The following is a 244,927-nucleotide window of genomic DNA, read 5'->3' on the forward strand; positions in this document are numbered from 1 at the left end:
GTTCCTGTTAGAGGCCTGAAACCTGATGCTGATTTGGGATGGGGACTCAGTATGTGTGCAAGACAAGTCATGGAGAGGTTCAGTTGGGATGGAGAAAAGCAAAGAGCAGCTCCAGACTGCACTGGATTAACATTGCCCAGGGCAGGGCTCTCATGCTGTCAACAGAAAGATGGTTTTCCACAACCTTTCAACGGAGACAATCGCACTGGCTGTGTGTCAGCGCTGTCCCGGCCCGGGGAAGCTGAGGGAACAGGGGTCCTGGGCTCCTCGCCCCCCGGGGCCACATGTGGGGCTGGAGCCCTCAGCAGGGATTCAGGGGTTTCTTGGGATGCTTCAAGAATTACTATTTATTACATGGCTAAGATAACAAAAGGTTTCACAGGGAAGGTTTGCACAATGGAAAGTACGATGCCTGTTTTTGATGTGCTGATGCAGGAGAACCTGGGAAGGGCCTCGTGCACTTTTATCAGAGCAGGAAAGCAGGAGTCGGCAGCAGGAGCATGAACCGGGTTGGATAAACGCCTGTTGGACGGGTCACGGCCCAGGGGAAGGCTCCAGCACCCCAGCCACGAGAACTGGACCGTTTCGACAAAAATATTGGCAAGTGGATAAAGCAGAAAAGTCAAACCTTGGAAACACTGTACAAAAAGCAGTGAAGTTTAAAAGCATTAATGATTCGTGTACTGCACCGCTGAAATAAGCTGAAATGCAGCGGAAATTGTCTGTCAGGGAGGCAGCAAAAGCAAAGCAGAGAGAGCTGAGCCTGTACGCAGTGAGTCCTGACACAGCAAAGCAAAGGCACCTGCCCAGGTAACCAACCACTGCTTGCAATACGAGAAAACAAGAACCTTAATGCTTTGTTTAACATGTGTGTGCTTCTGTTGGCAGCGTGTATGACACCAAAATGTAAATGAATCGGTACAAAAGGCTTCATTTTTGAATTTTGAGCTGAAAAAAACAACAGTTCAAAAGTAGAGACAACTTGCGCTACTAATAAAACTTGTATTCTTGCGCAATGAAGATATTCCGTTTCAGTCGGGAGGTGGCTATAAACTCTTTATAAGCTTGTGGTAAGGATGCGGGGTAGTTCAAACAATGGAGACGGATATTTAGCAAACAGCCATGTCCCTTTCCCGGGGTGCTGCCCCGGCTCCCGGCACACGCCGCGTTCCCAGCCCGCGCGTTGGCCGGGGACGGAGCCGCAGCCGCGCTCAGCCGCGCTGCCGGCCCTTCTCCCGCTCACCCGCCCCAGCACAAACCTGCACCCAGCGCACAACAACATCCCCTGCGGTCCCAGTCCTGCCGGCCCTTCTCCCGCTCACCCGCCCCAGCACAAACCTGCACCCAACGCACAGCAACATCCCCTGCGGTCCCAGTCCTGCTCAGAGCACCCGCTGGCCATGGCGGGAACACCCCAGGACCCAAGCCTGTTTCCTGACATGTTTTGCCAGACAAACTGTAACCACAACACACAAAAAACATCTCTCTTTTTCGACAGAAACTTACGATGAACGCTGCGGAAGACCTGCGACGTGTGTGTGAGGTTCATAGCAAACCGGTGCATCGCTGGCATGTGCGTTTGGAATAATAGGGAGTTTGGAGGCTACGCCGGTGTCCACAGACGCGACGCCCTGGCCGAGCGGAGCGTTGCCAAGCGCGGCTGGTGCCGGAGCAGCTGGTGCCCGGCCAGCAGCTCTGCGGGGCACCAATCGGCCCTGGCGCCCCAGCTCCGGGCGCTCGGCCGTGCTGGGCACCGCCACACAGCTGCCGCCAGCGCAGCATCCTCGTCCCGCCGGCAGCCCTCAGCCGGGCCGTGAAACCTGCCGAAATACGGCTTCCACGGGCTTGGAACATCCTCCTCCTCACACACCATTAATGCTAAAGGGTGCACAAGACAGAGCGATTTAAGGCAGAATTTGGCAATCATTTTAAATGTCACCGTATTGATCCTGTAGTGAAGTGCATGTTGTGTGACCAATATCCCTGACATCTCAAATACCCTTTTTAAGCCTTCCAGCTAGACTTAGCTCTGGCATATGTTAGTGCTACTTACTCCAACAGTGAATTTTCTCCATTATTTTACTATAACTTAAACACTCTAATGTTATTTTCAGCACACTTTTAATTCTTACTGAAGAGTCAATCAGTTTAAGAGGACAGTAGCTCTGGAAGCCAACCAAACACCACCACCCCCTTGGACAAAGAGTGCACAGAACACTTGTCTGGCTGTGAAGAGGTTTCAACATCTCATCTAGTCCCATCTCTCCTAAAAACCCACATTGAAGAGTTTTGCTTGAGGCTCTTCCCAACCCAAAGGCCCAAGGGCAGACAGCCCGGGGTTACGGCAGCACTGCCATCAGAACACACACCTCCTGCAGCAGCTCACAACAAACGGGGGACGGCTTGGGAACTGTGCTTGTGTTCAGTTCATTAATTTGGTCCTTGTGGCCCTTTGGTCTTTTGACCCTCCTGAAATCACACACTGCAACCAGCATGGTAAGAGGGGAGAAAATAGTCTTCATTCAAGCCTTCTGTACCTCAAACAGAAAAGCTGCATCAAGAAAAAACATAATTTCCTACATTCATGCGTATCCCCACACACAGGTCTTCAGTGCGGCTCTTGGCAGCCTGTTCCAGCATTCAATAAACAGGGGTTTTCCTAACTGGAGTGTTTACAGTAAGATTCAAATATTTTCTTTCAGAGAGTAGCGTTTCTTTTTCTCTTTATACCCCCCCTTAGGTACCCGTGTCAGTTTTACACAGTAGGAAATACTTCCGAGTTGAGTAAGTCCTATCCCACGCTTGATTTGCCACGCAGCCCAGATGCAGTGAAGAGCGGATCCTCGGGGCCAAGGGAGGATCTGCAGCCACACCTGGCGCAGGGGTGACTCACAGCTGCCTGGTGACGGGCTCTGGACGCTTCTTCTCCAGTGGAAAATGCATGAGTTACAATTAAAAACTGGGTGAGGCTGGACAAACCCAAAAATGTTCGGAATTATTCCAGACGGCAGTTTCCCAGAGCGGAGCAGCTGCGGCCGGGTGGGAAAATGAGACACCGACACTTCGGAAGGTGTCACGGAACAGGAATCTTGCTCTCACAGATATGACTCACTCGCTTCTGTGTCTGACATCCATCTTCTCCAACCTGGGAAATCAAGATAATTTCTACTTCAATCTGAGAGAAGAAGAGGGATGAGCAATTCCATTCAAACCAAATAATACACGTTCCCTTCAAAGATAACTTGAAAATGAATATCTTAGCAAGACATTCATAGTTCACCAGCTGCATAGGACTTAAAATAGCACAAAGGGCCATCTCTAGACGTGCGGCACATCACAGAGTGACACTGACTGTCCCCAAAACCAGTTCTAGTTAGATAAGAGTGTGTTCAGGGGAGCCAGCTTCTAAACCGTATGTAGAAAAACCAGCAAGTGACAAAACAGAGATTTATTTGGGTTTTGTTACAAGACAGCGGACATTCGGCTCCCATTTTAAACTGAAAGCCTGCAATGACACCCCTGGTTCCTTTTGCTAGTTATTCCAGTTGAGAAACAGAAGGATGGCACCTCTGCAGTGCCGAGTCTGGAACCGCGATGAACAAGTCTCAAAGCAAAATGGCACAGAGCAGCTTGGGCAGGACGAAGCAAAGATCCACTTGGGTCAAGGGAAATAATAACCTTAAAGTTAATCGAGAAGAATCTTGGTTGAAACAAGACAGAATTCCTAACTTGCATGGAAATAAAGCACGCAGCCCTCAGCAGTAACGACCAGCGCGCACAGGAGGGGCTGCAAAGGACTTTACCTGCCGGGGGAAGCACAAACACCAACCGGCACCCAGGGCTCGCTGGCACTTTGCTGCTTCCACAGGAGAAAACACATTCACATCTCCACGGAACATACTATCTGAACTCATCTGAGAACTGAAAATCAAGGGCGGCTCTGATGGAAGCGATTACAACCTTGCTACAATCAAACAGAGCATGTCCACAGCCGTACTTCATGTCCTCTGTGCTTTAAAACTATCGGTATGAGCCGAATGGGTCGGGAGGAGTGCAAACATGCAAAACCATGGGGAACTGCTGTAAGAATATTTTGCTAAATGTCGGATGATCCACCGCTGAGGAAGTAACTCACCTTCAGGGAGCATCAGCAGTAGCTGTTCCCCATCCCCATCAGCAGCGTTGCTCCTAGAGAGGCGCCGCGGGCACGCAAAACCGTTTTCAAAACCACAGCAACGCAATTTAGTAGAAAACCCTTGTAGCTCCTCAACCAAACATCCAAAGCAACCATCCCCAAGATGCTCTCCCAGCAGCAATAGTTTTGACATTACTAAAAAGGTGTTTTATACAGAAGTGCTCACAGGGTGCTGAGAAGCCGCCTGAATTTTTTGCTTAGCTCAAGATCTTTCCTTATAACGCCAGAGAGCAGTTACTGGATCACAGCGTGAGAAACACAAGAGAACATTTTCTTCAGTCAGGGGTGATCCAGCTGTCAAAGACTTTCTTTTGTTTCTATTTTGGGGAGGGAAAAAAAAAAACCCACCCTAAAATAATCCCTGCGTTGAGCAGCGTAAAGCTGCGGTTCCCAGGGTACGGCGGTCAGGACTGCTCGCTGCAGCAAAGCTCTGCGGCTCTTTCCTTCTCCCCAGATTCCTTCCTCTCTGAACAGCCACGTGAAATGCCTCCCGACGCTGCTGGAAGGTAAACAGGACAAGAAACCGTGACTAACTAGGGCAGGCTTGGCCCCGCCGCTGTAAACAGAGCTCCGGCACCGTCCCTCCGCAGAAGCTGTCCCGGACACACGGACAGCGCCAGGAATGAAGGTTGTGCTGCTCCTTCCTGGAACGGCCCCGGGACACGGGCCGGAGGCAGCCGGGACAGGACGGCGCTGCCCGGACTGGGGCGCGGGACAGCAGGAGCCAGACAAGAGCTGAGCCGCTGGTTTTAGGACATTAGGCTGGACATAAAGAAAGAGATCTGCTTTCCCGAGGAGCCTGGGGGCGAGGACTGCGGTGCAGAAAGAGCCTCACTGACAATATTCAGGGGGAGCGGGGTCTGTGCTCTGGTTTTGGGCCAGGTCTGAGAGCAGGTACCCCCCTGGGATGGGGTGGGGGGCAAAGACAGGGCAGCAAAGTGCCCTGTTAAACTTAGACCAGCCTGAGGTTAAGGACTCAAGTCCAGAATACATTTATAGACCATATTGATAAACACAGTGTAAAAAACTACAGGTAATACAACCAAATACAGGGCTAATAAGGAACCCTGCCAACTTCTAACCCACAGATTCTCGCTCAAGTTTGGAAAACTGACAAAAATTCCATGAGAAAAAAAATAATCTGTTGTTCTTCTCACCTAAGAATAATCAGATGTTTTTATGTCAATTAGCATCTGATATGCATCTATTAGAGAAAACTGATCCTGTATGCCAACCAGTTGTATTTCACTCCATGATAAATGCTCTTTCTATGGCTTGCACTGTGTCTTTTGAAAATATAAATACACTTTCATCATGCTTTGTTTTCCAAGCAATAGTGGTGAAAGGCTACTACAGACCACCAGAGTTCAGGGCTCTGTTTAACCATAAACAGATAATGGGAAATACGATGAGAAGCAACTGCTGACGAGTTGGCAACGACACTTTGCGCAGCATATGTCAGGGGGCACGAGGCAGCTGGTGGGCAAGATGCTATTTCGGGAGAACATTTGGCAACATCGCTGCCAGGGGCTTTTCTTGCTGCACGCGGTGAGAGCAAAGCGTCCCTTTCCTCGAGCGCAGCTCCCGAGGACAGGACGCCGACCCCTGCGCTGGAAACGGCCGCTGCAAACACTCTGTGCTGCCATTCTGAGAATTACGCTGAAGTTATCGCGCCCACCCCCACCCCACGGCTTGTGCAACAGCCTCTGCCCCAGCACCCGGGAAACCGCCCCAGGACCCCACACACATCGCCAACAAAACCCCCGCAGGAGCTGAGCCAGAGAACGTCCCACACCAGTGTCGCACAACAGGTTTACAAACTGTACCCAGCAGATCACCGCGGTGAGTCGTCTTCTGTCAACATGAGTCTCTTGAATTTGAGTTACAAGCTTTAGAAAGCTCATAAAAAACTAACTAGTTCCTTCAGTCTAATTAACCTATTATTTGAATATAATCAATGACAACAGGTGCACTCTGCATGAGTTAAACTTTTCTTTTTAAAGTAGTTCACAATATAACAACGCTTTTAAAAAGAACCTGCTCATTAAAATTGCATACATAAGAAGATGAACAAATACCCACTTCAGGAGGCTAACTTAATTAATGGCTACTTTAGCTTCAGTTTTCCAATTAGCAGAATACCCTCAAAACAATTTACCTGTCAACTTTTGAATTCTCCCTCAGATTATAGATACTCATTGATTTGCATGAGCATATGACACACAAACACATCTAGTTCACTCCAAAAGTACATTAGTGCACAAGAGTGGAAAAAAAAACCCTAGAGAGATACACAAGTGCTCAGGTGAGAATTCAGAGTGCTGTGTATCGCAGTGTCCCGGGCAGCCCGGCCGACCCCCTTTCCTCACGGCCAGCCCGAACTTCCCCGCTGCAGCTCACACCCATGGGCTTGGGCTGAAAGTGCTGGGCACGGCTGTCCCTCCGCTGTCCCCGTCCCTCTGCCGTCCCCGTCCCTCCGCCGTCCCCGTCCCTCCGCCGTCCCCGTCCCTCCGCCGTCCCCGTCCCTCCGCCGTCCCCGTCCCCCCAGAGAGCTGCAACATCCAAAACACAGACAAACAGCCAACAGGTTTATTCATTTCCTTTAACTTTACCATTGCACGCACAGCTCGCCATCACGCCGACGTGACACAGGCAAGAAGAGCTTGTAAGAACACAGAGTTTCTGCTGATTTTTTTTTCTTTTAAATCGTTCTATCTTGTTAAAACTCCTGGAAGCTCACATCCCAGAGCTGATTCACGAGCAGCGGCTGTCATCGAGGTTTAGCAATGTGACATCAAACCCCTTGTCAGCTGGGCTGTGTCTATTCCGCTCACAGTGTGCAGAAATCCCATTTTTTAATTGAAATGTTTCTGTTGCTAATGCAAAACAATGAAAAACCCTTCAAAGACAAAAACTTCAAGACTGAGTACCTTTAAAAACAAAATTAAAGCCATTTGGATTTCCACTAGTGAAATGCTCTTAATTTTTTCAACACAGAAATTTCAGGTGTCCATAAAATTATGACACACCTATAAGATAAATTTAATACAAGGAGATAGCTGGCTAATCACTATGGTGCAAATATGCAAGTCAATTAAAAAAAATAAAATAAAATGGCAAACTTTCACCAGACAAGTCCAAGTTTTGCTAAGCACAGAACTTGCTCCTGAAGACCAAGAGACTAGATAGCAAATAAAACACAACTAACACCCGCTTATCTTAAAAGATGACTTTCCTCTACCTACAAAGGAGACACATCCAAAAGGCTAAGCTGAAAATGATTTCATTTAAATTCTTAAATACATAACACACTGCATAAGGAATAACACAAATCAAGTAATGCATTCTTAAACAGAGATATCAAACTAAGAAGTTCAGAACGTTTTGAAGTCAAACGCATTTCTGTATGTAAGGTACCAGGCAGAAGCTGCAAGGCCAGAGCAGAAATCAGCTGGGCCAGGACCTCCCGGAGCTCAGCTGCACCTGAGCCCTGGGGCAGGATCCCCAGGCACCTGCAGGGGAGCAGCTGATCAAGAGATGGAGACTCTGCAGGGCACTTCAGTGAGTGCGAGTTAGTGCTAACGAGACTCTCACTCCATAAGAGGATACACTTCTTGAGGATATACTTCTTTTGTGATATGCCGTCGAGATCACAACCAAGTCCCTGTTCAGCAGCTTTGCCTGTGTTTCCTACAACAGCCGTGACTTAGGAAACATACCCAATATTTAAGACACAACAACACAGACCTGCTACCTCTCCAAGCACTTAGCGTCTCCCTAGAAACAATGAGGGTACCACAATGTTGTACCACGTTCTGAGGGACTTGCAGGTCAAAAATACAGTAAGGAGTTTTTGGAAAAACACAAAATGAATTTTGATTTCTTTTGGGCTTTAGGGGCAAAAATTGCATCTTCACAGCCTTCGGTATCTATGGAAAAACAAACAAACAATCAGCATAAGAGGCCAAAACTAACCAAAGCACGAGTAGTATTCACAGCTTATGAGCCAGAAGAGCATGTTGGCGGCCCCGCGGGTGCCAGCGCCGGGTGCGCACGGTCACCCTCGGTCAGCGACACCGGCTGCGTGTCCCCGCGGCCTCACCCCGCCCGGGCGCGGCTAAAAACGGGGCTGCCGGGGCTGCCCCCGCAGCCACAGCGCCAACAAGCGAGAGCGTGTTCGCCTTTGCGGGAAACATCACAATTAAATACCCGGCTGGGGAAAGTAAAACTTCCGATTGACGGAAGGCGCGCCGGTATCAACAGGTTATCCCAGCAGCCCCGGCCCGCCGCGCCCCTTCGCGGAAAGGTGCGAGTGTAACGGTGAGTTTGGAGCCCCCGCCGCCCCTCCGAGCCCTCCCGGCGGGGCCGCCCCGGGCCCAGCCGCCGCTCCCGCCGCCCGGCCCGGCTCTTCCCCGCCCGCCCCGTCAGGAGAGCCGGGCCCATGACGTCACCGGATCAGGCCGACCGGCAATGGGCGCCATTTTGAAACCCCGAAACCTCCCGCGGCGGCAGCTCCGAGCGGCGGCGGCTGCGACCCGTTCCCGGCCGGCGCGTCCCCCCGCGGGCCCCCGCCCCAGCGCTACCGGGCGATATGGCAGGTGAGGCCGCGCTGCGGCCCCGGCTCCGCTGCGGCCGGCGGGCGGAAGGCGCTGCGGGCGCCGGGCCGGCAGGCCGGGCCTCAGGCGCGGGGCCGGGCGGCAGGAGGCCTGTGGGAGCGGGGCTGCCCGCGGGGCGCCGGCCGGGCTGGGCCGCGGCGGGACCGGGGCGGGGGGCCTGGGCCGGGCGGAGCGGGGCGCGCTGGGGAAGGGGCCGGCCGGGGGCGGCGGGGCCGGGGGGCGGCGGGGGCTCCGCGGGCCGGCCCTCCCTCCCCTCAGCGCCCTCTCGTCCCTCCGCAGGGGTGTCAGCAGGTGGAGGCGGAGGCAGCAACGACTTCCAGTGGTGCTTCTCGCAGGTGAAGGGGGCGATCGACGAGGACGTGGCGGAAGGTAAGGGGAGGGGAGGGCCGGGCCGCGCGGCCTCGGCCGGGCCGCAGCCGGAGCCGCCGGGTCCCGGTCCCGCTCCGCGGGCACCCCCGGCCCGTTCTCCGCCCACCACACCCGTGTGCCGGAGGAGCCGGGGCCGGCGGAGCGGCAGCGGTCCCGGGCGGCGCGCGTGTGCGTGGCCATGACTAAGCTGGGCTCCCGGCGCCGTGCGCTGCTCGCCGGGGAGAGCACAATAGACACGGCACGGTGGCTGCCTTCTGCTCTTCAATTCCGATCGCTGGGGAGAGGAGGTAATGACAGTGATAAAACACAGGGGAAAAAGAAACACCACACAAATGGAGTCGGTCAGGCTTGTCAAGTTTCACTCTGACGCAAAGAGAGCAGCAGAGAGAGTGTGCAGGTCTGTCATTTGTGCTTAATTTAAAAAGTGGAGTTTAAAGGCTTCCTGCAGCTGTGGAGAGATCTTATTCCTGCTTGTTAACATTTGGAAGCTATAAATAGGGATGTTTAAATAAGGAAAGTGGGCACACCTTTCATTTCTCTGAAACTTTCTAAGCACAGCGTGTTTCAGAATGAGTAGACATCTTTTAATTAGAAAAAGGTTTTCTCTGTAGTGTGTAAAAACAATGTGAAGTTTTGATGAACTTTGAGAAAGTGATTTTCTTTCTCCTAAATTTTCTGTGTTCAAACTGTTCAGACTGGCATTACTGTTGAGAAAAGAGGTTGTGAAATGTGTGTGAAACGTGATTCTGTGCTGTTTACTTGATCATTCCTGCATTAACTGAAATAGCTGTATTTACTGTATTAAGTGAAATAACTTGCAGTGTTAGTGTGTGGTCATCTTGGCTTTTGAATTTTGTTCTACTAGATGCAGTAAATATTTTCTCTTACCGTCTGCCACAGGGGAATTATGCTGACAGTGTTTTCATTTTCATGCCACTTGTTTGGCATTCCATTTGAAATAATAGCTATGGGAAGAACAGACTTGAAAACTTCTGGAGCAACTAGTACTCAGACTCAGTTGTTGTTTTCTTCCTTTTTCTGCCTAAACATATTTTATAACTTGTAGTATTGTTCTGAAGTTCCTAGAATTCTTATGAAAATGTGTTTAAGTAGCTTCTATGGCCAAACAGTCCTTTTTTTCTAAGGATCTACCATCTATGAGACTAAAAGTCAGTTTTCCATGTTGCAAAAAATATACTTGTGTGAGCACCTTACTCTGCAGTCAGTTACTGAGCAACAGGAGTTTGTGTAGAGCTGGAGAGCTTCTTGGTTTTGAAACACCAATATGCCTCAAACTCAGTGAGTTATTGAAGCGCAGAGCAGGGCTGTTCGCAGAGGAGCTTCCAGTTCTGATGAGACACACTGACTGGGGCCGAGCTCCGTCGGAGAGGGGAGCGCTCTAGGAGGGGTAAAGGGAAATATTGGCAAAGATGCTCAACGCTTTTAGCCTGGATGTTCCCAGATGTGCCTTATTAATGCAACTTCTTCTGGAGTCAGGGCTGCAGATTGTGCGTGATGCTACTACATAGGAGGAATTTAATTTTCTTCATAGGGCAATTAATATAAGTAATCATTCAGCACCTGGTTTTCCTACTGGAATATGAGAGCTGCTCACAGTTTTTGTGACTTATTGTCTTTATTTTGGTTTGTGGACTTTCCCCTCCTGTTAGTTTTTTGCCTTGAAATTGGAACTAAATAGAGAAAACATACAATTTATTTGCTAATAATTGCCTGAATTTGATGCAGCAGTATGCAATAAGAGTGCAATTACATTGCTAGATTTTTTTTTAGCCCCTGTTATGTAACTATTTACTCATTACCGTTTTTAAAAACTTCTTTAATCGAACTGCACATCTAAACCTATTTGGGCGACAGTTGCCTTGAAATAGCCTTGCTGCAAATATTCCATAAAACCACTGTGAATTTCAGGTACATTTTTGTTTCTGGTTTGTGAAAAATAAGCTCTATAGAGGAAATCTGAAAATGACAACATAAACTAGCTGTCAGACGTATTAAATGTGGACTTTTTTGCTAAATGTTCTTACAAACAGTTCATTTGATAGCGGAAATTTCAAAGCTGATAGGCAGCTTAACCCAAAAGTCAGTTCTTTTTGCAATGCAATTCTGGAACATATTTTATATTCAACAGCTTCTCATGTGTATTGCTTTAATAAAACTGTTAACGTGGCTGTGACAAATTGCTGTAGTTAGATGCACAACTGCTGCCTCCATTCCCAGGACTTTTTCTGACTAGGTAATTAATACAGAAAATCACTTTGTCTTTCCCATGTATCCCCCTTCTCCAGTGAGTAACATTTCAAATCTGTACAACGCTCTCTTTAAATGAGCAGAAGAGCAATGTTTGTATGACCCATCTGCCTGTTTCCAAAAGATCAGGAATATATACCAATTAGAGAAATACGTAGTTTTCTAAAGCAGAAAAGTTTAATTGGATCCAGGAGGAGGGCTGGAGGATAAGGCAGGTATTGAATGAAAGAGTTGATATCGAGGGTGGCAACTAGCTTAATTTTTTTGTTAAAAAGTCATTTAAAATTGGGTTGTAATTTTGTTGTTAGTGTGAAACCATGTGATTACTACATTATACTGATTGCCTGTGGAACTTGTTATTCTTGGATTACCTTTTTTGGTAGAAAGCAGCTTTCTAAATACAGGCACTTTTTTTTATATAATGCTGCCTGAGATCTAATCAGTTTTGTGATTTCAGTGTTTTAATTTGTTTTACTTGTTCAAAAAGTTTGGGGTTATTTTTGCAAGCAAAAGATGAACCAGTTTATTCCCTAATGTACAGATATGCACAAATTCCCTTGGGCTGGATGTTCTGTATGGTTACTGCCCTAAACGAAATGGGTGATGCTGTTCTAGTGGAGCTTTGTCAGCTCAACTCTTAACCTGGTTTAAATGCTGTACTTGAAACCTTTTTTGGAGCAGCTGAGTGTTGAGCAGAGTCTTGCCTGTAAGTGCTGCCCGTGGTGCCCTTTCCTGATGGACGGGAGCTCCTTGGAAGCTCCGGCTCCTTCGCTTGAGGATGAACCTCAGAAGGGCTTTCACGTGAGCAGAACTTCTCTTCTTGAAAAAAGTTTGTTGTTGGCTTCCAGAAGACTTGTCTTGTTGTATTGGATTTTCTACTTGTGAAGAAATTTTGTATCTCTGTGTAAAGATCAGAGAAAAGTACTGGTTTTCAAATTCTCCAGCTAGTAATTGGCGTTGACAGCACTGATAAACTAAAAGATAACGCTGTTATCATCAGTTCAACATATTATTTACCTCTCTTAAAGGTGGTTACAGTGCTAAGTCAGTCCCCCTCTGAAGTTTGTCAAAATGCACAACTTGAGTAGAAAACCATGATCTAATAAAAACATATTGGACTATAATCCTGTAATTGTTCTCAAATCCGGATACAAGTGATTTAAAAACACTCTTAGTGTTACATTGTGTTTACAAATCAGGGGTTTAAAAATGTTCTTATGTGTTCAGGAATTTAACTGGCCTATTCTCTTTTCAAAGCAAATTCTGGCATGGTTTCAGCTGCTTAAAAAAGTCCGAAAGGGGTTAAAATTGCATAGAAGAAGTGATAGAATTGGTTGCTATTGCTAAGACCTTTTTTTCTCTTTAAGAGCTGTAAAATATGGCACTAATGACTCCATTCTGCAGTCCTGTGTATTGTTTCCTCTCGTGGTAGATGGTTGGTGATCTGAAGGGCTGCGGGGTGGATTTCTGCCACGACAAGCAGTGTCTGGCCACAAGCAGGACTTGGCTGCTCTGCTGCACTCCTGACCCATCCCGCACGGTCCCTGGTCCCTGTCCCACTGTGCTCTGGCACCTCCACCACCGCTCTGCTCCCCAAGGACTTGATCTTACCTGTGCTGTGTGTTGTGTATGGTATTCTGCATAATACATATGGCGATGTAATAGCAACTTTGGGAAATGTTTGGGGGTGTTTAAGTGTGGGCAGAAATAATATTTTGCAAACAGTTTTGACCTGAGTACTTGTTATGTAGTGGTTTCCTGCTGGAGAAAGTTGTCTTAGTGTTTCAGGTTGAACACCTTAATCCCGAGTCTTCATACAACCCACGGACCAAGAATTTCTTTACCTGTTATTCCACACCACTTCATTCTGTAAAAAATGTTGCTCTCATTGAGCAGTATTTAATAAGAAGTGTTCTTTGAATTCCAGTTCTGTCAGACAACAAAAAAAAACAGTGTGTTATGCCACTGGTAATATTGTGCCACTGTATATTGATGTATAAGTAACTCTGGAGACTATTAAGAAAAGGTGTTGTGTTTGAGAAATGCTGTATTAGTGAATTTTTTGAAGTTTCTCTCATGCTCTTCAGAGTATGACCCCTCACAGGGCCCAGATTTAGCTGGGCTTTAAAAAACGAAAAGCTCCATTTGCTCCTCAGGCTTCATGGAAGTGGTCACGTCAAGTGATGTCTCCCTGGTCTTCTGTGGACAAGAGAATCTGTCCTGCCAAATCATACTTACAGTGAATTTAAATTGGTGATCTTTACTATGGTATCAAATTTTCTTTTTTTTTCTGGCACATGCACATGATGGGTTAATGGAATTCCGTGTGCAGACAGGGCAGTATGAATATAAGCACAAAAATGTTTAGTGTCCTGAGGATTTTGAAAAATGTTTGTTTTTGTAAAGAAGACTGGGAAAGTTAGGGCCTAGGTGGAGACCTTAAAGGCAGTGAGAAGTGGTTCATAAATGTCTTATTTCACTGCTGGAGTTCACCCATAGCTTTTGTATCTAGCATCTTTTTCCAGGTACAGATATATAAAAACAAGTTAGAACTATCTTGTCAAAAAAACTACAGAGGTGTAGGTTTATGGGCATTAAGGGGGAAAAATTCTCAGTACCAGTAAAAGATGGCAAGTGGAATATTAACAGATAAGAAAATCCTTAAAAAAAATAAGCAACCACTGTGCTACAATAGAAGACAAATTAGTAGATGTAGCTGGATGCTATTTTGATTAAAATGTGAAGCTGCAGGAACGTGTAACACATGCACAAGTGGTAAGCAGTGAGTGCACTGGGTAAGCAGTGAGTGTGGGTTGAGAGCTGGGACCGCGCGCTGAGCCGTTCCCAGCGCTGTGCTACCGGAGCTGGGCCCGGGCTCTCCATCTCCCGCTGATGTGTGAGCGGCACCAGCTGCTGCCGCTGGGCCATTTCTTGGGTATTTTAACAGCCAGGGGAAGAGCTTTAATAAAAAAAAATAAATAAAGGGGTTTTTGTCATTTAAGTGTGAAAGCCGTACCTAGCTGAAAAAAATATTTACCCATCATGTTAAGACACTTAATTCAAAAAAGGCATGACAATTAACTGCTTAGGAAAAATTAAGAGAATATCGCAAATTAATTAAATATGCTTCCAGTAGGAGGAAGGTTATTGGAATTACTGTTGCAGAGGTTAAACTAAATAATACTGAGGCAATAGATTTGCATGCTGAATACTTTTGTGTCCTGAATATTATAAATAGCATCCGTAAGTTCTTATTGCTTGTAAGAGGAGGCATGGTGAGCTTTGGCAAGCATGAAGGTGATGTTATTTCTGTCTTCCTGAACTGCAGCTTTGATGCTGTCTTGCTGCTGCGTTACCCTTTCTTTGTGCTAACACAGCCAGACAACTACCTGCGCTTTAAACTCGGGGAAGACAGGATTTTTTTAAATATTATTTGAAGGAATTACAGCATCAAATGATGAGCTGTGCCCTGCTGGTTATTGTGGACTGTTAAACTATACTGGCTACTTAAAGGCAATTCAAGCCATTTTGCAAGTTTTTTCAGGCATAAAAAATTGTTAGAGCTGGTGGATAGTTAAAGCATGCAGGGTGCTGAGCAGCGTGAGCTGGAAGAAATTTGGTCTCAGCAAAACTATACCACCTTTGCTTTATTCTCCTGGCTCCTAATAATCTCACTTCCGTGTTAACTTCAAACAAACCATCAAAGTGGAAGTCTAAAAATTGACAATACTCATAAAAGTTGAGTTCACCTTTCAGTACAATTCAGAGATAGAAATTAAGAAAGTGTTTTTAGGAAATACTTCAGGAGGGCTTAGACATGCCCATCTTAGTCCATCCTAACTGCACAGTAAAAGCAAACGTGTCCCACTTGCCAGCAAGGGCTGCCCCCTCCCTGCCCAGCAGCCCTTAGTGCCAGCAGGCAGCGCGGGGCTGGCTGGCCAGAGCTCTCTGGCAGTCATTGCAAGTCAGCTAACACGTTCTAAGGCCCTGTGTGTCAGTAGCTTGTTAAGCTCAAACATGGTATTGGTTTTTCAAACACTTCTTCTATTATTTACTGTTTAGCCTCTGATTTTCTTCATTCTCTTTGATAATCTGCTCCCCCTAACATGTCTCCGTATCTTTATTTTCTATCACTAATCTTACTTGCACCTCTTATATTTATTTGACTCCACTAGAGCCGTGGTTGCTCTGCACTGCTGGTTCTGGCTGTTCTCTGGGCCCTGCCTGCCCGTGCTTTCAGCAGTGGGACCGGGGAAGGGTGTGTTGTCGCTGCCTGTTCTGTTCGTTCTCGTGTCATGTCTTACAGTTCAGCACAACGTCAGAGGGAGATCACAACTTCCAGGTTGATTTAGGAGTGTGTAACCTGCACTTAGCCCCATTTTCTGGTCTCTGCTTGGTTCCCATCACCTGCAGCAGACCACACAGTGTCTCCTGTGACTTTCTGCAGCTGTAGAATAAAACACTTGCTAGAATAACAGTGTGTGGTGGAGGGCAAGGTGTGTCACCTTTCATCTTGATCGCAGGCACAGAAGCGTTGTCGCTATGTGTAGTTCCCCGGCGGTCGGTGCCAGCGCGCTGGCTGGGCTCCAGAGCGGCCGCTGGTTCCGCTCCTTGGAGCGCTGGACAGCAGAGCACGGCCGAAGGTGCTGGGGGTCAAAAGATTTTCCAAAGCGAGGGATGGGATTCAGGTTTGCAAACACGCATTCTTTTCTCAGTCTGTGTACTGAATGTGAAGTGTTATGTTGTCCATTCCATATTTAGAAATTTTAAGTTGGAATCCCCTAGAAGCTGGAGCAGCCCGTTTTAGATCATGTTCAAAACGAGTGGCTGTTTGACTCCCTTGTTCATTCAGTGTCTCAGGAGTGGGCTTTTGACAAAAGTCTTTACATAGCTTAGAAGAATGAGGGAGAAGTTGATGCTGCTTGTGTCAAGTTAGTTCTAAGCATGAGCTACAGCTGCAAATTGATTAATCTGCTGGTGATCAGTGGTTTTTTGTTCTTTAGTTTCCCCCTTTCCTGTGGTGCCTCTGGACGCTCCTGGGTTGGTTTGTCCTGGTGTGATTGTGTGATACTGGGCTGTGGGAGTTTGTGGTTTATTCTCCCGCTGTTGTCAGTCTTGGATTGGAGTTTCACTGAGATGAGCTGGCCAGCCAGCTCACTAGCTTTCTCATCTTAGTACAAAATGCCTTGCTTATGTCATGATATTTGGTATTTGAAACTATTAAAACCTCTTAGCCAGGCATTTGTCGTGGCTTGTAATTTGTACTTTCACACAGTTTAGGTATGTTTTGGGCACAAAGTAAAGATCTAATTGTGAAAATAATTAGCATGGATCAGTATTAAAGCCCAGCAGCAGTATTAGCCAGATACAGAGATTTCTTTTTTTTAAAATTGAATCTCAATTCTCATACATCTTGTTTTCCCCACGATTATGAGGCAGGAAGAATGAGTTGGCTTTAAGACATGTTCACAATTACCATATCCATATGTTCTACAGCTTGCCAGGAAAGGGCCTTGGTCAAGTGTTTCTTTCTTAAGGAAGCAAAAAGTTCCACACTAACAAAAAGCTGACATGGCCCAGCTCATTCACTCTGTATGCAGGAATTCTTTGCTGAGAACCTAAGTGGGGCGTGAGACTTCACATCAGAAAATGTGGCAAACTTTGGAAAGTGAAGTAGTGTGTCAGTGTTACAGGTAGACAGATTGTTTTCTTATTTGTGATAGAAAGTGTATTTAAGAAATGGTTAAAATTAACTACAAGATAACCTGTACGTTCTTTTTACTTACTTGGAGTAAAAAGTGTGAACAGGATCTGTGATTCACAAGATAATTAGTGAACTAGAAACTGGTCTCTTTACAGCCATCTAAACCTTTTGTCCATCAGCTCTTGAGCACCATTTATTTGTAGTGTGGAAGGACAGATATTCATATTGATAATCTGGTTTTAGTGCATCAGAACCTTTCAAAGAGAAGAACAGAGATCCATTCACATGCGAGTTGACAGATCTTTGGTCATTGTTTAAACTTGAGTATTTTGCTTATTTCACTGCTGAGGTTGGGTGAAATGTTGGAGAGCTTTAACAAAGTGGATCTTTGTGGTAGGTGGAAATAAGTAGCTTTTCTAGTTATGTTTTGAGCACTCGTTGCACCACTCTCTATGGTCCAAGTCTTATTTGTATATATATGTGTGTGTATAAAATATATATCAAATATTTTTAAGGTTGTGTGTGTATATCTGTGTGTGTGTGTATATATATATATATATATCTTTTAAAATTCTGTCAGTGTGTTCCTAGAAGCTTATAATTCTAAGAAAATTTCTGAAGTAAGAGATCATTAGTACCAGTGAAACCTTTATCCCGCATGCAGTTTTCTGTATGTGTGTCTTTATTGCTGTAAATTCACATGGGCGGTTTGGAGAGGGGAAGGATTGTCAGGGGTTGTGTTTTCAGTACTTTCTCCATAGTCTGTTCCAGAGGTGAATGTCCCTGTGCCAGGAACTGCCCACCGAGTGTGGAATGGGAGTCAGGAGAACAGGGGGAGTGATTTTTGTTCTGCCAGTGTGTGCAGTGAAAAGCCAGAGGAGTTTTCTTCCCAGTTACCCGGGAGGGGCTGATAACACGGGTCAGGTTTGCGAGCAGCTCGGTGACTGGGGACGCGGGGAGGTGGTGGCAGGTGAGGGGCACTGGGCTGGGGCACTGGGGAGAAACCAGCAGCAGGGGCATTTGAACGGTAGGTGAGTGAGGAAAGGGGGGTGTTTGGGGGCTGGAGCACCTGCAGCGAGGGGCTGGGCTTTGCTCTTGTGTTCTGGCTCTGCTGAGGATTTGGGATTAGCCACCATCCTGTTCTGTACTGAAACGGAATCTTTTCATAACCTGATAAAGAAAGGTGAATATAAAAATAGACATGTCCAGAAGCAGGTCAGTAGTGTGATATTTGAAGACTGGGATAAGTCCGTATAAAAGCTTTTAATGTTTTTCTTTTAATAAATCAAAGAAAGGAAATAATTATATTTATACACTAGGAAAAAACTACTTAAAGGGCATCTGTTAATAAAAGATGAAATATGAATTATATATTGGGAAAACTGATGAGACTAGCTAATCACCTTCCTCATAAGAGTGGTGGATTATTGAAGGGAATTTAAAAGATAGCATGTCAGAATCAATACAGGAAAGTAGTTTTCATCTAGTCTCCAATTGAAAAACTCTGAAACTAATTGATATTGTATACTTCAAATTATACAGTTCTTATGCCTGCATAATAGAATGAAATACTTGCATGGCCAGCAAGCACCAGTATGGATTAATTTCTGCTTGCAATTTCATGCCAAGCGGTTTGTTGATTTGGTTACCGTATGCCGAAACCCTGTGACAGACGTTTATAGCCCCTTATCTCTCTGCCCCTTGGTTAGAGGTTGTTTGATGGCAGTTGTTTCTTTATTGCCAGCTCCAAGGCTGGGTTGTGGCCCGCGGCCGTGTGGCAGGTTCGCTCCCAAGGGCACTGCGGTGGCTCGGCCCCGGGCAGCGCTGCGCCGGAGCTCGGCTTCGCGTTACAGACCCCTGTGTCTCCTCTTCTGGCACTGGAGGTACTCAGGAGCTTAAAAAATGGGAACTGAGGAAGTGGTTTAGATGATAAATAAAGTTTTGTTATTCTTTAAAACATGACTTAATTTCTGGATACTAATTATGTAAATCAAGAAGTTGTGCTGTTAAATTAATACGAATTGTAATTTTGTTTTGTGTTCAAGTCTTGAAACTTCTTGATTTGCTTTACACGTGACAGTGCTGTTTTATTTCTGTTCTGTTTACAGCTGATATTATTTCAACAGTTGAATTTAATTACTCTGGTGATCTTCTTGCAACAGGAGACAAAGGTGGCAGAGTGGTTATATTTCAAAGGGAGCAAGAGGTCAGTGACTTGAAAAACAAAAGTGCTGTTACTACACTGTTCTTGGGTTGCACAGTCTCACTTCACCTTTTCATCCCATGAGGTTTAAATGGTCAGATAGTTTTCTCAGAAAACCCTAAGTTTACCAAGTTTCTAAATATCTGCCTTGTGCTGAACTTATTGAGTTTGTTTGGCGGTTCCCCTCCCACCTTCAAAAAATGAAAAGTCACAAACATACAATGAATTGTTTATATATGTACCTGCTGTGCTCGGTATCACTTTGCAGACTTTCTCCTGAGCTTTGCGCTTGGTCAGGTTGATCGAAGACAAATTGTAATGTTTTTGAAGATAATGTCAGAAAAGATTATAAAAAAGGATACATGTTAAACTTCAAGGACAACAGGATAAGACTGTTCAAAAAGTGAAGGATTAAGCTTCTGATGTGGTTTGGATCCTGTGAATCAAAACCAGCGGGAACAGCTACTTCTCTAGAAACGCTTGAGCACGTTCAGTTCAGAAGGCCCTTTGCAATGGTATTCAGCTGCGTGATGTGATATATTCAGATACGTCACTGAGCTTTTTATATCCAGAGAAGTAGCAGGTATTGGAAAAGTGCACTGTATGCTGAGAAATAACTGTCATGCCTTGTCATGTCAGGGAGAAATGTGGAAGTGTGTTCTTTCCAAAGCCGGGGTTCACACGGCCGTTCTCCTGCTTCCCCGCCACCCAGGAGTGTTTGTCCTTCCCTTGGAAGAGCCTTGTCCTGGGTCACAAATAACTACATTGATCATGGAATTTAAATTCAGCTTGTTTGTGCATGAACTATGCACATGAACTGTGCACAAACAAGGTGCATAGTGCCGTGGTTTTGTGCAGCAGAATCCCAGTTCTTTCATGCTGTGGTTCAGATGATGCTCACTTAACAAGCAGTCATCCAACATTTTGCATTTCATCCTCACTGTGATACCATTTATAAAACATTTTACCGAAGGTTTTACTGTGAGGATTTTGAGAAGTAGTGAAATGAAAATCCTAATGCTGCAAAAGCAGCTGAAATGTTATCCCGCCGCACCGAGCCAGCCCGGAGCTCATCTATCATTTAGTCTGCTGCATAGACTGAGCCGAGGTCAGGAGTGTCTGCCTGCCTGGGATCGCTGGCTTCTCCGGGCTCCTTTAGAGCTATTCTGGGTTGGTGCTCAGCTGTCAGTGCTCACTTGGTCTGTAAGTCAGACCCAGCTGTCACGTCATTTCCGCAGTGCTTCACACAGCAATATTAACGGGCTTCTTGGAGTTCATGCAAACTGGGGAAAGAGTTGGGCATAAGGGCTGTTTATCTTGTTGTGCAAAACTGTGGAATTTCTGGAGTGGAAGAAAAAATCAAAAATACATACATAATACTTTTACTGTGTAATTGACGATTTTTAGTCATTAGTTTGTATGTGCAATTCCTAATGAACCGAGTAATATCAGCTTCAATAAATATTCTGTTTCCTTGCAGAATAAGAGCCGTCCTCATTCTAGGGGAGAATATAATGTTTACAGTACCTTTCAGAGTCATGAACCCGAGTTTGACTACTTGAAAAGTCTAGAAATTGAGGAAAAAATTAATAAAATTAGGTGGTTACCACAACAGAACGCTGCTCACTTCCTGCTCTCTACAAATGGTAAGGACGCTTTCTTTTTGCACAAAGAACTTTTGATGTCATTTAATCTCACCTCTGATCCACTGTGGGGTTTTTTCTGGAGTGTTTGGGGGTTGTTTTAATGTCTTCTAATTATGTGCAAAATATGTTTTGATTGTAATACTCTGTAAATACCTGATTTATGAATGTAAAAGCAATGAAGCAGCAACAGAATAGGCACAGAGAGCTCTGTTCTGTGGGTATCCTGACTGTGCTTCCCATACCCCTTACTCTGCTTTCTAGTTCATGGATAAATGGGTTCCCAGTGTGCTGAACTGGAGCAGAAGTTTGAATTTCACTTGATCATCCTAATTTTCAAATAGGGTTTTTTTTGTGATCCTGGATGATTTTTTAATAAAATTATTTGAAATTGGAACACTGTGGTTACAATGCTCTTTTTGCTTTTCCAAAACCAAAACATCATGTGTGCTTCGAAAAGCAACTTTTTAAGAGAAAGGAGTCACTCTGGGAGGAGTATATTTGTACTATTTTTACTGTGTACCTTAGAATACAGAAAAGAAGTGTAAAAATTACAACTTGGGAGTTTTCATGCGCTTTTTAAAAGTTTCTTCCACTCTTTTGGCAGTGGTTATGGGGTGTTGGGTCTGTTTAGCTTTGCTGCATCATGGAACAAGCTGTAGATGTAGATGCAGAGCTGTGCATGGCAAAACCTGCACTTATTATCAGATGGATGTGCTTGTTCTTAACAGTTGGGATTGTTTTCTGCCTTGTACTTCAATGACCTGATGTAAGGGCCGATCCCCTCCCTGCTGTATGGAATTGTAAAAGCAGGAATGACTTCTGCCTACTCGACTTTGATATTCAAATAATCTTACTTTGATCTAAGTCTCACTGAACTTAAAGCAGTGTTTAAAGCGTGTGATCTGAAAAGCTTTAAAGAACGCAGCGGTTGGGAGGTTTGTTCCCGTTAGCTCAGGGTCTCCCTCCGGTCACACGTTCCTGCCCTGCAGGCCGGGGCAGCACCAGCTGGGGACAGCCCTGCACCAAGGCCCGCGCTGGCCCTGCCGCCCGGGCTGCCTGCTGCACACAGCTGGGCAGCACCAGCTGGGGACGGCCCTGCACCAAGGCCCGCGCTGGCCCTGCCGCCCGGGCTGCCTGCTGCACACACCCGGGCAGCCTCGGCCTTCCTCGTGTAGGTGGTGCAAGGGATCCCGCCTTTGTTGGGTTTTCCCCTAGCATTTGCCTGTTAAAAATAATTGAGATGGCCAGACAGGGCTGGTTGGTGAGTTCTGGTAAGTGGTGTGTGAATTTTCCCTTGTGACGGGTCATTCTGGGGGGTGGTAGCGCCTTGTTCAGGCAGAAACTTGTGTGCTGTTGAAACTGAACCTGACACTGGAGTTAAGATGGAATCAGTCTTCTCCGTTTCCTGATATTTTCATGCATTTCCCATGCACACCCTCCAGTTCTGTGTGTCTGGTATATTATTTGTTTGGTTTTCCCGTGTCAGTTCTGCTGAACAAGAAGCTGGAAGGCAGAGCCCGTCTGGTGTGCGCAGGGAGGGCTGTGCGCAGCGTGACGCTGCTGTGCCAAGGGCTCCCGCAGGGTCCTGGCTGTGGAAACCCAGACGGATAGATAATACCCACTCTGCTGACTCCATTATTTGGTGATTTTATTTTGAATTCAATGCATTCTCAAGCATGTGAATTTTTGTTGGTTTTAGATAAAACTATTAAATTATGGAAAATAAGTGAAAGGGATAAAAGAGCCGAAGGTTATAACTTAAAAGATGAAGATGGAAGACTTAGGGATCCTTTCAGAATCACAGCACTACGGGTATGTTTCTGCTCTGTCTTCAAATAACTTTTTGCATGTTCTTCTCTACCCTTGTACTACCAACGCTGTCAACTGACGTGTGCAGATTAAAAACGATGGTTTTGGTCAGGATTACCGAAAACTTTTGTAGAACATGGAGGCACTTTATTATACATATGTAACTGTTAAATAAGTTTGCCTCTGGAAATGCTGAGGCAAACTTTCATTATTAGAATGTTATATTATTAGCTTCCCAATAGTTTGTTTTTATTGGAACATCCTTGCACAGGGGTGTCAAATTCCTTTTCACCAGGGGCTACATCAGCCTCATGGTTGCCTTCAGAGGGCCCAGTGTAATTTTAGGACTGTTTAAATGTAGGAGTAGTTACATTTATACAGTCCTGAAGTTACATTTGACCCTTTCAAGGCAACCACAAGGCTGATGTGGCCTGGAATGGCCTGCCCAGGGAGGTGCTGGACTCGCCATCCCTGGAGGTTTTTAAACTGAGATTGGACATGGCACTTAGTGCCATGATCTAGTAAACGGACTAGAGTTGGACCAAGGGTTGGACTCGATGATCTCTGAGGTCTTTTCCAACCCAGTCGATTCTGTGATTCTGTGTGTGATTTGAAATTTAAACTGCTTTTTAAAATGAAGTATTTTGTTACAGACAGCATTGCTCCACCTCAGCATATTAAAAAACGGTACTTCTGAGTATCTGTGGGGCTGCATTGCTCTCTGCTCCGTTCTTAGACAGCGTGGGCTTACCTGGCTGTGTTCTTAAAATAGTCAGTCTCAGAGCACCCTGCAGAAGGGTGCGGGGACACACTGACTGGGCGGTCTCAGAGCACCCTGCAGAAGGGTGCGGGGACACACTGACTGGGCGGTCTCAGAGCACCCTGCAGAAGGGTGCGGGGACACACTGACTGGGTGGTCTCAGAGCACCCTGCAGAAGGGTGCAGGGACACACTGACTGGGCGGGCTCAGAGCACCCTGCAGAAGGGTGCGGGGACACACTGACTGGGTGGTCTCAGAGCACCCTGCAGAAGGGTGCGGGGACACACTGACTGGGCGGTCTCAGAGCACCCTGCAGAAGGGTGCAGGGACACGCTGACTGGGTGGTCTCAGAGCACCCTGCAGAAGGGTGCAGGGACACACTGACTGGGCGGGCTCAGAGCACCCTGCAGAAGGGTGCAGGGACACACTGACTGGGCGGGCTCAGAGCACCCTGCAGAAGGGTGCGGGGACACACTGACTGGGTGGTCTCAGAGCACCCTGCAGAAGGGTGCGGGGACACACTGACTGGGCGGTCTCAGAGCACCCTGCAGAAGGGTGCAGGGACACACTGACTGGGCGGTCTCAGAGCACCCTGCAGAAGGGTGCGGGGACACGCTGATTTGGGCAGCCCATAACACAGTGACTGCTCTGGGGGTGTGTGGGTCTGTGCCGCTCACTGCAGGAGCAGCAGGAACCTTTGCATCTCCCAGAGTGCTGCCCTGTGGCGCTGCCAGCTACAGTGTTGTGGTGGCTTAAAGCACGTGCCCCTCTGAATTTAGGAGGAATTCAGATTTGATGTGTTGATATTTTTTTTCTTTCCTCTCAATAATGCTCATGTTGAACTTGCTTGGTGTTTTTATCTAAGAACAAGACTCACCAATTCAAGCAGGGTGCTGGGTGTTCCATGGTTAGGTAGAAGGTGTTTTTGTTAGAGGCAAGTTCTGAGCATTTGGAAAATGTATACTTGAATAGTCTTGACGTTTTTGCGCTTGCATAGTGATGGAGTGGTAGGGTTAGTGCTCCAAACTTGGTATTGTTTTAAACATGAGCTCAAGAAATGTGATTCTGTGGGGTTGGGGTTTTTCTTGGGTTTTTCTGTGTTGTTACCATAAATAGAAATTGAACTGAGGTTCTCACTGCTTTTAAAGCCGTCTGGGAACATGGGGAGTCCAGAATATGACCTAAGGGGTTTACCTGCCACTGGCTGTACCTGCAGAGGAGCACGTTAGCACCTTCTTCAAACACCAGAATACATTTGCGAGTCATCAGGCTGAGTGGGGGGAAGCAATAAAAAGCAAGAGCCTCTCTTATAAAGCAAGAGCATCTCTTAAACGTAGTGTTGTAAATGTGCTGGTGATCTGGGCAGGCAGGCTGGGCTGGGCTGGGCTGCAGACCTTGTGGAGAGGGTGGAGGGAACCAAGGCTGAACCACCGCTGGCAGAGGGGACAGCACCTGGCCTAGAGTTACCTCCATGTGTTAAAATGATCATATGTATGTTGGGCTTTGTTCACATATTTTATTACAGAAGGATACTCCCCAGTTGTTTATAAAGAAGTAGACACAGAGTAGAAGCAGCGCTTCAGAGCTGCATTCTGTGCATAGAGACAATGGCATTTAGAAATGCCATTCCTTATAATTGAGATGATGCGTGTTTGATTTCACAACCAGGCCAGGAACACTCGCGGTGAGATAGGAAAATTACGTAATAAAACATAATGGATTAACTTGAATCATTACAGTTTGCTATAAACAGTGTGAGATAGAAGCATTGCAAAAGCAATTCCAGAGGTCTGGGGTGAGGTGGTCACCTTGGGCGCTGCCGTAGCTCTTTTCTGGGTGGCGATGTGAGTCGGTGTCTTGGTGGCCTGCAGGGCGTCCCTGGGCCACCTCAGCCTGCCACGTGCTGGTCACCAACACGAACTGGGGGGCTCAGGCCACTGCACCCCAACAGCCACATCACCCTCTCCCGAGCGGGCTGTGGCTCCCAGCCCTTCCTCCATGCCCTCAGCAAATCGGGCTCTTGCTCTGCAAACCGCTCTTACCCCTCTGAGATGTGGGGGGCTTGTTTCAAATGACCATCATCTTCAGCTGTCGTTCCACACGCGCCCCTTTTCCTGGGGGAGGAGGGACAAAGCTGCTGGGTACGGCAGGTGCCTGACGCAGAAGCCGTTGTCCGGGGTTCTGTGTTGGTAGCATGCAAAATTGGCATTCATAGCTGATTTGATTACTTTTCTTGCTCAGTAGGTTTCAAAAATTAGTCACTAAGTCAAAGCAGAAATCTGTGATGTGCAACTAATGAATATCTCCTGAATTAGAAGCCAGTTTTATGCCAAAATTGACTGTTCTTTTCACGTTTCAGGTGCCAATATTGAAACCCATGGACCTAATGGTAGAAGCAAGTCCCAGAAGGATATTTGCGAATGCACATACTTATCACATAAACTCAATTTCAGTAAATAGTGATCACGAAACATATCTTTCTGCAGATGACCTAAGAATTAACCTATGGCATTTAGAAATCACAGATAGGAGTTTTAGTATCCTTTTTCGTTCTCTGTGAACACTGGGGCACATCGGCATTGTGGAGGTTTCAGAGAGTCACTTCAATTTTACTATTTAGAGCAGGTTTTTGAATCTAGGTATTAAAATACAGGATTTGGGAATCTGGAGGATGCTCTCACTCATCCTGCAGTGCAGGCATTCCCTCCGTGGAAAACTCCCACTGGAAACAGCCTAGTTAGATTGCTAAAAGGAAATCCAGGAGTTTTGGGAGTGTCCTTTATTTGTGGAGTTCAGTTGACTTAAATAGGGGTTGAAGGGTTTGAAGAGTAGATCATTTGTTACTGTAGGTACTTCTTTCCAGAAAGTCTCTTAACTAAGTGACACTTCTCTTAAAGAAAACAAATTTCAGGGTTTTTTCTATGTCAAAGATATCATTGACTGCAGAAATAATGTTCAAATCTTTTTGCAGCCGCGTGTGTCCAAAACTAATAGTATGTCCTATATTGGCAAATCTGCAGTGCAATAAAAGTTGCAGAGAAACTGAATATTAAATAGGGTCACTACAGTTATTTATCTACAGCTTTAGAAAACTTTGTAGTGTATTCAGTGTTCAACAGGAAATGTTAAGAAGGAGTCTTGAGGGGAGTCTGAAATTATCTCCTGTGTCTGTTAAAGCTGATTTGTACAATCTAGAATTTTTTGTTTAATCTGCTCATATCACTTTGTATAGATTGTACATGGCAGAAATTAAGATCTTGCCCTTCTTTTCTACGTGGTATTTGTAATGTTTTCTAATAGTTGTCCTCTGGAAGCGATTTGAACGTGCCATGTTCGTGCCTTTACAAAACCCTTCCCAGATATTGTAGATATCAAGCCCGCGAACATGGAGGAGCTGACAGAAGTGATCACGGCGGCCGAGTTCCACCCGCACCACTGCAACGTGTTCGTGTACAGCAGCAGCAAGGGCACCATCCGGCTGTGCGACATGCGCTCCTCGGCGCTCTGCGACCGCCACTCCAAATGTGAGTCGGGCTGCGCTGCCGGGTTCCTCTGTGCGTTCATACCCATAGAGCCTGTAGGTGTAAATAAACGTACCGAGCTCTGCTTGTCGGGAAAGAGCACACAGGTAAGGGGTGGTAGTTTTGTAGAATGGAACATTTTAATTGTCTTGTTCTAGGCCATCAACAAGCAGAAGTGTAGCATGAGCCAATTGATGATCTGACTCTGCTCCTGTTTACCCATTTATGCATCATAAACTGACGGGAACAAGTGCTTTTGGCACCAGTGGGACCTGTCTGCTGTCCACACTCAGTCTTGGTGCTTCTCAAAGGTATCTGCTTATCAAATGCCAGTTCAGGGCCATTTATTCACCTTTGTGCATTAGAAGCTGGGCTGATGCTGCCAGAATCCATTTATTTTGTGAGCATTTGCAGCTCTTAGGATTAATTCTTAATATGCACTATGTTAGAGGTGAGCTTCCAGGGGCGAGAGGTGAACGCTCTTTAGTTTGCTGAGCTGCATCCATCCCGTCGTGAGGAAGCGGTGGTGCTGAGCTCCCCAGGATCGCTGCCCACAGCTGCCCTGCCTCGCTGCTTTCTGCTGGAACTGGACCGGTGTGTCAGTGCGGCGGGGCCTGCGGGCTCGGCTGCTGCACCGATACCCGCGCCCGAGCTCTCTGGGTGCAGAGAGGCCTTTCTTGGTGGTGGAAGGAAATACTCCCGCAATAGGAAATGTAGAATGTGAGGCCACTTCAGCTGTGGGACGTGGAATTGCATTAAATTACTTGGAAGCACTTTATTCAGTGACAAGCGGTTAAAAAATAAGGTCCTGCTAAAAGGGGTCTATTCAAAAATGAAACAAATAGTTCTAGGTAGATTCCATCATGAAACATTGACTTCAAAGATTGACTCTTCAGTTTAAATAATGCGTTTCTTTATCTGCTCTATCAAACCACACACAGTGTGTTTCAAATATAGATACTAATATTCCAGTAGGTTGTGTTGTACAACTTGTGTTCGGGTGTAAAGAAAAGGGTGCTGTGCAGTAGTGTCAGTGCATGGGTCGTGCGTTGAGGCAGCGTTTGGGGTGCTGCTGGTTGCATCGGCTCTTGTTCAACACCATGTGTAGCTCAGTTGGAGTGTTTGGACCCATGTGCTGGTTTTTGTGTTTTCTCTGATTCATCCCTGAGAGCTGTGAGCTGTAGTTTGCTGATGCTGTGCTCCAGGTGAAACCGTTGGAGGTGGGCATCTAGCAGTCTGGTGACTAAGAGTATAACCTTGTTTATAAAGAGATTAGTTTTTAAAAGTACTTAACAGCAACTTTCTTTAAAAATAACCTAGGATATTGGTTTAAAATTTTCCAAGTACCAAAAAATGTTCAGAGCTGTAAAACTTGGCGTTGGTTTCATTTGTAATTTTGTCTTCTGTCTGCAGTTTTCGAAGAACCTGAAGATCCTAGCAGCAGATCATTTTTTTCAGAAATAATATCATCGATATCTGATGTAAAATTCAGTCACAGCGGTCGATACATGATGACAAGAGACTACCTTTCTGTCAAGGTCTGGGACCTCAATATGGAGAACAGGCCTGTAGAGACATATCAAGTATGGCGGTCAAGCTTTCTTAAGTATCCCTTTTTGTCCCTTTTCTTCTTTTTCTTTATATCTAATATCAATTTAAATGTTCCAAAAAGGTTCACGAATATCTTCGAAGCAAACTTTGTTCTCTCTATGAAAACGACTGCATCTTCGACAAGTTTGAATGCTGCTGGAACGGTTCCGATAGGTAAGTTGAGGGGTTCATTTTGGCTCCCTTGGTTTGCTTGTTTTCCCTCAGCTTTAGGGGTTTGGGTTCCGGTCTCCAAAGCTATAAGCAGTACTGAACTACTTAAGAAAGTGAAAAAATCCCTACAGCACTATTGCAGTGGGAGTTGAGATTGCAGGTATCACTGCATGCTGCTGCCATACCCATTGCTCAAGGGAACAATACCAGGGAAAATCGGATACTCTGAATGCCAGGTTGCAAGTTGGCTTGGAGGTGTTGAGGGGAGAACTTGTGCTGTATCCATCACGTTACAAAAGAAAAAACATTAGCAGTATTTACAATACCTAACATAGAGCGCATTTAAAAAGTGGTGTATGTCTTTCACCATGCAAATTACAAAGAAACTGCCCCTTATCTCTGTTCTTCCCAAGCAACTCCGGTCAGTCTTTTTTGAAGGGGGAAAAGCAGTCAAAGCAAGGGCATCTCATTTGAACATATTCATAGGAAGAGAAGTTGTCATGGCAGTTGTGCTGCTCACCGCCCTTTGACAAGGGAGCATCTCCTCCTCCTTGGGTCATTCGCTTTCTAATGCCGTGAGGACAATGTGTCTTAGCAAATAAGATGATAAAGTGAGGTGGCTGTGATTTTAACCACCTGTGGGACTTCTGCCACCTGGGAAACGGCTTTTCTGCTTCCAGGCAGTGGAGAGAAGTGTTCAATACAGAGAATCATGGACAACTTGCCCTCAACCTCAAATATATTTTTTGTGAGCTACAAACAAGCTGTCTGTTGGAAATTAAATATGTGAAAGCATTTTCAGGTGCAGGTTTTCTGCCTTGTTCAAAAGCGAATTTGATGCTATACAGACGCTGACTCGTTCCTGCAGGGCTGCAGCAGACATGCACCCAAGGGGTTTCTTTTGGTGATTCAAGCTACTTTTTGTAATTGATGCATTGCTGTGCTCCTGGCCAACGTGTGCACAGCACCAAGGAGGGCGCGTTCGTTGGTTTACAGCGGCTTTGTTTGCAGCTGGCCTGTCCTTGCTTGTGGGATAATGGGATGGAGGAGCAATGGGAGAGCAGAGGGATGGAGGAGCAATGGGAGAGCAGAGGGATGGAGGAGCAATGGGAGAGCAGAGGGATGGAGGAGCAATGGGAGAGCAGAGGGATGGAGGAGCAATGGGAGAGCAGAGGGATGGAGGAGCAATGGGAGAGCAGAGGGATGGAGGAGCAATGGGAGAACAAAGGGATGCTGCTCACAGTGAGATGAGCCAAACCTGAGGCTGCTCCTGAGTGCTGGGGGAGCAGGGAAGAGCTGGGACAGCAATTCCAAACTGATCTGAGCAAGGGCAGACGTGGGCCAGAGAGGGATGATGGGTGATGATGCCGTTTGTGGAAACCTAGTAAGATTTGCCTCTTTCTGCTTTCCCACAGTGCTATCATGACTGGATCTTACAACAATTTCTTTAGAATGTTCGACCGAAACACGCGGCGGGATATCACTCTGGAAGCGTCCAGGGAGAGCAGCAAACCTCGTGCCATCCTAAAGCCGCGCAAGGTGTGTACGGGGGGCAAGAGGAAGAAGGATGAAATAAGCGTTGACAGTCTGGACTTCAACAAGAAGATTCTCCATACAGCATGGCATCCCATGGAGAACATCATTGCCGTAGCTGCCACCAATAACTTGTATATATTCCAGGACAAAATTAACTAAAGATGCCTGACTTGAGGACCGAGTCATCGTCTTGCGTAGTTGAGCTGAGTTGTTTGTCTGTAAAAGAGAAGGCCTGTTGTCCCAGCAGCCGGCTCGTTGGTGCCCTCGCTCCCTGGGCTGCCCCGGGCCTGGCGCTGGTTCTGCCGGGGCAGCGTGTGCGCCGCGCTCGGACACCCCCGAGCAGCCCATGGACAGCGCTCCGCGAGGCCAGTCTCCAGACACCTGTATTTATTGAAGTCTGAGCCTTCCTTTCCAGTTTATAGACCAAAAAATTAACACCCGAGAAGAAAAATTGTCATAAAAATGTAATTTCTATCTCTCGCGCTCTTTCTCTGCTGTAATATTTGGGCCTTTCAAACATATATTGTGCTTAATGCCTGTAAACATTCCTCCTCTGGCCTGTATCTAGGCTTAGGTGTTTTTACCTTTGAGCACTTAGGTAGGTCTTGAGTTGGGTTCGTAGACAGGTTTCCATGGATATTTACTCACCAACTGTATCTATAACCACACCTTCTGGTGTAAACCACTTAATAAAATAACAAGCTATAAAAAGTGTTTTTAAATCTGAAGGTATGTATTCAGTCTTTTTATTTTTTTATTGCATGTACTGAGGTAGTGCAAAACAATTCTGATGGGCAGATTTGACAGTGTTTGCCCCAAAACATTGAGGATTTTTTTTTGACGGACTAATTCAAACTTTTTTGTGTAGTATTTCAAATTCTAAATTTAGAGTTTCCATTCAATTGTCCTTTAGTTTGAGTTGCACTGGTTTTGTTGTAAGATGCTGTGTGTCCCAGGTCGATGGAACAGGTTAGCGCAGAGCCATCCGCAGCCTTAACAGCAAGTGACCGCCTTGCGCCGAGGGGAAAGACAGTTTGTTGAGAAATCCGGTTTATCTGATGCCTCTCAATGTTAGATAGAGACATACCTTATGTGCATTACGTTTTTTAACCTTTTTAGTATTCGTCATGAAGATATAGTTTATTTTAAATATCTGACATAATATATTGTATTTCACGTTGCGGTTCCAGCCAGCGAAGTGTCGGTTTCGCTGAGCAGCAGCGCAGCCGAGCTCGTTTTGTCGCCTCCGGCTCTAAGAGCGGGACGTGGGGTCGCTGCCTTTGGGACTCCGCTTTGGTTTAAGCCTTGGGTACCTTGTTTTCTTTTTCTTTTCCCCAAAAGAGGCCTGAAATCCACGGGCCGTCTGCTGGCCCCGGCCTGGCCTGGCTGCCAAACTTGCGAGGCTGCTGCAGCGCGCTCAGGCGTTACGGAGTCGCTGGGCCTGCCCTCTGAAATGTGCCTGCGAGCAGGGGGTTCTCGGGGCGAACGAGATCCCCTGGGCTCCCGGAGGACACGGAGCCGTGCGGTTCACGCTCCGCTGTCTGGAACAAAGGTGTGTTGTGCGAGCGGCCGCGAGCCGGAGCTGGGACAGCGGCTTCGCAACTCGTTCTGTATGTTGCTTGTGACACTGTTGGAAAGTCTCGAACTGTGGAACTCCCGGGTCACTAAAGCGTTAATTTGACCTCGTTCCTAAACTACGTACTAGAGCTAATACGGTGGGATTGTACATACTTGTTCAATTATTTTGACCAAAAAGTTTAATAAATTTTAAATGTTTACCTGGACTTGCTCTGTGTGTTTTGACAATTTTTTCCGTTTGTGGGATAATTGGCCAAAGGAGCCAGGCTGGAGATGTTTGCATGTCGGTTCTCAAGGGTTGGTTGTGAACGCTCGTACCTCTAGCGCACAGCCCGTCTGTTCCTACCCGCTGAATATTCTAGTGCTCTCTAGTTTTGAGCTGTTTTGTCAGCAAATGTAAGCGGAATACCAGGAAAAAGGAAAAGCATATGATGAAATCTTCTATTATATAAAACATTATTTGCTTGTACCACTTCCAATTAAATAGTTTTTGATGATTTGTGACACTTTTATCACTTCATTTTGTCCAAAGCCAGGTGTGGGTACGTGGGCGCGGACCCGGCGCTGCGGACGCTGCCCGGCGCTGAGCCGACTGGGGATCACCGGCACAGCAAAGGTTTTGCTACAAGTTAGAGGTAAGATTTTTGGAGCTCGTTTTGCAGAGTCAGCGGTCTGGGTGTGCAGAGTCCCCAGCACCCTGTTGAGCGGGGCTGTGCTGGATGTGGCCCGTCCAAGGCTGTTCTGTAAACCTGCAGGAGTTTCCTGCACAACTCTTGCTTCTTAGGTCCTGCGCACGTGTTTTTAATTGTCAGCGCTGTTGTTCTTCAATCAGAGTGTGTCTGTGACAACCATCGCTGGTTACGTGATGAAAAATACTGGGAGGAGACAGACCAGCCTCTCCGAGGTCCAGTTCTTCCTCGGGTGGGTTTGGATGTGGCAGGAATGGGATTTAAGATGAAACTGAATTGCTTTGTTGCACACAAACACAGACTGAGATCAGACCTCCTCATGGACATGCAGAGTGGCTGGAGATCAAACCCACTGGTGTGAGAGGAGCCCAGGGCTGGCTTTGGGGTGAGCAGAGCCTGGGCTGGCTTTGGGGTGAGGAGCTGTGGGTTTGGGGTGAGCAGAGCCTGGGCTGGCTTTGGGGTGAGGAGCTGTGGGTTTGGGGTGAGCGGAGCCTGGGCTGGCTTTGGGGTGAGGAGCTGTGGGTGGGGGAGTGGAGCCCAGGGCTGGGTTTAGGGTGAGTGGAGCCCGGGGCTGGGTTTGGGGTGAGGAGCCGTGGGTGAGTGAGCGGAGCCGGGGCTGGGTTTGGGGTGAGGAGCCGTGGGTGAGTGAGCGGAGCCTGGGCTGGGTTTGGGGTGAGGAGCCGTGGGTGAGTGAGCGGAGCCGGGGCTGGGTTTGGGGTGAGGAGCCGTGGGTGAGTGAGCGGAGCCGGGGCTGGGTTTGGCGTTGGCACACAGCGGTTCCCAAGGAGCAGAGCCTGGAACGGGTGTCGGGATCAGCTCTGGCCCCCGGCTCATCCTCATGTTGTGAATGCAACAACCACGCTACACGCGGGAAAAGGTTCAATAACCCGCGCGGGAGCTCCAGGGTCCCCCTGCGCGCGGTCAGACAGGAACCTATCCCAGCAGTACTGATGGGGAATCCTTCATTTACCTTTGGGTGCAATGTATTTAAAAACCTTTGCTTTTCCAAAGGAGGTGGAAGCTGCTGATCTGACAGTCACCCCAACACCCATGTTTTTAATACTGCTTGGTGGGACACTGAGGTTCAGCTCTGCCTGCAGTCAGGTTAAAAAAAATCTGTGTCCTATGTCACGTGTGAGAAATATTATTCAGAATTAAAATACTCCTAAAAACCTGTTTTCCATTGCACATACAGCAGGAACCCCCAGCAGCCCCTGGTCCTGCTGCACACGGTGTGGGATTCAGGGCACGAGGAGCCCCAGCGCCGCAGCCCACGGCACCCGCGGCTCTGGGCAGCGTCACGGGCACCCGCGGGACTGCGGGTTCTGCTGCAAGCAGAGAAGGAAGAGTCAGGACCTCGAAATAAGGGTAAAGTAGCAAATTTATTTTGTAAATGTTGATGACAGTACAAATTCAAATGCACATCTGCGAGTTCAGTGAGTTTCTGTTCACCGAGTGGCTTCTGCTGCCGGCCGAGCCACAGGCCGCTTCAACAACAAGCAACGAAGCTGTTTCCTACAGAAACTTAAGTCAGTTATGCAAGTGAACAGGGTGAAGCTCTCGTTTAAAGATAAAGAGCATTGTCAGCCGCTTTCAACAATTACTAGAGAAAAAGGAATGAGAGAACTCTGAATCCACAAGGAACCTTTTTATTTAAATATATAAAACACGTTATTTTGGCAAACGTTCATTTTCTTCTCATTAAATAAGGTAAAATCACTGAATGAAAAAGCATTCCATTAGTAAAAACAAATATGCAAGCAACCCTTTTTTAAATCTATACAAGGAGGAGGCAAATATAAGATGCAAATGTTATTACTTTACAGACGAGAAGGCTGAGAAGCAGTAGTCTGCAAGTAGATACAACAGAAGGAACGACTAATAATTGGGGACTTAAATAAGTGTCTTTGCAAAAGAAACTATTTATTAGGCACTAAAGTCCAAATTTGAACTCAGGCTGTTGTGCATCACCCTCTGAACTAGTGAAACCCCAGGGAAGTTTGTGCTCCGCTCGTTTCTTGCGGCTGACGGTGCCGCGGCCACGAGGCGCCGAGCAGAACCGACCGGGAGCTGCCCCAGCGAGGGAAAGGCTCCGCATTCCCCTAGAGATACATAAGGCCACACATTGTTTAGGCTAATCCCTTGTTGTCATGATTGCAGCAGCAGCGATGAACACTCACACGGATGAAGCACAACAGGACAGCAGTGCAGGTGAATGCCCAGCTGAAGCACAACTGCTCTATTAAAGCCAGGCTTGTTCTGAAACACCAAGCGGTTGAATTTTCAAAGATACTTCACTACAAAGCAATACAGCGGATGTTACAGCATCTAAACCATGCTCTGGGGGCTGATCTGGAGGCTGCATCTGATCCCTCAGCTCTACTGTCTCTCTCCCTCTTCCCGAACCAGCACCACAGTGGTTACAGACCACGCGGTCAGCGCGGGCTCGGCCCCTCTGCTCCCCCCTCCTGTGCTCCCAGCTCAGCGTTTGCTTCCCAACGCCGGTGCCTTTAGAACGTGCTGCTCGAAGCCGTGGTCGTGAGGCGTCTCCCGATGTAGACCCTGAGGATCAACAACATACGCTCAGTGAGGGAACCGGGAGGCAGAATTAGGCCTCAGAGAACACAGCTAAAAAAATCTGCATTCTTTTTTTTAGGTTAAAACTCACCCTAGTCCAATGGCAAGCAAATGAGAGAGAAGCAGAGATGGGAGAAAAACCTTCAAGAACTCCGCTGAGAATATCCCTCCTTTCTTCATGACGCTGGTGTTCCTCATGCTCAGCGTCGCCGTGCGCCGCGGGTGCTTGAAGAGGAACTCCCTGGGGTGAGGGGCAGACACAGAGACAGCGTCACCGAGCTGCGACGGGACGGGCAGGGCTGCGGCTGAGCTCCCAGCGCCTGCCCTCGCCGCCCAGCGCCTGCCCTCGCCGCCCAGCGCCAGCCCTCGCCGCCCGGCGCCAGCCCTCGCCGCCCGGCGCCAGCCCTCGCCGCCCGGCGCCTGCCCTCGCCGCCCGGCGCCAGCCCTCGCCGCCCGGCGCCAGCCCTCGCCGCCCAGCGCCTGCCCTCGCCGCCCAGCGCCTGCCCTCGCCGCCCAGCGCCAGCCCTCGCCGCCCGGCGCCAGCCCTCGCCGCCCGGCGCCAGCCCTCGCCGCCCGGCGCCTGCCCTCGCCGCCCGGCGCCAGGCCTCGCCGCCCGGCGCCAGCCCTCGCCGCCCAGCGCTCATCGCCCAGCGCCTGCACTCACTTTGGGGGGATGTTCTCGGGCCGGCTGGACCAGTCCCATATCCAGTCTGCGTTCTTCTTCAGGAGCCTTTCCACCTCCCTCCTCCTCTCCAGGAAATCTTCTTCAGACTGAAAGGAAGAGCCGTTATCAGAGGGCGGGCTGGACCGGGACGGCTCCACGCTCGCTCCTCCCATCCCCTCCCGCTGGGGACTCTCCAGACCCCTTGTCCTCAAGTATCTCCCCCTAAGGATGGGGCTGAGGGAAGTCTGTCCTCAGAGCAGATGCGAAGGGAAAAGTCCGTACCACACGTCCACAGCCCATATGTGTTGAAGCCTACCCTGGATGCCAAACACCAGAGCCCCACATTGGATTGTTTCATCTAGGACCTGAAAATATCTCCAATCATGCATCTGCCCGGCATTTGGCACAAGAAGCTTTCTGCCTGTGTTCAGAACCGGCCGCCGTGCCTCTGACCATCCTCGAGCGTGGGAATACGAGCCAGTGAAACTATGAATACTCTAATCCCAGCCTGGTAAAGCCGGGCGGCTGCTGGGCCGGCGTTGAGCAGCTAAGCCAGCCCAGCTCTATCTGTGCGGAGATCAGCCTCGGACAAACTGGGGCTCTGTTTCCATCCAGTGAATTACAGCAGAAAAGCTGAATCACAAGAGAGCTGCTCGCGTCTTACACACGCGTTAAATGGAGCCCAGGTCTTGCGATAAAAATAGCATCTGATCACAGAATTAAACCAGCTATATATGCACACGTACACACGCAGGAATGGAAATGAAACTGCCCAGGGAACTTTAATTCTGATGGTATTCTAACTTCTGATCAGTTGTTCTCAAAGCCTAAATAATGATCTTAAAACTTTGGAGGAGTTTTCTGGCAATAGAATTGATTTCCAGCCGTGTATTTAGCTGACCCGGAGCTGGTGATTCCTGTAGGAGCTGTAGCCATGACGGGAGCTGCAGCTAAAGGACGAGGCAACGGGACCAAGCGCTTTTCTTGTCGTTTTGAGAACCGACTACACCTACGTGTTGTTGGTACAGCTGTATAACCTACAACTGCGTGAAGTTAAACCCCACGGGTAAGTGCTGTCAATACTGCACTTGAGAACCCACCCATTTGGAAAGACGAGAAATCGGGGCACTTCAATCCTTCTCAAATATCTCAGGTTAGTTTAAAAAACAAACTCCATGCAAGTCAGATGCAAACACCCAAAGCCTGATTCTGCAAACCTTAACTGAAGTTACTAAGTTATTTAAGTCTCTATATTAGCAGCTTCACCTCTTATTTCTTAATGCTGTTTTTTAAACAAAGAGTAAGAAATGCTTTCTCCCCAAGCAAGACGGGCTGTTTACCTGAAAGCTGTTCTTCTCTCCGCTGCTGTGACTCTCTAATTCCAGAGCTCGGTGACTGTCCTGAGGTGTCTGGGAACGAGGAGGGCTTGACGAAGAGAAGAGCAAGGAACAAACAACTCGTTACATTCTGTGTGACGGTGTTTGTGGTGTGAACTAAAAGCCAGCCCATAAGGCTTGTAAGGAGAGTTCTCCCAAAGAGCTTGAGTGCCCTGACCCTACCTTAAGAGATTAATCTGTCAGCGGGCGACACAATCCAGCCATCATATTCAATTAATCTTTGATTTCCTAACAATCTGCCAAGCAGACTGCACAGGGCTGGTTTTCAGCAGTGCATAGATATGCCTGGGAAGCTGTATGATTTGGCCTCTGCAACTTATTAAATAACAATGGGCAGAAGATGGGGAATGGAAGTGGGGTTTGCTTTGAATTCAAACTAGCAAGTTCTGCATCCCACTGTTAAGCTTTAGGCTGCAGACTTCAGAGCCCATTACAATCAGACACATGAATGCATGACGGCCCCGGAGTATTCAATGCACCAGGACAAGGCTGCTGCCTGCACACACGCAGCACAGCCACGCACAGAGCGGCTGCTGCCGCTGGACTTCACCGAGATGCACCAAAGCCCCGCCACGGCACCAAAACCCCGCCACGGCACCAAAGCCCCGCCACGGCACCAAAACCCCGCCACGGCACCAAAACCCCGCCACGGCACCAAACCCCTGCCATGGCACCAAAACCCCGCCACGGCACCAAACCCCTGCCATGGCATCTCCACGAGATGCAGGAAGTCTTCGAGCGTCCTCTCCCTGCATCTTCTTTCTGGTTTCAGGACAGGCTTCTACCCAAATGTTACTCTAGTATTTAAATACCAGCCTTTTAAGCATGAAATTTTCCTCTCTCTGCATATACGTACATGCATGTGCGTGTGTATATACATACACGTATGTCAGCATTTCTGTATTTGTATTTCCTCCTGTGCAGGAAAATGGCTTTGTGCCTCCGCCCAAGCGCTCTGCTCACCTGTCGCAATGAGAACTTTCTCTTGAGCTGCTTCTTCCAGACTCGTGCTGAGCATCGAGGAGAATCTTCTCCATGTCGCCGTTGTGAATGGAAATGGAGGCAGGCACCTGCTCCTGGCCCGTCGGGGGGGCGGTGCTGCCGTTGCCATTGCTGCTGAAGTGGAGCTCTACCCAGGAACCTGGCGGCAGAATCGCAAACAGAACCAGAATAAACCAAGGGGTTCGTGTGAAAGGCACCTAAACCATGAGGCTGCTGGTCCTCCCCAGCGCGACGGGCGGTTTGAAAGGCAGCAGCGCGAGCGCCGACGCCTCGGCTCCAAACACGGTGCGGGGAGGCTGCTCAGTACATCGTGTCTCTTCCTGCAGCTCAAGATCTTTTATTGCAGGATAAGCTTCATTTTTATTGTTCAGCGTAGGCGGTTTGCAAATAAAATAATCTCAAGGACTTTCTCTGCCAAAGTTTATTTATCCATTTATCAAAAATATTTTAGGCTAGAGAATCCCATAACTGTGCTTTGTTCGGCCTTTTTTCAGTAAGCGTTTTTAGGTGTTACTGTTAAGCAACAGAGGATATGTGGCAACGACCAGATCACGTGTTTGCTACTCGCAGTATATTTAACACGGAGTCACATGTTGCTTTGTTTTTTTAAGAGTGTGCTCAACAACAACTCTCTCTGGGCTACGAGTAACCCATGCACAACGTACCTGCTGTCCCCTTTACAAACCAGCTCAGGGGACAGATATAAGTGAATTATACAAATGTCAGTGGAATTTACCTATGTAACATGTTGATGTGTGTAAACAGCAGTTTGCAGGAAATACAACAGTTATTGCAGAAGCAAGTGGGCAGGGGAAACTCCCGGGATCCTGGTGTGCAGAGCAGAAGGAGCCTGGGGCAGACGCACGGACGGGGGCAGACGCACGGACGGGGGCAGAGCATGGGGAGCAAACCAGGTCAGAACAGCACGAGGGAGGAAGGAGGTTTGACCGGCATGCAGGGGGAGACGCCAATGCAGAGATGTAGCGTGAAACAGAAACATCAAATGAAGAAAGATACTGTGGTTGAGACTGAAGGTTTGCGAATGAAATGAAAACAGCAAGAAGCCAAACTGCTTAATCTGCATTAATAACGTGGTTTCTTCTCTTCTGAAAAGCCAGATAACCACAGTATCTTTTGAATGGAAACTACTGGGTTACTGAGTCTTGAAGCAGCATTTTTCCAGATAGCCGCTTTTATTGCACAACTGTTTTGTTTTGTTTTCCCCTCCACGTGACAGTACATGGTATGTGTCTGGGTATGTGTTTATACCCAGGCTAACTTTTCCCTATTCTTTCCTCCCAAACTGATAGAAGCCCAAAGAACGATCACGACCACGGAGGTTTAAAGGAGACAGTGTCCAGCTGGAGCTCCTCACACATCCCCCCTGCTCCCAAAGCACAAGGACCCGTGTGCTGCACTACAGTGATCTGTACAGCCCTTGGGAGCTGTTTTCTCCTGGAAAGACACACAGCACTGGAGCCACCATCACATCTCAACAACCATCAGCACCACAGGCGAACAGAACCGCCTCAGACAGCAAACCAGCGCTGCCGACTGCAGTCCTACTGGATCCAGCATTAACGGGCTTTACAGACCCTGAAAACTCAAATGTTGTTGCTGTTTGGTGAATACAGAAATTCAGCCTCGCTTCTGCTTAAAAATAAAAAAAAAAAAAAGAAAAGAAAAATGCATGATAAAACATGGAGAGGATGAAAACTGTAACAGAAGGATCACAGTACATTCTTCTTTTAGGCACTCTTGAGGGTCAGGTTGTGGCAGTGCACTAGGAATATGCTCTTGTATCATCTTTAAAGGTAAAAAAGCCCCTATTTTTATGAAGTTGGAAATATAAACAGATAAAAGCACGTCTAGCGTGGCAACGCAAACCGCACAGACTGAGTTGTAGGGATGGATTTTTGAGGAGAATGATCTTACATGATGTTCCAGCCCAGGATACACACTGTGGGAGTACAGATCAGCATTAAAAAAAGCACTCAGGTAGCTCTGGAAATCTTAATTTCTTAATAGATGGCTTTCAAAACTAGAAACAAAAAGGCGAAATGCCACAGGAAGATGAGAACGCGTCCCTCAGTGGCTAAAACCACCGTGTAAATCAGTTCATGTCGCCGCACGCAGGTCTGTCGGGGTGAGCTCCCTCCAGCCCTGCTGAACACACGGTGCGTGCGGCTGCCCCTGCGCTGCCCCCGGGGTGAGCTCCCTCCAGCCCTGCTGAACACACGGTGCGTGCGGCTGCCCCCGCGCTGCCCCCGGGGTGAGCTCCCTCCAGCCCTGCTGAACACACGGTGCGTGCGGCTGCCCCCGCTCTGCCCCCGGGATTCACCCCGGAGCGCACCGACCGCGGAGCGGCACCGCGGCCGCCGGACCGAGCCGTGCTCCCCACGCTCATCCCCGCGGCCCCAGGCAGCTCCGCACCCGGTTTAACGAGCAATCCCCGCGGGGTGCGCGGTCCGGGGCTAACGGAGCGGATCCCGGCACCCGCACACACCGCCCAGCAGACGCGCCCGGGGCCGCTGGCAGACGCTGCCCGGCAGGCCCAGGGGGCGGCCCGACCGACCGAGCGCCTCGGCGCCGCGCAGGCCGGCGCGATCGCAGGAGGGAGCCCGGACACGGACACCGACACCGCCCTTACCCTGCAGGTTCTCGTCCTGCGAGCTGTGTCGCGACATGGCGGAGCGACACTCGGGACACGGTGCTGCGGCCGCGGCGGGACACGCACTGACCGCTGCGGGACCGGCCGCGTGACGTCAGCGGCCGCCCCGTTCCCATTGGCCGCCGCAGCGGGGCGGGGGGGGCGGAGCTGTGCGTCCCCTCTCGGGCCGTCACGTTCTGTCCCGTTCCGTCACGTTCCGTTCCGCTCGGTGCCGCTCGGTCCCGCTCCCCCGTGCTCCCTCCCGGTGACTCGGGGGCGGGAGCCGCCGGGGCAGATGAGCTGCGGCTCCGAGGATCCCAAAGACCTCCCGGACCAGCGGGATCACAGAATCAATCCCAGAATGTCAGGGGTTGAAGGGCCCTGGAAAGCTCACCCAGTGCAATCCCCCCATGGAGCAGGAACACCCAGATGAGGTTACACAGGAAGGTGTCCAGGGGGTTGGAATGTCTGCACAGAAGGAGACTCCACAACCCCCTGGGCAGCCTGGGCCAGGCTCTGCCACCCTCACCAGGAACAAGTTTCTTCTCAAATTTAAGTGGAACCTCCTGTGTTCCAGTTTGCACCCATTGCCCCTTGTCCTGTCCCTGGTTGTCACCAGAAGAGCCTGGCTCCATCCTCCTGACACTGCCCCTTTCCATCTTGATCCCCAGCAATGAGTCCCCCCTCAGTCTCCTCTTGTCCAGCTCCAGAGCCCCAGCTCCCTCAGCCTTTCCTCACACGGGAGATGCTCCACTCCCTGCAGCATCTTGGTGGCTGCGCTGGACTCTCTCCAGCAGTTCCCTGTCCTGCTGGAACTGAGGGGCCACAACTGGACACAATATTCCAGGTGTGGTCTCCCCAGGGCAGAGCAGAGGGGCAGGAGAACCTCTCTGACCTGCTGACCCCGGTAGATCCCCCAGTGCTGGACCCCGAAGAGCCTGAGCTGAATAACGGGGTGACCACCCCATGGAGTTACACAAGACAGCATAAAACTGCCCGTGGATACCAAGGGGAACCATGTCTGACAGCAAAAGCACCAGCGCTGGCCTCAAAACCAGCCCCCAACAGCCCTCAAAACAATGGCACAGGCCCTGGAAATAGATAATAATTAATTTCTTCTCCTTTTTAATGTTGACTGAGGCTGCATTGCTGTCCAAGCAGACAGCAGGGGCCCTCCAAATAGGAAAGCACTTTGTAAAGACTGGTGCTGCCATTTGAAAACAGATACTGATTGACTGCTGTGAGTTCATGAAGACAAACATATAAAATTTTACTTTATTTAGCCAGAGCATGGGTAAAGTGTTGGTTATGGAATTAGAGGCATTTTCTCTAGGTGGAATTGTTTTCATTTGTGCCTTTCTGCAGCAGACAATCAGGCAGCCCAAGTAAATGCACCTTCTGGTCAATTTTTGGTGACTTACTGTAACAGCAAGGAGTGACAACCTGCAACCTTTCCAGGAAGGTGAGGTCAGGATTTGAGTTATATGTGCATTATACTCAGTACAGCCAATGGATTATCAGACAAAGTGGAGCAAAGACATTTTTGGGGTCAGTTCCCCAGCTTTTAGTCCATCCTTAACACACAGGTTTTCCACACCTCAGTCTTAGACCTGCTGCGACTAGCAGGGAGCGTTAGGTAGGACTTTATCTGGGCTCCTTCATTCGCACAAGCCCAGAGCAGCTCTCAGAGGAGCCCGGGAGCCGTGCACCCTGCAGAGCCCTGTCCTGGCCCCGCACATCTGGGCACAGCTGGAGGGTGGCTGGGGAGCCGGGGCACGCTGTGTGCATGCAGCCCCTTCAGAGAGCGGCCTCGCCAAGCACACCAGTGCCCCAAGCAGCTTCTCTTATGCCTGACCACAGGAAATCTGCCGAGAAATTTGTATTTAATTCGCATCATTAAAAATCAGTTTTGTTCTGCTAAGGAACTCGGGGCAAATTTGTCCTCGTCAGAAAAAACAAAACAAAACAATTCTAAATTGAAGAACTGTTCAAGAAGAAAGTTGCCTATGTTTGTGCATTGATTTATGGTGCCTTGTGTGCCAGGGTGGAGGGACAGGCACAGACACGGCTCTGAGAGCTCTGGTGCCCACGCTGCAGCTCACTGGTGCCCATGCTGCAGCTCGTTGGTGCCCATGCTGCAGCTCAGACACGGTTCTGAGAGCTCTGGTGCCCACGCTGCAGCTCGTTGGTGCCCATGCTGCAGCTCATTGGTGCCCACGCTGCAGCTCAGACACGGTTCTGAGAGCTCTGGTGCCCATGCTGCAGCTCGTTGGTGCCCACGCTGCAGCTCAGACACGGTTCTGAGAGCTCTGGTGCCCATGCTGCAGCTCGCTGGTGCCCATGCTGCAGCTCAGACACGGTTCTGAGAGCTCTGGTGCCCACGCTGCAGCTCGTTGGTGCCTATGCTGCAGCTCAGACACGGTTCTGAGAGCTCTGGTGCCCACGCTGCAGGTCGTTGGTGCCCACGCTGCAGCTCAGACACGGTTCTGAGAGCTCTGGTGCCCATGCTGCAGCTCGTTGGTGCCCACGCTGCAGCTCAGACACGGTTCTGAGAGCTCTGGTGCCCATGCTGCAGCTCGCTGGTGCCCATGCTGCAGCTCAGACACGGTTCTGAGAGCTCTGGTGCCCACGCTGCAGCTCGTTGGTGCCTATGCTGCAGCTCAGACACGGTTCTGAGAGCTCTGGTGCCCACGCTGCAGGTCGTTGGTGCCCACGCTGCAGCTCACTAGTGCCCATGCTGCAGCTCGTTGGTGCCCACGCTGCAGCTCACTGGTGCCCATGCTGCAGCTCAGACACGGTTCTGAGAGCTCTGGTGCCCACGCTGCAGGTCGTTGGTGCCCACGCTGCAGCTCACTAGTGCCCATGCTGCAGCTCGCTGGTGCCCACGCTGCAGCTCAGACACGGTTCTGAGAGCTCCGGTGCCCACGCTGCAGCTCACTGGTGCCCACGCTGCAGCTCGCTGCTGCTCCCTGCTGCCCTGCGATCCTCCCTCTGCACCTCATTTGGAAAGGAAACCCCGGCAGCCTCCAGCAAAGAGCAAGTTCATCATTCCAGGGAAGTATTTGTCTTCTCCATGTGAATGTTCCACTCACTTGCCTCCGGGACTGCGGCAGCATCGGAGGGACAGGCAGCTCAGTGCTGTGTTCACACAGATATGGGCTGACTGGCTCAGGAGGGAGAAGGGGTCACCAGAGCAACTGTGACCCACTGACACAACCACCTTTCCAGTCTTTTCCCACTGAAAACAATCTCCTTGGGGAGATTTACAGCCGCGGGATCTCCCCCAGTCACCAGCAGCGTTTTCCTCTGCTCTGGAACCAGCGGTAACTCCGCGATACTCACGGCAGTGGAAATGTGCTCTGACAGTGTCTCCTTCTAGCACAAAACCCCTGACAACTATTTTATCCTCTGGTGCTGTGCAAACCCTGCACATATCCTGTGCGGAGCAGGGTATTTGCTGTGGGCAGCACAAATATCACATTGTCTCCAAACTGGCTTCCTCTGTTACTGGCTTCTCGGCAGCCAGGGGCTCTTCCCCGGGGAATGTGGGCACACACACAGCTCTGTTAAGGTTTCATGATGAAGTCACTCCCCTCCTGTTCTCATGGGATGAAGACTGGAGCTGACCCCACCTCATCCTCTTTGCAGGATGCGATTCACAACTGAGCAGCTTCATGGGAAGGTAAGAAAGACAAAGCATTGCAGTTTGAAGCCCAGTGTTTTTCCCAGCGTGGTGGAAATGTCCTGCTGGTGTCCAGCGTACTGAAAGTGCCCACAGGCCACGAGGTGCTGCAGGCGCTGCCCTGGCACACGGGGTGCAGGGAGCGACGTGTGAAAGGGAATCTGAGCCATGCGCTGCCCGCTGCCATCAGCACAGAGACCCCTGAAGGACGTCCAGCAATGTCCTGGCATCAGAAAGCACGGGTTGTGGGGGAAATTCTTCCAAAATAGGCATTTCCTTCATAATTAAACAACATCTACTATTTCTGCCAGTACTGGGCAGTTGTCCCTCAGTGTCCCTGCGAGGGGTCCTGGCCAGGCCGGAGCTGGGGACCCACACACTGGGCAGACGGGGACCTCAGCGCTGCTTTCAACATAAATCACTTTCTCCACCCACAGGAAGGGAAATTGATTTGATTTTGAAACAGAAGGAGCAGCTTTGTTACAATGTTGCAAAGTTATAACAACAAAACACTAGAGAAAGGGCGCTATGTTTAACCTCTGAATGCGCATCTAGGATTTTAGAGTTTGTTATCCTAGGTATGAAATACAAGGGTTTTCAATTAAAAAAAAATACATTAAGATAAAACATCATAAATTGCAGAGAAAGGTATCATTTGGATACTAAACACTGAAGTGTTCAAATTAAATTTTCAGGATTTTTTTCTCTCAACAGTTCTCACCTTTGAAAAATAATTAACATTGCAGAGTGTGGGTAGGTGTCTGCTCTGAGTTGGGTCACCTTGAGCTAATGGGAAAAAGCTGTGGCTGTAGCAGGTGTAATTATGTAGGTAGCTATAATAAATATACATCTCCTTGTCCTGTTTTCTGTGGACAGATCTTCTCTTCAGGAAACTGATTGACCAGGAGCCTTTTCTGCTTCAAGGCAGGTATAAACCGGGGCCAAGTTCATCTTATGCACTAGAAAACACAATGCAGCTGTGACAGCTTGCCCCTGGGCTCTTTCTTTAGGAATTGGATGGATGCATTTATTTTCATATAAATCTTCCAGGTAAAAGATTTTTGGGTTTTGCCAGAAAAGCACTCTGCTGTGATCCTGGAAAATGGTGAACGGTACCGGATGAAGTCTTGAAAAGCTTATCGATTTGTTAAGCTGCCATCCTCCTTCGGGTTGGAACCCCAGGTAATTTAGTTTACTTGCGTGTAACAGAACAAACATGTATTGATCAGTTCCTTTTACATCAGAGGCAGGGAGGCACCTGGTCCCCTGAGAAAAGGGGCAGCATTTGGGTAGTGACGAGGTCACACTTGCTGCTCAGACAACTTCAGCTCTGTTAGTTCTGAGCGTGTGTTTCCGTGCTGCTGCGGCAGGTCGCAACAGTTGTGAGGGACAGTTACTGCAGGCATTGCACAAAGACTGTTTGTAGTGCCAAACTGATTATAATCTTACATTAGTTTTAAAGTGGATAATATTGATTTAAGACTTTTTTGTTTTCTTATTGCTATAAATCAAGGTAATCTGTACCGACTATACAATGGATCCCCTGAAAGACCTGGTGCAAGCAGAGGGCAACCTCAGGACCCAGCTGGGAGCGTGTGCCCACATCAGCGGTGACAGCAGCGGTGACATCGCTCTGCACATCACAAGGCACCGCATGGCAGCCCTGGTCCTCTCTGCACCGCGGTGCTGCCGTCCTGCTCACCTCCGCAAAACTCAGCTCCTCAAAAGCTGCTGAAATGCAAGAACTACCTGTTTTCATCTGGTTTTTTTCACTGCCAACAATGGCTTAGTTATTAACCTCCCCGGCTGCCTCTGGAGATCAAAGCAGCGCGCACGGGTTTATGCTGAGCGTTTCTGGGAATGGTGTTCATCATTAACTACCCACACGTCCTCAGATACTCATTTCTGAGCTTATGCTTATCCAGGCTGTTGACATGAGGAGATCTAACAGATGCACTTCTGTGTAATCTTTAATGGTAAGTTTTAAAAGGTATTTGGACTACAGGAGTCGGGGACAGAGGAACTGGGATCCTCTTACGGGTGAAATAAAGCAAAAAGAAAAAAGAGCAAAATAGCCCGAGTCTTCTATCTGGGCCAGTCTTGTTACTTTTTTGCAAGATTTGATTTATTCAAGTTTCTTGCATGTGCTTGTCTTTTCTAGGTGTTATTTCTTTCCTACAGCGATTTCTGATGGCCCAGTGACAAAAATCTGATCATTATTATCATTCATTCCTCACAGAATCATCCACTGGCTTTGCAGCCTGGACAGGTGCAGGAAACAGGACCCATCGCAGGATTGTCTTGACTAAGGAAGGTTTCGTTTTGTTCCATTTGGAGAGCACAAAAGAAAAAGCAAAGCTGCCTGTAGCAGAACCGCCACAATCCTGGGCCTTCACCGTGCATTGTACAGGGTCCTGCACATCTGGGGCTTCACCGTGCATTGCACAGTGTCCTGCACATCTGGGGCTTCACCGTGCATTGTACAGGGTCCTGCACATCTGTCTCCAGCAACTGCTGAGCAAGAGGCTGAGGACAAGAGTCCTGTCCAGTTTCTAGAGACACCTGCACAGGGCGCTGCGTGTACAATCACTTGGATGACCCGCGGATCTGCGTTACAGATGAGCTGTAAACCGGGTGCTGCCATGGCTGGGAAAGACAGAAACCAGTGTTAGAAATAAAACCCAGACTTGTGTTGGCTTGCTTTTCAGTCTCTCAACTGTAAGAGATTCTGACCCCTTCTTGTATGAATCACAAAAATGGAGCAAACATGGTTTTTTATCTCTCTTATTTACTTGCTAACTTCAAGTTTTTAAAGGTCATTAGCATTTTTGCTCTGCATGATAAAGCACCGTGCATGGAGTGCCTTGGACAAGCTCAGAAAATGGAAGTTGCCAGAAGAACATGTTTTGCCCAGCACTTGCCAGCTGAAAAACAAAACCCGATTCTTCGAGTGATGTAAACTAACGATGGCCTTTTGCGTTATATCACTTACAACACTGCTTCCAATGTTATTTGTTTTACTTACTCCCACAAAACGTTGCAATTCAGCTCTAAAAATAGAACAGAGTTTTCTTTATGCAAGGGTTCAAAAGCCTTTGTTCGCAGAGCTCTGGTCAGAGCCAGAGCCCGGCCCTGTGCCTCGGGGAGCTGGGTCCTGCCCAAGCTGGGGACCCTGGAACGTGGCGCTCGGTCTGCTCAGCGTGGAGCGGGCTGAGCGGGAGCCAATGCTCGGATTTGCAAAAGCATTTGTGTGATAAAGGAGCAAGAAGAAGTGCTGAGGTTTTGCCCAAGCTGCAGACAGCGATTTCTGGAGCGGGCAGCGCACGTTTGCCTGTGCTTGGCACTACATTTGGCACTGCATTGGGCAGCTGTGTTTGCAGGTTTAAGCCCTGATCCTGCAGCGTCTCTTGCAGCCTGGCCCTATGTCCCCAGCCTCACTGACCGCAGTGGGACAACAACCCAGCTGCCAACAACAACCCGGCTGCCCACAACAACCCGGCTGCCAACAACAACCTGGCTGCCCACAACAACCCGGCTGCCAACAACAACCTGGCTGCCCACAACAACCCGGCTGCCAACAACAACCCGGCTGCCCACAACAACCCGGCTGCCAACAACAACCCGGCTGCCAAAACAACAGCCCGGGCTGGGGCTCAGGATAAACCGCCCTGGAAAGGGTCTGGGTCTGGGAATAACGTCACCATGTCACATCACGCAGCACAGGACAGATGGACAGAAAATAAGAAATAAATTGACTCTGTGGCTTTGATAACAAAAAACTACACAGTGATTCTGTTCTTGCAGTTTCCTGTCACTACAGGTTTCGTCATATTTTTCTCTTTCTAGGTGTTTCTATGAAGCCAACAGAAACTTGTTCTAATGGTTTTCTCAAAGTGCTGCTTCATGTACCTTTGTCAAATGATAATTAAACTGCAGAGCAGGGCCGTGAGAAACACAGCAGTGGGTAACCACAAACACAGAAACATGTTTCTAGGAGTCGCACAGATTTCTTGGCTTTGCATTCAGGTGCTGCACCGAGTTGAGGGCTTTGGGCTGGGGAAAACGAGGTTTTTAAATGGAAAGTTCCAGACATTTAGGCATTCCCGTTCTTTAAGGGGAAACAACCTCACACCCTCCCTCCTTTCTGAAAGCTGCGAATGTACTTGGGAGGAGGTTTGTGCTGGGCAGCCCGTGCTCAGCTCCTCACGCCCGCCAGCAGCTCCCGGCATTCGCTGCAATGGCTCCCAGCCTTCCCTCGCAGCAAGAAATCAATAAATAGGCTGTATATCCTCTTTACTTCTAGGTAATTTTGCAGTATGGGGTAGTATAAGTGGGGTTTTTAACAAAATGCATTCATTTTATCTGGATTTGCTATTCAGTTCTGACGTTAAGGGGAATTTGCGTTGTGGTGAGTTTGAATATTGAAGATGAATAATTCTTCAGTGATGAAAAGCGAGAGGCTGCAAGCGAGGGGTTAAAGATGAGCTTTTCATATCTGTGGCACTTTAATTCTCAAATCATACCTTACAAGAGTTTGCAAAGAAACCTGCCTTTTTCCACCATATTAGCATTTCCACCTAATGTCAGAGTAGGGGTTATATCATTTGGTGCAGTCACCATCCCTGGAGGGGTTTAAGAGGCGCATAGACGAGGTTCTTAGGGACATGGTTTAGTGCCAGAATTAGTTATGGTTGCACTTGATGATCCCGAGAGTCTCTTCCAACCAAAATGATTCTCTGATTCCCTGATTCGGTAATGACATTGCTGTCAGAGATAAGCTCCAGTCCCTGGCCCTGCACTTATGTAAGGATTTCCAGATGACTCGGCTCTGTCTCCTTTGCTAAGAGCAAGTGCAAAGGCTGCTGGCTGGTTTTAAATCCCAATAGCCTTTCAATCTTCTCTGCCCTTTTCAGTAATTTAGCCCCTGCTTCAGGAGGAGTTCCCTTCAGATTCAGTCTGTGCTGGATGCAAATCTCTGGCTTAATAATTAAGCTGAAAATGCAAGTCCCAGCAGCATCCCGGTGCACGGGGAGGTGAGCGGCTCTGACTCGGCTGCTGTTCCAAGGGGTGAGCGGCTCAGACTCGGGTGCTGTTGGAGGGAGACTCGGGCGCTGCTGGAGGGCGGCCGTGGGTCCGGCTCGGGTGCTGCTGGAGGGCGGCCGTGGGTCTGGCTCGGGCGCTGCTGGAGGGCGGCCGTGGGTCCGGCTCGGGCACTGCTGGAGGGCGGCCGTGGGTCTGGCTTGGGCGCTGCTGGAGGGCGGCCGTGGGTCTGGCTCGGGCGCTGCTGGAGGGCGGCCGTGGGTCTGGCTCGGGTGGTGCTGGAGGGCGGCCGTGGGTCTGGCTCGGGCGCTGCTGGAGGGCGGCCGTGGGTCTGGCTCGGCTGCTGCTGGAGGGCGGCCGTGGGTCTGGCTCGGGTGCTGCTGGAGGGCGGCCGTGGGTCTGGCTCGGCTGCTGCTGGAGGGAGGGCCGTCCGTGGTGCTGACGCGCTGCGGAGCTGCGGCTGCAGTGAACCGCAATGGCTGCGGGGCGGCCGTGGAGCCGCGCTCTGAGCTCATCCTCCCCCGAGCAGCATCACAGCCGCCGCCTGCACCGGCACCTGCTCTGAACCGCGGCTCCAGCCTCCCCTCGCCCAGCCTGCTCTGATTCTTCACTGGGGGGGTGTACATGGTGAGCTGATTTTACTGTACGCTTGGTGTTTTTTTCCTTCTCTGTCCTCTAAATGCTTCCCTGGACTGACTGATGAATCATTTCTCATCCGATTCCACTATTTGGAGGACAGAGATGGAAAATATAATCTTGTGCAGCAGGGATGGATTAATTTTTTTTAGCCTTTTGCAGCATGAATCATAAAAATCCTTTTAAATCTGTCTGCTAGGAACAGCCTACAGGCTTTAAAATGAAGTGCACTGCGTACAAGGAATGGTGCTGTCCTCAGGTAGAGCAGACGAGCAGTGTGCATCATGATGGACCGTGCCTGTGAGGTTAGTTCTATAAGTGTTTATGCCTGTATCAATATGTACATAATGTGTGCTATATATATCTCTGTATGTTCCGCATGAATCGTCTGCCTGAAGGCTTTGTATAATCCATTTCCAAAGGTGCTGTTTTGTGTTCCGTGTTTGGGATCCCCCCGGTGTCCCTGCGGGAGCCCTGAGCCCGCTCTGCTCTGCAGCAGCTGGCCCGCTGCTCCGGCGCTGCCTCCATCGCCCGCTCCAGCGCTGCCTCCAGCGCCCGCCGCTCCGGCGCTGCCTCCATCACCCGCCGCTCCAGCGCTGCCTCCAGCGCTTGCGTGGGCTGCACCTGCCTGCTCCATTTACTCCTCAGCATCTTCAGCCAGTCCCCGTCGTATGTGACTGAGCTGAAATATCAGGGTCTGCAGTTGTTGACAAATGTCCTGTGCAGCCGGGAATATGGCATTTCAGGGTAATGCACGTTATGATGGATTTCTGTAACACAGTAATCTGGTTTCTCTGCTCACTAACGGATTTGGACATTTTGTATTTTCTGAACTCCAATGCATATACCACATATCCTGAGAACTGCTTCCCATTCCGTTCTGTTTATCCTGTTAGACTGAAAAATGCAAGTTCATGTTTTCCCAGCTGCTTGCTCCCTTGCTGCTTTAAGAGTCATTTATCTCATCAAGACTTCTTTGCCTTGCAGTTAATGTGGCTGCACCCCTACTGACACTGTTTAAAAATCAGGAATTAGAAAACAAACACACTGGAGTCAGACTGACTCTCGTCTGTTATTCCCCACATGGTGATACTTCCCGAGCAATGAGTGTAGTATAAAACAATCCTTCCCTGCTGACCCGTTCACCGCTGGCAGCTCCCGGCTGACGTGCAGCGCTCTGAACCTGCCACCCATCCTGCACCTTCGCTCTTCTCTCTGTGTTGAAGAGCATGGGAGGTGCCCAAAGCGTGAAGAAATGGGAAGTTTGGTGTGGGGGCTGTTGTAATACCTTAGTTTGGCAGTGGACTTTCTGTTTTGTATTGGCCATTGTCAGCTTCCCGATGGTGACTGCTTGTTCTCCACCTGCATGTATCAGGCCAGTAGAAAGTCTAGTTTTGTAGTGGTGAATGAAAAGGCATTCAAGTCCTGAACATATTTGTGGCCCTGTGTGCTGTAGATCTCTCTCTATTATACGCTCTGGAAGTGACGGGTGTCAACACCTCCTGCTTGGGAAGTCTCAGGAAGTTTCCAAGTGCACTGTCGATTTCTATGAAGTATAATACTTTGCTTCACCCCCCCCCGCCCCAAATGCATGTCTGGAATATTACCTTTTATTGAAGATAGCTCTAATTCAAAATAGTGCTAGCAAATGCATGTTAACAAGTGAAGGCCTTTAATGATCTTTTTTAACACTTTCCTTTAAAACACATAAGTTTATGATCTTCTCCAGTGCAGCTCTCCAGGGACAAGCAACAGCGGAGCTTCAGCCTAAGAGGAAAACTTTAACAAACGGAATGACGGGGATGTAGGGTTGGAACACAAAGCTGTTCTGTCCAAGTACTCTGGTTGTGGGACTCTAACATCCCTGAGGGATTTTACAACAGAAAACAGCATTGTACAAAATTAGCAAATTGGCAAATATTAGCCGATACTGCAGACTCCAGACTTTCTAAATCACTCCTGTAATCCTCTCTTTATTTGACCTCAGCTGGCCAGTAGCGTTTACCTGCATGGGAAGGGAAAGGGGAGCGAGCTTGTCCCCAGAGCATCAAGTGCTGGCTCTTATTGGTGGCAAAATAGTAACACCAAGCAATTTGTGCCAGTGCTCCAACCTAGAAAGGCAATTCCCTGAGTTTTCTTTGGCACTTGTAGCCAGGTGCTCTGCAGTCAAATAGACCTACAACCAAAAAGGTCTCAGGAATTTAATATAGTTCTGTAGAAATTATTCTAATGGAGAATGACATCCTTGTAGATTTTTTTAAAACTCCTCAGTTCTGTGCGAATCCACAAGCCATCATTTCCAGGAACACGTGATTAGGGATTTGTTGTTCACTGCTGATGCAGAATCAAGACGCAGGTTCAATAAATTCCATCTGTGCAGCTTCTCACATCCCCAGCACGAGCCTCCCTTTGTGCTCTGTTAGAGCAGAGCAGCGGCTCAAGACAAACAGCTTGGAAAGGCTGGAGAACGTGTCTGGAGGACAAATCCGCCTCCTGACGCACGGACGCAGCGGCCGGGTGGGGAGCGCTGCTCTGCCAGCCCAATGGACATCCTGGTGTGCTGCTGCTTTGCGTTATTCCACCGGGGCCACAGTCATTTCACCTTGACAAGGTCACGTGCAAACGGGGACCTTATTTTTCGTGGAACTCGGGTGACAAGAAGAGTCAGTTTAAGGTGCGGAATGTGTATTTTTCTATCATTTAAGTAATGTTTCTGGGTTGTGGCGCTGGAGCTTTCCCAGCCCAGCCGGGACGGGGTGTCCCAGCACTAGGAGGAACCCGCACCTGCTCTGGAAGCTGCTGCCCAGCCCACGCTGGGTGTCACACGCGGCTGATGTTGCCGTGGTTCCAGCTGCGGTTTGCTCTGCTGGATTCAGGCTGGCGGGGCGGCGGAGCCGGCTGCTGCTGTGGTTCCAGCTGCGGTTCGCTCTGCTGGATTCAGGCTGGCGGGGCGGCGGAGCCGGCTGCTGCTGTGGTTCCAGCTGCGGTTCGCTCTGCTGGATTCAGGCTGGCGGGGCGGCGGAGCCGGCTGCTGCTGTGCCGGCCGGCGGTGCCGTGGGATGCTGCTCACACTGGCCACCCGACTGGGGAGCCTGAGCCCGCTATGTCAACCCCTTGACAATCGGCAGAGAGGGAACTGATTCAGTTTGGGTCTTTAATACCACGAAGACTTCTCATGTTTTTGCTGACTGCTCTGTTCTGTCCCGCACGACCCTTAGGGACGTGTCCCCTGGCACGCAGAGCAGGTGAGGGCAGCGCTCGTGAGCTCCAGATGGCACAGAGGGCATTTTACTGGGCTGTAAATCTGAAACAAACTCTGTATTAATGGTGTTTAATTAGAACAGGAATTGCACTCCAAGGGCCTGATTGTGATGCCACTGAGTCAATGTCAGAAACCTTACTGAGTTCAGGGACTCGGGATATGCCCAGAGGGAGAACTTTGCTAAATATCCAAAGAGTCTGAGGATTTACTGCTTTACCCTCTAGTAGGACTCACACTCATATTCCCACGGCCTTTCAGAAAACTTCTTGCTACGTTTTGTGTTTTGACTAATTCTATCTTAAAATAATGATTTGGTTCATTTGACATTGGATTGCTGCCTCCATAACAGATGAATTCTAGCCATGGTTTATAAGAAGAATGTGTCTATTCTGGACAGTGCTTTTAGAGCAAATCTCGTGATGAAAGCTGTTCGCCCTTCGGTTTGCATCATGCTATGGTCTCAGCATCCACAGCCTGGATTCCTTTTGGATAAAACTAACCCAGGTGTTTTCAACCAGTAACTAGTGCTCACACTGTAGCATAACACCAGATTTTGAAGTTCCATCAAAATGTTCCATAATGTTGGCTTTTTATAGATACCAGGTTCATTCTTGTATGTGGTATTTTCTTACTCTATCTGTAAAGAAATATTGGGAAAATAAGTTAATGAGAAACTTGAAGGCAAACTATCAACCTAAACCATGCAAAACACGGATTTTTCTTTACATCTAAGACGAAGTTTCGTATTTTCACATAAGCAGGAAAAAAAAATCCCTAAAAATAGTTGATATGGTCATGTTTATGTGTTGAAGTGACAATAATTTATAGCCACGGCCCTTGTTGCTTTGGAGAGTTGCAGAGATTTGTGCACCATGTGTGATCTCAGTTTTGCTGTGGTTCAAAGCCGGGAGGCAGCAAGTACCGAGTGTCTGACCCACACTAGTAAATATCTGTAGTTTCTATGGGATGTTTGTTGGCATTTTTATATTTACATGTTGCTTTTGTTGTTAGCAAAATTAAATGATTAATCGCAACTCGTTATTTCATTATTGTCTAATATCATGATTACTTCTTGCATGCTGGGTGAGGCCAGATTATCTTGACAGTGTTCCTTGGGAAATGTTGGATGGGGAGGCAGATTATATATACATATATATATATCTATATACATCTATATACATGTAGCTGATGGTAAATGCTGTGTGAGGGAGGGGAGGGCCAGGTCTTGCTGCGGTGACGTGTGGTGGTCACTGAAGTTTCGGGATCAGTAGTTTGCATTCAAAGCAACGTCAGAGGCAGCACAAAGTTAGTAAAGTGAAAATGCAAAGGGTCTTAAAGGAACATTTGTTAGCTTGAGCTGTAGTAATAATAAGTACATGGAAAATATACTGACTTATTAATCCATTTTAGCTCAAACAATGTCTGCAGTTGTTAAAAGCCTTTTCTCTCCAACCCAAGCAGTTTTGGGATTTCTAGTGTTTTGAATGGCTGCTTACAAGTTTCCTGTGCTGGTGGATCCCCACTTTATGGTGTAAGTTATGTATTTTAGCTGCTGTCCTTGCAGGAAGCAGGGTGGATTTTGTTTGTGTGCCAATGGCCCTGTTGAGACGTCCCTTGGGCGCGGAGGTGCCAGCAGGGTCCAGGGGGCCAGGGCAGCCTTGTCACGCTGCGGTCAATCAGTTATTGTTGATGTTGCTCGGATAAGGGTTCATTATACGGTTTGCCAGCTTCACCTTTTACCTGTGTGTCCCTTTTTTCCCTGTTTCACGGTCGGTATCTCCAGGCGCTGCCGGGTTTGCCCGCGGTGGCTGCGGAGGGCGCAGGGGAGGCGGGTGCGCCCGTCACCCCAAACGCGGCCGTGCCACCTGGCTCCCCCCACCTCCCGCCTTGTTTGTGTCCTGCTCCCTGGTACACACTGCAAACTCATTGCACGTTCATTGTGGAGCAGCTCAGACAACCACGGGGCAGGCATTGGTAAACACTAGTTCACTTTCTGAAGTGCGGTAAAGGCTGATTTTAACTCCTGGGGTGACAACGTTCAGCAGCACGGTTAAGAGAAAAATCAAAACAACGTTTTGAAACAAAGGAAGGTATTTCAGTTTAGTTTTCTCTACTTTTCCCAAGCTTTCCTGAAGACATGACTACTTCCTGGGTTTGCACATACCGAAATTCCAGTTCCACATACTGCTGATACCACTTCATGCAATTTACAGGGACAAAACGTTGCTGCCAAAGCTTTGAACTTTGCTGGTTTGCAAGTTTGTAGTGGAAGGGAAATCTCATTATGTTCAGCTGCCCTGAGGACGCGTTGGAGCTCAGCAGGAGTCCCAGCCCTGGCGCTTTGCTCCAGGTGCCCCTCGTTAACTGTCAATTAGCCCGGCAGGGCTGGCGGGGGAGCTGTGTCGGGTGGTTCTTCAGGAATACAGGCAGTTTGGTGGATTTTTTGGTCTTTTTTTTGGGTGGAGAGGGTTGGGTTTTTTTCTTTCCTCTCTTACTGAAATATCTGCATGTTGCTTAAGACTGGCTTATGGCTTCGGCCTGATTGAGATTTTTAATAAGCACGAGTTAAGCAGAAACAAAGTGGAGAAGGAAGCAACCCAGCAAAGGGGAGTTACCAAAGGTTTGAGGAGGATGGAGAAGAGCAGGACGGCTGGTTTGCTCCGGGAGCTGCGCTGCAGGAACTCGGCAGCAGGTAGGGGGTCTGAGCGGGGTCAGACGGGCACAGCAGCACAGACACTGGGGCTGGGGTCCAGGGCGTCCAGCTCCTGCCAGACCGGGAGCAGAAAAATAGGACTATGCTCCTTTTCACTCTAAGTTTGGTGGTGGCGGCATTTTTGTGTATTTGTTGGTGGGTTTAGGGTGTTTTAGTTGGGTTTTTAAAATGATTTTGCTTGTTCAAAGGGAAAATCTGCAGTAGGGAGCGTGTGAAGTGGCAGTGGATGGCCGGAATGGCTTTGGTGTAGGCAGAGGTGGCTCGTCCAAGCCCACGGGAGATGTTGTGTGAACCCCTGGGAGCACCCGCAGGCGGCCGGGACGGGCGCTGCTGCTGCGTCCTGTGTCGCTCTATCAGCGTCCTGTGAGAACTGGTAAAAAGCTCTTAGCGTGAAACTGCTTTCCCTCCTCACTTGTGAAATACACACCACGTGGAGAAATAGAACATGAGAAATCTTTATTTCTGCGGAAAGTGACGCTGCGGTGGAGGAAAAGTCTGAAATTGTTGCCAACAAGCAAGGCACGTATTAATTGGCATTGGTCTGTTTATTGGTGTGGGCAGGGGCTGGACATCGGTAACGGGTCCGGTTTCGTTGTCCACCTCAGCGTAGTAATGGCTTTCAGTCCCCTGATGCGTCAGAAATGCTCAGATGTGTTTTACTGTAAGAGCAGTAACAGTTATACGGGGCGGGGAAAGTTGCTGATTAACTCAGCGTTATGAATAAATGTGTGAAAGTAAAGAAAAATAGGTGCTTCTGCTAAAAATATCATTACTGTCGTTTAAAAATAAGTCACTCAACAACTGCATTTGACACTGAATAATATTATACAGGCATGAATGTTTTTTCTTCTGCTTGTATTTCTGTGTCAATCAACAAGCAGCGGTATCAAGTAGCGTTAGTGAGCTCAGGAGCAGATGCACCTCCTGGGGAGGAACGTCTGTGTGGAAGTACATGTACACGAACATCTCCAAATCCCAAGTGAAAGATAGGGAACAGAAGATGCAGGGGTTTGTCAGGACAGCAGATGCCTCTTTGGGATGGAGTTTGAAGGTATTACTGTCTACCAACACTAAGTGAAAGCAGGTAGCTTGGTTGCTAATAAAAACTGCCCTGGAAACTGTGAGAGACATTACTGGTGCCTCCAGGCAGCCCTCAGGCTGAACCGCATCCTTCCCTTTGAGCATCCATTAGCTCTCTACGGCTTCTTTACATACTGCAGTTTCTAGGGGTGTACATGGTAACTCGGGGTGTGCTTGAAGGGCACTGGAAGCTCTTCTGGCTGTTTGTCATGGTGTGAACTGCGTGTTGGGGTCGCCGTGTCTGCACCCACAGCTCCAGGCACCTCATGTCGCGTGTGGATGTGACAGTTTAGTGGTGGGACAGGTGTTTTCAGTGGCACTTTCTGGAATAACTTGGGATATGTAAGCACATAAGTTTATAGCCATCTAAGCTGTCTACAAAGAGTATAAACTGTTTAGGGTAAGGGAAGTCAAACTGTACAAAAGAGAAACTGATTTTCTCTGATTTTGATGCACCTGGACACCTTCCTGTGTAACCTCAGCTGGGTGTTCCTGCTCCGGGGGGATTGCGCTGGATGAGCTTTGGGGTCCCTTCCAGTCCCTGACATTCTGGGATTCTGACTTGACACAAATTCATACTGCTTGGAAAATATTTTAAAGTAGATCTCTTAAACTATTCTAAAAAAAAGATAAAATAAATATAAGCAATTATTAAAAAAAATGTAATCCTCAAACATTTTAGCTTCCTTTTTGAAATTGTCACTGTCTTTTTTTTTAATCTTAATATTTTGACTAAAATGATTGAGAAATAAATCCATCGTGAAAGCTCTTCAGTCAGCAAAGTTCATCACGGTAGCTGTGTGCTTCAGGTATTGCCTATTGCCTGTGGCCCTTTGAGATCTGACTGTAAATAGGATTTACTGATCTGTTAGAGGAAAAGGAGCGAGCGCTGGCGCTGCGGAGCGCAGAGAGCGGGGCGGCGCGCAGCCGGCTCCATGGCAACGGCAGCTGCTCCGGCCCCAGCTGCTGCCGCTCGGGTTGGCGCTGCTGCGTGGGCGCGTCCTTCCCCAGCACAGAGTTGCTTTCGGAGTCGTGTTGGCTACGAGCCCGTCCGGCAGCAAACAGCACCACAACCCGTTAGCACGGGCGGTGATGTCCCCGCGCGGGTCGTGTCGCCCGGGCTGCGGCTCCAGACGGTTCCGCTGGGGGGAACGCGGGACCAGCCCCACGGGACAGGATCTGTTCGCGTCTGCGGCTCTGAAGTGTGAGCTGGGGAGGGAATAGAGACTCTCACCTGGCAATAAGGCACAAATACTTGTGTTTGTAGGAGCCCATGAGAAAAATTGTATTCCATGGTTACAGTTGTGTGTTAAAGAAATTGTCAAACTGTAGGTCAAACCAAAATGTTTTTATTTTCCTTAAGAAAAGCAGGAAGGGCAGGAGGGTGAGACAAAGCAAACTTTGATCACAGAGCATGTCAAAACAGGATATTTTATTTGCATTTTAAGGTTATCATAACACAAACAAAGCAGTGGAAATTAGGAGCCAGGCTGCACACAAAATCTCTGAGGAGGAAATGGAGACGTTAGGGCCTTTCTTCCCACCTTTGTCCGTCCCTCCCGGAGACGTTGCGGTAGTTAATGCACAATTAGGGTGAATCCGGTGGGGTCTGTCCCGGGGGGCTGGGCCGGCGGCTCTGAGGAGCGCTGGTGCACTGAGCGCCGTGGGCAGCACCCCCTGCAGGGAGGAGCCGGCTGCCCAGAGCGCTCCTGCCGCTTCCTCGGGGGCTGGGTCTTGCTATTTTAAACTGGGATTCTAGAGCACTTCAGGCTGATATTGACTTTTTCATTATTATTTTTCTATTGAAGTATTCACCTCGTGGTCTCCGGCATGCCATGAAAATGTTATTCTGTTCTCTTCCTCATTCACTCCTTTAATTAATTCTAAAACTCCCAGCTGCACCTTTTATTTCTCGTTTTATAGCAGTGCCTGCGCGGGCTCTGGGCCGGTGTTTCTGTACCTGCGCGGCTGTTTGGCCGTGCAGCTGGTGACAGGACCAGCAGCTTCGCAGTGGCTGCAGTGTCACGGTCCCGGGGACAGCGGGTGACGCTGCCCCGTGCAGCGTGTGCTCCCAGTGCGGACCAGTCAGCACCAGCAGGCTCCTCCTGTTCGTCCCACTGCGAGAGCGGCGGCTGCGCTGGCTCCCGTGTTCCCCGTCGTGCTGTGCTGAGCGGACAGGTGCTTCTCAAACATCAGATTCTGAGTTCACCAGAATTCACTTTCATAGGTTCTTTTTCACTGCACTGTATTTATAATAACGGAAGAGCATTACAAACAATAAGACTCCCAGCTTCATCCCTGGATCAATATTGTACTGCTAGCACAAAGTCCCTATTAGTCTCCTTTCTTTTACTAATTTAATTCCAACTTGAATGTGGAAAAATGTAGCAGTTTCACCTAGCTGAAGTTCATATTCATGATTCTGAGAAGCGAGTATATTCATTACGTTAAAAGCAATTTAAATATCCTGCGTAATAAGGGCTCTAAAATTTCATACCAGTGGACACGCCAGCACTGAACTTAAATTTGTGTGAATGTTCTTAAAGCTTTCCAGAGAAAAGCCACCGTTTTGCGTGGAGATCAGGCTCCATCCTTCTAGCAGCTGCATATCGAGACTGTTAATGGTTGGACGCGATGATCTTAAAGTTCTTTTCCAACCCAAGTGGTTGTATGGTTGTCTGGCTTCCTGCTGGCCTGTGGCCCTGGTGTGTCACCCCTGGCGCTGCTGGCGGTGGGACAGGGGACAAAGTGCCAGCTCTGGAGGGGCTGTGGGCAGGGCCCGGGGCAGCAGCAGCAGGTTTGGGATCCAGGGCTCTCAGGGGGTTGTGGAGTTTCCTTCATGCTGTTTTTCACCCGACATCCCTCCCCCATGGGCTGTCCCATGCGATGGATGGGATCAAGGCCCCTTCTTAGAAGAAATATTCGAAGTTCCCACTGGTAAACATGTGCCAAACTATAGATGATCATGTTTATTATTCTAATGATTTAAACAGATTAACGGGTGCAGAGATATAAAAACTGTATGCTTATATTTTCTGCACCGATTTTTGGCTGCTGGAGTACCCTGCGCCTCAAAAGCCGGGTGGTCAGGCACTTGTAACCCAGGGGACTTGATCAAACCCATTGAGATGTACAGGGTGTTGAGGAAGTTTCCTTTCCCCAGGTTCCCTGACGGAGACTCAGCTGTGGGTTCCAGAAACGGTTCTTAAGGGAACAATTGATTTGCAAGGTACAGTGTAGAGCAGCTCGAGCCGATGCCTCCTGAAGGACCTCAAACAAAGATAACTCCAGGCAATTACACCCTTCCAACCTAAGCTCCCCACCCCTCACACATCTGTTTAGGCCAATTGTAAAATTAGAGCCAGGTGCCTCCACATTTGTCATTGGATTCCTTCATTTTCATCAGGCGGTGGTTTCTTATCTCTACCAGTAGCTGTTTGTCGTTCACAGAGCAGACCAGATGTCAGTCAAAGTCCTGACCTTCAGTTGTTAGTTCGCACCTGTAGTTGGGGAGAAAAAGCAGTTCCTGGCAATAACCGAAAATCCTCCTGTTTTGCTGTCTTTGAGATGCTCTGCTCCCTTTGATTATCTCCAGGGACCAGCTCCCCTTATCTTCGAGGCCTTTCTTGCTTAACGAGGCGGAAAGTTCAGAAGTTCACGGCTCGCAGCCTGCGCAGACTCACGCTGAGCAAATTCTGTAGAAGCGTTTCTAAACAAGTTCTGCAAGGAGCAGTATGCCAAATAATTCAATAAGGAAGGCAGCCTGTTCCCGACACACGGTGCGATTTGGAGTCAGTTGTGCCAGCAGTGGAAGGAAAACAAGAACATCCTTGTATGTAAATGACATTTATCTTACTTCTAATTAAAAAATTGAAGGGAAAGACTTTAACTGAAGTACATTTGATGATTTGTCAGAGGCAGAATTCTTCTTGGTTAGATGCTTCTGGATGCAAACTTTCAGCTGTCATTCTCCATAGTAACGGGCTGGTGGTTGGTCTGAGCAATCACGCCTGTCACGGTGTTCAGTTCCGAGCGCCAGGGCTCCCCGGGGTCACGGTGCGAGTGGGGCTGGGGCTGCGGGGACGTCCCCATCACCCCGCTGAGCATCGCCCGTAAAGCCCCTGCTGTGCCAGGGCTGAACGGGGTGGACCTGGAGCCTTCGCTTTCTCTCTTGCGCTTGCTTTTGTGAATTATTAGCAAATAGAGTTTATAGTGGCAGCGACAACATCTTTCTTGTCTTTGTTTTAAAGTGAGATAGTAAGAAAATGATTGGAAAATAACCTGGGGAAGCAAAAACTCAGTCCTCTATTATCTGGTGTAACAGGGCACGGGGACATCTTGGATAAGAAAATAATCTTGCCGGATCAATACAGTGGCCCTGGGAGCACCCCAGGTCCTGCTGGAGCTGCTGTGGGTTCCCGGGGGAGCCCTACACATCCCAAAGAGCAGTGTCCTCCTGGCAGGGACAGCACGGGGACAGGAGACCCAGCGTGGGCCGGGAGGTCGCGGGTTTGTGTCCCAGACCCGCTGAAGGGCTGGCGCTGGGGCCGGCCGGGATCTGGGGGTGCTCAGCGGGTCTGGACACACTTCATTGTACCTGAATACATGTTGCGTGTGTTGCCCAATGCTGAGCTAGGCTGCTGAGGCTGGTGTAAGAGCTTGGGTTTTACGCTGGAATAAGCTTTGGATTTTAAGGTGTTAATCAGCTTTTTTGTTCCTGAGCTGTTGGAGTTCACAGTTAACAGCAAGAGCTGCAGGTTGCACGGCCGGAGCGTATGTCCTGTACCTGCAGCACAAGGTACTGCCGCCCGGGGTAGGCTGAGCCTAACAGAGCACGACCTCAGTCTGCACAGCTCGCCTGAAATCCTACACAGAGATTTCCACGCTGTTTCTGCGTGGGTTTGGGAGTGCGGGACAGAGAGAGGCAGCGGGTCTGGCCCGTGAGCAGGGTCAGGAGCTCTTTCCGCGCACCCCGTTGCCCTGCAGGGCGCCAGACCCAGCCGTGGGGTTCACAGAATCACAGGGTGGGGTGCCCAGCGACCCTCCAGCCCACGTGTGTCTGCAGGAAGGATGACAGGGCAGGATGGGGCAGCTGCTGGGGCTGGGGCTGCTGAGCTGCACCGCGGGTACTCGCAGACCTGAGGATGTCTGGCCAGCAGCAGCATAACTCCTGGGCTAATAATAAGACGCCAGCTTTTCTTTTAAATACAACGTAGACAGAGGTTGGGATTTTTCTCTTCCTCGCTCAGCCTGGTTCCCGTGCAGGCTTGTGTTTGATTTTTCTCCAAATAAACTGTTTCCTGTTGTCATAACGTACCCAGCTGGGGAGGGTTCGGTGGGAATATCTCGGGAGAGGCTGGCGGAGCAGTGGATCTGGGGAGCGGATCCTCCCCGTAACGCTGGCACGGTTTGGTAAGTTCCATCTGAAAAATAAAAAGCTGCTCCATTTGCTGAGTCACAGCCCCTCGGAGCTGGAGCCGTGACGAGCCGGGAGCTGCCGCGCTGCTGGAGTCCAGGCGAAGGTGAGCAAGGCTGTCCGGGATCCTTCTCGGGGGTGTTTCTTGTCTGAAATGATTTTTAAAATCTCATCGAAGTATACTGTAAGTTAAATTGGGCATGTTGAAGCGTGCAGCTACGTTTCTGTCTTGCAGGCTTGGGGGTTGCATAGCTCTTCTAAGGCAAATCCCGGTGGTACCCTGGGTGCTGAAAGCAGAGCGCACCCCTGGGTGGGGAGCGGGCTGTGGTGTCCCTGCTCCTGTGGGGATGCAGCACTGCGTGTCCCCTGTCCCAGAACGGGCTGTGGTGTCCCTGCTCCTGTCGGGGTGCAGCACTGTGTGTCCCCTGTCCCAGAACAGGCTGTGGTGTCCCTGCTCCTGTCGGGGTGCAGCACTGCATGTCCCCCGTCCCAGAACGGGCTGTGGTGTCCCTGCTCCTGTCAGGATGCAGCACTGCGTGTCCTGGTGTCCCTGCTCCTGTCGGGGTGCAGCACTGTGTGTCCCCTGTCCCAGAACGGGCTGTGGTGTCCCTGCTCCTGTCGGGATGCAGCACTGCATGTCCCCTGTCCCAGAACGGGCTGTGGTGTCCCTGCTCCTGTCGGGATGCAGCACTGCATGTCCCCTGTCCCAGAACGGGCTGTGGTGTCCCTGCTCCTGTCGGGATGCAGCACTACATGTCCCCTGTCCCAGAATGGGCTGTGGTGTCCCTGCTCCTGTAGGGGTGCAGTGCTGCGTGTCCTGGTGTCCCCGCTCCTGTCGGGATGCAGCACGTCCCCTGTCCCGGGAGTTACCTCTGTGGTTGGGGAGCCCAGACCTGCCGGGCCAGCTCTGCTGGGGAAGGGGTGACATGCGTGGCTTGGGGAGGGGGTGACCCGTGTGGCTGGGGAGGGGGTGACCCGTGTGGCTGGGCAGGTTTCTTGTTGATGGAGCGAGAAACTGAGTTTGTTTTCCCCTCGCGGGCTGAGCGGTGGGGTGGTGGGCAGCCAGGTGCATTGATTCCTCCCCTGCTAATAGACTTGCAGTAAAGCAGGCAACGATTATCTCTTAGCATCCTGAGTCTATTCTGCTTTCCTCGCATTTATAAACCTCTCCGTAGCTAAGGCCTGGTACTTTTCCAAGCTCTGCACTGTTGTTTATTTGCTGTAGTTGTAACAGCTTTATTTATTCTTGCTTCTATACCGTGTTTTAGTGGTTCAGATGCACAATCAAAGATTGTTTGCTTTCTGAGGCTTTTTGTTCTTCTTAAGTCAGCAGAACTGGGTGTCAAATCCAGAGAACAAGTTTCTATGGGAAGGGGGGAGCTGTGGCTGTGGGGACAGCCGGCCAGGTTTCCTTACAACGGGGGAGCTGCAGGTAGCACAGCGGCCTTCGCTGCTCACCAGTAAAATGGAGCGTTTGGCATCTGAAAGTAACTCTGGCTTTGTTGAAATGCTGCTGAAGTATATATTATCTAGAGAAAAATAATCTCTTGCTATTGTATCAAAATATATATGGACATTTAATTTGTGGTCACTTTACTTGTAAATTGCAGATTCGTGTTTTAAGAATAAGAACATTTCAAAGCAAATATTGAACTTCAGAATCTAGGACTGACTATTTGTTTTCCATCTGCTTTTTAATAGGTTTTTACAAAGTAAACAAGATGCTCAGCTGTGTCTGTAGGGGCTGTGGGTTTGCTGCTGCCCGGGTGCTCAGCGCAGCTCCAACTCCGCAGCACCAGCAGGGTCCCTGAGCAGAAGTTCTGCCCCGTCCGTGTGTCCGTCCGGCTGCTGCGCAGTGCGGGCAGAGGGGCAGTGGGGCCGTGACCCGGCCAGGCCTGGCGGGGGGGCTGCAAAAGCAAACTCTGCTGCAGCTCAGCAACCTGCAGCTCTGCAGCTTTGTCCCACCTGCTCCGGGTCCCTGGCTGGTGGGATGCGGCACATCTGCTACCAGCATTGGAACAGGCTGCCCAGGGCAGTGCTGGAGTCACCAGCCCTGGAGGGTTGGACAGACGGACATGACGTTCTCAGGACATGGGGCAGTGACAGGGGTGGGGAACGGTTGGACTCAATGATCCTGAGGGTCTTTTCCAATCAAAATGATTCAGTGATTCTCTCTCCTGCACCTGCCCCCCAGGGCTGGCCGGCAGCACTGGGAACCACCACCCTCTCTGAAAGGCCATTGAAGACACTTACGTTTTTGTACGTTTTGCTGCTAAATGAATTTCCTAGCCTTTTAAAAAATGTTTAGCAACTGACCAGTTTTAGCAAAGGCAGAGGTGCATGGGGACTGACCTGAAGTGGAGAGCGGTGTCTTGGGAAGGGCGGTGGAGCTGGGGCTGAATGGATCCACTGGGGGTGGATGGATCCACTGGGGGTGGGTGGATGGATGGATCCGCTGGGTCTGGCTGGATCCACTGGGGGTGGATGGATCTGCTGGGTCTGGCTGGATCCGCGGGGCCTGACAGCGCTGGTGTCCCGGGCTGTGCTCTCCTGCCCATCCCGGGGGCTGTTACAGCCATAATATGATGTTATTTGTTTTATTGCGCCTGCTGGGAGGATGGATTTTGTAATTGACATCAGTAGGAACAGTATGGTTGTTTTAATTATATTGCAGTAGCAAACAGTTGTCAAAGACAAAAATATTGTCTTGGATGTAGCGTACATATTTTTCATGGCCATGTAAATATTTGAGTTCTTACCTGAGCACAGGCTGACTCAGGGCAGTATTGAGGCAAACTTGTGAGCCTGACTCTGTGCACATGGTGCTCCTTTCTGTCAGCCCACCAAAACAAAACGGGCTTAAAATACTTGTAAACTGTGTTCATATTCACATTCTCCCCTCCATCATGGAGCTCCACAGTCCAAAAGTGGAATGTGCAATATTTTTACTATAGACCTCTTGAAAAACCACACCACCGAACCCTGTGCACTACAAAGGCAGACTAAATCACTTTAATACTGTTTCTTTGATTTCTTTTAGCGTCCTTTCACAGTGTAGAAGCTGGAACAGACTGGGGAAGCAAGGATCTGCTGGAGCTGTGCCTTTCGGGGCTGCTGGGGGTGCCATTCCTGCCAGTTAAAGCAGGTGTCTGTTCCATGCTGTGTGTCACCGTTTGTGGGGCGGGCTGGTTTGCCATCGGGTGGCGGAGGCTCCAGCGCTCGCCCCAGCAGCGTCTCTGGGGAAGGGTGCAGTGCACGTTCTAGCAGGGGGTTCGGGGCAGTGTGGGGCTGCTCTCTGGTGCTCGGAAGGCATCGGCAGCAAAACCTCTTGTGCTCCCACGTTAGTTACTGAGACTGAACCCCAGAAGAGTCCTGTTAGCTGTTGTACTTGTATAAAGGCCGGTACAGGTGGTGCTGGGGCTGGCTGCTCCCAGTTCTGCCCCTGGCACCCTGCACCCCATGACTCGGTGGGGCGTTTTTCACCCCATTGCGTTTGACCTGTGCTGGTTCAGCCCCGGGAGCAGCAGAGGGCAGAGCTGCTGCCGGGGTGTGTGCTGTGCAGTGCGGAGTATGGAGGTTTCATCTTTCCGCTGGAAAACCGTGCGAGCGCCTCCCGCCCGTGCGCCGCGGGGTGGCTTCTTGTTCTTGGCACCGCTATGAAAAGCTGAATGAAACATCCTTTTTGCCTACACAATATCAATCATTTCATAAATGCCTGTTTAATGTCTCTTCAAAAAAATCACAGATCCTGATTCTGTTATTACCTGGCTGTACCTATTATGTTTCTTTTAGATGAATACAAGTATAATAATGAGTACCTACCACTTGTCTTTCTGCAACATTATAATGCTTTTCGTCTTATTTCCCATCTCCTGCTATTACAATCTAGTATCTTATTTACCTAGCTGCGTGCACAACAGATGTCCTCCATGATGACTTGATCTTTCCTTCTAAATCTCTGTGTGGAGGATATGTCAAATTGTATTTTTAAATATAGATTATCTTGTACCTCCCATACTGAATTTCATGTTGCTTAGTTACCTAATTTTCTAGTTCGAGGTTATTGTTGTATTTTTTCTTCCTTTTTCTTGCTTGATACTCCTCGCCCATTTTGATTGACCTAAATAATCCTGTTATCAGGAGGTTTTGATATCCTACCCTTTACTGTTTTTTACAGGTCGCTAGCAGAATATCAGTCACTGCCAGCCCTCGCTCTGCTCCTTGGAGCTGCAGCTGCGCATCTCCACCTTTCAGTAGTAATTGCCCCGTTGTTTCTATCCCCATCTGTGACTGTCTTACACATCATGTTACTAAATCTTCTTATACAGTTAATGACATCAGTGTCCAACCCTCAAGTGTACGCTGTGAAACTGAGATTCAGATTTACATTCTCACATTCTTTAGACCTTGATGTGCCAGGTCTCAGTGAGGTTCAGATGCACGCTCTCGCGTCCTTCACAGGTTGACGTGCCAGGTCTCAGTGAGGTTCACATTTACGTTCTCGCGTCCTGTACAGGTTGATGTGCCAGGTTCCACTGATGTTCACATTTACGTTCTCGCGTCCTGTACAGGTTGACGTGCCAGGTTCCACTGGGGTCATGTCCGAAGCCCAAGTGCCGCTCGTGTTTCAGGCTGTCAAACCTCCTGCCTGCTGGTGAGCAGGTGTCTGTGCAGGTGGAGCATCAGCCCGTCTGCTTGGGCATGGACTTCTCTTAGAGCTTTAACATTCTATTTGCACAGTTCTTATGTATTTTTTTTGTCCAACCTTTAAGAAGTTCAGGTTCCCCTGGTCAGAGCAGCCACAGCTATTGCTGTACATCATGTTGTGTATGTCCAGCCTTCCGGAGCTTTGTGGACACGTAGTCCCAGGCTCTGGCGCTGCTGGAGAACGTGCCTGGCTGTGACACCAGCAGTGGGAAGGGACGGGGAGCAGCCGCCAGCTGGAGAGCCAGGAGCCAGATGGCTCTCAGCCATCGTCTCAGCCTGAGACCAGGGTGGTGTGACCCATGTGAGAAGCCACTTTCTCTGAAGGAGTAAGTGCAGGGGCTAAAAGACGGGAAAATCCTGAATGCAAATCCGGGATGGCCCGGATGCCACACTACACAGATAGCTAGGGCAGAGCTCATTCTGGCTGTTCCCATCTGGAAGTGGAGATGTTTGGGGGAGAATGTTTTCCCAGCTCTTTTCTATAGCACTTTTCCAAATCATCAGGACAACTCTAAGATGGAGATTCGTGCGGGGGAGGGAGTTCTCCCGAGTGAGACATCAGCAGGTGCAGCTGCCGAAAGGTGCCACTTGGGTGACCTGGCCGCAGCAGCGAACTCCAGCAAGTCTGGTTTGGTGACACAACAGAGAGCACGAGCAGCTGCCGAGGTTCCCTTTCTTCCTATTTTTTTCCTTTCCCCCTTCACAATAGAGAAATGAAACTTTTCCAAACACACATGGGTCCTGAGATTGCCCCAGTTTTGTCCCTCGGTAGAACCAGCGACCAATTTGAACTCGAGGCAATGGACACTGTGCGGCGGTGCTGCCGGGTCCTGTCCTGCGGAACCCGCAGCTGCTGAGCGCCCAAGATCGGGAGAACTTCCCAAACCTCTGCTCGGTTTAGTCAATGAAACCGCTCTGGCAGCAGTTGTGCTGCTGTGGTAGGGTGCTTTGTGTTTATTTATTTAAAGGATTTGTATCTTGCTCCCCGGGTCTCTTTTGTAGGCAGGTAAAGGCCACGTGAGCCACGTGTTGCTGTTGGAGATTTAACTCTCTGTGTACATTTGTCATTCTTGGTGCTGGTAGCAGGCAGCTCTATAACACGTTATAACTTGTTGTCTTTCATCACATACACACATGGTTTGGATTGTCCGCCCTGAGCTGCTCCTTCCAATTATTTTTACATTTTTAAAAATATTCCAATTATATTTACATCCAAGGCAATGCTTCTTACATCGAGTGTTGCATTAGAGGGATCAGGTTATGTTACTCTTGTTACTAACTGAAATTGTCTCTTGAGTATGATAATGTGTACAAACCATGGTTTTCCATGAAAGTCAGCCTTGCTTCTGGTTGTTAGTCTTGGTTAAAAGAAGTTATAGACCCCTTATGTTGAAAACAGGATTTTCCCAGAGGAATTAATCCTTTGACTTCAAACGTTAAAGCTGGGTTGAAACAACCCTTACCCTTTTTATCTCCCTTAAAAGCCTGAAGTATTGAAGAACAGGTCTGGCTGTGCCACGCTGAAAGGAACCGAGCTGTTCTGGGAAACTACAGGAAAAGGCCTATCCGCATGCCAGGCGAATCGAGTGGGAAGGTTGATGCAGCATCTCAAATCAAATCAGCTTTAAAAGATCAGATTATAGCTTAAAAATTCTCAGCCATGTGCATCTGGTTAATGCACAGGGCACCTACTACCAGCCATCACCTTGCCAAGGTCGCTGAGGCACCAGCGCGTCCGTGTGTCCTCGCGCGGCCGTGACTCCGTCCCTGGGGACAGGAGGGTTGGCTCGTGTCGCACCCGCGGTTCCTGCTGCTCCTCGCGTTCTCTCCTGCGTGACTCCAGCACCTTCCCTCCTGCCCGTTGCTCTGTCTCTCCTTTGGGAAGCACAAGCTTTGTTACAGCAAGGTTTTCAGTGTTTCTGTTCCATTACCTGGGAGGGCGCTCTGCCTTCGGGATTTTACTCGCTCATCTTCCATGGACTGGGTTGGCGTTTTATAAAATCTTTTAAAAAGTGGATCTTTTCTCTGTAGTTGGAAATACATACTTAACCAGATACAGCTGGAGTACTTCTCCCTTTCTGCGCAAATACTGAGCGTGTGTCACAACTACAGGATGTGCTGGTTCCTGCTCTAGTGTTCGCAGCGCGAGCGCCGGAGGGTCCCTGTCCCTGTCCCCAGCGCCGGGTCAGTCTGCGCTTACAGCAGCGGGTCCCCGTGCTGCTCACAGTTTATCTGCCAAGAAATGGTTAATCAGAGTGGGCCCTCTATGTACTAACAGCAAACACAAGAAACATGTCCAAGGGAGGTTAGCTGAGATTCGCTACAGCCATGGCTAAATATAAACTTGCTTTCACATGAAAAATTCTCTCAAGATGGCAAGATTTTTTCATGGTCATCTGGGAATAAGTTCATCCTATTTGGTGTTATGAGGACTGAGTGTTACGCTTAAAGCTTTATACAGCGCTTCTCTTCAAAGCGCTCGGCCAGCTCTGCTGTCCTTGTTCCTTGGTTCATCTCTGGAGAGAGGATCTTCCGCTTTCGAACTGAAGCTCTAGAGAAGTGGCTTTTAGGCACTTATTTTTGACTCCTGGGTATATTAATGACCAGATCATTACACTGGATGGAGAGTTTCCCGCTGACTTGAGTGGAACTTGGCTCAATGCCTCATTCGTATCCCGAGGAGGAGCTGTGCAGAGCCGGGTTTGGGGTACAGCTGCACCCCCCTCCAGCACCCCCGCTCCTGCACACAGGTTCTTTCTCTGTGGTAAGCTGGTTAACAGTATTTTTTTCCTCTTTTCCTTTTTTCAAATCTCTTCCTTGCTTACTAAATATTTCTATATTTTCTCTTAAAATGTATTTGATTCAGTGCATAACCTAAAATGCACAGTATCAACGAGCTGGGTATTTTGGCTTCTTGTTTTTTCCTAACGTTCATTAGCTGTGAGGAGACCCTGCTCGGGGCTGGTTGCTGGGTGGATGGGGAAATCTTTGAAAGCTTACAAAACAATCAGCTCTGCGTCAGTTCACCTTGGGCAGCGGCCTCCTGTCCCCAGGGCAGCACGGGGACATCCCACGGCTCTTCTCATGTTTCTAACAAACAAACCAACCAACCTGTTGTGTTGCAGCCAAACGTGTAAGCTAACTATGCCAGTTCTGATCTCTTCAACAAGATTTACAAACAAGTGACTGTTTGGTTTGTTTGTTGTCCTTCTTGTCTCCCTTGGGAATGTTAAACAAACTTTGTTATGAGCGATTGTACCGGTCCATGGATGAGCAATTATTAAAAAGCGCTGCTCCCGGTGAACCCTGCTGAGCTCTGGTACACCGAATGACCAGCTCCCTTCAGGAAGGAATGTAAGGCTGAGCTCATAACCCCCAGAGCATGTAATCATTTCCAGAGCTGTTTTTTGTTTCCCTTCCACGTGCTGTCATGTTATCAGGTGATAGAAACGCGTGTACCTACAGCAATTCCAGTTCACTGTGTGCCAATACATCCCAATGACCGTTAGGTCCGTGATGGTTTTCCCACCCCAGATCCAGTCCTCACACCCAGGACTCGTTTAGTGTTGCCCACTTCACAAGTGAAAAGCCCCGTTGTGCGACGCCGAGTGCTGAACACGGAGTGATGCTGACGGGTATTTGAACAGCTGCTCTTTTCTGAACCCCTTTGTCATCTTGGGGTTGGATGTCTCTCCCAGCTTCATCTTCTCTAGCGATGCTCTTGCCAGAGTCTCAATAACTGTCATCAAAAGGTTGCTGCAACTAGGATATTTAGCAACAAAAAGTCAGATTTGAAATACTCCGATCCTCAGTTTTTTTCAGGCCGAAGGAGCAGTTTTTCATTAGAGCTTGATGGGCATCTAAAAATTTGGGAATATTTTAATTTGGGAGATGATGTGACTTTCCATTCAAATTCTTGCTGTGAAGTGCAAGTTTTGCTCTTGCTTTGGACGTAGGCACCTGCCTACTGAGCAGGTTCTGAGGGACGCGGGTTAGTGCTGGGGTGGGTTGGGTTATGGTTGGACGTGATGATCCCGAGGGTCTCTTTCAACTGGAATGGAACAGTCTGCCAGCTACGAATCTCTTGTCTGGATGAGCGTGGTCGGCCTAAGGAAAGGCTCCTCGTCTGCCGTGTCCTTCCGCGCCGCCCGCTCCTCAGAGCCCGCGTGGCGAGGATGAGTCACTCTGGAAATCAGCCTGCGTTCCCAGATCCAACAGGCGATGTTTTTGTTGCCACGGTCGAGTCTGTTATTTTCAAGCTCATTTATAAATTGAATAAATCCAAGAACTGAAAATCTTTTGTGAGAGTGGTGCAGTTAAATGCCGCCTTTCCCACTCAAATGCAGCTGTGTTGTGTGTTCATGCAGAAGGGGGCTGGAGGGCTGGTGTTAAATAGTTATTTAGGGATGTTAATAACACGCTTATAATGTTTCCAGAAAGTGCTTTTGGATCATGCGATGCCATCTGTGTTACACTTGATTGTAGTTAATTACACAGGCATGAATTCCTTGGGAAAATGGATGGCATTACTCAAACAGTTTGTTTGTGATCAAGATAATGGAATGACACAATATTAAACCAACGGAATTAAATCTGAAATGCATTCCTCGCTAATAATCCTCTGCAAATCAGTGGAATTATCCTGAGTTGCTCCAATTTAACTGGGAATTTGCATAGGTGTATTGTAATATTATTGCAATAGCACCAGTGTATTTTTATACCTAAAGTGTTGTGGGGTATCTGAGAAAAGAGAAAAATCAGCTTCATGCATAATAGCTGCTGTTTGTCATTAGTTATTTCACATTCTGCAATTTAACCATAAGAAACGTGAAAGTTGAGCAGGTGGCGTGCTAAGGTGACATTAAACTTGTGGCATGAAAATACGTGTGTTGAGATTCAGTAGCAATTATGTCCTCCAGTGCTGAAATCCTATTAATCAATTCTGTTGTACTGTAAACGTTAACCATGCACATAATTGACACCCAACTATGTTTGTGTTAAAAAAATAAAAAGCCAAGCTTTGTAAAACTTGAGATGACAAATGAGGGGCTGTGATTTAGACGTGTGTGTGTGTGTGGAGCAAACAGGCACCGGTGGCCTCGCACGCTGAGCCCGTGTACAGGAGTCCATGTGTCCTGCGGATGTGTGGATTGCCAGGGGCAGGGTTTTGCGTGGGGTCTGTAAACATAGTCCGCCCAGCAATGAGTTAAAGCCAGCTGTGGTGGAAGGACTAATCTTTGAGGGAAGATTCAGGTCAGTCGGGGTTTGACATGTGTGTGTTAAAGCCGGTGCTGGAATTGATCTAATCCTCAGCAGAACTTGGGCTGCACTGGATCCGCAGCCCCGGCGCTGTGCGGTGTTTGGTGTTTGATCGTTTCATCGGGTGAGGCGGGAGCCCTGCAGACAAGCCCTGTTTGGTGTTGGGGTGGCCCATGGCCTCGGGCCGGTGTGGCTGCTGCTCTGGGGGAGCAGCTGTGTTCTGGACCCGGAGCCTCCTCAGCACCGGTCGAGCTCAGGACAGACACTCCTTTGGAAGTGCAAGTTGAGTTACAAGAGTTCGTGGGTTTTGTTTTGTTTTATTTCTTTTTTCCCAAGTGTTTCATCAAACTCGTCTCAATTTAACCATTCTCTACCCAGCACAGAGATGAAAACCTTCATGGGCTGTAGACAGGAAATACGCAACATAACCACATGTACATGACATATGTCTTGGCGGTTATTGATCTCAGCGCTTTCAGGACTTGCTACTTGCTGTATTTTTCCATGTAATTTCCAACAGATTTCCTTCTCCTCGCGCTGCAGCTGGGTGAATAACACCCTGTTTGTGAGAGATGCGTGTACAGCCACGGAAGCAGCACGGGATGCGGTTACACTGGCAGAATGCTCTGGCTTAGCATTAAATACCCTTGCAGAGGAAAACTACTCTTCTTGTGGCTGGATTTATAGGCTGCTCGAATCCTGAGTGGAAAACTGAGATTTCTCAAGAAGAGCTTCCCTGTGTGAGGAAATGAGAGCTCAGCTGTAGACAATATTACATTATCTTTCTATTATAATATTTAGAGATGCACCAAGGGCTCAAAAACCTTTATCTAAACTACTTAATTATAACAATTTGTCAAAAATAGAAAACACCAGTGTTCAGAAGGCTGTATCATACATTTGAAATTGTCAGTATTTGTAAGAATGGCATTTTCCTTAAGCTATGTTTTGCTTAAAATATTGGTACTCTGGGTAGGGATTTATTCATTTGTTTCAGAAACTACTATCTAGTAAACACATTTTCCAATTAGCCTTGATGTCTGAATTGCAAGTCAGGAGCAAGAAGAATGATGAGCCTGGCTAAAGGCAGCTTATGATGCATTATTAATGCTGTTTTCAATATCAAACATGCCAGGAATCATATGCTAATATATTCTTACAGAATCAAAAATGTGAAGACCTTTCTGTTCTGTTAAAATAATGTGTCTTATAGATGCCCCCCCTCTGCATAACTCACTGAGGAAGAAAAAGAAACAGAAATCCAAAGGCGGGAAAAGGCTGCCAGAGCCACCCGGGCAGGTTCGCGTTCCCACCTCTTTGTGGGGCTGGACCAGCACAGGGATGCTGGCTCAGAAACGTCCTTTGCAGGAAGATTTTCTCCCCATGTTTGGGAGAATGCTGCCCGGCAGTCCCGGCGTCTGTCCGGCAGTCCCGCGGGGACACGGCTGCCTCTGAACCACGAGAGCGGCGCTTTTATTAATACAAATAACTACTTTCATGGTTCCCGACAATGACGCTTGTCCCAGTGCATACACAGGAGCTCGTGGTTGTCACTAGAAAGCTGTCCTGCTCTGCCCAGCCTGATTTCCCCTTATCATCCCTGGGAATACCAACCCAGCATGCAGCAAAAGGACCAATGACTCCAAACTGCAAATCCCTTTATGTTCTGCAGGACAATGAACACAGGTGGGAGCCTCTGCGTGTATGGCCAGTTTTTGGAAATAAAACCACTGCTTCAGCGTGTGCAGCAGCCCGGGCATTTGAGAATGTTTGGTCAGAACCTGCCCTGGGATGGCTGCACGGCGGTGTCCCCATTGATGTGCAGTGATGTCCCCACTGACGTGCTGCAGCGTGCGGGTGCCATGTGAACCTGCAGCGGGACACGTCTGTGCGAGCCAGAATCATGGAATCATTTCGTTTGGAAGAGACCCTCAGGATCACTGAGTCCAACCGTAACCTAAACCAACTGTAGCACTAAACCATGTCCCTGAGATCCTTGTCTAAACGCCCTTCAAACCCCTCCAGGGATGGTGACTCCAGCACTGCCCTGGGCAGCCTGTTCCAATGCCTCACAGCCCTTCTCGTGAGCCGGGGTTCCCTTCACTGCTTCCTGCCTGTTCTTGCAGCATTTCCATCCCCTCCGTGTGAGCAAACCTGCAGCGAACATAGCCTGCTTTGCCTCGGGAAGGGGAAACGTGCTCCTTTCTCGCAGGTGTTCTCCCGGATGTGGGAGGTGCGGCTGCTGAGCCGGTTTCCATCGCGCTGCAGATCCCGTGCTGTCAGTGTGTTTGTGCAGACAGACCCTTACCAAAGCCCATCGCATTCCTGTTATCTGGATCTCTTAATCCCTGGATGTTATTCTTGGCTGCATTCAAGTTTTATCATTCTGTCCCTTTTCCTCCTTAAAGATTTAATTGAAGAAATACTCAGCTAATTCCCGTGAAGTTCTTTTTGAAGCTGTCTTATTACTTTAAGTGCTGGCAAGGGAGCTGATTTTTGTGTGGGAAAAGCTCATTAAGGCTTCATTCAGCATTCCTGCCTGGAAGATGTTTCTGACAACAGCCCCTTTTCCCACGCTGTGCCGATGGGAGCCCACAGGATCGGACAGTCACTGCTGTCCCCTGTCCTTTGTCACCTCCAACTTAACATGGGACACGCTGACATGAGCCACAGCGGAGCCTGCAGAGCGGAGTCTCCTGGTGTTGGTGTCTGGGATGGACACCAGCTCCAGGCGGGGACTTTGGCTGGTGAAGCCTCAGCAAAGCCTGGTTTAAGGTGTGAGGTGTGAGGTTTAAGGTGGACACTGCAGGCTCCAGCAGCTGTTGTGTCACTGCGCCGGGGTGCTCGTACGGGCCACAGCGATCGCCCGGCTCATCACATCTCAGATCTGCCATAAAGGTTCTGTAGACCCGCTCAGGCCTTTCGTTCTTGACATAAGCTAATCAATTTTAAATTTTATTAGTTTTGCAGAGAAAAATCAGATTTGGGCAGTTGCTTGGCGTGAGAAGTGTCAACTCGTACAGTTAAACCTTGGTAACATTTTAAATAGTTTATTTGTATCAATTCCTTGGTTTTCTTTTCTGCAAGTGTACAAACAAATTATCGTAGCCCATGTCTGTCAAAAATAATCCTTCTGATTTAGGTGATTTTCACAGATCCCTGTGTCATTCAGTTTATTTGTCTGACATTGGCAGGCGAGCAGTTCAACACTCGTGTCACGCTGCTTCCCATTTCCTCTGCTGGTGAAATATCCTGGCTCCACCTGCTACATCTGTCATTGTACCATATCATTTAAGAAAATAATTGTAATACACATAAATTCTTCATTCATTGTGGTAGATAGAACCCAGTGCCTGTGGCTATAGACTGCCCTGCATTTTATCTACAAAGAAAGAGGGGTTTGAGACCCCCATTGCAGAACAATCACTGATGTATTAGGTTTTCTTCACAAAGAGGCAAGAATCATAAATACTAAGAACATCTACTCCTGCTCGGAGGTTTTTCAGACAATATCTGTAAAACTTTATTTATTCCTGTTTCTTTGACCAACCAAACACATTTCTTTCCATAGAAACCTCGAGGTGATAATGTCAAGCGCGGCTGGGAATCAGCAGAATGAAGACTGTACTACCTCGGTTTGCTCGACTAATATCAGGAATTTTTCCCCACGTTTTCTCTGCAATCTCAGCCTCCCCACGCCGACCCCACGGGGATTTGTGGTGCCCGCGTGTCCTCCTTCATTTCCCCGACTCGGCGCTTCGCCCGTCACCCCAGCCCCTCAGCTCTCCCGCTCCGTGTCCCATTGCCGCGTCCCCCGCGGCAGCCGCCTGTCGGCTCCTTTCTCCCTAATGGATGCAGGTTTTTGCTTTTAGAACTCAAATCAGTCCTGTTTTATTATTACTGTGATTACTGACATTATATTGTTATTTTACTACTATTGTGCTGCTGGTTTACTCTATCATATGGTTATTTTATGATTACAGCTGCTCTGGAGCATTAAGCCTCCTCACCCGTGCTTGTCCAGGGAACAGTGCTGCTCTGCTGTGGCTGCGACCATGGGGCAGGATGAATAGACCAGTGCACTGAAGGTCCGTGTCCAGGAAGGTTGTTACCCACATTAACAAGGTTGGTATGAACAAGGTTGGGAATATTTTTCCAATTTTGAACTTCTTGTTTATTTTTTACAGTATAAATTAAACAGATATTTAAAAGAAGCGTTTACTTCAAGCTGGTACTGCAGTGACAATTAAAAATTATTCCAAATAAGTTTTTGAGTGTGAAATACATGTAACCTGTTCGGGATATAGTTTCGTTTAAACAAGTCTTCAGGATCATCATGTGCTCTGAACGCTGTTTCCATCCTTCTCTTTGGTGTTTCCCCATTTAGCGTTACTGTCCGTACCTCTCGTGTGAGCTTGGTAGCTGATTCTCTAGGCATTTCATTCCTTATTTTGCTCCCATTCATTTTTTTCATTGATCGTTACAAAAAAACCCAAACCACCTTGTGTAGAGGGGTCGGCTTTGCCTAGAGCGGCAGCGGTTCCATTGTGTGCGTTGCTGTTTGTCCTTTGGATAGGAATGAACTGGGTTTGCGCAGCCATGGTCTGCACCCACAGACTGAGAAATTCCCCAGGTAATTCCCAAGGAGCCTGTGCAGCAGTGTGGGGGTTCTCCTGCCATAGCGCTTTGGCAAAGTGATGAGGAGACCCTCCAGGAAGCAAACAAACTGCCAAAACCGCAGAGGGAACAGCAGTGTTTTGGGATGGAGCACACGGCACCCACATCCCACTGCCCCGCTGCACAGCAGAGCCCGCAGGACACAGCGTTGGCCCAGGTGTCTGTCTGTCCTCAGGTGTCTGTTAAATGTGCTCGTGCTATTGATGAGCGCTGGGTGAGGTGCTGATGAGAGGGGGAGCTGATGGCGCCCTGCCCGCCGTCCTGCTGCTCACACAGCCCAGAGGGACACGTGCACAATGACAACGAGCTGTGGGCACCAACAACCGGGAGCAGAGTCCGCAGGGTCCCTGTGCAGACACCTCCCGGCCACAGGGAGCTCACCTGACTGTACCATTTGTAATGAATAATGATTGATTTCTACATACAACTGTGAAAGAGTTTTCTGACCTGTAGGATGGATGCAGCATAAAAATAGCAGTAGCAGACAAAAATATAATTTTTCTCCCTACTTTTATCTGTCTTTGTGTCAGATTGCAAATTCTTTGGAGTGAGTTTGTCTTGTTCTTAGGCTACCTGCACCTGATGGTTATACTAAGCTAGAATATGGTTTTTTTTCAAGGAGATGAGTTTTTAATAACCCTTACACTCTTTTCTTGACTACAAAGGACCTTTGGTTTTCATTAACATTCTAAGTTGGGCACAGTCTCTCCAGACCTGAATGATGCTTCCCCGTTCAAGAACGCTGCTCTTTATTCTTGGGCAAAGTCTCTGTTGGAGACTTTTGAAATAAAAATCAACAAGTGCATATAACTTTTAGTATTATATTTAGTAGTATAGTACCAGTTTTATAAATTGTCTATGTTGTATAATTTATAAATGTGTTAGGATTAATGGGTTGGTATAAAGTGCAAACTATAATCTGTTAATATATGAATTCTGTGAATTCGGGTCTCCTTTTGCCCACTGCTCTGCTGTTTAATAGAATCAATTGGCTTGTCTCAGGTTTTATTCTTTTTTCTTAGATTTAACTCAAAACCTCTTAGTGTGATCAAAACTCTGATGCTGTTACCAGACTCAGATAAACCTATACTTGGTAAATGAAGCCTTAATTGCTGTGTTGATGATGCATGGCACACTCCTGCATGGAAAGATTCTGTTGCCTTTTGTGTCACCTCCACTTGCTTCTGTAGCTTCTTACTGTTTTCATCACTTTTATTACTTCCATCATGAATATCTGAAAGTATTGATAGGCAACCAAGCATTTTTCCTCTCAAGACTTTGTTTTAAAGCACATAAAGCACTCTGCTGGTACCGAGAGCGGTGTCCCAGCTGTTGCTGTCCCCAAGCCGTGGCGTTGCCAGCGGACGGTGCTGGGTGTCCCTCCCGAGCACCCCGTCCCTGCTCCGCGTGGATTCCAGTGCAAACGCAGTGACAGCACACACTTACAGTCTGTGATTTAAATGTCTTGCTCTGTACAGGTGCAATACAAAATATTCTCGCACCCGAATGCCGTCAGCCCTTACTTAACGCAGGCAGAGCCGCAGGAGCGGCCAACGCGCGCCCCGTGCTCTGAGAGGTGTGGTGCGTCCCCGCGGTCCCCAGCGCTGACGGGCTGTGCTTTCCCAGGCAGGTGAGAAGATGTAGTGGGCGGAGGGCAGGACGAGACGCCCCGAGCGAGACGCCGGCCCTGCCACGGCCTCACCATGTCCAAGAAGGGCCCCGGCGGCCGCGCGCGGGGGGACAAGCCGGACGCCTTGGCCGCCTTGCAAGCTGCCAACGAGGAGCTCAGGGCCAAGCTCACCGACATCCAGATAGAGCTCCAGCAGGAAAAGAGTAAGGTGTGCATCTATTCCTTCCCTTCCCCAGCAATTAAAGTCCAGTCTTTTGGTTGTGACTGCCGGGCACTCTTTGTAACTGACTCATACGCAGCTTGGACGGAAAGCAGAGATGTGCACCAGGAGCCAGCCTGGTGCAGGAAAACGGGGCAGCCGCTTTGTTGCAGATTTGTAAATGTTCTCCTTGTGTTTCAAACACGCGTGGGACAGCAATTCTGCCCCTGTGATCGAGGCTGCTCGGTGCCGCCCCACGGCCGGTCCCGCGCTGCGGCAGCGCGCTGGCTCCCGGCACCCGCGACATGAACCTGAAACATCACGTAGTTAAATGCCAGCAAAAGACCCGGAGAAACAAACATCCACTCAGAACAGACGGCAGAATCATAGCGCTGGGCTGGAAGCTGTTTGTGTCCTTTGTTTCTCTGGCTGGAATTTTCTCTGGTAAATATTTAGCTGTTTGCGAGGATGTCTGCGCTCAAGGGTTTGTAAGCAATCTTGTGTTATTCAGAAATTCTCTTTGCCGATTCTCCTCTTGCACATTTACACTAATTTCATTTGGATTTTATGCTCAAAATCCCTCAAACCGGCTGCATACAGGCACCCGGCTCAGCCGCAGCTCCAGCCTCAGCTTCCCTTTCAGCCGCAGCCTCCAGGCCACTTGTCCCGAGGGCGTGAAACGTTCATTTGCTTTTCCCTAATCCGCAAATTAGTTTCCACAGATAAACTTTGGGGCTTTTTGGTTCCAGAATGCCAATGGAGATGTGCATTACCATGCAGGGACAGCATGATATTCTGCATTTTGCCATTCATTTGCATCATTATTAGGCATTGTACACTATGAATCTTAATTTTTAAGAAAGCTTCTAGGGGCGCGTGTGTATATACATTTAAATAGAACATCTCTTAATCCTTTTGTTGTGAAGCAGCATTTGCAGCTTTAAGACTGAGCACCCTGTTTTCCATCCCCCTGTCCTCCCCAGTCCTTTTGGTACAACACGTCTCATCGTGGCTTCTTCTGAGTTTATGGTACGGTTTTAAATTGAAATATCATTTGACCCTTCTGTGGTCAGATTCGGTTAGTTATTTGTAATGCATAATTCATGGCTGAAAGTCCTGTAGTGCCAGGCTTTGATTCTTGTCTGCATTGATGATATTTATATTGTGTTAACTTGCGCTTTTTAGGGCACTGAACTGGGTAAATTAGGGAGCCCATAAGATTGCAAGGGCTTATTATTTAATTATAAAACCAAACTACGATGCTAAAAGCAGCATTGGTGTCTAGACTTTTATCTTCAATATCAATAATTTTCAAAATGACGATGATATATTTTTGTTTCTCTTCTAAACACGCAGATATTTCTGCTTATGCCGATCTCCAGTGAAAGAAAACAGATTTTTCTACAGCCTTTTTAACAAATTTCTCAGGGTTCTTTTTCTTATTTTCACAAATTCCATTTTCCTTGGAAGAATCTCCAAGTTCCCCATCATGTCACACGTTCTTCCTGACACCTGCAGGCTTTGGTTCTGCAGACTGTTCTCGTTTGGGAGGCAGGCTGAGGTGTATTCTTAGCACGGAAACCTTATTGTGTCAACCGAGGAAGAAAAATGCATCTTTACTAAGCAGAATTGACCTGAACATTTTTTTTTCCCAATGAACGCTTCAGTAGTTAATTACCATGTAGCGAACAGCCACTTTCCGGTTTTAGCATTTAAATATGTGCCCAGTCTGTTCTGGTAAATACCACAGGGCAGAAAATGTGTCGCGAACAGCCGTGGGATGAACCTGCCGGAGGAGACGGGCGGGCGCTGCAAACGCCCCAAAAATACCTGCTGGGGATCTTTTCTGGTGCAGCACCTGCTGTCACACAGCAAACGCTTCAAGACAGAGCTGGAGCGGGTCAGATTTTCCCCTGAGACACAGGATTCTCATTTGTAGCGCAGAGATGAGCGGTGCCGCCTGCCGGCTCTGCCGCTGCGCCTGAGCTGCCAGCAGGCGCTGCAGCCCTGGACGGAATTACAGACAGCACCCGCACCTTGGTGCTTCAGCATGGGGGCTCAGGGCCACGGCCGCTGGGGACAGGTGGCATCGTAAGGGGTCCAGTCACTGCCAGTGGTGATTTGGGCCACGCGGAGCTGCAGTGACTGTATTGGTGACAAGGTGGACGCTCACCGGTGACAAGGTGGACACTCACCAGTGACAAGGTGGGACTCACCAGTGACAAGGTGGACACTCACCGGTGCTTCCGGAGCGAGGACGGGTCTGTTGTGCTCAGGCAGAGCTGTGCCCAGAGCATTTGTGGCAGATTTATTAGAGAGCGGCTTGCACATCCTCCCGTCTGGTTGCCGGATGAGCCGCGGCACTGGAGACCCTGCGGGCACCGGCCAGACGGCAGCGTGACCGTGCGCTGACAGAACCGGCTCTAACTTCCAAATACCTTTCCCTGTGAAGCAGAATGTGTATTTTCTTCAAAGGAAAGAAATTTCCCTGTTCTATGTCTCCAGCAAGAAGGCTGTGGGGCAGAGCTCGGAGACCCTGGGTTTACCCAGAACCTCTTTAAAACAAGCAATGCTTAAAATGTAATATAGTATTTGATCATAAAGAATGAACAAAATGCTGAATGTGTAGTTCTGCATGAGGTGATACTAATTGACTAAGGCTCTAAGGCACAGACATATAACATTAAGGTCTAATACTATAAAATTATCTGTGTCGTTTTTGGATAAATTCTAACTTGTGTTAATCATTCTGTTGATTAAAAATACGGTTTTTGACTTTCCCTGTAGGTCAGCAAGTTGGAAAGAGAGAAAAATCAGGAAGTCAAGCAGATCAAGGAGCACGAACAGCATAAAAGTACAGTGGTGGTAACGGAGCTCAAAGTCAAACTCCATGAAGAGAAGATGAAGGAGCTCCAAGCTGTTCGAGAAGCACTTTTGAGACAGCACGAAGCTGAACTGCTTAGAGTAATAAAAATAAAAGATAATGAAATCCAGAGACTCCAGACCCTTCTCAACGCTGTACGCGATGGGGCTCCCGACAAGGTGAAAACGGTGCTGCTCACGGAGGCCAAGGAGGAGGCCAAGAGGGGCTTCGAGGTGGAGAAAATCAAAATGCAGCAAGAAATCTCGGAGCTGAAGGGGGCCAAGAAACAAGTGGAAGAGGCTTTAACCATGGTCATCCAGGCCGACAAAATTAAAGCAGCTGAGATAAGGAGTGTGTATCACCTGCACCAGGAGGAAATCAGCAGGATTAAGAGGGAGTGTGAGAGAGAAATTCGTAGACTGGTACGTGTTGCCATCTGCATTTGGTTTTGTTAACACTTATGCTACTGATAGGAAATGAAAGTTCGGTGCTGGCCTTGGATGAGGGCATGAGGACGGGCGTTCAGACAACTCCATGAGTCCGTGACCGACCCTGGCGCAGTTGTGTCACACACCCTTTATTCAGCCACCCGTTCTCTCAGACTTTAGGTGGTTAAGGGTTTTTTTCCCCCTCATAGATTATTTTATTTTTATCAAGAGGATATTAACATAATTTATAACCAACTGATGTATTGATACTGTTCAAATATCCTGCAGTGTAAGTACTTTCTTCTCTAAACATGCATTACTAGATGCATTGATTTAATACATCAGAAGGAAAGGATGGATAATGTACATCCTAAATAAACTTGCTGCATTACGTGAAAAGTTCACGCTAATGGCCTCTAATGTAGAAGCTATAACATAAGTATGTTCTTAGTTGTAAGGAATAGGGTGGTTTGATGTTATGTTTTCTAAATTGCCTTTGAAAATCAAACTTTTTTTTTAGTTCCTTCATGAAAGAATCACATTATCTAAGTGTACTAATGAAATTACATGATGCCATCGTTTTACCAGCCCCGAGTGCTTCCTGAGTGACTTGGGGTGCTCTCAGCAGCTCTGGCTCGACCGCAATTGGTTTTGGTGGGAGCTGTGTGGCTGGGGGCGCTGTGCGTGGGCTCTCCTGCCTGGGAATGAGGCAACTCACTCCACCTGGTGCTGAAAACAGGGCTTTCTTCCCTTTTTAAGATAGAGGCCACCAATAAAGCGCTTTTGTTGAGCCTTCTTGGGGCTGCCATGAGAGAGAAATACAGAATGACCCAAGGGGAGCGGGTCCATCTGTCCGTCCAGCAGAACCGGTGTGTCCACCGTGGCTCTGTGTGTCCCCATGTCTCTGTGTGTCTCCAACATCTCTGGGTGTCCCTGCAGCCCTGCGTGTCTCTGGGTGTCTCCAACATCTCTGGGTGTCCCTGCAGCCCTGCGTGTCTCTGGGTGTCCCCATGTCTCTGTGTGTCTCCAACACCTCTGGGTGTCCCTGCAGCCCTGCGTGTCTCTGGGTGTCTCCAACATCTCTGCATGTCCCTGCAGCCCTGCGTGTCTCTGGGTGTCCCCATGTCTCTGTGTGTCCCCAACACCTCTGGGTGTCCCTGCAGCTCTGCGTGTCTCTGTGTGTCCCCATGTCTCTGTGTGTCCCCATGTCTCTGTGTGTCCCCAACACCTCTGGGTGTCCCTGCAGCTCTGCATGTCTCTGGGTGTCCCCATGTCTCTGGGTGTCCCTATGTCTCTGGCTGTCTCCAACACCTCTGGTCGTCCCTGCAGCTCTGCGTGTCCCCAACACCTCCGCGTGTCCCCGCGTCTCTGGGTGTCCCCGCGCAGGAGCCCCGCACCGCAGGGGCCGTCCCTGCGGGTAGAGCTGTGGCCCCGCCAGCCCTGGGCTGGCACTGGGCTCACCCGGGAGTTTCTGCGGTTCCTGTCCGATGCATTGTTGAGCTGTTCTAGCCAAGGGGGCAGTAACCTACGTGAAAATTACCACTTCACGCCTGCTTCTTTGGATTAGCCAGAAAAGAGAAAGACAAGTTGTACTCATTCATGTTCAGCTTTGCACTGATGTCAAGTCCTTTAACATAAAGTAATTTATTGAAGTTATTTACCTCTGAAAGGTACAGATTTTCATTTCCAAGTCAAGTCCATCTATGCAGGCTGGGCTTATGGAAAATGCTTCCATACATAGTCAAACAAAGGTTGTTTTAAAAAGGTGAGTTAGTACTAATCCATTATTCTCCTTTCAGAACTGTTTTTTGTTGGTTTTGTTTGTTTGGGGTTATTTTGGGGTTTTTTTGTGGATTTTTTTGGTTGTTGTGGGTTGGTTGGTTTGTTTCTTTGGGTTGTTTTTAACTGGACAGACAGGAATACATGTGTTAGTGTCTCACTTTAGGCTTTTGGAACAATGTTCAATGGCTTTTAAAGTAAGAGGTGTGACAGAAAGAGATGGCATTCTGCCCAAAGGAACTGTGCAGCGTCACATTTGCTTCAAGCCAAGTGGAGTTTGATTTGTGCTTCAGCATCACCCTCTTTATGGGATTTTTGCCAAGGGAGGTGCAGGGGGTACCTGCTCAGGCTTTCGAAAGAACCAGCTCTGCCAGGGACCTTCTGTTCGGTGACTCACTCCAACTTTAGGGCAGTTGAATTGGCACATCAGGCCAGACCTGATGCCAGTGGCTTCGGTTTTGTCCTCGCCAGGTTCCATGGGGAATCCTGCATTTCTGCCCTTTCCCAGCAGAGGGATCTGGGCAAGCAGCTGCTGGGCCTGTCTGTGCTTTGTACCCCTCTCCAGCAGCAAAACCAACCCAAAATGTGCCTGTGCATTGTGTGCATCTGCAGCAGCAAAACTAACCCAAAATGTGCCTGTCTGTGCTTTGTACCCATCTCCAGCAGCAAAACTAACCCAAAATGTGCCTGTCTGTGCATTGTACCCATCTCCAGCAGCAAAACCAACCCAAAATGTGCCTGTCTGTGCATTGTACCCATCTCCAGCAGCAAAACTAACCCAAAATGTGCCTGTCTGTGCATTGTGTTCATCTCCAGCAGCGAAATTAACCGAAAATGTGCCTGTCTGTGCATTGTGTTCATTTGCAGCAGCAACATTAACCCAAAATGTGCCTGTCTGTGCATTGTGTTCATCTGCAGCAGCAACATTAACCCAAAATGTGCCTGTCTGTGCATTGTGTGCATCTGCAGCAGCAACATTAACCCAAAATGTGCCTGGGTCCTCCCCGGCTTGGGCTCTTGTGCCACAGCACGTTGACAGCAGACCCCCCGTACACAGCAAACAGCTGTTACTGTGGGATGTGATGTTTTCAGAGGTCATTGGGGGAGTTCTGCACTGTGGGCACACGGAGCCTTGCAGGTTGTAACAGCTGCCAAGGTGTAATTTCTCTTTAGAGACAGTCCCCATTTAGCATTTGCAAATAAACACTCCAGCTGTGTAGTTGTTTTTCAGGTGCCAGGGTAAGGCTGATTTGGTGACACCAGTGCCTTGGGTGTGATCCGGTCCAGCAGAGCCGAGCATCTGCCAATCCTCCTGTTTTCTGTTCACACACACAGCTGGTGCTGTGTGTAAAGTCCGAGTGTGATGCTCCCCAGAGAGGTACAACTGACCCTATAAACTGTCCCTGGCTCAGAACCTTACAAAATGCTGATGTCAAAGGTGAAGGTCCCTGGCAGAGGGTAACAAGGAAATAGGACAATTCTTTCCTTTCTAAAGAATTCTTAATTTTATTGTTTAAAAAAAGCGCATTTTAAAATACTACACACATGTATATAATTACATTCGTATGATCTCCCCTAACAGCTGCACACCCTGTGTTAGTGTGTGCATGTCCAGGGAAAACAGCCCTTTGGGCAGAGTTCCCCGACGTTAGCTGGCCTTCATTTTTACTTAATGGGCACTAAAATTCAATGTGGAAAAGAGCATTTAAATTTTACCTAAATGTAGATGGATCAAAAATGGAAGCGCTGACCAGCAGTGGCCACTGCAGCCTCCCCTGTGTTTCATTTATAAGGGGAAGATAACAGAAAAACTGGAGAGATTAGATTTGTCAGAGACTGGAAAGTGTTTGTTTCCAATTTAAGATAAACTTTAGCTGATGATGGTTACCAAAAGGTTTAATAACCTGCTCTAATGCCTCACGTAAGACCATTGTATGGTGAGACCCCCATGGCTTCCTGAAGGCACCGAGCAGCCCAGAGGCAGAGAACAGTGTTCCAGTGTCGCTCCGAACCTCCCTGGTACCGGCTCTGCCCTCAGGTTTCTCTGTTAGACAGTGGCAAATCAGTGAAAACATCTGATTTGAAGGAAGCTGGGGGATCAAAATTGGAGGAAGCTGACTTTTTAAATATTAATTTTATTGGTGACTGGTTTAGTCCTTATCTTCTCCTTTTTATTCCCTTATATGGTGAAAATGTACCATATTTGGTGTTATAAAGGTATCTCAGCAGTCATCCTATACTGAAAGGAAGACAAATTATTCAAGGTGAATAATTCCGTCTTGCAAATGTGGATTTTTTTCACCATTTGTGGTTTGAACCTCATTTATAACAGTATTTATTCCAACTAAACCCAGACCACAGAGGATTTTGTTGTATATTAACAACTATACAACATTGTTCCTGCATTTCGGAGGGTGAATAATCCTCCTAGTTCTCAGTTTTTCCTTTTGTGAAAGCAGAGCGAAAGAGAGGAATGCAAAATAGGACAAGTGTGGGAAAAATCTTTCAATCTTTATGCACAATTATTTCTCTCATCTAACATACTTTACTTTTGCTCTTCTGAAAATGCATTGTGCACTTCGCAATGCGCAGCTTACCGTTGCGACATACGTTGTAATGCATATTGTAACATGATGTTAGAGTAGCGTGAGAGGTGATTGCACTTTGGTTTTTGTCTGTACTGAAGTAAGGAGAATGTTCCTTGGTCAACAAAATAAGAAGCCTCAGCTTGCCCGTGTTCCCGTGTCTGCGGCGGCGGGTCAGGGTTTGTGCTGCAGCGCTGTGTGACAGCCAGGCTGGGGTGCACAGGGGTTAGTGGGTTCAAGAGCCCTGGGTTAGGGATGGGAACAGGTCAGCAGCATCGCAGTGCAGGTGTGTGACTGTCTGGGGTGCTGGGGACAGCAGGGTGACCATGAGCCAGCGCTGGCCCTTGTGGCCAGGAAGCCAATGGTACCTGGGGTGGGTTAGAAGGGGGTGGTCAGTAGGTCAGAGAGGTTCTCCTGCCCCTCTGCCCTGCCCTGGGGAGACCACACCTGGAATATTGTGTCCAGCTGTGGCCCCTCAGTTCCAGCAGGACAGGGAACTGCTGGAGAGAGTCCAGCGCAGCCACCAAGATGCTGCAGGGAGTGGAGCATCTCCCGTGTGAGGAAAGGCTGAGGGAGCTGGGGCTCTGGAGCTGGACAAGAGGAGACTGAGGGGGGACTCATTCCTGGGGATCAATATGGAAAGGGGGAGTGTCAGGAGGATGGAGCCAGGCTCTTCTGGTGACAACCAGTGACAGGACAAGGGGCAATGAGTTCAAACTGGAACACAGGAGGTTCCACTTAAATTTGAGAAGAAACTTGTTTGGGGTGAGGGTGGCAGAGCCTGGCCCAGGCTGCCCAGGGGGGTTGTGGAGTCTCCTTCTCTGCAGACATTCCAACCCGCCTGGACACCTTCCTGTGGAACCTCAGCTGGGTGTTCCTGCTCCATGGGGGGATCGCACTGGATGAGCTTTCCAGGTCCCTTCCAACCCCTGACATTCTGGGATTCTGTGAAAACCTCAGTCATGGCAGCTGATATCAATGTTCAGTATCAGAACACTGACCAGAGATATTCTTGTGGAGTATTTGGCAAAAGCTGGTTAACCTGGTGTAGCTGGCTCTGCTGCTCAGTGACCTGTGTCAGCAGGACAAGAGGCAACCGCATTCATTTCTGGGAGGGAAGGTGACCATGCGCTCCGGGGCTGGCGGGGCAGAAGTTCCCTCCTGCTGGCCCATGTCCCGGCGCCCATCCCCTTCTGCCTGACCCACTGTTGTCAGCCGGGTGATGGCAGCTCCGTCACCTCTGCTCCCGAGGGCCGGGTGACCCCTGTCCTGTGCTCATTGCTGGCTCTGACACCGTGCCCTGGGACGTGCGTTTGTCACAAACAGGTGCAGCTGGGTGCCAACTTCTCCTTTGCCTTTGAGCCGCTGCCCGCGGCCGCCCGGCTCTTCCCCGCACGCCGGTTCATTGCAGGCGTGTTCTGGGGTGCGCGGCCATGGCTCAGTGGCCTCTGTGGATGTGCAGAGCTGCAGAGACCCCAGGAACAGTACAAGGAGAAATTCCCCAACCGGGGAACCTACATGATGGAAATAATACATTTTAAAATAATAATCACGCAGCTTAAAACTGGCTGCGTGTCATGCCGTGCTAGGTGTTGTGCTGCGTAGCACAAGAAGGGAATAACAAATGTAATTTTGCATGGGATGATGCTTGCATAATTGGCATCAGCTGTGCTCATGGGCTGGCTGTTAATTAGTGCTCCCACATAAATATTCATCCCAAGTCGATGGGGGCTGTGAGAACCAAGGTGGGAACATCCACAGCAGGGTGGCTGCTCCGGGGGTTGGATGCTCCGGTGTGCTGACGCCCTCCCCAGCGCGGCGAGTCTGCAGCGTCACACACGGGTGGGGAGGAGCGGGACCACCACTGCTGCACCCACCGGTCCCCCTCCCACCACTGCTGCACCCACCGGCCCTGCTCCCACCGCTGCTGCACCCACCGGCCCCGCTCCCACCACTGCTGCACCCACCGGTCCCCCTCCCACCACTGCTGCACCCACCGCTGCTGCACCCACCAGCCCCGCTCCCACCACTGCTGCACCCACCGGCCCCGCTCCCACCACTGCTGCACCCACCGGCCCTGCTCCCATCACTGCTGCACCCACCGGCCCCGCTCCCCCCACTGCCGCACCCACCGGCCTCGCTCCCACCAGCCCCGCTCCCCGTGCAGGATGAGTTCGGGGTGCACGGCACCGGGCTGGGGGGAGCACCTGGGGACCAGCGCCTCTTCCAGTGAGTTGCAAGTTGTTTCTTGTCTTTATGTTTCCTTAATGTTACTAATGCTAGGAAGAAATGTGCTAAATAATATTTTTCGTTGAAATGCTTCCTACAGCATTTCTGCTTAATAATGCACTGCAAACACCAAACTGTTATGTTGTGTTTCATGAATGTGAATCTAATCATATAAAGGCTGATATTTAATCATGTGAATACTGATGTTTCCTTTGTTGCTTATGAAGATTATGTTTAGGGTTTTTTCTGAGGTACAAGCCATTAATGAAATACTATGAAATGTTTTGTGTTCTCTCCAGTTTCTTTGTTCCTCCTAATTCGAAGTGTTGCTTGTGTTGTACCATGTCTTTGTTTTCATATAAATAGGGATCAACTACCCAATATTCTGCCTATTTTAAACAAATCTTCACTAGATGATGCTACCTTTTCATCTATATACCCATTCAGATTTCTACCTAATAGGTGTTTAGCAGAAAGACCTCAGTGGGCACCTTTGTTTCATTCCAAGTTAGTAGACTGTTGCCCTAATGGAGATTGTTGAAAGAACCCTTAATAAAACAGCGCCCAAAGTGCATTAGATTTGCTCAATTTTACTAAAATGCAGTGCAGATATTTCTGAGTTGTCCTGTGCTGGCTGTGCCTGGGGCGCCGTGGGACCCCGCGTTTGTCCCCAGTTTGTCCCCTGTTCTCCTGCTGCCTGCTCACAACGCCCAGCGCTTGGGTTTGCCCTTTTTCGCAGTGTTTTGCAGTTATTGGAAGCAAAGCACTCTGAGTGACCTGGTAATTGATTCACAGGTCATGTTTTCTCCAGGCTCACAGACAAAGCCAGCAGAGATAAAAGTACCAATCGCACTTCTCACAAGGCAAGATGTTCTTATTTCAAGCAGGCCACATTTTAAAAACTGATCATTGAAATTAAATGTGTAAAGTCTCAAAAACTCTTGCCAAAAATCTTCTGTGTGTGTGGTGTGTGAAACCAGCTTGCCAGACGTTTTAGGGATGTATGTGATTTCTTTCTTTCCATTGAATCACTATCTGCAAGCACACTGGGCAGCCCTGTGGTGCATGAGGGTAATTAATACTTTATATTCATGTATAATGTATATGCATGTGATCCAGCCGGGGGAGCAGGAGGTTCTGCTGCACTGAGGGAGGTTCTAATTCCTCATTAGTTCAGAAAAAAGATGCAGAAACTATTCCCGGAGCACCTGCAAACCCCACGTGCCCGACGCAGGGCGAGGGGCACATGGCTCCTGAGCCAGGGACACGGGGACCCAGGGGGTCGGAGACACTCACCTACCTGCTCAATGATTTTGCATAAGGCTTAGTATGTGTAGGCAAAACCATCATGGAAAGGGGTAATTAAACAAATTGCTCACATGGGATGCTTTTGGAAAAAAAAAAAAAAAAAAAATTAAAAGTTCACATTGCTTCTGTATTTTGAGATTTAAAAGAGTATTCAGGATTTAATGTTTTTCTTTTAAAATTATTAATCCAGATTTTTCAAAAGGTGGTGGCCAAGTGAAATGCTGCAAAATCATGAAAATGTTTGAGCGAACTAATACAAATTGTAATATGAATATTAGATTTTTAATATTTTTAAAAGATGTTCTGAAATGGTACTAGAACTCTGGGGTATTTCCCAGTCATTTTAATGAAAAGATTCCTCCTGAAAAGAGCAGTTTTGTTCTGGGAACCCCGGAAGAGCAGCGTTCCTGAGCTGGGGAAGCGGCTTGAGGGTGCGCTCACTGCCGAGCACTGGTTGCTGCTGTGCTCCCCACCGAGCGTCACCGCGTCCCCAGGGCTCTGGGGTCTGTGCTGTGCTCCCCACCGAGCGTCACCGTGTCCCCAGGGCTCTGGGGTCTGTGCTGTGCTCCGGCCGCTGAGTGTCACCGTGTCCCCAGGGCTCTGGGGTCTGTGCTGTGCTCCCCACTGAGTGTCACCGTGTCCCCAGGGCTCTGGGGTCTGTGCTGTGCTCCCCACCGAGCGTCACCGTGTCCCCAGGGCTCTGGGGTCTGTGCTGTGCTCCCCACTGAGTGTCACCGTGTCCCCAGGGCTCTGGGGTCTGTGCTGTGCTCCCCACCGAGCGTCACCGTGTCCCCAGGGCTCTGGGGTCTGTGCTGTGCTCCCCACTGAGTGTCACCGTGTCCCCAGGGCTCTGGGGTCTGTGCTGTGCTCCCCACCGAGCGTCACCGTGTCCCCAGGGCTCTGGGGTCTGTGCTGTGCTCCGGCCGCTGAGTGTCACCGTGTCCCCAGGGCTCTGGGGTCTGTGCTGTGCTCCGGCCGCTGAGTGTCACTGTGTCCCCAGGGCTCTGGGGTCTGTGCTGTGCTCCCCACCGAGCGTCACCGTGTCCCCAGGGCTCTGGGGTCTGTGCTGTGCTCCGGCCGCTGAGTGTCACCGTGTCCCCAGGGCTCTGGGGTCTGTGCTGTGCTCCCCACTGAGTGTCACCGTGTCCCCAGGGCTCTGGGGTCTGTGCTGTGCTCCGGCCGCTGAGTGTCACCGTGTCCCCAGGGCTCTGGGGTCTGTGCTGTGCTCCCCACTGAGTGTCACCGTGTCCCCAGGGCTCTGGGGTCTGTGCTGTGCTCCGGCCGCTGAGTGTCACCGTGTCCCCAGGGCTCTGGGGTCTGTGCTGTGCTCCGGTGGGGTCGGGAGATGCTGTGTTGTTTCGAGCCGCTGCTCCTGTGTGATTGTGTTCTGTTCTCCTTGTAGATGGAGGAGATTAAATTTAAAGACAGAGCAGTCTACGTGCTGGAGAGAGAGTTAGGGGTGCGAGCCGGGCATGCTCAGAGACTGCAGCTCCAAAAGGAGGCTTTAGATGAACAGCTGTCCCAGATCAAAGAGGCCGATCGGCATCTGAGCAGCCCCAAGCGGGAACTTCCTTATCCAAGTGGTGCAGGAGACGCCTCAGATCACTCGGGAAGCCCCGTAAGCACTTTCACGTGGTTTCACCTACACAAACGAGCAGAGAGTGACCAAATGGCACCAAGTGACAGAATCTTGATGAGCGCGCCCCGGAGCAACAGCTTTCCCATAACCACACACCCGGGTCTTGCTCTCGTTTGTGAGCCAAAACTCAGATTTAGAACCCAACCTTGTTATGGGAGAGCTTTTGCTTTGTTGTTGGTTTGTTTTCTGGTTTGTTTGGTTTGATTTTGTTGGTGGGGGATCTTTTTCTGTTCTTTTTCTCTTCCTTTTCTCACTGTACCATGCTGCTGCCACCTGCCTTGATTTGACACTGACACCCTTTGCCAACAAATGATGCAAATGCATTTCTAACCCAAGTGATGTATGTGTGCTCGCTTTTGGAACCACTGACGCCGGGCTTTGGGAACAGATGTACGAGGCCAGTGTTCGGAGGGAGCCGGGGGAGGTGACAGTGCACGAGGCGCGGGATGTCCCCAAACATGGCTGCAGGCTTGGGATGTCCCCAAACATGGCTGCGGGCTCGGGATGTCCCTGTCCCCAGACATGGCTGCGGGCTCGGGATGTCCCCGTCCCCAAACGTGGCTGCAGGCTCGAGATGTCCCTGTCCCCAGACACAGCTGTGGGCTCGGGATGTCCCTGTCCCCAGACATGGTTGCAGGCTCGAGATGTCCTGTCCCCAGACATGGCTGTGGGCTCGGGATGTCCCTGTCCCCAGACATGGCTGTGGGCTCGGGATGTCCCTGTCCCCAGACACAGCTGTGGGCTCGGGATGTCCCTGTCCCCAGACATGGCTGTGGGCTCGGGATGTCCCTGTCCCCAGACATGGTTGCAGGCTCGAGATGTCCTGTCCCCAGACACAGCTGCGGGCTCGGAATCTCCTGCTGCCGCTGTCTCGCTTTCAGTGCACCAGAAAGTGAACTAAACACCTGTTAACCTCTTCTATTTATTTTCTACGCTGCAATATCTAGAACATTAAATTTTAGCCAACTTTTCACAATTTTTTTGAATATAACCATGGGTCCTTTCTGCTTTTGCCTTAATTTGCTAATATTAAAAACCCTCAGTTAACTGACCTCGTACATCTGACGTACACAGGTTATCTTCATTGCTGGTTCTCATCAAGATTTCTTTTGCAACAGCCTTAGTTTTCTCCGTAGAAGTGCAAACACTTACCCAGGAGCCAAGCGCTCTGTTTTGCTCTGTGCCCGAGCCTCTCCTGCACCTGTTGAATGAGGAACCCTGCACAGCCCAAAGGTGCCACCAGCACCACAGACACTGAGTCCTTTGATTCGTACTCAACTTCTGCCAAACACCAGAACAAGTTCCAGAGAAGGGGAAAAGTGTCACATTTGTAAATAGCTGTAACTTCTGATTCTGGATGAGGATGTCTACCTATAGCTCCATTTATAATTTGATTTAAGCATTTTAACTCAGATAAAGTGCTACTCTTTTGGGTTTATGAGTGACCCTTTAGAACCCAACAAGGGCCACAGCTTTATGGAAGCAGAGCTTATGCAATGAGATAATTGCATGGATTTTCCCCATTTGTACTTCTGTATTTTTAATATAATTTTCTTACAACAAAGTCCTCAGAGCAGGTGTTGTGTCTGACACACTCAGTTCAACAGTGGCATACATTGGAACCATTGCCTTAATTTTTGGTATTTTCTTTTCCATTTCCAAGCTCACCACTTGTGCCTTTGTATCCGCATATACATACTTCTGCATTTGCATACTTTGTTCCATTTGCACTCCTGACTTTCCGTTGGTCTCGTCCCGCAGCTTTAGCGGTCAGTCAGGTCACACAGGTTGCACTCTGCTGTACGGTGCTTTGAAATGTGTGGATGTGGGATAAGAGAACGTTTGAGCTATGAAAAATACTGATACTGCACGTGCACTTATGAGCAGTTATTTGCAGTTGATCTTTGTTTTAGGAACAGCAGTTGGATGAAAAGGATGCCCGGCGTTTCCAACTGAAAATCGCCGAGCTGAGCTCCATCATCAGGAAGCTGGAGGACCGGAACGCGCTGCTGTCGGAGGAGAGGAACGAGCTGGTGAGCACCAAACCTCGGCACTCTTCCCTGTGCCGGCTGGAAATCGGCACAGAGCCGGCTGGCTCGTCCTCGGGCTCCGTACGCCGCGCCACGCTCGGCTTTGGTCACCTAACAGTGAATTTGTAAGGTGACATTAGCTGGAATTATTTTGTCTTTAAAAATAAACACACTCCCCACATGGTACACTTGTTGCGTGGATTGAATAGCTCACGAAAGGGGAACAATCTGCTTCCCCATGGAAAATAACAGGAGTTTTGATCAGTTCTGCTTTGCAGACAAAATACTGCTAGTATGATAGTTAAACAAAAATGATTAATTTATTTGATGAGAAATAAGGTGAGGTGTTAATTCTCTATCTTTCAGTTAAAACGTCTTCGAGAAGCTGAGAGTCAGTATAAGCCCATTTTGGACAAAAATAAACGCCTTAGCAGGAAGAATGAAGAGCTGTCACATGCCTTACGTCGAATGGAAAATAAACTGAAGTTTGTGACCCAGGAAAACCTGGCGATGGTGAGTGTGGGCGCGCCCAGGGAGGACGGGCAGGTCCCGCTCCGGGTGGCGTCGGGGGTCACGCAAACCCGCGAGGTCCATAGGAACCAGAGGTGCCCCGCAATGCACCGCCCCGCGCTTTGTGACGCCTATGGGTTTTGTTTCACATAAGATGCTTTACTTTACCTTTAAAAGAAATAGTCCTGAAGAAAAGAGATCGTGTGAGCTTTGCACGTGTTGATCAGGCTCCGGCTGCTCAGCTTCCCGTGAGCACAAATCACCCGCTTCACCTGGGACTTTTGTGCCAGAATCACCTCGGAATCCTTAGGAAATCGGCACTGTGGCTCATCCCTTTTTTTCATTTGAATATTGGTTTTGGGCAAAAGCTGGCAGCAAGTACCTGTGGCTTTGTATTAATGTGGCGGGACTGGGGTCGCCCCCATGGTGCTGTGTATCAAAGCCAACCAGGGGGACCCGGCAGAAGCGCCCGTGGTCCCAGCTCTCCAGATTCGCCCTCTGCCCAGAGCCAGCCTGCGGGCCATCCTCCCGCAATTTCCTATTTCCCCCCAATATCCCCCAATATCCCCCATGGCCACAAGTTTCAGGCGGTGGCGTGCGGAGCAGGAGCCGCTGGCGTGTGAGCAGCTGCACGTGTCCCAGCGCAGGCAGCGGGCAGCCCCGGGCACGGCCCCGCGCAGGGAGCGCTCCGCGCCGTCCTGCCGCAAAGCCCTCGCACCAGCTCCCCTCCGCGTTTCTTGTAGAGGCAACGAGCTGGAACAATAAGGAGACCGAGCTCTTTGAATGACCTCGACCACAGCCAGGAAGAAAGAGAAGTGGATATCCTGAGACTGCAAGTCATTGAACAGCAGAACATCATCGATGAACTCTCCAAGGTGAGCTGTGGCCCCGCCGCTCTCACGGGGGTCAGCAGAAGCAAGGGGTGGGCTAACGGGCACAGCTCGCAGCCGTGGAAACATCTCTGCCATCAGTAGGGATTGAATGGAATATAAGTTATCTGTGGTACAGCATTTGGAAAAGTCCTTTCAGTCCACTTTGTACTTGCATGAGAACCATTGCAGCATGGCCGGTAGATGTGCTGATACCCACTCCTGCACCTGCCAGAGGAAACCAGAGCCGCTCCAGCTGGAGGCAGCCCCAGGGCTGGAGATTGCTGTGTGCGGGGGGTGTTCTGTACCGGTGTTCTGTACCAGTGTTCTCAGCCTTTGGAAGGAGCAAATATTGAAATCATAACACACCTCAAGAATTTTTTTTTTTTTAATGTCTTCACATTTGCTGACATTATTTCATTCTTTTTGATTAGACACTGGAAACTGCCGGCTACGTGAAGAGTGTCATGGTAAGAACCAAGTTAACTTCATCCTCATCTTCTTAAGCTTTAAACTGCTGTTGATGAAAGCAGGCAGGGTGTAATAGTATTTATCACCACTTGCGTCTCTGTTCAGACAGCAAGCGAACCCACAGCGTAGATGTTATCAAAGGCCGTTCATCAGAACTTGTTCAGCAGAGAAAACCGTAGTGATGGTGCAGAGCAGAGCTCTGGTGAGCGCAGCTCTGCCTTGCCACGCTGGCACATTCTTGGTCGCTGCCCTCCACCATCTCACCCCTTTGCTCCTATCAGGAGAGATTTGTGAAGTTAAGCCACTAATATGTGCTGATAAAACATGTACCGGCTTGTTCTTCGTTGCCAGGTGTGCAGCAAAGCTTGTCTTGTGGAGCAAAACAAGTATTTGGTTTTCTGCTGTCACTGCTGTTATTAGGGTTTGCCATGGGGCGGGTGGTGGCAGCACATTGTCAGTGTCCCACAGAGCCATCGCATCCTTCTACCAAATGCTTAAAATGAAAGATAGAGGGGGGTCTTGATTGCCTAATGACTACTAGTACTGACATAGTTAATTTAAGTCACAGCTCTCTGAAAACATCTAACGTATGTCTCTGATTCTTTCAGGAACGTGACAAGCTGTTAAGGTATAGGAAGCAAAGGAAAAAAATGACAAGAATTCCTAAGGTAATAAAAAAGTCTATATCACGGCGTGGTGATGGGCATGTCGGCTTCGGGACGCCCCGAGTGCCGCGGAGCCAGGCGGGGACGTTCTCGGCGGTCTAGAAATGGTCCTAGTTTAAGTTTGGCTTGGAGGCCACTCACAGACAGCATCGGGATCATTCAGAGCAGATCAGGCAGGAGCAGAACAGTTTGCACTGTGCATTACAAGCGGTTTTATGCTCTGCGGGTGCCCCCGCGCTCCCGCTGTCCCCTGGGGCCTCCATGGTGTGTGACTGTCCCAAGTGAGACAGAATCTGTGACTCAGCACACCTCAGAATGGTCCTTTAATGGCACTGCCTGAAAACATATGTAGGTTGTAAATAATTCACTATGGAGTTTAGTAACATGCAAAAACTGCTGGTTACAAGGAGCAACGGTTAGAGCTCAGGGAGAAGGAAAATGTTAGTTAATGAATACTGGGCAGGATGTTAATATAAATATTAAGGCTGTAATGACATCGTAAGGTGTGCTGTCAGGGGCCCGAGAGAAAGCTGTGTTCTGCATATGAACAATGAAGGCAGTGATGGAGCTGATGAATCTATAAACGATGAATTGCGGGCTATGTGAGATAAATCCTCAGCTCCTGGCAGCCTGTGAATGGTAACTGGGCCTTTGAAGGGGAATTGGGGTTTGTCTCCTTCAAAAGTTATCCACTGCAAATTTCTTTAAAAAAAGCCCAGATCTAGAAATGATTTTGTACATCAACAATTAGAACATCTTTAAAAACAGTGTTTGAAATGTCATCTTTGACTTTCAAGCATTTGACAGTAAATCTTCTTTTTACCAGCACTACCTCACTCTTTTAAACAGAGAGCAGATTTAAGCAGAAAAATAAATTTCTCCACATTGTAAAAAACATTGCTGTGGTGACCAGCTTCACATTTTCAAGCAGAGTATTTCTTGAAAATGTAACTTTGCGTGTGACAGTCCTGGTAGCGACAGGAGGGACGTGGTGCTGGTGACGATGCGCTAACAGAGACATTTGAATGCGTGTCCCACCTCCCGGGGGGTGAACGCACAGGACAGTAAAAGGGGTGATGTGCTTGGCCAGAGAAACTGGAGGAAAATACGTTAAAGCAAGGCAAGGGCTTTGGGCTGCACAGCGTCACACCTGATGACGAACGGCGATTCCCGATGTGGAGAGGTTCAGGTGTCACTGGAGCGCTGCCGCAGGGCAGACAGCTTTGCCAGTGCGTGTGAAGAGCCACGTGCTTTTCCAAAAACCAACAGAGTGAGAATTACCAATAATCTGGGACTCAGGTTCCTCCAAAGGTACACATGTTCAAACCCTACAGAGGCGCGGGGCTTTGCCATGTGTCCAAACATGTTGCCGTCCCCGCAATGCCGCAGGGTGGCATGGCCGATGACACCACTGGTGGCATGGTCAGTGGCATCTATGGCATCGCTGCCGCAGGGTGGCATGGCTGATGGCATCACTGGCATCGCGGCCACAGGGTGGCACGGCCAATGGCATCACTGCCGCAGGGTGGCATGGCCGATGGCATCGCTGCCGCAGGGTGGCACAGCCAATGGCATCGCTGCTGCAGGGTGGCATGACCAATGGCACCACTGGTGGCACAGCTGATGGCACCGCTGGCATCGCTGCCGCAGGGTGGCACGGCCGATGGCATCACTGGTGGCATGGCCGATGGCACCGCTGGCATCGCTGCCGCAGGGTGGCACGGCCGATGACATCTATGGCATCGCTGCCGCAGGGTGGCACGGCCGATGGCATCTATGGCATCGCTGCCGCAGGGTGGCATGGCCGATGACATCTATGGCATCACTGCCGCAGGGTGGCATGGCCGATGACATCTATGGCATCGCTGCCGCAGGGTGGCATGGCTGATGACATCTATGGCATCGCTGCCACAGGGTGGCACGGCCGATGGCACCTCTGGCATTGCCGCCGCGGGTGCCGGCCGCGCTCGCTGACCCCTTGTCTCTGCCAGAAGCCGGTTGTGGAGACGTTTTTCGGCTATGACGAAGAAGCTTCCTTGGAGTCTGATGGTTCCTCCATCTCGTACCAAACTGACCGGACAGACCAAACCCCTTGCACTCCTGAGGATGACCTGGAAGAGGTATTCATGAAAAATACCTGTTATTTTGTTTTGAAACCTCACTACTGATTTTTAATTAAATTCCTGGTCTGTCACCTCTGACCAGAAAATTTAAAACTTATGTTAAATTTCATACTGGGGAAAATCTCTGGATTTCAAGTCTTCAATAATTTCACAACTTTTAACTAAGTTGGAAATATTCTATGCTAAGAATGTTGGATTTATAATGAGTGTATAGGTCTAAAAAGACTATGGAGTTGGACAACCCCGGGAAGATCTATTCACACAGAGATTTCGGGCAGGTTTGCACACGTGCAGTTTGGTTCAGGTGCCTCTGTGTGTTGCCGTGACCCCGGCAGAGCGTGGCCCTGGGTGTCACGTTGTGTTCTGGGAGGGAACGGCGCGGTCACGCGGCACCGGCTCCTCGCCGGGTGTCGGGACTGGGACTGTCCAGGGGCTCTGAATGCCGAGTGCACGGGGGAGCCGCTAATACAAATCAACGCGATTATTCCCTGTAAATGTGTTCCCGAGTGTGTGTCAGGTCTCTGAACCATTACATGGTTCTGGCTTTAACAAGAATCCTGTAATAAACAAAAAATTGCTCGTAAAGACTTGCAGCCTTTTCGTAGTTTGCTCCTGTTTGACCTGTTCCATGGGTTGTAATTAGATCTGTTAGAAGGGAAGCTGGAGGATTCCGCTCTCCATCGTTAAAGATCCGTGGCTGGTTACCAGGTGCGTGCTGCTCTGCAGGAAGTCTGAAAGTGGTTTTATACATATGAACCTATCTATTTTTCATTCCTATCTTGAGGTTTTTCCCTGTTCAGGCAGTACGGAGTTTATGCATGCAACCAGCAGTATCATTTCATTTCATGTCGAATGGACTGTTCCGATCAGCCCGGCGTGGAAGCGTTCAGTGCTGGATATAGTCAGGAGAGTGAAGATGAAGGGCTCTTTTCATGTCCATGTCACCATTTCTACAAGTATTAACTCTAGATTAGTGTATTAATAATGGAGTGAGACTGTCAGGTTTGGCTTATTCTCCAGATTCAAACCCTTTTGTTGTTTGAAGAATGTTGTATTTTCACCTTTAAATGTGATGACTTTGCCTGTTACCGCAATAAAGGGCGATTCAGTCATTAGTGTGTTATACGGATGGCAAGTTTTTATCTTTCCAGGGTGGGGAGAATCATCCCTTTTTTTTCTATGTTGAATTTTCTTGAAGTAAGTGTGTGAAAGAGATGTTTGAAGAACAAAAGACAATTAGTCTGAGAGCACATAAACAAGTTCCATAGTGCTGCGCTTCTCAAAGTGCACTTTGAAAGTCATAATCTTGGCACATTTTAGAGAAAGCAAATGTAATTTTTTATACTTTCATTGCAGAAAAAAACCAACTGGTGTGATGCATATTTGTGTTTAATTGCAGGGCATGGCCAAGGAAGAGACAGAACTGCGTTTTCGGCAGCTGACGATGGAGTACCAGGCTCTGCAACGAGCTTACGCCCTATTGCAAGAACAGGTCGGAGGAACGTTGGATGCAGAGCGAGAAGTTAAGGTCTAAATGGCTTATATTACGTGGCAATAAAGGAGCGTGGTTGTGCGGGGTTTCCGATTGCACGTGCCCAGGTGGTGTTTGGGCTGGGGCTCCTGGTGTCCCCGTCCCCGGGAAGGGCGCTGGGCTGGGACCCGCCGTCCTACCGTTCAGTCTGTGCGCCTGGGATCGGCCTAATGGAGATTCCAGAGGGAATTTGTATGGGAAACCCTTACAATTCATTATTTCTCTACAAAAATCCAGGACAGATAGCCTTAAGTATATAATGCTTGGTATTTAATTCCTTTTGCATTCTGTGAGATTACATGATTCCTCATGAAATGTTTAGAAGGCTTAAGCTGAGTTTCTCTTTCGTAATTAAATTGCTAAGTGGCCTGTTATTCTACCTGCCTGCCTCACACGGCCCATGTGGCCTCAAACATGGCATAAGATGTGACATTTACTCTAAGTATGCCGTATACTACAAGGAGTTGGCAGGACTTGTGCAGGGAATGCAGGGGCAAATACAGTAAATAAAGGGACAAATTCTGTTCCAGTAAACAGGTGTAGGAAGGTGGTGGTATATATTTAAATAAGTGTGAAGCTACAGGTATGGTAGAAGATTGCACACAGTGCAGTAGGACCTAAGACAGGGTACTGAATGTGTATGGAGGAGCGCAGTTTGCCGGTTTGTAACGTTACATACGTAGAGTCTGTTCTGAGCTTTTTAACTCTTCAAAAATGCAAAGGAATCGGGTGTGCCCAGAATTGTGCCCTGATCACTTTCCTTTGTGTCCGTGGAGCGGTGACTGTGCGTCACTCGGGCTTTTCCCAGCCCCTTTTCTGCCACAGCGGCCCCAGGAGCCCCTGACCCGTTGCTGTCCTGCCGTTCAGCTCGCGGGATGCTGCTGGTGTTAATCTGGACCTACATCTCAAAATTACCACCGTTTCTTACAGTCTTCTTTTTGCAATTAGTGCCTAATGTTGTGTATTGTTCAGCCAAAGAACTTTAACACTTATTCGTTAAAAGTATTTGATGTTTTGCGTACTTTGCGTACCCGCGTTAGCTCCTGTCTGTTAGAGAAAGTCTGATGTGTTGTGTTTCCCGTCTCCCTGCTCTCCCACAGACGCGCGAGCAGCTGCAGGCAGAAATCCACCGCTCCCAGGCGCAGATAGAAGACCTGGAGAAGGCCCTTGCCGAGCAGGGGCAGGTAAAGCCGCGGCAGAGCCGCCCTGGCCCGGGAAGCCCTCGCGTCCCGTCCCCGCCGCGCTGCTGGTCAGCCGTGCCCATAGACAGCGGCTGAGCTCCTGGCTTTTATGTATCCAGCAAACAAAGACATTGGTTTCCAAATCAGATTTGTTTTGCCTAGTGTTTGAAAATATGTAATTTTTATTCAGTATAATTGCAATTTAATAGTAACTACGTAGCTAGAAATATCCCCTTTTAATGCAAACCTATCTTATATCCTAAAGGGTTTTCTCAATCATTGTAGTGCTTCTATTCCATTTGTATACAACAAACTGTTAAAACAAGACTGCGTGAGCTTTCATAACAGAGGAAATAATGGAATTACAATTTCATATGCAATAGTATCCTGTCCCTCCTTAGATGTGTGATTTAATGGAATACTTGCTGCTGTGTTTGTGCTTCACCTACAATATTGGTCATTTCTTTTTCAAGGACATGAAGTGGATTGAGGAGAAGCAAGCGTTGTACCGAAGAAACCAAGAGCTGGTAGAGAAGGTGCTCAGTGTTTCTGTCTGTATTATCCAAATAATATATGTAGCTTAAGGAATGCAGAAAGTGCAGTATATTAATCTGTATCCCACAGACCTACTGGAAATAATTCACATATAATAAGATCCTTGTAAACCTGCCAGAACAAGCGTTTTTCTGGCGTTCCCTCCTGCCCCATGAAGCGTGGCGGTGCTGTGGGGATGTGGCTGTGGGGAAGAGCCCGCGTTCCCCGCACTGGTGCCACTGTCCCCACTGCTGTCCCGGGCGGGCTGGGACCACCGGTGCTCGCCCAGGCCCCCTTCGCCCCGGCACGGCCAGCGCGGCAGAGCCTGGGCTAGCGTGCTGCTTTGTTTGCAGATAAAGCAGATGGAAGCCGAGGAAGCTCGCTTGAGACATGACGTGCAGGACGCGAAGGATCAGAACGAGCTCCTGGAGTTCAGGATCCTGGAGCTGGAGGTGAGCACGTGCTGCAGGGCCAGCGCCGCCCCGGCTGGGCAGCGCCGGGGGCACCGCGGCTGGGAGCCCCCGCCCTCACCGTGACACCCACACTGCACGGAGGAGACCACGGGGTTTGGGGCAAAGTGCTAATCAGAGAGGAGAACAGACCAACACCCAGGGGTCAGTGGTGGTATCTGGACAGGTTGTTCTGGCGGACTTACTGCTTAAGTGATTTTAAAATCCAGGAGGTTGGCTCATGATGTAGGTACACGATTCACTATACTCCATCCGTTCTGAACATGCAGAGAGATAAAACCAGAGCAGATCACATATGGGAAGGCAAAAAGAAACAGGAACTTTTTTCTCATCGCCATGTTCCATCTCTCGCTAAACCTGCAGAGCAGGAACCGCGGCGCCTGGACCGCTCTGCCGGCTCCACCGAGCCGTCTGTGTTCTGTATCCTCACCTGGATGAACAGAATCCGTACGCTCTTGGAAACGGTTTTCCAAATTCTCAAAGAGACATTAACAAAGCAACCACTTACAAGAAAAAATTAAATGCTATTCATATTACGCTAGCTACAAGTGTTTAGTTTTGTTCAAACATATTACGTAGTCAAAATAATAGGTAAGTGGTCATGATGGGCGCCCAATGAAGACGCGTGGTGGGACAATGCCAGTGCTGTCAGTCTGTACGTCTGCCCTGCTTTGCAGTGAGCTGGGGTCGTCCCCAGCAGCACCGTCCCCTGGTCCCAGCTGTGCCGGTGGCCGTGGGCTCAGGGTGGCTGTGCTCTGCTCCCCAAACAAAGCCCCCCTGCGGCAGCTTGGCTGTCAGACTGGCCGCTTCCAAACCATACCCATCGAGTTCCTGGTGAGCTGCGCTGTGACATCCCAAGCACTTGCTGTCATTTCAGGAGAGAGAACGACGCTCGCCTGCCATCAACCTGCACCACGGCCCGTTCCCCGAGGGGAAGAGCCCTCTCCAGGTGTACTGCGAGGCAGAAGGTGTCACCGTAAGGGATTCTCCTTTCCCGCACTCCTTCCCGTAAACGAGCCCAGCCGCTCTCTTCTGACTCCTGGTTCTCCATTTCTCTCTTGTTAGGACATAGTAGTAGCAGAGCTGATGAAAAAATTGGACATTTTAGGGGATAACGCCGTAAGTGTATGTTCCTTTAATAAATTGTGCATGCTTTGGTGAATATTTGTCCTCGTGTGAAGCGAGCAGAGCCTTCTTGGTTTGGTGCTGCGCAGCCCGTGCTGCCCGTGCTGCCCGTACTGCCCGTGCTGCCCGTGCTGCCCGTGCTCAGAGCCGGCGCTGCCTGTGCTGCCCGTGCTCAGAGCCGGCGCTGCCCGTGCTGCCCGTGCTCAGAGCCGTCGCTGCCCGTGCTGCCCGTGCTGCCCGTGCTCAGAGCCAGCGCTGCCTGTGCTGCCCGTGCTGCCCGTGCTCAGAGCCGGCGCTGCCTGTGCTGCCCGTGCTCAGAGCCGGCGCTGCCCGTGCTGCCCGTGCTCAGAGCCGGCGCTGCCCATGCTGCCCGTGCTGCCCGTGCTCAGAGCCGGCGCTGCCGGCAAAGCCTCCGCCGGCTTTGGAGGATCTGTTACAGCTCCTGGCCAGCGCCGTGCGGGACCTTGCTGCCACTTCATTGCTTTTAAAGTTTCAATTATTTGGAAAATATTTTGAAACTTTGGTTTGGGTTTGGTTTGTTTCCTGGTCACTGTTCACACATGGCTTGTTTATTTCCTTACTCCGCACTTGCTTTGCTTTGCTTTTGCGTTTTGGCAGCTGTGTATTTTAATTTTGTCTAATGACCCATACGCCTTTGATAGTCACCAGGATAGTAAACAAAAACAGTCACAACAGCAGCATGAAAGAATCACAATAGAAGAAATGTACGTATATGGAAGATATATATGCCCTTGTACATCTGCACATTGTGCCCCACACAGTCAAGCCAGGAGTTAGAGGAGGAGCTGAAACACGTTGAAGCCATTAATAATCTTCACCGTTGCTGCAGTTACGATGTTAACACTGGCAGAAGTGTGAGGAATCCTACAATCTTTTGTATGCAAAGAATAAAAAGAAAAGATACACATAAGCTTAATCGCTTAAGAGCTGGGACTGACCCTACTAATGTGTAGAAAGATAATACCCATTCATCTATTAATCCCTGTACTAATGTTGTCTTCGGTGAAATGATTAATGTCAGGTTAGTCCCAGGCAGGGTCCCAAGCAGGCGACTGGAGAGAAACAGGAGCAGAGGAAGCGACAGCTTTTCTCACAGTTTCTAGTCTCTAGAGTGTTATTTCAGTACCTCAGTTTTTTAGGAAAGCAACAAGACATGGATTGAATAGCTAATATCTTAACCAATGTTTTCCAAACTCATCACTTGGCTGCGCAAAATAAGGTTTGTGTATTAACCTACGGTGCGTCTAATGAACTTAAGGCCTGGAGACTGCATCTCTTTTCTCAATAGCACATTGCGCTGAGCTTGATCTTGTCTTGTGTTACTGTATGTTTATCCCCTGATAGGTGAAAATAGATACAGAGTCACCTTTTTTTTGGTAAATGTGAGAATTTTAGAAGAATTAGCTATATGTATTATAATAATTCAGCATGAATAGTTACTATTGTTTTTACAACAATGTTACATTATGATACTAGTTTTCTTTGCCTTAGTTTATTTTTCCTTAAACATACTTAATTTGATATTTATTTAATACAGCAGTGGCCCAAGTAGTGGATTAATAACCAGACACTGGGATTTGTTGTAATTTTACTCTGTTTTTGGTGCAGAATCTGACCAACGAAGAGCAAGTGGTTGTGATACAAGCAAGGACAGTTCTCACGTTGGCCGAAAAGGTAACAACAACTGCGGCGCTCCTCAGTAAACGCGTCGCGAAAGCGTCCGACCCCCTCAGAACAGCTCACTTGAAGCCACGGTGATGTAAATGATACCTTAATCACCAAGTGCTGTTATGCTTTATGTGGAATTACGCTAGTTTTTGTCATATTAAAGGCAACATTAAGGCAATACAGGCACATGTTGCTTATTTTAAAATGTTAATAAGCAAAATGGTGTTAGAAGGTAAATGGCTAGGCTTTGAAATAATGCCCTTTTCCCATCACCAGTACATAGAAAAGAAAAAATGTGATAATATAGTTAATTTTTCCTCTTTTATTTAGTGACTGTACCGAAGTACTTGCAGCGTGTGCCGTGCAGCGTGTGCCGTGCAGCGTGTGCAGTGCAGCGTGTGCAGTGCAGCGTGCGCTGTGCAGCGTGAGCTGTTCAGCATGTGCCGTGCAGCATGTACTGTTCAGCGTGTGCAGTGGAGCATGCGCTCTGCAGCGTGTGCAGTGCAGCGTGTGCTGTTCAGCATGTGCAGTGCAGCATGTGCTGTGCAGCATGTGCTGTGCAGCGTGCGCTGTGCAGCGTGTGCCGTGCAGCGTGAGCTGTTCAGCGTGTGCAGTGCAGTGTGTGCTGGCAGCCCGTGTGCAGTGCAGTGTGTGCCGCGCAGTGTGTGCTGTTCAGCATGTGCTGGCAGCCCGTGTGCTCGCCGCTCCTCAGGCTCACTTTGCTCTGCTTTGTGCGCAGTGGCTCCAGCAGATCGAGGTGACAGAGTCCGCGCTGCAGCAGAAGATGCTGGACCTGGAGAACGAGAAGGTACGGAGGGGGCGGGAGGGGGCCGGGGGCGGCCGAGCCGGGCGCCGCGCACCCACCGCCTCTGCCGTGTCCGCAGGAGCTGTTCAGCAAGCAGAAGGGCTACCTGGACGAGGAGCTGGACTTCAGGAAGCAGTCCCTGGACCAGGCGCACAAGGTGAGCAGAGCCGCTCTGGGCTGGTGTCCTGACTGCCTTCCCGGGGCTGGTATTGATATGTGAGGTCTGTTCCCTATAGAGAAACCCTCTGCTCTGGGCAGTGCTGCTCGTGGAGTGACCCCAGCACTAACAGGCTGAATTCTAACAAATCCCCTATACCATGCGATAATGGTGAGCTCCTTACGGACAGAGTTCCTTGTGTTTGGGTGATCCTTGCAGGATTAGGACCTGAACATTAACTTAACACAAGTTTTAATTTGTAGAGGTTTCGGTAAATGGCTGATAAGAAAATGATGTTTTCCTTTCCTTCCAAAATAGAGATTTTAGCCTAGACATTTCCTTAGGTCTTAGATTGCAGCCTCTGTAACCAAAAGCTGCAGATATTCTGTGATTCTGTGAAGTTGAAATGAAACCGCTTTTAGGTCGGGTTCATCTTTAGCTGATCCTAAGCCATTTAAACCATCTCTTCAGTCATCAGCGGTCTTGTTACCTTCAGTTAGGAAAAAGGTCAATATATGCTCATGAAACACATAAATGCATAAACTTTCATATTGATTTATCTCATTCTTTCAGTTCCATTTAAATCTTACACTTTCTGGGAAGCCATGAGTATTTATGCCTCTTTTTCTGGATACCTATGATCTGTATCTCAAACCATTTGAGGGAGCTTTTACTCAGCACGGTTTCTGTCCTTTGAGGATGATTTTTAAGACTGATTTTGCCAAATGCTGAGCTCTATTTGAGCCAGCCTGTGCCCAGTGGAAACCCTGGGAAGCGCCCAAGGCCTGGCTTACCTGCAGTCTCAGCCCTAAGGCCAGATCATCCCCTGCAGCCTTGGGCTGCTCTGAGCAGCAGTTTGGGGGATTCATGTCCCCAGATCAGCCCCAAGAGGGACGATCCTCGGGCACTGGGTGAGCTCTGAAACAGATTGGTAAATCTGAAACGGATCCATAAATCTGAATAGGCGGAAACTTGCAATAGCAGCAGAGTGGAGCCTTGGCCATCGTCCCTCAGCATCCCTGTGGCTCCGGGCCAGCCGCTCGCCCTCCTCCGGGAGGTGGATCCCCAGGTCCAGGGTCCCAAATTTACCAAAGGGCCAACAGCAACAAGCTCCTTGGCGCTGCCTCTCGTGGAGAAGGAACGAGCATAACGGATGTATTGCATTCAGCCATGCATTGCATGGGTTGTTTGCATTGTCCCGTGTTCTTCAACGGCATCAGTGACTGTCCCCAGGCAGAGCCATGGGCTCTGCTCCCGGCACAAATGCAGCCTGAAAGCAGCAAGAAAGTTTTGTTCTGCCCCAAAATTCAAGTGGCAAAAGCTCTTTAGATTTGTGTAATTTGTTTCCCTTCCATGTCTCCTTTGTGCCCTTTGGGACAAGGAGCCACTAATCTTCCCCCGCTACCTACAGCCAACACGATTACCAGCTGGAACCGCTAAGCTTTTTGCACGGTTTTCACTCCCTCTGGTTGCTGGCGGGGGATTCAGCTCACACGGAGACTCCAGACACTGCTGCTGCTCTGCAGACCCTGCATTTCCCCACGCTCCTCGTGCCCCACGACCAGTGTAACCAGAGAGGGGTGACGGGTGTCTAATGGAGGCTTGGGGCCAACAGAAACCCGCGTTTCAAATAACAGCATTTTATTGAGACACAATAAGCAAGGACATTGGCATTATTTCTAAAGTGCAAGCAGAATCTTCTTCTGAGATCTGACGTGATCCTCCCCACATGGTTGCTCTCTTTTGGTTACCATCAGTTTCCGTAACTCCCGCCATGATGTTAGTGTTGTAAATGCTTGTGTTCTTCTGTCCTGACTCTGCTGACACAGTAGGAAAACACTGCCACCAGACTCAGGTGGAAAACCTTGATGATTTTGAGTTGACCTGAATTATCACAACAGACATCTATGGCATTTTCAGACAGCCCGTCTAGAAGTTCAAGCTGCACTCTTGCAGTTGTGTTCTGAGACACAGAGCTCTGCGGGGTTCCAACCACACCACTGCAGCAGTGATGTTCTGCTGAGACACAGAGATCTGCAGGGTTCCAACCACACCACTGCAGCAGTGATGTTCTGCTGAGACACAGAGCTCTGCAGGGTTCCAACCACACCACTGCTGCAGTGATGTTCTGCTGAGACACAGAGCTCTGCAGGGTTCCAACCACACCACTGCTGCAGTGATGTTCTGCTGAGACACAGAGCTCTGCAGGGTTCCAACCACACCACTGCAGCAGTGATGTTCTGCTGAGACACAGAGCTCTGCAGGGTTCCAACCACACCACTGCAGCAGTGATGTTCTCCTGAAACACAGAGCTCTGCAAGATGCCACCAGCTTTTGAAAGGGTGTGTAAAGATGCCATCAGTTGCTGCTTTGTATCTGGCTCTATATCAAACTTGCTGAAAAAGATTTTGTCGTGTTGTTGGCTTGCATGAAGAAATAACATTCATCTTGGACTTTAAGCAGGAGACACTGTCTGGCCAGGTCACCTGCCCCAGGAGGGTACCCTGCTGGGTCCCCCGTGGGGAAGCGTTGCCAGTCCATGTCCCACACACTCTGTATCTCAGTAAATCTGGAGGGTGCATCCGTCACCATGAGACTGCAGAACAGGGCCCAGCTACCAGATCTGTTTCTCTTGAGCATAAAGCCTCTTAGAGCTGGCAGCTCTGCCGGAGGATGTGCTGGAAATGCCTTCACATGGGCATTTTAACCTCGTTGCTACGAGGCGCTGTAAGCACTCAACAGGAGTATAAAGTGGTGCCGTATCCTCTCCTGCTGCTGACACAACAGCCGGGAAAGGTGAATGGAGAGACTGAACGTTACATTTAAAAATATCTGTGACTCACAGAATAAGTCTCTTATGAACCTCTTTCCCTTTTCCCTTTTTCCTTTCCTTTTTGGTTTCTTTTTGCCTTTTCTCCCCGTGGCCATGTCCCGTCTCCAGAAAGGAGAAGCTGCCGGGGGTGTATTTTTGGGAGCCCGCAGGTCACGTAGCCTGCGGTGGTTGATCGGCTGAGCTCCCTGCTCCATCCGCCCGGGATGCCCAGCGCGGCCGCTGCCGCTCTCCTGCCCGTCCCGGGGGAGGATTTTCAGTGCCTCACAAAATCCTCATCCGACCGGAGACAAGGTCCAGCTGACAGCCTTATATTGTCTTTGATTAGCAAATTCTGGAATTAGAAGCCATGCTCTATGATGCCCTGCAGCAAGAAGCTGGAGCCAAAATTTCCGAACTTCTTTCAGAAGAGGAGAAAGAGAAGCTGAAGAGCGCCGTAGAGCAATGGAAGCGGCAGGTGATGAGCGAGCTGCGGGAGAGGGACGCCCAGATCCTGCGCGAGCGGATGGAGCTCATTCAGCACGCACAGCAGGTGGGTGCTGCACGGGATCGCTGGGACGCTCCCTCGGATGGGACCGCGGTGACCCCGGGAGCACCGGCCTCTGCTCATAGAGCTGGCCCAGGAGTGGCTGGTCCTGCGGCCAGGATTGCGGTGGCCTTGGATAATCCCTGCAAACAGGGCCTCTTGGTTTTCATGAATTTGTCGTGCATAGTGACATTCACGGAAGATTCATTTACAGTTTAAAACCCTTTTTTTTTTCTTTTAGAAGCACAAGCACATACAATTTGTATCTCCAAAAATAATGCATCTTCTGGGTACATCTGTATTTGGTTGGTTAATAAATATTTTTTTATTTGAAATCTGACAGAGAATTAAAGAGCTAGAAGAAAGAATTGAAGGCCAAAAAAGACAAATAAAAGAGTTAGAGGAAAAGGTAAGGTAATGCAGATGAAACAGTGTTTGTATGTGCACATGACCATCTATTCATTTCACCTTGGCTAAGAAAACAACCTTTTAAGAAGTTTGTGGTTGTTAGTGCAGTGAGCTAACACGAGAAACCATCTTGCATTTGTATTAGTCCCTCTGAGAAGGAAAGGTTACCAGCTGAAATAGAGTCTTTTCTTCTGTTGTCCTTCAGTAGAGTCCTAATCGCAGGACTTGCAAGGCCGTGGGCGCCACGTGCCCGGGCAGGGAGGCTGGAGAGCTGCGGGCGGCACCGGGAGGGCTCGATGGGGAGAGGATTTGGGGTCTCTCCTCCTCCCGCCCGCAGCGCCTGCACGTGCAGTGGTGCAGACCTGCGCCCCGAGGGAACCACGGGTCCCTCTCCTCTCCTCTCCTCTCCTCTCCTCTCCTCTCCTCTCCTCTCCTCTCCTCTCCTCTCCTCTCCTCTCCTCTCCTCTCCTCTCCTCTCCTCTCCTCTCCTCTCCTCTCCTCTCCTCTCCTCTCCTCTCCTCTCCTCTCCTCTCCTCTCCTCGCCCGCAGCCACAGTCGCTGCCACTGCGGTCAATGTCATCGAGCTTTCTCCGGCCAAGCCATAACTGTTGAATTTCACCCCAAAATGACCCTCACCTGGAGCCATCTAGTGAAATTTCCATGGGAGAACTTGTTCTGGTACAACAGGGGCTGAGCTGGACCTCCACCTGAAACTAAACCCAAACCTTAGCAGTGCGGGTTTGGGGTATTTTTTGAGGTATCAAAAGAATGCAGCTGTTGTTCTTTTTCCTCCCCATTTTTCCGGAGCGCTGGGCTAGGCTGGGCTTGGCTGGGCTGGGCTGGGCCGGGCTGGGCAGAGCGATGCTGAGCAGCGGGAGCTGCTGGGTTCTGCAGAGCCCAGCCCAGCCCAGCCCAGCCCAGCCCCAGTACTCACCGCACCCTCGCGTTTCTTCCCAACGGCAAGTTCTGTTGTACTCTGTCTGTAACCACAGCTTATTTCTCAGCCAAACACACTGTAAACTCTGATTCTCTTTCTTCTCTTCCATTTTTTCCTCTCCTCCCCCCCTTTTCAGTTTTTATTTTTGTTTTTATTTTTCTCCTTAGCTTTCATTCTTTGGTCATAGCCCTCGGGCCGCACACAGGAGGTAAGTGCCCGGATCACCTCTGCTCTGCCTTCCTCACCCTGTTTAGCACCAGGACCCTCCGCAGGATTGGGGGCTCCCTGGGTGCCCCAGATCAGCCGAATGGAGATCTCCAAAGGCAGCGCTCCCTCCCGCACAGCTGGGCTGACTCGCTAACAGCTGGATTAACCCTCTTGCATTAGCTTGTCCTGTCTTCAGGCTTGAAAAGCCAGAATGGCTTGGGGACAACGTGTCATTTATATAATAAATGTGTTTCTCCCAGCATCACACCTTCGGACCCTAAGATATTGCCCAGGCCCACCTTTTTTCCCATGTAAATAAGAGATAAAATGCCAATCTGTGCTTCTGGAGATGGCAGAAATGACCACATCGAGGGGAACATGCCCCGTGAGTCACCAGAGTCAACAGAATACAGCACAAATCCTTTTTTATTGGTTGTACAGCTCACACAGATAATATAATATAATATAATATAATATAATATAATATAATATAATATAATATAATATAATATAATATAATATAATATAATATAATATAATATAATATAATATAATATAATATAATATAATATAATATAATATAATAATAATAATAATATATAAATATAAATCTTACAGAAATTTCATGTATGTTATTTTTGGCTAGACATACTCTTTTTTGATCCTTGTTTTTAAATCTCGGTTCTTGTTCCAGCCTACCGAGGAAGCTGGAATTGCTTCTGCCGTTAGTAACAGGAAGACAGCACTGATTCCCGAGGCAGAAAAAGAGACGTTGCTGTTTCAGACACCCCAAATATCTCTCGTGTTTTGCTGCTGGCGATGGAAGGTGCAGCCTTTCTCACCCTTCGGACTGAAGCTCAGCTCGGGTCCATGGAAACGTCTGCAGCGCTGAAATGGCTGAGCGAGCGTTTGGAAAAGCCAGAACTAAGCCGACGAAGAGGAAAGCCAAAACCCCCTCCCTCCCCGCCGCGGCTCCCCCGGGGCCGGCTCTGCTGCTTGAAGTCGCTCTCAGCTTTGCGTGACGAGCGGGATCCTTGTTCAGATAAACTGAATATATCCGGGTTCCCTGCTAAGCAGGGAGTAAATTGCTTCTCTGTAGAAGTGACCGTGTCCTGTTTTCTGCGTCACACATTTGTATTTGTTATTCATAGTTATTTAAAAATCTGTCTTGAAAGAAGATTTTGGGAAGAGTTCCAGAGGGATTAACTCATGAGAAGATAAATGCGAATGAAAATGAAGTGGTTTTGTTCCAAGGTATTTCTTCACAACACAGGGTATGTCTGATGGTTTGTTGAATACCCCACAAGCCCAGTTTTAGGGAAAAATGTGAAGCTATGTTCAGGAAATCAAGCTGGAAATTTCTTTTGAGTTTGCACCAGACCATGGCCCGCAGCGCGATGAGAAGGACGGCATCATGATTTATAATTCACTCTCCCTGAATGATGACAAAAGGCTTAACGTTGTCCCAGCAAAAAGTTCAACTGGGAAGAGAATTGACGTTAACACACATCGTCCCTGATCTGCACGCTCTGGGCTGGGGGACGCGCGAGAGGGAACAGGAGATGCTGTCACCCCGTCCGGGAGCGCGGGCGCTGCGGAGCCCCGGCCCCGAGCGGGCGGCGGAACGGCTCCTCTGCAGAAACAGCCGAAGGAGGAACCACCCAGAAGAAATGACCCAGTGGGATTGACCGATGGGCCGTGCGGGAGCGCGGAGCCGGGGCTGCGGGACGCAGGATCAGCTCCCGGGCACATCCCGGAGCAGGAGACGCTGGAGGAGCTGCCTGGCCATGGAGACGTGAGACAGGAGGAAGACACCAGCTCCTGGCAGGTGAGACGCACCGATCAGCTGCAAACCCCTTAGTTATGTGATTATATCCCATCCTGGAGACGTGAGGCAGGAGGAAGACACCAGCTCCTGGCAGGTGAGACGCACCGATCAGCCGCAAACCCCTTAGTTATTTGATTATACATACCGTGTAACTCCCTTCACACGGCTGGTAGTCTCTCTTGCTCAGGTTAAAATGCTTCTAATGATCACACAAATGCAAATATTATTTATTTACCTCAATCTTTCTTTAGTAGTTTAGGTGTTTAGTTTCAGTATGATATGATCACAAATGTTAACTTTATGCTTTTAGATCAGTGGTCACTCAAAAAATTCCCAGGGAGGTCATGAAATACACTGTCAAATCTGTATGAACAGCGAGCAATCACGCAGCTTTTAAAAAATATTTAAGTGCAACAGACAAAAATATTTTTCGTTTTGGATTGAAAAGTCAAATAGTAGTCAGAAATTCACAATTTCACTTGTTTTCTAGTGCTGGTAATTAGTTACTTGACTGGTGAACGTGATGGGGCAGTAGCAGCGGTCACCCCAGCACTGTCTGAAGCTCCTTTATTTAAGAATATTGAAGAATATCCAGATGTTAGACAGGGGACCAGAACCCGGCAAGACGACTGGTGAGAAATCACCACTGCCACAGCCCGGGGGTGTCTGTCGTGCCCAGAAAGACCAGTGCTTGCTGAACCCTGCTCTCTGTCCCAAAATGCGTGAAAATGCTCCAGTTTTCAAAAAATAAGAATCTGGAATAGCATTTTGTTGCTCCTGTGGATAACGCTCAGGATAAGTCTGTGGACAGGCGAACCAAGAGGCAAATCCAAGCACTTATCTTAAGTCGTATTGGAGATTGGAGGCTCCCAGGAATAGGTAGCACGGGCTTAGTTCCAAATAAATAAGTTGCCAGATAAACTAAGATAAGTTTTTCTTGATACTAACTTTTACATACATGGAAGAGCATAAGCATCCCCAAATTTGTAATATTTTTCCCAATTATCATATGTAATTAAAAAACCAAACAACAGCAAGACCCCAAACACATTTTTTTAACTATTTTCAAAAAGAAAGAACATCTGACAGAGATAAGTAACATTTTTAAAGAATTCTACTTGGAACCTCCGTGCCTGTTCTGTTGGACACCTGCTGTTTCTCCTCTTTACATCAGGCACAGAGTAGTTGCCCATCATGACCGCAAAATGTCTTTTGTAACTAAATTCCTTCTGATAAATACATTCGAGGCATTATGTCACGTTACCCTGGACTGAGTGTGACACAGATAAAACTGGAATGACAAAAGTAGGTCATGTGCTTATCCTTGCAAAGAGAAATTCCCTCTGTGAAGGAGGATCCGGTTTGACTCCTGACTGTAAGGTTTCTCGTTGGTAACAGGGTCATACTGTAATTACAGTCTTAATTATTTTAATCTTAATGAAATAATTGAAAATATTAATATTAAAAGGAAACTGTTTACATCTTGTCAGCAATAGGACGGAGGGGATACCTCAGTCTAAAAGGAGCGTGGGGAGATGGTGTCCCAACGCCCCTCGGTGATGGTGACCAGCAGCTGTAGGCTCAGCATGGACCGTGATCTCAGACTAACCCACCTGTCCCCAGATCCTTTTGTCCTTGTGTTTCTTACACCAGTATAAATTCTTTTTAGAAGTGGTCTGAGCACTTTTAAGAATAGACAACGTATTTCCTACACGAGGCAGTGGTTGGAAATGCCAGTTTCAAATCTTCAGAATCAGACCATGTTATTCGCCCATCCATGGGTGGCAGGAGCCATCTCTGCTGGGGAGCCGTGCGGGGCTCCCATCCGTCACCTCCTCCCGCGCCTGTGCTGGAGCGCCTGTCACCCTCTTGGGTTTGCAGTCAGTACTTTACATTGGTTTATGCACTGATCCCATAGTCAAAGTGCTTTTCCGCCGGCATGTTTCAGTTGTCGGAAGAGGTTGGTTTTTTGAGGTCAGCAGCACATTTTTCCAGAAATGATGCACAGGGGAGCTGGCGAGCTACTGGAGCTTGAATTTTCCTGTAATGTTCTATCAGCTGCCTTCCGAATATATACATTCATGCATTTTGAAAGGGGTTGTGAATGGCTTTCTTCACAGGGGTATGGTGGTAAAGCTAATGAGCTACATTATTAGAATACTAATTGGCAAGTCTTTGCTGTGCACGATGACCCCGAACAGCTTTGTTTAAAGTGAACTGTGCAGGGAAATTCAAGCCATCGAGAAGCTCCCGTTGAGCAAACAGTATTGGTGGGAAGATACAGAGGAAATTACTCAGAGGCTGCTCATTTCTAGGGCCATGTAAATCTTGTGTAACTTTCTTGATCTCAGTGAAGAGCAGGATGCGGCTCAGCAATAACAAAGTGATTTCTGGCAGACTAATTGTTGTCAATCTATATAAAAGCACAGGGTGTCTCGTTGCACAGTATTTCTGCTTTAATGTTTGGGGGCTGTTCCAGACTGAAATGCACGGAAGTGACAATGTCAGTCTGCATTTTCAGATGAGAGGAGATGGGGTTTGGGGCAGGATGAGACGCGTCGGGCGCAGCGTGTTGGTCACGGAGAGGTCTCCGTTTATAAAGACGCTGCTGGTTACTGTTCTGCCAACTCCCGCAGCAAAATAATTTGAGGGAGACCTGCTGAGATTTTCCCTCTGAGCAGAACATCTGGTTTATGATGGCGGTTGTGCGTCCTGGGCAGGTTGGGCAAGGGCAGTACCTGCGACAGTTCTTTACGTTATCCTCTCCAGGATCGGGAAGCCCGCGTTCCTATTTTTTTGTGGGGTGTCTGGGGTACAGCGTGGCTCACACGGCTGTTCTTACACCTGTGAGAAGGAGCAAAGAGCTTTCTCAGAGTGCAAACGTGCCGTGAATTTGCGCTCAGCAGCAATTCCATGTCGTGTTTGCTGCACCCGAGCACCCGGGCAGGTCCCCCCGGGGCTCTCCCTCAGCAGGGACATTGCAGAACAGAGCCCCGCAGAGACATCGCTGCCCAAACCGGCCGCCTCTGGGGTGTCTCAGGGACCAGACACGCTCTGCAGTGGGTGCTGTTTCACATCTCTATCATCACTGTAAGGGAAATGCAACAAATCATAATTATAACCAAAATATACATTCAGCATAACTGGGTCCAGGTTCGTATGGTAGAAGCCTGGTCCATGGAGCTGTTTTTAGAGGTAATCATTCATTTAATCGTTCATTTACTCCCGGGCAGAGCAGATTCAGTTGTCATTAAGTCTGAAGGGTTCTTCCCCTTAACTTTATTCCTGCTGAGTTCTTGTCAATAACAAGGACACAGATTGTTATAATGTATCAAGCTCAGTAATGGCCTGGGGAATAAATAGCCGAAAAATCTTTTGTAAAGCGAGCTTTTTAAACAAATGCATTGTATTTGTAAATTAACATGTTTGTGTATGCACTCCCCATATATATATATACATAAATACATTGATTATGCACAGCTGTAATTTGCAAGGCTTGCAGCAGTCAGAACCTTTGGGGAAGGGCTTATCCTGATACATATTTTTTCTTCTTTTGCTCTTACGTATTTTTGAACATGCTCTAGCATGAATTAGCAGGAACCTTCTCTTGGTTCCTGCCAGGGACCTGATCCTTTCACTTCTGATAGGGAGATGCACAACAAAACACGTGAATATTATCTGGAGAATCAAATTTTAAGTGTAAATGCAAATTAGCTGGATTAAACTTAATTTTTAATTACTACTTCAAAGTTCTGTTAGGCACAACTTGTTGTGAATTCATGCTCTTTATTCATGAAGTTTTCACATAACAGGCCTAAAAAACTCCTACAACTATTCGATAGTACCATGCCAGGGACATCGTGTATCCCTACCAGTGCTGTTATGTACAGATAGAAGCATGGAAATGTGAAGGTTTTGTTTTGAGGTGGATTGGGAAGAGTCACAATTCTGAAGACTTTTTAGTTAGATAATTAGGTGAGAATAATGAATATTTGACTTACTATGTAGTATTATTAGCTATTAGGATGCTGTGTTGAGGGAAAAGAGAACACGTCCAAGCAGCCCAGACCTGTAAGAGCTTTACGCTGAGCTGCGGAGGCACATGTAGGAGATTTTCTTCTGTCAATGGCTTTTTCCAAAGCCAGATCGCCCCAATGGCCTGTTTGCTGCTTGTTATAAACGGGCACACGCCCTGGGGATACAACAAACTGGTGCAATGAGTGTCAGAGGCTGTCAGGGCTGTACCAGCGCCCCTCAGCAGCGCTCGGACGGCCCTCGCTGCACGAGGGCTGGAAAACATTCACGTGTCGCCAAATCAGAGCAACCTTTTTGACCTACACTAATTGTACCAAGAGAGTGACTGGAGGATCCCCAAGGCTGTAAATGTATAAGTTAGCAGATTTATGAGGGTGTCAGCTGCAGCGATGCTTCCTAAAAACTGCAGCGAAAAGGTCACGTAGGAGAGCGCGCGATGCTTGGGGTGGACACAGCTGCGTCGCGCTGCCCTGGGGCTGCTGCGCGTCCTGGGTGCCCTGAGGACCCCGTGTTGTCACCCGTGTTGTCACCCCGTGTTGTCCACCCGCGGTTGCTGCCCTGGCTCTGTGTTCATGGCTTGTCTGGGCTCCCACCCACCCAAAACCTTCTGAACCGGCGGGTACTGACACCGCAGCTCAGCTGTGTTTGCACCCTGGTGATCTGTAGTAAGAAATAATGCCTGTGAGCAACGGGCTTCTGGACAGATTGTCACATTTTCATTGTTTTTCACCTTCAGAGCTGTTTCGGTGATTTGCTTCCATTGCCCCTCAGAGCCGATGTGGCACAGAAGAGGGGAAGCGGGCGGATGGTGATTCCCTGCTCCTGCTGCATCCATTGCTCCGTTCCCTGCAGGTTGGTTTTGAAAGCACAAAAAGCCCGTTCCTGCCTGTCTGAGGGGGCTGAGGGGGCTGGATGGCCCCTCCAGCTGCAGGTCCCGGCAGAGCCCCCCATGCGAACCCCGGTTCCCACCGCCCCCAGGATTTGTGTCCCCAGCATCCTCAGCCCCGGCAGCATGTGGGTGCATGTGCTGCATAGGGGATTCCAGCCCTACGCTGCATAGGGGATTCCAGCCCTACGCTGCATAGGGGATTCCAGCCCTACGCTGCATAGGGGATTCCAGCCCTACCCTGCATAGGGGATTCCAGCCCTACGCTGCATAGGGGATTCCAGCCATATGCTGCATAGAGGATTCCAGCCATACTCTACACATTGCATAGGGGATTCCAGCCATACGCTCTACGCTGCATAGGGGATTCCAGCCATAAACTCGCCGCTTAGACATCACAAACAGAGATCTCTGTAAGGGTCAAGCACTAAGGAAGTCTTTAAAATCCACGTTATTGCAAATATAGAAGACAAATATTTTAAATTCTTTTCCTTAGCTGGAAAACAAGTTTTTTTGGGGTATGTAACAACTAGTGATATTATCTCATTTATAGAGCAATTGGGGATACATTACATTACACAATATGGAAATATATTTTATAGCTATTGTAGCATATTTTTCTGCCATAATGACTGTTTTCTAATAGATTTGTCTTTTTAGAAAGTATTCTGTCATTCACCAATTACATGAAAAGTACACGGAAATGTTTTACAAATTCACTCATAAGCACCAATTTTCTGTTTGAAATACCACCAATAATTGGGGGATGATACCAGCAATTCATGTAAACCAGGTTTCTAAAGGGCAAAACAAATAGTTTTCAGTGCAGAATCAGCTATTATTCAAGAACAAAGCATGATTAAACTAGATAAATTTAATGTAAGCTGCTCTGGTGGGAGTACAGGAACCAGGGCCGTGCTGTCACGTGCTGCTTTTTGGATGGTATAGGCATCATCAGATAGTTTTACTTATAAATCTTCTTCTCACTGTCTGTTACACACTGCTTCAAAATCCATCACGAAAAGAAATGCTATAGACTTCTTCTATGCACAGGTACATGTGTGTGTGAGAGTATCCAGTTTGTTTCTGAAAGATTTTATCACAAATGAATCGTTTGCAATGGAAGGAAACAGCTTTCAAAGCCCTGCTATTAAAGCTCAAAGGATCAGCACTGTTTAGTGCTGTGGCAGCAGCAGTTCACAGCGCATCCGTGTGGGATTCCCGTCTCCCCTGCAGGCGGGTGAGCCGCGTCGTGCCGGCAGCCCGGGCGCTCTGCACTCGCGTGTGCGGTGTGTGGCACGGAGCTGTGACGGGAGGTGGACAGAAGGGGTTAGAACTCAGCATGCTGCTTGTTACCCTCGTTAGTCCAGTCTCGCGGAGCCACGGTGACGGGAGGTGGTGGCTGGAGGATGTCAGTCAGCGCTGGTGCCGGCGGCGACTGGGGGGTGGTGTCTGAACCCCGATCTATCACCTTGCTGGGGACATGGTGTCTGAACCCCCATCTTGCACTTTGCCGGGGACATGGTGACTGAACCCCCATCCTGCACCTCGCTGGGGAGGTGGTGTCTGAACCCCCATCCTGCACTTTGCCAGGGACATGGTGACTGAACCCCCATCCTGCACCTCGCTGGGGAGGTGGTGTCTGAACCCCCATCCTGCACCTCGCTGGGGAGGTGGTGTCTGAACCCCCATCCTGCACCTCACTGGGGAGGTGGTGACTGAACCCCCATCCTGCACCTCGCTGGGGAGGTGGTGTCTGAACCCCCATCCTGCACCGCGCTGGGGACATGGTGACTGAACCCCCATCCTGCACCTCGCTGGGGAGGTGGTGTCTGAACCCCCATCCTGCACCGCGCTGGGGAGGTGGTGTCTGAACCCCCATCCTGCACCTCGCTGGGGAGGTGGTGTCTGAACCCCCATCCTGCACCTCGCTGGGGAGGTGGTGTCTGAACCCCCATCCTGCACCGCGCTGGGGAGGTGGTGACTGAACCCCCATCCTGCACCTCGCTGGGGAGGTGGTGTCTGAACCCCGATCCATCACCTCGCTGGGGAGGTGGTGTCTGAACCCCCATCCTGCACCTCGCTGGGGAGGTGGTGTCTGAACCCCCATCCTGCACCTCGCTGGGGAGGTGGTGTCTGAACCCCCATCCTGCACCGCGCTGGGGACATGGTGACTGAACCCCCATCCTGCACCTCGCTGGGGAGGTGGCGTCTGAACCCCCATCCTGCACCTCGCTGGGGAGGTGGTGACTGAACCCCCATCCTGCACCTCGCTGGGGAGGTGGTGTCTGAACCCCCATCCTGCACCTCGCTGGGGAGGTGGCGTCTGAACCCCCATCCTGCACCTCGCTGGGGAGGTGGTGTCTGAACCCCCATCCTGCACCTCGCTGGGGAGGTGGTGTCTGAACCCCCATCCTGCACCTCACTGGGGAGGTGGTGACTGAACCCCAATCCATCACCTCGCAGTGGAGGTGGTGTCTGAACCCCCATCCTGCACCTCGCTGGGGAGGTGGTGTCTGAACCCCCATCCTGCACCTCACTGGGGAGGTGGTGTCTGAACCCCCATCCTGCACCTCACTGGGGAGGTGGTGTCTGAACCCCCATCCTGCACCTCGCTGGGGAGGTGGTGCCCAGATCCCCAATCCAGCACCAGCTCCGGGCTCCCCAGTCCAGGAAGGGGCTGTCAAGCTTCAGGGGTCCCCAGGGCCCCCAGAACAGCCTTTTGAATTTCAGCCCTATCAGTAGTTATAAAGTGAAATGCTTTTATGCTCATGAACAGATGTTTTTTGCAGCGTATGTTCAGTATTAACAAAAATGGATAATGTCAGGTAATTTCCCTTCAGCTGGAATATTTGATTGGGGGAAATGTGAAGTTTTCCAGATCAGTGCGACCAGGACCAAACTGCACCACGGACACGTTCCTGGGGTACCCGCAGTGGGGCTCCCGGCCCTGGTGCCCTCACAGGTGAACACTGGGCAAAAGGGACAATGAATTTTGTAGCCAAACCAGCTTTCCGCACTTAAAACCTTAAATTTTTATTTTATTTTATTTTTTAATATAACAACTTTTAGCTTTGGGCAGGATGATGCTTCTGTGGAACATTCTGAACTGTTTGCAGAGACCCATTTTTGCACAGTAGAGAATTAAAGTGGGGAGGCTGTGTCGGTGTCTTCAAGCGCTCGTCTGGCTCGCACAGTCAGATATTAGCAAAAAATAACTTAAAACTAAGGTGCATTTTTTTTCAGCTGTCAGAACTGAGAGATCCGTAACTGTTATCAGCTGGATCTTTAGCTACTGTAAATCACTGTAATGTCATTGCAAATAGCAGAGATTTCCATCTTCTCGCCAGGGGAAAAAAAAAAATGGGGGGCGAGAAAAAAAGGGCAAAAAAGAAAAACCACAGGTTGTCCCTTCTTACACCTTCGCTGCACCTTGTTCGGTGCTCGATCAAATGGTAATTCACATTTTCAGCCAACTTAAGCTTGCACCCACATTGTAACTGATTATTAACTCTGCCTAACATAAGCAGAGCAAGATGCTGTAGAACATTCATGTAGCGAGTTGAATTCCTGCCTTTGTGGTTTAGCTGCCTTTTCATTGTTCCCTGAGCGTTTCCCGTGTTCCCCCCGCAGCGGCGCGCGGTGCGCGGCCAGCGCCAACGCCGCGTCTCCAGCCATATGGCCGGCGGTGCTGGCGGTGCGAGGGCAGATGGCCCATCTGCTGTGTCACCGGGACGGGCTGGTCCCCAGGGCCAGCGACACCCCACCGCGGCGGGCACAATGGGATTTACAGCTCAGCCTGCCGTGTTTGGACAAACCCCAGCAAATCCCCTTAGGACCATTTGTAAATAAAGAAACATAGATAGATATAGGTATAGATATAGGTATAGATATAGATATAGATGTTGATGTAGATGTAGATGATATAGATATAGATATAGATGATATAGATATAGATATAGATATAGATATAGATATAGATATAGATATAGATATAGATATAGATATAGATGATACAGATATAGATATAGATATAGATATAGATATAGATATAGATATAGATATAGATATAGATATAGATATAGATATAGATATAGATATATAATATAGCCTTCCACTGCAGCCTTGGTAAGAGGCTGCGCGTAATAACAAGTTAACTAAGGTGCTCATTCCTTTCCCATATAAAATCCATAATCTTTGAGGAACTGCAGCTCTGGATTGTTCTGGTTCAGTGAGGCTGCAGTTTCCCAGGTGCAGCGAACACTCAGGTGCATAAATATTCAAGTTCCGCCCATTAATATTTTTTTGGACCCATTTTCACAGCTTTCTGAAAAAAAAAAAACCACCAAACTCTTTGTCAGAAGACTGCATGATGAGAGAATAACTGTTCCTTTAGAAACAAGTGAATATCAGCCCCCCGCACAGTGCCCAGTCAGCATTTCGGTGACATTTGCGGTGCCAGCGGCTGATCCGCGGTGAGCGCCCGCACCCCGTGTGCCGTCACCCAAACGCGCTGTGACTGCGCTGCGGGGCCGCACGCTCCAGCAGAGTGCAGAGCGACGTCTGCAACATCCCGCCTTGCTCACTCGTGCCTTCTCCAAGTTCCGTGTCTTCTTAGGAACCGCTTATTGAGACTCCTGGGGCTGATGTTCCCCGCGGGAGCGGTGTCACCCTGTCCCCAGGGCACTGGGGAGGCCCTGGCAGCAGGATTTGGCATTGATTGCTCTCCTGGTAGCATATGGGGCTCTATATCCATATGGAGCCATTAATCCATATGGGGCTGTGTATCCATGCGGGGCTGTACATCCATACAGAGCCATATATCCACGTGGGACTGTATATCCACAGGGGGCTGTATATGCATACAGGGCTGTATATCCGAACAGGACTGTATGTCCATACGGGGCTGTATATTCATACGGGATGGCCACTAAATCCTGGAGTGGAAATAGGGGGGACCATTTCTGCTCGGAGGGCAAGTTCTGCCACTGAATGCAGCAGCTTTACCAGCTCTCTGGCAGCTCAGGAGTTGAGCTATGTTTGTCTCAGCCTTTTTTTCCTTTAATTTGCGGTAGGAGGATAACTACTAATTACCAAACAAATCACCTGGTTGCTGTTTCCCGGCCCGGCTGCCGCGGTGCTGGTGTCTCGGTGCTGCGGTCTCTGCTCGTGCACTCACTGTCCCTGGGGTCCCCATCCCGGGAACACTTAATTGGGAGCTAGTTACACAATCTAGCAAACCCCATGAAACGGAAATGTTGTAGTGCTTGGGACTAAAAATCACGTGTGGAGAGAAAATCCCGGTTGTAGTTAACCCTCGTGTTTATTTTATTCCGTAGGTACGTGTACCGCTTCCAAAGCTCGTGTTGAGTTTGTAAAGCTACGAAGAAAATCCCTTCACACTGTAATTCTGAAAACTCTCCAGCCACTTGTACATCCATCGTCTGTTTGAACTGGACAGTGTAAACAGCAAAGGGAGCTAAACTACAAAAACGTGAGAAAATGAATTGTTCTGAGAAGTGTTCCATTTGTACTAACGTAATGTGACATTCTAAGTCAAAGGTTATGGATTCTGATATCAGCAAATGATTATATTAGAAAAGTAATTGAACAGATTCGCATTCTACCAGATACTAATGTTGGGAATACATTGATGAGCTACATTTTTACTTCTGTATTTCATGCTTAAAAGGTTGTTAAATGCCAAGTGACCGGGAGGGTGTTTGGAAGGGGCCTGGATCCATTCCATCGCTGTTTGCTCGGCCGCGCTTCTGCACGCTGTGTGTGTCTGGAATTTCAGTTCCATTGTCCCATTAATTAGACTTAGTTATGGGTTTGGTTTGGTTTTCTTCGTTAAAAAGCTAACTGTACAGGACAGGGACATGTGTAAATAAGGGATTATGCTTATGTATATGTTAATATTAATATGTAAAAAGATATGTACATAGGAAAGAAAGAAAAAAATGGCTCAAAGAATGTTTTCAAAACTGGTTCTTATAAATGCAGAGACAGCATATTTACATAAACGTGCTCCTTAATTCCAACATTAGGGCTTTCGCTCAATTTCCAGTCACTTTGTGTTTGATCCCTCTGGGGTTCGGTGCAATGGGTCCTTGGCCGTGCCCGGAGCCGTCCTGGAGCTGGTGCCGCCCGTCACCCGCGGGACGAGCGTGTCACGCCTCGTTCGCTCTCTTCTTACCGCTGGCTCTTGCGCAGCTTTTAAAACCATGTTCTCAAAGCCACAGGACCGCAGAGGGGTCACTGCCCTCATGGGGTCTCTGTGATGAAGCTTTTCCTGCAGCCCCATCCTGGGGTGCAGTGTGAGGCAGCACAGCCGGGGGGGTCACAGCCTGGGGAGGGACCCCCACCTGTCCTGCTCCTCAGGTGACCAGCGTGAGCCAGGGGCTGAAACCGCTCTGGCTTCTCACCTGTGAGCACCTCAGAAATTCCCCAGATTTCCTTCAAACAACAACAGGACGGGGGCAGAGAAACCAAGCATATCCCTGGGTGCGTTACCGATCTGTCGCGACGGCTGCGTTTCACCCGCGAGCCCCGGAGCGGCGTGCGGCTGCGGGACGGGGTCCGGGCAGCACCGGGGCGGCTCCTGCCCGGTCCCGTGGGCTCTTGTGCCGTGGTCCGGCTGCCGCAGCGCTACACGTCTAAACTGAAATCCATGGGAACTGCAGCTGGCTCTGCCACGCTGGGGGGCTCAGGCCTGTACTCTGTCGGAGGACTGTGGCTGTTCCGGACAGTGTTCTGCTCTAGTACTATCTGTAGCCTTCAGAGTATCCGCGAGTGCCTTACACAGCTTGTGAACAAACTCCTGACGCCAAGAGACGCGCCCGGGAGTCCCTCTGCGTGTCCCCACGGCACGTCCCCGCGTGTCCCCAACGCCACCGCCTCGTGATGGGCAGCGTGCGCCGGCACCTACATGGATTTAGTTTAGACTCAGGAAATCGTATTGTGAATATGTGTATTAAACCCTGTACTTATGTATTGTACATTTTATAAAAAGGAACTATTGTAAACTTATGCAAAATGTAAACCAGAGAAAATGTTTGGTTTTTTCCCCAAGGGCCAGCGTGCCGTGACTTGTGCTCTCTAATATAATCCTGACAACCATATCCTAAATACGTAACGTTTGGTCAGTGCTGAAACAGTAATTGACAGGCCTAAAACAGGGCTTGATTGCTCAATTACAGAATTTTACACATATTTTTGTATTGTGATTCATATTATATATATCAAGAGACTTTCTATTCATTTGTAAAATAAATAAATTATTGTAAACTTTTAATAAAAAGATCTGTTTTAAACCTTCACATTAGATAAATTGGTTTGGTTCTTGTCCCAGGTTGCACAAAGGAAGCCTTTGATTAGTTACTGTAACTTCATTGATTTTTTTATTATAAAGCAATATTTTTTTTACCACTTTTTGAATTCTACCTGAAAAAATCGATTAAATCGTGAACAAAACCAATATTCTTGCAAACCCACGGTAATGTAACAACTTACCTCCTACTGAGCGGAATACTAACTTTCTCATCACTTAATTGCCGGTGGGAACAAGCCCATCTCGCACCTACCGAGATGAGTGGGAAGCCGATGTCTGAAGCGAGCGCCAGGCGAGATGTGACAGGGTGAGACGTTCATCACTCCGCCTGGGCCACCCCCGGGACGGGACCCTCCCGCGGACACGGGGGTGACCCCGCAGCCGGGCTGCCGAGCGCGGGGAGCGGCTGGCGGGGCCGGTGCTGGGCGCTGGGACCCGTCCCGGCGGGGCCGCGGTGAAACCCGCCGTGCAACCCGCCGTGCAACCCGCCGTGCGAACCGCTGTGCAACCCCCTCTGCAACCGCGGTGCAACCCGCCGTGCAAACCGCCGGCGGCCGCACACGGGTGGATGGGCAGGGGCGGCCGGGCGGGGCGGGGGGCGGCGGCCGGTCCCTGCGCGGCTCTTAACGCGCTTTGCTCTTTTCCCCAGGGCGAGGCGGCTGCGGGAGCGCAGCGGTGCCGGCACCGGGGGAGCGGCGGGGCGGCCGCCGGCAGGGGCTCCCCCATGTCGGGGCAGCGGGAGCAGCCCCTGCCCGCCTGCTTCGCGGGGCTGGGCGCGGGCAGCCCGCGGCCGCGGCAGAAGCGCAGCGGGATGTTCTGCAGCGTGGAGGACGCCTTCGACAACAAGACGCTGAACTTCGCCTCGCTTGGGGCCCCCAGCCCCGGGACCTCCTCCGGCGGGCCCCGCCGCGCCCCCGACCCCGGCCCCGCCGCGCCGGCCCCAGGGGAGCTGCCGGCCGGCTGTCCGCAGGTAAGGAGCGGCGGAGCCGCGTCCCTTCCGCTCCCGCCCGCCTGCCGGGCCGGCCCGGGGTAGGCAGGAGCCAGCCGGCAGTCCCGGCCCGATGCCCTGAGCTCCCCGAGTTTGAGCCCTCGGCCCTTCTCCGCCCATGGGTTGCGGAGCCCCGGGGGGAGCGCGGAGCCGTCCTGGCCGACACCCCTCCCGGCCCCGCCGGACAGAGCCCCGCACCGGGAAGGGAGCCGGGAACAGTCCGGTGGAGCGGCTGCTTGCAGGGACGATCCGAAGGGTCGGTGAGCGGCCACGTCTCATTCCGAACTCACAACTTTTACCGGCCCCGGCCCCTGCCCGCGGCTGCAGAGCTGCTCCGGGCGGCAGCGGAACCGGGCAGGGACTGCGCAGCCCGTCCCGCCGCTGGACCCGCGGGGCCGTTGGGGCTGCGGGACCGACCCCGGGGGCTCCGCTCCGCTCCTTTTCCCCCGGGCCGGCTTTGTCTCAGCGCCGGGAGCGCGGCCCCGGGCCGGCGGGGGGAGCGGGCGGGGGGCGCGCACGCACGCAGGGACGTGCAGACACAAACACACCGCAGACACGGGTGGAGCGCGGCGGGAACATGTCGCACCAGGGCAAGAAGAGCGTCCCCCGGAGCACGGTGAGGGGCTCCCTGCGCGGCGCGGGCGGGACCGTGGGTGTTGCAACCCAGGCCCGACCCGACCTGGGGCCGGTCCGGCGGGGCCGGGGTTTTGCGGGTCCGTCCCGGCCGGGTGTGATGGAGCGGGGCGCTCGGGGAGAGCCGCTGTGCTTGTGTCCGCTGATGGGGTTCGGGAGCACGGCGGTGCCGTTGGTCAGCGCGGCCGGAGCAGCCGGCCTTCCCGGGCAGGGGGTGCGGCGGGGCAGCCCCCCCGCGGGCTCCGCCGCTCCCTTTGTTGGCCGCGGCCCGAGCTCGGCGGCCCCGGCGCTTTGTCTGCGCTGGCCGGGGTGCAGCCGGGGTCCCGCCGACAAAGCCCGCCCGGCTGCGGGGACAAAGGCCGGCGGGACCCTCACCGCGGCTGCGGGGCTGCCCCGCCGCCTCCCCAACTTTCCTTTGGGCGCTGGGGCGGAAAACGTGTTTCGGAACCGCTTTTTTCGCGGAATGGGCTTGGAGGAGCGGGGAAGCATCCGCCTGCCTTGTTCCCTGCCCGGCATCTGGCCGCCGCGGAGCGCGGTCGGTACCGATGGCAGCGCCCGGGGCCGCCGGGGCGCGGGGCGGGCGGAGCGGCTCTGCCGGCCCCGGCGCCGCCGGTCGGGAGCAGCGAGCGTGGGAGGGGATTCCCCGCTCCCGGTGCCAGGGCTTCTCAGCAGCAGTCGGGAAAAACCTCTAGACGGCGATGCTTGTTTTCCCTGGATTTGCTGGCTCACGGCTGAGTTCCCTTGAAAACATCCCGGTGCTGCCGGGGCCGAGCTGCGTTACCGTGCGGGAGCGGGTGCGGGGCGTGCGGGGCTGGGCGGCACAGCTGGGCTGGGGTGAGGGTGAGGATGAGCATAGGCCCCGCAAGGGGAGGGGCCGTGGTGGGGCTCTCCCGTGGGGCAGCCAACACTGAGGCTTCTTTTGATTGATTTTATGGGACAAGGGAAGACGATTAAGGCTCAATAAAATCCTGGATAGTTTAAAAAACACAATGCAATTCTTTCTTCTTCTTCTTCTTTTTTTTTTTTTTTATATGTGCTGGTGGTGTTCTTTAAAACAAGACCCTGAAATGTTTTCCAGGCTGTTTTGCATCAGCACACATCACTGTGTTGCAAGTCATCTCCACGTGCTGCTGCGTCCCTACTTGTTGTTGTGCTGAGGCCGTGCTCTTTGTGTTGTCCATTTTGGCCTTGGTGATGTTTTTTCTAGCACTAAACGGAGAGCAGGAAAGGCATCCTCTAAATTAGGTTCCACATTTACATAAATGCCACTGCTCTCTAATTTTTCTGGTTAGAGATTCTGCAAATCTGACAACTGTGCCACTGTCTTGCTTTGAAGCGAGGAAAGACCTTGAGGCCTGTCTCACAAGGCTGTGAAAACTAACAATCGTCGATAAATTACCAGGTTAATAAGATGCACTTAGAAGTCTCAGTAACCGGCGCTGATGGAGGAGGCAGGAACGTGGCTGAGCTGCAGGGTGCTGAGCTTGCAAACCTGCTGAGGGCTTGGGTCAGTCCCTGAACCTGCTCCGAGGGAGCTGGTGGTGGCCTCGGGGTGGCAGGTGCGGGGCAGCGGGGGCTGGAGCACGTGCCCCTCTGCCCGCCCCGCTCGGGGGTGCGCACTCGCACCTCGGACGGGGGGTCGCGCTGGTACCCGGAGCTGCGGGGCTGCCCGGACACCCCGAGGCTGGTACCGCACCTCAGAGCACATCTGTGCTCCTCTCCTGTCATGGGTTCGTGTCATTTCCGTTGCAAAATGCAGGTGGGCTTTGGTGTAGAATAGTTTGGGTATTCAGCTAAACTTGTATGATTGAAGGGCAAATATTAAGTCCTGGAATTAATGAAAGCTCAGAATGAGTAAAGTAACATCTAAAGTAAGTAATATTTTTTAAAAGTGTGGGTTTTTTTCCCTTAGAGTGACCAGCTTCTAATCAAAGGAGGAAAAATTGTCAACGATGATCAGTCATTTTATGCAGACATCTATGTGGAAGACGGTTTAATAAAGTAGGTTAAAATTTTATACTTTATAATGTAATTTTCAAGCATGATACAGTGCCATGGAATGTGAACAAGGTTCCTTTCTGTCATTTTTCTCTCGGAAATATGTTCCCTTTCTGAAAAACAAGGGCAGCTCTTTAGAGTAATGTCAAGATGGAAGCCCATTGGTGTGCTCTTGTGGCTGGAAAGGCGTGCGAAGGGCTGACAGCGCAGCTGCTCCGTCCTGAGCGGGTCCCTGCAACGGCGGCTGGGGTGTCCCCATCCACTGCGAGCGTGGGACCCAGGAGGGCGGGATGGTGGGACCCGCGGGGTGGGACACTGACCCGGTACTGGAGCAGCCAGGGCAGTCAGTGCTGGGGGTGCCGGGTGCCCATGAGTGGTTCTTAGGAGTTGTTTTTGCATCTTTGCTTAAAAGTTGCTGCCAATTAGCAGGAGATCTTAATATCGTTTTCAGACAAATTGGAGAAAACCTGATTGTTCCCGATGGCGTGAAGACAATCAATGCCTGCGGGCAGCTGGTGATGCCGGGGGGCATAGACGTGCACACCAGGCTGCAGATGCCGGTGCTGGGGATGACCCCGGCCGACGACTTCTACCACGGCACCAGAGCCGCCCTGGCGGGAGGCACCACCATGATCAGTAAGACCAGCATTCCAATGGACTTCTGAGTAGAACCTTGTTTAGCAAAATACGCGGGGCCATTTATCCTTGCAGAGATTATTCACCCTCATAGCAGAGAAATGTTAGTTTTTTGCCATAGAAATCAAAGTGCTGCTAACTAGAATGCATTATGTGCCTTTCAGAACCTCCTTCCACTGCCACACACATATATTAAAAATATATAGTTGCTCCTGCTTCACCTTTTAAGAGAATAAAATAGAGGAAAAATTGAAACACCTTTTAATATATTTTTAATAGCTTGGCAAGCGTGTTTTTGTTAGGGTTTTTTCCTGTCTGTGAGCACAGGTTCTGTTTTTGTGTTAGTGTAAAGTAATTCTGATTTCTGGTTTTGTGGTGGTCCCGAGGCCCCCTGTGGTACGTGGCTGAAGGATCGGTGCCAGCAGGTGCTGCTGCTGTGCAACGGGAGGTGCCGGAGCCCGTGGCGGGGGGGGGCTGCCCCTGGAGAATGCAGCAGCGCGCGAGGACGCGCTTTGGGCACCGGCCTCTCGCAGGCTGCGCTGGGTGAAACAAAGGGATAATAGCAGCTGCAGCTTGGAGATCATTTGTTCCATTTGTTTCAGTTTGCCTGGGAAATTTATGACCCTTCGTCTTTAACCAAGGCTATAAAAATGCGTTAGCACCGAGCTGCCTCCGTTCCCGGCGGTAGAGCCGGCAGCGGGCGCTGGTGGCTCCGCGGGTGTTCCTGTCCCCGGTGACGCGGGCCGCTCTGTCTCTCCGCAGTCGAGCACGTGTGCGCGGACGCCGGTTCCAGCCTGCTGGGCGCCTATGAGCAGTGGCGCGGGCGCGCCGACGGGCAGGCCTGCTGCGACTACGCGCTGCACCTCGACGTGCCGCGCTGGCACGACGGCCTGCGCGAGGAGATGGAGGCCCTGGTCAAGGACAAGGGTAAGCCCAGGAGGGGGGGTTGCTGACACCCCCACCATCGACTCATTGAATCGTTTTGATTGGAGGAGACCCTCAAGACCATCAGCCGTAACCCAGCTCTGGCGCTAGCCCGTGTCCCTGAGAACCTCACCTGTACATGTGTTGAACCCCTCCAGGTGTGTAAGCAGCTCCACGGTTATTTGGGCAGATGCCCACGAGCAGGTCGTGCAGGGGGAGCCGTGGTGGTTGTCGCTGCCGTGTTCCTCCTGCCCCATGTAAACAGGGTGCGTGGGGGACCATGCTCTTTGCTATCGAGGTGAGAACGCCCATCCTTTGCCTCTCTGATTTCACATGAGCCATTATCACAAAAACTAGAAGGATTTGCAAAAAAAAAAAAAAAGAAAGCAACTTGCTTTTTAAAGGCAGAAAACGCAGAGTGCTGGCAGACCTCGTTCACCTGCCTCCACCTGTGTGTTTGCTTTGCTTGGGAAGAAGGTAGCTCTTCCGCCTGCTCTCACCTTATGTTTTATAAGCATCTGGGAGTTAAATTGCTTTGTGTGTATGTCCTGTTCATGTGCATTCACCTTTGCACAATGTACATGCAAATCCCTTTTGGAAGCTGAAGGAATGGTATCAGCACCCTGATTCAGGCTGCCTGCTCTACAGAAAAGTGTTTAACTAAAAATGTTCAAGATGAGGCTTATAGAGTAGAACTGAGCTTTAGGCTTTCCACGGAGCCTTCGTTTGTGCCTGTAATTCCTGCACGTGCTGAGGAATCCGCTGGACGCAGCTTACGGGAAAGCAGCCCCTGTGCCAGGAGTTCTTGCATTTCATTAATACTTATTTCCATGTTTGGAACTACATTTTGCTTTCAGATATGCTAATGCAGAGCTAAGTGACTTCAGTGTAATTTGCAGCCTTGCAAGCAAGGGCTTAATTGGTCAATTAACATAGAAATTTGCAGTGAATTTCCTATTAAAATGCAGAGTGGCTCAAGTGATGCCGCCGTTCCAAGCTTATAGCAGGTATTTTTCATATGTACATTCCCATAAAATACAGTTTATTTGTAATTTGATTGTAGTTTGGGATTAGTTGTTGCCTCTATCCATATAAAATACAGTAGCAATTCTCTGGCTTTGACTCAGCGCTTCATGAATCATCCTCTGTGTTAGACAGAAATGATAGAAATGGGGATTGCATGCACAGCACCGCCCATCTCTTTCTCTAGCTAAATAGCACTGCACTAAATAACAGTGCTCTAATATTAGTCTCATCTTTTGCTGTAATGTAGTCTTAGCACTAATGCAAGTATTGTTACTGGAAAGAAACTGAGGATACACCGTGGATCGTACCCACCACTGGAGGGAACACTCAGACTGGGAGCAGTGTGTCTGATTCTGCGTTCAGACCAAGTTACAGAGAGGACCTCAAAGCAGAGATGGGCAGCGGGTTGGGTTCTTTGGTTCAGGTGCATCCAAAGCCAAGGGTGCACTGTCTGTCATGGCTCCCGAGCCTTGGGGTTCAGCTCTGGTGGGGACAGGTCCCGTTCCAGCCCCTTGCTTTGCTTTCCATCTCACCCCCGCCTGCACACCCCCCTGCTCTGAACACCCTGCTCAGGCTGTGCTGCGTCTCTGAGCTCTCAGCTGGGACAGTAAATGCACCTTTGATTTTCTTTTCTCAAGGTGTGAACTCGTTCCTGGTTTTTATGGCCTACAAGGACAGACTGCAGTGCAGCGACGCGCAGGTAACGCAGCAGCGCCCGGCGGCCCTCGCGCTGAGCCCGGCTCTGGCTCCTGACGTTGGGCACCCCGCTGTCTCTTGGCAGATGTATGAAATCTTCTGCATTATTCGAGACCTGGGGGCCATTGCCCAAGTGCATGCTGAAAACGGAGATATCATCGATGAGGTACGGGATGTATTTTCATTGAAGTTAAAGGTCCAGTGGAGTATTTTGATTTAAGGCCAAGTGCTGACTTTAACAGATCACAGAATCATGGGATGGTTTGGTTGGAGGGACCTTCCCAGTGCCCCCCCTGCCATGACAGGGACATCTTCACCAGCTCAGGGTGCTCAGAGCCCCGTCCAGCCTGGCCTGGGATGTCTCCAGGGATGGTTCATCCACCACCTCTCTGGGTATCTGCCCAGGCTCTCACCGCCCTCAGGGGGAAGAATTTCTTCCTTATATCTAATTATGCTCACGTGCATCATTTTTCTTTTTTTTTTACCTTTAGAAATTAAAATCTTGGGTACATAGTGCGAAGAGGTGACACAAGGTAGAACTAAACTTGCAGTTCCTTTTAGCTTATGGTCACACAAGTGTTAAGTGGTGTGGGAGGAGAGTTTAAGATGAAAACAAAATCCCAATCCTGCAAATGGGCTTATTGGGACAAACAGGACAGAGGCTAATTCCCACCTGCCCGGGGTTTTACCTGAGAAACCTTGTCTTCTGCTGGCTGTGAAAATGAACGTGATTCCAGGGAGCTCAGCATCCTCAGAAGTCTGTCTTTAAGCTGCCAGCGTGTTGAGACTCGAGCCCTGGGGGTAAACGCGGAGGATGCAGCAACAGGAGTGCGGTGATGGAGGTGCAGAGCGGGGAGGGTGCAGAGGTGCCACTGGGACGCAGCACGGGGCGGGTCTGCTGCAGTGGCTCGTGGAGTGTCACAGGCTTCATGCGTTTCCATCGTCCTTCAGGTGCCTCTGAAAAGCCGTTTTGTCCCCCGCAGTGCTGCAGACAGGCTGTGGGTGCCACTGACTGCTCTTTTGTTCATCTCCATCCACCCAGGAGCAGAAGAGGCTGCTGGAGCTGGGGATCAGCGGCCCGGAGGGACACGTCCTCAGCCGCCCCGAGGAGGTAACGGCCCCGTCCCTGGGCAGCGCCGGGCTCGGCTGCGGCACAGGAGCCCTGAGCCGCTTGTGCCGCGGTTGCTGTGTCGCAGGTGGAGGCCGAGGCCGTGTACCGGGCCATCACCATCGCCAAACAAGCCAACTGCCCCCTGTACGTCACCAAAGTCATGAGCAAAGGCGCGGCGGATGTCATAGCTCAAGCAAAGAGAAAAGGTAAAGCGTTTCATATTTGCACACTAAGTGAGCCTGTTTAAATATGCCCAAGAATATCGTTCTAGCTGCGAGGTTTAAGAACTTGTTATCACCCAGGTTCTCTCACATTTCAAGGGTGCTAGAACTTGGTGTTGGCTTTTCCTCAAGTGTGCCAGAGCTAATTGCTCTGAGCTGGGAAGATTTGAGGAGATGTGCTTGAAACTTTGACACCTGAATCTCAGTAGATGCAGCTGAAAAAAGGAAATAATTCAGCTGCAATCACTTGTCATGAACTAAATAAAAAATGGATCTGGAGCAAGCTCCAAATAGAGGTGGGGTGAGCAGGAAGAGCTGGGAGCTCCACAGGGAGCAGGACAGGACAGGGACACACAGCCCCCGGCCAGGACACGCTGTGGGGTTCGGGGCAGGCGTCTGGTTTGCATGTACAAACCTATGAAAGGAGAAAACAGACAGATTCAGGACTTGTTTTGACAGCGTTTCCCAGTCGTATGAGGTAATCTGAGGGATTAACGTGACTTTTAAAAGCTGAAATACCGAGCCGGCTGCCGATCAGTGAAACCCTCGCCGTGTTTGTGGTGTGTGAGAGAGGCTCGTTGGCACTCATTAACCGGCTGCTCCGCAGGCACGGTTGTGTACGGGGAGCCCATCACCGCCAGCCTGGGCGCCGACGGCTCGCACTACTGGAGCAAGAACTGGGCCAAAGCCGCCGCCTTCGTCACGTCGCCCCCGCTCAGCCCGGACCCCAGCACGCCCGAGCACCTCGCCGCCCTCCTGTCCTGGTGAGCCCGGCGTGGGACCCGCGTCCCTCCCGATGCCGCCTGCGGCCACGGCGGCGCCGAGCAGGCGCGGGTGGGTTAGAAAAGTCAGGGCCAGAGTGCACGTAGGAAGAACTTTCTGAATGGGATGAGAGGCGTCTATAGATCCAGATAACTGCTAAAAAAAAACCAACAGTGACATATATTCTAAAGAGGAAATAAACATTTCTTAGAGTTCCCTGAAATGTGATTTTTACCTTCTTAGAAGGATAGAGAGTTGTTAATAAGAGAAGTGTTTCATGTTAGTATATCTTGGATAGTCTATAAAGATACCTCAAGACATTTAATATTTTCTTAAAAGAAGCAATACAATACAAACACAGGTCTGGCACAGCTTTGCCATCGATGGGGCGCGTGCTCCCCGGCTCAGCGAGCCCACACCTGCCTGCCCGTGTGCGTCCCGTTCTTGAACTGTCACATAGGATAGTGTATAACGCTTGGGTTTATCCAGGGTCTTGTTTGATTTAACCACATCCTTGCTTTCAAAGAACCTTGGCTGGAGAACCATTTCCTAAAATAATCTGAGATTCAAAAGGAAGGTAACAAAGATTCCTTGTGGTCCCTTCCAGCCTGGTATTCTGTGATTCTAGGATTGAAATGTTGGGTTAAATAGTAAAAGTAATGGCCAGCTTCAGAGAGAAAAGTGCTCATGAGGCTGCTGTTTACATCTCTTAGATGATTCCAGCGCTTAATTCCTGTATAAGTCAATAGAGATGCCTCCAAGCACCTGTAAAAGTTGTCTCTTACCTTCCCTGGGGATGCAGGGATGTGAGCCGCCTGCCTTTGCTGGTGGAACCGTCTGTGCCGAGCGGACGGAGCAGGCAGGACACGGAGCAGGCAGGACACGACCCATCGGTGCCGGACGCGGCTGCGGGGTGGGTGCTGGGGGTGCTGGTGTCCCCATGGTCCCTCCTCTGACCCTGCTGTGCCGTGCCCAGCGGGGACCTGCAGGTCGCGGGCAGCGCGCACTGCACCTTCAGCACGGCGCAGAAGGCCGTGGGGAAGGACAACTTCACCCTCATCCCCGAGGGGACCAACGGCATCGAGGAGCGCATGGCCGTCGTCTGGGAGCAGTGCGTGGTACGTGCCGAACCGCCGGGGTGGGCGCAGGGACGCGTGCGCGGTGCTTGTGCCGGGTGATGTCAGCGTCCTCGTTAAGTCAAACGAGCCCGGAGGTGTGACGCTGTCTAGACTGCTGCTTCGGAGGAGCTTGCTAATGAGAGACAGCGTGACACGCAAATGCCTTTGGAGTGTCTTCAAAGGCTTCTGCAGCAATCATCCGCCCCACTTCTGCTTGCAGTCGCAGAGAAAGACTCTGACAAATTTCCCAAAGGGTGAGATGCGATATTCCTCTTCCCTAGTGCTCACAGGAGGCCAGGGCTGGTGGGTGGGGACAGGGCGTCTCTCCCTTGGTGGCCATGGCCGTGCTTGCCAGCTGCATGGTGGCCCCAGGCCCCACCGGTGGGGACGGGTTCCCCTGGTGGGACATGCTGGGGACAGGTTCCTGTGGGACCCCTGTGTCTGCCGGGCAGAGCTTCAGAACACGAGTGTCTGGAGCAAGTCCCATGTCCCTGCCCAGGCTGTGCCCTGCCTGCCCGGGGGCATCCCCGGGGCTCCCGCCCGCGTCCCCGTCCCAGAGCATCCCCGGGGCTCCCGCCCGCGTCCCCGTCCCGGAGCATCCCGGGGGCTCCCGCCCGCGTCCCTGTCCTGGGGCATCCCCGGGGCTCCCGCCTGCATCCGCGGAGCAGATGTTGCTGGGTGGGCTGCCAGGAGCTTGGCAACCAAGCCACCTTGGAGTGTCTGTCCTAGCTAGGCTTTGTTCAAAGATAAATTGAATTTGTCTTAAGATGATAAATATCAATAGCACTATTCAGGTTCATTTGCTGTCCTTCTTCACTGAAATGTCCTTAACCATCTTTAGTGAACATGAGATGCCTGTACAGGGAGTTGGAACTTACCAATGAAGGGCTTGTTTTCCAGAGACCTTAAATTTCACAGGGTCCAGGGAAACTAAAAACCTCTGCTGTATTATTTAGCCCACAGAGACAGGGCTCAGCCGTCCCGTGTCCCCAGAGCTGCCGCAGCGAGGATCCTCACCCCGCGCGGTCCTGGGGTTGCATCCTGTGATTTCTTGTCCCGGTGCCTTGTTCCCACTGGGGGGAGCGGGACGGGGCTGCTGCCGGGACTGGGACGCGAACTGGTGACCATCCCTCTGTCCGTCTGCCCACAGGTCCCCGGGAAGATGGACGAGAACGATTTTGTCGCGGTGACCAGCACCAACGCTGCCAAGATCTTCAACTGCTACCCCAGGAAGGGACGCGTGGCCGTGGGCGCCGACGCCGACCTGGTCGTGTGGAACCCCAAGGCTACCAAAATCATCTCGGCAAAAACCCACCATTCGGTGAGGCGTTTCAAACACCGTTTTCTTGAGCTGGCTCTTGAGTCGGAAGAGAGTAGTAAAGCCATGTATTCAGATCAGAAAGCTCAGATCGTTCAGCGAGGGAGGGCTGTTGGTGTGGGTAAAGGGATGAAGGGCCTGGCGTTTGCTTTTAAAAACACAATGAAAATATCTTTTTGTTACTGTAAAAGGTAGAACCGTAATTGAGTAGCGGTGACTGCTCTGAGACACTCTGCATCCAGTACAGAAATTCTGGGGACTAGAAGAGTGTAAGTGCTGAACTTGCTCTAAGTATTAAGCTACTAATATGAAGTATCAGCATCCTTCCAGAAGAGCCAGAGCCGTTCCTGCCTGTCCACCAGGGCCGCTCGGGAGAGACTGGGGGCACCTTGGTGACATTCCAGCTGTGGCTTCCCAGGCGCCCCCAGACCCCCCTCCAGCCTGCGCCCGGGGCAGCAGCTGCCGCTGGAGCGGGGGGGTGTGAGGGACGCTGCTGACAGCGCTGATTGGGGTTCATGGGGAAACATTTTGACCCAGGTGGTTTTTTTTCACCAAAATGTTTTTTATTGGAGAAAATTCCCACTATGATTGAAGTATTCAAGTGTTTTCTTTGAAAAAAAAAATAGCAACAGGTTTTCTTTTGGTACAGAAAATTATCTTTTGAATTTTTATAATGCTGCATTTTTTCGGTGTGAACTTTGTTATTTAGAAGATTCGTTAGCGATAGTAATGGGAGCATTTGGAGACGGTGGCGGGACTCTGCGTCTCCCACGCGCCAGCCCTGCGTCCCGTACCCGTTTGGCGGCAGCTTTGCCACCTGGGAGCCAGGAGGAGAAGGGGTGTCCCCGGGGGGCTGAGCAGGCCGGCCGGGCTCAGGGTGGGTGTGCGGAGCAGGCGGGTGTGCCGGGGCGGCTGCGGCGCTGCTGGGCCAGCTCCGGCGTCGGAGGATCCGCCTTCTCCATGCCTGTTCGCTTCAGCTCACCCGTCAGAACAACCTTGTTATCTGAAATACGAAGGGTTAGTTGAGTGCAACTGACTGTGCACAAGGAGCGATGACAGAAGTGGGGTTTGTGTGTAGTTGGCTGGGCTGTCACCTGCTCTTAAATCCTAACTGTATTGAATATCTGTTTTGTTTTTTTCCAGAACGTGGAATACAACATATTTGAAGGCACAGAGTGTCACGGGGGTCCTACTGTGGTCATAAGTCAGGGGAAGGTTGTTCTTGAAGATGGAAAGCTGTGTGTCACCCAGGGCTCGGGTCGCTTCGTCCCCAGAAAGACGTTCCCTGATTTTGTTTATAAAAGGATAAAGGCAAGAAACAGGGTAAGGAGAATTTCATGTGCAATAATCCTGCATTTCTATTGCAATCTCTCTGCATTACTGCTTTGCAATCAGGTATAGTAAGCTTCCTGATGGAATAGGCAACAGGACCAATAATATTATTAATCTTATTTCTTCTTAGGCCTTGGAGATTTGTAATGTTGTCATGTAACTGCTTTGGTGTGTGGCTCGGCACATCAATCAGTAATGAGTATTTTAGAATTACAGCTGGTAATGCTAGCATTATTAGTACTGTTTGCCTATTATAAAGTTACAAAGCAAAAATGTGACTTCTAGGAAACCTGGCTTTGTTTGATTTGCATTGAGGTAGAAGGGAGGGATTCCTGTCCCGCCTGAATTGGGAAGGTTTATGCTATGGTGTTACCAGTGCCTGCTTTGCGTCTGTCGGAGGGTGCTGGATGTCGCGCTCGGTAGTTGCTGGAAATGAAGTAAGAGAAATCCTTCAGTGCGCTGGCCCAGCTGGTTTGGGGGAGGTGACGACACTCAAGCGCATCCAAAGCTTCTGCCCAGCTCTGCCGTCCCTGTGTCCCACGCGCAGTGTGCGGGGCGGGCAGAGCTGCCGGGCGCCCGCGGGGGGACACGGACGGGCCGTCCCGCGCGGGCTGCGTCCCGGCCCCGCGCGCTGACCCCGTGCGCTCCGCAGCTGGCCGAGGTGCACGGCGTCCCCCGCGGGCTGTACGACGGGCCGGTGCACGAGGTCCTGCCCAGCGCCAAAGCCGTGGCCGCGCCGGCCTCCCGCATCGCGCCCTGCGCCAGCAAAGCCCCCGCCGCTCCCGTGCGCAACCTCCACCAGTCGGGCTTCAGCTTGTCCGGTAGGTCCGGGGGCTCCCCAAAAGTTAAGGGGCTGCGGGTGGCGGGTGCCCGGTTTGCATGGCTGTCACAAAGTCCCGGGGGTGTGCGAGCAGTGGTGTGATGCTGAGGAAGAGAAACTTGGGGTTTGCTCGGTAAACAGCAACACTCACTGTTGCAGCAGCCCAGGAACGAAATGCAGCACAGAAATCTCTCCATGTGGTCCAGAAATGTGTACATGCATTGACGGACGTGTATCACAGGGCCTGGGGGGGCTGCGACTGTGGAGGAGGGGGAGGCTGAGGGTTTGAACAAATGTACATTTTAGTATATAGAAACTGTGTAACTACAGGAAAGCCGCTTACAGTGCTTTTCAGAAAGGCGCAATAGAGAAGAAAGATATTCAGGCACAGCCGCTTTGAAGGGTGCTGTGATAACGTAGTGTCCAGAACAGTACCTATGGAAAACACTAGTTTTTCCCAGAAAGGGCACACTCTCAAACCTGTGCGTGTGAAGCGCGGGGGCCCCGCGGTGCCCCCAACGCCGGTGTCTCCGCAGGCTCGCAGGCCGACGACCACATCGCCAGGCGCACGGCTCAGAAGATCATGGCCCCCCCGGGCGGGCGCTCCAACATCACCTCGCTGTCCTGACGGCCCCACACGCTGCGCCCGTCACCCGCGGGCACTGCTCCGCCCGGGAGGGGACGGGGTCACCGCCAGCTCGGGGTGAAACCGAGCGGCTGTCGGCTGCCCCCCCACTTCTTCTCGTAGGTAGACACTAGAGTAACCCCGAGAGGTAGCGCTCCCGTCCCCGTGTCCCCGCCTGTGTTTCCCCGTAGCTCCTGGGAAGCCCTTACCCCGTGCATGTGGGCACCGCTCGGGGCCGGCACCACGGCCAAGGTGCATTTCGGCTGGAATCCGCTCCTTTCCGTAGCAGTGATGCCCTTTCTAGTCGAAGGATTTTTTTAACCGCTGAACGTTTCCGACTCTGGTTTTATTACGGTGACTGCATCTCGTCTGTTCGCAGCATCCCGAGCAGACTCCCTGCGCCCGGGGGCAGCAGCATGTCCCTCCGTCCCCGCAGCGCGTCCCTCTGTCCCCGCAGGGACCCGGCCCCTGGCAGACACCCCAGCGGGCTGCAGTCTTTCTGTTGGGCTTGTTTTTTTAAAGATTATTTATACAGTTTTTCAGGAACCGAGTGTAAGTCTTATAACCAATACCAAGGCTCATTTGAAGGCCAGTTGCATATGACAAACTCTTTTATAAAGGTTATTATAGCCCGTTTATGCTATTTAAAGGTATGTACAGTAAAGGTGAACCTCTATGCCGCAAAGCTATGCATGTACCTCTAGCAGGATGGCTCGCCATTCTTTTTCTCTTCCTTGCTTCGAATAAAGTTCGTTGGAACTCACAAAACAATAGAAGTGGGTCATGCTTAACGCAATAACCTGTAGTAATTTCTACATCAATCATATGTGGGAATTAATTTGTTCTTATAATTTTTATTTAATTTTAAAAATTACTAGTTGTTCCTGCAAATCTACCAAAACTACTTAGAAAGAAAATCAATGCATATTCATTAGTTTTAAATTAAGGCAGTGGAACCTATATATGGTATGGGAAAGACAGAGGGAAACAAAAGCTCCTGGGGCACCAATGCGGGGCACACGCGGGGCGAGCGGGGATGGGGCTGCCCCCCCAGGAAGGGCTCTGCAGAGATTCGTCCCGTTCCGTCACCACTTGTGGAGTGAGGAAGAGCCTTTGGAGATGCTTTCTGCCCCGAGATAAAGCTGCACATTGCACCAAGAGCTGTAATAAATAATTCCCCGTACTGATGAGGGATGAAAGAGAAAAACCAGAGACCTCCTGAAAGTTCCCCAGGGCCATTTTTATCGAGTTAAAGATACAAAACGCAGGGTTGTGCAGTGAAATGCTAAAACACAGGGGTGGCCATAATTGTGGGTGCTCAGTGGCAGGCACCGGGCGCTGGGATGTGCCCTCCTCATCCTCACTGAGACTGCGAAGATCAGCTCTCCCCAGGGAACTACAACCACCTTCTAACAGACTGGGGAAAGCGGGACGCTGTCAAATATCTGGAATCAGCTGTTGTGCTTTTAATGCCCGGGTTGCAATTTGACGGCTGCGTTCCTGGAGCTCTTGTCCCTCCCGGCGGCGCTGGGGCTGCAGCTTTGGGTGCTGCGCTGGTTTTGCGGCTCCCGCTCTCACGCAACCATCAGCTGCCGCCCGGCTCTGCCCGGCACCGCACGCGCCATGAGCAGCAAATCAATAGAATACCTGGCGTACCGACCCGATTGCCACGTAGCTGTGAAGTCCTGGGGCACCACGTCCCGGCTGCTGCACCAACAAGGCCACCAAACAGCTCCAGTCTGCCACGCGTAAACAAGAAATGCAATTGTAACGTCCGCTTACTGCACAATTCGCTGGTTTTGCCTACAGATCAATAACCCAGAAATGACAACAACCACCTGGCAGTGTTAAAAATACACATTTATTACTCCACATACGCAATGGCTTCTCGCAGTATCTGCAAAAACACAAATGTGTCATAACTTAAATATTTTGTGACGTGGTAAAATTTTCATGCAATAAAATTACAGGAATGTATTAACATAAAATACAAAGATCTATTTATATATATTTCCACTGAAATATTTCCAAAAAATACCCTACCAAGGCATCGGGATTCCAGTACTGTCCAATGGCAAGTTCCTATTATTGGCCTTTTTGCTATTATTTTATTACTCGTATTACTCGTAATAAAAAATTGGCAACAGAAGAAACATCAGGACCTGATCTGACATTTGTTTTCTAGGCAAAATTCCCAGTGAAGTCTGTGGAATTCAATGGAAACACTTAAAAATATGCAACTTTGCAAAACTTCATAATACGACAGAGGTAAGACGACAAACTTATGGCAAGGAATTTAAGGAGAACAATTTATAGGCAATGTAGGCTTTTCACAGCAAATAATGGCACACCCTGTATAAATCTGTCATACAAAAAATACGTGTATTTAAATATTTATCTACAGAAAATTATTGTCTTGTGGTTGTAGTGGAGATGTAAACCAGAGCTGCTACCGACTCCTTTAAGCTCTGCACGGGGGGTTGGTACCAGGAGCATTTCGGGAGTTCCCGGTGAGCTTTGCTCACACCGGAGCTGCACAGGCTCCGTCACCCACGAGAGACGGCGCCGGGGACGGGGACACGGGGGTGGGGACACGCACAAGAGGGGCCCGGATGGCAGCGGCACAGCAGGACCCGGCGCATTGAAACCCGTCACAGGAGTCTGACAACGAAGCAAACACATATCTGTTTCTTACAGTTTTTCTGTCTTTTCTTGTAATTTCATCTCCGCAGACCAGGCACAAACAGGCGTCAGTGACTTAGTGGGACCTGGGGAAGTTACACCCATGCATTAATTAAGATAGATAAGGAGTACCTCAGTTGCAGTGTGTTCACAGCGTGATCAGCACGGTGATCCTGGAGGTCTGTGTGCTGCAGGGTCTCTGGATGAGCAGCTTCCCCGTGCAGCCGCGTCCCTGGGCTCCCGTGGTGCTTCCCCAGCAGCCAGAACCTGCGCCCGCTCCGTTCACCGGGGAAGGAGCCATCACGGCCGTCCCTCCGCAGCCTTCCCGCCTCCTGCCACTGCTGCTGAGGAGCTTTGCACAACTTACCCAGGAAGAGCAGTGCTGAAAAGGGAACGTGAATGACCAACGAGGAGAGGGTCTGGGTGAGAAACACCCACTTCAGGAGCCAGCTCCTCCCTACACACACCGGCCTCAACCTCAGGAAAGTGATGAAAACGTCTGAGTAGACCTGTCCTACCAAACGGCCAACATTTCTTCTGGCCCGAGAGCTTTCAGTTGAATAGGATCTATTTGCATCTCTCACAGACAGGATGGTTTGGTCAAAAAAATAAGTTACGCTCCTTGTTATTCTGACAGTCCAAACTTTAGTCATTATTTACAGAAAGATGATAAATAGTGCAATGGAGTTTACTGAAAAAAACCTTATCGGTACCAGTGGAGTGATCATCTGTAATCGATAAATCCTGAATGAACAGGTGGTTTTGACGCCCATTCTGCACCTCCTGCCCCAGCTGGCCCGGGCAGGCGCAGCAGCAGCTGAGCAGAGGCAAATCAGAGCCGCGCTTGATGTGGCTTTGTGGCTTGAGATGGAAGTGTTATTACTACATTGGGGGCTGTGTGGGCTGGCACCGGGGACACGAGGGTGGCAGAGGGACAAGGGCCGGGCTGCCCACGCCAGCTGTGCCCACACACCTCAGCGCTCCTCTCAAACACCTCTACGAAATTTTGGTTCTGCACAATTTTAGCCACGTGCTGATTTCCACATAAAACTGCGGAAAATAAATGCATCGCGTCATTTTTCATATAAAGTTGTTTAGGATCAGTTACACCTCTCTATTTTAATCGCGGAAACGAAAAACGCAACAAAATTTGTCCTGAAAGAGTCTGCACCTCTTAAAAACATCTCTCCATTTTTGCATGACGAATACACAGTCAGGATGCGAACCCTGCAGCCTCCTCGTGTCCGGCAGCAAACGGACGTTGCCGGTTTGAACTAACGCAGCCCTAACGAAGCCCCGCGTGTCACCGCAGCCGCGCGTCCCAGCAGAACCCCGGGCTCGCTTCTAGCAACAGGAACCAAAAGCCACTCCACAGCAGATTAAGCAACTAATATAGTGAAGGCTTCTGAAACAAGAGCAACAGCCACAGCTGGAGCAAGTTAAGGAGACCTCCCGTCTTGTTAAGTTAAAACAGGTATTAGTAAATTATATACAGTACTTTACACTAAAAATAAAGTAAATCGAAGGGTGAAATAAGATTCTCCCCTCTTTCATAAGCAAGCAGCATTGCAAGGCCACGCACTTGGCCTCCAGTAAAAACTGGACCTGTGACAAGCTGTGTCCTCCAAGCCTGGGCAAACAACCGAACCTCCGGTTGTTCCACAGCTCCTCGCCACTCACAGCAGCTATATGAAGAAAGAAAATATTTTAAATACATTCTGCATCTCAGTTACGTGTTTGATCATTATCCAGCCCCAGGAGAATTCATGGAGTGCACAAAAAACACTTATTTGCCCCAAGTCAGGCAAGAAACTCTGAGAGGTGAGGAGAGGACAAGGACGTACCGGGGATGTCCTTATGCTGCAGGACCCAACAGCTGGGGGCTCCCAGGAGCCTGTGCCACCCGCCACAGCCCCGAGAGGCCCCAGGGCTGCTCCGACTTACACGAGGATTGCCTGTCCCTACAGCAGCCTTCACACACAGAGAACACCCAAGCACAATTCAAACCACCTGCTCAGCCTTCGTCCCTCGCCACACCTGCTCCCTGTCTTCCTTGTGCTCAAGGATGTAACTTCTTTTCTTGTCACCTTACTGCATTAAAAACACGTGCGGATCAGCAACCTGACGCTAAGAAAGAACAAGTAAAGAAGTTGATCTACCTCCTCCGATAAGTTGCATAGCAAGTATCTTTACCCACGCCAGGCAGCCCGTGTGCCGAACTGGCGATGCGTTCAATCCGGGAGCGCAGTTCTGTAAGGACTCTCTCTCTTGTGCTGCAGCTGCGCAGGCCGGCCGCGGGGGCTCCCGGGGGCCGGAGCGCAGCCCGCGGTGCTCGGCGCGGCCGTGGCGCGGGCCGGCGGCCCTGGCGCACCGCAGCCTAGCTGCTGCCCGACGAGCAGACCGAGCTGCACATGTTCAGGTTGGAGGTCTCGGACTCGGCCTCCGTCTCGGCTTCGTCAGTGGTCTCGGGGAGGGACACGGACTCACTCGTTGGCTCTTGGCTCTTCTTTAGCCTGTGCGGAGCAGAGCAACGGGCGTTACACGGGCATCCCCGGGTCAAACGCCCGCAGGAGGAGCGGGTGAGCACGGTCTGCAGCAGTCAGTGTGCCCCGGGCTGCCCATGCGCCGCGCCTGAGAGGGGCCTACAGCACACCCGTGGGGAATGAGCACACGCGGAGCACAGAAAAGGTCCCGGCAGGGGCCAACATATCAGCAAAACACACTGAGATGCTCTGAAATACTCCGCAATGACCTGCCAGGCTCCAGCCTCAGCTGCCCACCAGCTGGGGCCACGGCCGGCGCAGCGGGGTCCCTGCTCAGCCCCCGGCGGCTCCTGCTTCCCCGAGGAACCAGCGGCCCCCAGGAACGCAGCTGCGCCCGCTCCAGCGCTTCCACTGCCCACTCGTGCCCTGCAGAGAGTTTAGCACGTTCCTCGCCTTCACTTTCCAAAACATCACCCTCTGAAAGCAGGATGGGTGAGAAGATGCCACGGGGGAACTAAAGCAGTATCACATACATATGTTAAGTCCCAGAAGTGTCCCTGCAGCATATTTTATTTAATAATCCCTGATCTTGTCTCCCATTTTGGTCAGAACTGCTCTCCATTCAGAGGCAGCACCCGAGCTCCCCGCTGACGTGTCACCCGGGGCTAAGCCGGTGGCAGGTGCTCCCGGCTGCCAGCCACTGCAGCTCCGATCCCAAGGGAAGGCAGCAAAATGAGGATTTTTTCTTTAAAAAAACATATTCTGCACACTCACTTCTCTCTGTTAAAGATGACAAAGTCTTGCTGGATAGCTTCAAGGCATTCTTGGAGATAGTCATTTTCCTGTTGAAGAGAAACAATCCATGCACAAGCAGTCCCAAATCCATGGCAATGCTGCCAGCTGTGTGCACAGAGCAAAACCTGTGTGCACCCCCAGAACATCAGCCGAAACAGCTGGTGGGAACAGCACAGCCCTCTGCCCTCACGGCTCCCACCAGAGGCTCGTTTCACCCGTGAGGAGCCGTTTTCCACCAAACACAGACAGCACACCGTTCTCCAGATAAACGCAACACACTCATCTGTGCATTGTGCTTTTGGGAGGGCGATCTGCCCGCAGGAAGCAAAGCCAGCCTGGGGACAGAGCAGCACAAAGCCCGCCTGAGGCCTCACGCAGGGACACTGGTCTCCAGCCCAGGCCACCCTGCCCGCCCTCGTGTCACCCACCCGCACAGCCCGGCCACGGCGAGGGACAGAGCCCTGGCGGTGCTGGAGCCCCGCGCTGGGTCGTGCAGGCGCTGCCCTTAGACAGGCACCTGCAAATCTGCTTATTCTGGTTTTTGTTCCTCCCTTGCTTCCCGATTTGCTCTTTTACAGTAAGTGTCATTGATCGCAGCATTAACTCCCGCTGAAGAGGGCAGGGATGCATTGCAGTTAATTGGCGCAGACAACGGGACAGGTAAAACCTGCCGGCGTGCCCTGCTGCTCTCAGACAGGGTGAGGGACAATGGGACAGGTGAAACCCTGCCGGCGTGCCCTGCTGCTCTCAGACAGGGTGAGGGACAATGGGACAGGTGAAACCCTGCCGGCGTCCCCTGCTGCTCTCAGGGCGTGGGACAATGGGACAGGTGAAACCCTGCCGGCGTCCCCTGCTGCTCTCAGGGCGTGGGACAATGGGACAGGTAAAACCCTGCCGGTGTCCCCTGCTGCTCTCAGGGCGTGGGACAATGGGACAGGTAAAACCCTGCCAGTGTCCCCTGCTGCTCTCAGGGCGTGGGACAACGGGACAGGTAAAACCCTGCCGGTGTCCCCTGCTGCTCTCAGGGCGTGGGACAACGGGACAGGTAAAACCTGCCGGCGTGCCCTGCTGCTCTCAGACAGGGCGTGGGACAATGGGACAGGTAAACCCTGCCGGTGTCCCCTGCTGCTCTCAGACAGGTCGTAGGACAATGGGACAGGTAAACCCTGCCGGTGTCCCCTGCTGCTCTCAGGCCATGGTCCTGCTTTCGCTGGGGGAGCAACGTTTGTTCCCTTTCCTGGGGTTTGACCAGTTCTGAGGCACCACACAGGGGACGCAGGGATGGTGGGTGACACGCAGGGGACACAGGGACAGTGGGTGACCCACACTTGCTCTGCCTGGCACAGCACCCTGCCTGCAAGCACCCTCGCAAACCCCTGCAGGACAGCCTCTTCTCCCAGCCGCCGTTACCGCAGAAAGCACTTACAGACTGTGAGCTGTCTTTGCTGTTATCCCTCGACTTGCTCTTCGCCAGCCTCTTCTTCTTCTTGTGCAGGGGCCTGGACTCCAGGATCATCTCCTCCAGCTCGAAGGTGGGGTCGCAGTGCAGGCGGCCCTTCTGCGGGACACAGACGCACCGCGCGTGAGGCGCCGCACGGGCCCCCCGGCACGCACCGACACCGGCTCCCCGTCAGAGCCCCTGCTGGACACAGCGGTGCCTCCGACAAGCGCCGGCCCGCCGGGGCTGGCGCAGCTCGCTCCTACTCACGTTGGGGACGAAGCCCGGCTCCACGCGCTTCTCGCAGACGTCGCTCCAGGCCACGCCGGACAGGTACGCGGAGGCCTGGATGTCGGCCAGGCAGGAGAAGCGATGCTCGGGGTTCACCGTCAGCAGCTGCGAGGGAAGAGCGTTCCCGTCAGAGAGAAAAGGAGCCCAGCAGCACCACCGTGCAGGACTCCGGTGGTGCAGCTGTGCGGCAGCCTCTCTGTCATGGGAAATGGGTCACTTACTCGAAAAAAAAATATTAGGAAAACGTTCTGGAGGTTGTAAAAGCAGATGGCCCAAAATCCCGTACATGAGCTCCCGACTGGCGCAGGTTTGCTCCCCCCGTGCCCACCTGCGGTGCAGGACCCTTCACGGCAGCCCCTGGCACGGCCACCCCGCACCCTCCTCCCCGCAGGGACAGACCTTGCTCTCCCGTGGCTCCCCCACAGGCTCATGGTTTCCATCTGCACATGTCCTATTTTCACTACCACTTCTGTGACACCAGGGGATACTGATACTACTCCATTTATCACAGACATAGGTTACTCAGCACTGAGAAAAATATTGCAGATGATCACTTGATCTGCTGGGACAGCAGTCTGAGGACAGAGATGGTTTTTCAAAGAATTCAGCCCCATGCGCTGTGCTCAGCTGACCTGAGTTACAGCTTCCAGCACTGCTGGAGGGGTGCCTGAGGCACGTCTAACGAGGAGACACGTCTAATGGGGAGGTGTAACTAACACAGGATCTGGGCTCCCAGAAAGTCCTGTGCCTGGTCTCCCGCTGTGCAAATCCCCAGCGGAGCTGAGCTGCTGCCACCTTTGCAGCGCACCCTCCGCCCCGTGGTGTCCCTCCTCTCCCACACACAGGACGCTCCGGTGCCACCATCGCCGCGGTGTGACGCCCACCCTCGCCCCCTCCACGAGCTGCCTCCCACCTCTGCACCAGCTCTGCCCGTTTTCCAGAGCACCTCCAATTTGAGTCCTGACCTCCAGCCGCCCCAGCTCGGTTTTGGGCATCCACAAACACCCTCCCAGCTGACGGATGTCTGCGGTAGGACCTCTACAAAACGCCCAGCTAGGGCTGTTTCCTTTAATTCTAGGCACGCTTATAGGTGGTTACAACCTTTTTGCAGAAAATGAAGTCAGCATGAGTGTTTTTCCAATGCCAAAGGCAGCTCTGCAAGAGCAGGTAATGGTCACTGTGCTCACAGCCAGGTGCCCACGCAAGGGGACGCGGTGAAGGGTGCGAGGCACAGACAGCCTGGATCAGCAGCTGCTGCCTGGGGAGCTTCTCTGCTGCTTTGTCACGGCATAAAATTATCTTCATCTTTAGAGCAAAAAGGGGGGAATTTCCAGTCCCCAGGTAAGGCTGCAGCAATGGCCTGGGCTGCCCCAGCAGGGGCAGGGCCGGGTGTCCCCAGCACAGACCCGCAGCGCTTTGGGGGGACACAGCGCCCCAGGCCGAGGCGGCTGCTGCCATTCATTCTCCTGGGAGATGCTGAATCCCCGCGGGTCTCCCGGCCCGGCTGCGGCCGCCCAGCAGATGGCAATGCCAGCCCGCTGAATGTGCTCGGTCCCAGCGCACAGCCTGCTTCTCCTTACAACAAAACCTCATGATGGAAATGCCCACCCAACGTTAACTGACATCAGAGCCACTTATTTGCTGTCAGAGCTGTGTGTATCTTTTTTATAGCACGCTCATCAGCTCCTTTCTAAGTTCTCAAGCAAGCAGCAGCCAAAACGCAGCCTGCACGCCAAACCAATGAGTTCACTGTGTGGCAGCACAAGGACAGCTGGCCCAGGTAGGAACTGGAGTGTCACACCAAAACCAGCTTCTTTCCTTCCCTTGCTGTCAAATGTAATGCGTCTTATTACAGGGATAATAAACAAACAAAACAAGATTAATCAAAGCCATAAAAATTAGTCCTATTTAAATTTTACATTATTAATTAATATGCTGACAGTTTTGCAGCTTGTCCCACACATACTGCAGCTAACGTACAATGGAAGGACCACTTACCTTTCTCAACAGAGCAACCATTTCTTTTGACCACGCCGATGAGTACTGAACGCTCACAGTGCTGAAGAGCTGAACTAAAGACTCCACGGGGTTGTTGGAGTGGATGTCGTACGGTCTCTGGGGGAAAAAAGCAGCAGGGTGAGGAAGAGCTCCCTGTCCTCTGTGCCGTGAGCCCGAGGGCGCGTCCCGAGCCGTACCCAGCCCCGCAGCAGCTCGTAAGCCATGATGCCCAGCGACCACCAGTCCACCTCGAAGGAGTAGCCCGTCCCGCCGCTCAGGAAGGAATGGAAAATCTCCGGGGCTGAACACAGGGGACAAAACACAAGAGGTTATTCGCTGACTTCCACTTGTTTCTATTTCAGTGTTTCACGTAAGTCAGTATGTAAACCTTGTGGTGATTTTTATGCACTAGTGCCCGAGGGGAGGTTTTGCAAGCAGGGTGAGCAGCAGTGACAGCAGTGACAGCAGCGTCCCTGCCCTCACTGGGTTACCAGGCACATGCCAGGAGAGCCCCCCCAGCCCAGCACACGAGGGACGGCAGAAACCTGGCATTGCGGGGATCACCACGTCCCAGCCCCGTCAGGACCACCACGTCCCAGCCCCGTCAGGATCACCACGTCCCAGCCCCATTGGGATCACCACGTCCCAGCCCCATTGGGATCACCACGTCCCAGCCCCATCGGGACCACCACATCCCAGCCCCATTGGGATCACCACGTCCCAGCCCCACCGGGACCACCACGTCCCAGCCCCATTGGGATCACCACGTCCCAGCCCCATTGGGATCACCACGTCCCAGCCCCACCGGGACCACCATGTCCCAGCCCCAAGCATGGACAATGCGCTGACAGCGACTCATTCGCTCCGGAGTTTCACTTCTCCAACCGTCAGGTTCCACCGAATGACGAGGCGCATGCATTAACGCGATAAATTAATTCAGGGGCTTTGTCACAGACAGGGACTGTCAGGCAACATGCGGTGAGCGCTCTTGAAGTGTAAAATACAGATGTAAGGAAGAGCTGTTATTTCTTACCCATGTATGGCTTTGTTCCAGCTAATGCAGTTGCTCTTTCACCGTCCCGAATTATTGTTGCAATATTAAAATCTGTTAAATGTGCATGACCTTAAACAAAGACGCATTTTAAGAAGGAATTAATCACAGTGCAGAACAGCGGCAATGCACAGTCAGAATATAATAACAACCTAATACGTTTGTTCCATAAGCCCTGAGGCTTTCCCAGGATCTCAGGCTGGCCCTGGATTAAATGGTGGCCAGCGCTGGTCTTGATTCGAAATCACACCTGGAGCAAGGCAGTAACCCACAGCAGCTCCAGCGCTTGGTCAGATTGCTCCAGCCAGCAGAGACAACACTCACTACAGAACTGTCCTGGTGCATTGATCACAGCCCTGGAACCGACGAGAGCCACTGACCCACAGCGACCCAGAGCCCCAGAGCGGAACCAGCGCTGCCGCTCTGCACAGAGCAGCCAACCCGGACACGTCAGCTCAACGAAATCCTGACAATGCTTCCCAAACCCTGCGCCTGCACGAAGAAATGATTCAGACACTTCAGAAAGCGCTGGAACACCTGTTTCTACTTTCTCTGTCATCAGGACCGAAAGTTAAAATCCAGAAAATGTCATTATTTTCAAGCCAGCCATACAGAAAACCCACCCACTTGGCCCTCTGGGAGCCACTCTGTGCTCTCTATGTACACGGCAGCTATGAAAGTGGTGTGTACATCCCAGGCCACCTTGTCCTATGGAATCTTCCCTGACATCTCCTCTTTCCCATTTGTGTTTGGGCTTTATACACTGCACTGTTTTCTAATGAACTTCCATGCAAGTGCAAGCTTTGGTTTTTCCAAGGCTTTGCAATAAAACTCAGAAGGTTTGGAGCCTGAGAGATTATGTCTTCATTTTATAAGATCTCCTGCTGGAAAAGAGGTCGTTATAGGATCTCCTACAGTATTTGCTTATGTAGGCCACTGAGACAGTATTACCAATAGATCACAGAATGCAGAATACGAGGCTGGAAGGGACACAAGGATCACCTGGTCCAGCCTACCTTGCTCATCGAGGAGGATGTTGTCTGGTTTGACGTCTCTGGAAAAAGAAGCAAGGTTACAGCAAGATGAAACCTCAGTCAGGAGGATGCACCTTAACAACAACCCTGCAGCTTTTTTATCTGTCAAAAACTAGGAACAAATAAAAGGAAAATACACTAACATGAGAGAAGCCCCACTATGATGCACCAGAAATATGCTTTTCCTGGGCGACCGGGGAAAAAAGTGGGAGCATTGGACTTGTTCAGGCATCGTTTCCAAGGAAAATTAGGAACACAATACTGGGCCTGTTTCCATGAAGCCCTTGATGGCTTTGAAACCCAGGCTGGGAGGAGCCGTCAGCCCCCAGCAGAGTCCGGCTTCCTCTGAGACCGGGCAGGACGGGGCACAGGCTGCCAGGACCAGCACCGCCCGTCCCCTGACCGGGGGCACTGGTGGCATCAGCAGAGCCAGCGTCGCCTGCCGGGTACCTGCGGATAAGCTGCTGGTGTGTAGGATAATGCCCTCGTGGGTACCTGTGGATGATGTGCTGACTCCGCAGGTAGTCGAGCGCCAGCGCCATCTCGCAGATGTAGAGTTTGACCGTTTCTTCGGTGAACTGGACGTTCTGCTGCAGGTGGTAGCGCAGGTCGCCGCCCAGCAGCAGGTCCACCACCATGAACATGTCCTCCTCGTCCTGGAAGGAGTACCTGGGGGTGCACGAGTCAGACCCAGCCCGGGTCCCTCTCCTCACCACCGCAGCTGCAAACCTGCCCACTGCCAGCATGTGCCGGCTCCGCCACCACACCTTTTAACGCAGCAAGCGCGGCTCTAGACGTGTCTTGTTTTTCACCTCTGGCTGCCCTGAGCGACGCTGCCCTTGGAGAGCGCGCAGCCCCATTTACTGCAGCGCCGCAGGCAGAGCCCGGGCTGCGCTAACCAGCTGCTGCAGAGACACTTTGCATTTTCAGTGGTGAACAATCTGATAAACCTATACTGAAAATATTTCTGCCTATCCTGAAAAAGGATTGGAAAACACAAGTGCTAATTTAACCGTAAAGACCAGAAAAAGATTGATATTTACTGTAGAGTAAAACGCCTCTCTAAATGTGCAGTGGATCCTGCAGCAGACTGACAGCAGCGAGGATACACCACACAACAGCGTTCAATTGTTATATTTGGTGACAGTATTCCTGAGGAAAGAGTATGTGGGATTGTATAATCCTTATGAATCACACACTCCTGCTCTCATCTTAAACGTCGGCATATTCTGAAGGAGGAGGCGGCAGGGAAAAGGCTGATTGAAACACTCATCCCAAACCAACCAGCGACCTGAGGATACAACGCACCATTTTCCAAACCTTGTCAATTTGTTCATCATGCAAAATTTGTAGTGATGTATCTGAGCTCTACGGGAATATATTTGATTTGGCCAGTGGACCTGTTGCACTTGCTGCCCCCAGCCGCTCTCCAGCAAAAGGCCATGCACCTGATAATTCAAAGAAATCTCATATGTTTTTTCAGCCACAGGTCAGTAAAACCAGTTACATTTCACATCGCTCCATACTAACACGACTGTGTGTGCACTGGCAAAAACCGTCCTTGTTACTGGGTAACGTTGTGGGATCTCATTTTAAAAAATCCCCTCAAATCAGGCTAAACTGTAACCAATAGCTTTAGTTAGTAATGCTTTGGAAATGCCCTGTCTAGTACAACCTGACGGGCGCTGTATCTCCTTGGCCGCCTCACAACGGCATTAATTCCTCGCTGCGGAGCTGCTTTGCAGGGCCTGCGCAGACCAGCCGGGCTCAGGACAGCTTTAAACCAGCCTTAAAACCGCTGGAGTTAGGACCGACCTTAGTAATGCTCCACTGAGCACACTGGCTACGGCTGGCAGCAGTTCTGTGTATTTAAACCGTCAGCCAATCTCTGTGAGATCGAGTCCTTTAGAGGGACCAAATACTGTGCGAAACACTATATTCTGTGTAACTTTTGTATTAATAAAAGTTATAAATCATCCTCTCTAAAAATGCTGGTTTCTTTGACTTTTCAAGCTCTCATTTACTACAAGAATTGGCCCCAGGCAGGACCCGATTGCTGGAGACTGTCAGGGTTGTCAGTATCTGCACACAACGGGATGGACCATCTCCTGCCCAGCGGTCACCGGGCGCACCGGACGCCCCAGCCAAACCGCACCCCCAGCGCCCCCCGCTGCCAACGTACTGCACGGCTCAATTGGTGGTGGGGCCCCTGAGGAGGGATGTGACAGCGGCACCAGCACGGAGGCTGTGAAAACACACGAAGGCTTTCCATGGAAAAAGAAAAGCTAAGCCGTTTTAACATGTTTGATGCCATAACGTTCAGTATCTCCTGTGCCATGTTTCCTAACCACACGTCACGTTATCACGGGCTGTCACCGCGGCACTGTGACATCCGTGACCCTGAGGACGGGGACACCGCGCTGGGTGAGCACCGGGGCAGGGAGAGGAGCCGCTCACCAGAGGTTCACCAGGAACACGTGCTCGATCTCCTGCAGGATTTCCAGCTCTCGGAACACGTTGCGAACCTCGTCTCTTTCGATGCACTGCTGCTTGTTCATGTACTTCATGGCGTACATCTTCTCAGTGTCCCTCTTCTGTACGATACACACCTAAAGCACCGCAGAATGGGGAGGAAAAAAGAGATTTAGTACAATGTTCCGTGTCCTCACTTGCTGCTTTGCCAGGCTGAGCCCCGCAGCGCTCAGCACTCCTGCCCTGCTATCGAATACTCCTGGTCCCCGGGCTGTGACTTGGGACGCACAGCTATGAGCACTTCTCCCCCAGCCCCGGCTCCATTCTGCTCACAGCACAGCTCCCCACCTCCCGCAGATTGGTTTGCATCTGCTGCCTACAAAGCTGTGCTCTGAAAGGTCAAAACAAGCCCGTTTGTTTTAGCAGAAAGCCATTAGCACGCACATTTGTTACCAACAACAACCGCCGTGCCCCAGCAATGCCGCGGGACTCTGTCCCTGCAACCGGACCCTCCTGCTCGGGTGCCGCGGCCCCGGTGCCCCGCACACCCGCCCGGGCTCCCCGCCCCAGGAGCGCTGAGCCACCCGTCCGCCCGGCACCAGCAATGCCTTCATTACCACGGTCACTATTTTTAAAAGAGCTAATTAGTTATCAAGGTAACTATTTTTAAATGAAATAATGACATTTCTACATCAGGTATAATTACACCTCTCCTCTTTTAATTACCAGACATGCCCGGGATTACAATGAGCTGGATGTATTTTCTTTGAGAAAGAACTAATTTGGCATTTTTGGTGGTGCAGCCTGTATCCGGAGCAGCGCGGGGAGGCTGAGCCGGGGGCCGTTAGAGAGCAGGTGACACCTCCAGCGAGGACACGGGACTCGGGGGCAGAAGGCGCGGCAGACAGACAGGAGCCGCAGAACTCTGCCGCGCTGCTCAATCGCTGCCATTAACAACCATTTGCAAGTGCTAATGGCGCACAATATCATATCAGCAAGGACGCTACAGCAAGAAGGTGACAAAATAATAGGTGGTTATCGTTAGCCTGATAAAAACACCCCAATTAGCGAAGCACACTGTGAAATTACGGGGACAATTTTGCAGTCATCATCACAATTACAGTAAGAACGGAGAACTCTGCATTGCAATATCTCCAGGCTCGGCGCAGACCTGACGGTAAGGGCTCCCTTCTCGGGGAGCCTGACCACAGCAGGGCTCCCGGTGGAAGCCGCGCGTTGCTGCGGCATGGCCGGCACAGCCCGTGGCCACGGTGACACAGCTGGGCCACCACAGCCCCGCTGTCCCCAGCGCACGGCACACGGTGACCCCAGCGCACGGCACACGGTGACCCCAGGGGATGGCACACGGTGACCCCAGCGCACGGCACACGGTGACCCGAGGGCATGGCACACGGTGTCCCCAGGGCACGGCACACGGTGACCCCAGCGCACGGCACACGGTGACCCCAGGGGATGGCACACGGTGACCCCACGGCACGGCACACGCTGTCCCCAGGGCACAGCACACACTGTCCCTAGGGCACGGCACACACTGTCCCTAGGGCATGGCATACACTGTCCCTAGGGCATGGCACACGGTGACCCCAGGGCACGGCACACAGTGACCCCAGAGCACGGCACATGCTGTCCCCAGAGCATGGCACACGCTGTCCCCAGAGCACGGCACACGCTGTCCCCAGAGCATGGCACATGCTGTCCCCAGAGCACGGCACACGCTGTCCCCAGAGCACGGAACGCGGTGTCCCCAGAGCACGGCACATGCTGTCCCCAGAGCATGGCACACGCTGTCCCCAGGGCGCGGCACACGCTGTCCCCAGCCCTGTCCCCAGCCCTGTCCCCAGCCCTGTCCCCAGCCCTGTCCCCAGCCCTGTCCCCGCTGGAACAGGCCCCTCCGGTGCAAAGCTTGTGGGGACTGCCAGGGACTGTCCACAGCACAACATACGGTGAAACCTCAGCTCCCTGCAGTAATGGCAATAATGAACATAGTGCAAAGCAAAGACCAGCAGCATCCAGCCCCTGCCTCGAGCAGGCTAAACTGGCTGCACATTTCATAAAACAGGCAAAGATAACTTCATATTTTATAAGTTCTTCAAGCAGAAAAGACGTAAGAATATCCCTTTAAAACATGGTCATTGCTATCTAACTCCTCTAAAAACAAACGGTTGAATAACAGCCTTCTAGGCACTGAACAACATCCTTTCCTGATGTCACTTTATTTCACATTATGGCTAGAAGCTCATTAATGTCTACTTTATTTTATTTTTTTAGGTTGTGACTTGCAATATCTTAACGGGTATTGTGCTTTATATTTATGTTATTTGCTTCTTGTTTCTCTGCAGGGAAAATAGAAACCTAGTATAATAAATCAGAAAATGACGAAAACTTCTTGTACTCTGTCATCATAATAAATAGTTTCCCGAAATGGAACAGCATCACCTACATACAAAGCAACGGCAGTTTCGGGCGCTCTGGAAATGTTTGTTCTGGGTTTTCTGGAAAAGAACAGGCCCGTGGGCGGCCGTGGGAACGTCCCCGTGGCAGCGGGGACAGCGCCGCGGCCGCTCCGTGCACGTGTCTGTGCCGCTGGACTTACCGTGGCATCGGTAATTAGTGACCACGTTAATACGGCGCTTGGTGGGACCCAACGCAACCGGAGCAGCGCCAGGAGCGGAGTCCCGGCCACCCAGCCCCTGTGCCGCGGGCAGGACCCCCGGGAAACGCCCCAAACGCGGCCCCCGCACAGACACGCTGCCCCCACCGATCTGTTCCTTTTGTGCTCCTCCTCTGCGCATCTGTTCCCAGGGAGGGAACAAACATCGACTTGGTAACAACTCCGAGTGGTTTTTAAAATTAATCTCAACCCATTTTCGAGCCCATCTACAATGCGAAGCAACGCAAGAAAGCAGAAAGAAGAGGCTACGGTGTCCTCATTCCGCATAATGCGGTCCCTCGCCACACAAAGGAAACGTTCAGTGGTTAAATACAGCCATTAGGAAAAGTGGTATGTAATGCTGCCAGATTTGTGAAGCAGAAGGCAGGCATCAGCTGGTAGGATATTGCTCAAGACATGGCACATAAAAGATTTAATAGAGTCCCAGATACCCCGAACGCTCCGCGGCTGCCAAGTGCTTTGTGTACAGCTGCCTTTGCTTTCCCTGCGCGGAAGCAGAACGGCTCCGGAGCCCGCGGCTGCGGTTCAGCGCATGAGATGTGCATTTAACAGCGCCCAGCGCCATCTCACGTCACGGGGCCCCAGACAGTGACAACCCCCGATTGTCACCAGAGCCGGCAGCTTCTCACCTGCACCGGGGACAATCTTGGGCTTCACTCAACAGCCCCAGCTGTCATCTCATTAATTTTGTGGGGACTAATGAGGACCATTGAACTTGGTTATATTAAAAAAGTAGTGGGGGGGAAAGCTGACACTTGTCTCCGAACACCTTTCTTTAAGGTAAGAGCTGTCACTGAGAAACACAGCACACGAACAGAAGAGTTCAGACCCACGTCCCTGCTTTGTGCACGGTTTGTTTTGTCACCCACAGCGGTGAAGAAGTTAGCCTGGGGACAAAGGGACAAGCTTTGATAGAGAAGGAGGGAAGAGCGGGCCCTGGAGCGGGAGCAGCCGGCGCGGCTCCGAACCGCGTCCTGGGGTCGGCGCGGTGCGGCTGTTCGCACCAGCTGCTCCAGGGAAACAGCAGGGACTTCAAATATCAGACCACAATTGGAGAAAACAAAACAAAGGAAAAATGATACTGAGACTAAGTAAGCAGAACGTACCCGAGGGACTCGCGCTCTTGACTGGTTGATGTTGTGCTCCCACGCGCCCCGTGCCCGCGGTTTGCAGGGTGAAGCTTGCTCTGTGGGCAGGAGCGTGCACACCATTTACACCGACACACACCGGCGTCAGGATAAAGCCTCGGGATAAACCCGATTCTGCAGCACCAAAGCGCTCTCCGGCACACCACGGACTAAGCACCGAAAGCAGAAACAAAGTCCTAACCTGCCAGGAATTATTTGGCTTCTTATTGCCCTGCATCACTCACTGAGCTCTCGCCTACCAGAGTCATTTCTATTTCCCACCCAAGCGTGGTGTGAGCTGGCACGGAAACAGAGCTGGGCTTTGGGGCTTTTCTGGTGTCCTGGGCACTCAGACATTATGTCATTTTTGGAAGTTCTTTCTTGTTCTTGTCAATTTAGGATACTTTCCCCAATCACTCACATTTTTGCTGCTCTGTACATTTTCAGTCCAACTTGCTCTCTCTCCTTTAGAAACCCAGTAACTTTTTTCCTGCTGATTCTGAAGGAATCCAGCAGACTGAAACCCCCACTCAGATGAAAGGTCATCTAATCATTTAATAGCATGTCCTGACTTATCTCAAACTAATTATAAAGGGGCAGCGCAATTTCTCTGGGCTCAAACAAAAGCAAGCGGTTTGCATTCTGGGCAGGATCTGCGGAGCTGATAAATGCCTGAGCTTTCTTCATCTTGGCTGCACAGAGATTGTATTTTCCTTCTGCACATGCAGATGTCATCTTTAATGAAGGTCCCCGCGTCCTGTCCTCCGGGCGGGACCGTCGCAGCTGATGCAAACACCCACAGCTGGGCCCACGATCTTCCTTTCGCTGCCCAACTGCCAGCAGTAGGTTTGATTCTGCAATGTCTCCGTGGCTTCTGCCTTTGAAAGATGAGACAAACGCCCCGTAATCCTTACACACACAGACATTTATTGACTGTGGCTGAGAGCCATCAGGAAGGTTCAGCGTACAAAGCTGGATTTTGCTTATTTTGTTTTTGCAGTAGAGCCAAGGCTTAGCATCAGCAAGCACTGCACACCACGTCAAACACCTCAATGCTACGCGATAGTGGAGCACAGCTGAAGGCTGCTCCAGCTTATAAAAATGCTTATTTGGAGTGGTTGCACCTTGCCCACGTACATTGATTTCTCTTCCAACTTCTGCTGACTCCCCTTGGGTGTTTGTGTCTGGACTCCCACCGTGGAACACCTACAAAACTCCAGCGTTTTGTTTAACTGAAACGGTTAAAAAAGTCCCTGCATTTCCCTCTCTCCAGGGATGAAGCACTGCAGTTGTATCATAAGTGGTCATTTGGGAAGCGGCTGCGACTCTGGGCTGATGCATCGATCCCTCTGGCAGTTGATTTAATCCCCGCAGCGCTCTCCAGCCATTAATCACCCGGAGGAGCCGTTTCCAGCTCTCAAGTACAAGCCAGCCCTGATGAAGTCATGAGGAATTATCACGAGCAGAATCTGGCCCTAAGCTTCGAGCCAGCAAAGGAAACCCCGGTCACTCCGACGGGGGCCACGTCCGCGCTGGGGGCCCTGGGCCCAGGCGCTGCCCCGGCCCCCAGCCCAGCGCAGACACGCCAAGAACTGGGCAAAAACCCGGGCCCAGCGGCGCTTCTGCTGCACAGCTCAGCCAGACACAGAACTGCTGCGGCACCCAAAAACATCAGCAGGTACAGGGGCAGCGTGACAGCGGCCTCGGGATGGATGGCGAGGAAATGGGAGATTTGCAACCTCTGGAGCAGGAAGAACTTTGTTCTCAAGGAGCAGAAACAGTAAGGAGGCACTTACCACGATGGACAAACAGCTTGAGCTGTTTTGGAGAACCAAATTTGGTTTTGATCACTAAATGTTACAGCAGGAACGGGGGAAAAAGAGCAAGAACTGGTACTGTGTGAGCGCCCGTGAGCCCGTGCTGAGCCGCGTGTGCCCGGAGCACCGAACGCCGGGCTCCCGGCACCGTCGGCGGCACGTCCCGCTCACCCGGCGCGGCAGGAACGCGGGCAGGCGCGGGAGGGTTTGGAGCCAGGCTGCAGGAGCAGGACAGCCAGGGCTCCCGCACACAGGAGCGAGAGGGCTGGGATTGCTGGTCTCTTGCACACGTGAGTTCATTGAGCAAGGAGAGAGCCCCTGCCTCGCCGCCTGAGAGCGGGTCAGTGCCGAGAGCTGCACACAGAATAGTGCCAATAATACAGGAAAAATGAAAATCAACCCTCAGCTGCCACCGGGGAAGGAACAAACAGGGATCGTGCTGTTCTGAAGGGAAACCGAAGGCGCTTGCCACGGCGTCACAGTTGCACAGGACACGGTATCAGTTACCCTGTCATTTAAAAGCAATCTTCTTATCCATTTTGTATTATGATGGCACTGACGATAATTGAAATACAATCTTTGCCTGTTAATTAACATCTGTGTAACACTTGTAATTAAAAAGATAATATTAACTTGCTCTACAGTTCTCATAAACAGTAGGATAAAACCAGCTATTCATTCTTTTTTTAGGCATAGCCAAGATAGCAAAGTTTAAAGCTGCCTCCTCGGTGTATCTGCAGGGATATAATTAAACTACCGGGATTCATTAAGCACATGAGCCATGGTGAGCAGCTGATGAAGCTCTGCCATGCACAGGCCAGTCCAGCGTGGGGACAGGGGCTCGTCACAAGCCATGAGATCCCATTCCAAGTCCTCCCTGTCCGGCCAGGGCCACGGTCCCCTGAGGGCCACCTGCCACTGGTTTGGCTGTGCCAAAACCACCCCCTGCCTTCCCCTGGGGACGCTCCTTTGATCCCTGTCACCACTGTGCTGGTTCCCAGGCAGTGCCCTGTGACAGCCCAGGGAAGGCAGCACCTCCTACAGAGCCACAGAGTTATGGGCAGCGGCAGGGGAGAAACGCTGACTGCCTCTGCCAAAAATCACCTCAAATCTGTCAAATCGGTTTTATCTAATTGAAAGCATTCTCTAAAAGGCATCAGTTGCATTGACTCTGACAAAAGCAGTGACCTGGCACCTGGGTCCTGGGCACCCAACAACACAGCTTGGTTCTGCAGATGTTCTCCTCTCCCAACACCCAGCCATGAGCAAACGAGGAAGGACAGAAAGACAGACAGATGTGCTTTCAAGCACTGCTGGAAGTGCAGCCACGGGCAGCACAAAGCTGTGTGCCGTGAGCAGGATGAATCACAAACAAAAAGTAAATTGATAATTACCTGATATAGGGGACAGTAAAATCAGCTGGTGTAAGGGCAAGGGCCGGGCTGCAGCGCTGATACAGGAGACAGTAAAATCAGCTGGTGTAAGGGCAAGGGCCGGGCTGCAGCCCACGGGTACCCCACCCAGGAGCAGCTCCTCCGCAAGGACAGGCCCAGAGGGGCACCCACCAGCTCCGGGATGCTGGTCCCTCAAAGAGGTTCCCCCCCACGGTTACTGACCCAGAGCGTGGCTCCCTGGGCACAAGAGGCTGGAAATGCCAAAGGCAGCGGGCACCACTGGACCCTGCAGCCCCTCACCATCCCCTGCAGCCCCTCACCATCCCCTGCAGCCCCTCACCGTCACCTGCAGCCCCTCACCATCCCCTGCAGCCCCTCACCGTCACCTGCAGCCCCTCACCATCCCCTGCAGCCCCTCGCCGTCACCTGCAGCCCCTCACCATCCCCTGCAGCCCCTCACCATCCCCTGCAGCCCCTCACCGCCCCCTCAGGGCTGCTCCCAGCGGAGCGGGCTCCGGGAAGACGGGAGATGCCAGACGTGTCCCCCGCAGAGCTCCTCTGGCGCTGCGCTGGCCCCGCAGCCCCGGTGCCAGGTCCAGGAGCAGGGCTGGAGCTGCGCACAGAGCACCCACGACACTCACCCCATGCTCAGCAGGGACACCCTACTACAATACTGTCTGATCCTGAATAAAAACATACTTTGAGACAATCAAAAGCCTTCACTGCTTGATTATGCAGCCTATTTAACCAGAACTTTGTTCTGGGAACAGTTTTGACAGCAGTGTCTCTGGCAGTGTTTTTCCCAACTATTATCTCCAGCGCACAAAGACCCATTTGAAAGAATGGGACATCTGCAGCTCTGGTCCCAGCACCAGTGTGCACAGCAATCTCTATGACGCCACGCTGAACCAGGCTCAGTGACACATCCATGCCGGCCGTGGCCAGGGGCTGCTCGCGCATCTCCATCGTTCGGCCGAGGCTCCGCTCTGCGGGCACACGGGCGCTGCGGGGGCCAGGCCCGCCCCACGGGGCTGCCCCGCGTCTGGGTGCTCAGCTGGGCCTCAGAACAGCGGACGCTTCAGGTGTGACGCGCACGTCGCTGCTCCCGCAGCAGCCCAGGTGAGATGGCAGCGCTTACAGACCAGGAACACAGAATCACAGAATTGTTTTGCTTGGAAAAGACCTTTAAGATCATCAAGTCCAACCACTGACCCAGCCCAGGCACTGCCCCATGTCCTGAGAACCTCATGTCCGTCTGTCCAGCCCTCCAGGGATGGTGACTCCAGCACTGCCCTGGGCAGCCTGTTCCAATGCCCCACAGCCCTTTGGGGAAGAAACTGTTCCCAGATCCAACCTCAACCTCCCCTGGCGCAACTTGAGGCCGTTTCCTCTGCTCCTGGCGCTTGTTCCTGGGGAGCAGAGCCCGACCCCCCCAGCTCCAAGCTCCTTTCAGGCAGTTCAGAGATCAGAAGGTCTCCCCTCAGCTCCTGTTCTCCAGCTGAACCCCCCAGGTCCCTCAGCTGCTCCATCACACTTGTGCTCCAGCCCCTCACCAGCTCCGTTCCCTTCTCTCCACTCGCTCCAGCACCTCAAGGTCTCTCTTGTCCTGAGGGGCCCAGAACTGCCCCAGGACTGGCACTTTGTCCTCCCCAGGTCCCAGCACAGGGACAGTCACTGCCCTGGGGCTGCTGGCCACACCAGCGCTGGTACCAGCCAGCATGCTGGTGGCCTCTTGGCCACCTGTGCACACGCTGGCTCATGTGGCACGAACAGGTACCCACTGCAGCTGCAGAGGACACATCCCGGTGCACGGCCGCTCTGCAGCCCCGGGAGCCCCGTCCGTGCCACGGGGGCTGCGCCGCAGCGGCACCAGGACGCGGCACCGCGGCAGCTGCTCTGCGGTTGACGGTTCCAGCCGGGCGGGACCGCTTCACAGCTACACCTCTAACAATAACAAGTATTTTCATAACATAGTCTCCCCTTCAGATGCAAAGGTCAAAACCAGAACCTGTCTGTCCTGGATAAAGCAAATTAACAGGTGTAACGTTGCGGTGAATGGAAAATGACTGCGGTTCTGAGGAGCCGTGCTCTAAGCGCAAACCGACAGCTCAGCCAATCTGCCTTCACATCTTCAAGAGCTGATTTGATTTTCTATTCCAAACACCTCGTCACAATTCACCCCTTCAAATATTTTTTGTGGAGTCTCACAACTTTACTTTCTCCCTGCTGAAAAGTTGTGCTTTATCACAAGATGGATGAAGGACTGGCTTGTCAGAGCACCATAAATCATTAAAATCTCTTTAATTCAGTACTGCCGTTTGCTACAGCCAAGTTGTAACAGTAGCTGATAAAACTTTAATTCATAGCAAGCCTGTTGGTGTTTTTAGGTCGTGTCAACACTTCCATTAAAAATCCCTTTCTCAGTTGTTTGTGCTAGAGACGGAAACTTCTTCTGGCCCAAAACAAAACCTGCTGTTGCCGATGGCGCCGTACAGCAGTAACTTCAGCTCCGTGCTCTAACGGCGCGCTCGTGTTCCCATCTCCAGCAAACCTGCCGACCCCGGGAGCTCAACGGAGGGAAACTAAACCCCACCTCGCGATGCAGCTGGGACCGCGCTCAGAACACGCAAACCCGGGTGGCCCGTGGCTTTTCCAGAACGAACCACCTTCCCCTCTCGCCGTTGACACAGAAGGCACACGACCAGCACACCGACACCGCGCCAGGAAACCCTCCTCAGCGGCACCGCGCACGGCGAGCAGGGAGCCAAGCCCTGGTTTGTGTCTGTCATCGAATACCCCAATTCCTGCAGGAATTCGTGGGAGGGGAGTGCAGAATGTCAGCGGCATGCTCTGAATCCTGGGACTTAAAGCCATGTAGGTGATTCGTATTAAGCAATTCCTTTTAATGTCATGGGGAGAAAATAACGTCTCGTCAGAGATTAAGCAGATGTTTCTATAACTGAGTTTTGGATATGGGTGATTATTTGACTTGCAGCTCCAGAAACACGTTCACTTCTTTACCTCACGAGAGACGTTAATCCAAATAAACAAGGGAAAACTACAGAAGTGACAGCAAAAAACCTAAGAAACAGAAAAGAAAAAGGAGCAGTTTTCTTTAGTTTTCTTTGCCCTCGCTCTCCACCGTCTCCCCCCTTGCATGCCAGCTATTCATCATTTGATAGCAATTTTAGTCAGATATCTCGAAATCGGCTGTCTTTACTGAATACTGAAACCAAACTGAAGGAGTTTTGGCTCATCCCTGGCCATGGCCCTGCGCACGTGTGTTGGACCCGAGCCGAGCGGAGCCCGGGGAGCCGGCACGGACAGGACGCGCGCTCTGGGGCCGCCACGCTCCCTGCGGAAAGGCTGCTCGGCCTCTACGTGTCTGTGGAGCTTTAATCACAAGTTCACATCTCTGCTGGGATTTTCTGGCTTTACTATCGATTAAAGAATGATGAAAAACCAGACCAACCTGCAGAAATGCCAGGAGACACCACGACCCATCTTCTGTCTGCCTTTGGGATGGATCAAACCCCGAGCTGCCATTTACTCCAGCTCTGCAGCACTCCACGGATCTACATGAGGATCTGGACCCTGTTATACAGTTAACAAGTCTTTTCTGAATAAAACATGGAAAGTAAGTCTTGCTATGGCTGACATACAGTGTGAGTGAAGTCTTCTACTTGGACTCACATTACGGTCATGGTTACATTCTGTGATGTTTTATACGCCGGTTGAAGAGGCAGACAAAATGACTTTTTCAGTTACATATTTGATAAAACTTGGGAACAGAGAGAAATCTAATTATTTCCAATGAAGAATGGAGGGCTTTATTTAATCTCTGAACACAAATTAAGGCTGAAGCTTTTCCTGATCCCAGACTAGAACGCCCACTGTGCTGCTTCGCAGAACCTCATCGCCCCATCGGCAGCAGCACTGCCGGCAATGGCGCTGAGAGCGACCGGCCCAGCGCCGCTGCCGCGGCCGCCCAGGCTCCAAAGCTTCCATTCCGCACTGAAGCAAATAAATATAGGTATCGTTTTTCAGCTGAGAAAGAAGGGGACGCTCACATTTCACAGTGTAAAACCTGCAGGAGGAACGAATGCCTTTTGTGGCCAAATGCTCCGTTTCTCCCCGGCAGCACTTGCTGCAGTGCGCTGAAGGGCTCATCACCAACCGGCTCCCGAGGGACCTGCCCTGGTAGCCATCTCATTTCTGTACCGAAAGACCTTGTTTGTCAGCGCCCGGCCCAACGTCTTGCAAAGAAACCCTAAGAGCTATTGCGGCACAGACACCTGTGCCCAGGACACCAGCACATCGTGAAGTGGCTCCGGGCACAAAGGCGACCAAAGCTCACCCCGGTCCTTTAAAAACAGCCAATGCACCAGAGCTGTGCAAACCTCCCTGGCTGTGGTGTCAGCTGCTGGGTCTGCAGGCTGGCAGTCAGAAACCAGAGGAAGTACGAACAACTGTTACTTGACAGCAAATACCTCTGTGCACATACACAGCATTAATTTCCCCATCAACCACAGCACCACTCTCCAGGTTTAAAGTCAGTAACTTGGCTGGATGGAAGTTTGGCCAGACTATAGTCGCATCTGTCCACATCTGCTTTTCAATATTGCAATAAAATCCCTACTACCTTTCCCTTGGGAAAAAACCCTAGACTTGTACGACCTGCCCTAACAAAGCTTTGTTTTCCCTTTGTCCTACATGCCCAACACTCGAAGCATTTGGAGAGCCACCCACAGAGGCCATGCTAAGGACCTGTCACTGACAAGTGTCAGTGAGAAAATAACATCTTGGAAGGGAGAGGATTAATGATAATTTGTGGTTAAGACCAACTTGGCACGCCTAGCACAGCTCTATTGATACGAATTTCATTGTGGCCACTCTTGCCCTTCCATTAGAAAAAGCAAGAAAGTGCATGTTAGGGCAGCTCCTCAAGGAGACGTCTGCTCCAACTCCAGCTCCAGCCCCACACATGCAGCAACTCAACGTACAAAACACAGCGAGTCCCTTCTCCAGGAGGCATCTATTGCAGTTCTTCTAGTGACGGGTTTCTGTCACAGCCGCTGCAGAGAGCTGTGTCCCCTGCAGGAGACAGCTGTGATTTGCCTGCGCTCATTAATGCTGCTGAGCCACCCACCCCCAAGTGGCCCATCACCCTGCATGGCCCCATGGCCCCAACGCACTCGCTGGCTGAGTCACGGCCGTGGCTGCAGCCCGGCAGGAGCCGGCGGCTGCCCCAGCCAGCCCTGCGAGAGCCAGGGCTCGCACATCCATCGTGCACCGGCTGCGCTGACGGCACGGACACCGCGAAGGGGCACATCCATCGTGTGCTGGCTGTCCTGACGGCACGGGCACCGCGAAGGGGCACATCCATCGTGCACCGGCTGCGCTGACGGCACGGGCACCGCCAAGGGGCACATCCATCGTGCACCGGCTGCGCTGACGGCACGGGCACCGTGAAGGGGCACATCCATCGTGCACCGGCTGCGCTGACTGCACGGGCACCGCGAAGGGGCACATCCATCGTGTGCCGGCTGCGCTGACGGCACGGGCACCGTGAAGGGGCACATCCATTGTGCACTGGCTGTGCTGACGGCACGGGCACCGCCAAGGGGCACATCGATACCTGAGCTCATCGCGGCACCGAGCAGCAGCGCTTGACCATGGCTTCAGTTGTGCCCCAAGCCTGGAGCATCGGCCGGCGGAGGAGCTGCCGCCCAGGATGCTCTGCACATCCCTGCTCGACAGCGTCTGTCACAGCGGCACTCGGTATTTCGTCTTCGCTCCGTCTTCACTTCCTTAATACGAACAGCTCAGAACAGCAGCTCAAGTGGGTGTGCAGCTTGGGCGGGTGTGCAGCTTGGGCGGGTGTGCAGCCCATGCAGGTGTGCACCTCAGGCGGGTGTACAGCCCACACAGGTGTGCAGCTCGGGCGGGTGTGCAGCTCAGGCGGGTGTGCAGCTCGGGTGGGTGTGCAGCCCAGGCGGGTGTGCAGCTCAGACAGGTGTGCAGCCCGGGCGGGTGTGCAGCCTGGGCGGGTGTGCAGCTCGGGTGGGTGTGCAGCCCGGGCGGGTGTGCAGCTCAGGCGGGTGTGCAGCCCGGGCGGGTGTGCAGCTCAGGCGGGTGTGCAGCTCGGGTGGGTGTGCAGCTCGGGTGGGTGTGCAGTGCTGCGCAGAACAGTGCCTGTCCAGGGACACTCCATCCCAAGCAGCAGTTACAAGAACTGCGCTCTCTGGTCTCCCTGACCTCATCACATAGAACACCCAACTCTTCACACAGCCCTCTGGATCCACCTCTGAAGGCCTGTTCCACACCAACAACTTTCTCCACAGCCCCTTTTTGCCTCTCTCCAGAATCCATCAATGTGGTTCATCTGGGAAATAAGGCAAATCACCACCTAATCCTTAAAAGACTGTGAAAGAGGCATTTTCCAAAGAGAAAGGCAGGCAGGCAAGCTGGGAAGAATAAAAGCCCATTGTGTGCTCACCAATGGGAAAGACACTTTGCAGTAAGCCCAGCTCACGAGCAGTTTCTGCCCCACGGCAGGTCCGGGCCAGTGCTGAGCTGAGCTGGGTGCACAGCACAGGCGGGACGCCCTCCCACTGCGGTAGAATTATATCAAATAACATAATAATAATGATAATGATAATAATAGTTTCTGTAGCTAATTGCATACCAGCTGCATCAGTTTACTTTTCTCATGTTCCATTTTTTCTCCATTGCTGAGACACAGAAAGTCCCAAGTGCTTGTGGGCAGCTCCCGTGTTCACCACAGAACACAGCTGTACCCAGGGCAGCCTTATGGATTTGTGTCTGTTCCATTGCTGTGAGCTACAGATTCGGTTTTCAGCAGTGTGCAGGCACTTCCATAGCAAGTCATGAACCTCAGACTGCTTTGAACACTGATCCAACCCGCAGAAGAAATACATCCTGGGAAGAACAGGACACACCACTGAATGATGGTGCTGCCAGAGCAGCAGAACGGGTACACCCATCACGCTCTGTACAGCCAGACAATATGTACTTTAATAAACTATTATAAAAGCGCTTGGGGAATACTTGCTGCATCATGCTGATATATTCATAACTTCATAAGAACAGAGGACATTGTTCCTTATCATTTATGACATTAAGTGGTTTGTAATTGGATTGTCCAGCCATGAGCATTAACAGAACATCCCAAACTCATAAGCTGCAGCTTCTAAGGACCTGTAGATTATTTCAATGTCCAATGTAGCTTCACTTTTATTGTTGCCAAATCCTGCATCTGATGCTGAAACATCCCATGCTCTTGGTTCAATTAACAAGCTTGTGGGGGTGTGCTGTCTGATGGCTTGTCAGAACAACACAAAAAATATCCAAATGCTGGTCATATTTAACCCACTGAGAAATTTATCGTTAACATTAGCAACGCAGGGCACATGTCTTTAATAATGAGGTTTTTCACATTGACCATGTCGGACTGTCAGTCCATTGGTGCTCTGCCCTTTCCTGCTCCACTGTTGTTCTCGTGCAAGTCGGTGGGAGCCCCAGAGCACACGGGTGTGCAACACAGGGGTGTGCAACACAGGGGTGGGCAACACAGGGGTGTGCAACACAGGGGTGTGCAACACAGGGGTGGGCAACACAGGGGTGTGCAACACAGGGGTGGGCAACACAGGGGTGTGCAACACAGGGGTGTGCAACACAGGGGTGGGCAACACAGGGGTGGGCAACACAGGGGTGTGCAACACAGGGGTGTGCAACACACGGGTGTGCAACACAGGGGTGGGCAACACAGGGGTGGGCAACACCCCCGGCCCCCCAGAGACCCGCAGCTCCCCATCCTCACCCCAGCCCTGGGCTGGCCCCTCTGAACACAAGCGCCGGTGTTTGATTCAGAGACACGTGCCACCCAACACACAGCACACGTTAATCCACAAGGTCTCCTTAATCAAAGACCTGGAGACCAGACTGCATTTGTGGCTTAGGTGGAGGGAGGAAGGGGGTTTGTTGTTAGAACTTAATATTGAAAAATGTCACATGTGAGAGGTATGAAGAATGTGAGCAGGAAGTAGCTCTTTAGCCCTGATGCACACGCAGTAAATGATGCGAGAAACCGCCGGAGCTGACACAAGCCATAGCAAGCTCTCCTGGCGTGGCCGGGCAGCAGCAGCTTCGTGGTTCAGCTCAGACGCTGCTTCTGCTCCCAGACCCAGCGGAGCCGGCGCGGCGCTGCGGGAACGCGCTCCGAGCGCCATGGAGCCGGCTGCCCGCGCGCCCCCCGCCCAGCGCTGCCGGCCCGGGGCCTGCAGCCCCCGCGATGCCGCCCCCACCTGCAGCTGGTTGTGCGAACAGCGACACAGCACGGACAGCGGGAAATGGAAAACAAAAGCTGTGCTACTTCTGAGCGGGACACACACCACGGGCTGCGGCACAAACAAGAGCTAAGGGTCCAATGGGCAGAGATAATGTGGAGAGCCAGGCAAAGAATACGGCAGAGGGATGTCCTAGAGGGTCCAGCCTGCGGTCCCACAGCGTCAGAGAAAGGGCTTGGATTAATAATGACAATAACTAAACAGCCACCTGCAACAGTCACAAGTAATTGGAAAAACACCTTGTTTTTAAAAGGGCACATGAGAACATGCTGGACATTCCCCTCCGTAGGGACTTCACTGCCACTCTCATTTTGGGCGGATGAAGACACATGTGGGACCACTGCAGAGGGTTCTGCGGAGGAAAGAGAAGCTGGCCCTAAGCAAGCCTGGCTTGGTGCCTCCAGCTCACGGGACGGAGCGGGGCCCCGGGAGCTGCTGCTCCTGCCGACGCTGTAACGGCACAGCATCATCTTACTCTTTATAGCAAACTTCATAGTCTTTACACAAACATGTCATGTGGAAGATGTATTATGGATTTGCTGTCTCGGCTTCCTCCCACTATCGACCTTTCTGCAAACTGCGGTAGGAAAGCAGTAGATGTGCCTGTTACCGGGTGACTCCAGGGCTCAGACCCTGAGAAGGTGCCGGGCCCGGGGAAGGCTGCGCTGCCTCCGAGCAGCAGCATCTTCATCTCCCTCACTATTTCTGGGCATTGCCTGATGCACAGATCCTCGCTTTGCAGTGCAGAGCAAGGGAAAAGCAGGTTCTCCAAATGGCAAAGTGATTCTGAGCGCAACACCCTCCCCAGGCACAAGGCAGAGATTTGTACAGTTCCGAGGCAGTAAGGGAAGGGAAAACGTGGTGGAGGGAGGGAAAAAAGGAGAAAATAAAAACCAGCTTGGAGGTGGAGAGCAGAGGCAGGCGCTGGCGACATCCCCGCAGCAGCAACAGCGAAGACTGAGGGGGAGGCAGGAGTGGGGAAATGGCGAGTGGGACCCTTCGGCACCCTTTGTTCTCCCCGCTTCCGTCCGTGCCCACCGCTGCCATCCCTAGCGACCGTTCATCCGCAGCGCCGGCCGCGGTCGGACAGCGGGGGACAGTGCCGGTGTCACAGCCGGACCCGCTCCTCCTGCCAGCCCGGGGCTCCGGCTGTCCCCAGGAGCTCCAGCTGTCCCCAGAAGCTCCAGCTGTCCCCAAGAGCTCCAGCTGTCCCCAGAAGCTCCAGCTGTCCCCAAGAGCTCTGTCTGTCCCCAGGAGCTCTGTCTGTCCCCAGGAGCTCCGGCTGTCCCCAGGAGCTCCACTGCACTGCACTGCAGGCTCGCACCAGGACGGATCCAGCCTGCTGGACTTGCTTATGGCTTCAGGAATTAAACATCAGTGTCTGCTTTCCTAAGAAATGGGGTTATGGGCTTGTTTTTTCATACTCTTCCCTACCGACTTTTAGGACGGTTGGCCAGTTTCAGCCAGATTTTACAGATGGATGAACATCTCAAAGATGTAAAAGTTCCTCTCGGCTTTGTGAAAACCAATCAGACAAGAAAAAAAGACAGAGATCCAGAAGGAGGGAAAGGCTCCATCGTTAATTAAACCGTATTATTAGACAGCAGGGAATCCTCTTTAATTCCTCACACCGAGCCGGGCTGCACTGCTATGTGTGAGGGCTGCGTGTCACACACCGCGCCACAAGAGCCATCCCGACCCCGCAAAGAGCTCCAGCAAAACACACAAGCCGCTTCCCTGGCACAAGATGCAATGAATCAGTGCCCAGGCCACAGCGAGCCCCGGGTTAGAGCCTGTTGGAGAATAAGCATCGCGTTCAAATGCCACGATTTGCACCCAGCATCCCATTTTCCTCTAAGCCTCCTGGTGACAGGAACCAGCAGGTTTCGGGATGTGGGAGGGACAGGGGCTGTCTGAGCAAGCTGAGAAACCGCAGGAGTGTGCTCACAGAGCAAAGCCAGCCCGGCACACGGAGCAAAGCCAGCCTGCCCCATAAGCCTGGCACACAGAGCAAAGCCAGCCCGGCACACAGAGCAAAGCCAGCCCGGCACACAGAGCAAAGCCAGCCTGTCCCATGAGCCCAGCACACGGAGCAAAGCCAGCCCGGCACACAGAGCAAAGCCAGCCTGGCACACGGAGCAAAGCCAGCCTGTCCCATGAGCCCGGCACACAGAGCAAAGCCAGCCTGTCCCATGAGCCTGGCACAGCACACAGAGCAAAGCCAGCCCGGCACACAGAGCAAAGCCAGCCTGGCACACAGAGCAAAGCCAGCCTGCCCCATAAGCCCGGCACACAGAGCAAAGGCCCCAGGGCAGGGATGTCGCCCACCATGCACTCTGCACTGTCTAACGAGTCCCTGCCAGGGCAGCCCGGGGCCACGGGCAGGTGCTCGGCTGGACATGGGCGCTTCGATCCCGGGGCCACAGGCAGGTGCTGGGCTGGACGTGGGCGCTTCCACCCTCTTGCACCCTATTCCTGTCCAGCCTGCGGCTGCTGCAGGAGCATCCGTCCCACCGCCCGTCCCACACCAGCGTGACTCATCCACGGGGAACGACGGGGGCTGAATAAACCCCAGGCAGCTTCTGAGGCAAATGTTAATAAGGCACTGGGTATATATTAAAAACAAAAGTGGGCAGCTTTTACTATAAATCACTGTCTTACGAAGTCTGATCCTTCAGAAGCCCCAAACAGGTCCTGGGTGGGGGTGCACAGTATCACTCCCCCGGCAGCTTCCAGCCGCAGCCACTGCTCACCCTGTCACTCCAGATGACCCAGCAGCATTTTCTGCTCTGTCATTTTCCCGCATTGCCCCACAACCCGAGATCTGGACCGGGTGGTGGTGTTGGACCACATCGCCACTTCGGCTTTTCCTTCCTTGGCATTCTCCCTCCTGCGGTGTTTCCCGACGGTGAAAGGTGCTCCCGCCACCCCCGGCGCCAGGGTTGGGCCATCGCCAGCGTACGGACAGTGACGGGACCGTGTCCAGCGGGGACGTGTGTCCTGAGACCCCCTGCAGCTCCAACCAGCCCCCAGCATCACACGAGCTCCCGTCCAGCAAGGGAAAGCACCAGGACAAAAAACATCCCTGGGATTTCAGTATCAAAGGATTACATTTCTAGCCTTTCTTTTTGGGAAAAACCCAACATTTATAAAGCTGGAAAAAAGGACAAAATATCAAGCTTGTGTTGAGATCAAAGAGATATTCAGCTGAGAACAGACTTTATGGGAACTGTATTTATGTTGTATCTACTGAGTGGGCACTTGTGACCTTTAGAAAATGGATTAAAGCTTTTCTATACCCAGCTTCAGGCTGGGTGAGCTCTTAAAGCAACAAAATAATGAAGTTAAAGCAGCTCTGCAAAGCAAACCACATTGCAAGCTGCTTCTCTTTGGAAACACATCTCCCCGCTGCGAGGGCCGGGGGGCGGGTCCCGGTTCCCCAGCCCCTCGCTGTGCCCGGCAGCTCCGACACCGCTGCCCGGCCGGTGCGCCCCCTCGGCCTCCACAGGTGCCACCAGCACTTCACAAACCACACAGAACAAAGAGAAAAGCCAGACAAACACAAACTGCCTCTGCGCTGCCCGTGTGCTGCCTGTGCACTGCCTGTGCGCTGCCTGTGCGCTGCCCGTGCGCTGCCTGCACGCGCCCGCCCGCCCGACGCGGGTTTGCTCTGTTCTCTCGGGAAAATCGCACTTTGCATTGCTGTTCGTTCAGCCCCATCCCCTGGTTTAATCCCCTATTTCCAACAGTGGACAAAGACGTGAATCCGTGCTGCAGAACCCCAGAGATGTTCAGCAGTACAGTGAAAATAACGAATTCCCATCTATCCCGCTCTTTGTCACTTGGAAAAGGTGTCTGATTCGAGGGACAATCGAGAGGGATGCCCGGGGGGGACACGGTATGAACGCTCCCCGCGGTGAGCCAGGACAGGGCGGGTTTGCAGAGGGACATGTCAGGGTACCCCAACACAACCAACACCTTCTCGGAATTCCAGGTCTCATCGCATCTCCCGTGGAGCAGAATGAAACTCGCAGCACATTTCCCGTTGAAACGGGGGCTCACAAACCGCGGCCCCGCCTGGACACCCCCTCCTGGCCGCTGCTCGCGGGTAACAGAATCACAGAATCACAGAATCGACTGGGTTGGAAAAGACCTCAGAGATCATCGAGTCCAACCCTTGGTCCAACTCCAGTCCATTTATTAGATCATGGCACTAAGTGCCATGTCCAATCTCAGTTTAAAAACCTCCAGGGACGGCGAGTCCAGCACCTCCCTGGGCAGCCATTCCAATCCTGACCACTCTCTCTGCACAGAATTGCTTTCTCATCTCCAGCCTCAATTTCCCCTGGCAGAGTTGAAGCCCATGGCCCCTTGTCCTATTGCTGATGCCTGGGAGAAGAGACCAATCCCCACCTGGCTAGAACTGCCCTTCAGGTAGTTCTAGAGAGTGATGAGGTTACCTCTAAGCCTCCTCTTCTCCAGACTGAACAAGCCCAGCTCCCTCAGCCTCTCCCCATAGGGCTTGTGTTCAAGTCCCTTCCCCAGTCTTGTTTCTCTTCTCTGGACCTGCTCCAGCACTTCAATGTCTTTCCTGAGCTGAGGGGCCCAGAACTGAACACAATACTCCAGCTGTGGCCTCCCCAAAGCAGAGTACAGGGGAAGGGTCACTGCCCTTGTCCTGCTGACCACGCTATTTTTGATACAGGACAGGACACCATTGGCCTTCTTGGCCACCTGGGCACACTGATGGCTCATGTTGAGCTTCTGTCCATTAGTACCCCCCAGCCACGCTGCGCCACCCCGCAAACACAACGCTCCCATCAACATGCTGACAACCACCTCTAATATGTATGGAAAATATTACACATTTGCTAATTTGAGTAAACACGGAACTGAGCGTGACCTTCATGTGATTAATAGTACCTGAAAGATGAGGGGACGGGACACAGGCTCTGCAGCACCGTCCCGATGGGGCAGATAGTGCTGAAATCAGCCAAAGCTACTAAACTGCTCCCATATGCCAAGGAAGAGTTTTCAGGTACGTATTAATAGTTCTAAATTCTCTGCAATTAAACGCCAGTTGTAAATTACTTTGTAAATGTAAAAAGCCTTTCTTGGTATCAAAGGAAATGTAGCATATTGACATAATTATCCAGAAAGATGACAGATGAATCATTTCAGCGTTTTGTTGAAAGTGTACATACAATTCTGATGCCTGATAGACTGCTACAGGCGAGACTGAACCTTGCTTTACCATAAACAGAAAAGGAAGCAGCCATGAGGAGCAGCTCTCTTCAAAGCCAAAAAGGTCCTGCCCTGGGACAAGAATATGTTTTTCTCCTTTTCATGTTCTGAGCAGAATTAATTTTCCAGCACGAGGTGCTGCTGTTCAACAGAATAAAACCTCTTTTCTCCAGAAAGCTGATATTTGGAAGTGTGAGTGCCCAGAGAGTGGTGGATCCATCCCTGGAGACACCCCAGGCCAGGCTGGACCGGCTCTGAGCACCCTGAGCTGGTGAAGATGTCCCTGCCATGGCAGGGGGGCACCGGGGGGCTGGGGAGGTCCCTCCTACCCAAACCATCTGTGATTCGGTGATTCTATGAGTCTTCTCATATGAGCTCAAAAAAAAGTTGACTGCTATTTTTTAGCAAGATTTTGAGTTAAGTTTTGGTCTTTGGTGATGAGCAGGAGTCAGAAGACCCTGCGAGTTACCATTCTCAACAGGGCTGCCTGGGGAGAGTTCCCTCCGCTCTTCGCCTTATCTTCACAGCAGCACCAAGGAAGGACCCGAACTCGTATTTCATCATTCTCCATCATCTAATGTTACCTCAGAAATCTGACATAGCTCTTCTGACAGTTTTTGTCTCCTCTTCAAGAGACATGGCTGCAAATCCGGGTTACTGTTTAAATCCACCCTCTCCGTGACCCGCACACTGCTGGGCTTTGCCTTTTCATGAGCCCCGATCCCACGTGGAGTCACAACCAGCCAGGCGGGAGTTGTGCCCCAGCTCTCAGAGCCGTGTGACAGACACCTGGGCGCTGGACGCTTAACCCAGGCTGTGACGAGACATCTTCGTTAGCGAGCGGTGCTAACGAGAGCACCGCGGCGGATGGTGCCCGTTCTCCTGGCTGCTGGAGCTGCACAAGGAGATGACGACAGCCAAATTCGGCCATTTTCATGAACCGTCACCGGGGTTATGGGTCACACCGCTCCTGCCCACCGGGTGCACACACCTCGGCCAGACAGACGGACACAACTACTGCTGGGGCACAGCAAAGTGCAGGCGATGGAATGACCACAGAGCAGCACCAGCGCAGCCAAGTCTCCTGCGTTGCAACATATGCGTATGGACGCACGCACGTGCACACACACACACACCGAACTTGATGCTCGCGGTGCAAACGAATGGTGTAAAAAGCCGTGACAGAAGCAGCAAATAGTTATCTACACAGGGACTGAGTGAGAGCCAGCGAGAAAGGGAATGAAAAAGGAATAAACCTGGGAAACCAACCAGCAACTGATTCCCAGAGCTATCCAGCTTTCTGATCATCACCTCCCACCTTCTCCCACATGCTTGGCATAAAAGACTTGTTAAAAATAAACAGCAATAGCTCTTCAGCATCACTCATTTCTGAGTGGGAAAACAGCCCAGGGCTTCAGAGAGGCCTCTTGACCACATCGCGCCAGCTCCATCACCCAAACCGGCTCTAGCGCCTTCCTGACCCACCACCACCCTCACAGCCTCTCAGGAAACAACACATCATGAATATTCACCATGAAATGGTCACAATTGTGCTGGTATTTTAAAATACAGCTGTTTCATCAAGATGCCAAGAATTAAAGCAATGTCAAAGGGCAACAAGGTATTTTCCTGAATGTGTTTTCCTGCATTTACTGAGCAGCCGTCATCGGACAATAAGAACAGCCCATTCCAGCGCTGTCACCGTTGCAATAAATCGTAAGGACAGAACAGCAGGCACACACAAGCAAAGCCAAGCCCGAGCGCGCGAGCCTACCTTGCCAAAGCTGCCCTTCCCGATCGCCCGGAGAATCTGGAAGTGGTCAAAGTTCACTACAAGGTAAAAAAAAATATATAAAATTACAAATGCTTTATTGCAAAGATCTTATATTTAAAAATAAGACAGCAAGACAACTAAAGAGCACCGGTCAAGCTTTTATTAGAAGTCACCGCCTCCCAGGGAAGATGCAGGACAGTTGTTTCACCCTCTGTCTGCACCCACAAACCCAGCCCTGCGGAGCTGCCGGCGGGCAGAGCCGCAGCAAGAAATAATCTCAATAATCTCAATAATCTCAATAATGAGATAACCCCCATTGCCACAGAGCTGGAGTGCCCCACAAACAGATAAATACTGTCACAAAAGCCAGTGTAAAGGACCCAGCATAAAGGACCCAGCGTTATGGCCATTTTACAAATTGCCTCTTTATACCTTAGTCCCTTCACATCCTCCCCGCTCCGTGAGCTGCAGGGCTGGAACCAAAGCCCCTGGTGCACACGCCGATCCTGGTGCACATGCAGCCCCTGGTGCACACGCAGGCCCCGGTGCACACGCAGATCCTGGTGCACACGCAGGCCCTGGTGCACACGCAGATCCTGGTGCACACACAGCCCCCGGTGCACACGCAGCCCCCGGTGCACACGCAGCCCCCGGTGCACACGCAGATCCTGGTGCACACGCAGCCCCTGGTGCACACGCAGATCCTGGTGCACACGCAGATCCTGGTGCACACGCAGATCCTGGTGCGCACACTGATCCTGCATGGGCACACCGATCCTGCATGGGCACACACCGATCCTGCACGGGCACATGCTTCAGCTGCTGCACAGCCCTGATGTGCTCCGGCACTTGGACAAGAGCATCGTTGTCAGTCCCTTCCAAACCAACTGTACTGTACTGTACTATTCTAATTCTATTCTATTCTATTCTATTCTATTCTATTCTATTCTATTCTATTCTATTCTATTCTATTCTATTCTATTCTATTCTATTCTATTCTATTCTATTCTATTCTATTCTATTCTATTCTATTCTATTCTATTCTATTCTACTCTACTCTACTCTACTCTACTCTACTCTACTCTACTCTACTCTATTTCCAGTGTGTTTGGAAGTGGCCGGAGAGTGCAGGAGCTCTCCAGTGTGCTGGAGTGCCCCCCGCTCAGCTGCACCCATCAGCCACTAACACAGCGCCGAGAGCCCGGCCCTGCCCAGGGTGCTGTGTCCGCGGCACGGGGTGAGCGCTGCACACACGGCGGCGCTGGGCACCGGGGTTGAACGGTGCGGGAGCTGGTCAGAGAGCACCGACCTGCCGCCTGCCTGACACTGCAGACCACATGCGCACAGGAAGAGGGGGAGCAAAGAATTCCCTATAAATATTCCAAGTCCCACTCGCAGACCTTAAATAAATGCACATCTGTCATCTCTGAGGATGAATCAAAAGCCCACGCATGCCCGTGGAGTTCCTATTACCCTTTTGTGCTAGGCTGATATCCAAAATATTGTTATTGTCACTTTTGCAGGACATTTTCTGCAGGAAAAGTTTGCCAAATGACACGGAAAACAGGGTCTGGGCCAGCGTCACCACGGATGTCCCCACAGCCCCAGAGCCCCCGCCAGCGACGCCAAGGGCAGCTGCACCACCTCCTTCCTCCCGGGTGCCCCAGGACACGTGTGAAACTGCACGTGGGGAAAGCAGAGCTGCCCCGTGCGAGCAAACCCAGCGACGGAGCCGTGTCACCCAGCAACACGCAGGACCCCCAGCTCCAGAGCCGTGTCACCCAGCAACACGCAGGACCCCCAGCTCCAGAGCCGTGTCACCCAGAAACACGTGGGACCCCCAGCTCCAGAGCCGTGTCACCCAGCAACACGCAGGACCCCCAGCTCCAGAGCCATGTCACCCAGAAACACGCAGGACCCCCAGCTCCAGAGCCATGTCACCCAGAAACACGCAGGACCCCCAGCTCCAGAGCTGTGTCACCCAGAAACACGTGGGACCCCCAGCTCCAGAGCCATGTCACCCAGAAACACGCAGGACCCCCAGCTCCAGAGCCATGTCACCCAGAAACACGTGGGACCCCCAGCTCCAGAGCCATGTCACCCAGAAACACGCAGGACCCCCAGCTCCAGAGCCATGTCACCCAGAAACACGTGGGACCCCCAGCTCCAGAGCCATGTCACCCAGAAACACGCAGGACCCCCAGCTCCAGAGCCATGTCACCCAGAAACACGTGGGACCCCCAGCTCCAGAGAGCACTTCAGCCACAGCGCCGCCCTGGCCACGGAACCACCCCGAGGGCTCAGATCCGCAACCGCGCCAGGAGGAGAGTTCCCGACAACCCTTTATTATAGTGTTTGGAACACGGTGTAGAAGGCATTGCCGTGGAGAAAACAAAACCAAAAGTGCCATTTCCATGTATCCATGGCTACAAGTGCTGCAGAAAGCATCCTCTAGTCAGCAGGCAAGAGACAAACCTAGATAAGAATATTCGCCAGGCCCTTGAACCTGCCAGCAAACATGTCACTTTTAATAAACTAAATACACAGCTCTGCTGGTTTGAAGTTCAGATGATGTTAGATGAACAGGCCCTGACTATTTTTTTCAGTTTCACTATTTTCTTCAGGAATCAGTAAGCAATCCCATCAAAGAAAAAGCAAGCCTCAACATTTGAGGAAGAAAATCATAGTAGCAGCACATTGCTTTTTGTGCACAACACACTGGATTTCTGAAAACGACAACATATCACTACAGAATATGTGATTAACCCTAAAACAGAAATCCAGATCTGCCTGGAACAATTCTGGTGCCCCAGAGGCTCCGGTTTCCATGAGCTGACAGCAGAAGCTGCCGGTCACCGCGGCCGAGGAGCTGCACGCTGGGGACAGGGACAGGTCACAGATGCGGGAGGGTCTCAGCGCACGCTGCGGCCAGCACGGGGCACACCCCACCTGCCAATGAGCCATTCCGTTCCATTCCATTCCATTCCATTCCATTCCCCTCCCATCCCCATCTGCAATGTACCAATGCGAGGGGGCACAAGGACGCCGATCTGTCGGTCGCACCACAATCCAATGCCATCTGTTGTGTTGAAATGCCCCAACGGGTATTCCGTTAGCTCCTTGTGAAAAAACTACGCTAATTGCTCCTATTGACTTCTCTAACAGCTCGTTATCGTTATCGCACCTTCGCAGCTAAGCGGACTGCTGGACATCGGTATTTGCCACGGGAGACGTGCCTCTCGTCAGCATCAGGTGAAAACCATGGATCACAAATGCAGACACATCCTGCGAGCTGGATGTGCGCAGTTCGGGGTGATCTGCTCCGGTGTCCAGCAGACAGACAGGAGCCATGGTGGCAGTGATCTGCTCCGGTGTCCAGCAGACAGACAGGAGCCATGGTGGCAGTGATCTGCTCCGGTGTCCAGCAGACAGACAGGAGCCATGGTGGCAGTGATCTGCTCCGGTGTCCAGCAGACAGACAGGAGCCATGGTGGCAGTGATCTGCTCCGGTGTCCAGCAGACAGGAGCCATGGTGGCAGTGACCTGCTCCGGTGTCCAGCAGACAGGAGCCATGGTGGCAGTGATCTGCTCCGGTGTCCAGCAGACAGACAGGAGCCATGGTGGCAGTGATCTGCTCCGGTGTCCAGCAGACAGGAGCCATGGTGGCAGTGATCTGCTCCGGCGTCCAGCAGACAGGAGCCATGGTGGCAGTGATCTGCTCCGGTGTCCAGCAGACAGACAGGAGCCATGGTGGCAGTGATCTGCTCCGGTGTCCAGCAGACAGGAGCCATGGTGGCAGTGATCTGCTCCGGTGTCCAGCAGACAGACAGGAGCCATGGTGGCAGTGACCTGCTCCGGTGTCCAGCAGACAGACAGGAGCCATGGTGGCAGTGACCTGCTCCGGTGTCCAGCAGACAGACAGGAGCCATGGTGGCAGTGACCTGCTCCGGTGTCCAGCAGACAGGAGCCATGGTGGCAGTGATCTGCTCCGGTGTCCAGCAGACAGACAGGAGCCATGGTGGCAGTGATCTGCTCCGGTGTCCAGCAGACAGACAGGAGCCATGGTGGCAGTGATCTGCTCCGGTGTCCAGCAGACAGGAGCCATGGTGGCAGTGATCTGCTCCGGTGTCCAGCAGACAGGAGCCATGGTGGCAGTGATCTGCTCCGGTGTCCAGCAGACAGAAGCCATGGTGGCAGTGACCTGCTCCGGTGTCCAGCACACAGACAGGAGCCATGGTGGCAGTGATCTGCTCCGGTGTCCAGCAGACAGGAGCCATGGTGGCACTGATCTGCTCCGGTGTCCAGCAGACAGGAGCCATGGTGGCAGTGATCTGCTCCGGCGTCCAGCAGACAGGAGCCATGGTGGCAGTGATCTGCTCCGGTGTCCAGCAGACAGACAGGAGCCATGGTGGCAGTGATCTGCTCCGGTGTCCAGCAGACAGACAGGAGCCATGGTGGCAGTGACCTGCTCCGGTGTCCAGCACACAGACAGGAGCCATGGTGGCAGTGATCTGCTCCGGTGTCCAGCAGACAGACAGAAGCCATGGTGGCACTGATCAGCTGTTCATTCTGCATTGATTTACAAGATATCTAAAAGCGGGGCAAGACAAAGCGACCGTAAAACTTTAGATACACAGTGAATACCCAGTGAAGGGTCAACATCAGGACCTGGTATTAATGTCCAATAGTGGGAAAACAATGGATGCAGTTAGTAAATTCCATATCCAATATCCTCAAATCTGGGGAAAATAGATGATCAAAAATCACATTTTAAGAACTGAGCCAACCTTTCAGTATTTATCTGCCTGTTTTCCAGCTCCACCAATAAAAACAGGGAAGTTTTAACTCCAAGAGTGACTCTACAACACTAAAGACCTAAGAAATCCTTTTTTGAGTCTTGACACAGCACATTTATAGGGCACAATCAGCTTTTTCTATCAATGCATGTCTATATGTTGGTATAATTAATAGCATTTGTCTGCCTATCCTATTACTGCAATCTGGCTTTAGAAGCAAGCACCACGGCAATTGATGTACAAACATCAGGACGTGGCCGCAGTAACCACAAGTTTGCTGCCACAAAATGCCGAGAGCTTCAGCTCACGGCAAAGGGTTCTGGCTGAGATGCAAAAGCCACGGCACACGTGGGTTCCAGCTGGGGAGGAAAAGCTGCTTCTGCAAACAGCTTGGGGGAAAAAACAGGTATTTGGTGGGGAGAGGGAGCACAGGGCGATGGGGAACGATCCCCGAATCCCCCCGAGCCCGGAACCCTCGGCACCCACCGGCTGTAGCCGGCGGGAGGAACCGCTGCTCTGCGGGCACTGCGAACAGCACCAGCAACACCGTTAGTGTGCAGCACCCCGGGCTGGTCTGCCTGTTCATACCCACGGAGAAGATTACACGGGTGAGAAAAATGGAAATACAGCATAATGTGGCTGTCAGGAAACTCAAGTGAGCATTAACTACCCGGGAATTCAGGGAACTCTGGTAGATAATGAAAGAAATTAAAGGTATAATACAAGCCCAGTGCTGCAAATGAGCCCCTTTAGAAACTAAGGATTCAAACATACTATTAGGAAGTGACTCTGAAGCCGTGTAAAAACAGCGAGTTAACGTACGATTAAAAATGAATCTCTCTGAATCCGTAAGGAATCAAATGCACCATGCAAAGCAACGGCAAAGTCATTTTAGGAAGACTGAGTTATTGATACTGGGTACAAAAATGTTTGCATTGGCCAGAAACCATTCCTAATTAGTGAAAAAGCACCGCTGCATTGGCCAGGAGCCCGTGCGAAGGAGTGCGAGCTTACCACGCTCGCTGCTCCTCCAGCAACGCTCCCGGGCACTGAGATCGCGGAGAAAGCACCGCAGCTCGTCCCTTGTGCTCCGCGGGCTTTAAAGATGCTATTTCTGATAGAAAAAATGCGCTACTTTGCAGCCCACACCTAACACCAGCCACAGCCCCCTGGACCACCCGAAACCAGTGACCCCACCCCGAGACCAGTATGACGATGGGTTCGTTCCTCCATGCTCCCACATGCCCAGCCAGCATTTCTGGAAGGGTCCTGCTGCTCAGCAAAAATCTGCGGAAAATGGTCCGTTCTACGCAGGTATCGCTTGTTGAACAGCTCCCGAGCAGAAGCTTGGATGGCAGAACCATCACCTCACATTTTAATGGAAAACTTCATATGCAGCTGGAATCAAATCTCCCTGGCAAATACCCAAACTCCTCCAGCGCACCGAGTCTGGAGCGGAGCGGCGCCCAAGCCGTTTGATCACAGCATCGTCTGACGCGGGCTGAAAGGGCTGCTAATTAGAGCCCTGCAGGAGCGGCAGGAACACGCCGTTCTCATCCCCGTTCCATGGATGTGCCGTTGTAACAAACCTGAGACCCGGTCCCCCAGCTCCAGCTCCCACCTACCAGCAGCGGAGCCTTCACAGGCCCTGAGCCCGTTTTCCATGCCACATAATTTAAGCCTAGCCTAAAGTGCCTGGATTGCCCAAGTCAGCACTACCCGAGGCTCAGCTCGTCAGTGACGTCCCCTGACGTGCTGGGTGTCGGGGGCGCGGCCGGAGCAGACGGGAGTGCAGGGACGCCTCCCCCCGCCCGGCAGCTCCACGCGGCCGCTCTGCAGGACAATCACCACTTCTCGCACCGCTGCACTAGGAACTATCTTTCTTCATCTCTCCTGCTCTTCATCCCAGAATAGAACAAGAGGATCAGGAAGGTCATTTGAGCCATTTAATTCTGGGACAGCTCCGTCGTCATTGCAAAGTTTGGTTTTTGCAGCGGCGCAGGGAGCAAAAGAAGGAACCGAACCTCCCCCGGCCACTTGTTCTCTTGTCCTTTTTTCCCCGATTCTACAGCTTAGAAAATTTGATTTCAAGTAACTAAAATTGATGTACCAAAAGAGTCTTTATAGCACATGTTTATAGTAACATAACATTAGCAATAAACATCTGCTAAATATTACTTAATGTTTTCACAACATATGTTATGAATGATAAACGGATGACTTTGGCTGCCTTATGAATACTGAGGTGCATTGTGTTCAGGGCTGGGCAGCAACTGCTAAAATGCCCTGAACACGAAGTTTGGGGCAACTTTGCCATTTCCGTTCCGAACTGAAAGCTGAGGACCCGCTTTACAAACCACCAAACCACCAGCGTTTGGGTTTTGTGAGATTCAGTTCACTCCATCCATGGGAAACGCGTTGATGTTTTATGTACGAACCATATGTTTGGGCTCTGCAGTGCGAAGGTTTGCTAACAGTGCCAGCTTAAATACAATTGAGGAATTCTCATGGGAGAGCGCAGGAACCTTGGGTGACCAGAAATCACTGCTTGCAGGAGGAACCTCAGGAGCGCTGCAGCGAGGCGCCCGAGCCGCCAGGCTCCACAGGCAGCTCCCGGCTCCAGGTGAGCGAGGGCTGCAGGAGACGCTCATGATGAAGCAGAAAGCATGAGAACAGGAAAAGAAGGAAATGTTTAACAAGTTTGTCACAAAACTGGGGATACAGAAGTGCAAGAACCATCTCCAAAGTTAAACTAAATGCTATATGAAAGAGACAGATCTTCTAAAAGTCTAAGAAAGTCATTCAGTCGGGAATTCCTCTGACACAGGATGTTTTCCCCTTTATGGGTCTGCATGCCTGACCTCATGGGACCCCAGTTCATTGTTTTATGTTGTTAAACGTAACTCCAGATAAATATTTTTTACACAGAGAGAGTTTCCATGTCACTGCAGCCCATTCCGAGAAATCCTCCCTGCACTATTTCCTTCTAGAACCACCTCAGGACAGCAGCCGCACCAGCCGCCCAGCTTCAGTTTCACCCCCGCGTCAGGACGCTGCTGCGTGCACATCCCTCTGCTCTGCACTGCAGGCAGCACTGCAGGCAGCACTGCAGGCAGGCAGCACCGCAGGCAGCACCGCAGGCAGCACCGCAGGCAGCCCCGAGAGCCCGGCCGCAGCGCTTCCAACATGGCATCAGACACGTGGCAGTTTAGCTGAACTCATCTCCCGGGTACAGAGCCCTCATTATGATTATTAGAGAAAGGAAACTAAGAATTAAAATACACTAATCTGAGTTTTGTTCTGCAAGGCCATCTTTCTATTTCAGTATTAGTCATACCACCAGGAACACACAAGACCTGGAGATGACAAATGCCCAAGTCCTCATCTCTCTCTCTCTCCCCAGAAGGGCAGGTGCTGGGTGGGCAGGGATGGGGAGAGGGGATGGGATGGGGAACGGGGACGGGATGGGGAGAGGGGACGGGATGGGGAGAGGGGACGGGATGGGGAGAGGGGACGGGATGGGGAACGGGGACGGGATGGGGAACGGGGACGGGATGGGGAGAGGGGATGGGATGGGGAGAGGGGATGGGATGGGGAACGGGGACGGGATGGGGAGAGGGGACGGGATGGGGAACGGGGATGGGATGGGGAACGGGGACGGGATGGGGAGAGGGGACGGGATGGGGAGAGGGGATGGGATGGGGAACGGGGATGGGATGGGGAGAGGGGACGGGATGGGGAGAGGAGATGGGATGGGGAACGGGAGTGGGATGGGGAACGGGAGTGGGATGGGGAGAGGGGATGGGATGGGGAGAGGGGGTGGGATGGGATGGGGAGAGGGGGTGGGTTCTGCAGAACCCGTCCCCTGCTGCAGGTGTTTAAGCGCAGGGTGGGTTGCTACTTCGTGATCACCTTCCTCATCAGACCTGCCACCTCATCAAAAATGGATACTGCAGCATTCCTCAGCCTCCACACTTGTGAAGAAAACCCGCACTGCACCCTCGAGCTGCATCGGAACTGTAAAATATTTAAGCCCATCCAGTGGTGCCTGATGAATTCTGAAAACACGGGCATGCCAGGAGGGTTTCCAGCTAAGCTGATGCAAAATCTCATTGAAGTGGAAGGAGGAAGAGTCTCCAGATGCCAGCGAGCAGGTGTGCGGTGCTGAGCGCCCCGAGGACACCGCGGATGGGCGGACGCGCAGGAGAGGCCCTGCCAGCCGGGAGGACCAGAACCAGCTGCTCTTCCAGAAACCTCTTCAACAGCATTTTCCCATTTATTTTTTCTCCTGGCAGCCACTCCCGCGTGACCTGGGATGGATAAGAATCCAAGAGAAGAGGAGAGACCAACGTCACACAGCTCAGGGCACATGGGCAAATTATCACAGGGACCTGCGAGCTGGTGTGTGTCACCTTCCTCCCGGCACACGGAGCAGGAACCTTCTCTGGGGTTCTCTTATGAAGACAACTGGGAAAATAACGAATGCCAGATTTACTGTTCTGTGGGGAAGCAATTCTGTCAGCCAAATGCAAATGGTTGCAATGTCTAGAAAGCGCAGCGGCCCCGGCCAGGCGCAGGCGCTGGGTCGGGACGGAGCTGCCGGGCGCTGTGCTGAGCGTGGGCAGGCCCAGCTTCGCTCCGTACGTGCCAATAAAACATCGAACCACAGAACAGTTTGGGTTGGAGGGACCGTCCCAGCTCCCGCAGTGCCCCCCTGCCATGAAGGGACACCTTCACCAGCTCAGGGTGCTCAGAGCCCTGTCCGCCTGGCCTGGGGTGTCTCAGGGATGGTTCATCCACCCTGGGGCCCTGCCCGGGCTCTCAGCACCCTCATTCACACCAGTTGACTGAGAGCAGGATGAGCTGTGGCTGGCTGGCACAGTTTTGAAAGCATTAACCATTTTTCAGTCCTGCCTAATATAACAAGGATAAAATTTTTCAACAGTTATGCCACAGTAATAGTTTAATTTAGTGCCTTGAACGTGAAGTGTAATAAATAAATGTTTTATATCAGAAATAAAATCTGCTCATTTTCATGGGTTTAGCTCACCCCGTGGTTCTGACTGTACAAGTGGAACCGTGAAATGAGAAGTTAATTCTTTAAATCATTTAAACCCACAATTTAAACGAAAGTTGAATGGAGACAAAGCCACCTTTGTGGGTCTGATACTGCAAACTGCTTCTGATCCTCTGGTCTTTAATTCACCTTTGTCATGCGGATGAGCCCAATCCTCCCATCTTCATTCAACAGGAACCTTCTATAGTGAGCTGGCAGCATTTCCAGGATGCAGAGGACTCACGCTGCCCTCTTGCAAAGGAACACATCCTGCTCCAAAGCACGCTACCTTTCACGTTACAGCTGCTCCTCTATTTTAATCACTTTAAAGTTGCTAAATTATTCACTGTTCAGAAAATACATTTTCATTGCCTAGAGTTGGCAACTGAGAATGACTTACAGAAATAGGTCATCCTCATCCCGTAGAAGAATTAACATACACTTCGTGTGCCTCCCCCCCCAGTTTCCATTTTTAAGCTCCACTCCACGTGAGGACGGGCCAAATTTAAACCGTCTGCATTTTTCATGCTGCTCAATCACACTAAACCCACAGTCTCCACAATGTGCCCTGACTTCACATTTTTAATAAACCACAACCAGCAAAAAAATTAATAGACCAACTTTTGCCTGGTATTCACACAGGCAGTGGGTAGAGCCTCAATGATCATCGCAAAGCATCCCACCCGAGTCCTCCAACGCCACCCATTCAGCTTGAGAAAAGTCGGTCCTGCGTGGGGCCGACCATCGCCAGCAGCCGTGGGGCGCGCTGGGCCCTGGGGGTGCGGGCTGCGGGTTTGTTGCTCTGCTTTTCCTTTACCTACACACCTCCAAAAGAGACAGATTTTAACGTGACATTTAAAAAAAAAAATGCTGGCACGTTTAATTTTCTGTTTTTACACATTTCCAAATTGAACACAATTCGCTAAGGACTGTTCCCCAGCAAGCTGTTAGCCATAATATGCCCAGGCTGCTGACTGCTACAGCCATTTTCCTCGCTGGGCAGCACAGAACAAGGGCTGTGCTCAAGCTTTCGGCTCCTGCTCCGCTCTGCCCAGGCGGAGCTGGCGCTTGCCAGCACTTCATTACATGGAAACCACACTGGTTTCCCCAGCCTCCGGAAAACGGGATTCGGCTACGAGGAAATAAACGGCACATGAGACCAGAGGACAAAGCAAGAAATCTTTAATGGATGATAAAGAGCAAAACGAAGCTCTAAGCCCTGTGTGCGTTCGGGGGAGAACGGGAAAGTGATTTTGGGAGGTGCGGGGGGACAGAGGGGAGCAGAGCACTGTGCGGCGCTGCTGAGGACAGGGACAGCCAGCCCCGCGCTCTGCTCCCAGGGACAGGGACGGCCAGCCCCGTGCTCTGCTCCCAGGGACAGGGACAGGGACGGCCAGCCCCGTGCTCTGCTCCCGAGGACAGGGACAGGGACGGCCAGCCCCGCGCTCTGCTCCCAGGGACAGGGACGGCCAGCCCCGTGCTCTGCTCCCGGGGACAGGGACAGGGACAGCCAGCCCCGCGCTCTGCTCCCGAGGACAGGGACGGCCAGCCCCGCGCTCTGCTCCCGGGGACAGGGACAGCCAGCCCCGCGCTCTGCTCCTGAGGACAGGGACAGGGACAGCCAGCCCCGCGCTCTGCTCCTGGGACAGGGACAGGGACGGCCAGCCCCGCACTCTGCTCCTGGGACAGGGACAGCCAGCCCCGCGCTCTGCTCCCGGGGACAGGGACAGGGACAGCCAGCCCCGCACTCTGCTCCTGGGACAGGGACAGGGACAGCCAGCCCCATGCTCTGCTCCTGAGGACGGGGATGGCCCGCCCCGCGCTCTGCTCCTGGGACAGGGACAGGGACAGCCAGCCCCGCGCTCTGCTCCTGGGACAGGGACAGGGACGGCCCGCCCCGCGCTCTGCTCCTGGGACAGGGACAGGGACAGCCAGCCCCGCGCTCTGCTCCCGAGGACGGGGACAGGGACAGCCAGCCCCGCGCTCTGCTCCCGAGGACAGGGACAGCCACCCCGCGCTCTGCTCCCGAGGACAGGGACAGGGACAGCCACCCCGCGCTCTGCTCCCGAGGACGGGGACAGCCACCCCGCGCTCTGCTCCCGAGGACAGGGACAGGGACAGCCACCCCGCGCTCTGCTCCCGGGGACAGGGACAGGGACAGCCACCCCGCGCTCTGCTCCCGGGGACAGGGACAGGGACAGCCAGCCCCGCGCTCTGCTCCTGGGACAGGGACAGGGACAGCCAGCCCCGCGCTCTGCTCCTGGGACAGGGACAGGGACAGCCAGCCCCGCGCTCTGCTCCTGGGAGAGGGACAGCCAGCCCCGCGCTCTGCTCCTGGGACAGGGACAGCCAGCCCCGCGCTCTGCTCCTGAGGACGGGGACAGGGACAGCCAGCCCCGCGCTCTGCTCCTGGGACAGGGACAGCCAGCCCCGTGCTCTGCTCCTGGGACAGGGACAGCCAGCCCCGCGCTCTGCTCCTGGGACAGGGACAGCCAGCCCCGCACTCTGCTCCCTGGGACAGGGACAGGGACAGCCAGCCCCGCGCTCTGCTCCCGGGGACAGGGACAGGGACGGCCAGCCCCGCGCTCTGCTCCCGGGGACAGGGACAGCCAGCCCCGCGCTCTGCTCCCGGGGACAGGGACAGGGACAGCCAGCCCCGCGCTCTGCTCCCGAGGACAGGGACAGGGACGGCCAGCCCCGTGCTCTGCTCCCGAGGACAGGGACAGCCAGCCCCGCGTTCTGCTCCCGAGGACAGGGACAGCCAGCCCCGTGCTCTGCTCCCAGGGACAGGGACGGCCAGCCCCGTGCTCTGCTCCCAGGGACAGGGACAGGGATGGCCAGCCCCGTGCTCTGCTCCCGAGGACAGGGACAGGGACGGCCAGCCCCGCGCTCTGCTCCCGGGGACAGGGACAGGGACAGCCAGCCCCGTGCTCTGCTCCCGGGGACAGGGACAGGGACAGCCAGCCCCGCGCTCTGCTCCTGGGACAGGGACGGCCAGCCCCGCGCTCTTCCCCCAGGGACAGGGACAGCCAGCCCCGTGCTCTGCTCCCGGGGACAGGGACAGGGACAGCCAGCCCCGCGCTCTGCTCCCGAGGACAGGGACGGCCAGCCCCGCGCTCTGCTCCCGGGGACAGGGACAGCCAGCCCCGCACTCTGCTCCCGGGGACAGGGACAGGGACAGCCAGCCCCGCGCTCTGCTCCCGGGGACAGGGACAGGGACAGCCAGCCCCATGCTCTGCTCCTGAGGACGGGGATGGCCCGCCCCATGCTCTGCTCCTGGGACAGGGACAGGGACAGCCAGCCCCATGCTCTGCTCCTGAGGACGGGGATGGCCCGCCCCATGCTCTGCTCCTGGGACAGGGACAGGGACAGCCAGCCCCATGCTCTGCTCCTGAGGACGGGGATGGCCCGCCCCGCGCTCTGCTCCTGGGACAGGGACAGGGACGGCCAGCCCCGCGCTCTGCTCCTGGGACAGGGACAGGGACGGCCAGCCCCGCGCTCTGCTCCCGAGGACGGGGACAGGGACAGCCACCCCGCGCTCTGCTCCCGGGGACAGGGACAGCCAGCCCCGTGCTCTGCTCCTGGGACAGGGACAGGGACAGCCAGCCCCGCGCTCTGCTCCTGGGAGAGGGACAGGGACAGCCAGCCCCGCGCTCTGCTCCTGGGACAGGGACAGGGACAGCCAGCCCCGCGCTCTGCTCCTGGGAGAGGGACAGGGACAGCCAGCCCCGCGCTCTGCTCCTGGGACAGGGACAGCCAGCCCCGCGCTCTGCTCCTGAGGACGGGGACAGGGACAGCCAGCCCCGCGTTCTGCTCCCGAGGACAGGGACAGCCAGCCCCGTGCTCTGCTCCTGGGACAGGGACAGCCAGCCCCGCGCTCTGCTCCCGGGGACAGGGACAGGGACGGCCAGCCCCGCGCTCTGCTCCCGGGGACAGGGACAGCCAGCCCCGCGCTCTGCTCCCGGGGACAGGGACAGGGACAGCCAGCCCCGTGCTCTGCTCCCGAGGACAGGGACAGCCAGCCCCGCGCTCTGCTCCCGGGGACAGGGACAGGGACAGCCACCCCGTGCTCTGCTCCCGGGGACAGGGACAGGGACAGCCACCCCGCGCTCTGCTCCTGGGACAGGGACAGCCAGCCCCGCGCTCTGCTCCCGGGGACAGGGACAGGGACAGCCAGCCCCGCGCTCTGCTCCCGGGGACAGGGACAGCCAGCCCCGCGCTCTGCTCCCGGGGACAGGGACAGCCAGCCCCGCGCTCTGCTCCTGGGACAGGGACAGCCAGCCCCGTGCTCTGCTCCCGGGGACAGGGACAGGGACGGCCAGCCCCGCGCTCTGCTCCCAAGGACAGGGACAGCCAGCCCCGTGCTCTGCTCCCGGGGACAGGGACAGGGACAGCCAGCCCCGCGCTCTGCTCCCAAGGACAGGGACAGCCAGCCCCGTGCTCTGCTCCCGGGGACAGGGACAGGGACAGCCAGCCCCGCGCTCTGCTCCGGCTCCAGCTCTGCTCACAGTGAACTGCCCCTGCTGCACAGCCCGTCGCGCAGCGCAGAGACACCGCGCTGGGTGTCACACCCGCGCTGGGTGTAGCACATGTGCTCAGCTGCAGCTGTGCACAGATGTGGGAGCAGAATCACACCCGGAGCGGACAGCACAGAGAGCAGGAACAACAGCAAGAGGCCCGGGAACTGTTGCTTGGGAATTCTAAGGTCCGAATTCAACTCTCTTCACAGTGGCAGCGGCAGAGCTTGGGGACATTTTGGCCCAGCAGAATCAATGGGAGGTCCTTCAGCTGACTTTAGTTAGACAGGGGTTTTCCTGGCCAAGCTCTGGACGCTGCCCGTCTCACCGCACCAAAAGCACCAGCTGCGTGTGGGGTTTGTTAAGCACCAGGGCTCTGTCTCAAGCCAGACCCACAGTGACACTGTGGCCGCGGACAGGATGGCAGCAAAGCCACAGAAAACCAGGTCCCTCAGCACCGCACCTGCCAGGGGATCCGCTCTGATCCACCCCGACTGCGAAACGCCGGTCACGGAATGAAACCTGCCCGGCCACACGCGGTGGATTAATTACAACATCGTTCTGCGCCCGTCACAGGTCGAAGCGATCATTACCAACTGAGGAAAACAACTGCTAATAACAGTATTGCTCACAATCTTATTCCAGAACTCAATTCAAACCGATTGTTCAGCTCAATAGCAAACAGCTTACACTAATTCCTACCAACTTTTAATACCCATATAGTGAGAAAAACAGAGTTTGCACTGAAATGGCACAAATTCTAATGCACAGCAGGATTAACTCTTCGTGCTTTAAACTTAATTACGTGGCACTTGATATTCCCTCTTCCTTAGCTAAACCCGACACCACGCGTTTAATGATTTCGGTGCACATACGCTGATGGAGCTAATTAGGACTCCCGTAGGGCTGAGCTCAACTTTTCCAGTGTTGTCTAAACTGCAAACAAAATGTTCTAGAAGCCATACTGAGCGGCACAGGCCCCGTGCGGCACATGCCCCGTGTGGCACAGCATAGCACAGCGCAACACAGGCCCCGTGCGGCACAGGCTCCGTGCGGCACAGCGCAACGCAGGCTCCGTGCGGCACAGGCTCCGTGCGGCACAGCGTGGCACAGCGCAACACAGGCTCCGTGTGGCACAGGCTCCGTGTGGCACAGCGTGGCACAGCGCAACACAGGCTCTGTGCGGCACAGTGCGGCACAGGCTCCATGTGGCACAGCGTGGCACAGCGCAACACAGGCTCTGTGCGGCACAGCGCAGCACAGGCTCCGTGTGGCACAGCACGGCACAGCGCGGCACAACACGGCACAGCGCAACACAGGCTCCGTGCGGCACAGCACGGCACAGGCTCCGTGTGGCACAGCGTGGCACAGCGCGACACAGGCTCCGTGTGGCACAGCGTGGCACAGCGCGGCACAGGCTCCGTGTGGCACAGCGTGGCACAGGCTCCGTGCGGCACAGCGTGGCACAGGCTCCGTGCGGCACAGGCTCCGTGCGGCACAGCGTGGCACAGGCTCCATGCGGCACAGGCTCCGTGTGGCACAGCATGGCACAGGCTCCGTGCGGCACAGGCTCCGTGCGGCACAGGCTCCGTGCGGCACAGGCTCCGTGCGGCACAGGCTCCGTGCAGACTGCTTGCTCCTGTGCATCTACAGCAACACAATCATGTCTGCTGGGGAAAAGGAAAATACCTCAAAACACCAAACGCTCCATCTCCTGGGCTTTCAAAGTGTTTCACCATTGACTCCGGCTTCAGGAGGATCAAACCAGGAACCAAATAGAAACCTTGCTTATATACTCAGAAATGGATTATGCTAAAGGCTAAATGACATAAAAACTTAATTTAAAAACACAAGTGATAAACAAAACAAATTCCTCCATCTGTGGCTTGGTACTGAAGGTGAGAAGAGCACGCTGCTCGGTCAGGTGGGACACGAGCTGGTCCATCACTAACCTGATCGTACGGTCTCTCCCCACGCTGTTTACCCACAAGCGCTCACCGCGGGGTTTCTCTTGCGGAGGCTCCGGTGGGCACCGGGACACCCGACATCTCCCCACACAGTCACCCCAACCTTCCAACAAGCAGCTCCTTGGTCATTATTTCTACAGTATTGTTAAAGGCCTGACTGCAAATCCTCTAGGTCAGCCCCATTAGGTATTGCCCAGGACACGACTGCGGGCTGCACACGTTCATGCCCACCAGGAAGACACCAGCCTTCTCTTTCTGGAAAACTAAACTCCGCATTTCTGTCGTTCCTCAAAGCAGAAAGTTCACACTATGTGAAATCATCAGATGGTGTGACCGCAGGATCGTACCCAAAGGGAGCCCAGGCTTAGCCAGATCCCGGTGCTAAGCTGTCCTGTCATCCTCGCCATTCCCCTGCCTGTACTTTATTCCCCCCCTCCTGCTTTATTTCACTCACAGTCACATTTCTTTCCTCCCACTCAAACGCTGTGACAAGCTGGTACTCAGCTCTGCTGGAAACACACTGATCGGGATGTATTAATTCATGTAAAATCCTTTCCACTTTTCTACACCAGCAAGAGAAAGCTGGAAAGGATCATTCTGAAGTTTGAGGCAAGTAACTATGGTGTTCCTACAGAAACGGCTCTCTGTCACAGTACGTGACACTTATTTCCAGCACTACCGCAGAGAGAGCTACTCAAACTAGTCGTTATTGACTGAGCCGCTCGCTCGTCTAACAATCATGTGAGAGTCACTCCTGCTTAGACAAAGGCGCTAGCCCTGTGCACGGTGAGGCTGCGGGACACCAGGGCAGCCCCGGCGGCAGGAGAACCAGCCCGGGCACCCGAGCACCTCCGGACACGGCTAGTGCACCGAACGGCCTGCGAGTACCGACCCACTGGAAATACGGGTGCTCAGAATGTATATGTGAATATGTATTATTACTTAGTATAGATATTAATATTAACATGAACTATCACTGGCTATTCTGAAATTATGGCACCAGTAAATGTAAGGATACCCACTATATCTCACTTATATCTCACAAAGTAGAATCATAAAATCCCAGAGTCCAGTACAGCTCTTGGGCCAAATAAACACTGGTGCAATGATGCTGGACCATTTCTGAGGCCTGAGGAAATGTACCTGTCTGCCAGCGGACATCCATTTATTCTCGATTAAAATTGATCCAACAAATCAGAGTAAGTAGAGTTTTGTGATTTTTTTCCCTGGAGGGAGAAAAGAAAATGGAAGTACTTCTATTGCAGACTAAAGCGACCTCTTAATAAAGAACACGGGGTAGCCCCGACTGCATGTGAAGGGGATGCTGGGATCACCATGACCGTGACCATGGCCCGGCACCGGGGGCTGGGCGCCAGCAGTGTGTGACGGGGTGTCACCCCCGGACCCGCTCCCCACACAGCCCACGCGGCAGAGAGGACACGGCAAGCGGGACTGAAGACGTATCAGGAAAAAAACAACATCGACGTAACGGTGACAAATCAGAAAACCATGCCATCTGGAGCTTCCCAGCTCTGTGTCACCATCATCTCTCTGCTGATGCACCGGATTTAAAGCAACTCCTTAAAGTAGGATGTCATTCCTATGTAGCCACTACACATTAAGAACCTGTACATCTTAATTTAAAGATATTCAGGCAAGCAGAGGCAGCACGGGGAAGCTGAGCCGCGGCACCGGGAAGCTGAGCCGCGGCACTGGGAAGCTGAGCCCTGGCGCTGGTGGCTGCAGCCCTGGCTGGAGCTGCCTGACTCCCACCATAAGCAAAACAGACTCATTAAAAACAACAACACGGTAAATTAGTGGATTTTCAGCACCGCCCAGCAGCCTCTTCAGCCCTTGTCACACAAGGCAGGGACCCAGGGACCCTCTTGGCCGCTGGGAGAGCGCACGGTGCAGCCACCCTGAGACTCACACCTGAAAATATGGAAAAAGAAAACCCAAAATAGCGTATAACTGATGCCAGGAGCACCCAAGATACAAAGCAATGATTCCCTATGAACTGTCATAAATATAAGTTTGAAATATACAGTCAGAGCACCAATGAAGTCCTGTCTTCAACTAGTACAAGTTCCCCAAGGACAAGTGGGTGGGTTTCATCCCTGAAACGGACAATCGGAACAAGCAGCTGGGGCAGCACCGGGGGCTCCTTCTGCCATGGAAATGCCCAGCGAGGGCAGGTGAGCCGCCTGTCCCCTCCCCAGCCTGTCCCAGCGCCACCAACCCCTCCCGCGGCTCCTCGGCCCGTCTCTGGGCCGCGGCTGCCGTGCATCTCCCACAACCGCTGCGCCGGGAGCACCGCTGGGAAGAGATTATCGAGCTTTTCCCTTCATTATACAATGCAAAATCATTCCGATAGATGGTACAGTCAACTGAATAAAATCAGCACCTTTCCCTTCGCTCAGCCTCCGTTTCATACCTGACATCTTGAGCACTTTCCAGATAGATTTAATGAATGGAAAGTGTTCTCTCCCTATTCCCCAAAGGCAAATAGTACTTTCCTATCTCCTGGGGAAAAAAAATTGCTCAAAATCTGCTTCCTTTTGATTATGAAACAGGGAAAGAAAGACTAAATATTTCCAAAATTAGCTTAATAGTATCCAGAAATATTCAAAAAGCCATTATAATGGAGATATATATATATCTCCATATAATGGAGAATATACATTTATATTCATACCATACTTGATCAGTGAGAGAAAAGAACTCATGGCCAGAGGAGGGGCCAGATCTCCTGCTCGTGGTATAAATGCAGTGCCACTGTCCGACAGGCCCTAGATAGAGAAATACATATATATATATACACCGCGCTCTTCCCCTGCTCCTCACCGCTCGCTATGCTGCGCCAGTCACCGTCCCTCTGCACCACCAAACATTCCAAAAAGGGAGAAGATGTTCTGAAAGAAACGGGAGCATTGCATTAAAACAGGATTTGGCCTCAGCATTTTCTCTTCAAAGCTGCTGTGCGAATTGCCAGCTGGTTTCCCCAACGCTGGGAGGAGAGGGGAGCCGGGGTCTCCAGGGTCCTCTCCAGGTTCCCGGGGACCCGGGTTTCAAACCTTTGCCAGCTCTGTGTCTGCCCTTTTATTTTTTTTAGTAAGTATGTAATTTACGATATTGAACATATTATGGAATAAATACCACTTGTCACTATCCAATGCTACAACTCCCCTGAAGCCTGTAATTCCTTCCAAAAGCCTTTAATGACTGTACAGATCTCCCACAGATTTCTCCCCAAGTAAGTTCAGGCTGAACCTGAAGACTGCCATCTGAGAAGATGGGAAATTATTTCAACCTATTTATCCTTCAATTGGATCTATCGCAAGGATGAGGAGAGGAGAAGAAATCTGTGCTGCCTCTGCTTACTGGAGGTCCTGGGAAAGCTCAAGACAAGCCCGTGTGGCCGTGTGGGTCTGGGCTCCACGCTGCCCACCGACACCAGGGGACCGGAGGAGACGCCGGCGGCTGACGTGGGAGGGGATGCAAAGGGTGTGACTCATTTGGGGTACGGCTCATTTGGGTCTTCCCCCTGCGGAGCAGCACCAGTGCCAAACAGGAATGGCACCAGAGGCTGGCGTGAGCCCCCAGGGCCCCGGGACCCCCCACCCCATCCACCCCACACTGCAGCGTCCTCAGCCCAACGCGCCCTACGGCATCAGGGAGTCTCCGCTTTGGTGTCCAAACCCAGAACATACACCTTTCCCGGTTACTGTCCAACAGTGCAAAGCACAGAGTGCTCCGGGGCGATGGCCAACACTTCTCCCACGGCACAGACCCCGTCCCATGTCCCACAAACGCAGCGCCCGGGGACACGGCGCTGCCCGCCGGGGACACGCCAGCTCCGCGCACTGCTTGTAACGGGCTCCGGTTCCGATCTTTAAACAGAAGGTGTTTTTTCATGTCTTTTGGGCAAGAAGTACTCAAAATGCATTAATGCCTTTCTCTGTTAACAAAGAAACTATGGCAACACGCGCATAGTTGCCAAGAGAATTACTGAAACAAGGTTTAATAGTTAATAAGCAGCCAGATGATGTCAGACTCATCTGTTAAGACCAGTTTTTATCTGGCTATTAGAACTTAATGTCCCAGAAAGTTGGGTTGGCCAGGATTAAATAGTCTTCCTTTTAGCCCAATTACCAGTAATAAAACCAATTTTCTAAAGAATAGGGTAGAATTATCCAAAACGTGGCCAGACCATGCCTGTATTTCATAGCATAAGTATTACTCTCCTTTTGTTAAAGAACAATTTTCTCGATGTCAGAGATGTGAATCAAAATGTAATGTGTGTGTCACAGAACTGGAGAGCAGAGCGGGCAGGCTGCTCACGCACGCAGACCGCAGGCTCTGCTAAACCCGTGCTCGTGCCAATGCTTCTCAAGAGCGCCCAAATTCTTTTTCTTTTTTTAACTGAGGTGATCAAGAATTCTTAAGAAAAAAAAAAATCAGGGAAAATTAGTTTCTAAAAAGCAATAATGATTGCTTTAGGGAAAGCATTAAGCTGGCAGGTACACTTGCAGAGCTCTGTTTTCCTGGCTGGGCACGTCCACGGGGAGACGCCGTGACCCCCACACACGGGGACCACGTCCAGCAACACTGTTAATTGCACACGGGGAGTCGTTAGGGACCGCGGGCTCTGTGGGAACACGCTGGCGCGGTGGGTCTGCAATCCAACCTGGAGCCAAGGAGCAACACGCGGCTCGCCGTGAACTCAGCCCAACGGCTTTGGCCAGCACCACCCCAAAAACAGCACCGAAAAATAACGCCTGTATGGAAAGAATGTGTTGTACACATTAAACACGAAACAGTTTTTAAAATATAAACAGGTTACCAGTCAATGCAAGCACAATAACTGCTATAAATCTGTGTCAGTGCGTCACTGATTCTCTATGATCAGTCTATCAAAATAATGATTATTGGAGTTTCAAAGTCAGGCAAGGTTTCTGCTAAGCTAAAAGTTTTGCAAACACAGTACAGGACAAGCCTTGCGCTGGAATAGCTGGGTTTCTGGCCAGGCAGGATAGAAGAACATGCCGAGACAAGGTAAATCAAAAGGGAGATGGAAGGGGCCAAGGGTCCAAGCCCTTGTCCCGGCAGGTCCAGCCCAGCCCAGCCGCTCAGCACCGTGCCGAGGAAGAAACGGGACTTTGCTGGAGTACCATCAGATTAATCAAAGTGACCAGCGAACGCAGCCTTGGCTGGTGAGGATCCGCTGCCCGTCACACGGCAGCTCCAGGCACCGCTCCCGTCCTTCGGAGCCGCTCTTGGCCCAGCGCTTCCCCAGCACCCTGCGCAGCATCCGTCCCGCCAGCCTGGCGCCCGCTCTCTCCGGGCTCTATTCTTAGCAGCTCTCAGCTCAGCGATCCTTTAAATCACCTCATCCCTGACCTACTACATCTTCCACGACTTTCTTTCATTTTAGTCTCCAGTGCTGCTTCCCTGAAATCAATCATAAACCTCTTCATATTTCCAGAGGGAAAGACAGGACGTCACCTCTGCACTATTTCTAGTTCTCTCTTGATTATGTCTGACTCCGCTCCACTTATGCTCAATGCAATGTTGAAGTCCTCTGGCGACAACCTCCTCCTCCAGTTCTTAAAGCTTTTTGTACCAGCTGCAGGGGTGAGAGCCCGGGCAGGTACCCAGGGAGTGGTGGGTCCATCCCTGGAGACACCCCAGGCCGGGTTGGACGGGCTCTGAGCACCCTGAGCTGGTGAAGATGTCCCTGCTCATGGTGGGGGGGCACTGGGAAGGTCCCTTCCAACACAAACTCTTCTGTGATTCTATGATTCCGTGGAGTTTCTCGTGTCTAAGCACTTGCTCCCTGAAGAAAAACATTAAACAGCTTTAAAAAATTCAGCTCTTCATGTGAACATCACACGATACGGAAACGTTCTCTTCTCGATGAAGTGAACAGCTTAATAACACATAACAGATGGACCATATTTGGAGCGCTCTGTCATCAATACAACATTCACCATTTGGAATAAATCGAGCAGTACAGCTGGCCATTGTCCCCACTCGGAGGGGTCTTTGTTCAGTAAACAAGCAGAACCCGAGTGGCTGTGGAAGGAGAGCAGCGCACGGACCGCCCGCGGCCCGCGGCAACAGGGTGACCGGTAGCAGCTCTGCCGGGGCCTCTGCCCTCACACACGGGAACCCAGACACCCCGCAGCCCTCCCGGAGCACAGCCATTCCCCCGCGGCAGCGCCACGCGGGCCAGGGCTGCCCACCGGCACTGCTCGAGGAAGGGCTGTGCTTTCAGAACGGCTGCTCTTCCTGTACGTGTTTTGACAGGCGAAACCCACAACAGCTACAGAAATAGGCAATAATTAAATTGCAACCTAATTTGTTGTCTTTATTTATGATAAATTATGAATTACTGTATTATGGACACTCATTCCATTCAGAAGGCTGCTAAATAAAAATAGCCCAACGCAGCGCCACACGAGTCCATGGGCGCAGCCCGCAGCCAGGCCGGCAGCAGCCGCGCTCGGCGCAGCCGGGCCCGCGGGGGGAGGCGCAGCGAGGAACACGCATCTAAACCAGCGCTGAGATGACTCAGGCGAGACCGGGAGAATGAGGCAGAAGATAAAAATACCCGAAAGGCGGGTTTCAAAAACACTCGTTTGGTCCTGAACCAGGGGGCTGCGCCGTGTCCTCCCGCCCCGGCCCACCCAAAGCCCGCGATGGGACATGAGGTGGGGGCAGCCCGCAGGGACACTGCCCCGAGCCCGCATGGGGACAGGGACAGCGCTGTGTCCCCGCTCTGCATCCCGCCCTTGGGGACACCGCTGGTCTCAAGGCCAGCAGGAGAACGCCGGGGAATTTGTGGGGTGAGGGGAAGAAGAGGAACCCCCAGAACAGGCGGGCGCCCCCAGAACACAGAGGCCGACGAACCAGCCTCCCAGCAAGCTGGGCACGAACTCGCCCCGCTCTGCCACCTCTTCCACAGCACGCGTGTGCAGAAAGCAAACAAGTGCTTTTCGCTTTCCAAATTAAATCCCTCCAAGGATAGACGTTAATTTCTCTAAGGCTTCTGCTCTGGAGCAGGATAAGCTACTTCTATCTTATTATTCTTAAAAGTGAGTATTTGTTAGGAAAGTGGAGATTTGCCTCTTTCAGAAGGAAGGATTTTCTCTCCATAATTGGCATTAAGTAATGGACACTCATTTAATTAAAGACTCTGTAATTTGACAGGAATCTCTAGAAATAATTTCTCCCTCGAATCACCTCCTTGAGAGGCTTTCTGACACAATGTAATGGAGAGAATGACCTCCACGGGTAATGGAGGAGTTCACAGAGCCCTGGCGATCAAACGCCCCCGGGGTGTCACCCGGGGGTACCCGAGATGCGGTCAGGGGGATATTAAACCCCCCCTAATCATCCTGAGTCCCGAAGTGGTTTTCAGAAAGAAATTCAAGCCCCCGGCTCAATCCATCCTCATCTCTGTCCATGGAGCAGCTGCGGAGGGAACGGGAAACTGTCGCCCGAGGGCTTTTGAAAAGCCTTTTCTTAATTAATAGCGTGTCAAATGTCTGCTGCGTATTTCAATGGTATTTTGAAAGACACGTACATCCTAAGTGATGCCTTGTTAACTAATTAGGAAGTGCAAAGTCATTGCCAATTTACCATCACAAGACAATGTTACAGCTGCTTTCATATCGACACAATAGGCTCAGGCTTTAAAAAAGATCCTTCAAAGGCGGTAAGTGACTAGCAGGAAAATCAGGCCCTTTTCATGGTAAGTGACAATTGAAGATACCCTCTGTTTTGAGCAGAGAACTCACTCCGAGACTTCAATATTGTATTTCTGCTGTAATATCTGAAGCTGCAAACTCAAAATAAATGAAGACACAGAAGTGGTTTTCTCTCTCTTGTCTTATCTCCCAGTTTCCGTGGCTGGTTCCCCAAAGGCCTGCGGCCACGCTCGGTGGTGTCAGCATGGCACGCGGCACCCGCACACCCAGCACCCGCGACACCCGCGCACCCGGCACCCGCACACCCGGCACCCGCACACCCGGCACCCGCACACCCGGCACCCGCACACCCGGCACGTGGCACCCGCGACACCCGCACAGCCGGCACCCGCGACACCCGCACAGCCGGCACCCCGGCTGCAGAAACGAACACGCACACGCTGTGGTTCCGCTCCGGATCACTCGGGTTTCAGCAACTCGGCTTCAGAGCAACAGCGTGTCTTTAATAACCGTATCTCACATTAGCAGAACATCTTTGTTTATGCCAAACATACCACATAACATTCAGCAGTATACACGGAAGAGGGATCGTAATTAAATCTGTACTGTAATTGTCAAAACAAACAAGCAACATTTATTTTGCTCATTTGCTGATATAGATTCGCAGTGGAAACAGAGGAATGAAGGTGTCGGATGGAGGTGGACGGGAGGAGAGGCGGGAGGGTGGGCGATGATCTGAGATGGACGAGCCCCAGCACGGTGGCACCACAACCACGGGACAGCGAAGGAGCACGTCACCCCGCGCCCCGGGCCCCGACAGAGCCTTCCTCTGACCCGCATTGTAACCAAGCGCCAGCGACCAGCACCGCCCAAGCAGAGGTTCTCCAAACGGCCCCTTGCTCCCCTCCAAACACTGGGCACTTTAATCACCGCTGATCCCGGCCGGGCGAGACGCGGCACCCACGGCGCCGGCACGGCTGCCGGGCACAGCCAGGAAGCACAGAAAATAAAAGCAGGATTTGTGTGTCGCCTCGCTCGGGGCACGCTGCTTCCCAAAACACAAGTGAAACTGCAAGGGCTGGTGACAGGCACTGCGCCGGGGAAAGAGCCAAACCAACAGGGATGAGTTCACAATGATAACCACTGATAGATCCACAAGACACACAAGCTCCAGACAGCAGAAGAATCAGGTATCATCCCCCGTTCCGGCTATTCCTTCCCCGTTTATTTCCCATGCAGGGGTCGCACAGCCCGGTGCACCCAGGGCGATGCCGCTGTGCTCCCGGCGCCGGCGAGCGCCGGCTGCGGCAGGGACCTGAGCCACCAAACAGAGAAAGGGACGGCACCCAGCCAGACGGGCACGGCCGCAGCCGGCCTGCTCCTGGATCGCTCCCCGCCGCAAATGTCAATTTATTCTTGATATTTTTCTTTATGCTCTGTGACATTAACGGAGTAAATTTAGAAACAACAGACTGTTTCTTTATATAGCAACAGCCGACCTGTGGAAAGCAGCGCCTCGAGACTGCAGCGCAACAGATTCTCCGGTCGGATTTTTGTTAAGGGCTGTCGGGTCGTGTTACCGCTACCAGGCTGACAGGCTGAGAGCGACAGGGACGCTCGCACGTCTCTGTCACGGCGTACGGGGAAGGGCAGGAGCAATTCCGGGCTCCCGCGGCTGCTGCTGCTGCGGCCACGCGTAGAGACGGGTCATTCGGGTGGCTCAGAGCTGCGATCTGGAGTAGCAATCACACAGGAAGTTAAGTAGTGCTGCTATCTGGCTAAGAAAAATGAGGAAAAATAAAAGTTTCAGTAGCTTTTTAGAAGATGGGAAGAGTTCTGATGGAGCTTTGCTGGATGCAGAGACCAGCTGGCGCTGACAGCCCCCTGCCCGAGGACGGGCTGGCCCGCGCGGCGCTGCCGCCACGGCCACCCCAGCTGTGCAGACACAGGCCACGGTGAGTCGAGAGGCAGCGCAGAGATGCTCCAGCTGCTAACGTGAAACCCAGCGCGCTCCACAGGCTGTAACAAGATCCCAGTTCCTGACACGCAGCCACACAAACACATCTGGGAGAGGTGAAGCCATCTTGGAAACGGAGAACAAAACCAAAACCACCAACACGAAAAACCTCGATGCTTTGTACTAAAAGATGAGGGAAAAAGGCTTACAAGAACATTCAAAGTAGACAGACCATCGCTAATCTTAGTACCATGTCACTTGGAAAGGCACCACATTTGGAAGATTTTAAACATTAATTAATAGGAAAATTAGCAATATTAATAATTACCAATGCTTTTCCAAGAAAGAGCGAGCCACTTTAACTCCAGTAACTGTAGGTAATCGAAGTCCTCAGACTTGGCATATTTTTCCTGTGTACCTAAGGAGAGCAACAAAGGCTGCTCCAAGCAGAACAGAAAAGCAGCTACCTACGTCTTGTTTAACCTCATGTTTTATGCAGAAACAAACGCTGAGGCATTGTGAAAAAATTATTGGGCTCACAGCAGCAACTGGTGTGAGACTGATCACAGGCGAGCAGGACAAGTCCCCTGTATTTGAGGATAAACAGCCCTGCAGCGGTTTGTGCTGTGGGAGTTGCTGCTCCCTGCCAGCCCTGTGCTCCACGCACACGGGGCCGGCGAGAGCAGGACCAGCCCCGGAGCCCGCACGGCATCCCGGGGCCGCGATCCCCATCCTGGGACCGCGATCCCCATCCCGGGACCGCGATCCCCATCCTGGAGCTTCAATCCCCATCCTGGGGCCGCGATCCCCATCCCGGAGCTTCAATCCCCATCCCGGGGCCGCGATCCCCGTCCTGGGACTGTGATCCCCATCCCAGGGCTGCAATCCCCATCCTGGGACCGCAATCCCCATCCCAGGGCTGCAGGTTGCCCCGTGCCGGTGCAGCCTCCCGCAGCGCAGGGGCCCCGTGCCCAAGGGATGTTCTCTCCGGTCCCCTGGTGATCTGCTCGCTTTCCACCCGTTTCAAAAGAACAGCATCTGTTTCCTCTGCTCCCTCATGTCTATTGAACTGCAATCGTCTCTCTTTGCACAATTCTCTGCCATTGCAGCCAGGCTTCCCTGGCCTTGCCGTTACACAACCACACCATTCAAGTTGTGTTGGTGGCTCTTCAGTCACCCTTCGTGTCCTTCATACAACACTCCCTCCTTTCCCACCCGTTATTACACCCCCGATGAGCACGGGGAGCATTCAGGTTTCAAGCAAGAACTTAAAAGTAGCTGAGAACAAGACCGAATTCAGCATTACCATTAGATTTTTGAATTACAAGAGAGCCTTTAAGAGGTCTGAGACTGAAAAAAAGGGTCTTTTGCAGAACAACCTTCATTATTCTGTTCAATATCACACATTCTATTATTTTTGTTTCCTGATTATCATTGCTTTTTCCAAATAAATCCAGAAACGTTAGTTTCCTGTGGACTCTGCACCACAGCCCGAGACAAGAACTCTTTGTAATGACAAGTCTCCAAGAATATTTCCTACTATCAGCTGCTTCTGGTTTCTGTCAAAAGAGGCTCTCACTGCCTGCCACACCAGCAAATCCACTGCGGGCCACGAAAGACGGTCTTGTTCCTCTGGCTATCCCACTGCGGCTGGTAGCGACTATCGGAACACTGGGAAAATAAACCAAGGAAAGGTGTTTATGCACCAGCTAGATTGGTCTGTCTACTTTTCTAGCTCAGCAGTGAACCTGTCGGGTCACAGCGCAAATCCTGCGGCTGTTGCAGGAAGGTGAGCAGCCCGTAACCCAGCAGCAGCTCCGTTAACAGATACGCTCTATCGCTGCTTATCATCTGTGGGTGTACGAAACATTTCATCTGCAGGAGCTGCAGTGGAGGATATGCTTCAAAACAAAATGCAGTTTTCTTGCTTTTTAGCACAGATATACTGTAAGCCTGGTGCTGCCGCTTACATCACTGTTACAGCATCTAAGGGCGGTCTCTGCTATGGCATTCCCTTTCACTTGAGTACCATAAAGGAAATCGAAAAGAAATAAACAAACAAACAAACCCTTACGACAAAGGGCTGGAGATGTCAGCTACATTCATTTCTCAGCAACTGGCCGGATCAGCACCATGGGAACCCAGTCGATGTGTGGTTTGGGGTTGGCTTTTTAGGCTGGGGCAGGTGGGCGGTTCGGAGCTGCCACCCGGTGCCTCGGGGCCAAGGGCTCGCACAGGAGCGTGTCCTGAGCGACTCCACGGCGAGGCCTCCCTCTTCAGCGGGCAGGACGCTATCTAGAGATTTGAAAGCTAACGAGTCCCTTATTTACTTACATTGCTCTGTGAGCAGCGTGCAGTACCCGCATGTGTGTACCTCATGCTTGGAGTTAATGTGCACATTCCCAGGGAGATCGCTTTCCCCGCGACAGCCCTGTCAACACAGCGATGACGACGTGACAACAAACTCTGGATTTCCTTCCCAAGAGCAGCCGCTGGTGGGTTCGCACCGTGCACGTGGCTCCAGGACGCTATTTCAGGGCGCCGTCTCTGTCCCGAGGCTCAGGAGCAGCACTCGCAACGCCCACGGGAAACACGGCTGCTCCGCTGACCCACACTGTGTGACAGCCACCGGCTCCACGAACACCAGCCCGGCAGCACAGGGCACCGGGACCTGCCAGCCCCACGGACACCAGCCCAGTGGCACAGGGCACCGGGACCTGCCAGCCCCATGGACACCAGCCCGGCAGCACAGGGCACCGGGAGGCACCAGCTCCATGGACACCTGCCCAGCAGCACAGGCACCAGGAGGCACCAGCCCCATGGACACCAGCCCAGGTGTCATGGTCCGTTCGGTGAAGGCACAGGGCACCGGCAGGACACGGCTCACTCCTGCAGCCCCAGCAGGGTCGGTGTCCCTGCGGCTGCCGGTGTCCCCGCACACCCCCTGGGTTCTGACACACGTTGAGTTGAACAAGGTGTTCTGCAAGCTCTGGTTATGGAAAGGGCTCTTTTTTGCAAAGGAGAAAAATGAGGACCGAGATGGTGTAAATGAGCGGCTGTTAGTCACGCAGGCTTGGGAGACAGATAAATCTGGAAAGGGAAAAAAGAGCCACAAGAGGATTCATGAATATTGAAGATATTTTTGCCAGGGTAGGCCTGACACCAGGTAGGAGCAGTGATCCCCGTCAGTTCTCCCTGAAGCCAACAACAAACCTGTTGTGTGTTTTGGAGGTGTCAGAACAGACTCGCTCAGCGCACAGGTTACACCGACACACCTGAGCGAGCCCAGCATTGCGGGGACCCTGCCTGCCCACGATGGCCACCACGGCTCGGGATTCATCTCAACACAACAACAAGAGAGCAAACCCAAATTCATAGACTGTGGGGATGTCAAACAGAGTTATTCACCAAGTTTAACTTCTCCGGGGTAAGCAGACGTCCTAGTTCTGTGACAAGAAACTCTCATGAACATGGTTACGTACCAACTCACCCTGGAAAGACAACATCTCCTGACAAAGACTGAAAACACATGGAAGAGGGAAACCTCGCCTCTGCGGCAGTGGCACCCGGGGCAGGAGGAACCCCGCGCCCCCAGGAACGGACCCCGGGCAGAGCCCGCGATGGAGAACTGCAGAGCAGGGGAGAGCAGGACAGAGGCTTCCCAGGGGGACCTTTGGAGATGCCAAACTACGTGCACAGAAACCTTCAAACCAAGGCCAGAAGAGACGCTAACTGAAATTATTTCTGAAGCATTACTGAGGGGCAAACAGTGGTTTAATTGTTTGTTGATGTTACTCAACATTTTGTTAAACAGAAGCAATTTGTTCTAGTTAAAAGAAACCTGTTATTTTTTTTAATTATTTCACACATTGATCTTTACATCAGAAAGCCATGTAGAAAAATATACAACACGCTGAAAACATTCATTAATCAGTCCCTAAGTTCTCCTCGTCACAACTGTGCTTGTTTTGACACCTGCTTGCAATTTCCCTGCTGCGGCGTTCAACGTGCGATAGAACCCAACCGAACAAAAGGAGCAGTGATTGCGAGTGCCCCGGCGCTCGCCCCGTACCGCACACACCGTCCAGGGCCACCGCGGAGCTGCCGTGGGCTTTACGGAGCTACAAGAGACTCTCACAGATCCCCAGCGCGTTTGTGTCCCACCAACCTGGGGCAGCTCCCAGGTCGCTGGTGGATCTAAGCCGTGAGTGAGCCCAAGGCAGAGCCGTGGCCGGCCGGGATGCCCGAGCAGGGCCGCGTGGTACCACCGCCAGCATCCCCACGGGAGCATCTCCCGGCCCACCAGCTCCACCCAGCCGCCGGCCCGCGTGGTCTGCACAGCTGTGCTGAAAGCCCAGGGCTCAGAGTCACCCCAGAACCCCAGCGGCACGCTGGTGTTGGAGGGGACAGCCGAGCGCAGCCGTGAGTCCCCCGCGCGCTGCCCGCACCGCTCCCCACCGCACCGCTTCTGGCACCGGCACCATTTGCTGTATGGGGACAGCAAAATAAACAAACAAACAACACTGAGTCGAGGTCAGACCCAGGAGGTGCCCGAGTGGGAAGGGACGCTCCCGGCCCGTACTGAGACACAGGAGCACCAGCTCATCACATCGTCATTGTCACTGTCACACCCCCGCTGACGGTCCTGCCGAGCCGCTGTGCTGGAGGAGCCCCTCACCGACGGCAGTTCAGAGCAAACCTAGAATCAGCCTTAAATATGAAGTTATGGGGACTGCTTGAATGTCTATGAATTATTCATGTGATTACAATGTGCGGCATTGAGCCTTTAAAGTGCAAATTTTTTGGGGACCTTATTTTCTGCAAAGCATAAAGCACCTTTTCCTACAGTGCAAACAATCCAAGTCTAATATACATAATTTTCTGTGTTTCCTACTTTCTGGTCTTGCCTGCTAGTTTCCATGAAGGCTGGGGAACCAGTACAATACAAAGCCAGAGTGCAGTACATAGCTTTCCAGTAGATTGCATGACATTTATTTTACAAGGTCATTTAGCACGCTACACACCAGTTTTAAAAAACATCTTTCAGAAGAGATGCAATATCCTGCACCGCGGCACCGGCACGGCCGGGGAGGCGCAGCCCGGCTGCACCGCGGCACCGGCACGGCCGGGGAGGCGCAGCCCGGCTGCACCGCGGCACCGGCACGGCCGGGGAGGCGCAGCCCGGCTGCACCGCGGCACCGGCACGGCCGGGGAGGCGCAGCCCGGCTGCACCGCGGCACCGGCACGGCCGGGGAGGCGCAGCCCGGCTGCACCGCGGCACCGGCACGGCCGGGAGGCGCAGCCCGGCTGCACCCGGAGCCCCCCGAGCTGCGCACACCTACCGTGCCACTCCTGCAGCCCATGGAAAACAGATTAGGAAGGACCGTGACTGAGCCCGATGGTCTCCTGGACGATCACCTGGCACCTAATGAAGGAGACTTCCCAAGTGCACCATTTACTGCGTGGTTTGGTAACGGCGGTTGCAGCCTGCAGCTCATCCTCGCAGAGCTGCCGCCCGAGGAGGAACCTGAGCTGCCACACAAGCCCTTCCGAGCCCCTTCCTCCTGACAGTACACTCAGCCACTAGGGTTAAAAACACACCAGTAATTCTTCAAACTACCACAAAAGCGGATCTGTGTCAGTACTTTCCACACGCTCTTACACTGAGCATCCTGCCTGCACGCCAATACCATGAAATGGTGATGCTACAGGTGTCGTGGCTGGTCCCTTCCCACATACAGTGATGGGTTTTCTTCAATCCAAGTTTCTTCCCATTTAGTACTGAGTTTCCTTGCTCCCTTCCTCTTTTCCCCGCTCCACGTATTTGAAATACACACCCGATGGCCTTGTGTAGGCACCAGGTAGTCCCTCTGAATTCACAGGACATGAATTATCAGGCGGTGTTTTCAGGAGTGATGCCAACTTTTGTTTAGCTGGGGGTTTTGTTTGGGGTTGGTTGGTGGTTGTTGGGAGGTTTTTGTCTGTTTTTTTGATCAGGATTTAACCTGAAATTATGAAAGGCAGAAATCAGTATGTTTTCTGAGCAAAGGCAGCGGTATTTCCCCCATACAGACCGTGCAGAAACGGGAGACCCAGCGCAATGCAGCGGCAGCTGCGGGTCCCGCTGTCCCCTCCTCACCCTCAGCCCCTGGTCAGAGCTGCTCGCTGAACCTTCCCCAGTGCTCCAATCCGCGGTAACCAGCGTATTGCTCACATCAATACAAAAGATCACTGAAACCTTTGGACAGCCAGGCTGTAACAAAACTAAAACCTTGGCCAATGAGGTAACTTTCTATGGTGGAACAGCCTGTGCAGGTTAACCCGAAAGCTGCTCGGAGCATCACCGGCCTCACAAGCCCGTCAGCTCTCTGCTGGTACCACTAGAACAAAATAGTGTCGGTTTTGAAACAAGAAATGGAAATGATCAGCTTCCAGAACTGTCAGCTGAGCTGTAAATACGTTACATCGACGTTTAATTGAATTACACAGCACGGCTAACCATCAGCCTGCAAGGACGGAGCGCACAGCGTCAAACCCACGAGCCACTGAGTTCAGAACATTGTTCAGTGCCGGCATCTCTTCATTAGCCCCGAGTATTGGAAAAGACCCTGAACAACAGCCTGGATGTAAATGAGCACATCAACATTCACACACTGTCATATCTCATTGCTTAGCTGTATTCAGAGCCGTCTATTCCCACACATCCTAAGCACTTTTAATTTTCCATAACTGTCACCTAAAGCAATTTAATTCCTGAGGAACAGTGGGAGAGGGAAAGAGGACACTGACATTTATCTGCTTGTTAGGAGCAGCTAAGCCGCTCGCGAGCTGTCCCGCCTCTCCGTGCCTGGGGAGATAAATGCCGAAGCGGAGCTGAGCCACCGCCGCTCGCCCTCCCGCACACGGACTTGTGCTCCAGCTTTTGCACGTGGATTTACACACCGCGCCCCGTGTTACGACCCTACAACTTGGAGCCTGTCATGCACACGAGCGATTATTCATCATTCATGTAGGTGCCTCAATACGGGATCCTGGGATGAGATGGTAGGAAGCACACGTTAACAAAACACACGGCTTTAAGGTGTTTCATAGACTCTGGTGAATGACAAAGTGTTTGAAACCGCGGCTGGGGAGCAGGTCCCTGGGAAAACAACCGGAAAAGTCATACCTGCTTGTACATCCCTGGGCTGGCCGGGAATGACGGGCTCAGCACTGTCCCCTGCCCAGGTACCTCTGGACAGGATACCCTGACGGGGACTCGGTCGAGACCACAGTGAGCAGAAAGCCCACAGGCAGACCCTGGGCAGGGAGGATCTGCTCCACCACCCTCCCCGGCACACACACGTGTGTCCCACGTGTGGGAACACCAGCAGAGCGGGGACGGTCACATCAGCACCACTGACAGTCACACCAGCAGAGCGGGGACGGTCACATCAGCACCACTGACAGTCACACCAGCAGAGCGGGGACAGTCACACCAGCAGAGCGGGGACAGTCACACCAGCAGAGCGGGGACGTGGTCACACCAGCACCAGGGACAGTCACACCAGCAGAGCGGGGACGGTCACATCAGCACCACTGACAGTCACACCAGCAGAGCGGGGACGGTCACATCAGCACCACTGACAGTCACACCAGCAGAGCGGGGACAGTCACACCAGCAGAGCGGGGACGTGGTCACACCAGCACCAGGGACAGTCACACCAGCACCAGGGACAGTCACACCAGCACCAGGGACAGTCACACCAGCAGAGCGGGGACGGTCACATCAGCACCACTGACAGTCACACCAGCAGAGCGGGGACGGTCACATCAGCACCACTGACAGTCACACCAGCAGAGCGGGGACAGTCACACCAGCAGAGCGGGGACGTGGTCACACCAGCACCAGGGACAGTCACACCAGCAGAGCGGGGACGGTCACATCAGCACCACTGACAGTCACACCAGCAGAGCGGGGACGGTCACATCAGCACCACTGACAGTCACACCAGCAGAGCGGGGACAGTCACACCAGCAGAGCGGGGACGTGGTCACACCAGCACCAGGGACAGTCACACCAGCACCAGGGACAGTCACACCAGCAGAGCGGGGATGGTCACATCAGCACCAGGGACAGTCACACCAGCAGAGTGGGGACAGTCACATCAGCACCAGGGACGGTCACACCAGCAGCGCGGGGACGCGGTCACACCAGCAGCGCGGGGACGCGGTCACACCAGCAGCGCGGGGACGCGGTCACACCAGCAGCGCGGGGACGCGGTCACACCAGCAGCGCGGGGACGCGGTCACACCAGCAGCGCGGGGACGCGGTCACACCAGCAGCGCGGGGACGGTCGCTCAGCTGTTCAGATCCCTGTGCTCTCACACGTTATTCAGAACTCACAGCAAGCCTGTTTCGATTCAGTTATGAAGACCATGGCCTTTACAGACAGACCAAGTCTTAATCTAGTCTCACATTTCATTGAACTGTATTCCCAATCACTTCTTGATTGCCTCTTTCCCTCCCTATCAGCCAAGCATCCTATGAATTGCTGGTGGGTTTGTTCATTGTTTCTTACTTAGCTTCATGCAAACATCCTCAGCTGCCCTCGGGGTTTATTCTACCCCGATCTCCTCTCCTTAGACCCCTCCACAGAGACATGACCCTGGAGGCCTTGCAGGACCTCTCCTCCCACCTCCAGAAGACATCGGGGTGATGCTACAGGAGGAAGGACGTGACATCCCCACCCAGTGGTGCTCAAACAGCCACCCCAGGGAGCCCCCAACGAGAGCATCACCATCCTCACCACCAGAAACGGCAACGTGAGAACGCTGCAAAAACCTGAAAGAACAAGACCCACAGTGAAATGCTGGAAACATAACATTTCCAGTCTCGCTGCATTCTCCCTAGGAGAGGCAGTTTAGTTTTGCAAATAGTTGTAAATGAGAATATTTAAACACAAATGTATGTTCTTAAGCCAACACGAGTGAAAGGTACAGCATGCTTTTAGGTGAGCAATAGCAATGGTTTTCCATAGCTGCAATTTTCCCTGTTCAGAGGAGACATTTTGTCCCTTCACCAGCACAATCCCAAATGGGTTTTCTTCGGATTTCTCCCAGTGCCATTGAGAACAAACCACGGACTTCAGCCTGGAGAGTGACAGCAATGCTATTAATTATTTCTAAAGGAGAAAAAGAGCTGGTAACCCAAACGTCGCACTTATCACCGCACAGTCACGACCTGCATTGCCGGGTTCTCTGGCTGTCACCTTTTCTGCATTGGGGGACACGCGGGACAGCCTGGCACGCGGAGCTCCGGGCGGCCGGGCTGGGGCAGGAGTGTGGGCAGAGCACACACGGCAACCGCGGGTCCGGGGAAAACAAAGCGCTGCTGACAACACTAAACACAGCTTTTCTGACACCTCCTTTTATTCCCACTCCCTTCTCCGCTCGCTTACTTAGCTACCACTTTGGTGGTACATAAAGGCTTTTTTCTCTTGTTTTTAAATAACAGGGAAAGGCATCTGTGCTCTCAACCCACAGTCACATAAGAGTCAGGCGATGAAAAAACTTTGCCTCGCAATCTGGCCAGTGATTACTCTAATAAGTAATTTGCAGAGCCTGGAAGCTTAACACATCTGCATCTGACCCTAAATAAATAGGATTTGGCATTTTATAACCACCTTACTGGGCATTAGTCCATAGTTTTCCAATGAAAAGGGCAACGTTTCCTCCCCAGGGCTCGACACCGCTGCTCAGCCCAGCCCATGGAGCCAGGGGACTCGGTGCCGCGGCCGCAGGAGCAACAGCCAGAGAGGGGACAGTGCTGAGCGGGACATGGAAGGAAAAGGAGGAATGAGAATGGCTGGACGCTCGGCTTCCAAGTGAGGTCAGCTGACAAGATCTTGGGGTGCTGGAGCGAGTGGAGAGAAGGGAACGGGGCTGGTGAGGGGCTGGAGCACAATGTGATGGAGCGGCTGAGGGACCTGGGGGGTTCAGCTGGAGAACAGGAGCTGAGGGGAGACCTTCTGATCTCTGAACTGCCTGAAAGGAGCTTGGAGCCAGGGGGGGTCAGGCTCTGCTCCCCAGGAACAAGCGCCAGGAGCAGAGGAAACGGCCTCAAGTTGCGCCAGGGGAGGTTGAGGTTGGATTTAGGGACAATTTCTTCCCCAAGGGCTGTGGGGCATTGGAACAGGCTGCCCAGGGCAGTGCTGGAGTCACCATCCCTGGAGGGTTGGACAGACGGACATGAGGTTCTCAGGACATGGGGCAGGGACAGGGGTGGGTTATGGGTGGACTCCATGACTTCAACCAAAATGACTCTACGACTCTATGACACGTGGGTCTGGGAGTGCTCCCCAAAGCTGCTGTGGAGGCAGCCGGCCCCCCAGGCCCCGCAGCCCCACGGTCCCCAGCCCCGGCAGAAGGTGCTGCAGGTGACAGGTCGGTGTGGGGACAGGCTCAGCACAGCACTCTGGGTTCGCTCCCTGTACCAACAGCCCCACGGATGAAGCACTCGGGTGTAGCTCACCAGATGAGCGGGGTGAGGCAGAGGGACGCGCACTCTGCTGCGTGTGTAACCCCGCAGCCTGCCAGCCCCGGCTTTGAAATTAAAATGGGGATTATTTTCAGCACGCTCCCCCAGGTTTTGCAGCTTCTCGCCCGTTGCCATGGGGACGGGCGCTGTGCCGAGCAGCTGCCAGGCGCTCCAGCCTGGATGAGGCCGGTGGGGATGCAGAGCGGGGACCGGCCCCCGGCACCGCGCGGGCGCCCAGAGCCCCGGCCCAACACACCCCGAGGCTGCAGCACTCCAGCAAACCCAGCGGCTGCGAAACCGCTTCAAGACGTGTTACACTTTCCTGTTTCACCACGGAAAGGCGTTTTTACAAAGTAGTGATTCTCGGCTCGGAAACTCGCAGCGGCATTCGCAGAGCAGCTCTTTTGGAAGCTCTGGACCCACATACACCGATGTGTGCAGGTCACAGGAGAGAGCAGCCCCGCAGGCACCGCGGGCCGGGCTCAGGACGTGCCCACGCCAACGGGAGGTACTGAGCAGCGCACACCTACCCCATGGCCCCAAACCCACACGGGGCTCCCCTCCTCCTGCACGGCCCCCCAGCGCTGCCCCTGCCCTCGCACTGGGGCTTCGCTCCCCAGAGCCCAGCCCGGTGCCTCCTCCCGCTACCCCCTGAGCCCAAGGGTCTCAAACACAGGTTGTTCCCCAAGAGGGGACACAAAACCACCCATGGTCACTTCACCTGGCCCAAAGCCCGAGCACACGCTGCTTTGAGTCGGGCTGGTTTACCGGGGGAGCTGCACCCATGGGCTGGAAACTTATTGTAAAAAGCTGATTTTGATTCAAGTAGGATAAACCCAGGAGACTGTGCTTGCCCCCTTGCCAAAAGCCATCTGCATTCTACCAGAGAGTCAAACAAGGGATGGGCAAACAAGTGACCGACACAAAATCCCCATGAAAATAACCAGGCTGTAGCATTAAAACCTCGTAAATCAGCTGGAAATCTAATTTATTGTCAGGAAAGAGGCAGAAAGCCCTCGGACCGCTCACCTCGGCGTAAGCAAAGGAAGCAATAGCTCAACAGAAAGCAGCAGATGGCTTTACATATTCTCGTGTCTATTTTCATACACTTTTTTAGTAAGCCACTTTGATTCAGGAGAAGCCACAACCAACACGCGCTGCTGAAATTCCTCTTTGGGTACAAAGATCCACACAAAGACCCATCACGCTGCGCTTCTCCCGTCCCACCTGACGCTCCGCGGGCACCGCTGCGGCACTAAGTGCAAGAGCGCCCTGCACCGCCTGCCACTCGGCCCCGCTCCCCGAGTCCTGGCAGCTCCGCTGAACACTTTTAAATGTTTGGGTTGAAATGTTCCCCTTGGCTTCACAATGAGGGGTTTTCCTCACTCGGTATAATAAATAAAATACATAAACAAAGGAGGAGGTGTCAACAACCCCCACCAAGTGGGAAGGTTTGAAAAGGTTCTTACAGGTACAAATAAGAAGCCCTAAAAAGCCCTTATAGGCAAAGGCCTGTTTCTCCCGATGGCAAACAGCACACGGTGACACTGACACATCTCCAAGCACACTGCGATTCCCTGCAGCTTCCCGAGGCCACCGAAACCCTGCGAGTGCTCAGCCCTGCAGCCCTGCTCCTCTTCTGACTTAGTGTTCTTCCCACCTTTTTAATGTTCCCTTTACTTTTCTTTATCATCCCCTTCCTCATCCATTAACTTCCTCTGTTCAGAAACAGAGTACAATGTACCTCGCCAAAAACTGTTGAAAAGGCATCACTAGGCAGCATCTCTAGTGGGCCAAGTGACGTGTATGCAGCAGCTACGAACACGCCAGGGTTTCTGTGTAAGTGGAACCAGCTGAAGCTGCAGCTCACAGAGCGAGGGGAGCCAGTCCCTCCCGCAGCGGCGCTCTCTGGAAGCACACACAAAACATGCAGACACTCTCCTTCCAAAGTCGGCTTTTCTATCAGTTGAATCCCAACTGCTAAATGCTCAGAAATATTTCGGAGGTTGTATCAGCAAACATGAGGCAGCAGAATGCGCGCGCTGCAGCCGAGCGCAGCACCAAAGGTGTCAGAGATGCACCGTCCCCCTGCAGCGCGGGTGAGACACGAAGGAGCAGTCGCACTTGGCTTGCACTGCTTTCCCAGTCAAGAGCAGTTACCTGAACTGGGGGGACAGGGGGGGCAGGGGACAACACAGCACCCAGGAAGGGAGCGAGGAGGGCACAGGATCACTGTTCCTCGGCAGGACTGCCCGTGGCACAGCTGCACACCATCCTGTCCCTCGGCAGGACTGCCCGTGGCACAGCTGCACACCATCCTGTCCCTCGGCAGGACTGCCCGTGGCACAGCTGCACACCATCCTGTCCCTGGGTGGACGAGGAGCCAGCGCCGCACACAGGTGCACCAGCACCTGCCCGCCCGTCCCTGCGGAGCAACCAGCCCACTTCCAGTGCTAACAAAAACCGCGCTGAAACAGAGTCGAGAGAAGACCCAGAGGACAGACTCAGGAATGGGAAGCGTGCCCTCGGCGTCAGGCGTCCCACATCGAGGACGTGACCCCGGCCCGCGCTACGCCAGGCAGGGCTGAGAGCAGGAGCCCATCGAGCTGAGATCCAGCAGCGGGGAGCTGAGGGTGGACAGGCGCAGACCGGAGGGCGAGGACAGTTTCTGCCTGTGAGGTTAAAAGCGGATGATCCTCCAAGTCCGGGTATTTACACGCAGGGCAAACAGGCCGCTGCCCGCCGGGGACCCGCCGCGCTCCGCTCAGCCCCACCGCCCGGGCTGGAGCAGCAGCCCAGCAAACCCCGACACCCGGCCTGGGACAGCCAGCAAGACCCCTCAAAGATCCACACACCTGGAGTTTGATTTGTGTGTGAGTAAATACTGGGCCTCGTGTTACTTGAATAAATGTTAACCTTCTGTTTACATACACCTGTCACAATTAAAAGGGCTTAACCATTGGATTTAGACAGTCAGGCTCATTCTTGTACATCCATCACTGGGAACCACTTATGGGTAAAATTTCACATGCTAACCTATCTTTTTCCGGTTTTATAAATTTATTTACCTTTTAACTGGCAGCACTAGTAATTCTCCCACATTATGTCACACACAAAACCAAAGTATTAACCGGCTTCTTTATGTAAGGAAGTTATTGGAATGTCTTAAGAGATCTCCATAGCAACCATGCTGTGCCAGTAAATATGAGTTCACCAGAACAACACTGTAATTGCTCTGAGCACACACTAACAAGCACTGATGAAAAAGCAGGCAATATTAAGAAAGTAATGTCCTAAGTCTCCACTATTGCAAAAGCGCTGCTTGCAGATGCCTCATGAAATGTTATCAGGGTTTAGTCAATGGCCACTCACCTGCAAAGCTCAGTTTCCCTATACTGGCTGTATACAGGCTCAGTTCAGAATGGCATGTGTTCTGAATTATGCAGTAAAGCCTCCAGTTTAAGCTTTTTTACTTGTCTCGCCTGCTGACCCACCACATCCAAGACGAAACGTGTTTTCCGCTCTGCAAACACCCAGCAGCCACACCGCCCCAACCTCACACACACCCGCAGTGTAAAGGGACACGGGTCTGGAGGGATTTTGCAGTTCTTTCCAACAGCAATTTAGTTTTGTGTTTCAGTCCCACCACAGCTGCCCCTTGGGCAGTGAGGTGTCCCCCTCACACGTTTTCTCCACACTGCTGTAGTGGGAGATGCAAGGGTTAACAATTCAATGTTATACTCTGAATTGCTAATAAACACTTGGTGATATGGCTGGCTACTCCAGTAAAGGTTCAGCTGCTCTAACGCCCCTCAGCTGCCAGCACAGCACAGAGCGGCTCAGCCTGGGTCACCCTCACCCAGCTGTCATGTGAACGAGAGCATCACTACACCTTGAAGACTCACATTAACATAGAGATTTCACTCCCAGTTTCACATATAGATTTCACTCCCAGTTTATCTAGTGCAGCACCTCGAGCACCCAGGGATTTGTGCCAGCGCTGGGTTGGTGTCCCAAGGCTAACACAGTGTTGTCTGTATGTCGGGAGAGCTCCAGCCACCCAGCACCGGCTGCCTGTCTGCTGCCTGTCCTGAGACTTGCCCCAGCCGTGACCAAAGTCTCCTCTGGTCCTCTGAAATTCCACCCTGCATCTGAGAAGTCTAATACAGTTGTGGTACTTCATAGTGTATTTCTACAAAAACCCTTGAATTTTAGGGAAGGAAAAAAAAAAAAAAGGGTAGCGTTTTTTGCAAAGACAAGTAGTTTTAGAAGTTTGATGGCCAGCTGCACTTGATCTTTACTGGTTAAAAACAGGTATTTCCTTGCACAGATCGACAACTTCACTGCTAAACCGACCCCTCACTGCCCGCCTCTGAACCCGTTCGGGTAACGACAGCCGCCCCGTTCCTGCGGGGCTGCCCGCCGGACAGTGCACGGTCGGGGCTCCGCGGCCGCTGCGCCCCGCGGGAGGCACCACCCGGCCGGCAAACGCGCACCCGGGGCCCGCGCCCGCTGCCCGCAGAGCCCCCGCTGCCCGCAGAGCCCCCGCCGCTACCTCGGGACCCGCACCGCGCAGCCCGCCGGTGGGCGGCCCCGCCGGGCCGAGCGGAGCGGCGCTCAGCAGCTGCGGGGCTGGGCATCCCGGGGCACGGCATCCCTGGGCACGGCATCCCTGGGCACGGCATCCCTGGGCACGGCATCCCGGCGCACCCCGGCCCGCACTCACCGTCCTCCCGCTCGTCGAAGACGGGTCTCTTGGAGGAGGAGGCGCTCGCTCCCATCCTCTTCTTCCACTTGCCCCAGTGAAACATTGGGGCGAGGCGGATGGCATGCCCTGCGCGCCGCTCCCCGCCGGCCCGGCGGCTCCCGCGGGCGGGACCAGGCGCTGAAGCCGCTGCGAACCGCCGCCAGCGCCCGCCGCCGCCCTCACCCGCCCCGCGCCCCGGCGCCGCCCGCCCGCATGGCAGCGCCCGGCGCCGCCGCCTCCCGTCCTCCTGCCCGCGGCGCCTGCCGCGGCGGAGCGGAGCCGAGCGGAGCGGAGGGAACGGGAACGGAGGGAACGGGAGCGGAGCCCGGCGGAGCGCGGGGACCGAGCGGCCGCAGCGGCGGGAGGCGGGACGGGGCGGGGCGGGGCGGGCAGCACCGCCCCCTGCGCAGCGCCCCCTGCGGGGGCGGGAGGGCAGCGGCGCCGCCCGCAGGTGCGGCCGGGCTGGGTCCCGCCGGGTCCCGCTGCGCCTCAGCCCGCCCCGGGGCCGCGGAGCGGGGTGTCTCCGGGAGGGCCGGTCCCTGCTCCCCCAGCTCCGCGCACAGCCGCGGGGCTCCGCGGAGGCACCGGGGCTGTGACCGCGCTGAGCCCCGCGCTGTCCGGCGCTGCCCCGGCACCCACCGCCGCCGCTCCGTCCGGGGCTTCTCGGCCGCCAGCAGCGATCCCGCACGGTTCCGTTATTTTTAACCTCATACATAAACATCGCAACCGCTATGAAAGGCAATCAGGTTATATTATGGCCAAGTCTTTTACCAGCGTTCAGTTGTTATTTATGAAAGCGCAAATAGCTCATCTTAAATTAGTCACTAGTACTCACTACTGATTTTTAATCTTATTAATGTGAAGACAACCGCATTGATTTTTATTCAGCTATTGTAATAAAATAAAGACTTTATTTAAATTAGTGGGCCACTTGGAAAATCAATGCTTTTTCTTGTATAGAGATTCTCCAGCGTTTCAGAAGCTCCCTCGCCATGGAGATCTTTATTGCGCCGTGTCCGAAGATGTTATATGGGAGGTTTCGATACAGAGAAGAAAAACAAGCCTGAGGTTGGTAATTTAAGCCTGAAATGCTGGTTCTCACTGATCACTGCAATGGGTGCCATGCAAGAAACCAAACAAAAGTTACAAAAACCATTAGTGTCTGAACCTCCATGTAGAACATGAGCCCTTAACACAGGTGCAGACCGAGTCCCCAGGTTTCTCCAGGACACATTAAAGGACATGGTCATCCCATCCAGCCCAATGCCCAGGACAGATGCTCAGCAGTGCGGCCGGGGCTGGACCCTGCGGATCCCCAGCAGCAGGGTCAGCCCAGGTGGGACAGAGCTGGGGACCCCCCACTGCTGAGATAGAGCTGGGGACCCCCTACTGATGGGACAGAGCTGGGGACCCACCACCGCTGGGATAGAGCTGGGGACCGCCCCATGGCTGGGATAGAGCTGGGACCCCCCCCACTGCTGGGATAGAGCCAGGGACCCCCCCACTGCTGGGATAGAGGTGGGGACCCACCACCGCCAGGCTCTGCCAGGGAGCAGCCACCAAGGCAGCCCAGGAGGAGCAGAGGCAGAACCAGATGTTCCACCACCCCAAAAACCGCTGCTCCTGCCGCGCTGCCCCGGCCCTCGCTCCACGGGTTGAAGCCCATGAGCCTTGCTCCAGCGCTTTAACCCAGCGGTACCCGGCGCCTTGTTTCCCCAGCAGCACGTCCAGATCTCTGTTTTCCTCCATAAACTGCTGGGCCTGTGACCTTATCTGGAGCACTTGGGAGAGAAGTGCGGCCCAGAGCCGCTGCCACAGCATCCGCCTGCACCCCAGCAGCAGCTGCACCGGCTCCCTGCTGCGGCAGGAGCTGTCGGAGCACACGGAGATCGAGCTCTGACGAGGAGCCTTGTGCTGCAGTTTTGTTCTGTGCAGCACCACGCAAGGGAAAAGCCGCATTGCCTAAACAACCGGCGCGAGTATCTCTAGCTCTAGAGCTCTGCTCTCTGTCAGTGATAACTCGGGATTGCTGCAGAGCTCCTCGGGACAGAATTCATCCCGAGTCACTCCGGGCTTTGCAGGATGCTGAGCTGCAACATGCTCATGGCGCTGGTTTTTATGGCGTGTTGAACTGAAGTGTCTCATGGAATGTCGAATTGAATGCATTTCTCAGAAACAACTTGCACCGTTAACAGACCACATCGGAAATGTCAAGGCGAGACACAGGTCTTTAGCCATTACCTTGTATCTGTTATGCCATCAGCAAGTACTTTTATGATTTCTGAGGTGCCGCTTCCTAACGTTTAATTTAAAATTTATGCTGTTTTCTTTCCTAGCATGTTTTGAAATGGATATGTTAGTTATTGTACTCTTTACAGAAAATTTGCTAGGAGTTAGTCATTATTTAAAAGAGCCTGAAACTTGTAGAAGCATTACAATAGAAGGATGTAATTTAAGAACAGTTTTCCAAAGGCGAAGAATAGTTCTTAAAGAAAATTTCTTTGAGAAATCGGAAAGACTTGCTCTCAAGTAAAAAGAACACTGTTGTACAAGACAGTAATCTTTGCTTTGTTTAGGGATAGGTTGTTTTTAAATGCAGTGCAAATCCCTGAGCTCTCAGCTTTCGCTCCTGCTCTCCTGCCTTCACATCCTGCAGGGAGTCTGCACGGAGCCGTCACACGGCTCCAGCCCGTCTGCCAGGCAGTTGTCACTTCTCCCTCATTCCCCACTAATATTTGGACAATCAAATCCACAGCACAGAACCAGAGTCTCTGAGAGGCCGGAAGCGGCAGCGCAGGACGAGCGAGCGGGAGGGAGGGCAGGACGGTCCCACCCGGAGCTCCAGCGGCTGCTCCCCCGACCCGCGAAACGGAACGAGGTCCAGCGGGGGCTTTGCTCAATTTTTGCTTCATTAGAAATGTAGTAAGTAGTTTTACCTTCACAAAGGCGAGTTGAATAGGAAAGAAATAAAAGGGCTCGTAAGTTGTTTTTGGGATTTTTTTTTTGTGCTATTTAGAGCACTATTGAGTGAGGGCAGCTCAAAATTCTTGATAGTGCTACAGGCTCATTAAAACTAGTTCTTCCCATTTACTCCTGCGTTCTAGGCAGTCATAGTCTAGCCGTAGGCAGACATACATGTCCTAACAAACCTAACAAATGCCAAGGAAAGGACCATCTCTGCCCCTTCTTCCTCCAAACAGCAAACCCGGTATCTGCAGCCGGTTGTGGGTGCTGGCGCCTTTTGAACTGCCACCAAACTGCCACCGCCAGCGATGACAGAACCAGAAGAAAAAAGAGCTAAGGAAAGTTCCCCCAGATTTCTGTGCAAACATTCCGGGCCACTGACAGTGGTATTTGACTGGATTTTGCCCTTGGAAATGATGTTTTGATTTTCTAAATTGCTGATGATGTTCCAGTTTGAAAAACAGTGGTTTTGCTTGTGATCCTAAGTCATACCTGACAACATCTGAATGAGGAAAAGCAGAATGTGTTGGAGGGGGAACGAGAGACACACGAGCACTGACTCTGGAGAGTGCAGGGAAGGAAACGACACTGCCAGTGAACATGGTGTTAGTTTCACAGGCTCCTGGTCACCTAGTGGTGGTCTTCCCTTGGGGCAAAACTGTCCCAGCTGCTCACCTCAGTAGGAAAACTGAAATTTGTATTTCATTTGCAAATATTTAGCCCAAATGGTGTTATATAAGCTTTTTCATTTTCAGTATTTTAACCCCATTGCAGACAATTCCAGTTTATTTAGAATGGGGGCAGAGCTCCCGTCCCCCCGTCCACACCCACAGACCCTGAGGAGGATGAAACACTCGCCGCCTCAGGTCGGCCCGTGGCCCACGGAGCGCGGGCCACAACTGCCCCTGCGCGGCCACCTGCACAGCGCCAGGTCAGCGCCAAAATCACCAAAGGTCGCCCTCCCGTTTTCTCTCAGACAACAGTATTTGCCCTCACCCTAGTGCGAGCGTGCTGGGGGGTCAAGCAGACAGCCCTGCGTTATTTCTGTGCCAGAATCGTACGCATTTTCTATTTCTAAAACCTGAACACAGGGTCCCGTTTCTGTTCGGCGGGCACCGGTGGCCAATAGCACTATCCAACCCGCAGGAACGCGCAGCGGAAGACGCTGATGCCCTCAGTGAACACCGCTCACCCCAGGTTACCCACCGGAGACACAGCTGCAGCCATCCTGTGAAGAAGTCCATTAGTAATTAATACTAATCATGCAGGAGTAAAAAATAAGATGCATAAAGTGCTCTACAGTGGTCCAACATAGGGAAGGGAAATGGAGAAAGAATCCTGCCTTCTGCCATAGTCTGGGCTCCAGGGAGACAGACCCGCTTTGGGTTGGAAATGAGGAAGTTGAACGAGGAGCTGATTCTACCACAATGTATCCTTCAGGACATCTTGGGATGTAACTCCAACCACACCTTGAAGGGGGAAATGTGCAAGCTGGGTGACCAAAGAGGTTATTAACAACAGACTTCTTGAAACCATCAAGAATTCCTTACTCTTTTTTGTATTTTTCCTCATCCACTTTCCAATCTTCTTTTTGTGCTTCATGTTTTACTAAGAGACAATTAGGCATTTTGCTAGTGAAAGTCTTGCGGATACAACGTGCATGTCTGTTTGTCCCTGGAAACTGATAATGTACAACAGACCTGATGATTTTCTTAGCAAAGGGAAGTGTGAGAAGGTTCGGTTGTTTCTGGGGAAGCAGGAGGAACCGCTCGGGCAGGCAGCAGGGTGAGCTCAGCGGGGTGAGCTCAGCAGTGTGTGTGTGAGCTCAGAGGTGTGTGTGTGTGCTCAGCGGGGTGTGCTCAGCGGGGTGAGCTCAGCAGTGTGTGTGTGAGCTCAGTGGTGTGTGTGTGTGCTCAGCGGGGTGTGCTCAGCGGGGTGAGCTCAGCAGTGTGTGTGTGAGCTCAGAGGTGTGTGTGTGTGCTCAGCGGGGTGTGCTCAGCGGGGTGAGCTCAGCAGTGTGTGTGTGAGCTCAGTGGTGTGTGTGTGTGCTCAGCGGGGTGTGCTCAGCGGGGTGAGCTCAGCAGTGTGTGTGTGAGCTCAGTGGTGTGTGTGTGTGCTCAGCGGGGTGTGCTCAGCGGGGTGAGCTCAGCAGTGTGTGTGTGAGCTCAGTGGTGTGTGTGTGTGCTCAGCGGGGTGTGCTCAGCGGGGTGAGCTCAGCAGTGTGTGTGTGAGCTCAGCAGTGTGTGTGTGAGCTCAGAGGTGTGTGTGTGAGCTCAGAGGTGTGAGCTCAGTGGTGTGTGTGTGAGCTCAGTGGTGTGTGTGTGAGCTCAGTGGTGTGTGTGTGTGCTCAGCGGGGTGTGCTCAGCGGGGTGAGCTCAGCAGTGTGTGTGTGAGCTCAGCAGTGTGAGCTCAGTGGTGTGTGTGTGAGCTCAGCAGTGTGTGTGTGAGCTCAGCAGTGTGTGTGTGAGCTCAGAGGTGTGAGCTCAGTGGTGTGTGTGTGAGCTCAGTGGTGTGTGTGTGAGCTCAGCGGTGTGTGTGTGAGCTCAGCAGTGTGTGTGAGCTCAGTGGTGTGTGTGTGAGCTCAGCAGTGTGTGTGAGCTCAGCAGTGTGTGTGAACTTAGCAGTGTGTGTGAGCTCAGAGGTGTGTGCTCAGTGGTGTGTGTGTGAGCTCAGCGGTGTGTGTGTGAGCTCAGCAGTGTGAGCTCAGCGGTGTGAGCTCAGCAGTGTGTGTGTGCTCAGCGGTGTGAGCTCAGTGGTGTGTGCTCAGAGGTGTGTGTGAGCTCAGCGGTGTGTGCTCAGCGGTGTGTGCTCAGAGGTGTGTGCTCAGAGGTGTGAGCTCAGAGGTGTGTGCTCAGAGGTGTGTGCTCAGAGGTGTGTGCTCAGCGGTGTGTGCTCAGAGGTGTGAGCTCAGAGGTGTGTGCTCAGCGGTGTGTGCTCAGAGGTGTGTGCTCAGAGGTGTGTGTGAGCTCAGAGGTGTGAGCTCAGAGGTGTGTGCTCAGCGGTGTGTGCTCAGTGGTGTGAGCTCAGAGGTGTGTGCCCAGAGGTGTGAGCTCAGAGGTGTGAGCTCAGAGGTGTGTGTGTGCTCAGAGGTGTGAGCTCAGAGGTGTGTGTGTGCTCAGAGGTGTGAGCTCAGAGGTGTGAGCTCAGCGGTGTGTGCTCAGAGGTGTGTGCTCAGAGGTGTGTGCTCAGTGGTGTGAGCTCAGAGGTGTGTGCTCAGCGGTGTGTGCTCAGTGGTGTGAGCTCAGTGGTGTGTGCTCAGAGGTGTGAGCTCAGAGGTGTGAGCTCAGAGGTGTGAGCTCAGAGGTGTGTGCCCGGAGGTGTGAGCTCAGCACTTCAAGGCATGTGTATGACAGTGGCAAGCCACACATGTGAGTACGGACAAGCTTCAGGTGAGAAGCTGCCACCCGCCAGCCCTGCTGCAGCCTCAGAGCAAGGAGCTGGCGGGACGGGTCCCCAGCCCGCAGGGGCCTGCGCCAGCAGAGGGGACACCTGCAAATGCAGAGCGGACACTTCTTGTCTTCTCCCATCCGTGGCTGCTTGTGCATGCTCTCTCTTTTCCCATGGAGCTCAAGAGGCTGGAGTTTTCCTTCATTTCACCGGTTCATGATTCATGAAATCACCTCCAATGTTACAGAATTACATATGCTGAACCAAACGTATCGGGTTCTCTTATAGTCAATACCACCTATGTTATGTCTCATCAAAGCTTCACTGACATTCAAGAGGCAAAGCCTACAAGCATTCATTTAACTGGGAGATGTGATACCTGTTCTAGTCTGAAACAGGACAAATAAATTCTTTAATCATAGGATTTGTATCAGGAATTACTTCATTCAGTTCTTCTCAGATGCCTCAGTTCCGCAAGTGAATGGGTGTCCTTTGAGGAATGACTGATCATGCTCATGCCCAAGCATTGTGAGCTGTGTATTTTATATTGTGTCAAAATTAGTATGAGGGAAACCAAAGATGTTTCAATTTTTGTTTGTTAATCTCACGCTTCGGTTGAGCAGAATAGATCCTGCAGTTCACCTCTTTATGCTCTTCTCTACTGGCAGCTATTACTTACAGTTCCCTTTCTGTTTTTTGCTGGCTGTATGAACTGTGATCATTTTCTTCTTCCATCAGTGGAAATCAGGATCAAGTTCCCTGGTGTCAGTGAAGTCATCCTGAGTAAAACCAGCGCAAATGACAATGGAACTGCCTGAAGTCGCATTGCGTTCTTTACGGTTCTCTCTTCTCAGTGAGCTGATGAGAACGGTTTCTAAACAAAACCACTACTAATTCCCATAAAACTGCAAAGGAGGCAAATATTATAAGACACTTCTAATTTAGGCATAGAAACCAGGGGGGCAATACACCATGCTACTACAGTGCTATTAAAAGCCCTTTACTAAATATAATGGCTGTAAATGCAACATGTTTAAGATGATGAAAAGAATACTACTGTGATTCCTAAAATTCACATGCATTCAAGCCTACAGAGAAAAGCCTATGCTTATTTTTAAAAGTTCCCGTGAAAGAACACGGAATTCTTTCAGTAAACATTACATAGGGGGAAAACTTCACACATTTTCCCATCGTTAGCGTTTCTGTAAACAGTGCCAATTCTATTTTTACGGATGCTGATAGTAACGGTTCTGATGCAGCTTTGGGAAAGCCCGCCAGCGGCTGGGGGCACCGGCTGCGGGTCCCCCGGGCAGCGGCGGCTCCGCGGGGTCCCCTGCGCACCCCGGCGCCCGCGGCTGGCAGAGCCGGAGGTGCCCTGCGCCCAGAGCTCACTGCTGCTCCTGCACCCGGAGCTCACTGCTGCTCCTGCACCCGGAGCTCACTGCTGCTCCTGCGCCCAGAGCTCACTGCTGCTCCTGCACCCGGAGCTCACTGCTGCTCCTGCACCCGGAGCTCACTGCTGCTCCTGCGCCCAGAGCTCACTGCTGCTCCTGCACCCGGAGCTCACTGCTGCTCCTGCGCCCGGAGCTCACTGCTGCTCCTGCGCCCAGAGCTCACTGCTGCTCCTGCGCCCGGAGCTCACTGCTGCTCCTGCGCCCAGAGCTCACTGCTGCTCCTGCACCCGGAGCTCACTGCTGCTCCTGCGCCCGGAGCCGGCTGCTGCTCCTGCGCCCAGAGCTCACTGCTGCTCCTGCGCCCGGAGCTCACTGCTGCTCCTGCGCCCAGAGCTCACTGCTGCTCCTGCGCCCAGAGCTCACTGCTGCTCCTGCACCCGGAGCTCACTGCTGCTCCTGCGCCCGGAGCCGGCTGCTGCTCCTGCGCCCAGAGCTCACTGCTGCTCCTGCGCCCGGAGCCGGCTGCTGCTCCTGCGCCCAGAGCTCACTGCTGCTCCTGCGCCCGGAGCTCACTGCTGCTCCTGCGCCCAGAGCTCACTGCTGCTCCTGCGCCCAGAGCCGGCTGCTGCTCCTGCGCCCGGAGCTCACTGCTGCTCCTGCGCCCAGAGCTCACTGCTGCTCCTGCGCCCGGAGCTGGCTGCTGCTTCAGCTGTTTCACGTGATCACAGAACCCCAGAATGTCAGGGGTTGGAAGGGCCCTGGAAAGCTCATCCAGTGCGATCCCCCCATGGAGCAGGAATACCCAGCTGAGGTTACACAGGAAGGTGTCCAGGCGTGTTGGAATGTCTGCACAGAAGGAGACTCCACAACCCCCCTGGGCAGCCTGGGCCAGGCTCTGCCACCCTCACCCCCAACAGGTTTCTTCTCAAATTTAAATGGAACCTCTCGTGTTCCAGTTCGCACCCATTGCCCCTTGTCCTGTCACTGGTTGTCACCAGAAGAGCCTGGCTCCATCCTCCTGACACTCACCCTTTCCATACTGATCCCCATGAATGAGTCCCCCCTCAGTGTCCTCTTGTCCAGCTCCAGAGCCCCAGCTCCCTCAGCCTTTCCTCACACGGGAGATGCTCCACTCCCTTCAGCATCTTGGTGGCTGCGCTGGACTCTCTCCAGCAGTTCCCTGTCCTGCTGGAACTGAGGGGCCACAGCTGGACACAAGATTCCAGGTGTGGTCTCCCCAGGGCAGAGCAGAGGGGCAGGAGAACCTCTCTGACCTACTGACCACCCCCTTCTAACCCACCCCAGGTCCCATTGGCTTCCTGGCCACAAGGGCCAGCGCTGGCTCATGGTCACCCTGCTGTCTCCAGGACCCCAGGTCCCTTTCCCCTATGCTGTTCTCTTGTTTTGGTTTAGCCTTTTATGGCATAAAATATAGATCTTGCTTCATTTTCTGCAGACCACCATGCTTTCTCTTGCTTAATCCTGTTAAACAGTGATTTTTATTTCTGGTACTATTTGAGCAAATCAGCCCTTTAAATTTTTGGTGACTTCTGCTGCCTTTCATTTCCCTTGGTTTCCTTTCATTTGTGTGTCTGTTCACTTTTCTGCTTATGTTGTCTATTATTTAGGTTAACCAAATGTTTCGCTAGCAAATTAAGAACATATGTTACTATATTTTAATAAGACTTATTCTTAGAATTCACCCATCTAGTTCTTTCAGTTATGAGAGTATTTTAAAAAATCTATATAAAGCTATAGGGAGTAGTTTTATATAGAAATCAATGACTTTTATTGTATTCTTCAATGTCTCTTACCTTAGAAAGATGAGAAAAACTTTGCTTCCTAACTCATCTGAAGTCAAATGCAAGTGTCTGCCAAGCCAAACGCGTGGCTGGGCAGGTGAGCACAACAGCCGAGCACCCGGGCAGCATCACAGGAAAATACCGGTCACTGGGGATAATCTGCAAATGTATAATCTAAAGGAGAAACTTGCCGTGTGCGTGTTCCCTTTCCAAAGCACACTGTTGTATTTCTCAGCCCTTGCCTCCAGCCCGCCGGCTGGAATTCGGGGTGTTGGGGGTGCTGAGCGATGGGTGACAGCGGCTCTGAGGGGCTCAGCGCCCGCGGGGACAACTTTGGGGGTGAACACCTCGAAAAGGGAAACCTGCCGGGCTCCAGTTCACCAGGAGAGATCAGGAAAGCTGTTGAACAGTGTCTGTTGTCATCGTCAAGCACTCTCGATGTCAGCAGGAGAAATATTGAGCATCTTACTGGTGAAATGTATAGACAGCCCAGCATTAAGGTGAGTAACCTGTCCCGAGCGGTTCCGAGCACAGCGCGGGGCAGGGGAGGCTCGCTGCTTTGTCAGTGCCTGGAAAACACACAGATTCTCGGCTGTGAGCTTTCATCTCTGTTTGTTTTTTTAAGAAAAACTTAAATAAAACACTTCCTTTTGTAATTTACAGAGCTGTGTTCCTTAATCCCCTTTAACAGCGTCCTCTCCACAAAAACGGAGCAGTTTCCAGTGTTCACATCAGACGTTTTGCACGGCAGGGAACGGCCCTTCTCTTTCTGGGTTTAAAAGATGTTTGTGTTTTTCTCTCTTAGTACTTTCATCTGGAAAGAAATGTCATATCAACGATTCCCGAGGATTTATTTCAAAAGCTGCCACGTCTCGTTTGGCTGGATCTGCGGTGTAACAAGATTACAGCTCTTCCTCCTGGAACTGGGCACCACAGGTAAGATCACTGGCCATGCAGATGATTTAATAACAATTGTATTTGTCTCCTGTTTGCCTTACTGTAATTTCATTATAGCAGCGAGACTTTTATAAGCTCTTGTTTCATGTTGACCTCAGTGCAGGAGAGAGGTAAACAAGCTTAATTTTGTTTACTAAAACTCAGATGAACCGAAAGTTAGAACGAATATTGCATGGCGAATTTCTAAACTCTTGAAGAAAGTGATTTTGTGACTGGGAGGAAGCCCAGAGCAGCACGGGGCCGTTCGCTGGTGGCTGTGGTTCTAGAAGAACCTTTCGGTGGGGAGGAAGAGGAGGCAGCTTGGAACAGCGTACGCTACAGAGTTTTCCACAATCAAAGCAAAAACAATGTCATGGCGTCTTGTGGTTGAAACAAGGTACTTAAAGGTGTTTTAAGATCCCTCGTTCGTGAATCATGACATATCCAACTTGTGAATAGAAAAATACAGTAAATGAAGTTTATGCCTGTAAAAAGAGCCAAAAAGTGTCAAGTTTAATGTTTTCAAATCAAATCTGTAAATTATTTTTAAATTGGACAGGACCAATAGTATTTTAGTATGGTTTGTAATTGTATGATCATGTTGAAATCCCTTGGGATTAAGACATTCCCTGTGTGTATCTGCCTCAACACGTGTCCGGCATTAGTCCCTGCGTGTGTTCTGCTTTATCTTGGTTGTAGTTTCCTGCTTCAAACAGCAGCTCAGCTTTTGGAAAATGCCCATCAGAAATATCCACTGAATATTACTTAGGTTAATTTTATCCTTATTACATGTTGGGGAATAAGCTGATGGTTGGGAATTTTCTGGGTATTCTTTTCTAGAAGCATCCGAAGGTGTCAGTTTTTATCGAAAGCAGAGACTCAATGAAGTACAGTGCACTGGGGCACGAGCTGCCAAGAACGAGCCTTTCCCTCTGGCTTTCGGTGAGTTCTTTTTGCTCTAAATGCAATTCAATACTCCACTTTGAAAATGGGAACATGAGCACGCTGCTTTCGTTTTTTGACTGCATTGAAATGTCTTAGAATATTGCCACAAATGTTAATCCGGTGTTGAGCGGCTGCCAAAATGTTTAGTTTGTTTTCTTTCCTAGAGGTAAGGAAATATTATGACAGAAACCACCAAGCTTTCCCCTTGTTTGTTTGGGTGTTTTTTGAAATTTAACAGAAATCGAGTCAAATTGCAACACTAGTAAATAAAACCAGCTCCTTATCTATAGAATACTATTGGACCTGGTATGTTCTGGATATGGAAAGCTATTTCAAAGACTGCCATTAAAATGAAGCAGTCAGAAGTGAGGGACCAGCTGAAGGGTGGTTGCTGCCTCCTCTCCATCTCAGAGCTGCGTGCTGCACCGGGGACACAGAAACCTCCCTGCGCCTGGGCAAGGTGGCCCTGGTCCTGCACACAGAGCCGGGGGTTCCCTGATCCTGCACACAGAGCACAGGGGTTCCCTGATCCTGCACACAGAGCACAGGGGTTCCCTGGTCCTGCACACAGAGCCGGGGGTTCCCTGATCCTGCACACAGAGCGCAGGGGTTCCCTGATCCTGCACACAGAGCACAGGGGTTCCCTGATCCTGCACACAGTGCGGGGGTTCCCTGATCCTGCACACAGAGCACAGGGGTTCCCTGATCCTGCACACAGAGCGCAGGGGTTCCCTGATCCTGCACACAGAGCACAGGGGTTCCCTGATCCTGCACACAGAGCCGGGGGTTCCCTGATCCTGCACACAGAGCGCAGGGGTTCCCTGATCCTGCACACAGAGCACAGGGGTTCCCTGATCCTGCACACAGAGCCGGGGGTTCCCTGATCCCGCACACAGAGCCCAGGGGTTCCCTGATCCTGCACACAGAGCGCAGGGGTTCCCTGGTCCTGCACACAGAGCCGGGGGTTCCCTGATCCTGCACACAGAGCACAGGGGTTCCCTGATCCTGCACACAGAGCGCAGGGGTTCCCTGATCCTGCACACAGAGCCGGGGGTTCCCTGATCCTGCACACAGAGCCCAGGGGTTCCCTGATCCTGCACACAGAGCCGGGGGTTCCCTGATCCTGCACACAGAGCACAGGGGTTCCCTGATCCTGCACACAGAGCGCAGGGGTTCCCTGATCCTGCACACAGAGCCGGGGGTTCCCTGATCCTGCACACAGAGCACAGGGGTTCCCTGATCCTGCACACAGAGCCGGGGGTTCCCTGATCCTGCACACAGAGCCCAGGGGTTCCCTGATCCTGCACACAGAGCACAGGGGTTCCCTGATCCTGCACACAGAGCGCAGGGGTTCCCTGATCCTGCACACAGAGCACAGGGGTTCCCTGATCCTGCACACAGAGCCGGGGGTTCCCTGATCCTGCACACAGAGCGCAGGGGTTCCCTGATCCTGCACACAGAGCACAGGGGTTCCCTGATCCTGCACACAGAGCACAGGGGTTCCCTGATCCTGCACACAGAGCCGGGGGTTCCCTGATCCTGCACACAGAGCCCAGGGGTTCCCTGATCCTGCACACAGAGCACAGGGGTTCCCTGATCCTGCACACAGAGCCGGGGGTTCCCTGATCCTGCACACAGAGCCGGGGGTTCCCTGATCCTGCACACAGAGCACAGGGGTTCCCTGATCCTGCACACAGAGCACAGGGGTTCCCTGATCCTGCACACAGAGCACAGGGGTTCCCTGATCCTGCACACAGAGCACAGGGGTTCCCTGATCCTGCACACAGAGCCGGGGGTTCCCTGATCCTGCACACAGAGCGCAGGGGTTCCCTGATCCTGCACACAGAGCACAGGGGTTCCCTGATCCTGCACACAGAGCCGGGGGTTCCCTGATCCCGCACACAGAGCGCAGGGGTTCCCTGATCCTGCACACAGAGCGCAGGGGTTCCCTGATCCTGCACACAGAGCCGGGGGTTCCCTGATCCCGCACACAGAGCCCAGGGGTTCCCTGATCCTGCACACAGAGCGCAGGGGTTCCCTGGTCCTGCACACAGAGCCGGGGGTTCCCTGATCCTGCACACAGAGCACAGGGGTTCCCTGATCCTGCACACAGAGCCGGGGGTTCCCTGATCCTGCACACAGAGCCCAGGGGTTCCCTGATCCTGCACACAGAGCCGGGGGTTCCCTGATCCTGCACACAGAGCACAGGGGTTCCCTGATCCTGCACACAGAGCCGGGGGTTCCCTGATCCTGCACACAGAGCGCAGGGGTTCCCTGATCCTGCACACAGAGCACAGGGGTTCCCTGATCCTGCACACAGAGCACAGGGGTTCCCTGATCCTGCACACAGAGCCAGGGGTTCCCTGATCCTGCACACAGAGCTGGGGGTTCCCTGATCCTGCACACAGTGCGGGGGTTCCCTGATCCCGCACACAGAGCGCAGGGGTTCCCTGATCCTGCACACAGAGCACAGGGGTTCCCTGATCCTGCACACAGAGCGCAGGGGTTCCCTGATCCTGCACACAGAGCCGGGGGTTCCCTGAATCTGCACACAGAGCCCAGGGGTTCCCTGATCCTGCACACAGAGCGCAGGGGTTCCCTGATCCTGCACACAGAGCCGGGGGTTCCCTGATCCTGCACACAGAGCCCAGGGGTTCCCTGATCCTGCACACAGAGCGCAGGGGTTCCCTGATCCTGCACACAGTGCCGGGGGTTCCCTGATCCCGCACACAGAGCACAGGGGTTCCCTGATCCTGCACACAGAGCCCAGGGGTTCCCTGATCCTGCACACAGAGCACAGGGGTTCCCTGATCCTGCACACAGAGCGCAGGGGTTCCCTGATCCTGCACACAGAGCACAGGGGTTCCCTGATCCTGCACACAGAGCCGGGGGTTCCCTGATCCTGCACACAGAGCGCAGGGGTTCCCTGATCCTGCACACAGAGCCGGGGGTTCCCTGATCCTGCACACAGAGCACAGGGGTTCCCTGATCCTGCACACAGAGCCGGGGGTTCCCTGATCCTGCACACAGAGCACAGGGGTTCCCTGATCCTGCACACAGAGCACAGGGGTTCCCTGATCCTGCACACAGAGCCGGGGGTTCCCTGATCCTGCACACAGAGCCGGGGATTCCCTGATCCTGCACACAGAGCCGGGGGTTCCCTGATCCTGCACACAGAGCACAGGGGTTCCCTGATCCTGCACACAGAGCCGGGGGTTCCCTGATCCTGCACACAGTGCGGGGGTTCCCTGATCCTGCACACAGAGCACAGGGGTTCCCTGATCCTGCACACAGAGCACAGGGGTTCCCTGATCCTGAACACAGAGCACAGGGGTTCCCTGATCCTGCACACAGAGCCGGGGGTTCCCTGATCCTGCACACAGAGCCGGGGGTTCCCTGATCCTGCACACAGAGCACAGAGGGTCCTGCCGACAGCTCCGACAGCAGCGCGTGCAGCGGCTCTGGGTGTTTTGCTCACTAACCAATGCCGGGGGTTTTCTGAGCATGGCCATACTGATATTTGCCCGGGAGCTTGGGATTTGTCTAAATGTTAAGAGATTTTCGTAATCATTAAAAAAAAATGATCTTCTATGTGACATAAATGTGGTGTGTGACCCATGCCGAGCTGCTGCGCTGCTTGCAATAACAGGAACGCTAGAGCTTTAAAAAAACCAAGTTGACAAAATTAAATACAAATAGTATTTAGACATGTTTCTTTCTCATCTCATTGTCAAAAACGGCTGAGCAGTCTGAGCTCAAATTCAGTCTGAGGAATGTGCTCAACGACCCAAACAGCTGAAGCTCAGCAAAATTATAAACAGCTGAAAATGATGTGTTTATAATTGGAAGAGTCAGTATCAGACTTTAAAGTGATAGCAGGCTTTGCAGAGGAGATCAAATACTGACTATTGATGTAGGATACAATACATGGGCGTAAATGCAAACTTCAGGCTTTTTTTGAAGGTATCAAGATATATTTTGGTGCTTATTGCTTACTTCTGAGGTTGGACTTTACAATACTTTGATATTTATCTAAAGAAGGGTTTTAATTTACCACAAATGTGCTATGAGAGGGGGAAAAAAATACATATATTGTTTGATAAGAGGGGCAAATTTTATTAAAATGTCTGTAGTGTTCTGGTCAGAAATGTTCGATATGGTTCCTCTGAGTAAGGCTGAAGTGAAAGACATGTCTCAATGTCAGATGTCTCAGGCATCTGCTCAGTAACACACAAATAATGAACAGCAGTTTCTTACAGCTGAGGTTGCCTTTGCAGTTTGTCACTTCATTTTGCTAACTCCTTTTGCTTAGCAGTTAGTGTTTTGAAATAATGCGTGTTTCCAAATCAGATGTTGCTGAGGAAAACGGAGCAGGTAGGATGGATTCCTGGGCTGTTTCAGTGTTGGGTTTTTAATCCCTGTTTGCTGTTGCCTGAGCTGTAAAGCTCCATGCTGCGGTATCACTGCACCACAGCCGTGCCAGCTCTGAACCTTCGCTCGGGTTTTGCAGAAAACGTTGCTGACATGATACCAACCCTCTTGCTTTGCGCCTCGTGGTTATTTTAGAGCAGTCTGGACCGGTCCCTGTGAGGCTTCCAGCAGCTCCCCTTGCAGAGCTCTCGGGGCCCCATGTTCTCCAGGCCAGGATCCCTGTGGTGTTTCCCAGCGCTGCGCTGGGTCACCGCAGCCCCCGCGCCGTGCACCGCACGCCTGTGCTGCCCTTGTACGTGCTGGGGAGGAAAACGTGCCCGTGGCTCCGGCGCTGCTGACTCACCACGGCTCAGCCGCGCTGCCAGCTCCGCTCTGCTCCTCAGCTCCTAGCTGCATCCTGCACAGGGCTCGTTCATGGGGAGCCTATCTCCTAGGAAACTTATTTGAAGGAGAGCTTTGAATAGGGGATCAGAGCATGGAAAAGTGCAGGGAAGTGGCCGTGAACTGGAGCTGGGCTGGTGGCCCCTGCAGCCCCGCTGTGGCCCATGCGGCTGCTGGGGAGGCATGGCTGGTAGCCCAGGCAGGGAGGGACGGAGGGCAGCAGTTGGTGCATTCCTGCCTCACGCGAGGCAGCCTGCTCCTGGGAGAGCTCTGCTCGGAGCACCCCGAATCAAAAATATATTATCTGCTGATTTAAATATTCTTCTGTCTATCGAAGCAGAGTGGGCCGCTGGTGTGCTGGCCCACCTGCAGTAAAAGGTGTTCAATCCATTGTGGTTTTCTGGACAGATCAAGGCTCTAATATAGTATATATACCATAATAGTTTGATTGTTACAGGTTTCCAGCTTGGTATTGAGGTGAGGGAATTCCTGCCATATGTGACGCTTATCCATTTCTCCTGGCTCAATGCATGATAGGTACCAGAAAAGGATGCCAGCGTTCCTGCTGTGCTGCAGGTCCCGTTCCAGCCGCAGCGGCTGGCAGGAGCGCGGCAGGGCGGGTTTGCTGGGCAGCGCTGGTTCCTGCTGTGCCGCAGGTCCTGTTGCAGCCGCAGCGGCTGGCAGGAGCGCGGCAGGGCAGGTTTGCTGGGCAGCACTGGTTCCTGCTGTGCTGCAGGTCCTGTTGCAGCCGCAGCGGCTCCAGGAGCGCGGCAGGGCAGGTTTGCTGGGCAGCGCTGGTTCCTGCTGTGCTGCAGGTCCTGTTCCAGCCGCAGCGGCTGGCAGGAGCGCGGCAGGGCAGGTTTGCTGGGAAGCGCTGGTTCCTGCTGTGCTGCAGGTCCTGTTGCAGCCGCAGCGGCTGGCAGGAGCGCGGCAGGGCAGGTTTGGGCAGCACTGACAGGTGGCTGGAGGCGGCGGCTGCCCCAGTCCCGTACGCGCTCGGCAGCGCGGCTGCGGCGGTGCCCGGGCTGCAGGGCTGCTCCGAGTCAGGCCCGGCGCTCCGCCAGCTCTGCTGCCAGGACTTGCAGCATCGTTTGCCTTGGTCACTCACACACATCCACTGCGGCGTTTCTAACAGTCACAGGTATCCGGGTGAGGCTGGCAGCGTGGTTGTGCTGGCGCGACGCTTTCCTGCCATCTGCCCTACTTTGGATCGTCCGTTCCTTTGACAGAGCCTGTATGTCCATGGCATTGCCACCTAGAGTCACATGTACACAATTGTGTAATAAATATAGACAGCTGCGTGTGTGTATGTGTATATATACATACACACATCTGATGTGCAGAACCGTGCAGAACTCTCTGCCCCACAGCAGCTGAGCTGCTTTGGACCTGACTCCTGCCATGTCGGACAGTGCGAGACCTGGACCAGCGCAGTGATTTGAGCCTTAGCTACAGGACACAGAGGTAACGCAGGGGTTGCCTTGATCCGGGGTACCAGAGGCATCTCCTTTCCCCATGTGGAACCGTCCCTCGCATGTCCCAGGCAGCACAGGCTTCTCGGTCACGGGGACCTGGGGAGATGAGCGAGGGGTCCCCTTGGTAAGCCAGGAGAAAACCTGGGAGCTGTGCTGTGACACAGCAAGGGGTTGTCAAAATCTAGTATATCTTTACAAAACACTCATGTTTTGACAAGACAGCTTTTCCTGACAAAATCATGTTTCATGAGCTAATTCCCAGCCCACTCATCCTCCCACCTTCCCCATTGCTCTCTCATCCGTACACTTGCCATCCTGAGCACCTGCATCAAAAACCAGAGGAGAAGCTGATGCTGGCAGCGCCAGCACCACTGCACACCGGAGTCACTGCACTGCAGTGGCCGCTCCAGCGTCCCGTGTCTGCTCTCCTCAGTTCATTACAACACCAGGGCTGGGATGCCAGTATCACCAATACCAAACAGAAAGTTTGTCATGTAAACTGGGATGAGTTTGGAGGATGATCCGTGATAACTCTGTCTCAACTGTTAGTCTTCTTTTCTTGGGTGTGTTTTTCACTGAGGTTTGGAATGCATTTGCAATGTCTGCCTTCATTCATGGATTTAGTTGTTAAAAGCTACTTGTTCAATGAAATAAAAATCTTTGGAAGGAAAGCAGAAGTCTGAATGGTAACAAACCCGTTTTGTTATTCACCTGTGTCTCTTCCTGCAGTGTTTACACTGGTTCACCTGATCTGTGTAGAATTATCATGTGTTCTGAATTTAGTTACTGAAGATGAACTCCTTGCCCGTCGCCACGTTTCCCGCAGTGCTCTGACTCCAGCGTGCTGTGCACTCGCTGTGGGGCCGTGGACACGCTGTGTGCTGCCAGGGCTCAGTGTGGGTCACCCGGCTGCCCACGCTCGCCCTCCCGCACTGTGAAATGGGGTGAGAATGCTGTTCTAGAGCCCGCCAGCCGCCTAAAGCAAGCACCGCATGGGAGCAGAGGACGGCGCTGCTGCCCCTGCCTGAGAGTGGTTTAGGAGCAGCCCTAAAGCCTGCGGGATCTCGGTGGTGATGTGGTTTAAACGTAAGTAAACGATGCTGCGGAGGACAACGCAGGCGCGTTCGCTGTCCGGGCCGGCGCGGGGGCCGAGCGGCGCGCTTGGCCGGCTCCCCGCTGCGTTCCACCGGCTGCAACCCAGTGCTCTACAGCAAGACAAAAAGAGATTTCATTTTGCCATTTCATTCAGTCCTAAGTCATCTGTGTGATTCATTTTGATCATTTCTGCTTAAAAATAGATTCAGTTTCTTCACACTAAACTATTTTAAATCTAATTGTATTCCCAAACAGTTCTTTCCAAGGTGCATTTTCAAAGCCATTTCTTCTTGTTAATAATGTAGCTCTTCCATTTCTGCGTTTGTATTTTGCGATTATGTGAAGTGATTTTCCAATTTGTGAATCATGACTGTATGGAAATGCATTCTGGTGATGTACCTCACTTAGCAATCGTTCATTTTTGGATGGCTGGAGCACAGACAACCTGCTGAAGCTCCAGGTCTGCGTGTTCCTGCTGGTCGGGGCCGCGGTGCCGTCAGCCGGCTGTTGGGAGCCGGGGCTGCTCCGCTCGCTGCTGGGACGGACGCGGTGGGTGGGCTCGCTGGACAGGGTCCTCACAAACCAACGGCAATAGTTACACAGCAGCATAGGTAGTCTCTGTACATGGATTTTCAGTTTGATGCACTTAGTCTTACGTAGTTACACACACAGCACTGCTGGTCTGTCGGATTTTAGTTTGTAGTCAAGTAATTCTTCCTTTATGCCTTTTTTTATTAGGCAGTTTGTCTGGGATGTTTCCATTGGTCTGTGGTGCCACGTAATTCCTGTTTCTGATCTCAGAACTCTTGTCCTTCCAGGAGCTGCTGCTGGGCCGATTCCGTGTTGTTCCCTCACTAACAGAACTTCCAGTAAAACGGGACGCGTCTGGTGTGCAGCCAGCGTGTGCTACACGGGTGGAGCGGTTGTGTTTGCATCTGGATGCTTCCCCAGGGCTCTCAACAAATAATGGCTCAGTCCCATTCCTGTTCAGTCTCTCTAAATTACCTCAGCTGCAATTTCAGTGCAATTTCAGAATAACGATCCCGGCAGCTCTGCCTTTCATTGGCTTTCAGTCTGAGTTCAGCCTTAGCAGACTGCAAAGTAATAGTTCTGATTAAAACACGGGAGGTCGAGTTCTGGCCATGGTCTGTGAGGAAAGAAGTAAGTGTTGGATGGTTCTGAGATTTGGGCTGAGTTTTCCTTGTCTCTCAAGTGTAACCTCGGGGGTGCTGGGATGGCAACACCCGATTTCCTGACCCTGCCCATCAGGTACTTGTCAGCACTGCTGGAGCTGGCACTTCCAGACAAGTAACGTCAAACGGAGTCATTAATCACATTGTAAGATTTGTTTAGTAACATTCCTTTCAGCTTTAATTACTGGTAATTTAAAATCAAACAATAGCTGTGCTATTAGTATTGTATTTGCCATTTCGGCAAGTAGGGTTTGACAAGAACATATGAAAAGAGCAAGCACACCATTTTTACACCGTGCTGCTTAAAGCAGGTAGGCACAGTCAGCCTGTAGGAACGGGGGGATGAGACTGCGCAGCCAGGCTGTGAATGGAGATTGAAAGGCTGACCCCAGCAGTACAACATGACAAATATATTCTGATTTACTAGCTTGTCTATGTGGTTTTCAGTGCTGCGCTTCTTAAATACATTATTGCAAACCGTATGTCATTCAAAAATACGTGTCAGGACAAAATATTATATTACCTTTCTTTTGGAGACTCGATATATTTATTTTTTGAAAGATTTAATGGATTTCAACCATTGTGCTTTTGTTTGAATCAAAACTGACTGAAAGTACTATTTAATCCTGAAAATCTAGTCAGGAAGAGAAAATTGCAAATTTTATTTTTACTTCTATGAAACATAAATATTTATAAATACAAATAACCACCATAAATGTGATTCTGAAACCTCTGAGTGGAGAAGAGGTTGCATTTGTGTGAGAGAGTCTTAATTAGACATGATGTGGTTAGAACAGAAGACGGAGTTTTAGCAGGGGCTGTTCAGGACGAGCAGCGCAGCAGCACGAACAGAAGGCTGGACTGTGTCATTAAGCTGAAGACCAGCTCTTGGAGAGGCCGGACACTTGTACGAGCAGTGGAGGGGATAAGTACCCAGGCAGATGAGACTTTTTAAGGGATATTGGGGAAGCTGAGATGTTAGGGCAATGAAAGAGGACACTCAATTAGCAGAAGACCGTGGGAAAACAATGGCAACACAGAACTTGGCTTGCAGAAGAAAAGCGGAGCCAAAACAAGTCCAGATGGTCAGCGAAGCTGCTGTGTGGGGACGCAGAGCGGTTCGGGGTCCCGGAGCGCTGCGGACACCGAGGAAAACGGCACCGGGTACGGGGGAGCTGCTCGTGTCTGCCCATGGGGACCTCCCGGCCCGTTCGTGCGCCCCGAAGCACGGACCCGCTGCTTCTGAGCAGTTTGGCGCGCTCCAGATACACCATCCACCAGAACTGAGCTCTACAAGTGGCTTCATACTGTTCATCCACGTACCCAAGGCATGACAGTGTTTGCTTGTGTTTTCCTGTGGAGCTCTCATTCTTCAAGCACAAACACGATGTGTTCTTTATCATGCTTTCTTCTTTTTTTTCCCACAGTATTGTAGTTCTTAATTTTACCCTCTTAATGTAAATTTATAAGTTGTCAGCAGAGAGGAAAAGATGCAACATAACTTGCATTACTTATGGCCCAATAGATCCAGAAGTCATGAATAATAGGAACACTGGGCATGCTCCCACAGAAGAACTCTCCTCTGCTGCAATGGAGGCGAATTGCTGTGGGTACCACGAGTACCAGATGGGCCGGGGATGTTAAACGTGATGTCGTTAAATGGAACGCGGTAAATTCAGAGTATGAATGAGCCACATGCAGTGCTGTATGGTGGAATATAAAAATATCAGCTCAAGATGCCATGATACTGAAAATGAAGTCAAAAGACGGGTGTAAAGGTAATGTCTAGATTTTTTTAATTAATATCAGTTCCATGTATGATGTCCTTAAAGGGAACCATGTGTTTCCAGAACTTCCTGCGATTATTGTCTTCATGTTTTAAGGCCTTGTTTATAATTCTTGTTTTGAGACTAATTATATCCCACTAGTGTTGCTTAATTACCGCTGTTTACCTTCCAATGTCACATTTTGGCATGACCTGAGGGCGAGCAGTGCAGTTTTCTATGTAGCCAAGATTTAGCTGCGTTACGAGTGCTTAATGTTTATATGATTGTTGCCATAGTAGTGGACATTTATTTTAGCACACATAGTATAAAATCTGCTTAGTTAACGTTTTGAGTGGTCAGGATGTCAGGTGAAGTTGTGGACTCGGACACGTCTGTGTTGTCCTCCCAGCTTGGCTTTTGTACTTGCGAGAGAAACCTTTCTGTGCAGCCTCGCGTGGTGTGTCAGAGACATCAGGCAGCTCGGGGGCTGGCGAGTTAAACTGCTCGAGATCCTCAGTCTTGAACGTTTTGAGGATTTGGTTAGTATTTGGTTAGCATTCTGCAAAACCAACAATCAAAAGCCTTTTTTCTGCTGATTTCTGTCTGCAGAAGAACATGGGATTGCATTCTGTCCTACTTAACTCAAACACAATAGATTGCATCAACAAAACAATTATAAATGATGCTCTGGAACAGTGTCGTAACTTAATCATGTTACCATGTTTAATGTTAATTTAGAGAGTGGTATATTTAAAGAAAAAGAATTCCATGGACTTTAATATTTAGTATCTGTGGGCATGCACATGGAGTTTGGGAACCTTCTGTAGTGTGCAGGAGCGCTGCGCTCCCTCCCACGTGGCCCATCTGTTGCGCTGGGTAGAGCAGCGTGTCGGGAGGATAACACAATGTACCTTGGAATAACGTGGGGGTTTTTCTCGAATGTGAGAAGGGGAAATGAAACCCAGTGTGTTTCTTCTGCAGGAGCCAGGGAACCTCCTGAGTCTGTGGTTTCTAGGGAGCCAGACCCCTGCGTGGCTCACGATCCACACACCGCAGCGGAAGGTGAGCGGGGTGCACGTGTTCCCCACGCATCGGGTAAATACCAAAGTTCAGTTGTACGTGAAGATTAATACCTATAAAGATGTAATCTGAGATAACACTGAGTGTGTTTAACCTAAGAAGCCGGCTGGGATGAAACCCGAGGTGTGCCAAAGCTCTCACCAGTGCTTCAGTCTTAGTCATCGCATTACATTGCATGTTTAGATTGATTATGTTGAAAGAGCTTTCCTGTTTTGACTCACAGATTGCATTTGGGCACTTGTAGTATGTTAATGATTATTGTATCTCTTTGCTTTGGGTTTTTACTTCCTCCGATGTATGGAACATATTTTTAACTCCTATTCATCATGCAGGGAACTCTAATTCTGTCATATGCAGTTCATGTAATATTTATTTATACCCAAATGTACATTGGCAGGCTATAAATGCTGCAGAAAAATGAAGTGAGAGAAGAAGTGAGGGTTATATCCAGCCTTGACTCAATCCTTGGATGTGTGTGCGTTAGAGTCTGAATTTCCAATGTATTTTTTCCCTCGGAGCAGAGATCCCGGTGTGAGCCGCGATTTTCCACATGTTTGTCCTGTTTCGGGTCACCGTTATTCACCCAGCGCTCGTCACGGCCGTGTCTAAACCTGCCGCCACCCGCGTGGACGCTGCGTTGAGCCGCTCGGTGCTGGGCCGGCGCCGCAGGGCTCGGTGGCCCCGGCAGCGACACGGGGCCGCGCTCCTGGGTCCCTCCACCCGTGACAGGGACAGGGACCTTCAGAGCGCGGGGCCGTGGCCGCTGCTCCGAGGCCGCGGGGGCTGCTGCCCGGCGAGGCCGCGCGGCTCTGGCGCTCCCTGTGCCTCCGAGGGACCGAGCGTCAGCAGGAGCCGTCGAACGTCAGATCGGCTTCTGCATGGTGGAATTGATAAAAAGCTGGGTGGAGAGCTGACCAAATCATGAGATATGTGAATTATCAAGCCGCTGTTGTGCTCACATTCATCAATAGACAGGTGGTTTCTGCCAGAACACAGGTAGCTTTAAACTCATGCAAAATCCTTGAGAATAAAACACGTATTAAAAGAAAAAAAGCCCAACAAATCCCACTCTGTTAGACTGATTGGTTGATGCTATCTAAATCCTGTTCTTTGCTCAGGTTTTTCATTTCTAGTGTATGCAATATGATGAATAACTATTCTCTGCATTCTATGGAATATATTGCATAGGGTTAGATATTGATATTCTCACATTTGTTTGCTTTGGGTTGTTTTGTTTGTTTGAATATAGAAACAAATCCTGTAGAATTCCTGGTTTATGTTTAGGTTTTGTCCTCACAGGACAACCTTGGGCTTGCACTGGGTTTTATGAAGTAATTCACTTGGTAAATTAAACATGGTTTTTTGCTTGAAATATTTTAATACATTGAGATAAACCAGACTGCTCATATGCAGGATCACAATTAATAAATTCTGAGTGTGTTTATCATTAGATGTGCTTAGTTTCCTATGTAGTATTTAATTAACAATATCAAAATGTCCATTTTTAAAGGAGATTGTCTACACAGAAATAGATGTACTGAGTTTCTGTCCTACGATAGGACAATTCAGGCAAAGCAAGATGAAAAGTGCATATCAGCAGCAGACAAGGAGCTGCAAGAGGAACAAGCTCTACTTGGACAAAGGAAAGATCAGGTATTACAATGACATTGTCTTTTAGAAGTTGTTACTTAGCTTCTTATTAGATTGCCTAGTTTGTTGTTTATAAGGAAAGAAGTAATTTCACACAAATACAAAGAGTGCTTTTCTTTACAAAATCTGGTGATCCAAGGTAACGGGAAAGGTGACTTACCTCACCGCTCACCGACTTGGCCACGGAACTCCATGAACTGAGCAGGAAATAAACCCTTTGCAGCTAACTCATACCTCATGTACACACACCTCGGTTTGCCTCTGCTGAATAACTCGATGAAATTTAACAAGGGAAAGTGTAGAGTCCTGCATCTGGGCAGGAACAACCCCAGGTTCCAGTATAGGTTGGGAAATTACATATTAGGGAGCAGTGTAGGGGAAAGGGACCTGGGGGTCCTGGGGACAGCAGGGTGACCATGAGCCAGCACTGGCCCTTGTGGCCAGGAAGCCAATGGTACCTGGGGTGGGTTAGAAGGGGGTGGTCAGTAGGTCAGAGAGGTTCTCCTGCCCCTCTGCTCTGCCCTGGGGAGACCACACCTGGAATATTGTGTCCAGTTGTGGCCCCTCAGTTCCAGCAGGACAGGGAACTGCTGGAGAGAGTCCAGCGCAGCCACCAAGATGCTGCAGGGAGTGGAGCATCTCCCGTGTGAGGAAAGGCTGAGGGAGCTGGGGCTCTTTAGTTTGGAGAAGAGGAGACTGAGGGGTGACCTTATTAATGCTTATAAATATATAAAGGGTGAGTGCCATGGGGATGGAGCCAGGCTCTTCTCGGTGGCAAACAATGATAGGACAAGGGGTAATGGGATCAAGCTGGAACACAAGAGGTTCCACTTAAATTTGAGAAGAAACTACTTCTCAGTGACGGTGGCAGAGCACTGAACAGGCTGCCCAGGGTTGTTGTGGAGTCTCCTTCTCTGCAGACATTCCAACCCCCTGGACATGTTCCTGTGCGACCTCACCTGGGCGTTCCTGCTCCATGGGGGGATTGGATTAGATCATTTTTTGAGGTCCCTTCCAATCCCAAACGTACTGTGATACTGTGAAGCCACAGCTAGAGGGCAAACTGCGCCTGCCGTGCTATCTGACGCGGGTAGCAGCGCACCCCTGAGCCAGCTCTGCCCGCAGCACGAGCTGCCTGTGCCCGTTCCCGTGCGCGGTGGCAGAGCGGCCCTGGAGCGCAGCCGCGCTTCGCACGCCGGGACCGGGGACGGGGCGCTGAGTTGTGACCCCCCCGTTCCCCGGTGAGACACCGAGACGCGTGCTCCGAGCGCTCTGTAGCTTTGTGACCTGCTGCAGGACGTAAAGGTCGGGAGGAAAACACTGAGGAGACGTTAGGATAGTGTCCCTAACAGGAGACTGGGACAATGTCTGTTGTTTATTAAAGTGTTAATTTATTAGGCGTCATTATCGCTGATAGGTATTTCTCAAGACACAGTGGAAATGGAGAGCAGTGCTCTGTTTCTGTGCCAGACGAGGGCAGTGCAAGGAGAAATATCCTGAAACCTGGGACTGAAGGAGAGAAGAGCTGGAGAACGGCTGCAGTCACTCACAACCGGAGTGGATATCATCTTGATGTCACCTCTGTTGATGAACCTGAGACACGTGACGGGTCAGATGCTGTTATCCAGCAGAATGTGGCAGGGCTGTCTGATTCTTCGTGTTCACTTGCATTTACTCAGTATCTAAACGTGCTGAGTTTGAACTGCAGTCCCGAGGTGAACCATGGAGCTCGTTACCAGTCCTCCCAGCAGTTTAATTACTCTGCTTGGCTTTTGGTTGAACGTGTCCGGCTCTTTGCTGCTGTTTCCCTGCACTGAAGTGGGAACCGAGTCTCTGCAGTTCTCGTCTTCCTTCAGTAAGTTCATGTTTATGAAGAGGCCCCTGGTAGTTCGTTTCTCTTTATTGGCAGTTGCTGGATCCGATGAGTACCACATCTGGCTCAGCTGTCAATGGCTGAACATACGAACAGGAGGGGTAACATTCACTTTTATTATGGCTTATAAAGGTTGGTATAAATTAACCTTTACAGCAATGAAGAAGTGCTTCAGGAATGGCACAGCCAAGCAAATTTGATGAAAGAAAAAAACTGTTTAGATTTTCACCTACAAATGCAGATACAGTATGTGACAGCAAACAGCAAGGTAGGAGACCGGAGGAAAACAAGCCATTAATGGTACCCTTTGATTTATTTTCTTTATAACCCATCTGTTTCAATGTAAAGCTCAGAAGAGGGGGCCGAGCGGGCCGGCCCCTCGCCGGGCTCTGCAGAGCCCGCGGCTCCGCAGGACCCGCTGCAGAGCGCAACCGCTGCGGGGAGTCGGTCCCGGCCCCCATCGCCGCGCTGCTCCCAGCCGCTGGGACAGAGCTGCCTGTGCTGAAGTACGGGCTTTGGAACTATTGAATGGCTCCAGTATGAGATGTGGCCTCTGCCAAACCGAGTTTGCAGTGGGCTGGCTGTTCTGGTTCCTCCAGGGTTTGTAGGCGCTGGCGAGTGACGGAGGGAGCTGGCTCCTGGGTCTCCAGGTGTGTGCGAAAGGCCTGGAAAAGGTTTTTCCCAAAGTAACACACATTAAAAGCAGCACCTCAAAACGCAGATGATTCCGGTAGTTTTGCCATTAGATTCTGATTCCTGTATGCAGTGTTGCAAAGCTGAGGCGCTGCCCATGAGCACGGGTGGTTTCCGGCGCTGTGTGACCTGACCGGCACCGCGGGGCTGAGCGCGGCACTCGGACACGAGCACCGGCGGAGCCTGGAGCGTCGGGCGGTTTACTGTGCACAATTCCTTCCCGTGTTCGTGACTGCTGGGCTTACTGCCGCTAACCTCGGAACGTGGAAATAACCCCGCTTTTTCTGAAACCTCGGCCGCTTTTGAGTTAAATTACATTCTTCAATGATAAAGAGGGAATTTGTCCGGGTCTAGTGTTCAATTTTATTCGTAGCTGCTTGGCACAGCTGGTGCTCTAACAATAAAAAAGGACCCTTGCATTACAGATCACAGCTTTTCTAGAAATGCAGGAAAATTTCCAATTCAACATCTGACACAACCAGACAACTTCTTGTA

At 51.6% G+C, this 244,927-nt stretch overlaps 5 protein-coding genes and 2 long non-coding RNA genes across 9 annotated transcripts; 4 read left to right on the top strand and 3 right to left on the bottom strand.

The window, feature by feature from the left end:
- Nucleotides 1-988: 988 nt before the first annotated feature.
- Nucleotides 989-4,724, bottom strand: LOC309440425. Its single transcript, XR_014184197.1, has 2 exons — nucleotides 4,136-4,724; nucleotides 989-3,145 (listed from the first exon to the last, which is right to left on the bottom strand). It is a non-coding gene; the product is annotated as an uncharacterized lncRNA (long non-coding RNA).
- A 3,831-nt stretch (nucleotides 4,725-8,555) lies between these two features.
- PPP2R2D (protein phosphatase 2 regulatory subunit Bdelta) lies at nucleotides 8,556-32,172 on the top strand. The gene is made up of 10 exons (XM_082054059.1): nucleotides 8,556-8,793; nucleotides 9,091-9,180; nucleotides 19,261-19,358; nucleotides 20,836-21,001; nucleotides 22,701-22,813; nucleotides 25,930-26,107; nucleotides 26,930-27,094; nucleotides 28,505-28,674; nucleotides 28,764-28,855; nucleotides 30,268-32,172. The coding sequence occupies exons 1-10, from the start codon at nucleotides 8,787-8,789 to the stop codon at nucleotides 30,545-30,547; spliced, it is 1,359 nt and encodes a 452-aa protein (XP_081910185.1). The 5' UTR covers nucleotides 8,556-8,786; the 3' UTR covers nucleotides 30,548-32,172.
- Nucleotides 32,173-34,288: 2,116 nt separating this feature from the next.
- Nucleotides 34,289-41,099, bottom strand: BNIP3 (BCL2 interacting protein 3). Its single transcript, XM_082054656.1, has 6 exons — nucleotides 40,946-41,099; nucleotides 38,257-38,434; nucleotides 37,237-37,321; nucleotides 35,897-36,003; nucleotides 35,324-35,473; nucleotides 34,289-35,217 (listed from the first exon to the last, which is right to left on the bottom strand). The coding sequence occupies exons 1-6, from the start codon at nucleotides 40,980-40,982 to the stop codon at nucleotides 35,166-35,168; spliced, it is 609 nt and encodes a 202-aa protein (XP_081910782.1). The 5' UTR covers nucleotides 40,983-41,099; the 3' UTR covers nucleotides 34,289-35,165.
- Nucleotides 41,100-62,840: 21,741 nt separating this feature from the next.
- JAKMIP3 (Janus kinase and microtubule interacting protein 3) lies at nucleotides 62,841-110,105 on the top strand. Of its 2 annotated transcripts, XM_082053822.1 has the most exons (22): nucleotides 62,841-62,880; nucleotides 76,724-76,865; nucleotides 79,044-79,255; nucleotides 82,034-82,531; nucleotides 91,841-92,056; nucleotides 93,991-94,110; nucleotides 94,474-94,620; nucleotides 95,361-95,492; nucleotides 95,921-95,956; nucleotides 96,566-96,625; nucleotides 98,614-98,742; nucleotides 100,145-100,273; nucleotides 101,377-101,460; nucleotides 101,931-101,993; nucleotides 102,345-102,443; nucleotides 103,339-103,437; nucleotides 103,527-103,586; nucleotides 105,216-105,281; nucleotides 106,015-106,083; nucleotides 106,160-106,237; nucleotides 109,396-109,599; nucleotides 109,937-110,105. In XM_082053822.1, the coding sequence occupies exons 3-22, from the start codon at nucleotides 79,121-79,123 to the stop codon at nucleotides 110,009-110,011; spliced, it is 2,499 nt and encodes an 832-aa protein (XP_081909948.1). In that variant the 5' UTR covers nucleotides 62,841-62,880; nucleotides 76,724-76,865; nucleotides 79,044-79,120; the 3' UTR covers nucleotides 110,012-110,105. The 2 variants fall into 2 exon arrangements, with proteins under 2 accessions (XP_081909948.1, XP_081909949.1); XM_082053823.1 differs by lacking the exons at nucleotides 106,015-106,083; nucleotides 106,160-106,237; nucleotides 109,396-109,599; nucleotides 109,937-110,105 and adding an exon at nucleotides 105,606-105,629 and having other exon boundaries at nucleotides 103,527-103,580.
- Nucleotides 110,106-112,055: 1,950 nt separating this feature from the next.
- On the top strand, nucleotides 112,056-125,109 carry LOC309439692. The gene is made up of 2 exons (XR_014184059.1): nucleotides 112,056-112,973; nucleotides 123,234-125,109. It is a non-coding gene; the product is annotated as an uncharacterized lncRNA (long non-coding RNA).
- Nucleotides 125,110-125,951: 842 nt separating this feature from the next.
- DPYSL4 (dihydropyrimidinase like 4) lies at nucleotides 125,952-139,485 on the top strand (the record flags this gene model as incomplete). Of its 2 annotated transcripts, none has more annotated exons than XM_082053377.1 (14): nucleotides 125,952-126,197; nucleotides 128,761-128,849; nucleotides 129,298-129,482; nucleotides 130,245-130,409; nucleotides 132,071-132,132; nucleotides 132,214-132,294; nucleotides 133,171-133,239; nucleotides 133,325-133,445; nucleotides 134,068-134,224; nucleotides 135,199-135,340; nucleotides 136,491-136,661; nucleotides 137,802-137,981; nucleotides 138,643-138,811; nucleotides 139,347-139,485. In XM_082053377.1, the coding sequence occupies 14 exons, from the start codon at nucleotides 125,952-125,954 to the stop codon at nucleotides 139,436-139,438; spliced, it is 1,929 nt and encodes a 642-aa protein (XP_081909503.1). In that variant the 3' UTR covers nucleotides 139,439-139,485. The 2 variants fall into 2 exon arrangements, with proteins under 2 accessions (XP_081909503.1, XP_081909504.1); XM_082053378.1 differs by lacking the exon at nucleotides 125,952-126,197 and adding an exon at nucleotides 126,730-126,831.
- A 4,163-nt stretch (nucleotides 139,486-143,648) lies between these two features.
- Nucleotides 143,649-217,438, bottom strand: STK32C (serine/threonine kinase 32C). Its single transcript, XM_082054220.1, has 12 exons — nucleotides 217,347-217,438; nucleotides 176,097-176,152; nucleotides 153,665-153,816; nucleotides 151,703-151,876; nucleotides 151,190-151,227; nucleotides 150,156-150,245; nucleotides 149,320-149,423; nucleotides 149,123-149,239; nucleotides 147,104-147,229; nucleotides 146,822-146,953; nucleotides 145,375-145,442; nucleotides 143,649-144,630 (listed from the first exon to the last, which is right to left on the bottom strand). Exons 1-12 carry the CDS (start codon nucleotides 217,429-217,431, stop codon nucleotides 144,495-144,497), a joined length of 1,278 nt encoding a protein of 425 aa, XP_081910346.1. The 5' UTR covers nucleotides 217,432-217,438; the 3' UTR covers nucleotides 143,649-144,494.
- Between the last annotated feature and the right edge of the window lie 27,489 nt (nucleotides 217,439-244,927).

This window comes from Streptopelia decaocto, assembly GCF_964273445.1.
Source record: "Streptopelia decaocto genome assembly, chromosome: 5".
Taxonomy (NCBI): domain Eukaryota; kingdom Metazoa; phylum Chordata; class Aves; order Columbiformes; family Columbidae; genus Streptopelia; species Streptopelia decaocto.

Excerpts from the sequence above, each read along its gene's own strand:
- JAKMIP3 (XM_082053822.1), top strand. The coding sequence starts at position 79,121 with ATGTCCAAGAAGGGCCCCGGCGGCCGCGCGCGGGGGGACAAGCCGGAC. Across the intron at positions 95,493-95,920 it reads TCATCGATGAACTCTCCAAG|ACACTGGAAACTGCCGGCTA; the intron begins GTGAGCTGTGGC and ends CTTTTTGATTAG. Across the intron at positions 101,994-102,344 it reads ACCAAGAGCTGGTAGAGAAG|ATAAAGCAGATGGAAGCCGA; the intron begins GTGCTCAGTGTT and ends CTTTGTTTGCAG.
- STK32C (XM_082054220.1), bottom strand. The coding sequence starts at position 217,431 with ATGTTTCACTGGGGCAAGTGGAAGAAGAGGATGGGAGCGAGCGCCTCC. Across the intron at positions 176,153-217,346 it reads CTTCGACGAGCGGGAGGACG|TGAACTTTGACCACTTCCAG; the intron begins GTGAGTGCGGGC and ends TTTACCTTGTAG. Across the intron at positions 146,954-147,103 it reads AGCCGGGCTTCGTCCCCAAC|AAGGGCCGCCTGCACTGCGA; the intron begins GTGAGTAGGAGC and ends TGTGTCCCGCAG.
- BNIP3 (XM_082054656.1), bottom strand. The coding sequence starts at position 40,982 with ATGTCGCGACACAGCTCGCAGGACGAGAACCTGCAGG. Across the intron at positions 36,004-37,236 it reads GAGAGAAGAACAGCTTTCAG|TCTGAAGAAGATTTCCTGGA; the intron begins GTAAACAGCCCG and ends TCTTCCTTTCAG. Across the intron at positions 35,218-35,323 it reads TTGCTTGCCATTGGACTAGG|GGTCTACATCGGGAGACGCC; the intron begins GTGAGTTTTAAC and ends GTTGATCCTCAG.
- PPP2R2D (XM_082054059.1), top strand. Across the intron at positions 21,002-22,700 it reads CTTCCTGCTCTCTACAAATG|ATAAAACTATTAAATTATGG; the intron begins GTAAGGACGCTT and ends TGTTGGTTTTAG. Across the intron at positions 28,675-28,763 it reads GGCCTGTAGAGACATATCAA|GTTCACGAATATCTTCGAAG; the intron begins GTATGGCGGTCA and ends TGTTCCAAAAAG.